Genomic DNA, 278,810 nt, shown 5'->3' on the forward strand with positions numbered 1-278,810 from the left:
ACCTGTTAGTGGCATCCTGCCTAGTCCTAACTGTGCCACCCACTACACTTATCCTCTTTCCAGCACCCAACCGAGGTGGCAAGAGCTTTGCTTCAGGCACCATGCAAGGGGACCAGGCATAAGTAGTCCATCGATAGAGTAGGGACGAGCTCACAAAAGTCTTCCCTGGTGGCTCAGATGGTAAAGCATCCGTCTGCAACATGGGAGACTTCGGTTCGATCCCTGGGTTGGGAAGATCCCCTGGAGAAGGGAAAGGCTACCCACTCCAGTATTCTGGCCTGGAGAATTCCATGGACTAGTCCATGGGTTAGCAAAGAGTCGGACACGACTGATCGACTTTCACTTTATTTAACTTCACAAAAGGCAGTGCAGGCTCTGGGCATGGGAGGAAGTCCTGCTATCCACCCCAGTAATCCAGTGTCCATTGCTGGAGACTCCCACACGCCAACTGGGCCTTGGAGTGCCCCTGCAGACCCTGGACAAGGCAGGAAGGTGGAAGGGTCAAAGATTAAGGAATGAAAGGAGGCTGAGTTTAGGAGAAATGAGAGAGATCTTTTTCCTCTGAGTCTGAAGCACCTGCCTCCTCACAATTCACCCCACCAGTTAGATCTGCATTCTTCGATGTTCAGAAAGCTTGCTCATAATTCAAAATTTTATCTTGCAATTGTGGGCTGATGCTCTGTGCTCTAAACATCATCCCCACCAGAGCTGCTATATGTAAGCACGCACAATTCCTGTCTCTTCATATGTGTTCATTTCTTTGATCCTCATAATTACATACCGAGGTGGGGAATACTATCACCCCATTTTACAGATGAAGAAACTGCACACAGAGAGGTTAAGCAATTTGCCCAAAGGCATTACACTGCTAAGTGGTAGAGCTGGTATTTGACCCCAGGTCATCTTGGCTCTGGAGAAGGCAATGGCACCCCACTCCAGTACTCTTGCCTGGAAAATCCCATGGATGGAGGAGCCTGGTAGGCTCTAGTCCATGGGGTCACTAAGAGTCAGGCACGACTGAGCAACTTCACTTTCACTTTTCACTTTCATGCATTGGAGAAGGAAATGGCAACCCACTCCAATATTCTTGCCTGGAAAATCCCAGGTACAGAGGAGCCTAGTGAGCTGCCGTCTATGGGGTCGCACAGAGTCAGACATGACTGAAGCGACTTAGCAGCAGCAGCATCTTGGCTCTGCTGTAGGTATGCTGCTCCTCACTTCATAGCTACTATTATTAGCTTCCTTTTATAAATAAAGAAACTGAAAGCCAGAGAAGTTCAGCGACTTGCCCAATATCACCCAGCAAGCAAGTGGCAGAGCCAGGCTTAGTAGGTTTGGTTAGTAAAGAGATTTGCTTGGTTTCTCACCAATTATTCTTCAATTTCCAAAAACATGGTAAGTCACAAAAAGAGCTGAACTTAAATAACATTTAAATTGGACTTAGTTTAAGATCACTCATATAATTATCAGCCTTAAAAGAAATAAATACTTAAAAGCAATTGTAATCTTCCTTGCTAATCCTTAGCTGTTATTCATCACAGCTTAATCTAATCTTTAATTTATCTAAACTTGATTATAATACTAATGCGCCTTAAATCTTTTATTAACTTGGCATCAGGTACTGGATTGAGAAAGGCTTAGCGGCTCTCGAGAGCACCTGGCAGGGATACCATACTGCAAGCAAGAGTCTTCTAGTTTTTGGAGAACACCTTCCACCTCATACACAGAAAACATGGCCATTTGGCCTTGGTTTTCTCATCTGTAAAATGGGAGGATTAGTTAACTAAAATCCCTTCCGACTCCATCCATCTATGTATCTAAAGAGATCACCTTCCACTCTGCTCATAAAGGAGATAAAAACCTTCTCTCCAACAGGGATTTCCAAAAAGTAGACTCTTGATAGATATTGTTTGAAATATTAATTATTCTACTAAATAAGTACCTATTTCCATTCCCTCATGGCTCAGTCGGTAAAGAATCTTGCTGCAGTGCAGGAGACCAGGGTTCGATTCCTGGGTCAGGAAGATCCCCTGGAGAAGGAAATGGCAACCACTCCAGTATTCTTGCCTGGAGAATCCCATGGACAGAGGAGCCTGGCAGGCTACAGTCCATGGGGTTGCAAGAGTCAGACACAACTTAGCGAATAAACCACTGCCACCCCCCACTACTGTAAAGTTCTTTGAAGATATTTTTTGAAATATTAATTATTCCACTAAATAAGTACCTATTCCTACTACTGTAAAGTTCTTTGAAGATGTTGATTTCATCTTATTAACCGCTGTAATTCCAGCACCTAGTGAAGCGCCTGACGTCAAGTGGGTGCTCTGCTAACATGCATGCAGGCTCTGTGGGCGGGGTCACACAAAAGAAGTTTGAAAAGTTCCCAGGGTATTCCAACATACAGCCAAGGCTGGGAATAGGTTCGAGGTAGGGACTGTCGGCAGGAGATGTGGCCTGAGGCCCTTGGGTGTGAGACTGGAACTATGGTGTGGACAGGTGAGAACTGCCAGGTGACTAGATGCACAGATGACCCCCAAAGCCTCTCTCCTGAGAAGGCAGCTGTGAATGTGGCAGGCACTGGGGACAGCAGGAAGAGCTGAGGGAACCCAGGAGAGGGAGATGAATGGACCCCCAGAACCAAGAGAAGAGGAGGCCACCCAGAACTGATGCTTCCCTCTGTGCTCTCTAGTGCCCACCCTGTGAGGGGAGCTTAAGTTTGGTGTCTAAGGACTCAGGAGCCCAGAGAGGTCCACGACTGGTCTCTGGCCACACCCAGCTGGGGGCTGCAGGGTCTCTGGTCCTCACTGTCCCTGGCACAGCATCTGAGAGCAGGGGCAGAGCCGATGCCCTCAAGAGGAGTCAACTCTATTCCCTCACTCAGGAAGACTGTCCCCCTCCTTCCAAAACTGAAAGTGAAAGTCCTACTCTTTGCCACTCCATGGACTGTAGCCCGCCAGGCTCCTCTGTCCATGGAATTCTCTAGGCCAGAATACCGGAGTGGGTAGCCATGCCCTTCTCCAGGGCATCTTCCCAACCCAGTGATGGAATTCAGGTCTCCCGAATTGCAGGCAGATTCTTTACTGTCTGAGCCACCAGGGAAGCCCTCCTTCCAAAGGGACATGCAAAAATGGTTGATCGATATCTGCATGATGAAAGATGTTTCTCTTTGTATCCTGCTTTGTGTGAAAATTGTATAAATCTTAATTATGTTGAATTGGTTAAAAAAGATGTTTCTTTTTGTGAATTTTAAGAATATATACTTTCATGTTTCATCAGACTTTTTTTTTTAATTTGAGGTATGGGCTTCCCTGGTGGCTCAGACAATAAAGAATCTGCCTGCAAAGCAAGAGACCCTGGTTCAATCCCTGGGTCAGGAAGATCCCTTGAAGAAGGGAATGGCAACCCACTCTAGTATTCTTGTCTGGAGAATTCCATGGACAGAGGAGCCTGGCAGGCTAGAGTCCATGGGGTCAATAAGAGTCGGACATGACTGAGAGACTAGCACTTCCACTTTCGTGGTTGATTTACACTGTTGTATTAGTTTCCGGCGTACAGCAAAGTGATTCAGTTCTAATCTATTCTTTTCCATTATAGGTTACTACAAGATATTGGATACAGCCCCCTGTACCTTAGAGTAGGTCCTTGTTGTTTACCTATTTAGCAGACATTTCTATTAAGTCGGTGCCAAATTCTTTCCCACTTCTCCTGGGTCTGATGTGAAGCTAACGTTCCTCTTAGAGGCACCCCTATTTGGATGGGAGAGGGGGGCTGGGAAAGAGACACATTAGGCATTCGTTCGTTTGTGATACTACGATAAGGGAGCTGTCTTCCTTCTCTTCTCGGGTCTGGGGATGAAGGATAGGAGGGACTTCTCTGCCAGCAAAGATTCGGTCAAAATAGCTCCTCTTCCATATAGTGTGCTGTGTGCTAAGTCGCTTCAGTTGTGTCCAACTCTTTGTGACCCTATGAACTATAGCCAGCCAGACTCTTATCCATGGAATTCTCCAGGCAAGGACACTGGAGTGGGTTGCCATGCCCTCCTCCAGGGGAATCTTCCCAACCCAGGGACCAAACTCCTCCATATATTAAGTTAACCTTAAAAATGCATTCCAACACACACTGGGTGTGGACAAATACTGTTTGATTCCACTTATACGAGGTACTGGGCTTTCCTGGTGGCCCAGACAGTAAAGAATCCACCTGCAATGTGGAAGACCTGGGTTCGATCCCTGGGTTGGGAAGATCCCATGGAGGAGGGCATGGCAATCCACTCCAGTATTCTTGCTTGGAGAATCCCATGGACAGAGGATCCTGGAAGGCTATAGTCCATGGGGTCACAAAGAGTCAGACATGACTGAGTGACTAAGCACAGCACACATACGAGGTACTAAAGTACCTAGAATATAGTCAAATTCATAGAGTCAGAAAGTACATTGGTCGATCCCTGAGGCTGGGCCCAGGTTAAGGGAGAAGGGAGAGGGAATGGGGAGTTAGTGTTTAATGGAGACAGAGTTTCAGTTTAGGAAGGTGACAATTTTGGGAGATAGATGATGGTGAGAGTTGTACAACGATGTGAACATACTTAGTGCCACTGAACCGTAAAGTTAAATATGGTTAAAATAGTATGTTTAACATTATGCGACTTTTATCACAATAAAAAACTTCTTAAAAAATAAATAAAATACAATTAAAAAAAAGAAAAAACAACCCAGGGATTTCCCTGGTGGTCCAGGAGTTAAGAATCTGCCTTGCAATGCAGGGGATGCGGGTTCAAATCCCTTGTGGGGTAGCTGAGATCCCATATACAGCTGGGCAGCCAAGCCCGCACACCAGTCTGCAACTAAGACCCAATGCAACCAAAATAAATAATAAATATTTTTTAAAAAACCCAGCTCCTCCTCCTCCTCTGCCTGCACAGGCCTCAGGAGTCAGGCACGTGGGCATCTCACCACTGCTCACGCTGACAATGAAGCCAGAACCGGGCATCCCCTGGGACTGAGAATGTGGCCCAAGATGGAAGGTTCTGGAGGAAACAGTTGTGTGTGGTGGTTTATGAGAGAAGGTAGCTATCAGGTTAAGAAATCAAGTAGGTTATATATTGAGCCCTCAGTAGTAGACTAAATACTCGAATGACAAGAATGCAAATAATATCATCTTAAATTGAGGCTGGGAAACTAAACTCTGGTTGGGAAATTACTGGTATTTTGTCTTACAGGAAAGATGACAGTCAGCTCACTAGTTCTCACTCTGGTCTGGCCCAGGGGGGCCTCCCTCAGCGAGAGTGCATAGAACAGATGGTGCAGCAGCCCTGTGGGGAACAGTCTGGCAGCTCCTCAAAATGCTGAACAAAGAATTACCATATGATCCAGCAATTCCACTCCTAGGTGTAGACTCAAAAGAAATGAAAACCTGGGGTCCACATATAGCAGTATTATTCATTGTAGCCAAAAAGTGGAAACAACCCACGTATGTATCAATTGATGGATGGATAAACAAAATGTGGTATAGCCATGAAATGGTATGTTTTTCAGTTATAAAAGGAATGTGTGTTGTAAAGAACTTAACCTTGCAAAGTTGACTGCTGGCTGTCTAGGGCTGGGAAGGATAGAAGGTGACTGCCAAAGGGCATGGAGTATCTTTTGGGAGGTGATAAAAAAAAATACTCTGAAATTGATTGGGATGACAACTGCACAGTTCTGTGAATATGCCAGAAACCAGTGAATTGTATTCAGTAAATGGATGAATTTTATGATATATGAATTATATCTCAATGAAACCTTTAAAAGTGAAAGTGATAGTTGTTCAGTTGTCTCTGACCTTTTGTGACCCCATGGACTGTATCTCACCAGGCTCCTTTGTTCATGGAATTTTTTAGGCAAGAATACTGGAGTGAGTAGCCATTCCCTTCTCCAGGGGGTCTTCCCTACCCAGGGATGGAACCCCAGTCTCCTGAATTGCAGGTGGATTCTTTACTCTCTGAGCCACCCAATAAAAGAGTGTGAGTGGGACTGAAGCTCCTAGAAGAGGAACTTTATTGATTTCATGATGTGCCCCAGTGCCTACAACCCCTGCAGGGAGACAGGTGCTCCATAAACACTGTGTAATCAACATGCCAAGTGGGGACTTCCCTGGTGGTACAGTGGCTAAGACTCCATGCTTCCAATGCAGGTAGCCCAGGTTCAATCCCTGGTCAGGGAACTAGATATCATGTGCCACAGCTAAGACCCGGCGTGACCAAATAAGTATTTTTTTACTAGCTTGTTGCTAGTAAAAAAGCACTCTCTGCCCCCTTCTGATGTCTGTGTCAGAAGCTTTTTCTATCCCTTTTTCACTGTAATAAAACTTTTGCCACACGGGAAACAAAAAAAAAATGCTAAGTGACTTCTTGAACTAAAGCAGGACCCTGAGGGCTTCCCGTCTGGGATTTTCCAGACCACTCCCCTTTGCATAAACAAGAACTGTTTTTAGAACACCTGCACCCCCACTCTGCTTTGGGATCCAGTCAAAAGGCTTAGCTAGATCAGGTCAAAGCCTGTGGCCTAAGAGTGAGGTCAAGACAAAGAGGGTGGAAGGACATCAAGAAGATTGAGCTACTGAGTCCCAGGCATGGGAGCAGTCCCACCAGCCTCCCACAAGTTAGCCCAGATACCCACATCATCAAAGAGATTCCTTAAGGCAAAAGATTTGAGTCTGAAGCTCTCAGCTCCACCGGCTGTGAGGAGAGAGCTAGGCCCGCCCCCTTTGGAAGGAGTCTCTGCTGCTGCTGCTGCTAAGTCGCTTCAGTCGTGTCCGACTCTGTGCGACCCCATAGATGACAGCCCACCAGGCTCCCCCGTCCCTGGGATTCTCCAGGCAAGAATACTAGAGTGGGTTGCCACTGCCTTCTCCAATGCATGAAAGTGAAAAGTAAAAGTGAAGTTGCTCAGTCATGTCTGACTCTTCGTGAGCCCATGGACTGCAGCCTACCAGGCTCCTCCGTCCATGGGATTTTCCAGGCAAGAGTACTGGAGTGGGGTGCCATCGCCTTCTCCGGCTTGAGCAAAAGGGTACTGGATGTCCCTGCCAAGCTCAGGCAAGAAGAACCAGACTCAAGAACTGGCTCCCCCATTTCTCTCCGAGTTTTTCTGATCCTTCCCCGGACGGCTTTGGCCCCTTCTGGGAGGTGGCCTGCCCTGCCCCTCATCCTCATCCCTCTGGGAATATTCAAAGAAGTGAAACTCACATCCTGATTTTTCATATTCTGTTACTCAGGCAAGGTAGTTAATACATGTTCTCTCAACTAACCCCAGGCATCTGTTTTCCAGGCACTGGGCCCTATCCGTGGGATGGGGAATGACTAAGGCACTGTTCCCTCCGCTGGAGTTCAGGCTGGCACAAGAACCAGACGTGGGCATCACCTGCCAGCAGACCCCATAAACACCATCACAGTCACCAGAGCGGAAAGAGAAGCTCCAGGTGCCCAGGGCAGGGCAAGGAGGGGACCAGGGAGGCCTCACCAAAGCGGAATTGCCCCTGGGGCTGGGGGGCAGGGGTGTTTTACCAGGCAGAGGAGCAGAAACAACTCATTCCAGACAAGCAGCAGCACAAGCAAAGGTGGAAGAATGTGAAAGAGCAAGGCTGTCTAGGAGACCGCTGGAATGTAGCAGGCAGAGGGTTAGACAGGTGCAATGAGCCAGGAACAGCGGGGATGTGGTTGAAGAAAGTGGACTGAAATGCAAATAGCGGGAACAGGGGGAAGATAAACAAACTGTGATACATCTCACAAAGGAAGACAACCACTCAACAAGAAAAGAGAACAAACGGCCAAGATGCCTAACACTACATAGAAATGTCAAAAACATGATACTGAATGAAAGGAGCCAGACACAAAGAGAACACACTGTTTGATGCCATTTATATGAATGGTGAGGGACAGGGAGGCCTGGCGTGCTGCAGTCCATGGGGTTGCAAAAAGTCAGATACGACTTAGCGACCGAACAACAATAGTATGAATGGCAAAACTAAAATAAAATAGGCAAAACTAACCGATGGAGATGAGATCAGCACTGGGCTGGGGCCAGATGAACTGAAAAGGAGCAAGAGGGAACTTGCTGGGGTGGTGGAAATGTTCTGAATCTAGACTGTGGGGGTGACTACATATTTGTCAAAATGCATTCTACTGTATATTTAAAATGGGCAGCTTTTTGTGTTTAAATTCTTCTATAAAGTTTTTACAGGTTTTTCTTTTTCTTTTTTTTTAAAGTAGGTTGAGTTCAAATTGTGAAGGACTTTAGACATCATGCTAAGAAGGTTGGACTTTATCCAGGAAGTAATGGGAAGTTTTTCAGTTTTCTTTGGATTGGTTCGTTAGTTGCTCAGTCGTGTTGGACTCTTTGCATCCCCATGGACTGGAGCCCACCAAGCTCTTCTGTTCATGGAATTCTCTAGGCAAGAATACTGGAGTGGGTTGCCATTTCCTTCTCCAGGGGATAGGATCTTCCTAACCCAGGGATGGAAACCAGGTCTCCAGCACCGCAGGCAGATTCTTTACCATCTGAGCCACCAGGGAAGACTTTGGTTGCAAGTAAAAGTCCAACTCAAGCCAGTTTAAGCAAAAGAGGGAATTTCTCTGAAGGGTCTGGGGGTGACTCACAGAATTCAAGGCAGATTTGCAGCTTAACACCTGAGGAGCTTCCTCTCAGCTTTGCCTCCCAATAACCCCGTGACCTAGCTGTGTGTACCGGCCATAGCTGAGGACATCATGCTCAGAGAAGCAAAGTGACTTATCCAGGAACGCACAGTCAGCAGGCAGCACAGCAAACTTGGAGCCCAGGTCAGTCTGATGCTGATGCCTGCGTCTTGCCTGGAGGAGCAGGGAAGCAATCACTCGAAAAGGCCCCTGGGAGAAACATCCAAGCAGATGGAAGGAGACTGGGGAGGGGAGGGGCACAGAAGGTGACCAGCCCCACTGTGGGAGTTAGGAGCACTAGATGGGTGAAGGAACTGGGAGGCAATGGAGCGGGACTCAGGACAGCAGATGGTTGGAGGCCTGAGGGAAAGACAGGCATGTACCTGGCTAGGGGCAGCTTTCCAAGAAGATGGGACTGCTCCTCCAGATCCAATTAGGTAGGTCTCAGAACTTCTCTGATTCTCAAATGTGAAAGCAGTTAACAACGCCTGCATGGATCATCAAAATTATAGCTGCTGTACCAGAATGCTCCTGCTGGTACCCGGCACTGAGCTGCTGCAATGATTATCAGTTATCAGTATGTAACTCCATAGTCACAGAGCTACTGTTATTGATAATAATACAGAGTTCTTTAGGCCTCCTCCCCCAACCTGCCCACCCCATCGAGCATTTTCTTTTATCCTGGCTAAGGAAGGAGGGGAGCTGAGCACCAGCCCTCAGAATGTGAGGGTTCCTGGAATGAAATGAACCCAGAAGAGTGAGGGACTGAAGGCCCTGGGTGCCCAAGGAGGAGCCCAGGGATTTGTAAGGGCAGCCTGGGTTCTCACAGCCAATGCTGCAAGAAGACAGATATTGGAGCTCTTTTGGAGACAGGGTATCAGAGCTGGGCTTGTGCATGCATGCTAAGTCACTTCAGTCGTGTCCAACTCTTTGTGACCCCATGGACTGCAGCCCGCCAAGCCGCTCTGTCCATGGGATTCTTCAAGCAAGAATATTGGAGTGGGTGGTAATGCCCTCCTCCAAGGGATCTTCCCAGCCCAGGGATTGAAACCACGCCTCTTATGCCTCCTGCATCAGCAGGCAGGTTCTTTACCACTAGTGCCACCTGGGAAGCCCTGGGCTTGTGCCTAAGTGGAATAAATAATAGCCTGTTTGTTGGGATTTGAGGTACACTGGCCCCTAGATCTCTCCTCTCACCTGTACTGTGGAATTTTATCATAGGAATCTCATTTCTTCTCCTGGAGATCCTTGGCTCCATGGAAATGTAGTCCTGGTCTCCCTTGGCTACTGAGCCACCCCATAAATTTCTATTATGTTGACACTGAGTTTCTCACCATTTCCCCTGAGGGAGAAAGGCAGATGGAGGTAGGGGGATGGGGGGAGCATATCTCAGAGTGGGGGGCCTCATACTGGCTAGTCACTTATTTGTGCCAGGAGTTGTCCAAGGGCTTCAGCTGCATCATCGGACTCAGTTCTCACAACAGCTCTGTGCCGTAGGTGTAGCCAGCTCCATCGCACAGACAAGGCTGCGGAGGCTCAGGGGAAATAATGTCCTTTGATCACGGTCACATGGCCAGGAAGTAGTGAAGTCAGGATTCCTACCCAGAAGCCCCTGTTCTTCCTATTGTGCCCCTTCTGGGGATAGGGTGGGCATGAAAAAGCATCAGCCTATATTTCACAACCTTACCCAAGAAAAGCGGCAATGTTGAGCAGTTGGAGAGGCCCTGACAGGTCCAGACAGCCAAAACTCTGTGACCCGAGGCAACCCAAGGCTGGAGTTCCTCCTTCAGGCAGGCAGCCAAGACCCACCACCCTTCATAAGGCTCTGTGGATCATACAGCAGGGGCTCCAAAGTGGCTGAGCAGGCCAGAAAATCTTCCAGGATGAGCAGAGCGGTCTGAAATCCTGAAGGCAGAAACATCAGCTTCACTGCCACCTACCCTCCCCAGGCCAGAGGCCCAGAAGCCAGCAGCAGGGGCGCTGAGGCCTCATAGTAGCCCTGCGGGTAAGGGAAGCACCCTGGAGGCTGCTAGAAGGTAAGGGGCGCCTGGCCTCTCAAATAGCTTCCCTCCTGTGCTTAGTCGCTCAGTCGTGTCCGACTGTTTGCAACCCCATGGACTGTAGCCCACCAGGCTCCTCTGTCCTTGGGGATTCCCCAGGCAAGAATACTGGAGTGGGTTGCCATGCCCTCCTCCATGGGATCTTCCCAACCCAGGGATCAAACCCAGGTCTTTCACATTGCTGGCTGATTCTTTACCATCTGAGCCACAAGGGAAGCCTTCCTATTCCCGAAAATAGCCTCTGGGAAAAGCACTGCCCCCTTTCAACCCCAGAGACAGTTCCTCCCTGGGATCTGTAGGTTTGGAGCAAAATTACCTTACTCCCCAGTGCCTCTGCCTCTGCCACCCACACCTCTGGGCCTCTGGCAGGGACTGTGCCCTGCTCAGGACAGCTGGCAGCCCATGTGCTTCCACCCCCACCCTCTCCTTGTTCCCAACTCTCAGGTTATGACACAGGGCAGGAGGAGGGGTGGAGCCTTAGAGGGAAAGAGGGCATGGATGCTGAGGAATATAAAGAGCCAGGGAGGTCCTGGGCAGAGATCCTTTTGCTGTGCCGCTCTGCACCTGCCCAGCACCATGGTAATGTCTGGTGGTCCCTGTCAGCTGTGCTCTCCGGGAGCTTGGGATGGAGACTGGCACCCAAGGGCCCTCCTCAAGCCATTGAGGGCATGAAGGAGTGAGGCCAGGGCAGCCCCCTCTGCCGGGACAGCTGTCGGCGTTGCCTGTCCCTGATATGGGTGGTGGGGAGGAGGGCAGTTCCTGGTCAAGAGAGGGTTAGCAGTCTCACAGGCTCCAGCCATAAGTAGCATGTATATGGGCATCATAGTCTGTCAATCACTGGATGCACCTGAGTGTTGCCAGCACAAAATTCTGTGTGTGTGACGGGTGTGCATGGGGACTCTTGGACTATCATTCCTGTATGCAACTGTGTTAAGTCTTTCATTTAACATGTACTATTGAGCACCTGGGATTCCCTGGTGGCTCAGATGGTAAAGAATACGCCTGCAATGCAGGAGACTCAGGTTCAATCCTTGGGTGGGGAAGATCCCCTGGAGTAGGAAAAGGCAACCCACAACAGTAGTCTTGCCTGGAGAATCCCACGGGACACCTACTAAGCGTCAGGCATTGTTCTAGGTGCTTGTGATACATCAGTAAACAAAACAGGCAAAGGGCCCAGCTGCCCACCCCCTTAGCTGCCAGGTGCTTACATTGGTGGAGGGGTTACCACTGAGGATTTACTCATTAAAAAAAAAAAGTATAGAATACAGTAAGTTAGAAGTTGCAAGAGAGGGAGAATAGAACAGGATGAAGAGATGAATTGCAATGTTAAATAGGGGCATCCCAGTAGGGTCCATTTAGAAGGCGAATTTTGAGATGATTTTTGAATTTTGAGATGATTTTTGAATTTTGAGATGAAGGAAGGGAGGAAGTTGGTCATATGGATACCTGGAGGAAGGCTCCAGGCAGAATGAATGGCAGGTCTGACACTTTTGAGGAACAGCAAGGAGGCCGGAGAGCCAGGAGTGAGGCGAAAAGGAGTTGCAGAAGTCAGTGAGGGCAGGGAGCTGGCCAATGGCTCTATACCATCCCGGTGTGTCCATCTCAGGGTGTACCTCCCAGTCCATCGCCAGGGTCCCCGTGCACCTGGTGCTTTGTGTCCATCACTGTGCGTGGCCAGGTGTGCACCATTCTGCCTGGGTACCTGGAAGTCCCTTAGGGCGCTCGTGTACCTGTCTACGTCCCATGTCGCGGGTCTGGACGTCACGTGACCACCCCTCCTCTGTCTGCCCCGCCCCCTCTAGCCCACGACTCTGCGTTGCGCGTGCGCACTCGCCCTGGTGTGCCTAGTGGTGCTTCTGCTGCCGGACGGGGTCGTGGGGGAGGAGCTGCAAGGACCACAGCATCTGATGCTCCGGGTCGCGCGATGGCTGTCCAACTTAGGCCAGTTCAACAAGTACATAGAGAAGTTCTTCAATAGCAGGTGGGCAAGGGGGAAGGGAAGGGGATGGGAGGAAACAGACGCCACCTGCCCCACCCCACCCCACCCCACCCAGCTCCCTGCTCATCGCAGCCGGGAACTGGGCTCGCAGAGCAGCCCCATGGCCTCTGAAAAGACGTGTTCCTCAGCATGAAATCCAAGAACACCAAGAACTCTAGTGACGCGAGCAACCCCAGGAATAATACGAAACCCCTATCAGCGAACGCGAGGAAACCTCTGCCAGCGAACGCGACGAAACCTCTGCCAGCGAACACGACGAAACTCACCGGACCGAAAACCACGAGCCCCCAGCCGCTGAACGCCGCGAAACCCCAACCACCAGCCTCCTCCCAGGGCCCCAGGTAGGAGAGCCTGGGCCCGGCTGGCCCCAGTCGGGGTCCTCGAAACTGGGAGCAGGTTGGGCGGTAGCGAAAGGAAGCCCTGGAGGCTTGGGGGACCCAGGGGATTCCCGGGGACTTCCTTCTTCAGGCTGAGCTTTGACTTCCGAAGCTCAACCAAGTCTCCCCGCCCACCGACCCTCTTTATACTATGAGAGGGGGCCTAACTCCTGCCCAGCCCGCCCTCAGTGAGAACAATAAAGAGAAACGGAATCTCTGTTGCTTCCTTGACTTCTGTGAGCCCGGGGCGGGAAGGGACCTGTCCTTGGAGGGGAAAGCGGGGTTCCTGGAGCTTCTACCGTAGGAAGGAAAGACCTGGGTTTAGGAGTCTTCCCCGCCTCCTTCCTGCAACCCATCCACCTTCCCCCACCCCAGGCACTTACACTATTTGGGGGTGGGGGAGGCGGCTGTGGAGGCCCTAGCCAAGAGGGTTTGATTTTAAACGCGATTGCGCTGCTCCTACCATCTTGCTGCGGCTTCTTCTTTGCCTTTGGACATGGGGTATCTGATGCTAGGAAAGATCGCGGGCAGAAGGAGTAGGAGACAACAGAGGTTGAGATATTTGGATGGCATCACCAATTCAATGGCCATGAGTTTGAGCAAACTCCAGGAGATCGTGAAGGACAGGGATGCCTGGCAGTGCTGCAGTCCCTGGGATCGCAAAGAACTGGACACGACTGAGCAACTGAACAGCAACCAAGAGGGAGAGCATGGCTGAGAGAAGTGGATCCCAGCAACCTCCGGGGAGGGGCTCCAGCCAGATTTAACACCCGCCCCCCACCAAGTTTCTACACGGAGCAGTGCAGCTGTGATGCCAGCCTGCAAACAAACAGCACTCACCCACCCCGCCCCCACGAGCCTAAGTCCTGCCTTGGCTTCGGGGATCATCTCAGCCCCTCTGGCTGTGAACAGAGCAAGGAGAGGGCAGGAGCTTACCTAGGCCCGTCCCTAAGAAGCTGTCTCCTCTGGGAGCTGGGGGCCATCAGAGAGGCCTGGGCAGGGGCAGAGGCCCCATCCTCATCCAACTCTCACACAGGGATGTTCTGAGTAGAGTCCCGATTCCTGCCTCTGGGAAGTATCTACACCTCTCCCCACTCAGAACCCATCCCCTTAGCGGCCAGAGAAAATTCTGGGACTTCCGGCTCCATCATCCAAACTGTTCTGCTGCTGAAACCAGCCTCCCTCCCAGATGCCCCCTTGCCTGAGCCATGCACTTGCCCAGTGTGGCATCCTTGCCAGCCCTTTGACTTTTAGGAACTAGGTCCACTTTTGAGTTGTTTGCACAGCCAGAACTTGAGGGGAACCACGACTCTGGTGTCATTGCCATGTGTTCAGTATGAGGTGCTGAGCCCAGGAAAGTGGATCCCCTCATTCCCCAAACCCACAGGCCTCATCCCTTCAGGCAGAGCATGTGAGAGAAGCAGAAGGAGGCATTCCAGGAACCAAAAAGGTTTGCATTCTCTCACTTCTCGCTCCCAGCCCCACCGTGACCATCCCTTATCCACAGGTGCTCCTGGGCCAGGAAAAGAGGAGAGAGATGAGGTTGCTCCCTCTCAGCCACACATAGACACACATCCCACCCCTCCACCCTTACTCAGATGCCTGAGAAGAGGAGGGCTGGCAAAGGCCACTAAGACCCCTCCCCAGCCCATGCCTCCCCAGGCAGGGTCCGGCTTCTCTCCCTCCCTGAACTGGAGCGTGCAGACCACAGATTGGTCTCCTGGAGGTGGCCATCACTCAGCTAATCCAACCTCCTCCCTGGAAGGTCAGCTTCCTCTTGCAGCCTCCCCTTCTGCGACTTGGCTTGAGTAACCCTTAAATGCCCAGGAGTTCACTGCCTCTCTGAGCATGTTCTTCCCAGCTTTCTGGTTCTTCAGTGATGCTTCCTTACAGTCAAGGAAAGTCTGCCTTCCGGAGCTTTTTCTGTAGGCACATGGAGTTAACCCTAACCCTCTTCCGTAAGCTGAAGCTGTGTTTGTTTGAAGACCAATCATCCCTCTGCTCCCACACTTCATGGAAACAGCTGCTTGGCTGCAAGTCTGCCCCTCAGAAGCTCCAGTCTGCTGAGCGCTTTCCTGGGTTAAGAGCCATGCTAAAAACTGTACATGTATCATTTCATGTCCTGCTCACTACAACCCTATCATTCTTTCCATTTTACAGATGAGGAACCTGAGACTCAGAGAGGTTATAGATCTGCCCAAAAGCACATAGAGGGAATATGGCCGATCAGGGATTCAAACCCAGGTTCATCTGACTCAAGTCAATGCTGTGTCCCTGTATTGGATTACCATCTGCTGCCAGGCCTTGGACAAAATGCTGTACCTCTTTGAGCCTCAGTTTCCTCCTCTGTAAAGTGAGGATAACAGTATCTCCCCCCTCACAGGGTTGTTGAGAGGGTTAAATGCCCCTGGCACACAGAAGCTCAGTTTCCCGACAATTTCACGTGACACTATCTCCAGACCCCTCCCCATCTCTGTCCCCTTCTTCTGGCCATGCTTCTGCTGTGTGCTGTGCCCGTGAGGGGCCACACTTCAGCCCATCATGCACAGTGACCCACCTCTCACCTCCCCAAGGAGGGCAATTCCAATGCCACCGATGTAAACCATGACCATCTTAACCCCAGTCATTCCTCTGGGCTGGACTCTCTCTAGTACAAACTAGCACTTCATCTACTGCCTAGGCTATAAGAACACATTGGTGGGGATCCATCTGGGGGCAGGGCTGCCATCAAGCCAATGATTGGGAGGGTCTAGAGGTCTGAAATGGGACGATTGAAGTTTCACTGACTTTCTGAACCACCTTGGGGGAGTCCCCGTCTCCTGCTGGGCCACAACTTGCCCCTCTGTGAAGTAGACAGGATGAATTAAATGGCTCTGATGACCCTCCAGACATTCTGGGTCAGTCAGAACACCCTCGGTTCCCTTCTCTCTGCCTGCCCCTTTCTTCCTGTGCATTTGGCCTGCTCCTGTCCCAACCAGGGGTCCACAGAGACACAGAGAGAGTGAGGCTAAGAACTTTGATTTGCTTTATTTAGCCAATATGGAAGCAGGGAGCAAGCTACAGCCAGAGCCAAGGGTGCAGATGGGAGAGCTGGGCCAGCCTCGCCCTGGAGTCAGAGGAGCAGGAGGTGGCATTATGAGTCCATTGTACTGATCTCCCTGCAAGAAGAGGGCAAAACACGGCAGTGTGAGTGAGTAGTCCTTGTGCCTTCTGGAGACCTCAGCCGCCTGTTCTCCCCCGTCCTACACACCCCCATTTCCTGCCCCAGGCATCTGGGCACACAGGACAAAGAAAAAAACCCACCTGGGGACCGCTGAGTGGGGAGACCCACACTCCAAGAAGTCCAGCGTGCCTTCTTTGTCTCTTTTCCCATACCTGGGAGGGGAGAGACAGCTGGGGCCAGCACTATGCCCAGGTACGTTCACCTGCCTCATGCCTACCCCTGGGCACCATCCTGCCCAGGGCACAGGGGCCCGAGCCAGACTGTAGAGTTGCTCTGCTCCCGAAGAACATGGAAGGAGCTGGGCCTGGGGTCTTGGCCGGGGCCTCTCTCCCCATCTCACACTCACCTAGGCCTGGTCAGCATGTTGATGTATCTGCGGAGCTCAGCCGCATACTGGGCCATCTGCTCTGGCGTGGCATTGTCCCCCGGATACTCTGGCTCCAGCGGGGCTCCCAGGGCACCCAGGGGTGGCTGCAGCAACAGAGCCACGCACGTGGACAGAAGGAGCAGGAAGAGGCAGCGGTGCGCGGCAGCCATCTGAGGAGCCAGGATCAGGGAGATAGAGGGGGCATAGAGCTCACCCCTCCCCTCTCCCCCTAGCCCATCACCCATTTCTCCAAGCCTGGAGACCAAGGGGCAGAGCAAAGGGCTACTGGGAGTTGATCACCCCACCTCCTAGACCCTGCCCTGGAGAGCTCACCAGCCCCCTCTTCAGAGCAGAACAGCAGCTGGAGCTCAGCTAGGGCCTAGGCAAAGCAGAAAAGTGTAGCAGAGAAGCGGGAGGTTGGGACTTGGGTAGGAGACCCAGGACTCCGGACACCCAGGGCCTCATGGCCCTGAAGAGGCAGCTTCGGGTGAGAATTGGAGGGGAGGGGCTATGGGAAGTAGGGGTGCTCCAGCTCCCCTACAGGGTGGGGGCACACAGAAGGAACTTGTGAACCCACAGCCTGTGGGTGTGCTGTCCTTCCACCCCACTTTCCCCCAGCCACTCTGCCAGGGGTAGACACGCAGACGCAGGTCCTGGAGAGGACACCGCAGCCCGTGTCACCAGGAGGTACGGCCACACACACGGACTTGTGTTCACAGCCACCAGCCCCTGCCCGGCGCACATCTGCAGGCTTCTAGCCAGCAGGCTGCTCTCCCAGGGTGATGGATTTGTCCAGGTGTAGAGCCAGACCCACACAGGACCTCAGCCCTCTGGAGGCCCCCAGCCCTGCAAAGCACCACATCCTTCTACACAACCCACCCCTGGCCCCTCTGAGCCCCCCGGCCCCAGAGCTAGGAGCAGGCTGAGCCCACTTACCCTGAGTCCTGAATGAGTGGGCGCTGGACCAAATCAGTGCCTGCCTTGGGCTGGATGGACCCCACCCCGTCCTTGACCACGGCCCTTTTATAGTCCTCAGCCCCCCGAGTCCCCGCCTCCTGTCAGCCTCTGTCCCTCCCCAGCCCTCATCCCCTCCTCCCACCATCTCCCTGGTGCCTGCAACGCCAGCACCAGGACCAGGGACAGGAAGGGGACAGGGCAGTGTTGTGGGTGTCACACTGGCAGCATAATGAGTAAATGTGGGCCACGATCAGTCTCCTGTAGGCCCCCATCTGCCTTTGGGCGCCAGAGCAAGTTCAAGAAGGATGGGGTCCTGGGAATGCAGGATAACTGAAAGGTTCTGATTGCAGAACTCGGAACAGCCCTGCCTGTCTCACCAGGATTAACCCAAATACTCAAGCAGCTTCCCTCCGGGCAGAAGACTGAGGCTGTGGCTCTGAGACTCCAGGGATGAAGGCTGGAGACTCAGGACTTCCTGTGCATCTGTGATTAGAACAAGATGGAACGGGAGAGATGCCTCAGGGAACTGGAGAATGTGGAAAGGAGTGGGGACCCGGATAGGGAGAAACCTCTCCCTGGGTAGCAGATAGATGCACAATGAGAACTGGTGTGCCTGTTCTCATTCCTGGGTTCAGGGGAGACGGGGCAGGGAGGCCAGTATCTGGCAGCCATTTCCCAGTGCCTCCATTCCAAGATAAAGATAAAAACCAGAATCATTTGTACAGCCTTGAATTTTCTAAAGTGCTCCCAGCTCAATCACCTCAGTGAGTTCCTACAACAACCCATTTTACAGATTCAGAAACTGAGTCTCAGAGACATTAAGTAACTAGTCTCAAGCCACATAACTAGTCAGTGGAGATTCAGGGTTTGAAACAAAGTCTAACTCCAAAATCTGTGCTCTTTTTTTTTTCTAAGCAAGGCTATTAAAGTATTGCTATAATTTCCCACTTTTCGACTAAGAAACGTGAGACTCAGAGAGGCGAAGATACTAGCCCAAGGTCACACAGCTGTCTAAGACTCAAGTTCTGACTTAGATTTCAAAGCCCACCAGTGCCAGCAAACCACCGCCGCCGCCAACCCCCCCAACCCCCCGCCCTGGTCCCAGGAGCCTCTGAGTCTTCCCTGCTCAGCGTCCCTTCCCCCACCCCTGGCTCCCTCCTCAGCTCAGGGTAGGAGCATAACTGACTGTGTCTGAATGACTCAATGAAGCCCTAGAAGTGGGCAAGGGACTTCTCACCCCCGAGGTTCTTCCATCTCAGATCACACCACCAAAAGATTGTGTTGGGAGAGGACCAGGGGAAGGGTGGGATGGGGATGAGGACTGGAGGTGATGCTGCACAGATCTAAGCTTTGCTTTTCCTCAAGGTGATGAGGATAAAGGAAGGCTCAGGAATTCCCAGAGTTCTACCTTCCTCCTCTCAATTCTGATTTCTGGCAACAAGAGCAATAACGCTCCACCCAATTCCACAAAGCAGAATGGGGGTCATTCTGTCTCCAAAAGCCCTGCTGGCCCTTCTCTGGGCCTCGGGGTGCAACTTGATAAAATGAGGCTGATGAATTAGTGGCTGGTCTCCTAATGGCTGGGGCTGCCCAGGTGGCACTATTGGTAAAGAACGCACCTGCCAATGCAGCAGACATAAGAGATATGGCTTCTTTGGTCACTGGGTCATAGAGATTCCCTGGAGGAGAGCATAGCCCCCCACTCCAGTATTCTTGCTGGAGGATCCCACGGACAGAGGAGCCTGGCGGGTTACAGTGCATAGGGTCGCGAAGAGTGGGACGTAACTCAAGCGACTTAGCACATACACCCCACCCAATAGGCGGGCCTCTAGTGAGCCCGGCAGGAGCTGCAGGCTGCCACCAGGGGGCGCCAGGCTCCAACTATAGTACAAAGGGTCTGGGCTCCCACAGGACTCCAGCTGCTGTGGGACCGGTTATGGCCATTACCCAGGTCAGGTCCCAGCGCCTGCAGCCAGATTGTAGATCTGGGGATTGGCTCAAAGCTGAGGCCATCTATAGTTGTGTCCTGTCACAGAGGTAAACAGCTTTGTCAGCGCCTACAAAAATGACAGTTACTCTACAATGTCAGCAGAACCTACAGCTTTCATTTTTCTCCTTTGCGAACAAGAGATTCTTCTTCTGGATCCTCTCAGCGACGCTGTGACAACTGAGGAGGAGTGGGCAGTGGATGCGCTTTCTCAAACGTATGGCCACGTCCAGACTGGGTGATGCTTCTCACTCACCTTCATCTGTTCCCAGGGCTTGCCATGGAGCTGTGCTTCAAGAAGCACCAAGGTCAGACTAAGAGAAAGTGGTCCCCCTCCCCTCCCCAACCCCACGCTCTCTGGGACAGGGACGGTGGCCACTGGGCAGTGTTAGGATGGAGTGAAGGCTGCAGTGAGACCAGGAAAGGAAGACCCCAGAAACACCTGAGGTCACAGGGCAAAGGTGGTCCCCACATACGGGACTGTGAAGGCAGGAATGTGATTAGCATTACATGCCCCCTCCAAAAATTCCTCCAAAGCAGCCTGGGCCAACTCTTAGGCCACTGTCTTATTCTCACACTGGGTTGGCAGCAGCAAGGGAGCAGGGAAAGAAAATGATGGCCAGCCCCAGCTATCAGGAACTCAGGGGGTCCCTCATTCCCTAGGGAAACCCTTGGGTTGAGGTTCATCTCTCTCTCTCTCTCTCTCTGACACACACACACACACACACACACCTGGGGTCCTTGTCCCACCCACTCAGGCCCAACTCAGGCCCAACTAAGGGCTCAGGTCATTAATTTGAAACCTGGGTTCTGTCCACTATGAGGAGTCCATCTGCCTCCATGGTCCCCTGAAGGCTCAGGAGTGCTCAGTAGTCCTCCCTGCCCACAGTGCCTGCAAAAGCAAATCCTGTCATTGACAGCTCAATTTTTTCCTGAAGAGGAAGGCTTTTTTCTTTCTAAGAGACAGGCTAAACCAATTCATATAATAAATTACTGCAGGAGAGGAATGGTTGAATGGGGAGGAAAGAAAAACTGGGCGTGGGTCAGGTAGTGGCTCTGGGTCACATATGGGCTGCGTGTGGAAGGAAGGGAGTTTTTCCCTTGGGGTGGTTGGAAGGAAACAGTGTCAGAGCCGTTTTGAGATGGGTTAGGAGTGAGTTCTTCCTTGGTAGTTCAGCTGGTAAAGAATCTGCCTGCACTAACAAACACATGAAAAGATGCTCAACGTCACTCATTATCAGAGAAATGCAAATCAAAACCACAATGAGGTACCATCTCACACCGTTAGAATGGCTGCCATAAAAAAGTCTGCAAACAATACATGCTGAAGAGGGTGTGAAGAAAAGGGAACCCTCTTTCACTGTTGATGGGAATGAAAACTAGTACAGCCACTCTGGAGAACAGTATGGAGATTCCTTAAAAAACTGGAAACAGAACTGTCACACAACCCAGCAATCCCACTGCTGGGCATACACACCAAGGAAACCAAAATTGAAAGAGACACATTTACCCCAATGTTCATTGCAGCACTGGTTACAATAGCTAGGACATAGAAGCAACCTAGATGTACACTGGCAGAAGAACAGATAAAGAAGTTGTGGTACATATACACAATGGAATATTACTCAGCAATAAAAAAGAACAAATTTGAGTCAGTTTTAATGAGGTGGATGAAACTGAAACTTATTATACAAAGTGAAGTAAGTCAGAAAGAGAAACACTAATACAGTATATTAACGCATATATATGGGATTTAGAAAGATGGTAATGGCGACCCTATAAGCAAGACAGCAAAAGAGACACAGATGTAAGGAATAGACTTTTGAACTCTGTTGGAGAAGGCAAAGGTGGGATGATTTGAGAGAATAGCACTGAAACATGTATATTACCATATATAGAATAGATGACCAGTGCAAGTTCCATACATGAAGCAGGGAACTCAAAGCTGGTGCTCTGGGACAACCCAGAGGGATGGGGTGAGGAGGGAGGTGGCAGGGGGTTCAGGATGGAGGGACACATGTACACCTGTGGCTGATTCACGTCAATGTATGGCAGAAACCACCACAATATTATAAAGTTTAGTCTCCAATTAAAATAAAGAAATTAATTTAAAAGGAAAAAAAATCTGCCTGCAATGCAGGAGATGCCAGTTCAATTCCTGGGTCGGGAAGTTCCCCTGGAGAAGGGATAGACTACCCATTCCAGTATTCTTGGATTTTTCTGGTAGGTCAGATGGTAAAGAATCCACCTGCAATGCAGGAGACCTGGGTTCGATCCCTGGGTTGGGGAGATCCCCCAGAGGAGGGCACGGTAACCCACTCCAATATTCTTGGAGAAGGCAATGGCAACCCACTCCAGTATTCTTGCCTGGAGAATCCTATGGCCAGAGGAGTCTGGCAGGCTACAATCCATGGGGTCACAAAGAGTCAGACATGACTGAGTGATTAACACTTTCACTTTTCGGAGTGAGTAGAAGAAAGGAAAAGAAGGGGGATATTCATAAGCATGTGCCAGGCTGTGTCAAGCTGACCTCTAGACTCAGCTCTCTTACTCACTAGCTCTGACATTCATTAGCTGCGTGACTTTTGGCAGCTTACATCTCTCTGAGCCTTAAAACGGTGAACTAATATTATTGAATTGGCCAAAAAGTTTGTTAGAATTTTTCCATAAACTTATGGGAAAACCCAAATGAACTTTTTGGCCAATCCAATATTATTTAAGGTCTGAGGATCCCTGTTTCATTAGTAAAGAAATAAATGCAATGACATGAAATGACTAGGCCAGTCACACAGTCCGTGAATGATAGAAATGGGACTCGAATCCAGTCTTTTGTCTCTGAGGCTTCTGCAGCAACTGTGGGGCTCCTGCCCTTGAAAGACTCATGGTGTAAGATAGAGCTGCTTTTAGGATAACTTGCTATACAGCACAATAACCAGCACAACTACCCTTTCTCCTTCCCTCCCTTCCCAGTGGCTAGAATAGGGGTGCAGCTATGAGCCAGATGGGTTATCTTCAGTCATTTAGATGAGGGCTTGGGAAGACCACAGAATAGGCAGCTGGGCTGTTAACACCCCCATGGAGCAGAGCTGCCAATGCCCCAGATGAAACTTGCATTTTATGTAAGAGAGAAATAAATTTCTTCCTTAAGTAATTTTTAATTACATCTCAAGTTTAAAAGCCAGATCAATACCGTGGCCATATAATGTATGTAAAACAATTAGCTTATTGTCTAACATATAAGTAAGTGCTTTTTTTGGCTGTGTTACGCAGCTTGCAGGATCTTAGTTTCCTGACTGGGGATCAAACCCAAGCCCCTGCAGTGAAAGTGCTGAGTCCTAACCACTGCACCACAAGTGAATTCTCAGTAAGTGCCCTTTTTTTTCTAAAGTACCTATTGATATTGGCGTCATTAGTGTTACATCTAAGGTTCCCTCCAGCTCCAACATTGGTTGAGTCTGATCAGCAGTGGATTAATCATCTCTCAGCACATCCCCCATGGACTTGAAGCAAACCCATGTCACCTATGGTGAACCAGACATGTCAAGCTGGGCAGAAATTGTCTGTGGCCATATAATTTATACAAGGGGTCTCTTCTATTAGCTTCAAACTGACCACAGCTCTCCCAAAAGACCCACAGACAGGAGACCATGGACACAAACACAGATTCACATCCTCCCACACCTCCAACCACAAAATAAACCAACGTTTGTAGCAGCCATCGCATGGTCCCATCCTACCTCTCCTGGGGTTGGGCTGGGGACTTGATCAACTGATTAGAATGGTTAGAGTAGAGGAGTGGTTAGAGTAGAGGAGAGAAGACAGGAGGAACTGTGATGGAAAGTAGGTCTCAGAAGGTAGACTGTTGTAGGAAGAGGAAACCAGAGAGAACTAACTCCACCCCCAAGCAATCAGGGCAGGCTTCTGGGAGGAGGTAGCCACTACCCTGAAACTGATCTCCAGAATGAAGAGAGGAAAAGGGATCTGCAGCAGGGGGAGTGGCCAGGCCAAAGGCTTAGAGCATTGGAGTCTACAAGGCCTGTGACCTGACCAGGCTCTCGACCTGCTTCCATCGCCCCCTTCCACCCTATCTTCTGGAGACTAGAGGGCAGTGCAGGGAAGGGAAGGTGGTAGAACCCCAGGGACCCCAGGGCAGGTGGTGTCTGACCAGGGGCCTCTCCTCCACCGATGGCAGAGCCAGCTTGAGGCTCCTCTCCCAGAGCCACCTCAGGAGGGCATCCCTCTCATGACCTTGTCCCCAGGACACCATGCTTGGTGCTTTATCTCCTGAGTGTGAATTCAGAAAGGGGAGGGAAGCAGCGGAGAGCAAGGGCAGCCTCCACACTCCCACTGCTCCTGCTCAGGCAATGGGGGTGTTGGAAGTGACCCCTTCCCCCAGCACACACACCCATCTCACCCCACAAATGACTCTCCCTCCACAGCCCCAGCTGGGGTCCCATCTCCACTCCCAGCCACTACAGCCCCCAGGGTTAGTGATACATCTCCTCGGGGTAACCTGGGGTGTTGGTACCAAGCCCATTCTCCAGACACTTCCCTCTTTGGGGGATGGCGCAGCTCTGTCCCCAGCTACTCTCCTGGGCTGCCTAGCCTGCTCCTTTCCACACCCTTCACCCTCCAGCAGCAATTCTTCCTGCTCCTCCCTAACCCTTTGGAAGAACTTTCAACCTGCCCCCACCCCACCTGACTAGAGCGCCAGAGGACCCTTGTCTGGGTGCCTTCCACTCCTCACGCTGGGGGGTAGCGTTTTCTCTTAGTTCAGAGCAGAGAGGGCCCCTCACTCCACCCCAGCCCTGGCCTCGGGCTCCTTTGGTCTCAGGCGTCATCTTCTATCCTCTCAGCTCTCTCCCCTCCACCCTCCACTCCCACCTGGATGCCACCTCCACGAAGGACAAGAGACAAGATGTAGAAACGCACCATTTCCAGTTCAGTGAAATTTGCACTTTATTTAGAGATCAAGGAAGGACCACATCTGGCCCTCCAGCCCAGGGGCAGGGACATGGAGAAATGGAAATAAGGACCCCAAAGAAGGACTTCAGACCCAGCAAGCCCTGAAAGGAATCCAGGCTCCGGGGTCAGGAGCAAACATGGAAATGGGGTTGGTGTCTTAGCACATCTCTCTCTGGAGGCCGTCGGGGTCTTCACCACAGGTAGGCTCCTTCTGGCCTGTAGGAGGAAAAGGAAAGGAGTCATACGGAGCCAAGCTCGGCGTCGGATCAGGGTAGGCGAGATTGGGGAAAAGTACTAGGCGGCGGGGATAGGGTGGAAGGAAGACCAGGCCACCCCTCAGGGGACAGCCGTCCGGCGGGGCGCTTTTACCGCGACTTGACCGGCGGGTCCTCGCGATCTGGAAAGAGCAGTATGGAGAGAAGAGCTTCTGAAAAGTCGCGTTTCCCAAACCTGCAGGGCGGAGCCAGAGATGGGTGGGGTCGTATCTGGCCACGCCCCTGGTGGCAGCCCGGCCCCGCCCACCCCGCACGCGCTCTCACCGTTGCCGAGTGACCAGGTTGAGGTAGTGGCGCAGCGAGGTGTAGTAGCGGTTCAGCTCATCTGGCGAGGCGTGTTCTCCCGGAGCTTGGGGTTTGGCGGGGTAGGCGTCGACCAGCTCCCCCAGGCAGACGAGCAGGGTCAGTAGCACTGTGGCCATGGCGGGCCACGATCTGCGCCCCGACATCATCTGGAGAGAGGCACTAGAGTCAGTCCGAGCACCTACTTGGAAGTGGGAAGCAGAGGTTGCCATCTAACCGAAGCTTCAGCGACCTGTCTGGGGCTGGTTCCCGACCAAGACTTGGCCGCCTGCTGGCTGTGTGTTCTCAGGCATTGCACCATCTCTGGCCTCAGTTTCCTCATCTGTTAAAAGGGCATAAGCCCTGCCTGCCTCCACCAGAAGGGCAGATGGAGGAACAAGGCTATGCTGGCAGCAGGGACTCCCCGGCTTTTCTCCTTCCCACTTCCGCTGACCCCCTTCTAAACCAGCTTCTCACCACTCAGTCCGTTTCCACCTTGCTAGCCTCAGTTTCCCCACGAACTAGCCTGGGATCCCCCGACCAGACCATTGCTGGGTCCCAGGCCACTCACAGCAACAGCTCCAGAGGCAGAGTGGTCAGGAGATGGAAGGCCAGAGGAGTCCGAAGGGCTGGACTTCTACAGGTGGAGCTGTGGCCTCCTCAGCTCAGTGCGTTCCGTGTGGGGCTTATATGCTGGTCTGAAAGGGGAGGGGAACTGGAGTGGGGAGGGCTCTCCTTCCTCACTCCACCCAGGGGCAGATCGCTGAGCTTACTTTCAGACAGTAAGTGATGTCTTCACCTCTAAGGAGCCAAGGCGGAACCCCCCAACACTTGGATTCAGGGTACCTCTGGACAGGATGCCTAGTCAGAACCCCATCTTCACCCTTCAGCACCCCAACAGCAGGTGTAGCCTCCTGAGGAAGTGAACCATTTGGTCTAGATTCCTGGGAAGACCCTTAGGACCAGGGTTGACACTCCTTCTTTCCTAGCTTGTCCATGGTTGGGGAGAGGAGATACAGGCAGGAGTCCAGATCCATATTTTCCAGCCTGTGGGACTTATGACCACTACTTCCAAAAGCCAACCTTTTAAGCCTCTTTTCCATAATACATTGACAGGACCTGTGGGGAAAACCTCTTGCTACTGGAGGCAGGATGGGAGCTATAATCTTGGCTTTTGACCTGCTGTCTGTGAAATCTTGGAGAAGGGACCCCCTCTGGACACTCCACTATGTCTCCCTCTGTTCAAGAGTTGGGAGAGGGGTGGGAGGAGGCCAAGGTCAGTCCCCTCCCCAGAAGCAGCTGAGTCAGCCACCTGTACACCCAGCCTGACATATACACATTCAGGTCCAGCAGGCCTGGTATACAGACCCCTTGCAAGGCAATGTGCCCCCATTTCCATCCAGGGGTCACTTGAGCACTGGTGTCTTACAGGACTGAGTGATGCCAGGAATGCCCAACAACATGCCACCATCCCTAGCCCGTTACAATCTCCACTGGGCTCAGGGTCAAAGATCCTCACCAAGGAAAGGACTCCTGTTTGTTAAGCACCTACTGTGTACTGGGCAGTACATGATTTCAGGCACAACAACACAATGAGCTGAGTTTCTCCCCACATTACAGATGAGGAAACTAATGCTCTGAGAGGTAAGGAAGCAACAGCCAAGGTCACCCTGGATTCAAACCAGAGAAAAGAGCCGAGGCTGACCCCAGGGAGAGGCCCACCCAATCATGATGGACAGAAAGGCTTACTATCTCAGACAACTGTGAGGCTTAGGAGTCAGGCATGCAAGGAGGGGAAGGGAAGCTAAGTAAGTATGGGGTCTACCAACCCCATCAGACCCACCTGCCTCCAACAGGAAAAAAAGAGCGCTACAAGGAAGTCTGCAATGAACATTTCCAGCTCCCTTACTCTGCCCTGGCTGGATCCTCCAGTGCTTCCAGACTTCGCATCAGCCCATGAGAGCAGGAGGGACCCTCTTGTTCAGGCCCCTAGTTCTGGGCCAGCCCTTCCACCCTCAGGACAGATGGCCAAGGGTGTTATTTTTAGAGCTGTCTCTGGAAGTGGAGCCCACAGCTCTCTCAATCACCTTTTTATGGGTTCAGTCGCCTGTACTCTCCGGAAATGGCTGCTTATCAGCTAGTTGGGCCCTCTGGGCCCCACACATCCCAAGAAAGGCAAGGTGGGCACACTGAGCGTGGATGTGGAAGATGCCCTAAGGATGAGGGGACATGAACCCCATCCTCAGTGCGGGGAGAAAAATCTTTTTTCTTAGGAAGTCATGTCTAAAGGGTGAGGCCCAACCCTGTTCTCCAGGAATCCCAGGTCACATCCTTAGGGATTCCCTGTCTATGGTGAGAGGAGCAGCAGTTTCACTGGGGAGCCCCCATCTGAGGGCAGAGATACTCTGTCATCCTTGTGCAGCCCCAACTGGAGTAGTTCCCACAACACAGGGACAGACAAAAACATGGGAACAAGCCTGTGTCCAGTTTGGAGAGGAAACAGCAGAAATAAAAGAACTCCACTCTTCCAGAGGCCTTGGAAAGACAAAGACAGGTGCTCACCGTAGCGATGGAGAGGGTGGCCACAGAGCTGGTGAGGACAGCTACAGCCCCAGGGGTCAAGGTCTAGACAAGGACCCTGCAGGCTAGAGGGGTCAGGGACATCTGAGCCAGGGGCTGTGGGCTCTGCTAATACCGCAGCACCAGCTAGGGTGGTGACAGGGTGTTTGTAGCATTCTGACCAAAGCAGAGAGTGATGACATGAGCTGTGAGATGCCCACAGGGAATTTGTGGCATCCCTGGAACCCCCTGACATCTTGGGGAGGGTGCTGTCTGAGGGTAGATGGCAGAAGTTAAGAAGGCATGGGCAAAGGCCCAGATTCAGGTTCAACCTCTCAATAAATCACTTTCCCTTCTACTATTAGAGTGAAAGCAAATGGGACCAGAAGAGGTCCCTCAGGGTGGGCCAGAAGCCAGACTCCCAGTGCACATTTACAGGGCCAGCCAATTGATTCATTAATCACCACTCCCTCATTGAAGAGTGTATTAACTTGTTGATTGGTGGAGAGGATGTCTCAGCCATCGATCAGTGAGCTCAGCTATCCCCCAACTCACACACCCACCATCATTGACACTTCAGTCGCTATGAGACCTGTCTGGATGGTGGGGAACTGATATCTGAGAGAGGAGAAACTTCCAAATAGCTGTTATTGTAGACTTGGGAACAGCACCTTCCTCCAACTTGTCCTCAAAGGGAAATGGGGACAGAAACACTGAGGTTCCCTTGATCCCCATTCTCGGAACACCTAGCAAGGCCACCCTAGGGGTCAAGGAGGCTTATGGACTTGGACCCCTGTTGACCATTGCTCTTGCCCAATGGGCTCAAAGGCTACTCATCAGGAGAGGGTAGCCCATGCCATTCATCCCTAGAGTCTTAATTTCATATATCCTACCACCTGCCCACCCTCCCCACCTCCCCCACACAAGGCCTCTCTCTGATATCCCATCCACTGGGCAGCAGTAGTCCATTACCTTCCACCCTCAGGTGGGGCCTCATGTCTGAGGGTCTACACACAGCACATGGCTATGTAGCCAGAGTGATTGGTCCTCACTCAACAAGCACTTCTTAGGTCCCTACTCTGAACCAGACACTCTTCTAAGCACCAGGGACCAAGCAGTGAGCAAACAGGCAAAATCCATACCCTCGTGGAGTTTACATTCTACTGGCAGATGTCAATTACAAATTGGCGCTTGCTATCTACCTCTACAAGGATTATCATGTGCTACTGCAGCTGCTGATCTTCAACACCCCCTGAAAGGAGCTCAGGGTGGAGAGCAGAAGTGAGGCACTCTGTGCTCAGGGAAAAACTGACGGAACAGTTCTTCAGATAGATATTTTCAGGAGCCGATTTTATGAGACCAATTCCTCATATCTAGAAAAGCACTAAAGTCCTTTGTGGTAACATCTGCCCTTTGTGACTAGCAGAAACTTTCTGTCAAAAAATACATGCTTGACTGTCTGTACTCCCCCTTCACCAAATTCACATGTATACAGACCTTCTCACACACACACACTCACTTCTTTGGAGCAGTTTTTCAGAGCTATCTGAAATGCTGCCTCAAATAAAACTTAACTCACGAAACTCACATTTACATTTTTCAATAAGTCAGCTGTTACAGGAACCATGAGGAAGGGACCCAGAGTGGATTTCTGTCCTTTGCCTGAACTCTGTGAGGATCCAGAGCCCTCATACCAGCAGAGCTCCCTTGTGCCCATCTGCCTCCTTGGAGAGTTCAGACTAATTTGGGTAAGTCTCTCCTGGTTCTCAGATCTGCCATATTGGTTGATGATCCTGAGTTTTATTTAGCAGTGCATAGCAGGTACCTAGGACTTCCCTGATAACTTAGTTGGTAAAGAATCCTCCTGCAATGCAGGAGACCCTGGATCAATTTCCGGGTCAGGAAGTTCCGCTGGAGAAGGGATAAGCTACCCAATCCAGTATTCCTGGGCTTCCCTTGTGGCTCAGCCGGTAAAGAATCTGCCTGCAATTTGGGAGACCTGGGTTTGATCCCAGCCTTTCCTTAGAGAAGGGAAAGACTACTCACTCCAGTATTCTGGCCTAGAGAATTCCATGGACTATACAGTCCACAGGGTCACAAAGAATCAGACACGACTGAGCGACAGGTACCTGCCCCACTCCAGTGAAGGATACTGGTGAGGTGGGGTGGGAGGGATGTCAGGGTTTGCTCAGTTGTAAGAAACTGAGCGGTCTGTGCTGAGTGGTGAGGTAAGAGCCTGATCTGATGCTTTTCCTCCACTTGACTGCCTTAATAGAATTTTTGAAATAAAAGTGAAGATATTACATGAAAGCTCCAAAGAAAAGGGATAAGACTCCTTCCAGCAGGTTATGGAGACTGAGAAATTTACAGGAGTGGTGGAGGCAGAGCCCTCATACCATGCAGTGGTCCCATAGGGAAACTGCATTCATTAATTAAAATATTTGCTCATTGGAGGTCACAAACAAGAACTGGACGTTCAGTGATCTGAGCACCCATGCTGGTTTTAGACCACCAAAAGGAGAAACTAAGACGTGCAAGAGGACTGAAACACGCTAGGGTGACACATGCAGGAGTTATGCTCACAAGCAGCACGCTGGCCCATCACACAATTTCACTAGCAAATTTTGTCCCTGACAAATAAATTCAATTTTAAAAATGGGAAATAGAGCCTCTCAAACACAGAAACAAGGGCATCAGAAAGCCAGTCTCTAATTAACACCCCAGCCAGAGTTATGTATGTACAAAACTCACAGTTACAAGTATGTAATTAATTGGAAAATTATACTAAAGGAGATCTCAACCTAAAATGGCCAAATTGGAGTTTTCAGATATTCCAAAATCACTATTTTGGGGGCACACAGTTAGAAAAGGCCTAGGATCAAATAGATGGAATGGAATGCTTACTTTGATTGGTACCTAGAAGATTCTAAAAGAGAAATGATACAGTAACTTCTTTGCAGGAAATCAACAATTAACTGCTTGAAACTATATCAGAACTTGAAAAGGTTGCTAGCACTTTGACTCTGCCTCTCCCTCTGCTCCTCCCACATATGCTCTTCTATCTGAATTGCCTGTCCCAGACACTATCTCTTTTTCTCTTCCAACTCTTTCGCCTCTTGCTCTTCCCTTTTCTAGTGAAGGAGGATTCAAAAAAAAAAAAAAAATCAGAAGTGATTGTAGCTCCCTTTAAGAAGAAACCTATTATAGCAAGAGATAAACCATTCTTGGTGCTTATGTACACATTCTGGACCAAGCAGAACTTAGAATCTTAGTTAAGGAATTTCCCAATCCAAGTCAGGATCCATTGAGATTTGCTAAGGAATTTATATTTAATATATATAATAAGGAATTCAGTTAACCAGCCTAGGTTTTCAGTTAATACATCTGTTATTTTCTGAAAGCAAAGTGTTAGTCGCTCAGTCATGTCTGACTCCTTGCGACTCCATGGACTGCCTTTGGTTCCTCTGTCCATGGGATTTTCCAGGCAAGAATACTAGAGTGAGTTGCCGTTGCCTCCTCCAGGGGGATCTTCCCAATCCAGGGATCGAACCCATATCTCCTATGTCTCCTACACTGCAAGAAGATTCTTTACCCACTGAACCATCAGAGAAGCCATCAGAAAGCAAGGGAATAAAGAAAGAAAGCAGGATGGAAACACCCCTTAATGGATTTTGAATCACAAACTCGCACTGAATGCAAGGAATTAGCCAGAAATTGCTCAAACTTAGCTTTCCCCCCAAATTGTAGACTGGACAGAGATTCAGCAGTTCAAGCAAAGATCATACAAATCCATTTTGGACTATTATGAAAGATTTGAAAAAACCGTTAAGCCGCATTCTGGTTTGACACCTGAATCATTCTCTAACCACCATAATGAGCCTTTGCTTGACTTCACATTTTTAGATGACTTAGAGGATATGGCTACTCTAGGCAAAAGGCACAACTTAGGTTGGTCTGAGTTACACACACTCTTGTTACACAAGCTGACCAACTTTACAAAACCATTAAAAAGAAAGTAAAGGGGCTATCTATGAAAATTATGAACCTTCCATGATGCCAATTAAGTACATAATGCTAGCTGAACTTTAACCTACCCCTGCTTAATTCCCAACCAGCAGAGAAAGCCAGATTGAAGGGGGAAAATATATCTCTCTAGAATTCTGACCCTGAGGGAGTAAGTCCTACTAGAAGACTCTGATTTTCTCTCCCTGTACCTTGAGACCAGAGCTCTCAGGATAAAGTATCTTGTCTAGATAATCTCTGATTTCTGAGACTGAGAAAAAAAATGAAAAGAGGAGAGAAAAAATTATTTTAAATTTAACTTCTTCCAATTATTATTTACAACTAGTGAGTCATATTGTGATAGCTGCTTCATGACTAAGTTTAGAAAATGGAACAGTGAGATCTCTCCTTGTGTCTGCCTGGATATATGTATGTTTCAGTAGATGTCTTTGGAGAACATTGCTGAGGTTAATTTGTAAGTGAGCTCTACCTAGTTGGATTTAAGAAAATTAAGTACTTATATAAATTCTGAAATATACAGAAGACAATTGGCCAGGGACTCCCTTGTGGTCCAGTGGCTAAGACTCAGCACTCTCAATACAAGGGATTGCAGTTGGATTTCTGGTCAGGGAACTAGATCCCACATACTACAACTAAGTCTTCGCATGCCCCAACTAAAGAACACACATGCCCCAAATAAAACACTCCAACTAAAGATTCCACATGCCACTACTAGAAAAAAAATTCTGCCTGCTGCATGTATGCTCAGTTTGCAACCTTATGAACTATAGCCCTCCAGTCTTCTTTGTCCATGGAATTAACCTGGCAAGAATACTGGAGTGGGTTGCCATGTCCTTCTCTAGGGGATTTCCCAACCTTAGGATAGAAATCACATCTCCTATAGCTCTTGCACTGGCAGTCAGATTCTTAATGACTGCTCCATCTGGTAAGCCCTCAGCATGCTGCAATGAACATCAAAGATCCTGCTTGCCACAACTAAGACTCAGCCCAGCCAAATAAATAAATAATTAAAGAAAAAAGATGCTATGTGACTTCTGAGGCCAGGTCACAAAAGGTAATTATTATGAATTAAAGTGTGTTCTGCTCTCCTCGCTTTCCAATTCATGTGTTGGAATCCTAACCCACAGTACTTCAGAAATGTGACATTACTTGGAAATAACGTCATTGCAGATGTCATTCATTAAGGTGAGGTACTTCCCTGGTGGCTCAGATGGTAAAGCATCTGCCTACAATGAGGGAGACCCGGGTTTGATTCCTGGGTTGGGAAGATCCCCTGGAGAAGGAAATGGCAACCCACTCCAGTACTCTTGCCTGGGAAATCCCATAGACAGAGGAGCCTGGTAGGCTACAGTCCATGGGGTCACAAAGAGTAGGACATGACTGAGTGACTTCACTTCACTATACTGCAGTACAGTGAGCTCCTAATCCAACATGACTATTGTCATTCCGAAAAGAGAAATTTGGACACAGAAGCAGACAGGCATACAGGGAAGATGATGTGAAGAGACACAGGGTAAAGACCCCCATCTAGAAGCCACAGAGAGAAGCCTGGCACACATCCTTCCCTCACAGACCTCCAAAGGAACAAACCCTGCCAACACCAGCCTCCAGAACTGTTGTGAAACCACCCAGTTTGTGGGACTTTGTAATGGCAGCCCCAGCAAACTAATACAGCAAGGCAGTCAGCCTTCTGATTCTCTTAGACCACTAGCTCTAGGAGCCACTGTTCTGTAAGTCCAACCCCAAGACATCAGGCTAGAGATGACACATGTAGGTGTCAGTCTGAGCTCCCAGCCAACACCCACCAGAACCCACCAGACATGTGAATGAGCCTTCTTGGGTATCAGACCCAGACAGCTTCAGACAGTTACTGCATGAGACACTCTGAGTCACAATGGCCTAGTCAGGTCCTTCTCAATCCTGACCCATAAAATCATTAGTGAAATACAATGGTTAAGTCACTAAGTTTTAGGTTTACTTGTTACACAGCATAGTAAGCAGCACACATACCCTTTCTCCTTTGCTCCCTCCCTGGTGGCTAAAATACAGATACAGTGATTGTGGACCAGGTGAGCCATCTTCATTCATTGTAGATGAGGGCATACGGAAGCCACAGAATAGGAAACTGGGCTGTTGGACATTCCCAATGGAGAAGAGCTGCCAGCTCCCTGGATACTACTCGCATTTTATCTAAGAAAAATAAAATACTTTCTTGTTTAAGTCATTCTTAATTCTGTCTCAATTATTAAAATCAGATCAATATCCTAGCAATATAATGTATGTAAAACAAATAGCTAGTGTCTAGCACATAAGTCGGAGAAGGCAATGGCACCCCACTCCAGTACTCTTGCCTGGAAAATCCCATGGACGGAGGAACCTGGTAGGCTGCAGTCCATGGGGTCGCTGAGGGTCAACCACGACTGAGCGACTTCACTTTCACTTTTCATTTTTCACTTTCGTGCGTTGGAGAAGGAAATGGCAACCCACTCCAGTGTTCTTGCCTGGAGAATCCCAGGGACAGGGGAGCCTGGTGGGTTGCTGTCTATGGGGTTGCACAGAGTTGGATACGACTGAAGTGACTTAGCAGCAGCAGCACATAAGTAAGTGCTTTTTGTTTCTTTTTTTGGATGAGCTGCACAGCTTGTAGGATGTTAGTTTCCTGACCAGTGATCGAACCTAGGCCCCTGCAGTGAAAATGCCAAGTACTAACAACTGGACCACCAGTGAATTCCCAGCAAGTGCTTTTTTTTTAAAAAAAAAAAAAAAGGTAGCTATTGATATTATCATCAATATTACATCTAAGCTTCCCTCTGACCCTTAATATTGGTTAAATCTGATCAGCAATGGATTAACCACCTCTCAACAATCCCCACAGTGGACTTGAGGCAAACCCATGTCACGCTGGGCAGAAATTGTCCGTGGTTATATAATTTATACCAGGGTTCTCATCTACAAGCCTCAAACTGACCACAGCTCTTCCTTGCAGACCAACAGACAGAAAACCACGGACACCAACACAGATTCACATCGTCCCACGCCTCCAACCACAAAATGAACCAAAACTTGAGGCAGCCATGGCATGGAGTGGTTTTAGGGGTTGGTTAGAGTAGAGGAAAGAAGACAGAGGAATAATGACAGGAAATGGGTCTCAGACAGTGGAATGCTTGAGGAAGAGGAAACCAGAGAAAAGAACTAACTCTACCTTTCAAAGTAATCAGGGCAGGCTTCAAGGAGGAGGTAGCCACTACCCTGAAACTGATCTCCAGACTGAAATGAGACAGGGATCTACAGCAGGGGGAGTGATCAGGCCAAAGGCTTAGAGCATTGGAGTCTACACGGCCTGTGACCTGACCAGGCCCTCGACCTGCTTCCATCTCCCCCTTCCACCCTACCTTCTGGGAGACTAGAGGGCAGTACAGGGAAGGGAAAGTGGTAGAGCCCAGAGACCCCAGGGCAGGTGGTGTCTGACCAGGGGTCTCTCCTCCCGTGATGGCAGAGCCAGCTTGAGGCTCCTCTCCGAGTCACCTCAGGAGGGCATCTCTCTCATGACCTTGTCCCCAGGACACCATGCTTGGTGACTTACCTCCTGAGTGTGAATTCAGAAAGGGGAGGGTGGCAGCAGAGAGAAAGGGCGTCCTCCACACTCCCATTGCTCCTGCTGGGGGAAGGGGTCACTTCCAACACCCCCATTGCCTGGGCAGGGGTAATCTGGGGTGTTGGTACCAAGCCCATTCTCCAGACACTTCCCTCTTTGGGGGATGGTGCAGCTCTGTCCCCAGCTACTCTCCTGGGCTGCCTAGCCTGCTCCTTTCCACACCCTTCACCCTCCAGCAGCAATTCTTCCTGCTCCTCCCTAACCCTTTGGAAGAACTTTCAACCTGCCCCCACCCCACCTGACTAGAGCGCCAGAGGACCCTTGTCTGGGTGCCATGCACTCCCCTTGCAAGGCGGTAGCATTTTCTCTTAGCTCAGAACAGAGAGAGACCCAGCCTGAACTCTGCCCCAGCCCTAAGCTCCTTTTGTCTTAGGCATCATCTTCTACCCTCTCAACTCTATCCTCCTCTCCACACTACAACTCCCACCTGGATGCCACCTCCACGAAGGATTAGGTAAAGCAAATAGATAAGCACACTTTCCATTTCAAAGAAATTTGCACTTTATTTAGGGAACAAGGAAGGACCATTCACAGCCCTCCAGCCCAAGGGAAGGGACACACTCCTCAGACATAGCCAGCCTGGAGAAGAATCCAGGTTCCGGGGTCAGGAGCAAACATGGAAATGGGGTCGGTGTCTTGGCATATTTCTCTCTGGAGGCCGTAGCGGTCTTCACCACAGTTAGGCTCCTCTGGCCTGCAGGAGGGAAAGGAAAGGAGCCAAGCTCGGCGTCGGATCTGGGTAGATGAGACTGGGGGAAAGTACTAGGTGGCGGGGCTAGGGTGGCAGGAGGATCAGGCCGCGCTCCAGGGGACAGCCACGTGGCGGGGCACTTTTACCGCTACTTGACTGAGCGATTCCCGCGATCACCGATCCATTTGGAGAGGAAAGTTTCTAAGAGTTTAGGATTCGCAAGTCTGTGGGGCGGGGCCAGAGAAGGGCAAGATCATGAGTGATCACGCCCCTGTCGTAGACCCTGCCCCGCCCACCCCGCGCACTCGCTCACGCTACCGATTGGCCAGCTTGGCATAGCGGCTCAGCGAGAAACGATGATGCTTATCCGGTGAGGCTTTTTCATCTGAAGGCTGGGGTTTGGAGTCGACCAGCTCTCCCAGGCAGACAAGCAGGGCCAGCAGCACTGTGGCCATGGCGGGCCACGATCTGCGCCCCGCCATCATCTGGAGAGGGGCACTAGATTCAGCTAGAGCAACTACTCCTGAGGCGGGAGTCTGAGGCTGCCATCTGGTCCAAGCTTCAGCGACCTGTCTGGTCGCGCTGGTTCCCGACCAAGGCTTAGCCGCCTGCTGGCTGTGTGTTCTCAGGCACTGCACCATCTCTGGCCTCAGTTTCCTCATCTGTTAAAAGGGCATAAGCCCTGCCTGCCTCCACCATGTTTACCCAGAAGGGCAGATGGAGGAAAAAGACTATGCTGGCAGCAGGGACTCCCTGGCTTCTCTGCTTCCCACTTCCGCTGACCCCCTTCCAAACCAGCTTCTCACCACTCAGTCCGTTTCCACCTTGCTAGCCTCAGTTTCCCCACAAACTAGCCTGGGATCCCCCGACCAGACCATTGCTGGGTCCCAGGCCACTCACAGCGACAGCTCTAGAGGCAGAGTGGTCAGGAGATGGAAGGCCAGAGGAGTCCGAAGGGCTGGACTTCTACAGGTGGGGCTGTGGCCTCCTCAGCTCAGTGCATTCCGTGTGGGGCTTATATCCTGGTCTGAAAGGGGAGGGGAGTTGAAGGGAGGGGGCTCTTCCTCTTCCCCCTCCCCCCCACAGCAGATCGCTGTGATTACACTCAGACAGTACATGATATCTCCACGTCCAAGGAGCCGAGGAGGGAGCCCCCACACTTGTACTCAGGGTACCTCTGGACAGGATGTCTAGTCAGAACCCCATCTTCACCCTACAGCCCTCCCCCAGCAGGTGTAGCCTCCTGAGGAAGTTAACCATTCGGTCTAGATTTCTGGGACGACCCCTAGGACCAGGGTTGACATTCTGTCTTTTCTAGCCTGTCCATGGTGGGGGAGAGGAGATGCAGGCAGGAAGCCAGAATATTTTTTCCAGTCTGTGGGACCTGTAGCTGCATCTTCCAAAAGCCAGTCTTTTCAGCCCCTGCTTCATAATATGTTGGAGGAGAACTGAGGAGTGACAAGACCTGTGGGGGGAAAATCTCTCTCCACTGGAGGCAGGATGGGAGAGATAACCTTGGCTCTTGACCTGCTGTCTGTGAAGTCTTGGACGAGGGACCCCTCTGGACACTCCACTATGTCTCCCTCTGTTCAAGAGTTGGGAGAGGGGTGGGAGGAGGCCAAGGTCAGTCCCCTCCCCAGAAGCAGCTGAGTCAGCCACCTGTACACCCAGCCTGACACATACACATTCAGGTCCAGCAGGCCTGGTATACAGACCCCTTGCAAGGCAATGTGCCCCCATTTCCATCCAGGGGTCACTTGGGCACTGATGTCTTACAGGACTGAGTGATGCCAGGAACGCCCAACAACATGCCACCATCCCTAGCCCGTTACAATCTCCACTGGGCTCAGGGTCAAAGATCCCCAGCAAGGGAAAGACTCCTGTTTGTTAAGCACCTACTGTGTACTGGGCAGTACATGATTTCAGGCACAACAACACAATGAGCTGAGTTTCTCCCCACATTACAGATGAGGAAACTAATGCTCTGAGAGGTAAGGAAGCAACAGCCAAGGTCACCCAGGATACAAAGCAGAGAAAAGGGCTGAGGCTAACCCCAGGGAGAGGCCCACCCAATCATGATGGACAGAAAGGCTTACTATCTTGTATAACCATGGGGCTTAGGAGTCAGGTATGGGAGTAGAATTAGGGAAGCTAAGTAAGTATGGGGTCTACCAACCCCATTCGACCCACCTGCCCATCCCACTAAAAGAGAGGAAAAGAGCCAGACTGCCACTCCACAATTACAGGACCAACCTATTGATTCATTAATCACCACTGCCTCATTGAAGAGTATTAACTTTCTGATTAGTGGAGAGGATGTCCTAGCCCTTGATCAATGGGCTCAGCTGCCCCCCACACACTCTCAACTCCACCAATGACCCATGATTCAGTCACTATGAGATATGTCTGGAGGATGGGGGACTGACATCTGTGAGTGGAGAAACTTCCAAATGGTTGTTATTATAGACTTGTATCCAGCACCTGCCTCCAACTTGTCCTCAAAGGGAAGTAGGGACAGAATCACTAGGGTTCCCTTGATCCCCATTTTCAGAACACCTAGCAAGGCCACCTTAGGGGTCAAGGAGGCCATGGTCTTAGACCCCAGTTGACCATTGCTCTTGCCCAGTGGACTCAAGGGTTACTCATCAGGAGAGTGTCCATGCCACCCCTGCCCTAAGTCTTAATTTTGTGTATCCCACCACCTGCCCACCCTCCCCTGTCTCCCTGACTCTCTGATATCCCGACCATTGAGCAGCACTAATCTACTACCGTCCACCCTCAGGCAGGACCTCATGCCCAAGGATCTAAACACAGCAAATGGCCATGCAGCAAGAGTGACCAATCCTCACTCAATGAGCACTTATTGGGCCCCTACTCTGTGCCAGACACTCTTCTAAGCACCCAGGACTGAGCAGTGAATGAACAGGCAAATCCATACCCTCTTGGAGTTTGCATTCTAGTGGCAGGTATCACCTATATGGCACTTGCCATCTGCACTTGACATTTACCTCTACAAGGATTTAAATCATGTACTGCTGCAGCTGCTGACCTTCAACACCCCCCGGAAAGGAATTCAGGGTGGAGCAGATATGAGGCACTCTGTACTCTGGGAAAATCTGGCAGAACAGATCTTCAGATAGTTAGATATTTTCAGGAGCCGATTTTATGAGCCCAATTCTCCTATCTCCTTATATCTAGAAAAGCACGAAAAATCCTTCATGGTGACAACTGTGTCTTGTGACTAACAGAAACCTTCTGCAAAAAAAGATGTGCTTGATCATATCTACTCCCTTTTTACCAAAATCACATACTTACTGACCTTTCCCTCCTACCTCTTTGGAGCAGTTTCTAAGAGCTACCTGAAATGTTGCCTCCCAGGCTATAGTCTTCATTTTGCCCCAGTATAAGGTAACTTGCAAATCTCATGTTGTGCATTTTTTTAAAGTTAGCCCAGGAAACGAATAAACAAGAAATCATGTATTAATAGTATGTCTGATTTCAATAAGTGCTGTAAAGTAATTAGCCTCCAATTAAAATAAATTTTAAAAAGAGAGAGAGAAAATAAGTGCTATAGAAAAAAAATCCAGGTAAGGATAGAGTGCTGGGTGCAGGGGACTTGTTTTATGTTGGATGGTCAGGGAAGACCTCACCATAAGATGGCATTTGAAGGATGTAAGGAAGCAAACCATGAGTCTACCTTAGGAGGAATGTTCTAGGTGGGGGAAAGAGCAAGTGCAAAGGCCCTGAGGTTGAAGTCAGGTTGACAGTTTGAGGAATGGTGAGGAAGCCTGTAGGGCTGGAGTAGAATGAGCAATGAGAAGAGTCAGAAGGAGCTGAGCTAGGGAGGCTATTTCACACCTTGTATCTGTGATTCCTGAAGTTTCACGTGGAACTGGCACATCATGGGCATCTAGGAAATGGTCATTGAATCAATCAGTGATTCAATTGGTTAAGATGAATGCATGCTCAGTCGCTTCCCTCGTGTCTGATTTTTTGCGACCTATGGACTGTAGCCTGCCAAGCTCCTCTGTCAATAGGATTCCCCAGGCAAGAATACTGGAGTGGGTTGCCATGCCCTCCTCAACCAACGTCTCCTGTGGCTCCTGCATTCCCGGCAGATTCATTACTGCTGAACCACCAGGGAAGCCCGTTAGTTAAGATACAGCTGCCTTATAGAGACCAAATAACCGTAGCTTAAATACCACCGAGGTTTATTTGTCTCTGACATAAGAATCCAAGCTGTACACCTGAAACTAACACATCATTGTAAATCAACTATGAAGTGAAGCAAAGTGAAAGTCACTCAGTTGCGTCCGACTCTTTGTGATCCCATGGACTATACAGTCCAGGGAGTTCTCCAGGCCAGAATACTGGAGTGAGTAGCCTTTCCCTTCTCCAGGGGATCTTCCCAATCCAGGGACTAAACCCAGGTCTCCTGCCTTGCAGGCAGATTCTTTTACCAGCTGAGCCACCAGGGAAGCCCAAGAACACTGGAGTGGGTAGCCTATCCCTTCCCCAGAGGATCTTCCAAACCCAGGAACTGAACCAGGGTTGCAGGTGGATTCTTTACCAGCTGAGCTACCAGGGAAGCCTTGCCTTAATAGAGACCAAATAACAGTAGCTTAAATACCACCAAGGTTTATTTTTCTCTTTCATAAGAATCCAAGCTGTACACCTGAAACTAACACATCATTGTAAGTCAACTCTACCTTAATTTAAAAAAAAAGAAGAAGAAGAATTTAAAGTCTTTCCTGACCTACAGGATATACCAAAACATGTCCACAGACTATAGTTTGCTGACCCTCGGTGTAAAAAAACAGAACTCTCTCTGTACTGAGTTGTCTGTTTACCAAGAGTAAGCCGGGTGTGTTCTCTTGCTGTTTATACCAGGTATACTTTCACTGATACCATATAACACTATAATCTATTACTACACACACAGATGAAATGTGAGTGCATAAACAATCAGTTCCTAGAAAACTAAGTTGAATGCTTTGGAAAGACTCAACAAAGGGAATGACTGAAATGTGAGATTAGGTGTGAAAGATGACTGTAAAATAGGGAAAGTCCTAACAAATCAAGGCAATTCTGTGTGGGAGAATTTCACACGGGTTTTTAAATTCTCAGCCCATTTAGTGAAACAGGAAATAGTAATGATAGATTGTGGGACTGTCAGTGTGATTTATGCAAGAAAGACAAGGGGAGCTCGAGTCAGGAGATCCAGAGAGAGGTGAGTACCTGAATGTGCATGATATGTTTGAAGTCCAAAGGAAATGAATAAGGCATGTTTGCATCTCTTTTTCTGATTGCCCAACTTTAACTGAGTTTTTCAAACCCAGGGTCCCAGTCTTGCTTATCTTCAAACAAGAACCTCTCCAGTATGTTATCCACTTCCTATCTATAGTTTGCCAACAAAGGTCCATCTAGTCAAAGCTATGGCTTTTCCAGTAGTCATGTGTGGATGTGAGAGTTGGACCATAAAGAAGGCTGAGCGCCGAAGAATTGATGCTTTTGAACTGTGGTGTTGGAGAAGACTCTTAAGAGTCCCTTGGACTGCAAGGCGATCCAACCAGCCCATCCTAAGGGAAATCAATCTTGAATATTCATTGGAAGGACTGATGCTGAAGCTGAAACTCCAATACTTTGGCCACCTGATGCAAAGAACTGACTCACTGGAAAAGATTCTGATGCTGGGAAAGATTGAAGACAGGAAGAGAAAGGGATAACAGAGGATGGGATGGTTGGATGGCATCACGGACTCAATGGACATGAGTTTGAGCAAGTTCTGGGAGTTGGTGATGGACAGGGAAGCCTGTCGTGTTGCAGTCCATGGGGTCACAAAGAGCCCGACACAACTGAGTGACTGAACTGACTGATCTATAGCTTTGAATGTTCTTATAGGGTGTATATACATTACTTTAATAATTTAAATCACAGTTAACTTTTTTTTTAACTAAAAAACTTTTTAAATGCTGGCCTGTGTCATGAATCCTGGAACAAGATAATGTAAGGAGCCCCGGGCTCCAGCCCCGCCCCACCCCCCGGGTCCCTGTGTGCATTCCTACCATGGAAGCACTCCTGATCTTAGGAATGAGCCTCCTGTCTGTCTCTGAAACTCCTCAGGGGCCAACAGCCACAGGAAACTTGTGCTGCTGGTGCAGAAACTCACGTCCTAAAAACAGGGTGAATTGAAGGACAGTCAGCTCCCTGATCGCCCAGCATTTTCAGACCTTGTATCTGTGATTAACGATGTTTCACATGGGCTGGTATATCGTTGGCACTAGGAAATGGTCATTGAATCAATCAACAGTGAACACATTAATTAAGATATAGCTGCCTTAATAGAAATCAAATAGCAGTAGCTTAAATACCACCAAAGTTTAATTTTCTCTCACATAAGTGTCCACACTGGCAGACAGTCCAAAGGGTAGATGCCTCTGATCCACAAGGAGCCCAGACTCCTTCTTTCTTGTTACCCCAAGACTGTTGCACCCATCTGCATGGTTGAAGAACATTCATCCCCCCACATCCCCATTCTAGCTCATGGAAATGAGAAAAGAGGAAGTAGAAGGCAAGCATTTTCCTTTTAAAAATTTGATGGGAAAGCTGCACACCTCCCTTCTGCCCCTACCCCAGTGGTCAGAACTTGGTTGCATCCACCCCAAGCTGGGAGGGAGACTGGGGTATATAGTTCCCACTATAAGGATATCATCTACCCCTATGGTTTTAACTACCTCTGGGATGTTTTCAGTACCAACAACCAATTCTCTGATTCTCCTGACACTCCCTGGATGTTCAACAATTCGATTCGATCCTGACAGTAACAACCTGAAGTTAACACAGACCCAGAACTTACGAGCTCCATCCCACAAGAATGTCCTCCCCATACCCCTTGAGAACCATCACAAGTCTTGGGCCTCCTGTACTTCTGGCCAACTGGCTGTAAATTGAGAATTCCCTCACCCCCTCCTCAGGTTTGATAATTTGATAAAAGAGCTCAAAGAACTTGGGAACACATTTCACTTCTACATACTGATTTATTATAAAGGACGTTATAAAGAACACAGATAAAGAGGTACACAGGGCGAGGTCTGGCATGTCCCAAGTGCAAGAGATTTTGTTCTATGGAGTTGGGGTGTGCCACCCTACTGGCACATGGATGCTGTCATCAACTCGGAACCTCTCCAAACCCCGTAATTTAGGGAGTTAGGAGAAGGCAATGGCACCCCACTCCAGTACTCTTGCCTGGAAAATCCCATGGATGGAGGAGCCTGGTGGGCGGCAGTCCATGGAGTCTCGAAGACTCGGACACGACTGAACGACTTGACTTTCACTTTTCACTTTCATGCATTGGACAAGGAAATGGCAACCCACTCCGGTGTTCTTGCCTGGAGAATCCCAGGGACGGGGGAGCCTGGTGGGCTGCCGTCTCTCGGGTCGCACAGAGTCGAACACGACTGAAGTGACTTAGCAGCAGCAGCAGCAGTGACCACATTAAGAGGCGGGGGGCCTTTGGTGGGTGATGAGGTCATGAGTCATGAGGGTGGAGCTCTTATAAATGGGATCAGTGCCGTTATAAAAGTGACTCCAAAGAGCTCCCTCCCCTCTCTGCCATGTGAGGACTCAGTGAGAAGGCAGCCTTCTTTGAACTAGGAAGGGGGCCCTCACCAAAGACTGAATTTGTAAGAGCCTTGATCTTGGACTTTTCAGTCTCTAGAACCATAAGAAGTTTAAAAAAAAATAATTTTTTTTTGGCTGCATTGTATAGCATGTGAAGTCTTGTTCCCCTACCAGGGATCAAACCTATACCCCCTGCAGTAGAAGCACAGAGTCTGAACCACTGGACCACCAGGGAAGTCCCTACAGTTTGCTTTTTAAGCCACTAAGTTTGCAGTAATATGTTACAGGAGGCTGAACCAACTAAGATGCTATTAGAATGTTGGTCCCATGAGGAAAGAGGTTTGTCTGTTTTCTTCAGAGACATATGTGTATCTAGAGTAGGGTCTGCCACATAGTGGGGGTCTAGCAATACTTGAATGAATGAATTCACATCCTTACTTTCAGTGGCAGCACAGTTTCCACAAAATCACACATATAAATGTGTATACACCCATACATGAGTTGCTCAGGGCCCCTCCCTGTGATCCTCACAGCATAGCCCTCCACACCCCGCATCAGGAGGACAGAGGTATCTGTCCATCTGGACCCTCGACCATGGGCACCTTACATGCAATGCCTTTGACTTATTCCTCTCCATCCTGGCCACAGCCCAGTGCCAGGTCAGGGAAAAGCCTCAGTAAATGTATGTCAGATGAAGACATGAATGAGTCCCCATTTCACAAAGATATGAGACACATGGAAGTTAGCTGACTTGCATTACCTGAGGTCACCTAATCTTAGCCACTGACCCTAGGCTCCCTCTTCCTGTGCAGATAGGGCGGTGTGTGCTCTTTGACTCTTCCTGGTGACCCCCAGTTCTCTTCTTCATGAGTCAGAGAACTCCTGACTTAGCTGTCACCTGGTCATCCAGAAAAGAACAGTCTCAGCCTCATTTGCAGTTAGTTTTATACATGTAAACTAGTTCTGGCCAAACAATTGCAAATGGAAGTGCTGATTATAATTATAATTTCCAGGAAGTTTCTTTAAAGACATTTTAAGGCACCATAACGACATGGGTTTTAGGGGTTTTTTTTATTTTTGTTTTTTTTCCTGCTTCTTCCTCTTTCCTGTTTACTGGAGGAAGACCTAATGGTTGGAGCTCAATCAGCCATAATGAACCATGAGGCAGGTGACACATGAGGCGGACAGAAAGAAAAGTTTAAAGTACCCTGGGTCCCTGACAACTCACTGTCACACCACTTGGGTTCCCAACCTCTGGGGTTTTTATATGAGAGAATAAAACCCTGTGTATTTATGGCAGTCATTTTCAAAGTGCGGTTTCCAGATAATAGCAACACTATCACCTGGCAACTTGTTAAAACTATAGTCTCAAGGCCCATCCTAGACCTACTGAATCAGAATCTTAGGGTGGGGTCCAGAAATATGATTTTTTCTTTTAAAATCTCACACTGTTTATTTTATTGTTTTAACTTTTTTTTAAAAAAATTGAGACATAGTTGATTTACAATAGGTGATCTGTGTTTTAACAAATCCTCCATGTGATTCTGATGCATGCTCTAGTTTAAGGACCACTGGTTTAAGGCATTGTTGATTTGAGTTTATCTTCACTCAAAGTGAACCTAATTCCAACTGATAAAACATCAAATGGGAAATAAGACTTCCAGGCAAGGACTGCACTTGCCTATACAGCATCTTTGTGAAAAACAAATTTAAAGCATTCCTTCCTCTAACAAAAAAAAATTTAATATATTTGGATATAATTATATGACCTGAGAAACCAGAAGCAGGCTGGTCCTGGAGGAAATGAGAATGTGGGCATCTAGATGAAGTCCAAGAGTAGAAAAGGGCGAAAGGATGGGGGTGAGGACAGAACAGAGAGAGTTGAATCAGTGGTGTAGAGCTGAAATTCATCCAAACAGGAGCTCCATATGTTAAAAAAAAATCCACTTTTTATTTGAGAATAGTACCCACACATTAATATGCACAAATTGTAAATGTTCACTTCAATGTGTTTTTTTTTTTTTTTTTTGTCTGTGCCAGGTCTTAGTTTCAGCATGTGGGATCTCCTGTGGAATCTAGTTCCCTGAACAGAGATTGAAGCTGGGGCCCCTGCATTGGGGCCTCAGAGTCTTAGCCACTGCACCACGAGGGAAGTCCCTCGGTGGGTTCTCACCACTGTAACTTTCACCAGTATCACTTGCACCCAGCACAAGAGACAGCACGTTACCATTGCCCCCCCAGAAGTCCTACTAGCGCCCCCCCATCACGTCCCTGCCTAGTCACTTTACCTCTTACATAGCAACAGAATCACATAGGTGTTCTTTTATGTCCAGCTTCCTTCACTAAACATTATGCGTGTGACATTCATTCTTGTGTGTAATTAGTTTGTTCATTCTCATCTCTATATAATATTCTGTGAATATTGTGTGAATATGTCACAATTTATTTCTTCATTCTACTGCTGATGGGTATTTGAGTAGTTTCGAGTTTGAGGACATTATGAAAACTGAGGTTATGAACACATCCTTGGAACTGTCTTTGGGTGACTGTGTACACACATTTCTTTTTTTAATTTATTTTTGGCTGTGCTGGGTCTTCGTTATTGCACACAGGCTTTCTGTAGTTGCAGTGAGCGGGGCTACTCTCTAGCTGTGAAACAAGTGACCTAGGGTGGGCAGGATCCAACCGTTCTGGCACACAGGCTCTAGAGCACAGGCTCAGTGGTTGCGGTGCGTGGGCTTAGTTGCTCTCTGGCATGTGGAATCTCCCCAGACCAGGGATCAAACCTGTGTCCTCTGCATTGGCGGGCAGACTCTTAACCACTGGACCAGCAGGGAAGTCCTGTGTGTACACATTTCTGTTGAGTGTATATCCTTAGGAGTAGAACTGCTGGATTATAGGGTGCATATGTTAAGCTTTAGTAGATAGGGAAGACAAACAGTTTTGCCAAAATGGCTGTACCAATTTATGCTCCCACCAGCAGGATAAGAGTCCTGGTTCCTCCACATCCCTGTCAATACATAGCATTTTGGCCATTCTGATGGATGTGTAGTAGTAGCTCATTGTGGTATTAATTTGCATTTGCCTTTGACTGTGCGGATCACAATAAACTGTGGAAAATTCTGAAAGAGATGGGAATACCAGACCACCTGACCTGCCTCTTGAGAAACCTTTATGCAGGTCAGGAAGCAACAGTTAGAACTGGACATGAACAACAGACTGGTTCCAAATAGGAAAAGGAGTACGTCAAGGCTGTATCTTGTCACCCTGCTTATTTAACTTATATGCAGAATACATCATGAGAAACGCTGGGCTGGAAGAAGCACAAGCTGGAATCAAGATTGCCGGGGGAAAAAAAAAAAAAAGATTGCCGGGAGAAATATTAATAACCTCAGATATGCAGATGATACCACCCTTATGGCAGAAAGTGAAGAGGAACTAAAAAGCCTCTTGATGAAAGTGAAAGTGGAGAATGAAAAAGTTGGCTTAAAGCTCAACATGGCATCTGATCCCATCACTTCATGGGAAATAGATGGGGAAACAGTGGAAACAGTGTCAGACTTTAGTTTTTTGGGCTCCAAAATCACTGTAGATGGTGACTGCAGCCATGAAATTAAAAGACGCTTACTCTTTGGAAGAAAAGTTATGACCAACCTAGATAGCATATTCAAAAGCAGAGACATTACTTTGCCAACAAAAGTCCGTCTAGTCAAGGCTATGGTTTTTCCAGTGGTCATGTATGGATGTAAGAGTTGGACTGTGAAGAAAGCTGAGTGCCGAAGAATTGATGCTTTTGAACTGTGGTGTTGGAGAAGACTCTTGAGAGTCCCTTGGACTGCAAGGAGATCCAACCAGTCCATTCTAAAGGAGATCAGTCCTGGGTGTTCACTGGAAGGACTGATGCTGAAGCTGAAACTCCAATACTTTGGCCACCTCATGCGAAAAGTTGACTCATTGGAAAAGACCCTGATGCTGGGAGGGATTGGGGGCAGGAGGAGAAGGGGACAACAGAGGATGAGATGGCTGGATGGCATCACTGACTCGACGGACGTGAGTTTGAGTAAACTCTGGGAGTTGATGATGGACAGGGAGGCCTGGTGTGCTGCGATTCATGGGGTCGCAAAGAGTCGGACACGTCTGAGCGACTGAACTGAATGACTAATAAGGTCTTCCCCTGTGGCTCAGTGGTAAAGAATCAGCCTGCCAGTGCAGGAGACTCCAGTTCGATGCCTGAGTCAGGAAGATTCCCCTGGAAAATGAAACAACAACCCACTCCAATATTCTTGCCTGGGAAATCCCATGGACAGAGGAGCCTGGAGGGCTACAATCCATGGGGCCACAAAGAGTGGGGCACTACTTAGCAACTAAGTGACCACAACAACAATCACTAATAAAGTTGAACATCTTTTCATATGTTTATTGACTTCTTTTGTGAAATTCCTGTTCACGCCTTCTATCCAATTTTTTAAATCAATTTGTCTTTTTCTTATTGATTTGTACAAGTTCTTTATATATGTGTGGATATGAGTCCTGTACAAATCTCTTCTTCTACTCTGTGGCCTGCTTTTCCACTCTCTTAGCGGTATGATCACTACAGTCCAATGTTATCAATTTCCCTAAACATGTTAAGTCGGCAAAGAACATATGCATTCTTTAAGGAAATGGATGAAATTATCACTGCATAGACACACCTCCAGCTCTGTCTAGCTCTGCCTGGGCAGGGACGGGATCTCCAGAACCCCAGAGGATGGAAGCTCTAGCCACATGCACACTTGAACCCACTTTCTCACCCACACGCATTTTCCCAACCCTGAATCTGAATGGCAGGTCAACACTAACTGTCAAGCATCCCCACTTCAGAGTGAATGGGCTGAGAATTACATCTCAGAGTCGCAGGCTGTCAGAAAAGGCCAGAAGACTCTGGAGCACAGATTGGATGGGGTCAAAGCACTTGTGCGTGTGTGAGCCATTACTGTGTTCTCCCATGCATATACATGGCCCTGGGTACCTGTGTGGCCTCCCCTCCTGATCAAGGACTCATGGGGAGGTTGCCGCATGCTCATATACACTACTCTATGTCTACAATGTGAACGGTGCCCCTGAGAGTCAGTGCTCTTGTGCAGTGCACAACCTGGATCCTAGTACTTGGCGGTCTTGCTTTCAAGCAGGAATAGAGCAAAATCAGAGAAAGTTTGAGCCATGGCTCAAGCCAAAGTAAGGAAATACAAAGACAGACTTAAGCATGTGGCAGGCTCCTGTGTCTGCTCAGACATGACTGGACAGAATTGGACCATCTTTCAACCTAATCAGATGTCAGTAAGGCTCTGTTGCTGTTGTTTAGTCACCAAGCTGTGTCCAGCTTTTTTGGCCAGCTTGGGCCAAACTGGATTCTGTACTCAACTGGGAATCTGGGCCATATGCCTATGACCCATCTATGTTTGGCAGGTTTCCCTGGTCTGGGGCAGCTGCTCATTTTGTTCTAGATAAGATGGTTTCTCCCGCAGACAACCCTGGGCAGGGGGTGCCCTAAGGAGGAAGAAGAGGGTGGTGGCCCCAAGTCTGAGGTCCCCAGCAGTATGTTGAGATTTTGAAGGCAGCTCAGAGTGGAAGATGGGGGCCAAAGGAGGGATATGGGGACAGAGCTGACAGCCCTGGGACAAAGGAGGACGTGAAACTTGGGGGTGGCCTTCCAGGGGCTCTCTGGCCCTGACCTCTGCCTGGTGACATCCCCAACTCTGGGGTCTGCTCAGTGTCCCCCAGTCCCAGCCCTGCTGGAACACAGGCAGCCTGAGCCTCCCACTCCTGGAAACCCAGGGGTGTGGGTGCCTGTCCCCAAGGGCAGGAAGGTGAGGCTTGTCAACGAGCAGTGGACAAGTAGGTCCCCGCAGCCTGGCTGGAGGGGACGTGCTGGATGTGAGCCTGTGCCCTGGGGGCTCACACTACATAGGAGGCCTACTAGCGCCCACTGCCAACTCCCCCGCAAGCTCGGGCACCCAGCTCTCACCCTCAGGGACATGAACACAGCACACATGCTTACACTCTGACCCACACACCCCCCCACCCCGAACCCCGGACTCAGGGGGAGACACTCCAGAAACTGACAGCGCCCCGCAGTTTGCCCCATGCCCCTCCACGCTCTCCCATCCCCCACACTGCTCAGCTCCGGCCAGGAAGCCACGGTCGCGCCTGCCCAGGGTCGTGAGCAGCCAGGCGAGCGGCGCCTGTTTGTGCAGCTAAGTGGCATCTGTGTACAGAGCTTCGCGCTTATCTCTCGCAAACACGGCGCCCACTGCCTGCCTGCATTAGGCCCAGGCCGAGAACCCTTCGTCCGGCGCGCTCATCCGGCCATCACTGATAAAGAGTGGGTCGAGTGGAGGGCACCACCCCTCCCCGGCACCCCACGGCCTCCGATTGCCCTGTAGGGCCAGGAAAAGTGACCGGATCCCTATCAGTGGAGCTCCAACCCCCGGGAGGCCCGAGCCCCTCCAGCGCCTCCCCCGCAGCTACCCCATACCTGCTTGTCAGCCCTGATGCCTTCCTCTCCAGACAGCCGGGACTGTGGCCATCAGTCTGGCTGCCCCTTGGATGCCTGCCTGTGCTGGCCTCCTTCCCCTTGTGGTACCCATATCTTGACCTGGATTCTCAATGAAAGGGAGCAGGAGACTCAACAAGAATTCCTAAAAATTACCCCCCCACACCCCTAACACCCCACTGCTGCTGCTCCAACTACTACTACTACTACTAAATAATATCATCATCAGAATAATATCTAATGTGACCAAAGCTTAACTGGGGCACAGGCCTGCCTGAGAAGCATCACTATCATCTGATTTCATCTTCCCAGCCACTGTCCAACAATTGAGTGAGGAAGGCATTGTTATTCACCCCCCCCCCCCCCCCCCCCCCCCCCCCCCCCCCGTTTACAGAGGTGGAAGGGTGTCCGTTGTAGCTCAGCTGGTAAAGAATTCGATTCCTGGGTTGGAAAGATCTGCTGGAGAAAGGATAGGCTACTCACTCCAGTATTCTCTGGCTTCTCTGGTGGCTCAGCTGGTGAAGAATCTGCCCACAATGTGGGAGACGTGAGTTTGATCCCTGGGTTGGGAAGATCCCCTGGAGAAGGGAATCCACTCCAGTATTCTGGTCTGGAGAATTCGCAGAGTGGGACACAACTGAGTGACTTTCACTTCACAGAAGTGGAAACTGCTGACTTAGAAAAGTTGAAAAGCTTAGCACACAGCACTCGAACCTGATGCTGCATGAATCCAGAGCCTGCACCCACCTCACAAGAAACCAGCAGGTTCATCCAGCCTCCTGAGTGTACCGATGGAGAAACTGAGGCACAATCCGGAAGGCAACTCCCAGACAGCCCGTGGTGTGCCACGTCTGTGCCCTGCCCACTGCATTCAGGCCTCAGGCAGCAGGTTGGCTCTGGGGTTGCTGATATTGATCATCTAAGTCTAGATCTGGACCTGCGACATTGTTACATCTTGGTTTTGCTCTTAATTAAATCCAGTCCAGTTAAATAACTCCATGAAAAAAGTCAGAGACCCCTGTTTTAAACTGTGATGAAGGGTAATGCACAAATAACTTACAAATGGAAATTGATTCTCTTCCACTGTTAATCAAAAAATGCAAATTAAAACAAATCGATGCTTTTTTTCCTATTAAAAATTTTTGGCAAAGTTTTTTTTTTTTTTTTTATGATAATGCTCAGTGCTGCCCAGGCCCCTTTGCAAACACTAGAGATAAGACTACAAGAGAACTTACAGAAGGCTGGTAACATGTGTATAATCTTTCATCCAGAGTTTCCATGTCTGTGAATGTAACCAGTGGATTCATCCAGGGATAAGCACCCAGGGATAAACACATCACAGCCACAATTAACAACAGCACACACACAATAAGGGAAACACAAATCCCCAAAAATGTCCAACAACAGGCAAATTATAGTATGTAGGAAATATGTACCATTAATGGAGCCATTAAAAATTATGTTTTAGAAAAATGTTAAGTGGTATGGAAATGCTTATGACATGTGCTTAAATGGGGGAAAAGCAGAGTACAAAAATCATTCATATAGAATGATTCTGAGTTTGTAAATATGTTATGTATATATATGTACTTATATATACATAACCTAGGTTCAGGACCTGGATTGGGAAGATCCCCTGGAGAAGGACATGGCAACTCACTATAGTATTCTTCCTCGGAGAATTCCATGGACAGAGGACCCTGGCAGGCTACAGTCCATGGGGTCGAAAAGAGTTGGACACAACTGAGCAACTAACACATACATATATATTTATAAAAAGAAATGTTTCTATATATCTATTTCTAGGAAGAAATCCTGCAGGGATATACTATACATTAAAATGCTCATATATGTATAAATGATTCACTTTGCTGACAGCTGAAACTAACACAATATTGTAAATCAACTATATTCCAATAAAACTTTTTTTAAAAATTAAAATTAAAACAAATATTAAGAGTAAATATCTTTTGGGATGGAATTATAGATTTTTTTTTCTTTACATTTCTCTACTTTTTCTAGCTTACAATGAATATGTATTTAGAATCAGAAAAGTGCTAATTGAAAAAATTAAAAACAAACGAAATGAGAACAAAAAATGTGGAACTGACCGCCGTCTTCCTGGCCCAGTGTCAAAGTCCAAGCCCCCCCTCCCACCTCCTCCAGTCTCTGGTCAGGAATGAGGAGCCTGAGTTAGGACCAGACCCCAGAGGGGCTGTGGTCTCAGCTGGGAAACAGTAGCGACCAGACTCCAGACTGGGGAGGAGGAGAGACCCATGATTCGCCAGGATTAGGTGACAGGGTAGGTACACCCCCAAGGCCCATAGAGAAGTGAGTATCCAGCTCTTTCTCTCCTGAAGACACATGCCCAAGTGTATGTCCAGGAAGAAGGCCTTTTGGGTGACTGAGGAGGAGGCTGGGTGCCCCATAACTCCCCATGGAAGTGATGGGGCCTTGTGAACCCCAAGTTTCTATAGCCTTGCAGCCTAAAGGAAAGGGTTATTTGAGGAATATGGTACCAGACAGGCCTAAGCTAGAATCCCAGCTCACAACCCTCTGGTTTTCAGTAAGCCACTTTGCCTCTCTGAGCCTCAGCTTCCTCATCTGTAAAGGGGCAGGAGAACACCCTTACAAGGATCACTGCAGGGACCACACGTAATGGATGTGGTCCCATTATATTTTTCACATAATGGGAAACAAACAAACAAACAAAAAACCACAGAGTAAGTGTCTGTTGGCAGTACCCGATGCTGTTGTGCCTGCCCCAGGACTCAGAACCACAGACCACCGTCAGGGCAGCCTGCGAGTTCCCTGCTCTCCACCCAATCATCTGCTCCCCCAGGGACTCTCACACCCAGCTGTCGCAAACTACTTTTTGGATCCCAGCTCTACATGTCTGTGCTGCTTGCTAAACACTCTGCTCATTGTTTTACCTTTAATCTGCAGAGCAGTCCTGTGAGGTCCGAGTTATTAGCTCCATTCTACTGATGAGGGAACTGAGGCTCAGAGAGGTGAAGCAACTTGCCCCAGGTCCCTCTCCAAGCAGGTGGCCATGCCAGTCTACTAGGGCCAGAGCTCATTCCTCTGCTTCAGGCCGCCTCGTGGAGCCGGGTGCCAGCGCACTCCTGGACCCCTGCCCCTCTGGTGTCAGCACAATCGTGGGTGACTGAGGCCGTGAGGCCGAGTCTCTATTACCTATATTCCCAGACTGGGCAGAGCTCTGCCTTCCTGTGCCCTGATTAATTATACTGAGAGCCTCCTGAGAAAATCAGGCCCTTCTCCCCAACCCCTGCTGCTCTCTGGCTTAATTACTTCTCCTCCTGGCTGTAATGAATGTCTCGGAGCCCCCAGACGGGAAACTTCATCAGGAACGGCTGCCTCCATGACTCAGCCCCGCCCCCCAGCCCCATCCCTTCAGACCCAGACACAGGCCCAGCCCCTGCCTCTGACCCGCTTCAGCTACAGAGAGCATCTGTGGGAGGGAGACCCCCAGCCCCTCCACCTCCCTGCCCCCGATCAAATGCAGACCTGAAAACCAGACACAATGGATCTTCCCCAGGTCGGGGGGAGGTAGGATCTTCAGTGTGCCCTCAAACAATCTGCTCTCCAGCTTTGGAGCAGATGCTCCGAAAGGCAGCTCCTCCTGGCCCCCTACCTGCCCACACCCCCCATAGGACCAGCCCGAAGAGGCCAACCTTCCTTCATTCACCCAATATTCCCTGAGCACCTGTTTGGTGCTGATCCCTGTTCCCACCACTGGGAACATGACAAGGAGCAAGGGAGACAAGGTATGCGTGTCCTCTAGGAGCTCACAGTCTAGCAGGAACACAGTCCCAAACCAGCAAACAAACAGATAAATAAAATTATTTCTGAGGAGGTGGAGAGTGGGAGCAGAGAGAGAACGATAGCTTGGGTGGCAGGGAATGGGCAAGGACAGATGACACATACACCTCCTCCCTATCTTGCTTGATCCTTATCCTGGAAGTTCTTACAGCAGTCTGCTCTGCATCTCTCAACCTGTTAGGCCAACATGGTCTTACTGGATCATCACCTCCGATGACCCAATGCTTCAGTCACACACCCACCCCGGCTACCACCTAAAAGAACCACGGGGAGTAGAGGGTGATCTGCAGGAGCCCGGGAGCCACCATGTCAGGAATGAGGACAGGGTTCCCCGCAGCCACCCAACCTCCCCTGTCGGTCTCTTTGCCCTTCCACTGGGGTCCCTGATCCCTGCGTCAACCACCAAAATAATTTCCAGGTAGATCAGAGAGTTAAATGCAAAAATAGACTGAACCCTAGGAAACCAGGAAGAAACAGGATGATCAGAACTCTTGAGGAAAGAGCTCTTTACAAGCGAACATAAAAGCACTGGAAGAAATTACAGAGAGAAAGGTCAACAGCAGCCGTGCCCATGGAAGCATTAAGCGTGTGTACCTGTCATAAAAGCATAGCCAACATTACGGCTCAGATCACCTCCCTCTGCCAGGCTAACTCCTAATGTGTTCTAGATTCAGCCCTGCAAGAAACTGTCCCTGACCCCCACCCTACCGCTCACCCACTCTGGGTCCCTCTGGATCGGCTGTCACCCCTGACTGCTCCCTGCACCCCAGCTGCTCGACCCTCTATTAAAGCAGAGATGAAGCTGTGCTGAGAACAGTGGTTTCTACTTTGATCTTCATGGTCTGTGGGCACCTGGATGTCTTCTTGTGTTTGTTTTTATTTTTGATGTTGCTGTTCAGTTGCTAAGTCAGGTCTGACTCTTTACAACCCCGTGGACTGCAGCATGCCAGGCTTCCCTGTCCATAGGATTCTTCAGGGAAGTCCTAGGACATTATTTATAAGTGTATGTAAATTGGATGCAAATTAGGCATTTAATAATACAAAGCTGATTAAGTCATAAATGAGAGAATTTTACCCTTGTTGAAGTCTTAAGGAGTCACTACAAGGCACTGTTAGGAAGTGCTATGGGTTGAATTCTGTCCCAAAAAGATATGTTGAAATTCTAACCCCTGTACCTCAGAATGTGGCCTTATTGGATCACATTATAGGATGGTTATCAGTTCAGTTCAGTTCAGTCGCTCAGTCATGTCCAACTCTTTGCGACCGCATGAACCACAGCACCCCAGGCCTCCCTGTCCATCACCAACTCCCGGAGTCCACCCAAACTCATGTCCATTGAGTCAGTGAGCCATCCAACCATCTCATCCTCTCTCGTCCCCTTCTCCTCCTGCCCTCCATCTTTCCCAGCATCAGGGTCTTTTCAAATGAGTCAGCTCTTTGCATCAGGTGGCCAAAGTACTGGAGTTTCAGCTTCAATATCAGTCCTTCCAATGAACATCCAGGACTGATCTCCTCTAGGATGGACTGGTTGGATCTCCTTGCAGTCCAAGGGACTCTCAAGAGTCTTCTCCAACACCACAATTCAAAAGCATCAATCCTTTGGTGCTCAGCTTTCTTTATAGTCCAACTCTCACATCCATACATGACCACTGGAAAACCATAGCCTTGACTAGATGGACCTTTGTTGACAAAGTAATGTTTCTGCTTTTTAATATGCTGTCTAGGTTGTTATAGAGGAGAAGGCAATGGCACCCCACTCTAGTACTCTTGCCTGGAAAATCCCATGGATGAAGGAGCCTGGTAGGCTGCAGTCCATGGGATCGAGAAGAGTAGGACACAACTGAACGACTTCATTTTCACTTTTCACTTTCATGCATTGGAGAAGGAAATGGCAACCCACTCCAGTGTTCTTGCCTGGAGAATCCCAGGGACCAGGGAGCCTGGTGGGCTGCCGTCTATGGGGTCGCACAGAGTCGGACACGACTGAAGCGACTTAGCAGCAGCAGCACAGGGTGTTATAGAGGTAATTAATTAAGACAAGGTCATACTGGGTAGGGTGGCACTTAATCCAATATGATTGGTGTCCTTATAAGAAGAGGAGAAACACAGGGAGAAAGCAGCCACATGACCATGGAATCAGAGATCGGAGGGACACGTCAACAAGGCAAAGAATGTCAAGGATTGCCAGCAAACAGCAAAAGCCAGAAGAGGCAAGGAAGGCTTCTTCCCTACAAGCTTCAGACAGCCCTGGCAACACCTTGATCTTGGACTTCCAGCCGTCAATACTGTGAGACAAGAAGTTTCTGCTGTTTTAAATCACCTAGTTTGTGGTACTTTTTAGGGCAATCCTAGAAAAATGAATTTGTTGTTGCTGTTCAGACCCTCAGTTGCTTATCACTCTTTGCAACCCTATGGACTGCAGCATGCCAGGCCTCCCTATCCTTCACCATCTCCCAGAGTTTGCTCAAACTATGTCCATTGGGTCGGTGATGCCACTCAACCATCTCATCCTCTGTTGTCTCCTGCCTTCAATCTTTCTCAGCATCAGGGTCTTTTCCAATGAGTCGGCTCTTCCCATCAGGTGGCCAAAGTATTGGAACCTCAGCCTTAGCCTCAGCATCAGTCCTTCCAATGAATATTCAGGATTTATTTCCTTTAGGATTAACTGGTTTGATCTCCTTGCAGAGTCTTCTCCAACACCACAGTTCTAAAGCATCAATTCTTCAGCGCTCAGCCTTCTTTATGGTCCAATTCTCACATCCATACACGACTTCTTCCAAAAGCCTGGCTAGGATCTAGCCACTTTCCTCCTCAAAAGTCCTTCACTGGCTTCTCAGGCTCTTTAATCTGCACCCACAGCACCGGCCTCAACCCACCCTCGAGCTGAGCCCTTCCCTCCCCTTCGCCGGCCCCACCACACTAACAGTCCAGGCGGCAACACTGGTACTTTCCCCAGGGTGTTTCAGTCGACCCAGACTGAGTTTTTAGGGAAGAGGGCTGGAGTAACTGGATCCGAGAGAGGCGCGCTAAGATGGGGTGGCTCTGTGAAGGTGCTGGCTTGGGGTGGGGATGGCCAGAGCTCGCGGAGAAGGGCGTAAGTCGGGCCACGAAGGACGCCGGGGTCCACCCCCAGACCCACCGCCCAAGGGTGCGCTCCCACTGGCCCCTTGCACAGATCGCTTTACTGAGGAGATCGCTACACAGGCGGATGGGACACGGCCAGTCGGAGGCTCACTAGGATCTTGTACCGCGTGGCCGGGCCGGCGTCACCCCCTGGTGGCAACAGTGTGTAATTACAGCCTGCGGGCGCACAGGGAAATCCGCGTCCACCGCCCGCTGAGGACCAGACGCGAAGTTTGGGGTGTGGAGCTGTGCCCTGAGTTTCCTGAGTCCGGAAGGCTGACTATTCACCCTTAGGACACTTTCCTGAAACTTGCTGCCCCTTAACCCGCTACCTACACGTTAACCTCACCTCTAGACATGCACATCTCAGGATTAACCTCATGAAATTTCCATTAGTTGACCTTTTTAACGTATAATGAACACACAAAAACATCTCAGTACAAAGGACACGCATGAATTCTGTCCCACATCTCATCTTCATACATGCAACACACACACACACACACACACACACACACTCCTGTCTCCTCTGGAGAACATAAGAGCTTTCAGCCAAATGACACAGAAATACCAAGTAGTACCACAATACCTTAGCCCTGAGTGCCACACAATACCTCAGTCCCTGGACGCCCATAAGCACACACACAACACCCCTCGGTCCAGCTCCCCAGCCCCACCCTCTGCACCTCTCCCTCTCCTCCTCCTCAAACTCACTAGGGACCTCCCCAAATTGAAAACCACCACTCCTGACCTCTAGGGACCAGCCCATGTCTCTACAGCACTATTTTTCAGACTTGAATGTCTATAGAACCCCCTAGGGGTCTCGTTAAACTGCAGATTCTCACTTGGTAGGCCTAGAGTGGACCCCAGATTGGGCATCTCTAACCACCCTTTGAGTTCTGTGGCCCTGCTTCTTTCTCCAGCCTCATATTCCCCAGGACTTTCATGCTATGGTCTTATCCCATACCCCTTCCCAACTCCCTGCCACCTGACTCCCCACCCTACCTCTCCACCACCCCACTGAACAGTCACTGATGAGTGAAGCCAATGGCCCTTTCTCAGGCTTTGGGACATCTCACAGAGGGCTGCCCCTTCCTTCTTGAAACATGGATTCAGGGTGACTCCTGGTGGGCCTCCTGCCCTGCACCCCCTCTAACCTCTCCTCTTCCTACAGCCCTCCTTGGCAGCTCATGCCCAGGCCCAGGGGCTCATCTATCACCCTCTCCATGCCTCTCCAGCCCTGACCTCTCTCCTGAGTTCCAGGCCCCTTTTCCAATTGTCTGCTAGGAAGCTCTGCCTATGCCCTGAAAGCACCTTACATCCACTTGTCTGAAACTAGCCTCCTAGGATCTCTGTAATAATGGTGGAAATTCCCTGGTGGTCCAGTGGTTAGGACTCTGTGTTTTCACTGCCAAGGGCATGGGTTTAGTCACTGGTCAAGGAAATAAGTTCCCCTAAGCTGCAACCTAGATAGCATATTGAAAAGCAGAGTCATTACTTTGCGAACAAATGTCCGTCTAGTCAAGGCTATGGTTTTTCCAGTGGTCATGTATGGATGCGAGAGTTGGACTGTGAAGAAGGCTGAGTGCTGAAGAATTGATGCTTTTGAACTGTGGTGTTGGAGAAGACTCTTGAGAGTCCCCTGGACTGCAAGGAGATCCAACCAGTCCATTCTGAAGGAGATCAGCCCTGGGTGTTCTTTGGAAGGAATGATGCTAAAGCTGAAACTCCAGTACTTTGGCCACCTCATGCGAAGAGTTGATTCATTGGAAAAGACTCTGATGCTGGGAGGGATTGGGGGCAGGAAGAAAAGGGGACGACAGAGGATGAGATGGCTGGATGGCATCACCGACTCGATGGACGTGAGTTTGAGTGAACTCCAGGAGTTGGTGATGGACAGGGAGGCCTGGCGTGCTGCAATTCATGGGGTCACAAAGAGTCGACTGAGCGACTGAACTGAACTGAACTGAAGATGTGTGGCACGGCCAAAAAAAAGTAATGCCTAACTTCATGGCCTTGTGTGAGAATCAAGTTAATACATATCACATGCCTAGAACAGGAAGCGTTTGCCTTATTGGTTTTGCTGCACTGCACAGCTTGTGGGATCTTAGTTCCAGGCCACAGCAATGAAAGCACCAAGTCCTGACACCTGGGCTACCTGAGCATTCCCAGAATTTGCTATTACTATAGTGCGTGCTCAGTCACTCAGCCGTGTCTGACTCTTGGCAACCCTATGGACTATAGCCCTCCTTTGTCCAAGTGAGAATCTATAGGGCTCCTTTGTCCATGGGATTCTCCAGGCAAGAATACTGGAGTGGGTTGTCATGCCTCCTCCAAGGGATCTTCCCGACCCAGGGAATGAACCTGCCTCCTTGTTTCCCGCATTGAGAGGCAGGGATCTTTACCACTAGTGCCACCTAGGAAGTCCAGTATTATAGTAGCCCTTCCTGAAATAAATATCCTCAACTCCTAGAGATTATAAACTCAAGAAAGACCCTTCTTATCATAAGGTTATGGACAAATCCCTCTTTCTCCCTCTGTTTCCTTCTGTCATCTCAGATAGAAGGGCTCTATCAGATGTTAACATGTCTGCATGCCAGCCTCATCTTTCTTAAACTGCGGATAATTTATTCCTTTTAACAAATCGCCAGGACAGCAGGGTGAGCGAGGCAGAGAGTAGAGAGTCCCCTGCTGGACAAGAGGCTCATGACACACTTAGAATTGAACATCTTAAATCCACAAATCTGCGGGTTTCCTCCTCCGCCTTGTACTATGTATTTGTGGAGTATTTAGTATCTCACATATTTATGCCTTGGAGGAAAACTGCCTGGAAGGAGAAAACTAGCTTTTATTAAGTGTTGACATTATGTCAGACTGGGAACATACACATGTGGGAATTCATTGAATCTTGTATTTTGCAAATGTCCAAGCATTCATAGAGAAGGCAGTGGCACCCCACTCCAGTACTCTTGCCTGGAAAATCCCATGGATGGAGGAGCCTGGTAGGCTGCAATCCATGGGGTCGCTAAGAGTCGGACACGACTGAAGTGACTTAGCAGCAGCAGCAAGCCCATAAAAGTTGAGATTGTATAGTGAATCCCCTGGAGCCATCACCCAGCTTCAACAAGTATCTAACTTGTTGAAGTATCTAACTCATGGGCAGTCTTGTGGTTTTGTTCCTCCACCCCACTTTCCATTCTTTCGGCTTTTTTGAAGCAAATTCAAGGCATCTTATCATTTCATTTATAAATATCCCATATGTACACTAAAAAACATGGAATCATTTTAAAAAACATTAATGCACAATCATGTCACACCTAAAAATTAATATACAAAATATCTTTTGTGCTCCAATTTACCTGATCGTCAAAATGCTTACTGTTTGTTTGAATCAGAATCCAAATAAGAAACAACAAGGTCCTATTGTATAGCACAAGGAACTATATTCAATACTTTATGATAAACCAGAATAGAAAAGAATATGAAAAAGAATATATACATGGCTACCCACTCCAGTATTCTTGCCTGGAGAATCCCGTGGACAGAGAAGACTGGCGGGCTACAGTCCGTGGGATCACAAAGAGTTGGACATGACTAACACACATACACACATATAACTGAATCACTTTCCTGTATAGCAGAAATTAACACAACATTGTAAATCAACTATACTTCAATTTTTAAAAAAAGGAATCCAAATAAGGACGAAAAGGGACTTTCAAAATACATCTTTTGACTTATATGTTCATCCTTTCCCCTCCTCCTCTTTTCCTTGAAATTTGTTGAACAAACAAAATTTACCAGGAATTGGCTGACTGCATGCCCACCGAGAGCTTTACATCTTCACCATGATTCAGTGAGATCAAGTTTTATGCTCTTTCCCCCATTTTACAGGTGAGAAAACTGAGGCTCAGAGAATACATGCCTTGCCCAAACCTCTATAACCAAAGAAGTGGCAGAGCCCAGGCCTCCTGTCTTCCATTCAGAAAAAAAAAATGGAACCTCATCCTCAGAGCACCTAGTTCAGTACCTGGCACGTACGTACTGAACAGTGAAGAGGGCTGCCTCAGGGCAGCCTGTGAACAGATACCACAGACCTGGCAAACCATGAAGCCAACCTTTCCTTGCCACAGGCTCTGCTTTTTATTTTTATTTTTTGCCACACTACAAGGCCTGTGGGATCTTAGTTCTCTGACCAGAATGAGATCTGCACCCCCCTGCTTTGGAAGCACGGAGTCCTTAACCACTGGACTGCCAGGGAAGTCTCATACAGCCTCTGCTTCTTTCTCTCTGTTCTCTCTTCAATAATTCATCCAATAAATAGTTGCCGGACACTTCTCACATGCCAGATGCCATCACGGCATGTGAATGAGTATGGCTGTGTGCCTCTGTACATGGGTAGATGGGTGTGGCCTCAAGGAGGAGTGGGTTGGGCTTCTAACTCTGGATGTTGTGTGTGTGTGTGTGCATGTGTGTGTACACAAGTCTGTGTACATTTGGATCTCCAGATCTACATGTCCCTGAACTTGTCCATGACTACAGCTGGGTGTATACCTACATGCTCTCAGTACCTTTGCATATATATGTGCACGTGTTTCTGTGTTTGACAGTTGCTGAGAAAAGTCTCTGCAAATATGCAAATGTGTGTCTGAGCAGAACTGTCTCTCTCTCTACATCGGTGTGTCTACACTTGTGTATCTCTCCATGTACACACGTGTGTCTGTGAGACCGTAGATGCTGGGAGTCTCTAGGTTATGTACTCTGTGTCTGCATATCTGTGTGCATCTTAATGGATGGTGTGGGTCTCTGCTTTTGTCTGATCTGTGTTTCTTCCTGTGCTATGATTGAGACTGTCAGCTATCAACCCTGGCCCTTCACCTGCCCAGATTCCTGTCACCTCCATGTCCACTTATACTAAGTGGCAGCCAAGGAGGACTCTAACGGGAAGGAAAACCCTGACCCTTCAAACCTGCCCCTGTGCCCAGGGCTGAGGCCCCTGCTGAGGGGAGGTGTCTGGAGGAGTTGGAAGGTTGTGTCTGCTCCCTGCATCTTGAGGACCCAAGACCTGATAAGTGCCCTGGGACTTCCCTGATGGTCTAGTAGTTAAAAATCCACCTTGCATTGCAGGGGATGCAGGTTGGATCCCTGGGCAGGGAACTAAGATCCCACATGCCTCTCGGCAACTAAGTGTAGCTTGCTGCAACTACTGAGTCCCCGTGCCACAACACCACAACACAGGCTCCCACGCGATGCAACAGAGACCCCATGTGCTGCAAGTAAGACCTGACGCAGTCAAATAAATACATATTTTTTTAAAAAAAGATAGTAGTCCAGTTCTGAGCCCATTGACAACAGATCTTGCTCCGAAAAATGAAACATCAGCCAGCTCCAGAGGGAAAAACAAAATTCAAGCTGGAACCATAGACCAACAGTGATCCTGCAGGCTTCAGGTCAGAGGGCGGGTTAGGCGAGGGTGCTGACCCCACACACCCACAGACATCTCCTCCAGAAGGCAGGGTCAGTTCCAACCATAGGCTGGCCTGCTCCAGGGATAGTGACCCCAGGCTCATCTGGCCTGGAGTTAATCATCTACTTGGGGTATCCCTGGGTCCCATTGGCTGTCTGCAGACACAGCCCTCTGGGCTGAAGCCCAAGGAGAGGGATGGAGATCCCCAGCCAGTGTCAGCCCCACCGGTCAGGGGAAATGGGGTGGATGCTCTTGGCTACTGGGCCTGGTGGGCCCTCGGGAAGCCCCCCAGCTGAGGACGGAGACACCAACCCTGCCCTCAGGGAGCCCAGTCTGAAAAGAGAGGTCGTCCTTGCCCCTCACAGGGGCCCCAAGTTGGCAAGAGGCAGGACTCAACTGCAGCTGGGGGGAAAGGACCTGGAAGAATTGACGAGGGGCCAGGACAGAGGCAGGGATCCAGATCAGCAAAGCGGGAGAGACCCAGAAGCGGGAAACTGAGTAGGGAGGGGTTGAGGAGGGTGGGCACTCTAAGGAGGGGCTTGGATGGAGAGACCAGGAAGGGAAAGCACATTTGAGGGTGGGGCTCTCTGAGAGCAGAAAGAAGGAAAATCAAGATGCCCCAGTGGATTCTGGGAAGTGGGGGGGTGGGGAGGGGAGCAGTAAAGAGAGAAGAGAAAGGCGGCCCTGGAGGTGGCCCCACAGGGCAAGGTGTACAAACCCTCCCTCTCATTGCTTCACTCTCTGTTGGAATCAGAATTTCAAAGTAGGGAAATGGAAAAGTCAGCGGAGATCACAGAGGTCAGCTCCTGTCTCCTGCTGACAGGAGTCTCCTGCCCAGGACAGTACGTGCATATACTGTGCTGTGTGCGTGTGTGCCTGCTTGTGTAACATGCACCTGTTCATGGGAATGTGTCTTTTAATGGGGGAGGCCCAGGAAGGATTGGTGCATTCACCCGGCATCCTCTGCGGTACTCGGGAGAGAAGAACCCAGACTGTGCTCCCTACGCAAGCAAAGCCCCAGGAGTCTTGACTGTGCGGGGGTGGGGTGGGGGAACCCAAGGGTGCCAAGGGTCTGGCCGTGACACTAACAAGCTGTGTGACCTCAGCCAATTCGTCGCCCTTCTGCAGTTGGTTTCACCCTCCATAAGGACAGAGGGTGGGACCCCATCAGAGGATAGTGTATCCGAGGGCAGGATGTGTACCACTGATTGCGCACTGGGTGTTTTTAAGCAGCACACGTATACAGTATTATGCAATAATGAATCACATCCTATGAAAGTTTTCAAGTCCTTTGCACATCTTGCTTAATAACATGAATCAGGAACAAAACTGCTTTGCCTCAAAGACCACCTCCACTGCTCATGAACTGAGTGACCTTGGCCCTCACACATTTCTGTGCCTCAGTCTCCTCATCTATAAAATGGGTATAATAAGAGTGTCCATTCTGGAGTCATTGTAAGGCTTCAGTGAGTTACTATTTGTGAAGTGGTTTGCCCAGGGCCTGGTGTTCTGTGTGTCAGCAGCTATTCGACCAAGGAAGAAGCCTCAAGCTTGCTATGGGATCTCTACCACCTGGCACTTCCTAACCATCTTTGTTTCCAACAGAAGTCAACACTATCCAGCTGGAATTTATAATATTTTTTAACCTGTTTATTTGTAAGGCTTTCTTAACAAGTGACATCAGCCTTCTAGTTACAGTCCTGATTTATCCTGAGGATAAATTTAAAATTTATCCACAAAGACAAAATTCTTCAAGGTGGCACCCAGTGGCTGGGGTTTGGCAAACCCTGGTAACCTCCACGTGATTCCATCTTCTTTGAGCTCAAACGAGGCAGAGGCTTCCCCGACCTCCGGGCTTTCACTCTTGCCCCATAAGCCTCCTTCCTTGGTCAGGCGGCTGCTCTGCCCTCTTGCCCTAGTCAGACTTCTTGATTGTTCAAGACCCTGGAGAGCGCCAGAGCCACCTTTGGGGCCCCTGAGCCCTTCTGAAACCGGCCTTGGCAGTAGATTAGACCCTCAGCCACCCTTTATCTCGGCCTCGTGACTCTCGCTAGTGGATTCCGTCACCCCCCTCAAGGGGCGGGGGATCCTGTCAGCGCCGCCCTCTGACCCGTGGCCCGACCCGCGGCCCCCTAACCGTCGTCGCCCCGCCCCGAACGGCTCAGCCCCGCCCCGCTGCAGGTTAAGAGGCCCCTGAAGGCAGGAGCTCCTGACAGACGGTCACTTGGTGGGGGGGCGATCCGGTCTGGTTGTCATGGCGACGGTGCGGATGGCCTGGGCCCTGTGGGCAGCGCCTGCGGGCAGGAGGCTCCGGGGCCCCCGAGGCACGGGGAGCGCCCGAAGGCTGAGCTGCGGCGCGCGGCGGCAGGCGACCAGGGGTACCAGCCCGGGACGCCGGCTCAGCACTGCTTGGGGGCCGGCTCAGCTAGCCCAAGAGGAGGCCGAGGGAGGCAAGGACGACGTCCATCCGTCTGCAGCGGAGGAGCCGTTATGGACGCCGCCCCCAGCGCCCCCGGTTCCCCCCGATTCCCCGGGGCCCCCCGCCGGCCGCTCGCTGGTGCAGCGAGACATCCAGACCTTCCTGAACCAGTGCGGGGCCAGTCCCGGGGAGGCGCGCCACTGGCTCACGCAGTTCCAGGCCTGCCATCACTCCGCCGACAGGCCCTTCGCCGTCATCGAGGTGAGCCGAGCCCGGAGTCGGGCTGGGTCACAGACCGGGCGTGGGGGCTGTGTGCCAATGTGTCGCCGGGCCTGGCAGGACGGGCTGTCGATTGGGGAGGGGAACCAGGAAGGGGATCAACGGAGCCCTAACGAGCGCCCGGGACTGGGAGAGGCCGCGGCCCTCTAAAAGCCTGGCTCCCAGCCCGGGTGAGGAGTCTGGGGTCTCCAGCCCGTGGAATATGATGCGCCAGAGTAGTCCTCCCACCCTGGGCACAGTTAGGGGTTCAGTTGGCCATTGGGGAACCTGGAGAGAAGCTGCCTGTGTCACCCCTCCCCCTAAGGTGTCCTAGAGTCCAAGGTCGCAGGGAGGAGCCGAGCGAGGAACGCTAGTGTGAGATAAGAGGATGATGGTAAGACCCAACAGGGCAAAGGGCAGAGCAGGTGGGCGCAGGTGACCAGAAATGGGGTCTGATAACTCCTGGCCAGGATGGGGATCCCCCAGAGGGGACCCTGAGGACCAGGCTGGAGGAACGAGCAGGTGAGGAAGGAGTCAGGGTGGGCGTCTTGCCCCCTGAACACCCAGTTCTCCGCAGGTGGATGAGGAGGTGGTGAAGTGCCCGAAGGCCGTATCCAGCCTGGCCTTCGCCCTGGCCTTCCTGCAGCGCATGGACATGAAGCCGTTGGTGGTCTTGGGGCTGCCTGCTCCCACGGCGCCCTCGGGCTGTCTTTCCTTCTGGGAAGCCAAGGCACAGCTCGCCCAGAGATGCAAGGTGCTGGTGGACGCCCTGCGGCACAATGCGGCAGCTGCCGTGCCTTTTTTTGGCGGCGGGTCTGTGCTGAGCGCTGCTGAGCCAGCCCCTCACGCCAGGTGAGTGCCGACCCTGCCTATCCCGGCGTCCTCGGATCACGCCACTCCGCCTGCGCAGCCCCAGCCCCGCGGGGCCCGGAGGCGATCTCCTTGAGCCCCGCGTCTGGCCCACAGCTATGGTGGCATCGTCTCCGTGGAGACCGATCTGCTCCAGTGGTGCCTGGAGTCCGGAAGCATCCCCATCCTGTGTCCCATTGGGGAGACCGCCGCGCGCCGCTCGGTGCTCCTGGACTCGCTGGAGGTGACCGCGTCTCTGGCTAAGGCGCTGCGGCCCACCAAAATCATCTTCCTCAACACCACAGGCGGCCTGCACGACGGCAGTCACAAGGTGTGTCTCTTCCTTTCGGGTTCCAGTCCCCGTGCCTCCGCACCTCCGCTGAGCATCTCTCTTGCGGCCCCTGCACGCCTCCCTTATGGGCCGCAGAGTCAGTCTCTTCGAAGCCGCAAGGGTCGGGAATGGAGTGTCAGGGAGGGATTCAGCCTACGGTGTTTAGATCTGAGCTCTCCCTGGTGGAGGACTCCGGGAAGAAGTAAGGGAAAAGGGGTTAAGTGAGGAGAGGTCCGTAGGGCGGGGACGCAGTCCTGGTGCGGCTGCAGGTCGGAGGCTCACCCCCTAGTCCGGGACACAGGTCCTGAGTAACGTCAATCTGCCCGCTGACCTGGACCTGGTGACCAATGCCGACTGGGTGAGCACTAAAGAACGCCAGCGGATTCGGCTCATCGTGGACGTACTCAGTCGCCTGCCCCATCACTCCTCCGCCGTCATCACCGCTGCCAGCATGTTGCTCACGGAGCTCTTCAGCAACAGGGGTGAGGGCGAGGGCAGGGGCGCGCCGGAGTTTGGGGGGGGCGGGGGGCAGGAGAAGCCACAGAAAAGGCTTCCTGCCCTTGCCAAACCTGGGGGAGGTTTGCAAGGAGGTGGACCGGCCTGGGCTGGAACTTGGGTGCAACTAGGCAGGTGGGCGGGACTTGGCTGTGTGGGAGGAACCACAGACCCAGGGGACCCAAGTGGAATGGGTAGCTCAGTTGGTAAATAATCCGCCTGCAAGGCAGGAAACCCCGGTTCGATTCCTGGATCGGGAAGATACCCTGCACAAGGGATAGGCTACCCACTCCAATATTCTCGGGCTTCTCTGGTGGCTCAGATGGTAAAGAATCCGTCTGCAATGCGGGAGATCTGGGTTCGGAAGATCCCCTGGAGAGGGCATGGCAACCCATTCCAGTATTCTTGCCAGGAGAATCCCAATGGACAGAGGAGCCTGGCGGGCTACCTCCAAGGGGTCACAAAGAGTCCGACACGACTAAGCGACTAAGTACACACACAGCAGAGGAGAGGTGGGCGGGGCCAGGAGCCGGGTGGGCAGGGATGGGCGGGACTAGGGGAAGTAAGTGGAACCACAGGTGAGGGGGGAACTCCAGGGACGAACTGCCTAGGAAAAGCATCTCCCTGAGTGAAAAACACAGACAAGTCTATGCAGACCATAGGAAGCATCTCATTGTGGAGAGCTCCCAAAGAAGGTAATTGTCCCACCAGCCACCTTCCTGTCTGGAACCTCCACCAGGCTGCGCAAACGTAGGAGTGGAGGGGACCCGGATCTCGGGCTGAACGAACTGCTCCTCCTTCATCCCACCCCCAGGTTCGGGGACGCTGTTCAAGACCTGCGAGCGGACGCTGCGAGTGCGCTGCCTGGACAGCCTGGACCAGGGCCGCCTCGTGAACCTGGTCAACGCCAGCTTCGGCAAAAAGCTCCGGGACGACTACTTGGCCTCGTTGCGCCCGAGGCTGCACTCTGTCTACTTCTCTGAGGGGTGAGCCTGAGGCCCCAGAGGGCAGGGGCCACGGGACAAGCCGGAGAGCTTTGGGTCAAGAAGAGGTCCCAGCCTGCCTCTCCCCCGCTGCGCCAGGTACAACGCGGCCGCCATTCTGACCACGGAGCCGGTACTGGGGGGGACCCCGTATCTAGACAAGTTTGTGGTGAGCTCCAGCCGCCAGGGCCAAGGCTCCGGCCAGATGCTGTGGGAGTGCCTGCGGCGGGACCTGAAGACACTTTTCTGGCGCTCCCGGGTCACCAACCCCATCAATCCCTGGTAGGTTCTGCCCTTCCTGGCTCCCCTCTCCAGCTCTCACCAGCCATGCGGGGGATCCACCAGCCTGGAAGGCTGGGCTTCCCCTCCTTTCATTAGCCACCCTTCCCCCATGAGAGATGGCCCGCACATCAGTGTGGCCCCACATTCCCCAGGGAGCAGACCACACATGGAGCCTGAGATTTCTCTAGAGGCAGAGCACACTTAACTCTGCTTTGTCCTGTTAAGGTAGATGCCTTGAAGACAGTCTGCACCGGGCACACAGCCTGCCTCTCCCAGGGTCTGGAGAAATTCAGCCTCTTACCATTTTAGTCCAGGCCCAGCTGCCAAGCTCTGACCCCATTGCATCTCCAGTGGGACGCCCCCTCCTCTCTTTCCTTCTGCAGCTATCTATCCCCTCATTCCCCTACTACTCTGCTCTGTGGGCACCAAGAACAGAACAAGAACCCTTCCCCAGGCTGCACAGCCAAGGCAGTGTGGAGAGAGGAAAAGGCAGCCTCACTCTAACCCTCCTAGCTGTGTGACTCTGGCTAGTTAGCTAACTTCTCTGAGCCTTAGCTGCTCCTCTGTGAAAATAGCATAACACCAGGCTATTGGCTGGTGCTATGAGAATAAAATCAGATTACAAACCTCAGGTTCTAGCAGAGTGTACAGCACATACAAGCATACCCCAGAGATATTACCAGTTTGGTTCCAGACCTCCACTATAAAGTGAATATTGCAATGAAGCAAACCACATGAATTTTTTGGTTTCCTGGTATGTATGAATGTTTACACTATATTGTAGCCTGTTAAGTGTGAAATAGCATTATATCTAAAAAAACAATGTACATACCTCAAATTTAAAATAGTTTTATTACTAAAAACTGCTAACCATCACTTGAGCCTTCAGTGAGCAGTCTTTTTGCTGGTGGAGGGTTTGAAATATTTCAAGAATTACCAAAATGCAACAAAGAGACATGAAGTGAGAAAACATCTGTTGGAAAAATGACACTGCTAAGACTTGCTCCACACAGGGTTTCTGAAAACCTTGAACTTGTAAAAAACACAGTACCTGCAAAGCACAATGTGCTAAGTTGCTTCAGTCATGTCTGACTGTTTGTAACCCTATGGACGGTAGCCTGCCAGGCTCCTCTGTCCTTAGGTTCTCCAGGCAAGAGTACTGGAGTGGGCTGCCATACCCTCCTCCAGGGTATCCTCCATACCCAGGGATTGAACCCAGGTCTCTTATGTCTCCTGCACTTGCAGGCGGGTTCTTTACCACTAGCGCCACCTTAGTGAAACACAAAATGTGGTGTGCCAGTAGTAGGTTCTCAATAAATGAACCAGTGAGTAGTGAGCCCTGCTGCTGCTGCTAAGTCACTTCAGTTGTGTCCGACTCTGTGCGACCCCATAGACGGCAGCCCACCAGGCTCCCCCGTCCCTGGGATTCTCAAGGCAATTACACTGGAGTGGGTTGCCATTTCCTTCTCCAATGCATGAAAGTGAAAAGTGAAAGTGAAGTCACTCAGTCGTGTCCGACCCTCAGCGACCCCATGGACTGCAGCCTTCCAGGCTCCTCCGTCCATGGGATTTTCCAAGCAAGAATACTGGAGTGGGGTGCCATTGCCTTCTCCGGTAGTGAGCCCTGGCCTTGCCTAAAACCTATCTCCCACCCCCACCAGGTACTTCAAACACAGTGATGGCAGCTTCTCCAACAAGCAGTGGATCTTCTTCTGGTTTGGTCTGGCCGATATCCGGGACTCTTATGAGCTGGTCAACCATGCCAAGGGGCTACCGGACTCCTTTTGCAAGCCAGCTTCTGACCCAGGCAGCTGACCCTCTCTACCAGCCCTTCAGGCCCTGGGACAGCCAGTGTGGACTAAAGGCCGTGCCTGCTGGAGGAGACCCAAGGCAGCCACAGGCCGGACCAGACATGCTGGCTGAGTGAACTGCAGAGGAAGCAGCAGCTGTTACTCTACCCTGCCCAGAGAAGGGTACCCAAGGGAGGACAAGCACAGGAAGGAAAAGGGCCTGCCCAAGACCCCCTACTTGCTCCAAAGCCACAACCAGATGGCTCTGAATTTTCAGTCTAGGAATTTGGAGGGAGGAGGGCTTGCCTTTAAGGGCTCTACTCAAGGCTGAGGGTGGGCCAGTGTCTTTGACCACTGTGCTGTTTTGAGGCTTCCTTGCCCAAAATATCACCCACATCTGCCTTATATTCCACCATTCATTTTAATTCCTTCAGGTCTTAAAACATCTCAGGAGGCCTTGATTAAAATGCAAGTACTTGTCTGAAAGTCAGCTCACACTTGAAATTAGCACTGACCCTCTGGGAGCAACATCTTGCGGGCTGGGGAACCAGGGGTCTCCTAGAGGAAGAGAAGAGCTAAACGAGGCCCAGGCCCCGAGATGAATGCTGCCACCACCTCCCTCAGCCAACTGTCAGCAGCCCACTGAGGGGCTACCCTACCCCTCAGTTAGGAAACACCTTCTGTTCCACAAACCGGACTGACAGCAGCCCCACCTCCCTTGCCAGGCAGGGCTCAGAGCCAAGCCCAGACTGGGAGGTCTTCCCCTTGGCCCCCCTGGAGGTTGTGTCTCCATCTTTGCAGGAGTGGGACATCTCAGACAGGCCAAAGTCCAAAGCCTGAGGTTGCACTCGGCATTTCTGACCCCTACGATGTGCCAGGCTCCACACTGGCTGCTGAGGCTACTTTCTGTCAGGAGGTGTGTGGATGTGTAGGGAGGGGACCAGGGGCTGTTGAGAGACCAACTCCCCTAGAGCAGCCTGTCTTCCCTGAAGAGAGGGGTGGCGTCGAGCACACAGCTGGGTGTGGGCTTTAGACAGACCGGGCCTGGAATCCAGATCTGTGGTTTCAGGCTAGTAGCTCAACCTCTGAGCCTCCATCTCCTCATCTGTGAAATGAAAATTCCTCAGCCTCAGAGTGGACCCTTAATCAGTCCTCTCCTTCTAGTTGCCCTCGCCAAAGATTTCTCTCAAAAGAGCTGGCACCAAATGGGGAGGAAAAGACAAGCCATGAGAGGGAGTGAGTGAAGGTCAAAGCGTGTACTGCAGGGAGCATTTGCAGACTTGAAAAGAGAGCCCAAGGACAGTGGGGATTCTCAGGACAGGGGCAAGGTCATGGGTGGGTCAAGGTGGGCCTTACCCGGGTATGGGCTTTCAAGAAACCCAAGATCAATCCCAGCCAATAGCAAAGTGCCCCGTGGGGAGAACAGAGAAGCAAAGCCAAACGTCTATATAAAATGTTTAATTTTGGAGGACTGTGTGGTCTGGTGTTTGGGAGGGCATTCACCCACAACAGGCCAACCACGGAGCTGGAAACAGAAGGCCAGAGGCAGGAAGCTGGCCACTGCCTGCCCCACCCCTGCACACTCCAGAGTAGACTGGGGCCTGCTCTGCCCTAGAGGTGGGTGACAGCTAGTGCTGTGTCTGCTCCTGGCACACCCTGAGAGCCCACGACTTGCGTAGTGCCCAGCCCCTCTACTCCACCTGGGCCTGATCCATGTGTCAATACATACACTGGGTTTCAGTCTCAGAAAAGCACTGCAGAGCCTAGCTGCATCTGCCAGGCTCAAAGAAGGATCTTTCACACTGGCTCACTTCCAGTTCCTGGTCTTCCTCCCTGTCTCCCACTCTCAGTGTCCCCCACCCTCAACCCCTGCCCCCATAGCCCTGCCTTACTCCATTTCCTGGGACAGGAGACCCAGGAGAACAGGTGGCCTCAGCTCTCCTCAGAACAAACAGGAAAAATAAACCCGTAGGGCAGAGTCATCAGGGCTCCCACCCCACCAAGGCCTGAGCCCAGGAACTGGGGAAGAGACCTGCCTCTTGCCAACATACACACACACACACATGCACATAACGCAAAGGATCAAACAGACCAAAATGCATAAATAAACATAACTGGGCCAGCAAGGAGGAACAGAGGGTGGCCTTTAGTGGCTCCCTGCACCCATTCTCAGACTCGTGCTGCGCAACTCAGCCGTCAGTGGCCAGGATGACAGCGGCCCCGAAGATGCCCACACTCTCTCCAAGGAGCTTCATCTGGTTCCAGAACTCAACGCGTCGCGTGTTGTGCCAGTAGGCCACATTGCCATCAATGAGCAGCATGACCGGGGGCAGCAGGACAGCCAAGATCTGGGCAGCCAGGGTCACGTAGTAGCCCGACAGGAAGGCCAGGGCCAGGACGCCATAGAGCACGAAGAAGAGCTGGACCATCAGCTCCCCGCCCGGGAGATGGTTCAGATACGCCAGCCGGTCCTCCTTGCTGTGCTGCAGTGAGTAGGCCTAGAGACACACCATCCTCTGAGGCTCTGAATAGGCTGAGAAGCCTATTCTGGGAAGGCCACCCCTGAGATGCAAGCCAGCCCCTACCAGGTGGGCTTTCGACTCCCCTCTCAGACTTGGGACTTTCTGAAAATAAGACCTGTGTCTCCCATCAGACAAGGGAGCTCCGTGAGGCCAGGGTCTCTGTCTATCCTGACCCTGGGAGCTCAGAAGGAAAGAGGGTCCACAGTCAGGCTGGGGCTCTCACCTCTGAATACAGAGCTCTTCACATGGGAGATGGTGCTCTGTATCTAAGATGAAGCTAAGTGACTTGAGGCCCGTTGACATTCCCTTCCACACTGGCCCCACTCCCAGCACCAGGGAGGATATAACCGGCTCCCCCAGGCAGCCCCATCAGCTCTAAGTGGCAAAGCCCCAGGTGGGACCTGAACTCTACCAAACCTCTCCTTTGTCCCCTCTCTCAGTCCTCTGGGGGGTGAAGCCATGAGAGGCCCAGTCCCTCTTGTCCTCCTGGCTCTCAGGCTTGGGACTGAATGGTCAATTCACCCTCTTCTCTCCCTGGTGCAATAATGTTGGAAGAAGGGACTCTCAGCCAGGTCTCAGGCACTTGAAAGGCTCCCAAGGCCCAGAAGCTGGAGAGGGCAACTGCTGGGAGTCAAGCCCTCAGGAACTACATGCAAGCCTCGTTCTGTCCACCTCCCTGGGTTCTGCCAGGCACCAGGCATCGGTTCACAGCTCACTCCCAGTGAAGCACCTCCAGTTGACAATCCCCCAACCTACCACACAGACGAGGTAGACGCCCAGGAAGACCTGGCCGGTGGACTGGAGGGAACGGCTGCGGGGTTTCCGACGGTACAGCTCCCCAGCACCGCTGGCCAGCACAAGAAAGCCACCAATGATGGCAACTGTGCGTGAGTACATACGGACCTAGGCCAAGGCGAGGGGACCCCAATCAGAAACTGAAGCCATTGCACTTCTCCTGGCTGCCCGGAGTGCAGAACTGCCCATCTCTACACATCCCGGTTCATTTGATGAACCCTCTTTACCATTACCACGAGCAGGTAGAGCAGAGAAAGATAATTCTTTTTATCAGAAGTGGAAATTGAGGCCCAGAGGGGTTAATAAACTTGTCCAAGGTCCTACAGAAAGTGGCAGAACCCAGATACCAAGCGTTGCCCCTCTCCCCATCCCCAGGTCTGCACATTCAAAGTTCAATATTCTTTCTGCCATAGGGTATACTTTGTTCCCCAAACTAACCAATGATCTCACTGTCCAGTAGCTATTCTCACACCTGCCTCCCCTAATTGACTGCCAGTCCATTCCTTGCGGGTAATGCCTTGGTCCAGGCTTATCTCCAAGCCTGTAGTACCTGGTACAGGTCCTGGAATCTACAGGATTAAATGCTGCCCTCGGATTAGATAAATTTCATAAAATCTGATAGGTGGACTAGGTTCTCTCTAAGGTTCCTTTCTCCCTGGCTCTGATAACTAAACTAATGGTGTAGAGTTCTGGGAACCAGGTGACCTGGTTTCTGGTCCCACCTGTAATGCTAACTGCGGTGTAATTTTGGGAAAGTCTGTTTCCCATCTCTGAACCTCAATTTCTGCACCCTGAGGGGGAGGTTTGCTGGTCTCCAAGGTCCTTCCATTCTTGTGGTCTGTAATAACCGCCACAAATCAAGGGGGTTCAACCTTCCCAGGCTTCGCACTGTGCTCCTGGCTAGTTTGTCCAGCCGTCCCAGGCACCGGCTCCCCCGGCACTACAGCCAAGTCCCACCTAGGGGCGAGGTGCTCACCTTCAGCCAGTCCCCGTAGTGGACGTAGCCCCCGACGTAGGCGGCATAGGTGCTAATGGCAAGCTGGAGTGCGGCCCCCAGCGCGAACCAGCGCCGCTTCACTCCAAAGGACATGAAGCTAGCGCACAGCACGGCCGCCCCCATGTCGAAGTACAGGTAGGGTACTGGGATGTCGGGCTTCCTGCGAGTAGGGAAGGGGGAAGGAACGAGGACAGAGTTGAAGCACAGGATGAAGCGGGAAGAAGAGTCTTGAGACTCCTCGGGTTCCCGCAAGCTCCACTGCTTCTGCAAACCTGAGCCCCCTCTCATGGCTAGAACCCCCGCACTAAGCTCGATGCCCACCATACTCCAGACCAGAGTCCCTAACAAGTCCGAGGTCCCAGTTCCTCCCAGTCCAAGGGTCCCAACTTCTAGGCCACAACTTCTTCCCCACCTCACCGCACCCCCATTCCTGGGACGGGCCGGACCGCCCCCACCACATTCGGCGACCGCACGGACCCGCTCACCGGCGCGCCTCGGCCCTCTCAGCATACAGCATGAGCTGGCTGAAGCAGCCCCAGAAGGGGCAGCGTGTGAGCAACACAGAACCCAACTGCATGATCAGCTGCAACATCCACCGTCGCGAACCCGTCTTCGACGCCATCTTGAGAAAGGGCAGTCCGCCGCAGCCTCACCCGGCGGCCAGGGAGGCCGGCGCGAGGATGCGACGCACAACTTCCGGGTTTCGCGGGGGTTTTTCTTTCCTCCCCGCTTCCGTCGGGAAACAAAGCTCTCACTCTCTAGTTCTGGACTGAAGAAAGTATTGTAGCTGCAGGGTTCCGTTATTCTTTCTGCCCAGGGAGGCTCAAGAGTCCTTATAGGTGCAAAATTGAGAACTAGAGTAGAGGAAGGTACAGTAAGCGAACTAGCCTTTGAATACAGCTGAACCTGGGCTCCAATTCTAACGCAACTCTGTGACTTTCAATATATCTCCTATACTTCCCAAGATTCATCTGGGAAACTGGAATGACATCGACGTCACAGGGTTGTGAAGTTTAAATGTTGACAGTGTTGGTCCTAGCACATAGTAGGGCTTCAGTGAATGGTGTACACAACACACACACACACACACAGAGGAAATCACACACACGAAATCCCTCTGCTTCTGTTTTAACTTTAGAGTAAGAGGGTCTCCTCAGAGCCACTTGTAGAGAACTTTGGTCTTGGTTTGCCTTTCTTCTGTCCCCCGAGAGAAGAAAGACCTGACGAGGACATACGGGTCATCTCAAGCAGTCCGTTCCTCCAGCTCTAGCGCTCCAACTCTAGCCCAATCTACCATTTTTTGTCAGTTTAGCTGCATCAGGCTTCGGACTGGTCTCCCCCTTTGGCCTTGTTTGTTCTCAGATCCTCTATTTTGTTCTCATAACCATCAGGCACCTCTCCCTTGACTCACTTAGTACATTGCTGCCTGCCAAGTCGCTTCAGTCGTGTCCGACTCTGTGCGATCCCATGGACTGCAGCCTACCAGGCTTCTCTGTCTATGGGATTCTCCAGGCAAGAACACTGGAGTGGGTTGCCATTTCCTTCTCCAATGCATGAAAGTGGAAAGTGAAAGTGAAGTCACTCAGTCGTGTCTGACTCTTAGCGACCCCATGGACTGCAGCCCACCATGCTCCTCCATCCATGGGATTTTCCAGGCAACAGTACTGGAGTGGGGTGCCATTGCCTTCTCCCACTTAGTACATTAGCAATTGTATATTTGTGATTTGTCTATTGATGACTAGATTAACACTAGATTGTGAGCTCCATGAGGGCAAGGACAATGTCTGGTTTCTGCCTATTATATCCACAGGGCCAGGTAGATGGGATGCATTCAGGAAATGTGTGCCAAATAGATAAGTAAATGAACAAAACGTGTTGCCACTATGTCATGTCTCAGTAACTGTTTGTTGAACAAATGAGCAAAAGTTCGAGGCACTCTGGGATTGTCACCACACGGCCACCCCCACCTATCTTCCTGCACCCCCTCTACCACCCTGCAACATACAAATTCATCTTCTAATATTGAAGACTCTGTAAGCATTTTTGTAAGGTCCTTTAATTCAGGAGGTGTGTTTCTTCCCTGAGGAAGGGAGAGGGAGCTTATGTTAAAGTAGCATTTCTGAAGACAGGAATTTAAAATTCCCAATCAGCCAGTGAAAGCTGGACAACAAAACACTTTTCATATCTATTTTTTTTTTTTTTTACAAAGTCACTATGATTAAAGTCTAGGTGTATCAGAAAGAATGTGAGAAAGGGACATATCCAGGTAAAAAACTAGGGAATAAGATTGTGTGACTGCTGGGGTGGGGAGTTGAGGGTGAGGGTGGGAAAACTTCAGTCAAAGGGAATGAGAAAAAGAATGGGTTAAAGGTTATTTTGCCTACCCTTCCTACCCCCTACCACCACATGAGACAAGTTTTTACCAAAATACAGGCACACGTGTGCGCGCGCGCGCGCACACACACACACACTACAGGCACATACTACAGTATCAACTTTCCAACTGTTTTTCTTTTTCCAATCTCCTCAGCTATCCCCGATTCAAATGAGACAAAATGCACAGCCATCAGGAAGGAGCAAAGTGCTGAGAACTGGGATCAGTGTATGTCCACAAAATAGTTCTAGAAGCCTGCCTGGCTTGTGCCCATGGGAACAACACCATTACCCACCCTACCTCCATCATAACTTTAGCAACCAGCTTCTGATCAAGTCCCCAGCAGCAGAGGCCAGGAACATGTGTGAGCAAGAGAAAGGAGACAAAGATGAATGCTTTCCTTATAGGGCTTCCCTGGTGGCTCTCAGATGGTTAGGAATCTGCCTGCAATGTAGGAGGCCTGGGTTCGATCCCTGGGTCAGGAAGATCCCCTGGAGAAAGGAATGGCAACCCACTCCTGTATTCTTGCCTGGAGCATTCCATGGATAGAGGAGCCTAGTGGGCTACAGTCCATGGGGTTGCAAAGAGTCGGACACGACCGAGCAACTTTGACTGTACCCGTCCCACCCCAGTTCCCTCTGGTCTTTCTACCTTTTAGTTCCCTCTTTCCCAAAGAGGTGTTGAGGACTAGGGGCCAGACTGCTCTTCCCAGGGCTGGGAAAGATGAGAGCATTGTGCTAGATCAGGGGGAAATAGGTGAGGGAGGGGTGGTCGGTCCTAGGCCCTGAGAGTTGAACACAGCCATTTCTCCCCTCCCACTACTCCACCCTGCCTGGGCAGACAATGGAGCCCCAAAGACCTCTAAGGACCATCCCTTTTCCTTTATCACAGCTCCATCTTCTCTCCCTCCCCCAGCTGCCTCTCGAGGGCTCCCCTGCTCTCTGGTTCCCCCAGGGCCTCGCCTGCACTTGCACTCAACCATAACCACGGTCACAGCCACAGTGACCAGCCCAGCTGGGAATCCACACTGCTCAGCACCACCCCACCAGCTGCCCAGGCTACAAGTCAAGTAACCCAGGCTGGCTACACACAAGTGCCATCAGGTCATCCAAGTTCCTAACGGCCTGTTGCAGGCCAGTCACATACCCAGGGGTTTGAGGCAGCAGCAGCATCATGCCTGCTATCCAGATGCCCGTCATATTTTGAACTTGAGATGCTGCAGTCGGTTGCCTACAATAGAGACGAGGCCCAGTGCTCACGGGGGTACAAAGGTCTCGGCCTCCAGCTGACTAATGTCAATCCCAGCCAGGGAGCACTTCCAGGCTGGCATGGGGGCCAGGGCTGCACCCCTGACTTGCTGTGCTGGTTCCCAGCCAGCTCTGCCAGCACAGGTGGCAGAGGCTCCCAACCCCAGCGGTGCCCAGCTCAGCTGGGTTGTGGCTCAGGTCTGGCTGCCCCAGGTTCCCAGGCTCCACAGGCTGCAGGGGTCCAGGCTTGCAAGCAGGTTGTAAGAGGTCTAGACAGAGTAGAGAGCACGGGGTGATGGAAAAGTCGGGGCGCAGGGAGGCCAGCTGGTGTGGCTGAGATACAGCTGCTCCAGAACACCTAGGCCCCCCAGGGCTCCACCAGCCAAGTCCCACAGGATACTGGGAGACAGCAGCAGCACCCACAGTCCACACAGGCCCTGGAAGGAGCCACCTGCTGAGTGGCCGAGACCACTGTGGCTCAGCTCTGACAGCCAAACTATCAGGGAACCTGGAAAGGGTCTAAGCAGGTGGAGGCCTCCCCAGGCCACACAATGCCCAAAGCTGGGCAGTTTCATGGTGCTGGCCACCTGCCGCCAGACCCTAAGCAAAGCTGATGCCCCACTGTGGCCGTGGCCACACCTGCTCCACCCTTGCCCCATGATGAGATGGAGTGAGGATGGCACCAGGCAGTCATGGATGCTGAGAGCTTGTGTTACTCTCCTCCATCCAAGATATTGGGAAGCGTGGTAATGCTAGGAGAGAAAAATAAATGCAGACACGACTCAGGACCTCACCATATGCCAGGTCCCCAATGTGGTCTCAAGGACACCTTCCCTCCATCTCTCAAGATCTTACCTGCTTACCTAGCAGTTAACAGCTAGGAAAATAGCCAAAGCTATTTCAGCCTGAGATCCCAGCCTCCTGACCCTCCCATCCCCAGCCACCCCTCATCCTGTTATTCCTACTAGGATGAAAGGCAATCAGGGAAGATCACCCTTTTAAATTCTCTAGACCGTTTTTACTCCCACTCCACACTCCACCTCACTTATTTCCCACACGATCACAGAAACTCCCCCTCCTCCTGCAAAGAGCTTCAACTAGATCTTGGCCTAATCTGACCACCGAGGTCAAGACCTCCAGCAGAACCCGTGTACTCAACCTCTATTCCTGGCACTATACTTGCAGAGTGCAGCAGCAGCAGCAGCTCAGGAATGGAAGAGGAATCTCAGCTCTAGTTACCTGCCTGCCTGCCTCCTGCCAAGCCCCACCACCCAAAGCAGGAGCAATCAGCTCTCAGGAAGCCATCATCATGAGGGTGGGGATAGGGGACAGGTTGAGGACATCTCCAAGCCCTTCTGGCCTTCTATCCAGGGGAGCAGGACCCTGCCCTGCTTTTCTAAGAGCAGGTGTTCCCCTTTCCACCTCCTTCTCTCTTCTGGAGCCCCAGCCCTCCTCTATTTCTTATCAACCATGACAACTAGGAGAAGCCTTGGATCCCTCCCTCAAGTCATAAAGCAGACAGGTGTCTCTTTTTTTAATTCCTACTTCCTGCCTAAGACAACTGGACACAAAGGGGGGGAATGTTCTCTCTTGTTCTCACTAGGCCAAAGGTCAAAGTACTCCTCTCTGGCCCTCAAGGAGTGCCCAGCCTTTCCTTCTGAAACAGGGGCCTGAGTCCAGGGTACCCAGTGCTTCTGCCTTGCCCTGGGAGGCCAAACATTTACTTTCTCTCTAGGTTCCTGAATGTGCTCAGGAGCTCTACCCAGCAAACTTTAAGAGAATAACGGCCATATGGAAGAAATGGTTACCAAGAGCCAAGCTTCATTAGAGGCTTCATTTAATCCTCAACTGAGACACTCATTTCATAGATGAGGGAACTGATGCTTGGCAAGTTTAGGTAAGTTGCCAAGTCATACTGCTCATTAGTGGCAGAGATGAAATCTGACATGACTCAGGCCTGTCTGAATCCAGGCAAGCACCTAACCACTAAGCTACAGTGACCCAAAGAGTGGGCCATCATCCCTTGTGCCGTCCAAACACCCCCCCTAAGATGTCAAGATCACAGGTGAATAGTACATATGATGCCCAGAATGGTAAGGGCAGCTGAGCCATCACCACCAACCTAGGATGTTACTCTCAGCTTGTGGTTGATTAGACTTAAGCCCCTTTGATTTAATTCAAGTGATCTTGTTCGAGCAAATTATACCAGAAAAACTTCATTATCAATAATCTTTGAGAAAACATTACAAACAGAAGGTTGACAGAGACTAGAACGGAACACAAGTATCAATTTTTAAGTCAGTTGAGTTAACAAAATTCAGAGGGCTCATGAAAGTCTCACCAGTTACCTAAACATGATGGCCACTAGGTGCCCACATGAGTCCACTATGCTATGCTATGCTATGCTAAGTCGCTTCAGTCGTGTCCGACTCTGTGCGACCCCAGAGACGGCAGCCACCAGGCTCCCCTGTCCCTGGGATTCTCCAGGCAAGAACACTGGAGTGGGTTGCCATTTCCTTCTCCAATGCATGAAAGTGAAAAGTGAAAGCGAAGTCACTCAGTTGTGTCTGACTCTTAGCGACCCCATGGACTGCAGCCTACCAGGCTCCTCCATCCATGGGATTGGACTGCAGCCTACCAGGCTCCTCCATCCATGGGATTTTCCAAGCAAAAGTACTGGAGTGGGGTGCCATTGCCTTCTCCGCATGAGTCCACTAAAAACAAGTTATACCCAAACAACTTTATTTCCCTTTTTGATAGAGTTGTCAGATGGCTATCACAAACATCTGGATCCTATTAAAGTCTCTTATACTATCCCTTTGCTGCTGCTGCTGCTAAGTTGCTTCAGTCGTGTCCAACTCTGTGCAACCCCATAGACGGCAGCCCACCAGGCTCCCCCGTCCCTGGGATTCTCCAAGCAAGAACCCTGGAGTGGGTTGCCATTTCCTTCTCCAATGCATGAAAGTGAAAAATGAAAGTGAAGTCCCTGTCATGTCTCTTTGTGACCCCATGGACTATAGCCCGCCAGGCTCCTCTGCCCATGGGATTTTCCAGGCAAGAGTACCGGAGTGGGGTGCCATTGCCTTCTCCTATACTATCCCTTTCAGTTCAGTTCAGTCGCTCAGTCGTGTCCGACTCTGCAACCCCATGAATCGCAGCACGCCAGGCCTCCCTGTCCATCACCAACTCCTGGAGTTCACCCAGACTCACATTCATTGAGTCAGTGATCCCATCCAGCCATCTCACCCTTCTCCTCCTGCCCCCAATCCCTCCCAGCATCAGAGTCTTTTCCAATGAGTCAGCTCTTCGCATGAGGTGGCCAAAGTACTGGAGTTTCAGCTTTAGCATCATTCCTTCCAAAGAAATCCCAGGACTGATCTCCTTCAGAATGGACTGGTTGGATCTCCTTGCAGTCCAAGGGACTCTCAAGAGTCTTCTCCAACACCACAGTTCAAAAGCATCAATTCTTTGGCGTTCAGCCTTCTTCACAGTCCAACTCTCACATCCATACATGACCACTGGAAAAACCATAGCCTTGACTAGACGGACCTTTGTTGGCAAAGTAGTATCTCTGCTTTTTAATATGCTGTCTAGGTTGGTCACAACTTTTCTTCCAAGGAGTGTCTTTTAATTTCATGGCTGCAGTCACCATCTGCAGTGATTTTGGAGCCCAGAAAAATAAAGTCTGACACTGTTTCCACTGTTTCCCCATCTATTTCCCATGAAGTGGTGGGACCGGATGCCATGATCTTTGTTTTCTGAATGTTGAGCTTTAAGCCAACTTTTTCACTCTCCACTTTCACTTTCATCAAGGGGCTTTTGAGTTCCTCTTCACTTTCTGCCATAAGGGTGGTATCTGCATATCTGACGTTATTGATATTTCTCCCGGCAATCTTGATTCCAGCTTGTGCTTCTTCCAGCCCAGCGTTTCTCATGATGTACTCTGCATATGTTAAATAAGCAGGGTGACAATATACAGCCTTGATGTATTCCTTTTCCTATTTGGAACCAGTCTGTTGTTCCATGTCCAGTTCTAACTGTTGCTTCCTGACCTGCATACAGATTTCTCAAGAGGCAGGTCAGGTGATCTGGTATTAACCCATCTCTTTCAGAATTTTCCCCAGTTTATTGTGATCCACACAGTCAAAGGCTTTGGCATAGTCAATAAAGCAGAAATAGATGTTTTTCTGGAACTCTCTTGCTTTTTCCATGATCCAGCGGATATTGGCAATTTGATCTCTGGTTCCTCTGCCTTTTCTAAAACCAGCTTGAACATCTGGAAGTTCATGGTTCACGTATTGATGAAGCCTGGCTTGGAGAATTTTGAGCATTACTTCACTAGCGTGTGAGATGAGTGCAATTGTGCGGTATGAAAACAAAGTTTATATAAACTGGAACACAAAACTGGGATAGATAAGTTGTACACCAGATTGTAGCACCAAGATTTTTTAAAAGTTCTTAGAAGAGGCTGGAATAGTTGGCTTAAAAAGACTACTGCACTGGAGAAAACAAGACAGCTCCCAGTCATATCTGTCTGCTTGGCTGCTTCAGTGCCCCTCACTCACGGGAATGGAGAGCAAGGATCAGAGCGCAGGAGACAGGAGCTCTTGCCTCGGTTCTAGAGCCACTGCAGGGAGGACAAAAGGGCGTGGTACAGCTAGTACATGTTGCTTCTCAAAGTAATGAGCTCCCCACCAATGAAGGTGTTCAAGTAGGGGCAGCCAGGCAAGGATGCTGTAAGCGAGGATATTTAAACAGTGAGGCAGTTTAAATATCCACAGAAGCTCCAAGATCGTGGTCATTTCTAAGTGCTAGGACACCTGTGCCGAGCTTCATATACACACATGGGCCACTCCTAGAACTAGAAGCATGCTGTCTGCAGTTCACATAGTGCCTTCTGGAGTTACATGGCTGCATACCCTTCCCATAGCCAGTGCATGCGACTGACAGCAAGACACTTTCATAAAGGCTAATCTGAACTAGAACTGAACTGTATTTGACACCAGCCATGCACCTGGCTTCCCTTGTAGCTCAGACAGTAAAGAGTCTGCCTGCAATGTGGAAGACTGGGTTCGATCCCTGGGTCGGGAAGATCCCCTGGAGAAGGGAATGGCAACCCACTCCGGTACTCCTGCCTGGAACATCCCATGGATGGAGGAGCCTGGCAGGCTACAGTCCATGGGGTCTCAAAAAGTTGGACACGACTGAGCGACTTCACTTTCACTTATGCACCTGGAGGGGACAAGGGGCCACTGCTATAATCACCCTCTCTTGCAAACAACCTCAGTTGAACTCCCTGATAAACCTATTCTGCTCATACCAAAGAAGCCACTTGTCTACACCAAGTCACACTCAGTACAACTCCCCCAGTGGCCACGTGGTTACAGCATAACGCATGAGCATGCACCTCTAAAGGGCACTCAGCAACTTATGGGAGTTCCCTTGTGTGTTTACTGAACCACCAGCTACATACTCGTTCACCCTCGTCTCCCTGCCAAATTCACAAACACACCTGCAATGGTACTGTCTTCTCCTTCTTTCCTGTTTATTATGGAGGAAGGGACCCATTCAATCAGAGGCCAAAACCCCTACTATGGCCATGGATCTCACCCATTTCTCAGTGTTCAGGACAAGGGCACAACTCCTAAATGTCTAGCTCGTCTGGTCCTATCCTCTGAACTCAAAGCTCGTTACCCATTTGCCATCTGTTCTTCAGCGTTTCATGGGTGAGACAAAATAACAAAACAGAACCCCATTTTCCCACAAACCTCTTCCTCTCCACTGTTCACCATTCACCGAGAAGTCATCCTTAGTTCCTCTTTCCCTGACCACCTTGGCCTCACACCCAATCCGTCAGCCAGTCCAGTCTTGCACTCACGTTTGTCACCTCTCGCCCGAACCACTGCAATGGCCTCATAGTGCCAAGAGTCTTTTTTTTTTTTCTTAATTTTTATCTTGGAATATAGTTGAACGAAGTCTTTCTACTTCCACTGTTGCCACTTATCATTAGCCTAAATCCCTTGACAGCTTGAAACCCTTTAACAGCTCCCACTGTGTCAAGAACAAATTCCATTCCCTAAGACAATGGCTTCAAGGCCCTGCATAATCTGGCTCCCGCCAATTTCTTCATCTTACTCACTAGGCTTCAGCTGCCTATAGTCTGCTGCTGCTGCTGCTAAATCACTTCAGTCGTATCCGACTCTGTGCAACCCCATAGACGGCAGCCCACCAGGCTCCCCCATCCATGGGATTCTCCAGGCAAGAACAATGGAGTGGGTTGCCATTTCCTTCTCCAATGCATGAAAGTGAAAAGTGGAAGTGAAGTCGCTCAGTCGTGTCCGACCCTCAGCAACTCCATGGACTGCAGCCTTCCAGGCTTCTCCATCCATGGGATTTTCCAAGCAAGAGTACAGGAGTGGGGTGCCATTGCCTTCTCCGGCCTATAGTCTAGCAGTTCCTAAACATTCCAAGGGCTTCCCAGGTGGCATAGTGGTTAAGAATCCACCTGCCAATGCAAGAGACATAGTTTCCATCCCTGGATCAGAAAGATTCCCTGGTGGAGGAAATGACAAGCTGCTCCAGTGTTCTTATCTGGAAAATTCCATAGACAGAGGAGCCTGGAGGGCCACAGTCCATAGGATCGCAAATAATAGGATGCAACTGAGCACACACACACAAACATCCCAAATTCCTGTCAACCTCAGCTTTAGTTTCTGCTGGTCCCTCTGTCCAAGCACCCTTGGTTGGCTCCTTGTTCTTCAGATTTCAGCTTAAATCACACCTCAGAAGCCATTCCAGAATGTTTTCTTTAGAGTAGTACACAGACCTCCCTATAGTAAGCATAAGCAACTACTTTAATCTAGGAGACAGACCAGAAAGGAGGCCAGATCAGAAAAAGCAGCCACCACTTTTTAGTCCCTATGCTAAAGACTAACTGCTGGAGTCAGCATGAGGATTAGTTTAGGGAAAGAGAGGCTGGCTGAAAAGTCACTAGAGAATTGCCTTACCCACACCTTACTCTATTGTCTTTTCAACAAAACTAGAAAGATGGGAGGCCACAGTCCAACCTGCCTTGGTCCTAGCTGCCAGTCTCTTGAGAAACCTGCTGCTTTTGAAGCTGAAACTAGGTATACCCACCTTCCCAGTTCCTCCCATGTTCTTTACTGATCCCTCATCAGTTTTCTAAACTTGACTCCAAGCTTTCCTCAAAACTCAGTCAGCCTAGACCACTTTTCATCTTGGCTCAGGCAACTCATCCAGCTATTAAAATGACGACACTCAAAATGACTTCAGTTTCGTCAATGGCTGAATGCCAGGGAATACTACATTATCCTTATCTTAGGGCCTCAAAATTCCCCATCAGACCATTAACGATAAACCAAAATAATTACAGTGCAAGTCATAAATGCCACATGTGAGTGATATAAATTTTAGGAATCACTTTCCATTTTCACTGTCGAGGATGGCTTCACAGGTGGCACTGAAGCAAGGCATTGTAGGAAAAGAGAAGATAAAACTGAAGATTATTGAGGCTGTAAGTAATCTCAGAGGTCACCCAGCCTCCATGCCTTTCATATATGTTAATTCTAAGATGCCCAGAGATTACAGAGTGCACCTGTGGACTGGGGATGAGGGAACTGGTTGGCAGGCTTCTTTTGACGCAGCAAAGCGTGCTGTTTTCAGAAATGTAAGGGGCAGGGAGAAGGGTGTTAACATCAAGAGGATATGAAAGATGTCAATAATGTTCTGAGTGATCCTGGATGGAACGTGTTTGCCTTGCTTTCTTGTGTGCCTGTAATGAGCCATGTAAGGCTTTTATAATATTACAAAAAGAAACTCATTTTGAAACTTTATTACCCAGCAGCAGTCTATCACCAGTGGATGGCAGCCCCACAGCACCCCTTTCTCACCCGTAAGGTACTTCATGCTGTTACATTACACCCCTGAAGTTGGGGCAGTACATGGCCAATTCAAGTTTCTTAAAGGGGAATGCTCTGGTACCAGTGGCCTCCAGCAGTGATGGGAAAGCAAATCTGCTATGTAAACAATGACCATCCTCCAACCCACATGACCAATCCCAGTTCCCAAACTCTGGTCCCCACCACTCAACCCATACAGTGCAGCTCCTAGTAGCAAACATGCTCATTATACGTTCTCAGCATCTGCCACACTGGCAGGACAGGAGTCTCCATGTATGACTGAAAGCATCCTTGATCTTCCTTTATGTCTTATGGGAAAACAGATTTTGACACAATTTGTAGCTTCAAAAACGTCAAGGAGCCGTTACCTTGAATCAGTGGTTCGCAAGCTGCAGCCCTTTAACTAATATTGAAGTGCTTGAGCAACTTTCAAAACACCAAACAAAAATCAGCAATCAGTTGTTCAGACTTACACAGTACAGATTCAGTATCAACTCATTGTGGGAAGGCTGTTTATACCGTACTGACCAGATGTTCTAAATAGAAGAAAACCCAAAGGCACAGATGTGGCTGTGGGGTGGTGACCAGGCACTGGGATATAAGGGTTTGTGTGTGTGTTTGAGGAGAAAAGAGAATGCCTCAAAACCAAGCAGACACTGCAAAACCACCAGTTCGTGTTCTATCAGAGATGCAAGCCCTCAGCACTGCGTCATTTCTTCAAATCTAGGTGACAATTCTTACCACACTCACCAGTCTTCTCTGTACACCATCCCAAACCTGGCTAATAGAAGTGAGCAATATGAAAATGCCACCAGTTCGCCAAGTACCAGGGCAATATTAAAGAGCCCATGAGTGCATGAAGCCTGGGGTTCATTCCAGCTCTGCCACTGTGGGCAGCGGCGGTACTCTCAGCAAGTCACTTAAGCCCTGGTGGAACCAACTCACTTTCTGTAAAATGAGTGGTTTTCATATAATCAAATTCCTCAGAAGCTTCAGTGAAGAGGTAGAGATGAGACCTGAGAGACAGAGAGGGCAGGGTTCTTAGGACCCCAAATGTTTTACCTATTAGTCTCACTTAAAATGACATCTAGACAAAGACTTCTAAAACAAGTTGGAGCTTCTGAAAACCAGTTAATCCAGTCTCATCTCCAGATTTAACCATCCTAGGAACAAGCTAAAATGCATACTAACATTTACAGAGGACCTTCTAAGTAGCAACCATTTTAAACCAACCTATCTGAACCTTTACAAGCAGCTCCAGATGAGTATTATTTCATGTTCACAACTGGGGAGACCAAAGCATGGACAGGTAAAATGACTTATCCAGAGTCAGAAGTGAGGAGAGGGAAGGGTGACAATTTGAAGCCAACGTTTTTGTCTCCAAAGCCCTTGTTCTTCCTTCTACGCTGCTTGTCTTTCCCACCATACTGATCCACCTCTTGAATTGCTTTAAGTTCCCCCACATCATTTCGTAAACTGAAACCAGAGTCAAAAAGTGCTTCCTACCAGAGCTGCCTCCCATTCACAGACCTAGAGACTAATGGGGAGGAAGTAACGACATGGGACACGTGACACAGAGCTCCTTTCCAGGAATGCCATTTCCCATGTATCACATTCACTGCTTTAAATGCATCTCTCAGGTTTTCTAGACCTTGCATGGTAGGTCTCCTCTCTGTTCCCTCTTTTACCTTCTCCAGAAGTCCACACTTCCAAGCAGACTAAATCAAAGGCTTGGTACTTTAAATCAAGTTCTGGCCAATGGCAGGTGATATGAAAGTATACTTCTTAGTCTTCTCTCACTTTTCCTCCAGTCCTGGAACAAAGGTCTTACATATGTACCCACCCAATTCATTCCTCTACTCCACTTACACACAACTCCCAACCCTGGATCCCCTTCTTATACACTTGGCACTGGATTTCTGGATGAGTTCTCAGGGGTAGAAGGAAAGAGGGTAAGAGTAGGAAGCAGAGAGTTTAAAGGTAAAGTTTAACCAAACACACACATCCTCAGACACCTCCCTCTGGGGCCTCTAAAGCAGGCACAAACCCGAGACATGAGTGATGGTTAAAAAAATTTGGGTTTTATTGTTTTTGCTAAACAATACTAAAAAAAAAAAAATTCATTTTGAAGGCAGGGCTTGAATTATTTAATTTTGATCCATTTATTTAATTAAAAAAAAAAGGAAGGGGAAAGAGATCATGGCCAAAAAAATATTCATTAACCCCCACCCCACCCCCAAAGCTCTAGCCAGTCACATGAGCATCACCCATGTCCCACGCCACAGTACCTGATACACTCTGCCCCTCTGGACTGCCTAGGCACAGGGGCAAGGGTGCCAGGTAGCTCTCAGCAGGTTAGTCAAACCAGACAAACTGGTGGGCTAAAGTCCAGAAATTCTTCCCAGGTTTTCTGCCCATTGGCTGAGCACATACAAACTGTCGTAAGCTTGTAAAATTTCAGGGGTGGTAGGGAAGGTCGTAAGAGCAGTAGGTTGGCAGAAGAGAAACGGCAGGTCACCCAAACTTTCTCCTGGGCTAGTGGCTCTGGATACAGACTTAAAGAGGTCAGGATAGGTGGACTCTGGGTTTCTTATGAAAGAAAACCATCCTTCAAGGAAGAGCTGAGATGTGCCATGCAAAATAGTTCTTCCTACAGAGGGCACAAGAGACGGGGCAGCTGACGTTCCCATCGAGGAGATAGGAGGGTGGTGAGAAAGTTCTTCTAGTACCATGAAGTAAGAAAAAGGCAAAAGGAGAATCCTGAGGTTTTTGCCAAATGTGAGACTGGTACACGTATAGTTGAAGACTAAAAAGCCACCAGGAACCCTCAAAGCCAGATCCCATCTGCAAACACTGGCTCTACAAAGTGCTGCGGGAGATCCTCGCTGTGCACTAAGTTAGGTGCCTGGCTATGGGTGGTGGGGAGGACGATACATTTTTATTCTCAGAGGGATGAGGTGGGAAGAGTGGCCATGATCTAGTAAAAAGAGACCTGCAAGAAGCAGAAAATACTTAGAGAACATTTTAATATATATTTTCATATATATATTTAAAGTTAAGAAAAATAAAACTAATTCAAGCCATGCCCTGTGCAAAAAAAGAAAAAAAGAAAAAAAAAAGAAAAATTTAAAGTGAGACCTTTGTCTGCTGCTCTAGTCTCAACTTAAGTATCACAGTCAGCTTGTTACTTTTATTTTGGAAGAGAAGATGTAAAAGTTTCTTTCAATCACTCGGAAGGCAAGTGTAGCCACTTATAAAAACAGAATGGCAGAGACAGACTGGGAAAGGAAAGTCAGAGGTGAAAGGGCAGAGCAGAAAGGAATTTTCAAAAATAAAATTAACAAGGTGACTGTTCCAGAAGGGGGCTGTGAAAAGGACATGGTGGACCGAAGTCTGTTAGTCAAGTAATGATTCAACTTTTAAATTATTCTCTTGTTCTTTTTTGTTGGGTGTTTTGTTTGTTCAAGTCTAAGATTTGGAAATGCTGACCCTCTGTTAACAAGAGCCAACCGGAAATATAGGATCCCTTCCCTCCCCCGGCCTGCCTCCGCTGAAGCCACCACCATCGCCTCCTTGGCTGGATGCTGGAAGAGTCCTCCGTACGTGTGGACTCAGGATGACAGGGCAGCCTCCTTCTGTGGTTGCTGGGCTTGTGAACGCTGCAGTATCTTTTGGCTTTCCACGTCTCTAAAATGTTTTTCAACCTGAAAGACATCAGTCAGCCTAGATCAGAAAAGCAGATGGGCACACAAGGCCTCCCACACAGTTCACTCTAGACTTCACCAGCCTTGTGCTGGCTGTCCAGCTCATGGATCATTCAGCACTGTTCCCCTTGCTTGCTGTCTGTTGGCCTTCCCAACAAGGGAGGTGGGGGTCCTCTTGTATCAGCCACATTTTTTGCAGCTTCAGATAAGACTGTCTAAAAGAAGGTAAATCTATAAAGACGATGACGAAGGGAGACTATTATAAGCCAAACTCCCTCTCCTCTCCTTACACAAGTACAAAATGAAAACAGGTAGGGAATTACAGTCTTAAAACTTTTTACATCCACCATGTTGGGTCTACCAATACTCAAGTCTGTTTTTACAAATGCTTCAACTCAATCTAGAAAGTCAGATGACGTATGCACGGTCATGGATTCCAACAGCCACTGATGTATACCAACCAGCCCTTCCTGAGAAGAATCCAGCCAGGGAGGAGAGGAACTGCTCAGGCCCAAAACCATGGAATGCTCTGAATAATTCCAAAAAGCCACAGTGCAGAGGACGTAGGGTTGACCACTCGCTTTATTCTGCATTGCCTGGTGGTTCCATCCCCACCAGAGTATCCACACCATGGCTGCAGAGCACCAGCATGCAGGAAGGCAAGGTGGTCAAGGCTGCTCACAGGCTGACCATCAGAAGACAGGGACTGTGGCTAACATCCTGCCCTGATGCTGGAAGAGAAGGCCGAGCAGTCATTCTCTCCCTAAGGTTTCTCGGCTCCTTTACTTACTATTTTGCGTACATGGCTCAGTGCACTCCCCTCTTTGCCTTTACAGTTTTCCACTTGATATGGGGGTGTAATAACAACTTCTTCCATGACTACGATGTTTTTTTCTTGCCATTTACAGTCTTTAATGCTGGAAGGAAAAGAGAGCAGGTGAAAGTTACCTCTTGCGAGGCATCCCACACTTCCTGCCTGATGAATAAATAACTCCAGAAAGCTAACCCCAAGTTCCTAGCTTACTACTCAGTCAATAACTAGATGCCAGCAGCCCACAGAGAGAAGTAGCCAAGAAACACTTCCTGGGTACCACTGGCTAGGAAAAGCAATGGAACTGATGCACACGTATTCCAAGGATGATCCAGAGTGTTACTCTGAAGTCTCAGGAGCCTGAAAAAACACAGAAAACTTGGTGGCGACCTCAAAAGTCCAAACTAATTTAAGTTACAAATAAACAGCTAGGCTCAGGCCACTAGATCCAATTTAAACAGCAGCCTAGGACAAGAGTTGGCAAATTCTTTCTATAAAGTGTCAGGTAGCAAGTATTTCATGCTGTGCAGGCCATACACTCTCTGTCACAACTATTCTTCTGCATGCTGTACCTCAAAAGCAGCCACAAATGATACATAAGCACATCAGGAGATCTGGCCCGCTGGCTGCAGTTTGCCAACCTTTGGCCTAGGGTGATATGGCACCTTTAAAAAGATAGGAGAACAAACTCCTGCATCTTACTGCAATCTTTATACTCTGCTCCCTACTCCATAATGCCGCTCCTCAAAGAGGCCCCTCTCAATTATCAGACAGCTGGGTACTTGCCAGACTGGGAAAACCCATCCCATTTCACACTTAGGGGAACCCAGGGCAGCTGATATTACTAAGAGAGTTCCTTCACATACCTGTAAATGTTCAGATACTCACACCATGGCCTCAAATGGCTCTGATGCCAGCTGCCATCTGTGCACCAGACCCAGGTGGTTAAATAGGGTAACAGAAGGCAGCAGGGGGGAGGGGGAGTGTCAAATGTTTCAGTTTTTCAGCAGCTAGGGAAGCTAGTGGAGAATCAAATGACTTCTGCTGTGACAAAATGTCTTTTATGAGGTGGTAATAAGGTGGCCTTCTGCTCTCCCTAATTCCCTATGTTCACCCCAATGGATAATTGGGAAGACTGAGATAGATATAACTTTCCCTTACTAAAACTGCATCAGCTTTTAGAGAAAAGTACAAGATCAAAACAGTAAAAGAGAAAGAAATCACTAGTTCTAAATTACGGCACACAAGGTGTGGAAGGGACCCTCAGGGATAATCTAATCCAAAACTAAGTTCTACAGATGAAAACACAGAAGCCCAGAACAAATAACCTGTTAGTGATCTTCCAAATGGAAAAGCAACAAGCACCACATCCCTGGATGCAAGATACTGCCAACACACTACCCAACTTCCCTGGTGACATTCAGAAACACAACTACCCACAAATCAGCCACCAGACAGCTCAGCCAGGCAGCATCCCCAAGGCAAGGGACCCCTATGCTCCCCCAACTCACGTCTTGTGTATGGTCTGGAAGAGCTGCTGGCCCTCTAGGGAGACACCAGCGCTGATTGCATAGGCCTGGCTCAGCTTCTCCTCCTTCTCTGTCCGTGCTTTGCTGGCAAGCTAGGGTGGGCGAGAGGAAAGAGACTCAGAAAAACATTCACCTTCATCCTTCCCAACATCAGGACGTAAGTCGAAGAAAAGATGCTGGAAAAGACTGGTTTGGGTAGAGTCAGTTTTCTCAGAGACCAAAAGTGAAACAAACAAGGGATTTTTCCCTGACAGTCCAGTCATTAAGACTCCGCACTTCCACTGCAAGGGGCACACGTTCAATTCCTTAGTTTGGTCAGGGAACTAAGATCCCACATGCCTCACAGCATGGCCAAAAACATTTTTTTTTTTAAATTTTAAAAAGTGAAACACACACACACACACACAATATACCTGAATAGTTTCTGCTATTCCTGGCAAATACCTATTCCTTTCAATACTTACTGAATGCCTACCATGTGCCATACATTCACTACACTAAGCCAAAGATACAGCACTGAAAGGGGCAGGGAGACAGACAATAAACAAAAACATAAACAAGATAACTCAGACAGGGCTAAGTGCTGGGAAGAAAACAGAGCATGGCAAGGTTTTAGAGCATGACTGGGGGTGGGGTATACCTGATAGAAAGTGATGGTCAGAGACAAAAGGCAATGCATACATTTCTATGAAAGGAGAGAACTAAGGATACTTATCAGCTACTGTGCTGGAGCCTCAGGATTAGAAATTAATGTCTACCACACCTTCAAAGACCAGGATTTGAGGTTTTAAAAATTCAACCATTCTAGTACCATTATCTGTGCTCACATGGGGAGCCAGGACTCAAGGAAACCTAACCAGGCACCACTGACTTGGGCTACAGCTACCAGGCTCTTTTAAAAAAAGAATGATCTACATTCTATTTCATGTCTGTTCCTTAACTGCCCACTAGTGAAACAATCATAAGCTGACCAAGATCAAGAGTTGTAGTAAAATCTAACAGTCTACTCAAATCCAGTAAATCGCTCCCAGTAGGGGTAGGTATCATGTCAATCCCTGCTGCCCCTCTAATACATTTCTGGTCCCACCACACACTATTGGTTGCTGGATTACAAAAGAACAAGTGTGTTTGAGTGTAAGACAAAAGAAATATACTGACAGTTAAAACAAAAGGCAGATAATGCATCTGAAAGTCAAACAAACGACTTGGAGATTTTTCAGATCCATGAACAAGAACATACACTTAGTATGCTGACGCTGCAGCTACTGAAGACGTATGCACAAACATACACACGAGCACAGACAACCTGGCCCCAACACCAGCTCCTTACTGCAAGCAGAAATCATACCTCCAGCACATTCCCAAGTACCTAGATGCTTGGAGTTCTTAAACATTCATATTCTGCCCTAAGACTAACCCTTGACGCCATAAACCAAATACAGATCCACCAGGGGGAAACAAGCACAGTGTCTCATTGTTGGCAAAATGAAGCACTTTATCAAGCCAGAGTTTGACTATGAAAAAGAGAGAAAGTGCCCTTCAATCAGGTTATGGGGAACTGAGGAGTCTCAACTGCCTCTGAGTTTCAAAGACTGTCTGAGAGGAGGGGGTGTGAGCACAGCTCACACATGCTGTCATTTCAGTCTCCTTAGGTAAAAGGGGGAAGAAAAGCCAAGACTCTGTAGGGATGTAAAGCCAGAGCTCCCTTTTCACTTGGTCCCCAGGATGTGGAGAGAGACAGATACAGCAGCAGTAAATAATCTTTCAAACCAGGGCCTGCCCCTCTGGATCCACCAGGCAATAACTTTACAGAGAAGGAAAAGCACGGGGCTGACGGCTCTCGGTGAGCACTGGCAATCCCAACTGCAGCAAGGAAGCCTGTGGCTGGAAAGCAGTCAGCCTCCATGGTACAAGAACAGCTAGGGGTGCATTTTTAAGCAACAACAAGCAAACCTTATTCAGTCACCAAGAAAACCCTGGTAACAAGGGGTTTCCTTGAGTCTCACTTTCCAAACAACCCTGTAGGAAGTCTGAAGTCTCCAAGTTTGAACGAAGGGAAAACTGGAGGGAAGCAGCATGCCCTTGGATTCACCAAGCTCCTGCAGACCTCCTGGGAAGTGGCTCATGGTCAGGCAGATGTTTACCCCATGAATAGGCAGAAGGGTCTCACTCTGAGGTCTTTTTAAAAATATTTGTCCCTGAAGACCAAAAACACCTCCCAATGTGGGTCAGACAGAGCTGCTTCTATAAAGCTTGTGTTAACTAGACAGTAACGTCACCCATTCAGGAAGACAAGAGTTGGTTCTGGAAAACCAGGCTCTATGCAGAATATTTAAGAGTGAAATAGACAAATTAAGCTGGGGAACCACTGGAAGAAGAACCACTTTTGAATTTTTGCCAGAGACAAAATAAAACGAATATAAATCTCAGCTGGAAGTGATCTGTTTGGATGGCCTGAGTTAAAAGCAACACAATGGTTATAGAACAATGATTTGAAAGTACACACTACCCCCTCCCCAAATACACTGCACAATCTCTTCTAAAGACTTTTAAAGCAAAGGAGAATGGACCGGATGATTCTTCATGTCAATCCACAGTGCAGACTGATCCCAAATACTAAATGATACAAAGGAGAGCCTTGAAAAAGTCAGCAGAAATCAGTGTAAACTGACTATATTTCAATTTACCTCAATACCCTCAACTATTCCACCTGTACCTGCTGCAAATGTGGTTTGAGGACTTAAGATTCACAGCAAACCCTGAAGCTTCCAGTTGTTGGTTTATGAACTATATTTTCATGGCAATCTGAAAATGCGTAAATCTAGTATTCAACTACAGAGATCTGCTTCACTAAGAAGTTGTATAAACGGGGTAAATTTCTCCCAGAGAGGACTGCATCAAGTGGGCATGAAGAAGATTACCTTTACAAAAAGAAACTAGAAACGTTTTTTCTCAAAATTGGGGTGAGAGGGGAAGGGAGATTACCTTGCTCTTTTTAGACAAGTTATTGAAAACCCGTGAAAAATGTGGATAAGCCTCCTTTTGCAAAGCAAATGACTCTCTCTACGCTCAAGTCAGCTGTAGCTCTACATTTCCCCACATTGTATTTCTATAAACTAATGCATATCTATAAATGGTCCAGTTACTCCAAATTAGTAAGTTTATGGTTACTGTCAAATTGCCAGAGAACCAATAAAAACGCCTCCCAACAGAGAAGGTGTCGGATATGCCTTTTAAGCTTGGGAGGGTCATCAGGATTGCAATTTTTTTTTTTTTTAGGATTGCAATTTTTAAATTCAGTAACTATCACCATACTTCCCCCATTTTCAATGCAAGCCTCTTCCAACTAAAACTGAAACACTAATTGGTTAGAATCTTAAAGAATGTTAAAGGCACCAACCTTAAAAACACACTGGGTTTAGGCAAATCTCAATTTGCCTAAATCTACAAATACACGTTACTAATGTGCATGTGGCCTAACTGAAATAACTGCACAAGACAACCTACATTTACCTTCCTTTCCTTTCATTTTGTATGATTCCCAATGAAAAAATTCACTCCTTGTCGACAAACCAGTGCTTCCTCCCTTGGCCATTTTATATACAGGACCTTGATGTGGGCAACAGAAAAATGTTCATGAACTTGACACCAAAGCACATCAATATCAAAAGGTTTCTAGTCACGCCTGCTGCTGGGTAACCTCGAGTGAGTGAATCAATGAACACTAACGTTATCTCTCTTCCTGCACTGCGACAAGAGGAAGCAGCCCCAACAACAACATAATCCAGGCATCTTGCCTCATCTGTTACTTGGTTACCAGCTGGGCCATCTTATTTCCACATACGCAGACCAGGAAGGCACAGGTGCTGTGGGGAATCCAGAGGGACTCCTACTGCAAGTATTTAACAGGCTGTGACAGCTGATCCAACAATGGAAGCAAAGTCCAGAGGAGAACCTGCTGGATATGACCTACTGACTCCACTAAGCCACTCTGGGTTTGTCTTCCCTGCGTAGACAACCAGCTGTCTTCACAGAGGGGTTAGGAAGCACTGCAAGCAGCTGCCCCGAACTGCCAGTGCTGCCTGCAAGGCCTGATGGAGGGTGAAGGGCGGCAGGCCACAACAACTGTCATCCAAAGGGCCCCGCTTGCTCCTGCTGTTTTCATTCTGGGGAGTACTCTTGGAAAGCCCTCATTCTTTGTCACCAATAGGCAGCCTCAAAACTATGTCTTCCAACTATCAGTATTCCCAAGTCTCCCTGCTCCCTAGTTGAAAGGTCCTGTCTGAAAATTTCTAATAAAATACTGTTCTTCATAACCTCAGATAGCTGAGAACTCAAAAAACAGAGAACCCTGCTTGAAATCACATCCTGGGATACCTAACAGTGAACGAAAACACTGAATCAAACGAGGGAACAGTAGAGTCAAAGAGGCCGGCAGTTAACACTAAAACCCTAAGAGCTAACTTGCTCAGTGAGAACTTACTCCACGCAACACACTAAGCAACACTTAACGTGTATTAAACATTTCATCTGCCCAACAATTCTGTGAAACAGACTAAAATTACGCCTACTGAACAGACGGAGAAACTAAGGCACAGCTGGTAAGACACCTGCCTAAGTTTACCAAGACACAAGTGGGAGAGTCTAGATTTGAACCCAGACAGACCGACTCCAGAGCGTGTGTTCTGAACTCTGCACTATACCCAAACAGTTCCACTTAAGAAAAGTCTAAATTGTTGAAAACAGTTATAAACTTGAATGTAAAAGAAATGTTTTTTAAAAGAGAAAATATTTTAAAAGACCCAGCTGTCATCTTCTCTTCTTATCAGTGAATTCTGACATTTCCATCAAGTTTCCCTGTCCAGAACACAATTGTCCGCCTTTTAGTGAAGGGCCCCAGTCTTGCCCTAAATCTCAAGAACATCCTTTACTTGTTTTGTTAAAGGTAATTCATAGGAATGCTTTTAAGAAAACAGATCATGTGTGAGAAAGCATTTCGGGCCAATAACGATTAGGTACCCATCATTTCCTGCTGAGCCAAAACTAGAGAAGCTAAGTCAAGCAGGTCTCCTGCACTAGGAAGTTAAGGTACCTTAAGTGCTTTGAGCGGTGATGAAAAACACCCTGCAAATCCAGAGGCCACAGTGCCACCTCACTCTCCAGGCTCTGGCCATCATACTGTTGTCATAAAATAGAGGTCAGCCTCAAGTCAGTCAGCAGAGGCCATAAGCAAAGTTTGTGGCTCACCTGGCTTTGAACAAAAACTAGTTGTTGGTAAAGTCGATAGTGTTTCTTATTTGTAATTATGTCACCACAAGCTGTCCACAGTTACAATAGACAGCTAAACTTCCTAGACACCAACAGAGTGATTTTCCAGTCCTGAGACCCTGACACCAGCACTACTGTGGGACGTCCACAGGACTCTGCCAGGAAAGAACAGCAACTGGCTGGGATGTAAGCTGAAATTCGACCTGAACAACCTGTCTGTGAGAGTGTACACTCATATGAAGCATCTCACACATGGCCATGAAGAAGAACACGGGTGAAAGCACTATGAGAGTTTAAAGCACTGTACAAATAGCACTGTTGACATTATTATTATAACATCATTATTACTAGCACAGAGAAGGTGGCTTGTAGGTTATTTCAAAAAAATTCATGTAATCCAACCTTCCTTTAGCCAATGAGCTCAGGGCTCGCTCTCTTCTGCTTTCTGTAAGAGCTGCTAGAGAGGCTATAAATCCTTAACAGAATCTCTTCCAAAATACAACTGGAATAGTAAGTTGGAAAATGCACTTTATGTGCCAAAATGGGCGCTTCACTTACAGAATAAAGAGCTGGTTTTATTCAGACAGTGAAAGGACCAGGTACTCTCATTTCCTGGGCTCTAAAGAGGGCAGAAAAAGCAACATAAAAAAGAAAAGCCACTCCCTTGTTTCTTACCCCCAAACAGAAGAGATTCCAGCTCAAAGCCGCACCTACCACTCCCTAGCTGCATGAACCTGAGCAAGATGTATAACTTCTCCCGAGCCTCAGTCTATCCATGGGGGCCCATCCTAAAGGTTGGCACTGGAGTTCACTAAGGTACACATCTAACACTACCAGCGCCAGCGCAGTGGCATTGGTCCTCTCCCTTCCTTCTGAGAGCCGCCACTGCTCTCACTCACTGACAAAACAGCAAAACTTTTTAAACTGCAGAGATGGACAAACTGATAGCAATCCCAATCAGCTTGATTCCATTTAACTTCCCTCCCTTTATCTAACTGTCATTTATTCTTCAAGACCCTACTCCATTGTCACATCTGAGAAGCCTTTCCTAAAATGTTCACTACTCTATGCCAACCATTGGCAAACTATACCTGTGGGCCAAATTCATCCAACCACCTGTTTTAGTTAAGTTCCACTGGAATGGTATCACCCCACTGCTGCTTCTGCTACAAAGGCAAAGTTGACAGTTGTGACAGAGACGTATAGTGCACAAAGCCTAAAATATTTATTAGTGGGCCCTTAACAGAAACAGTCTGCTGCTCCCTGCAAAAGTTAAACCCTACTGCCCCTCACAACTCCCAAACATGAGATTCTTGAGGGCAAAAGCAGTGGCTTAGTCATCGTGACATACACAGCACCAGGAAGGGAGGGGTAGGGAGAGGGAAGTGGGATAAAAGGAAAAGAAACCTCGACTATCAGAGATTCACAGAACTAACAGTTCCTAATCGTTAAGTGACTAACACACGGTCACACAATTCATTAGCAGCCCAGATGTGAAAAGAATCTAGTTCTTCAAACTCCCCACATGCTACCACACCAGACTGTTAGCTTTTTGCACGGTACATAGCCCCACTAATTTTCTAGTTTGTGTACAATTTGCTTCACTCTCCAGGGTAGTCTCTGGTATTTACCTAAGCTAGTTTAAATTCCAATGCTATAACTTGACTGCACTACTTGTTTTTTCTTCCCCCCAAGCCTGATCTCTGCCAGGAAACTGTAGGTTAGAATGCCCCTTTCTTAACACTGTAAGAGATACTACACTGACATCAGTAAAGCACTTAGTTTGAATCATCCCTGTGTCAAAGAGACAGAATGTAGAGGGGGCTGCAACAACACACACGGCACATCTCTGCCAGTTGCTTGGGCCCAGCAATTTGTGTCTTCAGGTGGACGAATCTCCTCCTCCCCATCTCGCCACCCAGTGATGTCAAGAGAGCCCCCTTCAGAACCAAACTCTTGACCTAAGGAGGCCCCACCAAATCAGCAAGCTGCTGTGCACTACAGCCTGAACTCAGTCAGGAGCCCTAGCCTGGAATGCTGCATCCCCTACTATGGCTATGACCCCAAAGTTTGAATGCTACTGAACGTGAGCTCCTTCAAAGGCCAGTGATTTTTAAAGTGGCATCAATCACTCTACCTCTGATTTCATCTCACACCACTCACTACTTATTGGGCCCCATTAACTTAGCAATGATAGGGTCTTCCTCTTCACCTTACGCTTTTATCTTCATGACACTTCTGTGAAGAAGCAGCTGTCTGCTCAAAGCCAGATACAAAACTTACTGGTGGGCTCTAACCTGGGACTGTGGCCTTGACAACATACTCTAATCAAGTGAGCCAATAGGTAATATGTAGCTTCCAGGAGCTAGAAATTTTCACCTGATAGAAGAGTCTTGCTTCCCCTAGACAAGTAGTTACTTCCCTTCCTGTTTTTTTTTTTTTAATTTATTTATTTGGCTACACTGGGTCTTAGTTGTGGCATGAGGGCTCTTTAGTTGCGGCACGCGAACTCTTAGCTGCAGCCTGTGGGATCTAGTTCCCTGAGCAGGGATCGAACCTGCATTGGGAGCACAGTCTTAGCCACTGAACCACCAGGGAAGTTCCTTCCCTTCCTACTTTTATACATAATATGAACACATTCTACCTGTTACTAATATATCTATACCTACGCATAGGGTGGCTAGGTCATCTGATCCTTCTGCTGCTGCTGCTACTAAGTCGCTTCAGTCGTATCCGACTCTGTGTGACCCCAGAGACGGCAGCCCACCAGGCTCCCCCATCCCTGGGATTCTCCAGGCAAAAACACTGGAGTGGGTTGCCATTTCCTTCTCCGATGCGTGAAAGTGAAAAGTGAAAGTGAAGTCGCACAGTCACGTCCGATTCTTCACGACCCCATGAACTGCAGCCTACCAGGCTCCTCCGTCCATGGGATTTTCCAGGCAAGAGCACTGGAGTGGGTTGCCATTGCCTTCTCCGTCATCTGATCCTACTTGCTGACAAATCCATACCTCAATACACTAGGGTCAAGATATGGTCAAGGGCCCAGATAACAGACTACGTCCATGAATACAGGCCACGATGCAGTAGCTACCAACTACCTCAGGAATTTGCTAATACTTGAGGATTATCCCTCACATCAACAAAAGCCATAAGGTTATGCTAAATCTTAGCTTTCAAACTTCTTAGAACTCAAAACAAAAACCAAGTGAAGTCTTCCCTGTGTGACACCATCCCTAAAGGTAAGCAAGGTCAGTTACTTTTTAAAGTGAACGTTGTGACTTTCCCATTTTCTCAGCCTTTCCAGGCCCTTCCACAGACCAAGCTCCAAGTGTCATTTTTATCCAAAGGCAGCCAACTTATTCTTCATTACCATCTGCTGATGAAAAACTCTTTAAATCTCTTCTTCCTGGTTCTTCTCTATTTAATCACTGCCGTTTAGTAAGGTATAAATGGGCAATAAATACTCACACCAGGCTGATAAATCAGTCAGTGGTTTGGTAAGGGAGGTAGATGCCTTATCTGTGAAGTTCAATTTTCCATGCTTTGTCTCTTTTCCTGCCTCCCCTCACAACATACAAATATTTCCTCCAGAAAGTCTTCTCCAAGTCAGCAAAGTGATAAGACAACTTATACCTCATTTGATGTACTGGAGGCATTTATCTAAACAGATGAGTACATACACTTGCCTCGGCTGTCTCAATGAGTTTTTTACCTCAGAGTCTCAGAAGTTGAAAGCATGACCTCCTAGGTTCTGTGACTGCTCACTCTAACCTTCTGTACTCAGACAAGTGTTCGCTTAATTATGCCTCTTGATAACACTGCCCTAGAAATTCAAGTTAATTCTGGTCACCAACAAGAGGAATCCATATACTATTTTGATTTTCCCCAGTCTTGGGATGGCAAGTTCTGATACCTGAATGAATGTCAGATCCAGTATCAGGAAAGACTGATACAGTAACTAACACTGCCCATGTTCTTGGCTGCTTTCCTTTGTCATGATGCCCTCCTCCCCCCATCCTGCTCCTAAACCATAATTCAAGGAACATCCACCCACTGGCTGCACATAGCTAATGTGGGAGAATAGGACTAACATGTGTCAACGCTGGTCAACCTAAACCAATCCTCCAAACAACTCTATGAGATAGGTACTAACAGGATTCCATTTCTGTGGTGAGAAAACTGATGCTTAGTGACATAAGAGACATACCCACTTGCTTTTAATGTTCTTTCTGACCACACAACACAGACGTTTCTCTTTACTCAGAAATATTACTTAGGATTATAAACACATACTCATTTCATTTCACCAACCTACTCTGAAAGTTCTTTGGGTAAGCACACAGAAGCAGAATATACATGGGACTTGGCCATCAAAACATCAGACTTGAGTTCAAATCTCAGTTCAATTACTTACTAACTGGTGGGCTCTAACCTGGGACTGTGGCCTTGACAACATACTCTAATCAAGTGAGCCAAGAGGTAATATGTAGCTTCCAGGAGCTAGAAATTTTCACCTGATAGAAGATCTTGCTTCCCCTAGACAATAGTGACTCATCCAAGACTCAGTTTACTCTTCTGTAAGACGGTGATGGTGAGTCAAAGTGAAAGTCACTGTTGTGTCCGACTCTTTGCGACCCTACAGACTATACAGTCCATGGAATTCTCTAGGCCAGAATACCGGAGTGGGTAGCCTTTCCCTTCTCCAGGCGATCTTCCCAACCCAGGGATCGATCCCAGGTCTCCCGCATTGCAGGCGGATTCTTTACCAGCTGAGCCACAAGGGAAGCCCAAGAATACTGGAGTGGGTACACTATCCCTTCTCCAGTGGATCTTCCAAACCCAAAAATAGAACCAGGGTCTTCTGCATTGTAGGTGGATTCTTTACCTACTGAGGTATCAGGGAAGATGGTGATGGTACCCACACCATAAGAACTATCGTTAGAAGTAAATGAGATGTTTGCTGATTGCTATTTCAGAGGGTGGCATGTAAAAATATTGGTTCCTACACTACTTGCCATATAACCTAGAGCAAGTCACTTAAACTGCTAAGCCTGTTTATTCATCTCTTAAACTAAAAGGAAAAAAGTGTAAGTGAAGTCACTCAGTCGTGTCTGACTCTTTGCGACCCCTACCAGGCTCCTCTGTCCATGAGATTTTCCAGGCAATAGTACTGGAGTGGATTGCCATTAAGCATGGTTGTGAGGATGAAACAAGATGTGTCAAAGCTCTCTGTAAACTGTAAGGCACTAGAAATATGTAAGGAATGGTCCCCAACAGAGCTTACCACAATGCTGTGCATAAAATAATTTTCAGTAAATGTTTGATAAATGCTACAAACATAAAACTTTCTTAATGTTGACATGAACCAAATTATCTGAGAGCACTAATAACTGATGGTCAATCTTTATGCCCAGAGAACAAGATGTGGAGTCAATTCAAAAAAACTTAAGAAACATTTTACTTCACTCAACCACACGGACCCTGGACTCTCACCCTCATGCAATATTTAAACCTTCCTCATGAAAGGAAACTAATAAGGATATTTCCCTGGTGGTCCAATGGTTAAGAATCCGGCTTTCAATGCTAGGGGCAGGTTCCAATCCATGGGTTCAATCCCTGGTCAAAGAATTAAGATTCCACATGCAGTGGGGGCAACTAAGCCCATACGACAACTCCTGAGCCCACGCGCCACACAAGAGAGAAACCTGTGCACCACAACTAAAACCCAACACAACCAAACTATTTTTTTAAAAAGTAAACTAATAAGCCATGTGTGCTTTTGTACTTTTTAAAGTCAGGAAATTCGAAACAATTTTTACAGAGTACAATGTTACTGTGAAGTAGATAAAACAATATTCAAAGCTTCCACCTTCTGCAACCCCACTGTCCTCTTTCAAGCTTCCTCTTACATCCCACTGCTGTGGACGGACATAGGACATCTTAGCTACAGTGAAAGTGCCAATCGAAAGCAAAACAAGCTCATCTCCAAGAACTGCTAGTTCACACCGTCCTCAACTTGAGCTGGAATTAAGTATTTCCTTTAAAAGGCCTGCTCTTCCATTTCCTGTTGGGTCAGAGTAAACATCCAGTTTGTATCAACAGGTTTAATTGAACACAGCACTTACTATTTCAGCAAGATGAGCCATCATGTGATGGGATCTCCCACTGCACAGGTAGTACTCCCCAAGACCACAGTTTTCTTCCAGGGATTTCAGGGCACTTTTAGTTCCCTTCTAAAATGCTTAAACAATCCTCCATCTTAAAAACAAAACCAAACCCAGGCTCATGCTCTTAAATGAGTTGAACTTTTCATGTCCTTCCAGCAACATGTAGCTCCCCAGATTAGCTGTTTTCAGTAACATAAAGAGCCCAACAGGCTCTTCTAAATGAATCTCAGCAAGAATCACAAAGCATCCTCAAAGGTTCGTTTCAAGGAAAAACCAATATAGCTTACTCATAAACATCTCAACAAATGAAGAATGAATAAATAAGACCCAAAGAGAGCTCTTCAACCTAATTTTAATCTTTGTTTCAGACTCCTTTTTCAAGACTTGGCAATCAGACCTTGTGGTAAGGTCTGAGAGTAAGAAAAGTAAAGATTTCTGGTATTCCCTAATCTATTACCTCCTGCTGTTTTCTGAAAGACTGGGTAAACAACTAGTTTACAATAATACTAGAAGACAACTGATCAGCAGAAAGCAAAACCTTAAAGGCAAAGATAATCCGCAAATTAATAACCAAGAACTATTTATACCTAAGGTCAAATGTAAGCAAAGAACTGCTTCTTAACAGCTCCCACATTTAACAGTCCCATCCATGCCGCTCCAGCCTCTCTCACACAAATGGTGGCACTTTGTGGTACAAGAGCAGAATCCTAGTTATCTTTTAAATTTGAAAAAAAATCTATCTTCTTTCAGATAATCTTTCCTCAACTACTTACTAAAGGCTGTTACTTGGTGACAGACTTCTCATACGCTATAAACATTAAAGAATAACACAGAGCCTTTTCTCCCTTCAACACACCAGGCATAAGCTATTTTATTTAAACCTTTTAAGATCTCTTAGGAGGAGTAAGCCAAGGTTTCAAAAATCCACAGGTATAAGAATGAGATAGTCTGTATGCAACAGTCTTTAATATGAAACCCAAGACCTTTCTGAATCTGTCCTGAGACATCACTAAAAAAAAAAAAAAAAAAAAAAAAAACAACACATGGGGCATCTCCCTGGAATTTAGAAAAAAGGGAGCTCCAGATTTGAGGCAACTACACTCTGCCAGCCTCAGTTACCCTGTGTTCTTTCAGCTGCCTGAGTGTTCCCTTGCTTTGCTGAAAGCAGCAAACACACTACATTCCCAAGTGGGGCAAAAGAATATACATTATTATAATTTTATAGAGGGAAAAATTTCATCACACTAATTCAACAGACTTAATGAAAGACAGCTGCTACAAAAACTGAAGCCCTAACTTATTCATTCAACAAATATTTATGAAGCACCTACTCTGTGCAAGGTTCTATATATTCAGTAAGGAACAAAACAGGTATAGTTACCATTCCCACAAAACAAAGTTTGGTGAGATAGAAAAGTATACACAATTATAATTACAAAAAAGCTATGAATAGGATAACAAGTCCCAATTTGCCCAGGATACACCAATCTAAACTTGTCTCAGTGTAAAACAAAAGCACTGCCCTCCTCTACTCTCGAAAATGTCCCATACTGGACTGGAAATGATACGTCACCTTATCTCTGAATGCTAGAGTACTGTAAGAGAAAATAACGGAGACACCACTTTAGCCTGGGTGATCAGAGAAGACTTCTTGAAAGATGTGCCATTAAACAGTCCTGATGGATAGGTTCTAGTCATTTTGAGAAGGTGTTCCAAGTAGAGAGAACAGCAAAACTCAAACAGGGCTTGGGTACTAATACCGATCAACGTGAACTTCGGCTGACGGAACTGAAGAATCAGAAAAGTTATTTGAAAGTTCCCAGATACCAATTTACATAGCCAAGATTAAAATATCCTAAGCCTCTAAATTTGTTAGACCTCAAAATTCAAGCACAAAGACAAAAATGAAGCTCTATGTCAGTAGTTTTCAAATTTTTGTAGGTCATGAATCCCTCTGAGAATCTGAAAAATACTCCAGATCTTCACCCAGCAAATACATGTATATTCTTATGTGCACACATACACAATTTCAGGAGGTTCAGAAGGAAAGCCCACAGCCAACCCCACCAACACTAGAAGTTCACACATGGGCTACAGGTTAAGGGTGAGGGGGAGCTCTCTTTCACAAAGGACAAAAGCCAGCTCTCAATTCTATTTCTCTATTCAGCAGACATTAAGACTTTTCTTAAAATCTTCGGAAGATATCAGGGAACAAAGAGATAAAAACTACAGTGATATAAATATATTTTTAAATATGTCAAAACAAGCCAATTGTAAATCACTGAAAAAAAAAAAAAAAAAAAAGGACAATATATGTACCATCAAGAGTCAATGAGACTCAAATTTCCCATCATTTTGGAGATTCAGAACTGCCCTCAAGTCCTTACCTTACTAACGTTGAGTGAAGCTAGGGGAGGAGGGGTTTCTGTTCGGTCATTAATTATTTCCACTTCTGAAACATACTGTAAGTTTATAAGCAAGATATCTGCGTGGTTGGGCTTTCCACTGGAAGAGGGACATTCTGGTGAAAAAAAAGAAAGTTAAGGAAAACAGGGGCAAGCAGAGCACTGACACATCCCAAAGGGGCATGGAAAACACAGTTCTCATAAGGCTTGTGTAAAAGGTGTGCCACAAGCAAAAGGTGGGAGTCCCACAAGAATCACAGCTCTTCTCAGCAAATCTTTGCCTATCACCTTCCTCCCGCTCAACCCCATAACCAAAAGATCTCAAGCTTTTCAAAGCCAAACACAACCCAAAACTTGAAGCCTCAACAGGGTTTCCGTCACCTTCTCTCTACTGGTTTTACAAAGAGGCTTAATGTAGTTTTAATGCTGTATGTATACTGTCTGTCTTGAACCTAACGAACCACACAGGAGAGCAAGTACCTTCTGTTCTTGGTATACTTCCTATATCTGAACAACTCTTTTCACTTTTTCTGATCTGAGACTTTCCATTTTGCAGAGGCAAAAACTACAGCACTGGAAAGGAAGCTCACTCAAGGTGACCCAGCTAGTTAACCGACTCCTCCATCCATTCATTCTCCAGCCATTTCTCAAAAGCATATTGCACATCAATTGAAAGAGTAATTCCTCATTCCAAAACCCTTCCAACTAAACCACTAATGCAAAAGATCTTATATGGTCCAGGTACGAATTCTTGTGTTTAAAAAAACCGAGAAAACGCAACTATTCGAGCTGTAATTAGTTTCAAAGGACATTTTCCTAAGCTAGAAATCTACAATCAGTGTTTAAATGAAGTGGTTAAGTTTAAATGAAGTTGGTTAAAATACTTGCCAGTCAAAGACAGCAGACCCAGTAAGAAACTTCCTTTTCAAAGGTGCCACAAAAGATAACTCTTAAAAAAAAAAAGAAAAAAATCCAAATAAATCCACCTGTGGCTCAAATATAAGGAGGAGGTGGTATTACAACCAGGAAGTATTCTGTTTCCAAGACTGAGCTTCCTGGAGTAATTCAGAAATCATTTCCACACCAAAGAAAGAGGCCACCTTTTCCATTCTGTTTAACACTGCCACATTTAAAAGGCAAGGCTACTACTGTGAAGTCAGGATTCCTTGTGCTGGCCTGAGCAAAAGATAACTTACTCTTTCACCTGTAACCCACACGTCCATACACAAGCCCCTGAAAAACGTGGTCCTCTCTCTGGACCAGGTTTCCAGTACAAACATCTCCAAAAGAGCAACTTCCAAATGACTGAGAAGCCTACAATTCATCACCCCGTCCCCAGTGGCACCACGCACACACCAGCACCAGCAAAACAAGCCCCTATCCCCAGTTCTGCTACAAACTCTTTCCTGCAGTAACTCTCCCCCAAACAAGCGAGGCCCATTTGGTCACACACCACCGCCCTTCCGTGGACCACGTCCTATCAGTACACAACCCCTCCTGAACTCCATACCCATGTCCCACTCACTAGCAGTTCCTTACTCAACACACCCCCTCCCCACTTGATTCCACCCGCCCCTCTTCCATCCAGGCTCCAATCACCAGCCCTCTCCCACGACCACCCCTCTCCTGATCACTGGGTGCCCTCTCCTAGCGTTCCCCCCGAAAAGCCATCCGCGTGTCAAGTCCCCCTCCACCCACCCTCGTTCGCGGCCCAGCTCCCACAAGGGGAGGGCGACAAGGGTCCCCAAGGCGGACCAAGGGTCCAGGGAGAGGGGGAGGGGAGCTCAGGGTCGTGCGCATGCGCTCCGGGCGCCGCGGTAGCCGGTCGCCCCTAGGCCCGGAGAGGGCCCCAGCCACCGCCGTCGTCCCCCGCCCCCCCACCACCGCACACACACGCCAGCCCGGCCTCGGGCTCCGCGCAGGGAAGGATACTTAAAGCCAGCATTTTGGACTGGTAGTCGAAGGCTACCACCTCGCCCTGCAGCCGCTGCTCCTGGCACGTCCGGCACGACACCTGGCTCCCAACGCTGAAGTACTCGCCCGGAGGAGCCGCCATCTTGGGAGAGCAGCCGCGGCCGGCGGCGGCGGCGGCAGCAGCGGGCGAAAGCCGGGCCCCCAGTGAGCGCCGCGCCGCGACGCACGGGGCGTGCTGACGTCATACGCCAGGGCGTGGCCTGGACTGGGTGGGGCGGGAGCCTAGGTGGAAGAGGAAAGGAGAGGAAATAAAAGAGGGGTCTGAATAATTATGTTTGTGCAGCTGCTCCGGCTTGGTAAAGTGCTTGCAAGGTCCATTTTAGAAGTTAAAGATAAATGACCTATGTGGAATGAAAAGGGGAGACAGGAGAGAACTGCAGTCTCCGTTATGTACACACCTTGACACGAGTTTAATGAATGAACTCTCTGTTACATATGAGGAATCCGAGGTTCAGAAGACTAAACGAAACTTGCCCAAAACGATTACACCTAATTAGAGTGGTAGTGGAAAGGACATTGGCTACAGAGTTAGCTAAACCAGAATCGGAATTCCACTGAGTTACATGACCTTGAGCAAATTACTAAGCCTGATTCTGTTTATTCCTTTATTGAGCATCCAACAACGCTTCGATGTAGGAATCAATAGCCTCATTTTACAGATGAAGAAACTAAGTCTTAGACTAAACTTTGTCCAGGGTTGCACAACTAGCAAAGATACAGTCTGTTTCCAAAAATGGTACTATTAACTTTTATGCTGTATTAGGTAACACTTCACATAGTAGTTAGGAGGAGTGGAAGATAATGAAATAATGTGTACAAATGCATGACATGTAGTTACTACGTGGTAGTTTCTCCAGGATCACCCATTACCCTTGAAACTCAAGATGCTTCCCCATCACCCCTCTTGCCCTCTCCAGAGCCAGGAGGAGCAGTGGTGGTGACAAAGGAAGTCTTGGAGCAAGAGTTTTGGGCCCCCCCATTAATGACTATCTAATATATAAAACAGTTTTCTTAACATGTAAGTGAGATGCAGATGTATTTTCAACCCTAATATCACCAGTCGCCATCCCTAACCCAACTACCCCTCCACTATAGAAATTCTAGAGCCTCATGTAACAACAGGCAAAGAGAAGATGGCAAAGGACCAGTCCTGGCACTATTTAACATGAACAAATTTCAAAAGTGTTTTCATGCCTTGCGAGGGACATCAACTTCATATTACTACATCATTGTAACAGAAATAAGTATATTTGGGCTTATTTCAGAGAACTTTCTTGTCTCCCCCATAACAAGTTATATGTAACTGCCACTCAACTTTTCATGTAACATTGTGATTATAGGTTCCCAGGCATAGAGCCAGGCACTGTTAGGAAAAGCTTTCTGAAGAAGTGATAAATCTGAGACCTGATGGACAAGCAGGGAAAGAGTGGCCAGGTACCAGCAAGAGGGAACTGCAGATGCCAGGACCCATAAAAGGAAAGAGCTTGGTGCTTTCAAAAGTAGCTTAGAAATATACCATTAAACTGAGTGTGGGACTGGACTGATAAAGGCTATCTTAGCTTGAGCACTAGTAAACTTTCAAAAGACTTAGAAAATGTTAATTTTTTCCTTGGGGCAATTGAAAAACATTTAGCAAGGGAATGAAATGAGATATGAATCCAGATTCCCTTCCCCATACCTTTTTAATTAGTGAAATTAATCTCTTTCCATTTAGAACCCAGATTTATATCCTTATATTCACCTTCCAAAGAACTCACGAAGAATAAAGTTGCTTGAGGTAGGGAAGCAACCACTTCAACAATCTCCTCCCACCTCAACTCTGCCTCTAGGTAAGACCTCACCTAGACTAGCTGAGATTTCTGTTTTCTGTGTTCCTCCAGAGGATTATTCTAATTTTTGTCGTAGGTGTGTGCTCCTTCTCCTCCCTCACCAACCTAGCTATCTCAAGGTTTACCTCCCCAGAGGGGTTTTGGAAGGCAAGATGACAGGACGACGAAAGGAGAGGGACAAGGCGAGCTTAGAACTGGGAGGAAGTGTGACTTAAGTCTATGCTACGTGTAAGAACTCTCAAAGCCTTTAGGAACGACCCCTCAGAATCAAGAAGCTGATCTGTCGGCCACCAAATCAACAGCGGATGAATTCAAGCAGGAAAGTCTTGGACTGGTGGAGGAAGGTGTGGGCCGGCTTAGCCACCTGAGTGTGCAAATTTAGGGTCCCACTTCAGCGCTGACAGGGGATGCCTGGCTTCCCGGAGCAGGGGTTGCCTTCTCTCCAAGACATCTCCAAATATCTTTGGAGGGTAGCGGTACTGGAGGAGAAAAGTCTGGTCCGGAAGGAATCCTAGCTCTGGATATTACATGTCCGTCTTCACAGCAGCAAAGCAAGAACCCTGGACGCACCGCCGATCCTCAGGTTAGTCTGTCCCATGACCCGGAAGAGCAGCTAGAGCCGCCTCTACGCCCTACGTCCACGTGCCGGCAATAGCAGCCACGTGGGGCTCTGCGGAAACGCCTTCGCAAAGATTTGTCCCCTACGCTGCCCAGTAGAGAGGGAGGGCTGGGAAGAGCGCAGGAGGAAACGGTACCGGCTGGAGGCCCGGCTCGCGCGAACCTAGGGCTGCGAGGGGCGGGGTCGAGGGCGGGGTTTACACTGGTCGCCGCCAGGGGGCGGGGCCTCGGTTCCGAAGGGTGGGCTCTGGAGGGCAGTGAGTAGCAGTTTACTCGTCGCCTGGACTCCTCGGCTTCCGCCTTGCATCAAACCCTGGCCGGACCAGCCCGGGAGTCGCCATGGAGTCCACGCTGGGCGCGGGCATCGCGATGGCCGAGGCGCTGCAGAACCAGCTGCCCTGGTTGGAGAACGTGTGGCTCTGGGTCACCTTTCTGGGGGACCCCAAGAGCCTCTTTCTGTTCTACTTCCCCGCGGCCTACTATGCGTCTCGCCGGGTGGGCATTGCGGTGCTCTGGATCAGCCTCATCACCGAGTGGCTCAACCTCGTCTTCAAGTGGTGAGACAGCGAAGCCCTCCGGCGGCCTGGCCGCCCACCGCCAAGGGCCCTGAGCCTTGTGCAGACCCTGATTCCTCTCAGAAATTGCCTCAAAGGCCTGGCTCCCCCCTCCACCCCTACCTCCACCCCTACCCCCACCCCCAGGGAACCTTAAGACCTCCCCACCCCTACCCCATGGCCACTGACTTTTCCTCTTTGAGCATCTTTGTGCATCTTGAACTCAGACCTCAGAGTCCCCGTCCTAATCATTAGACTAGTGTTTAACGGGCCTGATCAGATAAATCACTTAAGGGGGCGTGTTTAAAATGCAAATATCCCATCCCATCCCAGACACACTGATTTTGAAACTCCAGGGGAGAGCCTGGGAATCTGTATTTTTAAAAAACATCAATGGTGACTTAAGTAGCAGAAAGTCCTGCTTCTCAACTCACTCTTTAATTCATTTCTTCATTCATTTATTTGATAGGGTTTTTAAGAAGCTTGCTTTGTGCCAGCTTCAACACTGGCTTTTCAGGACAGAAAAGGCTTCCAAGTTAAGGTGTGGTCACCAGGCCATGGCCATCAACATAAGGAGCATTTGAAAACTTGCTAGAAATGCAGAATCTCAGGCTCTAGGTGGGAGCTCCTGAATCATTATCTACATTTTAGCAAGGACCCCAAGTGGTTCGTGTGCACAGTAAATTTCAAAAAGCACTGGGGCTAAAGCTTTGCCTTTTAGGGAACACTTTCTCTTCTCGCTTTTCACCTTCATTCACTAGTAGGCTCTGACACAGACTCAGGCAAGTGGGTAGGGCCCTTGGGGCTTATCTGTTTGTGCCACCTGTTCTCTTGGGTGCAGAAGGGAGCTATACTTCCCACTGGGCGTGCAACTGCACCTCTCCTCACCTCACCATCTATTGCCATATTGCCAGCCTGGGGGAGGGAAGGGGGTTTCATAGGAGACACTTGAATGGGCTAGAATGACTTGGTGAAAAACCAAATACCTTCCCTTCCACTTCTCTCTACCAGGCCTTCATCCCTACTATAAACGGTAAAGCAGTTGTCTAATCATTTCCTTCCTACTGAGTTGCCCTTTGCTTTGTGCTGTTCTCCCTCAGAGTCTGTATCAGCCTTCCCGTCTCATCCTGTTCCCCTAAGACCATTGATTCCCACATGGCAAAGCCCCGATTAATTTCCTAAGTATGTGTTGAGCATCTGGTGTGTGAACCAGACTCAGTTTTTGGCGGGGAGAGGCAGGTCCCTTTCCCAGCCCTTGGCTTCCTGGTCAGCATCTCTGCTGTTCTCCCAACCTTTTCTCTTTCTGGCCACAGCAGCCTCTTAGTCTGCTGTGTGTTTTCCAGGGTCCAGCGAAGCACCTAGCTAAGCCAGGGGATTTAAAACTGTTTTGTCTTCTTTATTTTCCCTCAGCTTCCCTGTGCATTCCTTGCCTCCATTTTTTTTTTTTAAATAGAAGGACTTTATTTATTATTTTGGCGGGCACTGGGTCTTCATTGTGGCAGGGGGCTCTTAATTGTGGTGCATGGGCTTTCTCTAGTTAAGGTACATGGGCTTCTCCTTGGGGGATGCTCAGGCTTCTTTTGCTGCGGCGCGTGGGTTCAGTGACTGCAGCACATGGGCTTTGGCCCTGCAGCATGTGGGATCTTAATTCCCCAACCAGGCATCAGACCCACATCCCCTGTGTTGGAAGGCGGATTCTTAACCACTGAAGCACCAGGGAAGTCCCGCCCCGTTTTCTTATATTTGTTTTATTTCTTAGTTGGCTGTGTCAGGTCCTAGTTGTGGCACATAGTATCTTTAGTTGCAGCACGCACACTGTTCGTTGCAGAAGGGGATTCTAGTTCCCTAACCAGGAATCATACCTGGACCCCCTGCATTGGGTGTGTAGAGTCCTAGCCCCTAGACCACCGGGGAAGCCCCGCCCCCACTACCATTTTCAAGCATGAGAGACTTTCCTAAGTAACTGAGGCTGGAATTTGGGAAATGGAGAACAGAGAAGCAGCAGAGTGAGGGTCTGGGAAGGAGAGGGAGACTCAGGTCCCGGGCTGTCTGTAAATGACAAGAACAGAGCTGGCCTTGCAGTGGGAGGGATAAGAATGGGACTTTTGAGCATCTCAGAGCACGCCCACACACACCACAATCTCTTGTCTCCTTACCACTTTTTAAAAAAATGCACACTTTCTCCTGTTCCAAGGTAAAAAACCGTGGCAAGGCAGTGACCCAAAATCAGATGTCCTCTCTGACTCCACCCTATAAGCCCTTCGGAGTATTCCAGGTGTCCATCTGCCTCACCCCCATTCCCCTGGCCTTTGTGTGTCTGTGTGTGTGTGTGTAATGGCATCTGCTCTTTTCTAGGTTTCTGTTTGGAGACAGGCCCTTTTGGTGGGTCCATGAGTCTGGGTACTACAGCCAAGCTCCAGCCCAGGTTCACCAATTCCCCTCTTCTTGTGAAACTGGCCCAGGTGAGAAGCCCCAAACCTCCCTCGCCCAATGTGGTTAGCGTTTGGTGAGTGTTCGATAGTACTTTTCAGCCGGGACCACCTAATCATCAGAAGCCTAGTCTCCCAGTTACTGGACCAGAGAACAAAGAAACCCACGGAAGAAATGTAGGAGCGCCGATGCCAGTGTGCCAGTTGCTTACCTTGTATTGACTGGAGCCAAGTTGTCAAGGCAGAAGTCTGACAGCAGTGACTGCAGGCTTGGGGGCTGGGGGAGGCTTCAGGGCAGAGGGAGCTATGGCCAGCGCTGGAGGAAGGCTCTCTCGCGGCCACAGGGAGGCAGTTGTGTTGAGCTATCACCAGGTGCACCTGGGCTCCCACCAAACTCAGCTCCGACCACGAACTGAGTTTCTGAATCCCCCGGCAGGCAGCCCTTCTGGACACTGTATGATCACAGGAGCAGCCCTCTGGCCCATAATGACAGCCGTCTCTTCCCAGATGGCCACTCGGGCCCACAGGTACACCTTGGCATCGCCCACCAGTGGGGGTGGGGTGACGGTACCCTGGACCCAAAAGCCCTGCAGCAGGGTGGCCTGAGAGCTGGAGTTCTGGGGACCCCGGGTTATTTGGTCTAAGTGCCTGGGTGCTCAGGGAAGCCCAGCAGTGCGTGGACATCTCGTGAACCATCTGCTTCTCTTCTTTTTAGCCGCTGGGTGAGGGTGATTCCTAGCTTGGCTTATTGCACCTTCCTGCTGGCGGTCGGCTTATCTCGGGTCTTCCTCTTAGCACATTTCCCTCACCAGGTGTTGGCTGGCTTAATAACTGGTGAGCAACTGGGGCAACAGGGTGGACCCAGAGGGTGCCATTGACAGTGGGAGGACCAGTGTATGATTTTCCCATTGTACGGCCAACCCCAAGTCCCCCTTCTGACAAACTACCCTGCTGTTCGGGGTGAGGGTCATAGCCCCAAACTCCTTGAAGCTGCTGTCACCCTGCTTCCCTAGGTGCTGTCCTGGGCTGGCTGATGACCCCTCAGGTGCCCATGGAGCGGGAGCTAAGTTTCTATGGATTGACCTCACTGGCCCTCTTGCTGGGTGCCAGCCTCATCTACTGGACCCTCTTTACACTGGGCCTGGATCTTTCTTGGTAAGTTCTGCTTTGAAGCTTGGGGAAATAGGGGCCTCTCCTGCCTCCCCTCTATCTGGCCTGGTGGCTCTCTGGTTCGCTGTTGTTAAATAGGGACACATTACCAGTTCACATACAGTCTCCTGAACATGGCGGTAGACCCCAAAGGGATAGAAAGCCATCCACCCTCTGGGTCCCAGGGGAATCTCTCTCCTGGCAAAGACTCTTGCTCTCCATAGGTCCATCAACCTAGCCTCTAAGTGGTGTGAGCGGCCTGAGTGGGTGCACTTGGACAGCCGGCCTTTTGCCTCCCTGAGCCGTGACTCAGGGGCCGCCCTGGGTCTGGGCATCGCTCTGCACTCTCCCTGCTATGCCCAGGTACGGCGGGCACACCTGGGATATGGCCAGAAACTAGTCTGTCTTGTGCTGGCCATGGGGCTGCTGGGCCCCCTGAACTGGCTGGGCTACCCCCCTCAGATCAGCCTTTTCTACATCTTCAATTTCCTCAAGTACACCCTCTGGCCATGCCTGGTCCTGGCCCTCGTACCCTGGCTGGTGCACATGTTCAGTGCCCAGGAAGCACCACCCATCCGCTCTTCCTGACTCTGGTGCCTCCTGCACCCACCTCCCCTCACAAAGCCCATGCTCTGTGACCTCCACCCTTGGGAGGCAGCTCCGTCCACTTCCAGCCCCCAGCAACCCTGCTCATGTTGAATTTTCTACTTCTCCCACCACCTGGTCACAGCCCCAAAGAGGGGCCTTTTCTCTCCCAGGAAGGTCCTCCTGCCTTCCCTCCCAAGTCCCCAAAGAGCAAAAGCAACAGTGAGAACAGTGGATTTCTGTAACACTGTGAGGGGCTCGGAGCAGCCCCAATAAAGCCCTTCCACACCTCTGGACTCCTCTCTTGCCTCCATGAACATCTCCACCGGACTTGGCTATGCGCATGCAGGGCAACCCTTGCCAGACTGCTTGTTCTGCACCCGCTCCAACCTTGTGCCCACAGAGGCTGAGAGTCAGAAGGAAAAGCAAGCCCTTTAGCCCTGGACCCCCTTGCTACCACCACCATCTCAGCCACACAGAGGTCCCAGGAGATGCTGTGGCTACATTCAGGGAAACCTTGTTCTTTAACCTACAGGACAGAGATCCCACTCCCTCCCACCCCAGCCTCTGTTTCCTAAATTGTTTAGTCCAGGGACTGGAGAAGAGAAGAGTAGGAACCCCAGAGAACAGAGACATTGGCCCCAGAAGGCACTGCCAGAAACAAGTTTTATTTCCACAAGGACACACAGTGTAACAGGTTACAGGATACTCAACTGAAATCTATGTCCAGGGAGACAAAGCAGGGAGTGGATTTACATGAGAACCAGACAGGCCATGGGAAGAGGGAGGGGAAGGGGCCCAGAGCTGGGGCTCAGCCCCACACCCCAGGAAGATCTAGAACACACTAACAACATGCAAGACACAGTGCATGATAAACCTGTGGTGGCGGGACTCCTGCCCCTCCCCTGGCTCCCTCAACCCTGCTCAGGCCCCCAGTAGGATAATAAATATGTAAACAGATTGTTGGGGCCCTGGGGAGGGGAAGAAAGAAAGACTATGCAGGGTTGGGGAGAAGGAGGGAGGAAGACTTAGCCCCCCAGGAGCTTCTTCCCATCTTTGGTTTCCCACAGGCTGGACAGCATTCCCTAAAAGTCTTGTGGGCTCCTAGCCCTGGAAGCAAGGCTAGGCCGGGCTCCTGGGAGAGCAAGGACAGCTCCTAGCCTCATCCAGGTCTTAGTTTCCCTGGGCGTGGCCCACAAAGGAAGCCCAGAAGGGAAGCTAAAGCTGAGGGCAGGCTCCTGGGTTCTGTCCCTGTTCCTTCTAGAACCCACACCCACTCTTACCCTCCCCAGGCTTCAAAGCCAAAGGTCCTAGGAGGGAGTTGGGCCCTGACCCTTCTGCTTGCAATATGCTGGGTGGCTGGGGAAATCTGGTCCTGAACAGCAGGGGGGCTCTCACCAGCCTCGAGTCCCCCCTGCAGGAACCACCTTCTCCCCCTCCCCACACCGTGCCAGCGGAGGGGCAGGGAGGCCAACAGATTATGAGGGATAGCAGGCCTGGTTCTGCAGCTCCTCTTGGTCCCGCAGAACCCGAGAGTCCAGCCCCCTCGCTCCCCACACACTTTCCCTCTCTCCAGCCCGAGAAGGGGAAACAGGCCCTGAGGAGTGCAAGGCAAGGCTGCCCTGCCCACAGACCTCAGGCCCACATCCTAGAGCACAGAGCTGAGGCCAGGAGAAAGATGGAGGAGAGGGGGGCTCTGTGGAGATGCTGAGGACACCAGGAAAAATGGTGAGAATCGCAGGGTGGGAGCCCACCTCCCCTCCCCTCCACATCTTAAGACTGTAGAGAGACCCTCAGGATCCTCCCCTGGGGCTGGAGAGGGGAGGAAAGTGAAATTAAGGCATTTCTCCCTAAGTCAGCTGAAGCCAAGGCACCAAACTTGCTGTTCCCTCCTCACTCAGGGAGCCCCCAAAGCCAGAAGGTGCTTTCTGGGCCCCGTGCCCACCTGAGCTGGCCCAGGCTCCAGGGGGAACAAGAACAGGATGCAGGAAGTGGGTGTGGGAAAGAACATGGGAGAAGGCCTGGACGGGATACCCCTCACCCCTCAGAAAGAGCACACTTCTAAGCTGAGACCTGGGCCACGGAGGTGGAAGGGGGGCCTGAGGCAGCTTAGAGGAGCAGCAGGGGTGAGGCTGAGAGACCCACACAGCACACGTCGTTGAATGTGTGACTTTTTGTTTTTAATAGAAAAAATAAACAAAATCACAATGATGAAGCCCAGAGAGATGGGGGCCAGGGCGTCACAGGGCAGGCTCCTGTTCCATAGGCTCCTCTGCTGGCCTGTGGGGACAAGCACAGGGAGAGGCGTTGAGGCAATGGTGGTGGGGGCAGCTTGGGCGAGGGCTGCGAGATGGGGGGGAGCCTCACCTGGGGCTGTGCTCCCGGGCTGCAGCCGCCTGGGCCTGCTCGGCCCCCACCGACAGCAAGGCCATGGCGCTCACAGTCTCAGCCTCCTCTGTCTCACCTGCCTGGGCCTCCCGCAGGGAACGGCCTAGGCCAGCAGCGAACCTCTGCACACAGCTCCAGTGTTTACCTGTGGATGAGGGGTGGGCAGGGGGTCAAGGAGGGGCAGAAACCCCCAACCGTATGGACATTCCCCAGCCCTGGTGTGCAGTCAAGTTTTTCGCCTCTACTCAGCAAGCTGGGGCCTGAGCCTCTCTGCCTGTCCCCACGTACTCTGGATCTCGATGACTTTCTCCAGCGTGGCCACTGCGTTGATGTTGGGCTTTTGCTGCAAGACTGCCTCGTCCAAGGGCTGCAGCTGGCAGGAAAAAGAAGAACAAGCTTAGGGTTGGGAGTGGCCGTGGCTGCCCCTCTAACCACCCGAGTCAGCCCCATGACAGGAGCAAGCATAGCCTTTTGAGAAACCTCTATTCAGAAAGTCTTCTCTGGCTACCAGCGATCCTTGGGAACAAAAAAAAAAAAAACCTCCCCAAGGACCCTGGGTGCTGCCTGACCCAAGAAAGGGTCCCTCCCCCACCCCACTGGCCCCTTGGTCCCTGACCTACCGGCCCACCTCCCCCAGCCCTTCTGTGCACCCCTTACCTCCACGCTGAGCAGCGCCGAGACACAGGCCTCAGAGGCATCACAGATGGCGGTCAGGTCGTGGCCTCCCTCCAGGGCCAGCACCACCCGGCCCCCTGCCAGCGTCATCAGCTGCCTGGTCAAGTGGCCAAAACCTTCAGGGATGGGTGAAGGGAGGAGGATGAAATGGTTAATGGAAGAAAATCAATTCAAAAAAAAAGAGAAAAAGAAACACAAGAGATGAGACAAACAGCTTTAAACCTTAAAACAGATATCCATAATAAAACTCAATGTCATGGATTGAATGTTCCATTAAAGAAAATGAAGAGACTAAAAAGATCCAGTTATACATCTCCTAAGGAGTATCATGAGAAACCACCACTGAAACACAAAGGGTCGTCACTCTACAACTTCATGAGGAGGTACACTCCCCAACCTGTCGGCCCCTCAAGGCCAGGGCTGCAGAAGAAAGGAGGATGCTGCCAGGATGATTCCAAGTCCTAGACCTGTCCCTGAGTTCCTCCCATGGCTTCCCAGGTGGCGCTAGTGGTAAAGAACCCGCCCACCAATGCAGGATACATAAGAGAAGGGGACGCTCCCGTAAAGAAGGAAATGGCAAACCACTCCAGGAAAGTACTCTTGCCTGGAGAATCCTATGGACAGAGGAGCCTAGTGGACTGCAGTCCACAGGGTTGCCAGAGAGCTGGATACGAATGAAGCGACTTGGCATGCAAGCACGCACAGCACTCCTCCCAGCTTCCCGCTCGTCCCCACCATCATCACTGCTCCATAGCCTCCCTCAGTCCCCCAGCAGGCTCACATCTGGCGGTGACAGAGTAGCCACCCAGCGGAGACAGGTGTCCCTCAACAGCATCAAAGCCAGCGGAGACCAGGACCACATCAGGTGAGAACTCGTGGGCAATGGGCATCACCACTGTCCTGCAAAGGGAGGGCCCGAGCTGACCCTGGCAGATGACTCGGCCAGGCCTGTCTCCCCACAGGGCCGACCCCTCCACCCAGACCAAACTCTGTGCTTTCTACCCCTCCCACGGCAGGGCCCAGAGGCTTCCACCCCTCCCCGGCCCTTCTCAGTCCCCACCTGAAGGCCGTTAGGTACTCCACGTCTCCGATGGGGGGGTCCACACCTCCCGTCCATGCCACGTTCACATTGTACCCCACGCCCGGCCCTCCGCCAACCTGGCAGCACGGTGGGGGGGCAGGGGGTTACTCTCACTGCCTGGGGAGTCCAGACGTCGCCCCGCCCTCAGCCCTGCCTCCAGCCCTTACTCCACTGACCTCTGTTCTGCATGGAGGGGCAGCTGGCCGGCGTGGTCCTCCCACTAGGAGCCCAGACTCCCCAGGTTACCAGCACCACCACGGGCCTCCACGGCTCCCTGCCAGGTCCCATTCTGCTACCTCCCCGTGGGCCCCGAGTTTGAGCCCAGGAGCTGTACCTCTTCAGGAGCCCCAGAGCCCGGAAAGAAGTTCCCATTGTCATAGCGATGCAGGGAGATGTAGAGCACAGAGGGATCGTTGTAAAATGCTTGCTGGGTGCCATTGCCATGGTGAATGTCCTAGTGGGGAAGGGTGGAGGCGTCAGGAAAAATGGCCCAGGCTCTGACCCAAAGGTCAAAATTCACCTTGCCCCCAACCCTCACCCTATGGTGAACTCTGGGAGTGCAGCTTGCCCCTAGATACAGAGCATCCATATTCCATTCACAATGAAATCCCCCCACGCTTCTTTAACCAGGGTCCGTGGGCCAGGATGTGGCACTGCATAGAGGAGACACAAAGCCAGGGGATGAATGGTGGTGGCTCCCCCTGCAAGGCCCCTCTACCCACGCAGAGAGGGACAGTAAAGTTAGGCAGGAATTGAAACATTCTGAAGAAGAATCCAGTGTGATGAACCCTGAAGCCCAAGCTAGGCTTTAGAGAAATCAGATCCTTTCTTGCCAAGGCTTGCTCCTGGCTACTCCCCAGCTCACCGGGAGAAGTAGGGGCCTCTCCCTCTGCTGAGAGACACAGGGGTGGAGAAGCTAAGTGACTTTAGTTGGGTGAGTCCCCCCAACAGCCCCGTGTCTCCATTTATCAAATAGACATTCCACTTCTTAGGAAGCAAGGTGACCATGAAGCAGTACCATGTGTCAGTCCCCAGTCAAGAGGGGTTCTAGCAATGGCAAGGGGATATCTCTATCACTCAAGGCAAAAAAACCTCCTCGGCTGTTCAAGGCTGCGGGGGATGGGGGGGCAGCAGCTAAAACCACTTTCGAGTCTCCCCCAGTGAAGAGGGAGCCCCAGGGGACTGGGAGGGCTGGGTTAACACCCCAGAGTCAGCAGCCCAGCCCATTCCAGGCCCTGAGGATGATGGGACGAGATTGGGGTGGGGGACTCCTGAAGGCTGACCCTGGTCCCACCAGGCACTGCCTACCCAGTCCACGATGAGAACCTTGCCCACGTTCAACTTCTGCTGCAGGAGCTTGGTTGTGATAGCTACTGAGTTGAAGAAGCAGAATCCCCTGCGGGGTGGGGAAGAAGAGGGCAGGGCGTCAGCCTTACTGGACGTTCGCGCTGGGAGCCACAGATACACAGTGTCAGCTCTGCTGAGAGGGAGAGGGGGGCAGGGCAGGGCTGAGGTGGCACTCACATGGCTGTGGATTCCTCCGCGTGGTGTCCTGGGGGCCGGATGATGGCAAATCCATTCTGAAGAGGTGTGGACAGAGGAACAGAGACGAGAGGCAGACAGGCGGGCAAGGTGGCCATGGATCGGGGTAGACACAGACGAGAAGCATAAGCCAGGAAAAGAACATATGTGAGAAACATCAGTCACACGACCTTTAGGAGTGTGGCCAGCTGAGGGCGGCATGGGTCAGAAGCGACCTTCTGAGGTCGTCTCTCTTTACCCCTCACCCCCTAGTCCGCCTGGAGCTGTCACCTCCTCCTCACACCTGCACCTGCGAGGTGAGATTACAGAGGACGGTGCCCTACTGGTGGGAAAGCTGAGGCTGCCCAATCCCCTGCTGCTCAGGCAGCAAGACCAAGTCATCCCCCACCCCCGCCACAGCCAGCCCACACACACTCACCTTGAGCTCCCCTGCAGCCACCTTGAATGCCAGCTCCACCAGGCAGCCCACCGCCATGCGCACGGCGCTGGAGGAGTGCATCTCGTTCCACACAGTGTCGCTGTCCACCTGCAGGGGCAGGAGAGTGGGCTTCAGTGTGCCCCCTGCAGGGGGAGGGCAAGAAGGGGGGTGCAACCATGGTGGGGGGAAGGGAGGGGCTGGAGCTGGGAGCACCACCCGCCCAACCCCATGGGCCAGTGCCCTACTCACCCCAATGCCCCCGCAAGGCAGCATGGCGTACATCTTCTGGCTGATGGGGCCTGAAGGGAAGAGGGACAGAGCTACGCTAGAAGGCGCCTCCGCTGCCAGGGCCGCAGGTGGGCATGTGCAGTGGGCAGGGAGCTCAGTCACAGAGAAAGAAGGTCAGACCCCAGCAGAGAACAGGCCATTGCACCGCACGCCAGGTGGGAGATGACTGTCCCCCGTCCTGAGGGGCGATCCTTCCCCGGGGGCAGGCGGCAGGGAGAAAGGGGCCTGACAGGTGAGGCAGAAGGGCACAGCCCATCACCAGGTCTGACCAGTCCCTTCCTGCCCTCCTGCACACACCCCACTCACGTGCTGTAATCTGTGTGAATGGCGCCCTCTGGAGGCCTGTGATGTGGCAACCACGGAGACCCACTTGCCTACCAGGGGATGGTCCTCCTGACAGCCCCTGTCCCATCCGGGCAGCAGACCCAGCCTGGCCCACCACCCCTCCCTGTTGGCCACTCAGCTCACCGAGCAGCTTCTTGCTGTCCAGCTTCTGCCGGTTGAGGGGGCTGGTACCGTAGAGCAGGGTGTGGTACTCGGAGTGCACCGTCTGGATCTCATCCAGCGTGGCTTTACGACCCCGGATTCGCTGTCGGGAGAGGGGGGAGCAAGAGGGGGTTGCTGGTGATTAGGCTGGCGCTGCAGGCCCAGCACCTCTCTCCGCCCCACAGCCTGGGCACATGAAGCCACCCTCTAGCCTCAGGAGATCCAAAAGTGGTTGCGGTTTTTTTTTAATCGATGGGACATTGCCATTCTTTTTATTTTTGGCCATGCCATGCAACACACAGGATCTTACTTTCCCAAGCAGGGATGGATCCTGGGTCCCCTGCAGTGGAAGTGCCGAATCCTAATCAATGGCCCTCCGGGGAAGTCCCAGGAGATGCAAAGTTTTGAGAAAGTATGCCTCAGTCCCCCTGGGACCCCAGCCCAGGACCCTCCCCCATTCAGCTGGGGACCATGGGGGGCACCAGGCCACAAAGGATGGAACTGGGAAGCACACGGGGGCCTGACCCTGAAGTCAGGGGTTGAAAAGAGAATGAGAAAGAGACACAGACAGAGGCATCCTTGACATGAGAAACAGGACTTTCACTGGGTTTGAGGTGCAGGCTGGAAGGAGGGGGGACCCCCTTACCTCACACTTGCTGAGCAGGCCTGTCTCCTGCAGCCGGGACCAGATGCTCTGGATCCGGCCAGCGTGCTCGGGGTGCACGTGTGTGTTCCCACACATGCACTGGTGCTTCAGCATGAACGTGTCGTAGACCACACCTGGGCCGGAGACACACCTGTCAGCCAGCACAGCTCCGGGCCGTGTCACAGCCCGGCCCGCCACCCTCAGCGGAGCTCACCGAGCTCTCCCTGGCCCACCCTGGTCCCAGCCCCTCCTCATGGCCACTCCAGCTGCCCTCCCACATGCCTGCTCCTCTTCTCTTCCTGAAATTCCTTTCCCCCATCACCGCCTGTCAGCAGTCTCCCTGTTCCTCAAGCCTCCACCAGGCTGCCTGACACCACCATCCGCTTTAACCTCATGGCACCTCCTCCTTCCCTTCATCCCCCGTCAGAGCCTCTGTGTGCTGCCCCCCACCCCCACACCCCATTGGTGAGTGGGGACCATCCTCAAGTGGGGCCCCTAAAAGGGACCATCCGTGCCCCTACAGAGCCCAGCTCTGGGCAGTTTCACGTGGAAGAGCCTTCTGGAATTGACTGAGGCCTTCACTCTTAACCTTAAAGGGAGGGGAAAGAGCTAGAGGAGCACGGCCCCACTGAGATAGCGGGCTCCCTCCACCCAGGCCTCCAGGGCAGAGGTATTGAGGAAGCAAAATCAGTGGTCCCTCGGTGTGGGGCGGGGGTGCCCTGAGAAAGATGCTGCTCCCGGAGTACATGGACATTCACCCACACCTGCCCAGTGAAGCAAAGGCTGCCACCATGACCACAGGTGGCTGTGCACACAGGGAGACAGCCAAGGCCTGTTCCCTCCCTTCAGGGTGTTCTGAGGGTCCCTGGCCATCCCTCCAGGGCAGAGGCTATATCTCATCCCTTCACAACGCCCAAGACCAGATGCCATGCCATGCACAGCATGCCACCCCCTGCCGCAACACACACAATGGAAAGACGGCTCATGGGGGAAGGGCTCACCTGTGGTGAAGAGGTGCTTAGTGGGCTGGTCTGGGGGGCTCTTCATGCCCCCAGGGGCAGCAGGTGAGGACTGGGTGCGGCCCAGGGCCTGGTGGGGCACAGTGGCCAGGCTGAGGGGTGCCTGGTACACCTGCAGCGGCTGCAGCTGCTGGGTGTCTGCAAATGCCTGGGAAAGAGAGAGCGGGAGGGAGCCTGGGTGAGGCCGAGGCTGAGACGGAAGTTAGGACAGGTGCCCTAGGGCCTCCCAGGGGGCCTGAATCCAACCCTCTCTTCCAGATCTCCTCCTTCCTCCAGCTCCTCCCTCCAGGGACAGGAGACACTCCAGTCTTAGCCATCTCCATCTCCATCCCCGAGGAGATGGGGAGGGATGGGGGGACGAGATGAGTCATGCTACCAGAGAAACATTGAGGTAAGCTGCTGGGAGGGACGGGGGCGTGGGAGGGGGTGGGATGAGTCAGGCCCAGAGGGCTCAGCTGTGTCCGCCATGAATGGAGTGTGCGCTCGCTCGGCGCCAGGGCAGACTGTAGTAACAGCGGGGGCGGGTGTGTACACACGCACGCACGCAGAGACCGACGCACAACCGGCCCTACGTAGGCAGAGACGCAGATATACACAGGCCACGTGCATCCGAGTGTGCGTGTGCGCACGCACGCACACACACACACACACACACACACACAAGCAGACAGGCGGGGGCAGTCACAGTCAGAGGGAGGGGCTGGCAGACAGGGCAGAGAGAGCTCTAAGACTGACACCACCTCTCTCCCTTCCGAAGCCCCTTGTCTCTTTCCTGCTCCCCTGGGCACAGCCTGGAAACTGCAGACTGCGGAGAGGGAAGGGCAAAGGCGGAAAGAGGAGGCGGGAGGACAGACGGCTGGTGATCAAGGGCCGGGGTGCAGGGGGCCACCTTTTTGTAACCAGCACTGGACTCCTCCAAGTCGGGCCCCTCTTCAGCACCGCTCTCGCGCTCCTCGTCCTTGACCTGGATGCAGTCCTCCTCCTCCTCCTCCTCCTCTTCCTCCTCCTCCTCTTCCTCCTCCTCCAGGTCTTCCTGGGTGCTCTCACTCTCCGTGGAGCCTTCTCGGGGTATGGTCAGGGCTCCCTCCCCCAGCAAGGCGTCCTGCTGCTCCGTCAGCTCCTCCTCTGTCTCCTCGGGGTGGGTGGTGGGCTGCCGTGGCAGCTCCCCCGTCTTGGTAAGGATCTGGAAGCAGAGCCAGGAGGCCCATCAGCTGGGAGCAGGGCACAGCCATGCAGCCCAAGCCCCCGGAGAATCTATTCCTGCACTTCTCTGTGTGGCCACCCAGCCCATACAGAGCTTTGATGTGGACAGAAAAAGGCAAGGTGGGGACTTCCCTGGTGCTCCAGTGGCTAAGAAGCCACCTGTCAACCTATGGGGGACCACAGGTTCAATCCCTGGTCCTGGAACTAAAACCCCACTTTTCAGAGGCAAACTAAGTCCTCATACCATAACTACAGAGCCCTCACTCTAGGATCCATGCCTCACAACAAGAGAAACCACTGCAGTGATAAGCCTGTGCATTGCAACCAGAGAAAGCCTGCAGCCAAAAATAAATAAGTAAATAAAATAATGAGCTTTAACAATATATAAATATTTCCCCCCCCCCAAAAAAAAACACACACAATATATTCTCTAAAGAAAAAGGGCAAGGTGACTCCTCTGATGCAGCAGGGAGTGGCCGAGGAGGTCAGATGCGCCTCCCTCTCTGCCAGCCTAGCACCCTCTGTCCTGCCCCTAGCAGAGCCCCGGATGTTGGCTTCTCCCAGCTCACCTTGCCCAGCCAGCCCAGCACCCTTGTGTCCTGCCCCCAGCACAGCCCCGGATGTCGGATTCTCCTGGCTCACCTTGCCCAGCTGCAGCTGCTGCTGCTTCTGCTTCTCCAGGAACTGCTGGTGCTGCTGCTGCATGACCAGCTGCTGCAGGGCCTGGGGGCTCTGGGGCAGCGGCGAGGATTGGGTGCGGCTCAGGGGCCGGTGCCGCGGGAGCTTGCCCACTGTCCGCATGCTGGTGGCCACGCGCTCACCCGTCACCAGCGGGGACTGCCCGTGGAGCGGCACTATGAGGTGGGGGAAGGGGAGCAAGCATTACTGTTAGGGCACCAGGCTCCCCACTCCCACCCCAGACTCTCTTCCTTCTGGAACAGCGCCCTACCCCCTGGGGCAGGGCAGGGGGTGGAACCTGGGAGGGGCCTGGAGCACCTCTGCCCCCAGATGAGACCTATTCTTCCTCCTCCCTACAACTGAACAGTCTTGCTGCTCAGAGTCACCACCTCCAGCAAGACTTCCTGGATTCACTGTTCCCTCCCTTTAATTCATTTAGTCAAACTTTTATGGTAGGCCCAGGAACATTTTTACCAACTATCAGAGTTCCTGGGCTTCTCTGGTGGCTCAAAAGAATCTGCCTGAAGTGCAGGGACCCAGGTTTGAGCCCTAGGTTAGGAGAAGGGAATGGCAACCCATTCCAGTGTTCTTGCCAAGAGAATCCCAGACAGAGGAGCCTGGCAGGCTACAGTCCATGGGGCCGCAGAGTCGGAAACGACTAACAAACACACACTACATACTCCCTTTAAGTCACTTACAAATACACAGTTTTGGGCCCTCCTTGTGCATGAACAATGACTAGTTCTCCCCAGCTGTAAGACCTCCCTGATCATGGACATGGATCCCACAGGGCTGAGAAGCCTAGGGGCCAAGATCATGAGACTTTTAAGCAGAACCTCTTCTGATGCTGCCAGGTCCTTATAGGCTGTCTGTCTAAAGCTATGCTGTCCAATCCTATAGCTGCCAGTCACACATGACCACTGAGCACTTGCAATGTGCCCTGTCTAAACTAAGATGTGCTCTAAGTATGAAATATCCACCAGGGTTAAAAGACAGTATGAAAACAAAATAAAATATTTCACTGCTAAGTCTTTACATTCATTATATGTTCCGATAATAGCATCCTAGATAGACTGAGTTAGGTATAAGTTATTAATTTCACCAATTTCTTTTTGCATTTTTTAACGTGGCTACTACAACAAACACTTTAAAGTACATGTGCCGCTTGTATTATATTTCTACTGGATGGCACTGCCCTGGAATAGGAGCTCCATTAGGATGGTAGAGGTCAGGTACAGTGCCTGGCTGGCTGCAGGGACTCAATAGCATCTGTAGAATGCGGAAAAAATCAATGATGCCGCTGAGGGGAGCTGTGACATGCCTGGTGAATATCCCTGGCTACTTCTCCCTGACAAGTGGTCCCTCCAGCTGAGCCCTCAGGATGGGGTCTGGCCACACCCCCCTCCTCACACAGCTGCCTGCCACTCACCAGCAATGAGGGTGCTCTGCTGCCGGGCTTGTTCCAGCAGCAGCACGTGCTGCAGCAGTGAGGCATGCCCGTGGGGGCTCGAGTCGCCCTCCAGTGCCACGCCCAGCAGGCAGCCAGGGATGGAGGATGTGCTCATGAACTTGCCCGTCAGTGCACCGCCCTGCCGCAGGGACTGGAGGGCCTGCCTCTCGGCCTCCTGCTGCGTCGACAGCTTCGGGGAGGCCTGGGGTGGGACAGGAGATGGCGATGAGAGAAGGGTTTATAACTGCCCCCCAAGGTCTGCCAACGTTGAACCAGCATCCCTCACCTACCCTCTGCCCACCCCCACCTTTGGGGAGGACCTTCTGATCTCCCTCAGGACCTTGGGAGGACAAATGCGCCAGCTGGGGGGATCCAGGACCAAAGATCTCAACACCAGAGGGGACGTGCCCCGTACTCACGGTGAGGTGCGAGTTGGTGACAGTGACCGTGGCCTGCAGCCCTAGGGAGATGTTGGGCAGAGAGGGAGACGTGTAGAGGCTGAACTGGTTGGGGGAGGTGTCCGGAGGGAGGGCCCGGTGCTGGGGGAGCATCTGGGGAGCAGTTGGGAGAGACAGGCATGAGAGCAGGCAAAGGACAGCCACCTGGGGCCAGGGCAAGGCAGAGGGCTCCGAATGGCACCCCACTTCCCACACCAAGCCCCACCTGGGGGAACTGAGAGGTCAGAGCCATGCAGAGGCCCACAGGACACATCCCACTTCGGGGCAAAAGGTCCCTCCAGTCTGTCCATGCGGGGCAGAAAGGCCCCTGCTGGGCACTCTCAGCCAGACAGACCGCACGGGACAGGAAGCAGCTCTGGCCCACCCGCTCAGTCCCTGGTGGGCCTGTACCTCGGTGGGGATGTTGGGAACCGAGCCCGTAAAGCCATTCTCCGCGATGGTGCTGTGGGAACTGTTGGGAGAGCTGGGGCCAGAGCCTGGTGCGCTGTTACACACGGCGGACACTACGGGAGAGGCGGCTGTCACCTGGGCCGCTCGGAGCAGCCCCCCCACTCCCCGGCCCTCAGAACAGGGACAAGAGACGAGCCCTTACCCCCAGGTCCGGCACCTGTGATCTCAACAGCTCTCTTCTTAAAGGTGCTAATGACAGTCCCATCCTTGCGACGCAAGAGGGGACTGCTTCTCCGCTCGGCCACCTTCTGCTTTAGCCTCGAACGTACTTTTAAGTTGGGTTCGGAGGCTGGGGAGAAGGCAGCTGGGGCTCAGACACGTCCACACAAGCGGACACACCTGCAGCCTGGCCCTTCCACATTCCCACCTCTGCCTGACCCCGCCCCCCCATAACCTGGGCGGCCAGGCTGTACTCACCTGTTTTGCGGAGGGGGAAGTCGTCGCGGCTGTCGTAGGGCCCAAGCAAAGGCAGTTTGTAGGAGGAAGGCGTCCCAGGGGGGCCGCTCTGGGGAGGGGAACTCTGGTCCAAAGAAGCATGGTGGGTTCCCCTGTGTGGTGGAGAGAAGGAATGGGGACATGTCTAGAGGATCACCCAGCCTTTGGGGTTGAGGAAGGAGATGGAGACAGGTCTAGGGGATCACCCAGCCTTTGGGGTAGAGGGAGGAGATGGAGACAGGTCTAGGGGATCACCCAGCCAGCTGGACCCGCAACCGAGCAATCTACATTTATGAAACATCCACTGCCTATGGTGATACGAAATGGATCTTGGGGAGGGCAGCGAGGAGAGAAACCAGGAGTGCGGGGGATGGGGGAGGGTCCCTTCTCCTAGGAGAGATTGCAGGGCCCCTACATGACTTCAGCCCAGAAGCCCCATGTCTGCCTGCAGCCAGGCAGCCCTTGAGCTGGGCACCTCTGCAACCCATGCCTGTCAAGGGTCATACCAGCATTTGGGATGCTGTGGGAGGGAATGGTTGAGGCCGCCTGGTGTGGGCTCCTTTGACTTCGACAGGAGGAATTCCTGGAGCCGTAGCTTCACCTCAGTGCTGGCGATGGCACCTGTGGGATAGGCCACAGCTGACCCAGGAGCTGGGGGCCAGGACCCCACGGCTGGGGGAGGGGCAGTAATCCCAGCTGTGACCCCCCTAACCCAGAGGCGCCCCAGCCTCACTCTCTTTGCTCTTCTCCTTGTTTCGAAGGATGAGCAGCTGCTGCTCGAGCCGCTGCTTCTCCAGCTCCTCCTGCCGCTGCTGCTCCCGCTGCCGCTGTTGCTCCAGCTCCTGCTGCCTCTTGGCTGCCAGCATCTCCTGCTGCTGCTGCAGGGGCAGTGGGGAGGCAAGGTGAGCTGAGTCCAGGGCGGGGCTCGGAGGTCTGGGTGCCCTGGCCCCCACGCTCACCTTGAGGTGCTTCTGCAGCTGGACTTCATGCTGCCGGGTCAGGTGGTCATGCTGCTTCTGGAACTCAGCGAACAGAAGCTGCTTCTGCAGTTGCTGCTGCTGCTTGAGTGCCAGGAGCTCCTGCTGCAGTTGCTGCTCCCGCAGCGTGGGGTCCACAGGGCCTGCCAGAGCCCCCCGCAGCTCCACGGGGCTGGGGCTGCCTCCTCCCCCGCCCCCCATGGAGCTGGGCATGGCTCCTGGCAGCACCGGTTTCACCTCTACTGCGGAGAGAAGAACCAGGAAGGGGTCAGCAGGCCATCCGCACCGGGCCCTGGCTGCCATGCCTGGGGCCCAGAAAACTACCAGGCAGGATTACTAGACCCCAAGAGAATGGAGGATGGGGGTGAGGGGAGTCAAATCCCTCTGCTCAGTGAATACAGCCTTCTGCCTTCATTAAATGAGACTGAAGCCATGAACTTCACTACAAAAATGTGCGTAAGTACAGCAGGGTACCTGGAAGATCATGAGTATTTAACAAAGATGACCACTGGACATTTTATGTGAATTTGGTGTGTGCGTGTGCTAAATCACTTCAGCCGTGTCCGAGTCTTTGCGATCCCATGGACTGTAGAGACTGCCAGGCTCCTCTGCCCATGGGATTCTCCAGGCAAGAATACTAGAATGGGTTTCCATGTCTTCCTCCAGGGGATCTTCCTGAATTACTTTCGTGATAAGGAAACTGAGATTTTAGAGAGGTTTAAGTAACATGATCAAAGACAGACAGCCCAGGTGATCAGTGAACTAAGATGTGAATCCAAATCCTACGCTTTTAACCACCATCCTTCCTGTGCTTCCTCCCCCACCTCTCAACACCACACTGTCCCTGCCAAAAAGCCTATAGTACAGGAGAAACCAAGGCATCGACATTGGTTCTAGAACTGATGGGGCTGGCAGCCAGGGGCCTCAGTAAGTCTAGGAAAGGTCTGTGGACACCCCCATGGACAATGGACAGTCTATCCATTCTCCTGTTCCCTACCTCACACTCAGCTAGGGCAGATGGGGTGGGAGGGTGAGGCTATGGGAACAGGGAGTGGGGTGGGAGCAGGAGGCTGCAAGGGAAGGGGGTGCAGGGCGGCACCAAACCAGGGACTGGAGGGGGCTGGGAGTCAGACTCGCTTCCTTTGCTGGATTATCTCCTTTCAACAGTTTTATTGTAATTACCCTGAAAATGCCGCTATATATAGAGTGAGCCAAACAGCAGCTGTGCCTGGGGGGAGGGGGGAGGAGAGAGAGAGAATGGGCGGGCAGGCGCAGGGAGGAGGTGGGAGGAGGAGACAGGAAAGGAAAGGGAATCAGACAGGAAGAAGGGTAATGGCAGGGGTGCGGGGGGCTGGAGCCTAGGCAGAGATCTCAGAACTCCAGTCCCAGGGAGAACCCGCTGGGAAGAGAAAAGGAGTGGAGGGACCTGCTGGGCCCCCAGACCTTGGATCCAGGCCCCCAAGTGGACAATGGGCCAAGGGGCCCCAGGGAACGGCAACAGATTCCAATGGACTTATGGGAAAAGATGGGTCTCGACCTCTTGATCCCTGTACACTGTCCTCTGGCCGCTCAATGTCATCACTCCCCACCACTGCCCTGTGGTTGCCAGGGCAACTGGGCAAACACCAGGCCAGCAGGGAGCTCCAAGCCCAGCCCAAACCCCACAAAGCCTCCTGACGCCTGCAGGAAAGGGAAGGCAGGCTACCCACTGCCTGGGAAGGAGGAAGTGAGAGAGGCAGAGCCAAGCCGTCTTGTTCTTTTCCATTTCTTTCTCCAAAGACAGCCCTCACTTTCCCCACTCTGGTCCAGGGAGGTCACGGGGAGCTGGGAAGACTTTCCGGTGGCAAGGAGGCCCACGCCAACCCAGGCCTGGAGACGGAAAGACCCTACCATTCTCATGGCAGCCAGAGTCCCCTGCCCTCGCAAACAGGCCCAGGCCTCTACCACCATCCCTTATCAGGAGTGGAGAGGGAGATGGGAGGGGGGTGAAGGGCTGAGCTAATAAGAAAGGCTCCCACACCCTCTGCGGTCTATGAGCCTGGCTCTCCCTAGGAAGCCTGAATGAATGTCATCAAGGCAGGGGCAAGGCCTGCTGAAGGCTAAGGTCATGCTATCCTCATGGCTGAACGTGGCCCCCAAGCCCACTGGAGGTGGGAGAGGGAAGGTAGCCTGAGCACAGGATCTCCCTCGCTCCCCAGCAGCCCTTCTTCCCCCAGCACAGCCGGGCACATTCCTCTGTGGTTTGCCCGCCAGCCACACTGACGACTCTGCGGCCACAAGGCCAGAGCCACATCTGCAGGAGTGGCCAGATGTGGCCAGGAGGGTGGGGTTACACACACACACATGCTCGCTCACTTTCCTTCCCAACCCATGTCCTGCCCCAGCACCAGGAGGAAAGACCCTGGGGAACTACAGAGGCCCTTTCTGGAGGTGGATGGCCCTGTCCGGGGTGCAAAAGCAGGGTGGCAACAAGAAGCCAGCAGCCAGCCTCCGGTGTCCCCAGCCCTGGAAATATCCAGCAGGGCCCCAGGCTGGCTGGAGAGTTATCTGTTCCTCGGCAAGGCTGGCTTGGCCTGTGGTACTCTGATCGCTTGGCCAAGAGGTGGACAGGCTTCAACCTGCTGCTCCCGGCAGCTCCAGAGCTGCAGGAGCCGGATGCCAGCCCGCCCATCCAGGGAAGGGCAAGGGTCCAAGCACTCCTGGCTCCCAGCAGATAACCCTGCTTGGGCTGGAACTGCTGCCAGCAGTGCTGGCTTCCCCTGCCGGAGCCCTGCAGAGAGGCCATGGGCTCAGCCGTGGGGACTCTCCCACCGGGGCCCCTGTGCGGCCGCCACCGCCACAGCAGCAGTGGAGAGGGTGGGTCCTGCGCTGCCGTTGCAGCTGCAGCCCCGCTGGAATGCAGGTGGTGGGGTGGCCAGCGGGCTCCACAGCAGTCTTGCTCCCATACAAGCAGGAAGCACAGGCAACTGGGGAATATTAATCTGCAGGCCCTGTGGGGCCCAAACAGGATGCGGCACCCTCTGGGTCTGCCAGGTAGTAACCCAGCTCCATCCAAGATGGACGGTGCCGAGACTGGACAGCTGGAGTCAGGGAAAGGGTCAGCGGTGGGGTGGGGGGGGACACAGAGCCCCCCAGATGTAGTTTTCTGGGCACAAAATCTAGAGCCTGCCTCCCCTCGAGGGTCTGCGCCCTCGCCCAGTTTGGCATGAGCAGAGCAGGTGGCAGTGGCGGCCATGAGAACCAAGCACCTGGAGGGGAAATGGGTGTGTCATGATAGGAAGCTCTTGACCGCCTCCTGGTGGGAGGAGGAGGACGGGAGGACTTCTGGAAAGGGAAGAAAGGAGATGCAAGGACTGCTGGACCCTAAGAGGGCAGACTGGGGACCCCGGCTAGCCAAGGCCAGGGAAGGGATCACGTGGGAGGGCACAGTCCCCTATCCCATGCCTCCGCCTGACAGAGTTGCAGGAAGTCGAAAGGAAGCCAGCAGCTGGCTCAGGGACCTCCTGCAAAGGGAGACAGAAGGGACCAGGTCTGCCCTGCTCCATACTCCACCCCTTCCGGGAGCTCTGACCTTGCCGGCCGGGAGCCGCGGCCGTAGGAACAAGCAGTAACAGCATCCTGTCCCCCAGCTTTCGGCAGGACTAACCAACACTGTCTCCCTGGAGAAGCCCCAGCCCAGGCAGCTAGGTGGGCAGCTGTCAAGAGTGTGGCCCTGCACACACCAGTCTCTGGCTCAGAGGGAAGCGCTCTGCCCTGCTCATGTGGACAACTGAGCGCCAGTGACACTTCAGTGGACACTTCCTTCCCATCTCGCCGGGCTTCCAGTCTCTCCACGAACCCCATCACCCCATCAGCCCAGTGGGGGCTCCCACAGCAGATTCTTTGGGCGGTACAACCAGGGATAGCCTGGCTCCTGGCGCACCAGACGGGTGGTGGGGCAGCGGGGGGGCGGGGGAGATGACGCAGGTGCTGACAGGGTAACCTCTGGGATGACTGCCAGCACAGGCTTAGACTAATAAAGAGAGTGCCCAGGCAAAGGGACACTGCCCCCAGGCAGACAAGGGATTCTAGGACATGAGGAGCGGGTTTCAGCAGCACCTTTGGGAAAAGGGTTCAAAATAAAAAACAGATGGAGCTGCCCAAGGGCAAGGTCAAGCCTGCCTCCTGCTCTGAACAGACCACAAGCTATGCCCCAGCTCCCAGGCCTTCTCTTGGAGAAGTCACCAACTCCAGTGTGCCTGTGACCCAAACTCTAGCAGCAGGTACCTTGAGCTCCCCCTGGAGAAAAGTCCTGGGGCACTCCACAGTGTGTGGATCCACCCGGCAGACCTAAGTGGCAGAACACTTGACTCTAAAAAGACCCTGCTCCTGGAAGCCACCAGCCACAGAAGGCTAGGGGAAGGAGGGGAGCCAGGGCACAAAGAATATGAGGGAAGAGCGCATTAAGCAGTTTGGAATGTCTACACACCCCCAACAATAAGAGGGAAGGGACTTCCCTGATGGTCTGGTGGTTAACACTCGGTCCTTCCGACGTGGGGGGGATGGGTTTGATCCCTGGTCGGAGGACCTAAAATACCACAGGCCGTGTGCCGTGGCCATATAAATAAATTAAATCACCAAAAAAGAGGGGAGAGGGAGAAAAGGAATTCTGTTTCAGCAGGCTCGTAACATGGACGAGGAGACCAAGCCTCTGAGGCGGCTCTGCAGGAGATCCCTCCAAGGAAGTAGCAGGGCCTCAAACCCAGGTGTCCTGACTCCTGGCTCAAGCAGGTTCACGAACCCCAGTGGGGCATCCCAGGCCATGGAGAACTGACCCCTCTAGAGAGTAACAGGCTAGCAGCCCATCCTGGAGGGCAGTGCCTTCCACCAGCACCCAGGCCCCCAGGAGCTCCCTCAGCAGGCCAGGGAGTCAGCAACTTCCTTAAACATCCAGTGACCTCGTTCTGTCCCTCTGGAGAATGGGGAAAGGCTCTCATCCCTTTCCTGGCCTGGAGGGATTTTGGAAGAAAGCAGGGAACAGCATTTCATACTCCTCCCCGTGACGCCGATGACCCCTCCCCACCGAGGACGGTTTCCCATGATCTATTTCTGTGCTCTTACGTGACTAGAGAGGCCAATTTAGGTTCGACAGGTTCTACCACAATGCAGACAGTATTTCCACATGTGCGAGCTGGGGATGACTCTCACCTAGCAATTTTCCCAACTCCTCCTGAAATGCAAGCCAACACACATCACGTAATGGTGAGGAGCGAGGGCTCTGGGGTAAGAGACGCCAGGGTTCAAACCAGGCTCTTTCTGGGGCAAGACACTGAGCCCCCTCCCTGGGCTCAAGGCGAGCATCTGTGAAATGGGAGGAAGCACCCACCTCCCAGAGCTGCCGGGGCTCCAGAGAGATAAGACATGCAGTGGAGCTTGGCACAGAGCCTGGGAAAATCTCAGGAGGTACTGGTGGAGGCTATTAATGGCTCCTGACATTTTTTGTGTGTCCTGGACCACTTCGGCGGAGTCTATGGACCACTTCTCAGAATGTTTCTAAAGTGCATGAAATAAAATACTCGGGATTCCATGGGGACAAGTTCATAGATGGCCTGAATTCTAAGGAAGTCAGGCTCAGACCTCTGCCAGGATGAAGCCTTAGCTGTCTCATGTCAGACTGTCCCAAGGTCACTCTGTGGTCCTGTCCCAATCAAATCCCTTCCGGTGGGCCCCGCACAACACAAGCTGGTGTGGCTGGAAACTGGATCCCAGAGCTGGAGGAGGTACCCCTTGGGAGGAGCCTTCCCCCAAGGGCAGCATGTCTCTCCCGCCTCCCTTGCCTTGCTACCTCCAAGAAGGACCACACTGTCCTCTGAGGCTCACCCCCCAGCAGTGGGGTCCCTCCGTCCCTTCAAAGCACTTCTTAACTCAGATGAATACAAGTTTTGGTCTGTGCCCTTGGGGATCCAGGGTCTAGCGGTGGGAAAGCCTATAAAGGCATCTAACTTTTCTGTACCTGCTGCAGACAACACTCCTCTCCCCAGTACCATTCTACATCCTCCTGAGGCCAGGACTCAGGGGACCCTAAGCTCCCTCTAGTCAGAAGCAACATGAAACCTAGAGGGGTGGGATGTGGTAGGAGGTGGGAGGGAGGTTCAAAAGGGAGGGCATATATGTATATCTATGGCTGACTCATGTTGACGTATGGAAGAAAACAACACAACATTGTAAAGCAATTATCCTCCAATTAAAAATAAGTAAATTTTTTAAAAAGCAACATGAAACTGATTTCAAAGACTCTTAGAATGTCACTGAAGGAAGGGCCAGCAGGATCCGCGACTCAACTCCCCCAGTTGACAGAGGAGTAAAGTAAAGCCAGAGTCGGAAGAAATTCATCCAAGGTCACCCGGAAAGGAGGCAGCAGGGCTTAATCCTGGGTCTTCTGGTTCTCTCTTGCTGCTGTTGTTTAGTCACTGAGTCGTGCCTGACTCTTTTGTGACCCCATAGACTATAGCCGCCCAGAGAAGGCAATGGCACCCCACTCCAGTACTCTTGCCTGGAAAATCCCATGGATGGAGGAGCCTGGTAGGCTGCAGTCCATGGGGTCGCTAAGAGTCGGACACGACTGAGAGACTTCACTTTCACTTTTCACTTTCATGCATTGGAGAAGGAAATGGCAACCCACTCCAGTATTCTTGCCTGGAGAATCCCAGGGACGGGGGAGTCTGGTGGGCTGCCGTCTATGGGGTCGCACAGAGTCGGACACGACTGAAGCGACTTAGCAGCAGCAGCAGACTATAGCCGCCAGGCTCCTCTGTCCATGCGATTTCCCAGTTACGAATACTAGAGTGAGTTGCCATTTCCTTCTCCAGGGGATCTTCCTGACAAAGGAATCAAATTCACTTCTCCTGCATTAGCAGGCGGATTCTTTACCAGTGAGCCATCAAAGAAGCCCGGCTCTCTCTTGCCTTGCACCAAAAACCAAGAGAAATCTAGAAAGTTGTTTCTAAATTTAATGAGAGATGGGGCAGAAAGCTAGACTCTATGAGGGTTCAGGGATCCAGACGGGGCACCTGGCTGGCCCCCAGAACACCAGAACCAGGAGTGCAAGGGAAAAGGGGACCAAGTGAAAAGAATCCCAGAAACCTTGAGGTAGACTGTGCCTCTCAAGGGCAGCAAAGTCTTAAGCATAAGGGATGCAGAGCCCTGGATGTTGTTATTGTTCAGTCGCTCAGTCATGGCCGACCTTTGCAACCCCATGGACTGCAGCATGTTAGGCTTTCTTGTCCTTCACTATCTCCTGGAGTTTGCTCAAACTCATGTCCATTGAGTCCATGATGCCATCCAATCATCTCATCCTCTGTCACCCTCTTCTCCTCCTGCCCTCCATCTTTCCCGGCATCAGGAACTTTTCCAATGAGTCGGCTCTTCCTATCAGGTGGCCAAAGTATTGGAGCTTCAGCATCAGTCCTTCCAGTGAATATTCAGGGTTGATTTCCTTTAGGATTGACTAGGGCCCTGGTGGAAGGCACAAATCATCTCTCACTAGTGAAGACGGAAGGAGTCACTGGTCTTGGGCTGCTCTCTGGAGAAGTAGCTTCACTTCTCTCAGCCCAGCCATTTTCAGGAACCACTCAGGCACTATACTAGAGGCAATTAAAAGGCACACTAAAGACATTTAGAGTCTGCAGCTGTTGCTGGGACTGCTTGCTCCACACCTGGGATGGACAGCAGGGGCCCCAGGGCAGGAGCTCTGTCTCTCCTCCACAAGCACAGCCCAGCCCTGAGCCCTGTGCCCTGTGTCCCTGGCCACTTGTCCTAATCCCCAACCCCGCTGGCATTTAGACACCTGCTCCCCAGGGTCTCAAGATGCCCTCCGTCTCAAGATTGCCAGGCTGCTGGGGGCTGGATTTGACTCTGACCACAGCAAAGGCCTCCATCCCTCTGTTGTAAGCCCTTCTCCCAAGAGTCCCAAAGTTCACCGAGGCCTTCTAGGGAGACAGGCGACACCCACTGGCAGGCTGCTAGGCCCCACGACCCCTGTCCACGGGACCCCTGTCCACAAAGCCCTTACGCCAAGCATGGTCTGAGCCTACCTACTCACATCGGAATCATCTGAGATGTGTTAAAAATGCTCGTTCCTGGGCCGCCCTGTGGAATCTGAAACTTAGGCTTGAGGGGAGCAGTAGTTTGGAAATCTGCATCCTAACATATCCGCTTGGTAATTCTGTGGCTGGAATTTGAGAAGTACTTTCTCACAGTGTCCCCCGGCTGGCGACACTCATTTCTGCTGCCAACCTGACAGCTGTTACAGCTGTGTGCGTGGACACAGTTAATTTGATTTCCTGTCTGGCAGCTGTGCAGCAGGGAAGGGACAGCTGAGGGTCTCAAAAATAAGAGGAGAGGATGAGGTAGGAGGGGATGGGGGCAGGGGAGACTGTCTGAATGGGATGACAGGGCGTTCAACTTTGTTCCTGAGCCAGCTTCTCTCCCTTGGGTCGAAATCCTTACACGGAGGAAAACAGCTGATCCAGTGGCCCCCAGGATTTAGAGAAAAGAGTCTCCTCTCAGAAACCTCAGGAGTCCGCAAGGCCAGACTGGTCTCTCTTGTCGAGGAGCACAAGCTTTGGGAGCACAAACACAGGCACACAACGTCCGGTGGTTCAGGCTGTGACTGTACAAGGGCCCCCGACTGAACGGTCAAGTTGGGGGCTGAAATCTAGCACATGCTCCAAGCATGCTAAGCCATCCACTCTGGTATGAGTATATAGCCACCTGGAAGAAAGGCTGCCTTTTAAAAATTTGCACAGGGAAGCTCTTGTGTAGGTTAGCGGTAGCCCTACACAAAAACCCGAGTCCAAAGCCCAAAGTCATTTACTCTGTGACCTTCGGCAAGTTCCATAACCTTTCAGATCTTTCTCAACTGTAAAACATAACTATTAATACCTTTCCAAAGGAAACAGGTAAGGAAAGCACCGATACCCATCATTTAGTACATTATAATATTAATTTCCTTCCCACCTAGTTTCGCCCTTTCCATCGTCCCACACCCTGACACCTACACACCCACCTACATAGCCAAACTTGGAATGGTATGAAGAATGTGAACAAGAATGTCCAGGGGAGAGGACTATCTAGGGGTGGTCCAGTAGCTAAGCATCCGAGCTCCCAATGCAGGGAGCCTGGGTTCCATCCCTGGTTAGGGATGCTGCAACTAAGAGTTCACATGCCCTAAGACCTGGTACAGTCAAATAAATAAATAAATTTTTTTTAAAAAAAGAAAATCTAGGGGAAACCCCAATACCAAACACAAACCCCACGGCACTTCCCAACATCCACAGCATTCCTTCCCGGCATAAGCGGAATTCACACCCTCCCTCACTAGGGAAAGAGAACTCCTCCTCCATGCCTGCTTTTAACATCCTGCACATTGCCCAAGCAGCAGCTCTGCCCAATCCAGGCCAGAGGGAAATCCAAGGCCCAACAGAATGGAGGCAGGGGAACCCCCAGCACCACATCCCTGGGAATCCCACACCCAGAGTTCAATCTCCTGGGTATCCTGAGCCGAGACCAAGCCTGGATGAGAAGGGTGCCCATTGTGGGCTGTTGGGGGAGCCAAGGCAGAGACCCCATCCATCAGGGAAGCCCTGACAGCACTAGCAGAAGCTGTGGTTTGTCCCCCTCCTTCAACAGGAATAGTGGAGAGCACCCGGAATCCTTCATGGGCTCGCCTGCCAGGACTCTGGCTCACCCACTGGGGCAACTTACCATATCTGTCTACTCACCCAGAGGGCCAAGCCTGAGAATAGAGCCCAAGGATCCTGCTGTCAACCAACCCCGGATGCCAGCCCCCTCAAGCAACATTCATTCATCCATGTGCCAGGCACTGTGCTAAGAGTGTACAAGACAGTCCAGAGAGCCAAGGGTGCCCCTCAAATAGGATTCCAAAGACTTGCTGCTGGAGTGGGCAAAGAGCTCAGGGCAGACGCCCACCCTGGAAAGCTCCCCTTCCTCAAACCCTAGGGTTGGGGAGGCCAGGCGACACACACTACCCACGAAGTGCTCCTGGACACCTGCCTTTCTAGCCACAGGCTTTTGCATCCCGTCTGGAGACTGATCAAGAGATGAAGAGAGGGGGTGGGGCGGGGAAGGGGGTGGGGCGGGAGGAGGGGATAGTAGGGGGGAACACCAGGCTGCCTGGCCCTCATGGCTGTGTTTATCCGGGGTGGATTTTTTTTTTTAACCCAAAGGTTAAAGCGTTTCTATTTGAAACATCTATTTACATTCCAGAGTCCAAAAAAAAAACAAGGCAGCCGAGATCCAGGCCTATATCTGTCCCCAGCCGCGTCACAGACACAGCATCAGAGCTGCACAGGGGGAACATTCTTAGCCCTCTCCCCGAGCCGCTGAGGTGACTCACGCCTCCCTCCTGCCAGCATGGACCACGCCACCGCTCAGAAGGCTAGGCAGTGCGCGTGTGTCGGTTTCGGTGGGGGGTGGGGGGGCCCACAAGGATCTAGAGAGCCGGGCTGGCTGCGGGGGCCAGCGGGGGTCTATGTAGAGATGGGGAGCCTTTAGGAAAGGGATGGGGGCAGCAGGGATCCAGCCTGCAAAGATTCTGGGGTCCAACTTGAAAGAAGAAGAAAGGACATGCTGAGGAGGAAACTTCAGGCCAACGGCCAACTGCTTCTGGAAGGCAAGGAACAGTGGGAACAGGGCAGGATGGGTGGACTGATACGGCATTTGCCAAATGGGGTAGAGCGGCTCCCCCAAGCAGAGATGCTCTGCACAGTCATCCCTTTGCTCTTCAAGAGACCATTTTGACTCCCAGGGGGTTCAAGGCAGAAGTCAGCAGATAGGGTCTTCAGCTAGAGCTGTGGGCTCAACTGGACCAGGGCTAGACTGGCCCCCTGTGTTTACACCCTTCCCAGGGGACTATGCAGACTCTGCACCACTGGCCCTAGGGTTTCCGTCCCATCCCAGAGGCCTGCACAGCGGGCATCCTCAGGGCTGGTCCCCAGGGTTATGCCACGACCTCAGGAGACCGCATGGGCATCCCTGCCCAGGCAGATGGCTGGCCTTGTTTGAAGGGTTTTCCAATCTTCCCCAAACCTTCATCCTCTGACACATCTCAGTCCAGCTGCAACCTTATCCCTGGACAGCTTAGAGCCAAATCACGGGTGCCTCTGCAGGCACATGGCTCCCACCTTCCAATCCAAAGCCTGGGACCCACACCCACCTACCCAGAGGCAGACTCCCCATACATACACACACAGACACCCACACCCACACCCAAGTGCCAAGCCACTGCCAGGAGGGGCCAAGCAGGCATGGGTCCAGCAGGCCCCTCCCTAGAGGAAGCATCTGGTGGTGCCGGCCTGGTGAGGAGGCTGTGCCAGGAAGGCCTGATGCTGCCAACAGGTTCCTGGGAGGGAGAGAGGGAGTGGCTCAGCCCTGGGGGATCCCACCCCCAGCCAAGAGTCCCTGCTGAGAAGGGGGCAGGGTTAGGGAGTCCTCAAGCCCAGTGAGCCTGAGTAACATTCCTTCATCCTCATGTGTTGACAATAAACCAAGGCCTGGGGGAAGCAGAGATATGGGGACGGGGGTGGTCAAGGGAGCTAAGGCTCCCAACATCCCAGGTGCCAGCCTCTGCCTAACTCAACCAGACTCCTCCTCCTCGACCAGACTGGACAAGCCTCCTCCCTAGGTGTCTGATTCCCAGGATACTCTCACCTATGGACCGGCAGAAATCACTGCAATGGACCCTCTGACCCCAAGAACCCACCAGAGGAGCCGGCGGGGTGGCGGGGGGGAAGCCTTTATTCTTATGGACACTCCGGCTCTAGTTTCTTCTCTTGTCCAGACCTGGGAAGCAGACGGCCTGGAGGCAGGTCACTGACCCACTTTCTCCCCTCTTGACCACGGTGCCAACTAGGCCAGGACCGTCTAGTAATCCACAGCCCCCAGCAGTGGATGCCGACCCTGCCAGCGGCCAAAGAGATGCTGCGCAGTGCAGCTGGAGGGCGTGGTGGGAGGGCAGGTCTAGGAGAGCAGGGAAGCCCACCTCAGAGAGCACACCTCCCCTGACTGCACACATTCTCAACAAAGACCTCCAGAAAGATCTAGGCAGGACCCCAGCTGGGTGAGACCTGGAGCCAGACGCTCAGCCGCAGAGACGAGGATGCCCAATGGCAGAGGGCAGGCGGGGACACGGAGGCACTTACCTGTCACGGGGATGCCGTGCAGAGGGGTCCGGGGCAGGATTTCCAAGGCTGGTTCCCGGCCTGGCATCCCATCTGCTGAAAAACAGGATTCCGTTTCATAGATGGTCTGCAGCATCTCCACCAGCCCCTGAGCCTTGGGCACTAGCAGCATGCCCAGGAGGGGCCGCCCGAGGCGGGGAGTCAGCCACAGGGAAGGTGGTCGGGTGGGGCCCTCGCGGCTGCTCAGGGGCTCCCTCAGGCCACGGCTACTGGGACCAGCACGATGGGGAGGTGCTTCATCCGGCCTGGGCACTTCTGGTGGCAGGAGGAGCCAGGAGCCCCAGAGCTACGGGCCCAGTGCCCCTCTAGAGGGGCATCCGACCACTGGCCTCTCCAGAGGTCCCAGGAGCGGGGTCTGGCTGAGCACTCAGGGGACAGGAAGGGGAGCTGGGCAGGCAGGCGGGCTCTCTGTGTTCCCTCCCAGCCCTGGGTGACAGCTCTGGGCCCGGCTCCCTGCTCCTCCTTCCCGAATGAGCCGCCGGCAGCTGGCAGGAGACTGAAATAGCAGTTGGGGGAGGGCCCTGTCTATAAATAGGTGGAGCATGCTCAGGGAGCCGCCGGCTGACTGCCAGGAGCCCAGGCCTGGCGGAGGCCCCATGGCGGGGGGAGGGGGAGGCGCGTTCCACCCCAGGAGGAAGCGCCAGGGAGGGGGATGGGAACCGGGAAGAGCCTGCACTCAGGGCCAAGGCCACAGAGCCGGGTGGCCAGAGGCTGCGCTGGGGCAGGGCTCGGGCTGGAATAGCCACACATCTGGGAGCAGCTCTGGGATTGCTTTTGGCAGACAAGGGGCTAGAGCCCCAAAAGCCCGACTCCGTCCTCTATGTTCCCTCGCACCATCCAGAGCAGATAAAGCAACTGAAGGGGTCTGGACAGGTGGGCAGACAGGGCCACCAGGCCAAATCGTGCATCTTCCCGGTAATCCTAACAGCCAACGGGAGCTGATTTACCTTCTGCCCTCTTTTAGACCTGGGAGGTGCCTCCCCGCCCCCCTTGACCAGCAGGGAGATCCCTGAGCAGCAGCTACGTAGTGGCTCCCTCCTACCTATTGGGGTGTCACTTCCAGAGGCTGCTCAGCTTCCTTCCAGGGGGCAGAGAGACCCTTCTGGGACAGGCCTCACTCCACCCAGAGAAGGGAATCTGGGAGCACCTGCCTGTGCTCAGACCACAGGTAGCTCTTCCCGCGGTGAGTGCAATGCTAAGTAGCACATAGATCACTTCGTTTATTCTGCACAATGACCTCAGGAGAGAGGTGCAGACAGGGAAACAGAGGCACAGAGAGATGAAGTCACTCAGGTCATACAGCCGCTTGAATGGTAGGGCTGGGACATCTGAAGTTCATGTCTGAGCTCTAACCACCACAGCCCCTGCTTCCTGCACAGGAGGCACATGAAACTGCCCCAGGGTTTCCAGTAACAGGTACAATCACCACCCCCCACCCCGGGACCCAGGTAGGCGGAGACCTGGGGTTGCAGCCCCTGTAAGAAGAGTTGAGGGGCTGCCAGCATCCAGCCCTTCCCCATCAGCCTCAGGCCTGGCACAGCAGGGCCCGCTCCTGAGGCCCTGCTGGGACCTAAGACTGGTGTGCCATGAGGACTGGTGATATCCCCACCTACGCTTCCCACTGCTGGCCCATCCCTTCTCCTGAGGTTGTGCCTCCCACTGATACAGAGATCCCACTTGGCCCCCTGACCTCACTGGAGCCTTTTAATAGCCTGGTTATTCCTGGGTCTGTGTCCCCCTCCCCCTTCCTGATGTCACAGCTGCTATTTTGGAGCCCCCTCTTGGCCCCTCCTTGCCCCCAACTCTAGGCATGGAGCCAGGGACACCTGTCCTCTCCCTGGACTGGATGACCTCACCCTCCCGTCGGGAGCCCAGGAGGAGCTGGCCAACCAAGGACACGAGAGATGTGGCTCCTGCCAGCTGGGGAGAGCAAAGGGGCCTCCTGCCCTCAGGTGGAGAGATCACATGGATGGGGAAGGGGCAGAGGTGGGCTGTCCCAGGTGCTAGACTGGCGGGTAAGATGGGTATGAGGGAAGCTGGAGGTTAACAGGAGCTAAAGAAAGCTCTGAGCCTCAGCTTCTTAGTCAGGACAGACTCCAGAAAACTGGTGATGGAGCAGTGTTCCCCACAGGGGTCTGGAGCTGGTGGACACTTCAGAGTAAGTCTGGGGACTCCATTCGGCACAATGCACCCCAAACTCATCCTGGCCAACCAGGCTTCCCAGAAAGCAAGGGGAGGGAAGGTCAAGGTCTCCTCAGCAGGGTGACAGGCAGCAGTCTCGATGGAGCCCAGAAAGCTGGGGGCAGCAGCCCATCCCAGCCAAGACTCCACCCACCCACGCTGAAAGCAACCAGAAGGGCTGGCTAGCCCTGTCCTGGCTCTCTCTCTGCCTGCCCCAGGCACAGGAGAGTATGGTAGGGGAACCCTGTTCTGGAAGAGAGGAAATCATCAGTTACAATGACTCAAAAGGCAGGGCCCCCGGAACGTGGAGCAGTCAGAACCCTAAGGAAACACAGCTCCCTGTTTAGGGAAGCTGAGAGCCCCCGGGAGGCTGGGCACCCAGAGGTGGCCAGAGCCAGGGTTTCAGGGCAGTTCCCAGCACTGCTATGACTTTCAGCAACAGCTTGAAGTGGGAAGTAAAGTGTCAGACACAGCCAGATGATCCTCAGCATAGTTCCCAGAATCCTTCAGGGCAATAAGAGAGGAGGCCTGGGATGGGGACAAGTTTCGTTTTTTTTCTTCTAAGGTTCAAGTGATGCAACATCTTCCTAACGTCTAACCTCAATCCTTCCTGCTTTATAGCTCCTCTCCTCCGGGTTCATGTCTCTTTTCCATGCCCCCTCCCCAGCTCTCCCGTGCATGTGTCACCCCACCGATCTTACAGAGCACCCACCAAGAACGGCTCACAGTAGCCTCATGAAAAGCAGGCACCATCCCCTCCAGAGCCACCATGACCTCATTTGCTCCCTCCCTCCCTCAGAGGCTGGGCTCAGGCCTCCTAACCCTTTAAATGTGGAGAAGGAGAACCTAAAGTGGTTCCTTGAGCTTGCGAAGGCTCCCATCTTCTGGGCCCAAAGGCCGGGGTGGGGCCCTGACTGTAAGGAAGAAAGTGAAATCTGCTTTGTGCAGAGTATAAAAGCCGAGGGCTGTGGGGGGAGTGCAGGATGCAAGCTGCCATGGGGCCCTGGAGGCAGGCCTGCCTGCCCTCCAGTTCTCTCCTGTCCTCGGAGTCAGTCATGCTGGAGCCTGTCAGCATGGCCCGGGAGCCGCCATATGCCAGGTCCCATGCTGGGTGCTGGCTAAACCCTCTCATTTGAGACCCAGCCCAGAAAAAATGTGAACACCTACTGTGGCATCTTCCACATCCCCTCAGGGTTGACCCTGCCTCCTCCGACTATTCCATGCTAAGCCTTCAATCCCTTTGGAATGGTGGGACAGGGGAGGATGGCGCTGATCTCAATCTACAGTGAGTTCAGAGGCATGCCAGGGGGCATCAAAGTGGAGAAGGGACACCAGAGTCCACTTCCCAGACCCCTGCCCCATGACGCCTGTGACCCACTTTCTCTTCCTTCCCCGGCGGCACAGAGGCAGAGGCTGAGCCTGAGGCTGGGAGGCAGGACGCCGAGGTTCCTGGCTCCACCCCACGCCTATGCCCCAGTTTCTCTGGTCACCCAGAAAGGAGGGGGCAGCCGGGAAAGGGAAGGAGAGAAAGTGTGCAGCGAGCTGGGAGGTGCTGGGCAGGTAGGTATTGTCATGAAGCTTGTCTCCCTCCCACGCTGGGGCTAAGGAACCCGGCCGCCGCCTCCTGGGGCCCTGTAGCCATCTAGACTGGCTCAAGAGGCGGGCCTTCCCAGTGCCCACGCCTCTTGGCCACAGCACGGAGGACAGGGCAGAGAGGGACCAGAGTGGGCCCAGGCCCCAGGATAGCTCCTCCAGGCTGGCAGGGGGCACATCCTGTCAGTCCTTCACACCCACTGATGGGAGCAGGAGTGAAAATGAAGCCTCAGTCCTCAAGCCTCCCGGTGCCTAAAGAGAAGCCAGATATCAGGGAGTGGCCTCCTCAGGGAAGCGGGCAGCCCCATCAACGGCCTCTGCTTGTCCTCCCAGGACTGCAAAAGAGGCAAATCAGGTCAGATGCTGGCATCTGGCCCAGCCCAGAGGGAAGTGGATCAGCTCCCACTCCCCAGGGAAGACTGGGGAGCCCCAGAAGTAAATCTCTCGAGATCTCCACCTGCCACCCCTCACCTGGAAGACACTTTCTCACTAACTTGTCTGCTATGAGGGCAGGGATGGATCATCTCCTACTTTTCTTTTCCAAACAGGAAAGCTCCTGCCCTGAGACCAAAGGAGGGAAACTGCCCCTCACCCAGGCCTGCCCTTCTGAGTCCTGAGGAAGAGAGGGGTGAGTCTTCCGGGACTTGGGAGAGGGTGGGGTGCTCAGAGATCTGGGGAACTAACCACTCTCCTCATCCCCACTTTTAGCCCCAGGCCTGTGGCTTCACGCTGTTCCTAAGCTCCCTTCGAGGGACACCAACTACAACTCGTAGTTTCATTGGACTTGCATGGAGTTCAAGCAAGCAGTTTCCAGGCTTTTGCCAGGTGCCCAGCACCCGCAGCCTCAGCCCAGATGACACCCTGAGCTCTGGGAATGGCAGATGTTGGGCCCCTCGATGGGGGAGGCTGTGCAGAAGTTGGCTCACTCCCCCAGTCAGAGCAGCTAGAACTCCACATTGGGGAGAGGAGGCCTGGAGCCCTGGAAAAACTCAGTAGGAAGGGCCTCGGGACGCTGCCCCTGAAGAATGATCCCAGTCTGAGCCTGGCAACAGTCCTAAAACCAGCTTTCCAAACTCTGGCCCCCTGTCCTTCTTCTTCCTTGCTGAACACAAGCAGACGGCATCTCCCCCTGCTGGGGGGAGCGAGAAAGCCAGCCAGGAGGCGCGGCCAATTCGATGGGCCCCTCTCGGCCAGGCTCAAGGTTGATGGACCCCTCAAGCCCCTGCCAGCTCTGGGACAAACGGCTACATGGAAGATTCAGCCCACCTGCATCTAGAAAAACCCCTCTGACCTGATCCAGCCGAGGTTGATCGTCTTAGCCTTTCACTGTAAGGCACTAAAATCCCAAAGCTGGAAAATGTCCTTTTGGAGCCACCAACAGATGCCTCTGGCCAGCTCCCGTTCCCCTGGCCACCAGTTAGACCCCAGGCCTGGTGTGCCTAGATATGGCTCCCAAACAGGTCAGTGTTGTAGCTCAGTTGGCACTCTTGTTAGGCACAACCAACCCTGCGAGGGGCAGCATCCAGCTGAGATGGCCAAGGGACTGTTGAGAACCCACCAGGCCTCTCCTTCCCCTTCACCAGCCCAGCCTCATAGGAGGAAGCAGGAAGTCAGAGTAGCCCACCCTCCAGCACCAGAGTCACACAGACCTCTCTACGTCTAATGCCTGGAACAGCCCCTGCAGGGGAAACGAAGGCAGGCATTAGCAGGAGGTTCGGAGGGGGGACCACAATCCCAGCGGAAGGGGGCCCATCGACAAAGCTGACTTGGTGAATCTCAGGAGCCCAGCCTTCCCCAGCTGGCATTCTACTCTGTCTTGTGCCCGGACGATGTCACAATGGAAAGGGCAACAGGAGGGGGCACAGGCTTAACCAAAACAAAGGTCACAAAGCCAACCAATCCCACCAGCTTCTGGCTTCCCTGAATCTGTTGGAAGCCCTGGGACTGTGGTCAGGGCCACACGTCACCAGCACGCGGTCCTCACGACAGGAAGCCACCAGATCGAACACAGTGATGATGACGGGGAATGAGATGGGCCTCGACTCCTCCCTGATCCTGCTTTGCACCGTCCTGCTAACTGGTTTCAGTCTCCAGGCCCTAGTTTCCCTGTCTCTAAAAGAATGAAAGGTATCTCCCACCCCTGTAGAAAAAGATGTACTAGGAAGGGCTTGGGGGGTGGGGGGGGGGGGTGGTGGTTAAAGTTGAGCAAGATGGACTCTGACCCTTTTAAGTCTGTGCCGAAGGAGACAGCCAAGGAGGGAAAGCAGTTATTACTCTGACCACACTGACCCATGACCCCCCTGTGAAACCCCTGAGGGTCCAGCTCAGGCTGCTTGGACACAACCACATGGGCAGACATCCAGACTCACCCGTGCACAAAGCTGCCTGGAGTCCCACCCACAGACTATTTCTGGCAGCACTAGGCAGGCTCCTAGGAGCAGAGGGGAATAAGAAATCTCAGAGTTGGAGACCCCAAATTAAGAATCTCCCCTGTCCAGGGCATGTCTACTTGGACTCAAAGAAGAGAGCCAAGTCTCCTCTGCCAACATGTCACTGCCCACTCCTCACCCCAAAGCCACTCATCCCAGCACAGGCTAAGGCTGGAGGCCTTGCAAACCTCCACCAAGAAAAAGAGTATGGAACACAGAGTATGGAAAAAAGTATGGAACTTCAGCCAGAAGAAAGGACACCACCACGACAAGGAAGCTGGGCATTCAGCTATCAGAGGGAACTTCTTCCAACATTATCCCCAGACCTCCCAGAGGGGCTCAAGAGCACACAGCCCCCTTACCCCTGCCTGTCTTGGTGAACAGGGGCAGGGTGGCATGGAATTGAAAGCCCCTGAGTCAAGAGGGCCAGCCTGGGATCACAGTTGGACCCATGCCCTCCCAGGGCTAGGCTGGACCATCAACCCATCAACTTCAGGTCTACCCCTTAGTCAATCACTCCAGGCTTGCCTCTGTCCTTTTCTCACTATGCTTCTCCACTGCTGACCCCTCATTCCCTTATGGCTCAGACCCTGAAGATCAGCTGGCCTGGGGTGGATATACCCATACAGCCCATTACATCCAAAGCCACCCCAGGTGCCTTCTCCAGCTTCCCAACTCTTACCCGACTCGGTGGGAGAGTTCATGCCGGCTCTGGGCCTGCAGGAAGCTGGCGTTGGGGGCTGGGACGGGAGGGGGTGGAGCTGCGGTGATGTCAAGAGAGACAGACGATAACAGACAGACGGACGGGACAGGAGCCCGGGGCCGCTGTGCCTCTAACGCCCATCCGAGGCCATCCTTCGGGGCGAGGCAGTCAGGCATTCAGAACGGCATTCCTGGGGAGAGATGGAGCAGGGTTAGCGGGCCCCAACTCAGGAACCTGAGGGTGGAGGGAGACCTTGGAGCTTGTCAGTTACACCTAGGGAACAGACGGAGGGCTACCTGCCCAGCAGCACAGCACTGGACCAGACCTAGTTTCTTCTCTTTCTAACTGGTGAGACTGCCGGCTCTCATGGGAAGGGAAATGGCTACGGTAACCACATCCAAACTCCCTTTCAGGTGACCATGTCCACTGTCAGGTGGGGACACCTTGGAGACTCCCAAGGGTGCCCAATGCGGGATAGGGTATGCGCCAAGGTAAAAGTGCAGGAAGGCTTCTGAACTCTGTCCAGGGCAGTGGAGAGACGCAGGGCTGATCTGGAGCCCCTCAAAGAACTTAAGGGCGAGACTGGTCCTCCAGCCCCACAGCCTGAGCTTGGTGCTCATCTTCTCCCTACTCCCGGACCTTGACGTCACCCAACCCTGAAAACGCCACGTGCTTCTTTCTGTCTTGGTCTCCCCCATTCAACAATAGGTTGCCCTCAGAGAAACAGGGCAACAACTGCTCTTTCTCTACCCATTAACCATGCTGTTTCTAAGAATTTCGAAAGATGGACACATTTATCCCACATCCGGTGCCCTCTGGACTAGGGGTCCAAGGCCTGCACCCAGGGCCTTGCATGTGTTGTATAGGTTGTGCCCCACGCAACGAGGTCTGAAACCCAGCCTCTGTTCTGCCTGCCAAGCTACACAGGCTGAATCCACCCAGAATAAGGGACGCTGTTTTCCAGTTTGTACAAAGACACCAAGAGACCCAGCAGCAGGCCTGCTGAGGCCAGTAGAGTAAGAGAGGATGTCCCAGTATTACAGAACCATGTGTCTGCCAACTGTCTCCACTCCTCCAGCTCCCCAACCCCCTCTGGCCCCACAGCTAGCCCTCAAGCTTCAGACACTATACACGCACCCACCTGGGCCCATCCCTAAAGAGTTCATGATCCACCCTAGACATGATCTCATTCATTTTTCTCCAAACGAAGGCAGGCCTTCCAACACCTAGTGAAATGGAGGGAACAGGAAGCAATAGGCAGGGCCCAAGTTTTAAACCCTAACTCTGTTCCCAAAACTAGGAAGAGGCAGTCACTTCTGCCCCTGGACAGCCTACCTCCTGTCCGGATTAATTCTTGGTAAACTTTGCATTCTCATCAAGGATGGCCAGGCATGAGGTCCATACGGGGCCGAGGAGCCCAGGACTCAGCCATGGCAGAGATACAAGAACACAAACATTGACACACACACAGGTGTACTGCACATATACTAGGAAGATCTCAAGTCTTCTACTGCCCCCTGGGACTGGCCAAGGGACTGTTGAGAACCCACCAGGCCTCTCCTTCCCCTTCGCCAGCCCAGCCTCACAGGAAGAAGCAGGAAGTCAGGGTAGCCCACTCTCCAGCACCAGAGTCACACAGACCTCTCTACGTCTAATGCCTGGAACAGCCCCTGCAGGGAAAACGAAGGCAGGCACTGGGAGGAGGTTCGGAGGGAGGACCACAATCCCAGCAGGAAGGGGCCCATCGACAAAGCTGACTTGGTGAATCTCAGGAGCCCAGCCTTCCCCAGCTGGCATTCTACACTGTCTTGTGCCCGGACGATGTCACGATGGAAAGGGCAACAGGAGGGGGCACAGGCTTAACCAAAACAAAGGTCACAAAGCCAACCAATCCCTGACTCGGTAGCCAGGGAAAGGTGCGCTCAGATTGGGAGATGGGAGTAGGCCGAGAGAAGGGGCTGAATGGCTCCCAGCAGGCACAGGTGTAGGGCAAGGTCAGAAGAGGCTGTGCAGGGTTGGGGCCAAGCTCAGGAATGCAGCAGGTGGGGCTGTTGGTGCCCTGGCAGGGCCCGCGTGGGCAGACAGCTCAGCCCATGCCCACCCCAGGGCTGGCGCCCGGTCCTGCTCACACCCTTTCCCGTGGGCTGGGGAACACAGGTTCAGAATTTCCCACGATTCCCAGCAGCCTGAGTGACCCAGCCCGTCTCCTCAGTGAAAGGAACCTCCACAACAGGGCTCTCAGGAGCGGCAGAGTCTCCACTGGCCAAAAACTAGGTTAAGATCCGCCCTGAGCCCCCATCAGTCCTCAACCCCTGGAGAGAAGAGGAAGGGAGGGGCTCCCAGAACTCCCAGGAGGCTCCGGGCTCTGAAAGGCTGCACTCCGGCCCACCCTACCGCATGTAACAGGACCCCTGGGCCCCCGTCCACCTGCAAAGAGTGTCTGCCAACACTCCCAGGAAGCCTCCCTGGGAAACAAAGCAGCATTCACTTTGATCGTTCATGGGGACAGGCATAGATATTTGACTGGGGGTGGGGGGAAGGGCTGAAGGGGGAAAAGGGGAGCTTAATGGTGAAAACCTGAGCTGTCTGGTCCCTCCTCAGCCGGAGAAACTCACTGCTGACCACTGATATAGGAAGGTCGGGGGCGGGGGGCAGTTGGGGACCAAGAGCTCCGTGGCTCCCTGCACGGGAGCAGTGAGCAGCCTGGCTTCCGTGACATCACAAGCAGGAAGACCCCAGGGTCCTGTCCGCACCCCCTGAGAACTCTTGTCTTCCAGTCAGACCTCTGTCCCACTCCAGGATCCAAACCCACCTCCCACCTCCAGCCAGGGCGGCAGAAAACCAGCTGCATCTCACCCTACAAGTTCATGGCTAAGCCGGGGAAGGAAGGGCAAAACACCCTAGGGTGATACGCCTCACTCCACTCAAGAGGCAATACAATCTCCGGTGGAGGGTGGGAGGAGAAGGGCAGACAAGTGAGGGACAGGCAAGGATGCGCTGCCTCAAAAGCCCCAAGTTCACAATGCAGCCCCACAAGTATTTCATCCCTCAAGGAACCTGAACTCCACCACCACGAGGCAGTTCCCTCTCCCAACACACCAGCTCCAGCCCTGCTCAAGACAGGCCCAAGTCTTGAGCACTGAGGCCGGCCAGGGACCCCTCCCCTCCCAGGTGAGCTGTCCAGACCAAATCCTGTGAGACTACTCCCAGTCTGAGATGTGCCCCCAAAGTCTTCATCAGAAAGCCAGGAGCCCAAACATCCCATCCTAAGGCACAAAGGAACTCTCATCTTGACCCCTCCTGACCAGGGCCCTGGTTGATCACTTTCTCCAGCCTGGAGCCTTCCCACAAGCTGGCCCACCAGAAGCCTGGAGGCTGATCAGAGCCAGGAGGGGTGGCTGACTTGGATGTCAGGGCCCAAACTAAAGGAGGGGGGAGGGCGACAGGGGAGGAAAAAAGGCACCAGGCTGACAAATTCATTTTTGCAATCGGCCCATTTCTGTTTGTCTGCTCAGACGCAGCTCCAGGCATCTGCACAAGCCAGATGGAGGGAGGCTGCTATTTCTAGAAAAAAAAGATGGGGGGTGGTGAGAGGGGAGGGAGGGATGAGGCAGAGGGCAGAAGACCGGGTCTGTTTGCCCTAAAACCTCAGGCAGGAGGATACCCCCTCACCAGCAGTACCAGACAGGGTCCCCATTCAAGAAAAGGCTGGGGCTGGGGCTGGGGTGAGGTGGGGTGGGGGAGAAGAAAGGCAGAGAAAGTTTAATTAGCCAAAGTCGGCTACAATAGGCCTCCTCACGGGCTGCATCAGGTTTTCATTCATGAGCAAGCGACAGTGCTCCAAAAATGCCAAGAACCGCCCCCCCTCGCCGTCTCCCCCCCACCCCCCACCAAGAGGAGTGCGTCCTCTAGCAGGCTGGCTGAGCCTGATGCCGTGTTCCAGACATCCCTCCTCAAAGGGATGTGAGTAGGAAGAATTAATTATTAAAGAGCAGCTGGTACTTCAGCACCAACTGCACTCCCCCCAGCTCCTATAGCTGTTGCCCCCCTCCTCCCTGCAGAAACACAAACTACCCGTGCCCCCCCCAACATCCCCAGGCCCCATTTCTAAACACACAGCTAACATGCCACCCCTAGGGAAGGGAAAGCAAACCTTTGTCTCTGCAGCTACTTAGAGTGGGTGGGGCATGTGATACTGCCAGCCACCCCCCCACCCCCACCCCGTTACTCCATCCAGCCACAGAGGAGGGTATACTGGGAAGGGGAGGCTGGCACAGAGCTCATGTGCCCTCCATCCTTGCCCCCAAGTAAACTGCACCCTGTATCTGCTCTCCGGCCCCACACAAGCATACCTTCCCAGGACAGAGTGGAGATGCTGGGGACCCAGTCCTCTAACTTAGAGACCCCCCGCCTGCCTTGTCTGGACACAGCCCACAATCAAGTCCAAGGGGAGAAAAGCAAAGGGAGGTTTCAAGAGAAGGGGCAGAAGGCAAACCAAGAGCTCCCCAAGCTTTGTGTTTAGGACGAAGAGGAAGGAGGGAAGACTGAAATGAAAAAGCAGGCAGCCCCCAACATGGCTCACCCACCATGCCCAGCCCAGCCCAGCGTCTCAACAGCCAGCACAGGCTGAGGAACTCTGGTGCCTAGAACTCAAACGGAGGACCCTTCCTGCCTACATCCTCTAAACCTGAAGAGGCCCAAGGCAGGACCCATCTCCAGGCTCCAGTTCTCCAAAGCAAACCGGTCAGGGGTCCTTTTGGCTAAGACTCCTGGATCTCTCATCCCCTGCCTCCTTTTGTTCCTATGGTCTGACTCCATCCTTCCCTCCCAGTTGGACCTGGAACCCAGTTACCACCAAACCCACTTATCCCAACCGCCGAAGCTACTTCCAGGCCCCAGAAGCACAGTGGTCACTGTCAGAGCGGTGGGTCTCTTGAGCACCCCAAAGCAGCTGCAGCTGCCACCCTTCCTCTTTAGGGATACACCTCACCTCAGAAGGCCAACGGGGGAGTATCAGGTGGTCACCTCCTCCCCAAAATGCGGCACTCCCACCTTCCCCTCTTCTCCCCCACCAACCAGCCTCCCAGATTAATTACTTATTACCCAGCCAGTTCTCATCTCCCCCAGGACCCCAGAGAAGGGTGGGGTAAGGAAGCAGCTCCCCCCAAGTTAAAAGGCACGGGCAGCGCCCCCTCCCTCTGTGAGACACAGACCCAGGATGAAAAATGGGGGGCATCCACCCCAGACAAGAAGTGTGTGGGGGGGGGAGGCGGGTAGCTTTCATCTCCTAGCTCTCTCTCTGGCTCCAGGGTGTCAGACGGGAGAAGAGGGTGGGAACAAACGCAGTAACGCCTCACTAGGGAGGGGGTGCGAATAATGGGAGAGAGAAGTAAGGTGGGCCCACCGGCCCCCTCCTCGGGCATGTAAGTCAAGGACACAAAATCAAGGATGCGTTCCGAGGTATGGGTAGAAGCTCTGTGGGGTGGGGGCGCCCCTCACCTCAGAGTACCAAGAAAGGCTGTCCAAGAAGGGTCTGCAAAGAATTCGGGTGCAGGGCTCAAATCGCTCTGCAACGCACAGCGCGCCGCCCGGGAGAGGGCAAATCAGACAGCCCCGGCCGGTCTCCCGGCCATTTGGGGGTGTGGGTCGCGGGAAGACGGGCCCCTCCCTTACCTGTAGGGAAGGCGCCCCTGCCTGGGAGGGGCAGGGAGGGGCGCGGGTAGTAACCCCGAGGCCCGGCTCCCGGGCTGGCGATGCTCCCGGGGGGCGCCGCCTGGCACCCGGGCGCCGGGAGGAAGGAAGAGGGGCGCGGAGCTCGGCGCGCGCTCGGGGAGCCCGCGGGCAGCGACGGCAGGAGGAGGGGGCGCTGTGTCGCGTCCGGGGAGCCTGGGGGAGATGGGATCGGGGCCGGTGCGGCGCGCTCACCCCCTGCGGCTCGAGCTCCGGCTTCGCGGGCGGCGGCGGCAGCAGCGGCGGCGGCAGCAGCGGCAGCACCTCCTCGACGGCTCCTCCATCTTTGCGGCGGCTCCTCCGGCTCCGCTCGCCGCCGCCACCAACAACAACATTCGGAGACGTCACTCCCGTCACGTGACCCTGCCCAGTGCTAAAAATAGACCCAGACCCCCCCCCCCCCCCCTCAACTTCAGCCGCCACCAACCCCTCCCCTCTTTCTTGGCCCTCCCCGCCGGGCGGGGCCACCAACGCCACCGTGACAGCTTCTTAAAGGGCCAGTACCCGCAAAGGGTTGGGCTGGGGAGGGGGAGGAAGGCAAGGGATCCGAGCCCTGTGAGCAATGTTGGAAGGAGCGTTGCGGGCTTACGGGTTTGGTTCCTGGGGGCTCGGCCCTTGGGATGCACGATTTTCCTCCCTGCGCTTCCTCCACTTCCTTTTCAGACCATGGATGGTGCAATCATTGCCTGCTTAAGCTTCTCCCTAACACGCCCTCCCGCGGTGGGGGAGGGGACCTGGGGATGGATTCCTAGGGGCTGGGAGGGCCTTGGAGGCCCCAGCTAGGGGGCCATGCTGGGGGTGGATGTCTGGGACAAGCCTCGAACCCGCCAGCTCCGACCGCACACACTAAATCTGTGTCAAGCCAAAAAAAAAAAAAAAAAGACTGGGAAAGGCCAGGACAGGGTTGTAACAGTCCAAGGCCTTCAAAAGGAAGACTTCCGGTCCCTAGCTTCGGTGCCATCCTCTTCTACAACTCAGTAACTCACTAATTCCACTAACTAAAATGTATCCTAAGGAAATAACATTGCTGTGCTCAAAAATGAGTACGGAAGGAAAGAGATTGCTTCTAATGATGTGAAAAGTTGGAAACAACCTAACTATCCATCAGGAGAGGATTAGCAAATAAACTAGGGCGCATCCACTCAGTGGAATCCCATCCAGATCCAGACATTTAAAATGATACAAATCTGTATAGACCTTAAAAGATGCTCAAGATACGTGGTTTTCTTGAAAATCAGGAAACAAGTACTACAGAATTGTTCCATTATTTTTTTGTCCCTCCCTCTTCCATTATTATAAACAACAAACTACATACTACATCCATATGTCTGAATATGAATGTGTATTAATAAGCCTATAAGAATTTATGCCAAAATATTTACCTTTGCTTTCCTGTTTTATCTTTTTCTGTATATCTGAAATTTTGCAACTATCATGTATCATTTATCTGATCGGAAAAAGTGAATATATAAATGTTTCTATAATAAATAATAAAAGGTTCTTCCTACAAAGTAGCTCATGAATAAGTCTCACCCATCTTCATCCCCACCCCTTTTTTGAAGTCAAATCATCTCTCATTTGAGATATTCTAGCCGCCGCCCTGGCCAGTCCACTCGCTGCATCATCCCAGCCATCTCCCACAGCCAGAATGACCTTTTCAGAACACAAATTTAATCAAGGGAGGGCTTAAAAGCTGTCCATTTTTGTCACTAAAATCTGTATCTGGCCCAGAAAACTGGCTTTCAAACTTTAGGGTACTCACAAATTACCTAAAGAACATGTTCAAAATGCTGACTCCTGAACCCTAGTCACAGTGTTTGTTTTTCAGTGGGGATGGGCCTAGAATCTTCATTTTTAATAATTTTGCTGCAGCTGGTCCTCTCCTCATATTTGAAAAAGAAAAAAAAAAAAAAAAACAGCCTAGAAATTTCTACATGGATCTGGTCCCACCTCACCTCTCTTCCTTTAGCTCTCTGTACTTCAGCCGTTGTGGCTTTCTCTCACAGCTTGAAAAGCTAGTCTCTTGTTCCTTAGGACCTTTGCACAGGGTGGTCAGTTTTTTCTCTTTCTGAAATGCTCCCCTCCCCTCTTCTTGGCCTAGCTAACTCTTATTCATCCATAGCGCTCAATTAAATATCACTTCCTTAAGACCCCATGCTTTCACTGCCAAGGGCCTGGGTTCAATCCCTGGATGGGGAACAAAGATCCCACAAGCTGCATGGGCATGGTCCAAAAATATATATATATATAAAAAACTTCCTGTAAGAGGCCTTCTTTGGTCCTTTTAAGTTGGATCCTCTTGTTATGTTAAGGTTGCATGCCTTCATTGACCCTGATAACAATTTGTAAATATACATCTATTTATAGCGCTTTTGGATTAGTGTCCATCTCTTCCTCTGAGGAGTATTAAATGATTAAGCAAAGGTGAGCAGTTTTTTTTTTTTTTTTTAAGATAACTTATTTTTTGAAATATTTATTTATTTGGCTGCGTTGAGTCTTAGTTGCTGCTCACAAGCTCTTTGTTGTGTCATATGGATCTTTCCTTGCATCAGGCAGGCTTAGTTGCTCTGCAGTTTGTGGGATCTTAGGTCTCCAACCAAGGATGGAACCAATATCTCCTGCATTGCAAGGCAGATTCTTAACCACTGAACAACCACCACCGAAGTCCTAAAGAAAAACAGTTTTTGACTGTGGACTCTGAGCAGAAAGGCCACCTCAAAAAGTCATTCCATGTCACTCCAAGACAGGGGTCTTCTTGTGTCTGTCCTATAATGATGGTGCCATTTGCTGTCATTCTTGTTTTTTTCCTAGCCAAGCCACACGACATGTGGGACCTTTGATCTCTCACCAGGGATCAGACCCATGCCCCCTGTGTTGAAAGAAGGAGTCTTAACCACTGGACTGCTAGGGAAGTCCTCCATTTGCTGTGATTCTTATGCAATCTATGACATCTCTTGGGTGGTTAGGTTAGGTTGAAGTTTTGCTTTTTCACTGCTTATGTTTTGCCTCCCCAAGCAGAGTAGGAGTTGCCTGGAAAAAACACTAAGATCATATATATTTTTTTGCCTTTCTAGCACCTAGCACTCCACCTGACACATAGCAGATACAGGTTCAGGGACATTGAAGACTCTAGAATTTTTCTCTCAGGATCTCAGAAGATGGGGAAAAATCTTCCCATCAGGTACAATAGATGTCAATATATGTCTTATGGCCAAGCCCTTCCCATTCCACAGATGAAGGGACTGAGAATCTTGCCCAGAGTCACAGAATTCATGCAAGCAAGAACTCGGATTCAAACTCAGATCTCTCTGGCTATAGCCCAGATACTAGGGAAAGGACCTGGGGTAACTGGACTCCCAAGTTCAACACTCTAGCCCCAATCTCTGGAGGTTTCTGAGATGAACACCTTGTCCCTGCCATAGCCAAATGCCCCAGAAGTTAGAAAAATTCACCACATCTGGCCCTGATGAGTCCAGATTTTTTCTTATCTGGTAAATGGGATGGAATATCAGACCACCTGATCTGCCTCTTGAGAAATTTGTATGCAGGTCAGGAAGCAACACTTAGAACTGGACATGGAACAACAGACTGGTTCCAAATAGGAAAAGGAGTACGTCAAGGCTGTATATTGTCACCCTGTTTATTTAACTTATATGCAGAGTACATCATGAGAAACGCTGGACTGGAAGAAGCACAAGCTGGAATCAAGATTGCCGGGAGAAATATCAATAACCTCAGATATGCAGATGACACCACCCTTATGGCAGAAAGTGAAGAGGAACTCAAAAGCTTCTTGATAAAAGTGAAAGAGGAGAGTGAAAAAGTTGGCTTAAATGGCTTCAGAAAATGAAGATCATGGCATCCGGTCCCACCACTTCATGGGAAATAGATGGGGAAACAGTGGAAACAGTGTCAGACTTTATTTTTTTGGGCTCCAAAATCACTGCAGATGGTGACTGCAGCCATGAAATTAAGAGACACTTACTCCTTGGAAGGAAAGTTATGACCAACCTAGATAGCATATTCAAAAGCTGAGACATTACTTTGCCAACAAAGGTTCGTCTAGTCAAGGCTATGGTTTTTCCTGTGGTCATGTATGGATGTGAGAGTTGGACTGTGAAGAAGGCTGAGTGCCGAAGAATTGATGCTTTTGAACTGTGGTGTTGTAGAAGACTCTTGAGAGTCCCTTGGACTGCAAGGAGATCCAACCAGTCCATTCTGAAGGAGATCAGCCCTGGGATTTCTTTGGAAGGAATGATGCTAAAGCTGAAACTCCAGTACTTTGGCCACCTCATGGGAAGAGTTGACTCATTGGAAAAGACTCTGATGCTGGGAGGGATTGGGGCAGGAGGAGAAGAGGACGACAGAGGATGAGATGGCTGGATGACATCACTGACTCGATGGACGTGAGTCTGGGTGAACTCCGGGAGTTGGTGATGGACAGGAAGGCCTGGCATGCTGCGATTCATGGGGTCGCAAAGAGTCGGACACGACTGAGCGACTGAACTGAACTGAACTGAGCTGAAGTGGGATTAAATATTTCCCCATGAATTCTTCTTATGTTTCTTGAGTATAAACAGAAAGTGCTGGAGATATAGAAATGAAACTACCTTTAAGGATCTTAGAGGTCTCTCACAGAGAATAAAACTATCTTTTGTTATGAGTCCCTGTGCTGTGCTGTGCTTAGTCGCTCAGTCATGTCCGTCTCTTTGTGACTCCATGTATTGTAGCCCACCAGGCTCCTCTGTCCACGGGGATTCTCCAGGCAAGAATACTGGAGTGGATTGCCATGCCCTCATCCAGGGAATCTTCCCAACCCAGGTCTCCCATATTGCAGGTGGATTCTTTACGGTCTGAGCCACCAGTGAAAGTGAAAGTGTTAGTCAAGTCTGCTCTTTCTGACCCCATGGACTGTAGCCTGCCAGGCTCCTCTGTCCATAGGATTTCCCAGGCAAGATTTCCCAGGCAAGACATCTCCTCCAGGGGATCTTCCCCACCCAGAAATCAAATCCAGATCTCCTGCATTGCAGACAGATCCTTTACCAGCTGAGCTACCAGGGAAGCCCTAGGAGTTCCTAAGGTGAGCCATTGCCAGGACCATTCACCATGGAAATGGGAATTACAAGGTTGTCTCCTTAACCAGTGCCTCAGATTCCCCATGTAGAATGATGAGGCAGAAGAGATCAACTAGTTGACTGGAAAACTTCTGACCCTGGGACCCAGTAGTGAATTTGGATTCTTGGTAGAAGGACATTAATCTTGGAGAAGAGCCAGGTGTTTAACCTATAACCTGACGGGTTGGCAGCACCATTGGACTTTGAGAAGGAGGCATCAGGGCTGGGAAGAGGAATGAGGACTGGTGAGCAACACTGCCAAGGGCTCTGGGAGCTCCTACTCCTGTTGGAAGTCACCAGAAATGTCCTGGCCAGTTCTTGGAGCAAGACAGAGGGCAGCCTTCCTCCCTAATCAGTGGATGCTGTGGAACTCACAGATACCCCCATCTCCTCCACCCTCTCTCACTCACCCAGCATCTAAAGTCAGCATTGCCTGGGGACTTCCCTGGTGATCCAGTGACTAAGACTCTATGCTCCCAGGGCAGGGGGCCCAGGTTCCATCCCTGGTCAGGGAACTAGATCCCACATGCCACAACTGAATGCTGCCAATTCCTCATGCCACAACTAAAGATCAAAGATTCCAAGTCACACAACTAAGATCTGGTCCGGCCAAATAAATATTTTTTTTAATTAATAAATAAAGTTAGTATTGTTTGGCGGAACAGATGAGGCACCCAGTACCAATGTGCCCTCACCTGAAACTCTCACCCAGATCCGTGGATAGAATTCTAGAGGCTCTGGGGCAACCCTTGTAGAGTATTCCAGCCTACAATTCTGGTCTCCAGTGGAGCAACACTTTAGGTGGCCCTGCTGGCCTCCAAAGACTGCCTGGTGGGGAAATAGTCACCACAGCTGTGCCTAAATACAGCATCAAGTGGAAAATAATACAGAACAAGGAAGAACTAAGTGGATAAACTCATGCAACACACATTTACTAGATATTTATCACAGGAAATAGGCATTCTTTAACACTTTTGTCAATTACCAAGGGCAACTTGTTCATAGAAACATGTTGTTTTTAGTTCATTCAGTAAGAATTTATTGACCTCATTGAAAAATCATGAGGTCAGCACAATACTAGTTACTTTGGGGATGGCAAAAAATAAGAAAACAGGATGGGAGACAAGAAAACCTGGGACCTAGGATCATTCAGGGCTTTCCTGGTAGCTCAGCTGGTAAAGAATCCACCTGCAATGGCAGGAGATCCTGGTTCAATTCCTGGGTCAGAAAGATCCCCTGGAGGAGGGTATGGCAACGCTCTCCAGTATTCTTGCCTGGAAAATCCCCAGGGACAGAGGGCAGTAGTCCATGGGGTTTGAAAAGAATCAGACAGAACTGAGTGATTAAGCACAGCACAGCACAGCACAGGATCACTCCATCCCGGTGTGCTATTGGGTAAGTCCCTCTAGGCTTTGGTGTCCTTATCTGGGAGACAGGACTGGACTGCTGTTTTCTGTGGTCCCTTTCAGCTCTGACCCTCTGAAAATCCCAAATTAGATGTGATGACGGCATCCAGAGTAGTGCTGGGCTTCAGAGTTTAGGCTGGATCTTCATTCCTTCAGGATGCTTTAAGGTTCAGTCCTGCCCATGGGTGATTTACAATATGCCCAAGAGCCAAGGGGCTTCCCAGGTGGCGCAGTGGTAAAGAATCCGCCTGCCAATGCAGGAGATGCGAGAGACGTGGGTTCAGTCCCTGCGTCAGAAAGATTCCCTGGAGTAAGAAATGGCAACCCACTCCAGTATTCTTACCTGGACAAGTCCATGGACAGAGGAGCCTGGCAGGCTACAGTCCATGGGGTTGCTAAGACTTGGATATGACAGAGCGACTGAGCAAACACACAAGAGCTAAAAATGAGTTTATTTCAGGGCAAACAATTCATGTGCCCCAAGACACAAAGCAAAAGGCATGTCACAGAGAACTGTAACGCAAACTGCCCTCAGGATGCCTAAGTATGGCCCAGGTCTCCCAGTGTGACCCTGGACAAATCCCTTCATCTCTGTGAGCCTCTATTTCTTGTAGGATGAGAGTGTTGGACTAGATGTCCTTCCTTCCAGCTGGAGACATTTTTGGAGGGTCCAACAGGTGAGGTTGAGAAGGATAGGTGGAAAAACCACTTTTTCTCCCCTCTCTCTCCTGCTGTCTTCCCAGGGCCCTCTCCTCCAGATTTGGGGCAAAAAGAAACCAATTTCAGGCCAGCATCCAGGTTATAATCATGCTTGACTAGCTGAGATGTTTGGGGGAAGAGCAACAGACAGGGGCCTAGGTAAGCTGCTACCCCTCTGGACCTCAGTTTGCTCATCTGTAAAATAATATGATTCAATGGATGATGTCTAAGGATTTTTCCAGCTCTGTGAGCTAAGGATTCTAGAGCTGGAGCTTAACAAAAGCAAAAACAAAACAAGTGTGTGTGGTGGTGGGAACTTGCCTGGTGGTCCAGTAGTTAAAACTTCACCTTCCAATGCAGGGGGTGCAGGTTCAATCCCTGGTGGGGGAGCTAGGATCCCACATGCCTCTTGGCCCGAAAACATCAAAACAGAAGCAATATTGTAACATATTCAACAAAAGACTTAAAAATAAAACAAAAAATAAGTGGGCCCTGGAAGGAGATGCAGGGCCCAGTCATGCCTCACTTGAGAGTCTTACCTGGTGTTTGACACCTTCTGTCCCTTCCCAGGCCTCCCACCTCCTGCCTTCCTGGCCCAGAGACTGGAAGCAGGTGACTGTCTCTTCACTCAGCAATGACCAAGCCTTGAGAAAGCCACCATGGTGGCTCCTAGAAGGAGCTATGAATTTGTTTAAAAATAGAGACTGTTCTGGGTGCAGCTATCACCACTTGTCATGGTACCTTTACTACATATGTTACCTAGAGACAAAGCTGAAAAAAGCTGCCAGTATACGGACCAAGAGCTTCCCACAGCAGCTAAAGGACAGCAAGTGACCAGGAGGCCTGGAACAGAGGTGAGACCTTACGATAAAATTTCTCAGCCCGACTCCCCAAGCTAGGGACCCAGAGTGAGGCGTCTCACTGAGGCTTCTTACCCTGCTAGCAGCAAGACAACGAGCAGGAGGTTGCTCCAGGGGGCTGTAGCTGAAAAGGAAACCTACCCTCTCCTCCACTGCCCTGCTGGGAGCTGGAAGTGAGGCCCAGATTTCCTGAACTGTACGGGGTTCCTGCCTGCCCGCTCAGGATTCAAGGCCACGTGAACAGTGCTAGGGCAGCTCTGGCCAGTCACATCCTGGACGTCCACAGTCCCTCTAGAGTATCGTCTCTGGGCGGGGCATGCACACCAGGGAGGGGATGGAGGGTACAAACATGCCTGCCCTCTGGGAGCGTATGAGCCTATGGAGACAACAGAGCCCCAAGAAGCAGAATGAAGCAGTGGTAAAGAAGGGAGCCTGGGAGACACAAGCCAACTCGGCCTATAGAAGCTCAGGCCAACCATTTGCCCTCTCTAAGCCTCAGTTTCCCTCTGTATCGGGAGGACTGGACTCTTTGATGCTGGGAGACCCTCTTGGCCCTGAGGTCATGAGACAACAGAGAACAAGACACATGGAGGGGTCTGGGCCCAGCCACTTGGCTTCCCTGGCCCAGTTGGCTTCCCTCCAGCAAGTCATCTACAGTTGACATACATTTTGCCCCCTTTCTGCATAAACATGTATTGAGAGACTTCCTTTTGGAAGGTTCTGTCACATATATTACCATTCTCACCACAATTCTACAACGTAGATGCTATGTATTCCATCTTATAAATAAGGAGACAGAGGCCCAGTGATGTTAAGCAATCAGTAAATGGCAAGACCAGGGCAGAGGGAACTTCCTTGGTGGTCCCATGGCTAAGACTCTGTGCTCCCAATGCAGGGGGCTTGTGTTCAATCCTTGGTCAGGGAACTAGATCCCACATGCCACAACTAAAGATCTTGAATGCCGCAAGGATCAAAGATCCTGCGTGCCTCAACTAAGACTCAGCAGCCAAATAAATAAGTAAAATTCTAAAAAAAAAAAAAAAAAAGACCAGGGTAGGACCCATGCTATCTGGTGCGGTGCCAGATGAGGTCTCCCCAGGTTTGAGGGGTCTCTTCTGTATAGGCAAAGACATCTGTGTCCTCTTTCTCCTGGGAACTCCTTGTGGACCCAGACACCCCAACAGGAAGGGCTTGAGTTACGTGTCTGGAAGGCACATTCCATCATCTTTAAGCAATAGGGGCTCTCTGGCATATCCATTGAGGATTCATCCCGTCCATCAGACAGAGCAGCAGACTAGACTTTACCCACCCCACTTGACTTCATCCTGCCAACTCCTCAAGATGAGTGTTGTTGCTATTGTTATTATCATCATCCCCACTTTAAAGATGAAGGATCTGAGGCCAAGGAGACTTAAGGAACTTGCCCAAAGCCACAGACTCGGTAAGTTAAGATACAGGGATCTGACCCCAGGTTATTAGAGCCCAGAGCACGATTAGTTTAACCACTGGACCCAAGCCCACTGAAAGAGTAAAGATCTAGACCTAGATTGAGGCTCTGCCACTGAACCAGCTATGTGAACTTGGAAATTCATTTGATACTTTATCTCTTAGAATTTCCTCACCCATAATAAAGGACAGTAACCTTTGCCACTCTGGGTTGCCAGAGCAGGACATGAGGGTACTTGTGTGAAGAGCCAGCACAGGACATGGCAAAGGGTAAACCCAACCCTCATCTCCTGCCTTGAAGTTATCACCCCTTGGTTTGAGCCAGCTGAAATGCCACTGTCACTCCCACCCCCTGAGCAAGGAGCTCACCTTCTACACCAGAAATGACCACTGCCCCACACTTTCTCACCTTGCTGTTTGCAGATCCTGGGTTCCCATCCCACTGTCCCAGACATTGTAGAATTGCTCTAGGGGGGGGTAGGGGTGCAAGCCCAGATGCCCCAGAGATGCTATAGGAACAAGGCTTCCAGACTAGGGTTGCCAGAATTAGGAAAAAAAGAAAAGAAAGACTGCACAGTTAAATTTACATTTCAGATAAACAAGGAATAATTTTGTGTACTTATATAAAGAGTTCATGCCTTTCAGTTCAGTTGTCACTCAGTTGTGTCCAACTCTTTGCGACCCCATGAACTGCAGCACGCCAGGCCTCACTGTCCATCACCAACTCCTGGAGTCCACCCAAACCCATGTCCATTGAGTTGGTGATGACATCCAACCATCTCATCCTCTGTCATCCCCTTCTCCTGCCCTCAATCTTTCTCAACATCAGGGTCTTTTCAAATGAGTCAGCTCTTTGCATCAGGTGGCCAAAGTATTGGAGTTTCAGCTTCAGTATCAGTCCTTCCAATGAACACCCAGGACTGGTCTCCTTTAGGATGGACTGGTTGGATCTCCTTGCAGTCCAAGGGACTCTCAAGAGTCTTCTCCAACACCACAGTTCAAAACCATCAATTCTTCGGCGCTCAGCCTTCTTCACAGTCCAACTCTCACATCCATACATGACCACAGGAAAAACCATAGCCTTGACTAGACGAACTTGACTATTCCAAATCCTGAAAGATGATGCTGTGAAAGTGCTGCACTCAATATGCCAGCAAATTTGGAAAACTCAGCAGTGGCCACAGGACTGGAAAAGGTCAGTTTTCATTCCAATCCCAAAGAAAGGCAATGCCAAAGAATGCTCAAACTACCGCACCATTGCACTCATCTCACACACTAGTAAAGTAATGCTCAAAATTCTCCAAGCCAGGCTTTAGCAATATGTGAACCGTGAACTTCCTGATGTTCAAGCTGGTTTTAGAAAAGGCAGAGGAACCAGAGATCAAATTGCCAACATCCGCTGGATCATGGAAAAAGCAAGACAGTTCCAGAAAAACATCTATTTCTGGTTTATTGACTATGCCAAAGCCTTTGACTGTGTGGATCACAGTAAACTGTGGAAATTCTGAAAGAGATGGGAATACCAGACCACCTGATCTGCCTCTTGAGAAATTTATATGCAGGTCAGGAAGCAACAGTTAGAACTGGACATGGAACAACAGACTGGTTCCAAATAGGAAAAGGAGTTCGTCAAGGCTGTGCCTGTCACCCTGTTTATTTAACTTATATGCAGAGTACATCATGAGAAACGCTGGACTGGAAGAAGCACAAGCTGGAATCAAGATTACCGGGAGAAATATCAATAACCTCAGATATGCAGATGACACCACCCTTATGGCAGAAAGTGAAGAGGAACTCAAAAGCTTCTTGATAAAAGTGAAAGAGGAGAGTGAAAAAGTTGGCTTAAAGCTCAACATTCAGAAAATGAAGATCATGGCATCCGGTCCCACCACTTCATGGGAAATAGATGGGGAAACAGTGGAAACGGTGTCAGACTTTATTTTTCTGGGCTCCAAAATCACTACAGATGGTGATTGCAGCCATGAAATTAAAAGACGCTTACTCCTTGGAAGGAAAGTTATGACCAACCTATATTCAAAAGCAGAGACGTTACTTTGCCAACAAAGGTTCGTCTAGTCAAGGCTATGGTTTTTCCTGTGGTCATGTATGGATGTGAGAGTTGGACTGTGAAGAAGGCTGAGTGCCGAAGAATTGATGCTTTGGAACTGTGGTGTTGGAGAAGACTCTTGAGAGTCCCTTGTACTGCAAGGAGATCCAACAGTCCATTCTGAAGGAGATCAGTCCTGGGTGTTCATTGGAAGGAATGATGCTGAAGCTGAAACTCCAGTACTTTGGCCACCTCATGGGAAGAGTTGATTCATTGGAAAAGACTCTGATGCTCGGAGGGATTGGGGGCAGGAGGAAAAGGGGACGACAGAGGATGAGATGGCTGGATGGCATCACTGACTCGATGGACATGAGTCTGGGTGAACTCCGGGAGTTGGTGATGGACAGGGAGGCCTGGTGTGCTGCGATTCATGGAGTTGCAAAGAGTTGGACACGACTGAGCGACTGATCTGATCTGATCTGACTAGATGAACTTTGGTGACAAAGTAATGTCTCTGCTTTTGAATATGCTGTCTAGGTTGGTCATAACTTTCCTTCCAAGGAGTAAGCGTCTCTTAATTTCATGGCTGCAGTCACCATCTGCAGTGATTTTGGAGCCCCAAAAAATAAAGTCAGCCGCTGTTTCCACTGTTTCCCCATCTATTTGCCATGAAGTGATGGGACCAGATGCCATGATCTTAGTTTTCTGAATGTTGAGCTTTAAGCCAACTTTTTCACTCTCCACTTTCACTTTCATCAAGAGGCTCTTTAGTTCTTCTTCGCTTTCTGCCATAAGAGTGGTGTCATCTGCATATCTGAGGTTATTGACATTTCTCCTGGCAATCTTGATTCCAGCTTGTGCTTCTTCCAGTCCAGCGTTTCTCATGATGTACTCTGCATATAAATTAAGTAAGCAGGGTGACAATATACAGCCTTGACGAACTCCTTTTCCTATTTGGAACCAGTCTATTTTCCATGTCTGTTTCTAACTGTTGCTTCCTGACCTGCATACAGGTTTTTCAAGAGGCAGGTCAGGTGGTCTGGTATTCCCATCTCTTTCAGAATTTCCACAGTTTACTGTGATCCACACAGTCAAAGGCTTTGGCATAGTCAATAAACCAGAAATAGATGTTTTTCTGGAACTGTCTTGCTTTTTCCATGATCCAGCGGATGTTGGCAATTTGATCTCTGGTTCCTCTGCCCTTTCTAAAACCAGCTTGAACATCTGAAACTTCATGGTTCACGTACTGCTGAAGTCTGGCTTGGAGAATCTTGAGCATTACTGTACTAGCGTATGAGATGAGTGCGATTGTGCGGTAGTTTGAGCATTCTTTGGCATTGCCTTTCTTTGGGATTGGAATGAAAACTGACCTTTTCCAGTCCTGTGGCCACTGCTGAGTTTTCCAAATTTGCTGGCATATTGAGTGCAGCACTTTCACAGCATCATCTTTCAGGATTTGAAATAGCTCAACTCGAATTCCATCACCTCCACTAGCTTTGTTCATAGTGATGCTTTCTAAGGCCCACTTGACTTCACATTCCAGGGTGTCTGGCTCTAGGTGAGTGATCATGCCTTTAAAAAACTTATATTATTTATTTTTATATTTGTATTTAAAAAATTATTCCTTATCTGAAACTCAGATTTAAGTGGTTGTCCTGTATTTTATCTGACAGTTCCTACTCCTAGACCTCAAGGTCAAGTTGGAAGACAGCCCGTCAAATGATTTTTTTGTTTCATTTTAATAATTTTTTTTATTTATTCATTTTTGGCTGTGCTGGGTTTCGTTGCTGCCGACGCTTTTCTCTAGTTGTGGTAGCACATGGGCTCAATGGTTGCGGTTCCCTGGCTCTAGAGCACAGGCTCAGAAGTTGCTTGTGGCTCAGGGTCTTAGTTGCTCCACAGTATGTGGGATCTTCCCAGATCAGAGATTGAACCTGTGTCTTCAGCATTGGCAGGCGGATTCTTTCCCACTGAGCCACCAGAGAAGCCCCCAGGAAGTGGTTTTTGTTGAGAAATTTTAAACAAAAGAACCCATTTTACGTATACAATTCAACATTTTCTAAGTAAATTGACCAACGTGTACAGTCACATAGTCTGGTTTCAAAAACATTTTTATCACCCGATAAAATGCCCATTTATAGTTAATTCCCATTATCTCCCCCACAAGTAGCTTTTTAAAATATTTAATAAATAATATTTTTTCTGCTGTAAAAATTCATACACTCTTAATGTAGAAACAAGGGGTGGGAGGGAGATCAGAGAAGTACAAATAAGAAAATAAAATCACTCCTAAGTGCATAATTCAATGAGAACAATTATTAGTAATTGGGTAAATGCTTTTCTAATTTTTCCCATGTTCATATTTTTTCAAGAAAAATTATATCACATTATATCACACAGTATCTTACTATTTATTTTTTTGTAATATATCATGAAAATATTCCCATGGCATTAAAGCTTCTTCCACAGCCTCATTTTTAAAGGTTGAGCAGTATTCCATTGTTTTTTTTTAATTTTTATTTTTTTAATATTATTTATTTATTTGATTGAGCTGGGACTTTTATGCTGCAGTAGGCATAAACTTCGATTCTCCTTGAGGCACTCAGGATTTTTAGTTGTGACATGAGAACTATTAGTTGCTGCTTGTGGGATCTAGTTCCTTGATCAAGGATCAAACCCAGCTGCCCTGCTTTGGAGGGAGGAGTCTGAGCCATTGGACTACCAGGCAAGTCCCCCATGGTGTTGTTTTACCAGTTTCTTTATTCAATCCCTTTTTGATGGACATTTGGGTTGTTTTCAATTTTTCACCATTTTAAATAATGCTGTGATCCACCTTCTTATAGCTAAATCCTTGCACACATCAATTATTGTTTTCTTAGAGGTGGAGCTGTTTTGTCAAATATCTTGCGTGACTGCTCAGTTGTGTCTGACTCTCTGCAACCCCTTGGACTGTGGCCCGCCAGGCACCTCTGTTCATGGGATTTTCCAGGCAAGAATACTGGAGACAGCTGCCATTCCCTTCTCCAGGGGATCTTCCTGACCCAGGGATCGAACCTGTATTTCTGGCATCTCCTGCACTGGCAGGTAGATTCTTTACCACTGAGCCACCTGGGAAGCCCGTTTTGTCAAAGGGTCTACGCACTTTTAAAGGTTTTGATGATTTATTTCCCACCTTGTAAGGGACATCACCCTGGGACCCAGTTGTCCAAGTCAGAAGCCTCAGGTGAAGTTCAATCCTAGAGAAGAAGGCTGACTGATACCCGGTGGTGGGATTCAGATTGGTTCTTGGAGGAACTGGTCCCGGGAGTGCAGAGGAGAGAAGCTACCAGGTTCTAAAGAATGTCAGGTACTGGGGGGACACTGTGGGATCTCCCTGGAAACCAGAAGAATACTCTTGCCCATGGGTAAAACCCCATCCTTTTCTCACCACCAGCCACAGGTGCCCCAGACAACAAGCTTGAGCAGCTCCTTCCCTGCCGCCCCCTGTTTGTCTCCGTGCTCCAGGCAAGCTGGACATGGCTCGCAGGAATCTAGCCAGCTGCAGTCTGTCCTGAGCCCCGCCCTCCCCCACGGTCCGGAGAGAGTCAGCGTCGCTTCTAGGGGCCGACCTTGGCACCCCCCACCCAGGGGTCCAGCCTCCCTGCCTTCACCCAGCAACCGTGGAAGACCGCACGCGGAAGGCTTGGGGAGGTGGGTGTTGGACTGGAGGCGTAGATCTTGTGATGACTCACATGCCCGCGGAGAGGGAGAAAGGGGCTGGGGGAATGAATGGATTGCAAACCAGAGGGGAGGGGCCAAGGAGAAGAGCTTTGGTGCCTCGATTCCACCGCGTCAGTTTCTTCAACATCTGCAGTGCGTGGGGCTGAGCGATCCCACTGGGGAGTTAGGGGGGGTGGGCTGGCTGACGTTTGCTTCCCGCCCGCTGGGTTGGCCCGAGCAGTTCATGAATGACTCACCTCATTGTCAGGCTGATTCACTGCTCGCCTGGGGACTTGCGGGAGGGTGGGGGGGATTGGGGGGAACTGGGGCGGGGGCAGAGGGGGGGCCGAGGGGAGGGGAGGCGGCCGCAGCCTCCCTGCAGGGGTCGGGACGCGATGGATGGGTTTCCGGGATAAGAAGGAGGGGCGTGCACATGAGTTGGTCCGTGGAGAACAAGCTTGAGGTTCTGTCACTAGTCTACCTGTGGCTATTTACATTTAAATTAATTAAAATTAAATCCAACGAGAGCTTCAGTTCCTCCGTGTCACCAGCCACACTTCAAGCTGTCAGTAGCACGTGCTGTTGTCAACAGCTACTATATTAGATAATGCGGAAAGTTCTATGCGGCAGTGCTGGTCTACACAGCCTTCACATCCACAATGCCACACAGACCAGACCTTCAGCCACCCCTGTACACTCAGACCCCACCTCTTTGTAGGCAGCACATAACAAACACAGTTCCACACACATTCCACACACTCATTCAACACGTAACAGCCACCCACCGACACATCCCTGCAGAACTCTCAGTGTGTGTACACACTTCCAGTATATACCCCTGTCCATGGGAAGACAAATGTGAACACATACACATGCATCATCACTGTGAACTGCATACAACTGTTAATATGATCAAAATACAAATTAGGACAAAATGGATTTGCAAGTATGCTGAAATAGATACAAACTCAAGCCATGTGGTTCCCACAACAAACCTCAGCACGTTTGCAGACTCGAGTAGGGGGGAAGGGAACCCACGTTGCTGAGCCTCTGCCAAGGTGCTGGGCATGGAGTTAGCCATTTCAATGTGTTAATTCATTTAATTCCACAGCAATCCTGTGAGGAAGTTGTATTACTCTATTTGCATAAAGGGGGACAGCTAAGTTCAGAGAGGTAAAATAACTTACTGAAGGTCACACAGCCAGTTAGCAGTATGGTCAAATATGAAGCCCCATTTATCTAACTCCATAGACAATGCAGCATGCTGTTTCCAAACACTCCCTCTAAACACACACACACACACACACACACACAAATACAGGTGTGCTCTCTCCTGTACTTAAGGTGAGGCTCCTCATCCAACAAGTACAGGTATTTGGGGAAGTGAGCATGGAGTTGCCTAGACTCCTTTGTAGTCCCTTCTGACAAATAGCATTAGGTCATTCAACAAACACTTGCTAGTCTTCTGTGTGCTAGATCATGTGCCAAGTGCTGGCTCACAAAAGTGAAAAGTCATACTCGGTTGCTCTGAAAGAGTTCAAAGGCCACCAGAGAGGTATGAGGGAAACTTGAAGACAATACAGAGTATGCAAGAGACCTAAGCTATCAGAGCCCTCAAGTCCAGGGAGCCAAGGAAAAGGAAACCTGAGTCAGTCAAAGAAGGCTTCTTGGAGGAGGCAGCATGTGACCTAGGGCATGAAGAGTGAATGGGGTAGAGAGGGATTGGTATTGATTGGGACATTAATTGAAAGATGAGATCACTTCCTAGCTGCAGGAGACACAAGAGACCTTCGTTTGATTCCTGGCTTGAGAAAATGCCCTAAGTAGGAAATGGCAACCCACTCCAGTGTTCTTGCCTGAAAAATTCCCTGGACAGAGGAGCCTGGCAGGCTATGGTCCATGGGGTCGCAAGGAGTCATAGCACAAATCTGCGTGAGAGATGAAATAGGACAGGGAAGCAGATTCCAGAGCATTGTAGGTGCTGGGGAATTTTTTTTCTTTTTAACCACACCATGTGACATGAATCTTAGCTCCCTGAGGAGGAATTGAACTGGTGTCCCTTGCAGTGGAAGCATGAAGTCTTAAGCACTGGGCCACCATGGGAAAAAGTCCCAGCCCTGGGGATTTTATATATCATCCTCAGGTGCCTGGAAGGGATTAACATTTTTTACGATAGAAAAAATAGTATCCTGCTTGCATGTTGGAAAGAATGGACAGAAGAGAGGAGAGCTTGGACTAGGGAGACAGTGCAGTAGGCTAAGGGGATTGTCCAGGCAGGAGATAGTAAGGCTTGATGTAGAGTATAAGATCTGGACAAAATAAGAGATACAGGAGGATGAGGGATCAGAGTGCATCCTGGCCCTGAGACAGTGCAAGGCAACAGCTTTCCCACCCATGAAAATGTAATGAAAACTATGATTTTCTTTCAGAGCAAGGCGTATGTGCATAGGCACATGATGTTTTGGACATAATTATAGGGGATTCGTATTCCCTGAATCCCCAGTTTAAGAGCCCAGTTCATTGGAATTCTAAAAGGCAAAACAATGTAGTGGTTAAACTTGTGGATGCTGGTATCAAACTGGCTGGTTAATTATCTTAGCTGCAACACCTATTAGCAATGTGGGCTTAGCCCAGACATTAACCCCTTTCCTCCTCTGTAGAACAGAAGTGATCCTAGCACCAATATCAAGACCTGTTGCTATGAACAAGTGAGCTAATTCATGTAAATTAATGAACCTTGCCTGGAACACAGAAAGTGCTCAGGGAAGTCCAGGTGGTTATTACTACAGACTGTTGTTACTCTTTAGTCCCTCAGTCACGTCTGACTCTTTTGTAACCCCATGGACTGTAGCTCACCAGGCTCCTCTGTCCATGGGACTCTCCAGGCAAGAATACTGGATTGGGTTACCATTTTCTTCTCCAGGGGATCTTCCCAACTGAGATATTGAACCCCCATCACCTGCATTGGCAGGCAGATTCTTTACCACTGAGCCACCAGGTAAGCCCATTACTATAGATTAACTCAGTACTAATGAAACATTCCCCTTTGTACTTGACTTCACAGCTGAAGTTCTGGTGTCTTCTGGTATGGGTCCTCCTACCTGAATCCTAGAACCCACCTTTCCGTTTCCCAGAATCTACCCTTCCTTTTTGGTCTGAGTCTCCATTATCCTCAACCCTGGTTATTAGTAGTAAGCCCACTAACCCCTCTTCTAAAAGAAGGAAGAAGAGGACCAGACTAGATCACCATGGGGATCTAGTCTTTGCTTTTATTTTGGAGGAAAGTGTCAGGAAGAAGACCTGTTATTTGGAGGAGAATCCTTCAGCATGAGAAAGTGAAAGTCATTCAGTCGTGTCTGACTCTTTGTGACCCCATGGACTATACAGTCTATGGAATTCTCCAGGCCAGAATACTGGAGTGGGTAGCCATTCCCTTCTCCAGGGGATCTTCCCAATCCACGGATCGAACCCAGGTCTCCCGCATTGCAGGTGGATTCTTTACCAGCTGAGCCACAGCGAAGACCAAGTATACTGGAGTGGGTAGCCTATCCCTTCTCCAGCGGATCTTCCTGACCCAGGAATTGAACTGGGGTCTCCTGCATTGCAGGCGGATTCTTTACCAACTGAGCTATCAGGGAAGCCCAAGTCAAATCAGCATGACTGTCCTCCCCAAATTTAAAATCATAGACAACTTCCTCACTGTGGCCTGCCAGCCCCTCTCCAAAATGTCCCTGGCCCACATTTTCCATTTACTTCAGCCATCACTCCCACCCCCATCTAAGTTCTAACAGGAGGTGGGGGTGGCATTTGCCAAGTTCACTGAACTCAGAAAGGCAATGGAGGAGAAAGCATAGGACTTCCAATCAGAAGAGCCACCACCGAATGACTGTATGACCCTGAGGGTGTCCCTTCCCCTGTGGGCCTCAAGTTCCTAATCTGTAAGTAATACCCACCCTTCACTCTTCGTGGAATCTCGTGAAGACAAAATGAGCCAATGGTTAAAACTGGAAGATGGAAACTACAGTGTGGGTAGGAGTTGATAGTATTCCTCTTGGCCTTTTGGCCTCTGTGATGTCCCTTTAGCTGGAGCTGTCTGAGCCCAGATCCACAGGAAGCCCTGTAACTAGGTCTCTAGGACTATCCACAGTTGGGTTGCCTGGGTTCCCTGGGAGGAGAGGGGGCCTGTAAATGGGCGGGTTGGGGGTCTGTCCCCTAGTTCAGAAGCACAAAGGCCTTGAAGGAATTCCTAACTTGGATGAGAGTTAGAGGTTCAGGTTTCCTCTCTCATCACCATTATGGCCTCCATTCTGACATATGACAGGTTAACTGTTCCACAAGGAGCAATGATAGAAGTCATAGGCTTCCAAGAGGTCAGACCAGGCCAGGCAGTCTGCCCTTGGGAAGATGCATGGCTGGTTCAGATCAGATAGTTAAGAACTCACATCAGCTACCTTCCTTCTGCCTTTTGAGTCCTCAAAACTATGCAACCTGTGCTGTCTCTCAACTGTTTTCATGATAAGCAAGAAGGGAAACTGAGGTCAGGCTGAATCAGTAACCACAGTAGGCTTTAGTGATAACAACTGGACTTCCCAGATCACTAGGCCCTCTCCTGGTCTCTATCTTTTGTTCTGTGTCTCCCTGACTTGTTCATATTTTATTTATTTATTTAATATATATATTTTTGGCCACTGTGTGGTTTTCAGGATCTTAGCTCTCTAACTAGGAACTGAACTAGTGCCCAAGGCAGTGAAAGCATGGAGTCTTAACTACTGGACCACCAGGAAAATTCTCTCCCTGACTTGTTCATGAACTTGAGAGTACAAGGAGTCATTCTTTTCTCTATCCCCAATGTTAAGCACTGTGCCTGATAAATAGTAGTCCCTGTGTCTTTCATTTATTAATTCTATAGAGCATTGTTCTAAGTGCTGGGGATACAGAGTTGAACAAGCCAGACAATGTCCCTATCCTTATGGAGTTCATATTCTAGTGAGGAAGACACACAATAAAGATGTAAACCATGACGATTATCAATAATGAAAAATGCTGAGAAGGAAATTAAGCGTTGCGATGGGGTGAGGGATGTTACTTGAGAGATTAATGTGACAGGGAAGATCTGACATCTAAACTGAAACATGAAGGATGAGAACAGCCCAGCAGCGAACATCTTGCTTAATAAATATGTGTGGCAAGAATAGACGGATGGATGGATGGATGGACAGATTAATTCTATACAGACAAACGAACAGGGTGGATTCCGGTGTGAATGAGAATCATGCTGTTAATCTCAGTCCCTAGTATGCTTAACACAAGAGAGGAAGGTGGTCAGGATGGGATGTACTGCTGCTGCTGCTAAGTCGCTTCAGTCGTGTCCTACTCTGTGCGACCCCAGAGACGGGGGCCCACCAGGCTCCCCGGTCCCTGGGATTCTCCAGGCAAGAACACTGGAGTGGGTTGCCATTTCCTTCTCCAATGCATGAAAGTGAAAAGTGAAAGTGAAGTCGCTCAGTCGTGTCCGACTCCTAGCGACCCCATGGACTGCAGCCTACCAGGCTCCTCCGTCCATGGGATTTTCCAGGCAAGAGTACTGGAGTGGGGTGCCATTGCCATGGGTCCCAAATTCCCAACCTTGCTCTCAACCCGAGTGCGCATGGAGCAAACGGATTGGACCCAGGGTCTGCTGGGGGGCGACCGAGAGCTCATGCCTTTCCCTTTAAGGCTGGAGCGGAAGACCGCGGTGAAGGGCCTTTGGGTCGGCGGGAAAGAAATAGGTCTGCCCCTTTAAGAGGGCGGAGACGCTGAGTGGCGGCGGCTTCGAACGCGGCCTAGGGAGCCAGCCCCCCAGGTTCCCGACCACCCTCCTTCGGCCCCCACCTGGATTTCCAAGACGCCTCTCTCCGACTTTGCCCCAGAGACACTGTCGCCAGGACTCTGACCCTCCCACGTGGATCAAGGCCGAAGCTCCGGCGACCCCTGGAGTCAGGGTCTGTCCGGCCAAGCCGCGGCCGGAGCCTACTGGCGGTCGCCATGGTAATGTCGCGCCGGGGACCACCCGGCCGCCGGGTCCCCGGGCCGCGGGGACCTATCTTCCGGGTTCCAGACTCTCCCTCATGCGAGCTGCAGGACCGGGTTAGGGTTTCAGGGAGAGCTTGGTGGGGTCGGGACGCCTGGCTCTAGTCAGGGCTCGGCTTGGACATGCCCGGCCCCCCAAAAAAGGCCTCCCACTCATCTCCCTCAGGGTTTCATCTCCCAGTCTCTAACCTTCCGTTTCACTAAGGAAGACTCTGGTTCATCCTTACGGGTGTGCTCAAACGTCACGCCTCCCGGGCCCTCCCCCTCCCCCAACCATTCCAGTCTGTTTCTTGACATTGGGCGATAGGTCTCCCTAACTGTAGCTCTTGCTGCTTTGGCAGCTGGAGTTAGGCACATCCCTTGGCTCTAGGGCTGACACACTTTTAATGCCTGCCACAGCAGCCCTGCTGTCCAGAAAGATCTGTGGGGATGAGGGTGGAGGTGGGGGAGGTACATCCCACCTCCCAGGACCCTAGCTTCTGGGTGTTCGATAAAAGGAAACCACTGACTTGTCTTTCAGAATCAAGGCCTCTGTGCTGGGCATGCTTGGATTTATGGTAATATCCCTTATATCTGACAGGGGTTCCCCAGGCCAAGCCTCTGGGGGTGTGGCAAAATCCTTAGACCTACATGCCCTGTACTGGGTCTAAAGAATGACACAGGCTCCCTTGGGCAGCCTTCCCTTTGCTTCCTCCCTCTTATTACAAGATTAACACAGATAGACCTAAGGGAATTATTTTACGAGAGAGGATTCTAAATCATCCATCTAAGTCTTTAAGTAAACCCCATCTCTCCTCATCCTTTATTCCTTCCCCAACACAGAGGAAAACAAAACAAAACAAAACAAGCAAACAGAAAACAGTACACCTGATGTCTTGTTAGAATTAGGAAAAAGCAGAGTGAAGACAAAATGTACTTGCAAATGGTATTTCTCCTCCAACCTCAATTGCTTTGTTTTCCTTTCAGGCATGCAGTCTGCAGAAGCTCTTTGCTGTGGAAGAGGAGTTTGAAGATGAGGTAAGGAAGTGTTGGTGATCAGAGATGGCACCCAGGCCTAGAACTCAAATTTCCTTTTACCTGACATGTGTATCTTTTTTTCCTTTTTTTTCTGTGAGAGGCTTAGAGATGAGAAATATAAACAACCCACTTAACTGTCTTAAAAACAAATAAAAAACCAGAGAGATGAGCTGCTTAATTGTCATACCTTTAAATTATAAGGGCCTTTGCCTGGAAGCTGTGTCACGTGGATGATTGGATTCACCTTCATGACATACTTCATGTGGGAAGAAAGTTAATGGAGAGGCAGAGACAGCGCAGCTACTAGACAGCTGGGGGCCCAGGGTCACCAACTGGCCACCTGAGCCAGGGCAAAGTATTTCATTCTCTGGCCTTCCATTTTCTCTCTTATGACATGAGGGATGTTCTTCTGCCTCAAACATTCTTCCCTTCCCTGCTCCCTCTGGAGAAGATGAGGGATTAGATTAGACCTGAAGCTGGCATCTTAGAATCACCTCTGCTGAGTCCCTGCCACGTACCAAATAAATCAGAATTTCTGGGGATGGGCCCAGGCAGGGGTATTTTTAATCTCTTGGTGCAGCCAGAGACCACTGAACTAGTGATCTGCAATACTGTCTTCCCACTCAGATCTAACAGATGTAGTTTCATCTGGGTGGCCCAAAATTGTTATGTCAAATCCTTTTCAGAAAGAAACAGGATTTAAGTGAATAAAGCCCCCAGAGGTAAATTAAACTGCTTAAGAATACAACACTGGGCTTCCTTGGTGGCTCAGTGGTAAATAGTCTGCCTGTCAGTACAGGAGAGATGGGTTCGATCCCTAATCTGGGAAGATCCCAGATGCTGTGGGGCAGCCAAGCCAATGCATCACAACTATTGAGCCTGTGCTCTAGGGCTGGGGAGCCATACCTACTGAGCCCACGTGCCATGACTACTGAAGGCACACACCCTAGAGCCCTGTGCTCCGCAGCAACAGAAGCTACCTCGGTGAAAAGCCTGTGCACTGCAACTAGAGTGTAGCCCCTACTCGCCGCAACTAGAGAAAAGCCCACGCAGCAACGAAGGCCCAGCAAGCTAAAAAAATACAGCACCAATAGCCAGCACCAACATTAGACGTAACTCCAGTCTAATGTACATGGAAACTACTAAACTACATTTATAGAAGAGTTGCTCTGGTTTATCAATGACAAGCCATTCAGAGCTACTTTTTGACTCCCAGTGGTTTGCTTTTAAAAAATCACTTCTAGATTTGTCCGGATGCCTAATTTATGCCTAGTGAGATGGTGCACCAAGGACCCTTGTGGCAGCCACAGCCCCATACTTCCCTCCCTTTGAAGCTTTTGAAACCTGAGGTTTGAAGGGAGAAACAGACCTTTTAAAATTCCCTCTCTGGCTTGTCTCATACCCTGAGGCCCCAAGACATAGTGACAGACGCATGTATGAGTTCCAGTCCTGGTTCTGTGAAGTTACTTAACCTCTCTGAGTCTCGGTTTCTATATCCATAAAACAGGGATAATAATATACCTATTCATAGGGTCATTGTGAGAATTCATTGAGAGAATTCTGGTAAAATGTTTACATGGTACCTGGCACCCAGTGAGATGCTTCACATGTTAGGTGTTTTGTTATCATTTGGGGACTTGATTTTTGTTTTTAAAAATAACTCAAAACTGCCAGCTTTGTCAAGGAGATATGTGTCCTTGTCCTTTCAGCTTTGGAGATGTGTAATTACAGACTGAAAAAGTGACCCTCCTGGGTCTTACCAGGTCAAGGTAGGACTGCTAGGCTAGTAATGGAATTAAGAGTGAAGGACTCTGACAGCTCAAGTTTCTGTTCCATGACCAGTCCCTTCCCCCTTCCCAAGGCAGATGACATCATGTCTGAGAGGGAGCTCTTCAGGGGAAAAGGGCTCCATCAACTCCCAGGGTCATCAGGATTTTATTCCTGCTGTAATTCTAATATTATTATTATTACTAAGTCCTAAAGTAGTCCTGTTGGAGTATGCTAGTCTCCTGATAATACACCAAGCAGGAAAGATCCTTTCTCTAGCCTAGACAATCTAGTGCGGCAGCAGGGGTGGGGGTGGAGGGGACCTTCCTGTCAGTTAAATCAGCAGTTCTGACTCAAAAACACCCTCGGAACAGGTCTGTTGCTCTTGAAGGTGTCAATCTCACCTTGCTTCCCAACTGGAATCCATACTTAATTTAACTTGCCTGAAAAGCTATATTTAACTTCTGCCTATTTTGCTGGATCCAAGGCCTCTTTGACTTACCGAAGACTCTGTGTGTGTGTGTGTGTGTGTGTGTGTGTGTGTGTGTGTGATGGGGGGAGGAGTGGGTTGAGGACACGAAGCAAGACCAGCTCCTGAGTACACAGGCTGGACACCGGAAAGCTAATTTCCTTGAGACGGGTGTGTGCCCTGGGGAATTTGTTTGACTCCTTGGTGACCTGGTTCCTTTGCTTCTCTTACTGCTCCAACTGCCACCACCACCCCACCTCCTCTCCCCTCCCCTCCCCCTCAAGACTGAAGAAAGAGAGAAGCTACCTGAAGACTTAGCCTTAGAATGTCTGGCAGAAGCCTGGTGGCGGACTCTTGGGCAAGGTCAAAGGTGGTGAGAGAGTCTACAGCTGCCTTACATGTCTTGGTTTCCTGTTTGCGTGTATCTGCACACACAGACACACCACATGCCTGAAACAGTAAAAGCAGAGTGCTTCTTGACTTCCAGACGCCAAGACCCATTGTCTCTGCTTCTTTGTAGGATTTCTTGTCGGCTGTGGAGGATGCAGAAAACCAGTTTGCGGGCTCACAGCCTGGAAATGCCGGGTGCCTGAGACCTGTCTCCTCCCGGCCACAGGAGGCCCAGCTGCTGCCTCAAGTCACTGCCCCAGCAGAGGCTGCGGGCCTGCCAGCCCTGGGACGTCGCCTTCCTACCTGCGGTGGGCCTAGGGCCACTGGGGGTGCACTTCCCACAGGAACAGCTGCCCTAAGGCCTGTCTCGACATCCAGCAGCTGGATTGGCAATCAGGGAAGAGCGACACTGACAGAAGTGCTTGAAGAGCCAGGAAGACCCCAGTCCTCAGCCTCCCACCCCCAGCTCACCTTCAGGAGCAAAGAGCAGGTGATTGGTGGCTTCGAGGGGCCTGAACAAGATGAATTTGATAAGGTCCTGGCAAGCATGGAGCTGGAGGGGCCCAGCTTGGAGCTGCAACTTGGAGTTCACAGTGAGGCCGCAGGAATCCTGCCCAGCTGGCAGCAGGAGGACTCTACACTGGCTAAAAAGACTCGGGTGGCTGATCTGAGCAGACCTTGTCAAAGAGGACCTGTGCCTTCCCCCCACGTAACTGGTATCCCATCAGCCCCAGATCCCACAGTCCTCTGCAGGACTCCACAGCCTCACTTGAGACCTGGAACCACGGGTAACTTTCCTGTTCCAGCTACCTCAGTGGTTTGTGCTCAGCCACCCCACTGGGAAGTCTCTCCTGTGGGTCCCCCTCCTCGAACACCTCAGCCTCTCCAAGCTGCTGGCAGGCCCATTCAGAGCAGCCCTCAAAATCGTTTCCCTGCTCAGCCATTCCGGTCTCCAAACACCTGTTCAAGTGGCAAACTCCGTTTTCTTAGACCCCGGACTCCCAACTCAAGCTGTGCTGCTCCCTCAAAGACCAGCTGTGGACTGTTTCCTCAGGGTCCACCCCAACCCCGAACTCCAGCGTCTTCTGTCCTGTCTCCTGTCTGCACCCCGAAGGGTCCCAGTCCCTCTCCGCTCCCTCAGGCCACTCTGCAGACGCCCATCGTCACCAACCACCTGGTGCGGCTGGTCACCGCTGCCAGCCGGACACCGCAGCAACCCACCTGCACCTCCACCCGGGCCAAGATGCGCCGTTTCCCCGGCCCAGCAGGGCTCCTGCCTCACCAGGTGAGTGACAGCTTTGCTCTGGCCAGAGCCAGAGCTCCCCAGGCAGCTCCCCAGGCCGCTGGAGAGCAGCCGGGTGTGTCCCAGCCCTGCCCAATCCCAGAGGATCTTCAATCCCAGAGGAAGTGGAGGAAGGAAGGGCAGGGGTTGGGGGCTTTCCAGAGCTGTGGGAGAAGTCAGAAGTGGGGAGAACTGAAGGCCTGAAAACCACATACATGGAGATGCCTAAGGCTCTGAGAACATCACAGTTTCCATTCATTTGTTGAGCACCTCCTGTTTACTGGCCCCGGCCAGGAAGACTCATTCTTTTATATTTACTAAGGACTGGTGTGTGTTGGGCCCTTTGCTTGGACCTGAGGATACAGAAATTAACGTAGAAATAGTTCTCATCCTTCAGAGCTCCAGGGGAGTGGAAGAAGCAGACTTAAAAACGAGATGTAAAAGGGACGGAGAGGGTAGAGGTCATTCCCTGGGTGCTGGGGAGACACTGGGCTCCTTGTGCTTCCTGGGTGGGCTTTGGACAGATGAATAGGAGATTTACAGAGGTGCGTGTTGGACAGCTGTGTCCTGGAGGACATTTCAGCAGTGGAACGACAGGAGAGAGTGTGTGCAAAGGCACAGATTCTCTGGGAGGTCCACAGAACCATTCAATGTGGCTGGTGTGTGGGGTCACCACGGGGGAGTCGGGGCTGAGCTTGGAGTGTGGATTTTGGCAGCAGTAGAGAGACAGGGTCCCTCAGACTAGTCTTAGATCCAATCCCAGATAATTGGACTCTGAGAATCTGGTCTGGTTGTGATGGGTTACCCCTTTTCCTCACATTTGAAGGGTGTTTTCTTCAATTAGAAGCGATTTCTACTCATTAACTTGCTCTTCCCTGGCACTTTAAGAGAAATCCAAGGAAGCCATGTACATTCCTCCTGGGCTGGATTCCTGTCAGGAAGGGTGAGGTCCCCAAGAAGGGGTTTGGGGAAAGCTACGCTCTTACTCACTTCAGGCCTCTCTATTCAGGTCATCACCCCCTTCAGGAAGCCCCAGGATTTGTTCCTGAGCCAGCTCCAGCTTCCTCACATTTCCCCAAACGGTCCCCAAAGCATCTTTTTTGAGCTGCCAGTGAGGCTCTTGAGACTTCGTTAGGAGAGATGTAATATGTGTTAATTGTCCCTGATAGTTTCCTGAACTCATTATGTGACCCAGACAAGAAGCTGTACTTGTAAATAACAGCTGCTGAGCTTGCTCTCGCCTTCTCCTCCTCTCTCCCCTCGCAGCACAGTGGGAAAAATCTGGACGACATCATGGTTTCCACGCCCCAGACTCCGACTCACGGTGCTCTGGCTAAATTCCGGACAGAGGTAACTGACTCCATGCAAATGCTAACTTCCTGGGACTCATTTAAGAGAGAGGGACATCCTTGTGTGTTTCAGAAGCTGAGAATCAGAATCAGTGCTGCTCAGCCTATTTTCTGGGGTCACACACCATAGCACGTTGAGGGACGCCCGTCCTGATGCCAAAGGGGTGTTAACTGATGCCATGGGTTCAGCCTTCTTTCCCAGCTAAGAAAGAACAGCCGGGCTAATTCCATCTGCCCTCAGCAGAGGAGAGTGCAATAAGTATCAGGAAATTATATCTCGGGAACCCTTCCTCTCAGGTTTCTGGGAATCAAGCTGGGAAGCTTGTGCCTTCACCTTGCCTCTGGTGTGTTCCCTCTTGGTGGGTGAGACTCAGCCTTCCTCCTCCCTGGGATTCTGGTTGACCTGCTCTGCCTCCCAGATCCACTTTTGCTTTTAATTCTCTCTAGAAGTTTTTCTCTTTGCTGTATCTCTGTATATCCACCAGTCCATTTCAGCTCCAAAACAGTAAATACTCATCTGAATTTAAAGCATTTTTTAATATAACAAGGTGTACAGTTAAAGCCAGAGGCATCTCAAGTGAAATATAATTGGTTTCAAAATTGTCTGGAAGCCTATAAATGTATGTGGGGGCTCCCTAGCCCTAAGCCTTTTTAAGTTCATTACAAGGGACAAGCGTAGCTAGCCTTTTGCATTAATATAATTAAAGTCAGGTCCTGATTTAAAATAAACTAAGTTACAGAGCACCTTTGCTCTTGTTTCTCAGTGAAAGATGTGATATGCAGCAAGTTTTCACATACCCTTTTCTGAACCTTAAGATAAACGAAAGGAGAAAACATGGCCACCTGCTCCCGGGAATTCACCCTTGCTCCCCCACCCCTCCATCCCGGCTCAGTCAGAGTCTCTAGCAAAGTGGACCCATGAACACCAGGCTCCCCTTCTGCTCTGTTGTGCCAGCTTGTTACTAGTTCCCAGGCATCAGTGGAGGAAGACTTTGGACGAGGGCCCTGGCTGACCATGAAATCTACTCTGGGTCTGGATGAGAGAGACCCTACTTGCTTCCTCTGTACCTACAGCATCATCATGGTGCTGCGAAAGGTAAGGGTTCTGGACGCTGAGACCCAGAGGAAAGGCCGTTTTTATATCTCTCCCCAACCTTCCCTGCTCCACCTTAGGCAAGGGGCACTCTGTTTGCTCCCTCCTACCCTAGGCCTGTCTCTGAGCAGCAGCATGAAGATACCATTGGGTTGTATCTTCCACTCACCTACCTTTTCACTGCCATCCACAGTATCAGGCACAGGAGAAGTGGGTTACGGGCATGTCTCCATACATCTGAGTCCTGAATGGGGTAGGGTAAGCACACTGCTCCCCTTAGAGCTCCCCCTAGGTCAGAAGTCATGTCAGACTCATGTTAGTGCATATGCTAACGTGCTCCTGCCTGTGGTCTGCGTGGTAGAGATCTATATAAATATATACACATAAATACGCAAGAGAAAGGAGGCAGGGGAAAGAAATGAAGGACCTGCCAGCTTCAAGTCTGCCGGGGGAGATGGGCTGAGCCTTAAACTGCCCCTTGGCCCTCCACAAAGGAAGATCATCACCACACTGGTATGCTGCATCACCACCCCCACCCCTCCTCAGGTTGCCCTGGCTCACTTGGGAACCTTACAGATGGGACATGTCTGGCTCAGCAAATGCCTCTTCTTGTAACCAGGCAGCCCTGAAGCAGCTTCCTGGGAACAAAGTCCCCAACATGGCGGTGATGATCAAGTCCCTGACTCGGAGCACAATGGATGCCAGCGTGGTTTTCAAGGACCCCACGGGTGAGGAGTTAGGTTCTGGTAGTGTCTGGTGAGTGGCCCCATTGAGGTCAGCAGGTGAAGAAGAGCCATCCTCTGCATTCACAGTTAGGATAACTGAGACAGTGAGCCACCTACTTCCCACCTGGGCCCAGACCAGGCTCTGTGCTGCCCTTGACCCTGAGACTGACGGGCGGCGTGGTGTTTGCAGGAGAGATGCAGGGCACGGTGCACAGGTTGCTGCTGGAGACGCGCCAGAATGAGCTGAAGCCTGGCTCGGTGGTGCTGCTCAAGCAGGTACTCTCCCCTTCCTTCCATGGAAAAAGCCCTGGTTGTCTCTCTGATTCCCTTCCCTCCCAGGCCCCAGGCAGAGAGTAGCTGCGCTGGTGCTAGACCCTGGCTTACTGGAGCCGAGTAAAGGCCTGACCTCTATCCTCCAGGGGGTGGGTAGGAGTGGGAGTGGCCTGTGAAGGGCCAGGGGTGGGCAAGTGGTTGTACTCTGGCACCAGGGTTGAGGCGAGAGTGATTTCTGTGATCCTGGTGCAGAGGCCACCAAGGGAGAGGCAGGTGGGACCAGGTGGCCAGCGGTGCTCTCTTAGGACACTGGACCCCCCCACCCACCCCTTCTCTCCTCCAGATCGGAGTGTTTTCTCCTTCACTCCGAAATCACTACCTCAATGTGACTCCCAACAACCTGGTCCGTGTTTATAGTCCAGATGCTGGAGACGGGAACATCCTCAAGGAATCTCAGTCCTTCCCCCAGGTAAGAGGAGCAGGATGGAGGAGGGATAGCTAGAGCCACTCTCCACCTGGACCTTCTGGTTTCTTCCCTTCCACCACCTTGGGGAGCAGGGATGTGAGGTGGACAGTTGCCCTACGGTGAAAAGATGTCTTTGGGGACAGGGCCATTGCCTCCTGTCCCTGGTCCAGCCACCTGCCAGATGGCACGGTAACAGGACCTAGAGGAGCAGCTGGCTTCTGAGTGATCCCTGAATGTCTGATGGCAGACTTGAACGTCATATAGCATGGGAGTCACTTGAGAACTAACCAAGGTGACAGTCCACAAAGGGGCGGGGCCCTCAGTGAGTGACTGAGGGTTGGACTTGCTGCAGGTGGCTGTGCAGAGAACAGACAGCTACAGATGGTCCGTCAGGTGAGCCAGCCCTTGCTCGACATCTTTCCCCCTGCTTTCCACCTCTGCTAGGTGAGGGGACACCAGCCTAGAATGCCTTGGGGAACCAAGGAAGACTGAGTTCCAGGCAGCTCCACTCCAGGGTGAGGGTGCAGAGCCCGGCCTTGACTTGGCACACAGTGTTCCCTCTGGCCACCTGCACCTTCCTGGGATCCTGAGTTGTTGTCATGGCCTGGCCTGGGGGTCAGGAGACCTGGGTCATGTCCCTCCTCTGCTGGAAATTTATAACATGACCTTGGGCAAGTCCTGTCCCTTCCCCTGCTGTTGCTTTGTCTATAAAATGAGTCTATAAAGTTATAATCTGTGACGTCTAGTCAAGTTATGCTTTTAGCTCTAATTTGCTACTTCTCATCTTTCTCCCTAACCTTCTACATTCTCTCAGTATCACCCCTTTCTAACAAAGCATCTTGATTTCCTTTTAAATTTCAAGTCACCCCTGGACTTCCCTGGTGGTCCAGTGGTTGGGATTCCATGCTTCCACTGTAGGGGGCACAGGTTCAGTCGCTGGTCAAGGAACTAAGATCCTGCAAGCCAAATGGCATGGCCAAAAAAAAAAAGATCCAAGTCATCCATACTTGTTGAAAAAAAATTAAAATGGTACAGAATAAAGAAACATAAAACTGACCCTTCCCTGTTTGCATTCCCTAGGGCTAACCATGGTTAACAGGTTTAATTACTAATTTTAATTACCTATTCATATATTAGCTATTTGGGGGATTGTTAATAGCTCATTTTTAATTCCAGCCTAACTCCTTAGTATATTTCTGAATGGCCTCTTCACTGTCTGCTCCAGTTACAGAGATTCCCTAAAACATCAGATACCAACTGAATTAGAAAAGAAAATCAGCCAAAAAGTTTTTTGGTTTTGTTCTATTTATTTTTAAATTATCTGTTCTTTGGGGTGTTTGGTATTTCAGCTACCTCCCCAGCATAGGCTGGGTGACTGGCCACTGCCGCATTCCTCTGTCCTGTCTTTCCTGAGCCCCTACCTATTCCTTTGAGCTTGTCTGGGTGGAGATGGTACCGTCTAGAGAGATTTCAGGGGCACAGGTATTGGTAACCAGATCCTCTGTCCCCAGGATCTTGGAAGTTTCCATGAAAGCCTCCAGCAAGAGAGCGAGAAGCCTGGGAAAGGGCTCCAAACAGCACAGAACCCAGAGGCAGGGGCGACTCTCGAGAAAGAACTCCCAGAAGCAGGTAAGACGGTCAGTCCACCCAGGAGCCAAAAAAATGCTCCTCCTATTTCCTCTTGAATAGCTCAGGCAGATTGTTCTGGCTGCATCTTGTTCCTCCTCCTGTGAATCTTTGCATCTTACAGAAATTAGACGTGGTGTCTTTCCTGGCAAGGCTGCAGACCACAAACTAATTAACACAAAGAATGTGATCCTCAGCTCCTGCGTTTCCAGGCCATGTGCTGTTAGCCACAAGGAGGAGATAGACTGGCGCCAGCCTTGAGTCTTCTGTGGGCTGATGGCTAAACCACAGAGGCAGATTTCTCCATCCTGACTAAGCTCTGAGGCCCTCCAGGTGGTGCTAAGGGGTCCAGCATCCCCGTAGTTAGGGTGGGACCAGGATACAGATCTGAGAGGCCCAAATACAGACCTCTTCGTGGAGGGCCAACTTGTTCCTCAGGAGGGAGCCTCACCCAGGTGATGCTAACACAGTCCAGGTCTGGTCCTTAGCTCTTGGATCCCACAAATGGAACCCTCATGGGATTATGGGTAGGTGTCTCCATGTTAACCAAACTCACAGTAGACCATGGATAAGCCACAGAGCCCATTTATTTATATTGTATGAAAAAGTATCTACCCCGTGTGCTGGAATCTTCTCTAGAATCTTCCACTATCTCCTTGTAAGTCAGCTTGAGGACAAGCCAAACCCTCCTCAGAAGGTTGCTGGTGGTCATGGAATAAGAGAGGCAAGCTGCCTGTAGAATGTTGTGGTTGGTGTCACATCTCCACAGTAGGGACAGACCTGCCAGGCAGCACTGGGAGACACAGATGCGGATTCCTGCTCTGAGTCCCATTCCCCTTGACTCACACTGGCTGCTCATTCCCCTTCATTTACCCTATCGTTTCTCCAGACAGTGTAGCTAGTGAGCGGCAACTTTTTTGTTAAAAGCAAATTCCAGTCCTACATCCCTGGGTACAATGCTGGTCACCCGAGTTAAATTTAAATGCCCCCAAACTGACTTCTGGGCTTCCCAGATGGCACAGTGGTAAAGAATCTGCCTGCCAATGCAGGAGACGTGGGTTTGATCCCTGAGTTGGAAAGATCTCCTGGAATAGAAGATGGCAACCCACTCCAGTATTCTTGCCAGGAAAATTCCATGGACAGGGAAGCCTGGCAGGCTATAGTCCATAAGGTCACAAAGACTCAGACACGACTGAGCATGTGCACAGACTTAACTTCTGCCCTGCTAACAGCAGTGTTTGTCCGGTGCTCTGTGCCAGACTGGGAGCTGGCCTCTGCAGGTATAGTTTCCAGCCTGACTGACGCTAGGGCTGCCTAATTCCATCCATTCAGCGGGCGTTTTCTAGTTGGAAGCCGTGGCTCTGGCGTCAAATGGATGCGCACTTGGGCAAGTAGTTGACCTCTTTAAACCCTGTTCTCTTGGGCAAAGTAAGGATTGTAACAGGAACCACCACGAGATGCCCTCTGCAGGGGCCATGTGAGGCCGAAGTGAAGTGATGAGTGTAATGTGTGTGGGCCTGTGCCTGGCACCAGGTGTGCCCCCAGTACATGTTAGCTGCTCTTGTTCACAGTCAGAGGAGCAGTAGGGGTTACTGAGGTAGCTGTTTCCAGCTTCTCAGGCAGAAGTACCCATCCGAGAACTGTAGTCAGGACAGTTACTTCTGTCCTCTCGGCTCACAGAGGCACTTTGGGGGAGGGGACGGTGACTTCTCCCACCATGCAGAGTGCAGGTGAGAGACCATGTGAATGAGCTGTGTGATTCTGAGCACATCTAAGGGCTTTTCCCAGCCTTCTTTCTCCCTCTGTCCAATCAGACGGTTGCACTAGGAGACCTCTGACGCCTTTCTGCTCAGGCACTGTGCTTCAGGATGGAAAGAAGAACCATGGAGGCCCAGGGGGAGCCCCTTTCTTTGCAGAGTGACCTTGGCATTTTGCCTCTGCCTTTTGTTGAGTGTGGGGAGCAGAAAGGAGATGGAAATCAGGCCAGCCTCAGGCCCATCGATGTGGGGACCACTGCCCAGAGAGCCCCCTCCCTAACTGCAGCCGGGTTCAGACCCTCCTGAAGGGTGGGAGCTTCAGCTCTGAGTCACAAGGGGCCCTCAGGTTATCACTGAGTCTCCCCACCCTCCCTGTCCTCCTCTGCAGATGACCTGGATGGACTCCTGAGCGAGCTCCCTGAAGACTTCTTCTGTGGGACCAGCAGTTGGGACTGCCCCAAGGCAGGGCACCCGCCGTGAGCTGGCAGCCTCTCAGCACCACGCCAGAGCTCTGGCTGTGTCTGATCACATGCCTGGGAGAGAGGAGGACCAGCACAGCTGGAGAGCAGACAGAGTTCTGAGACCTCTGTGGTCGTTCACACCCTGGACGCTTTCCCCAAGAACACACTTGTCCCTCGGATTCTGCACTGTCCTCACTTTGGGTCTTCCTTTGGCAAGCGGAACTCTGCTCGGTATTGGATCTACTGTCCTTCGAGTCCTTGGGTGCATATCCCTTCTCCTTCAACAGGGAAGGTGTGTCACTCTCCCACCTCCCCTTGACTTTAGAGGATGCTGGGCCTGGGCCCTTGACTCCCTAGTCCCAGGACAGCTGAGGAGCCAAGAGAAGCTGTGGCTTCTGTGGCAATCTGTCCCTCTGGACAAGGAAGGAACACACTCAGGCTTCCCTCTGCTTTGTCTCTTGAGGCCTATAGCTGCCCAGCTCACCTGTGTCTGGGGCTCCAAGGTGCGGGGGCATGGGTGTAGCTGGGGCATCTTATTCTGAAATAAAAGCAGCTGCCTGCTTTACCTGCCTGCCTCTCTTTCCCAGCCTCTCAGCTCCTTGTCCTATCTGCCCTGCCCCTGGTGCCTTGGCCAGGACAGAGCCAAAGCTACTCATTTTCTTTCTCTTTTTTCTTACAGACTTTTTTTTTTTGCTGCACTGGGTCTTAGTTGTAGCACATGGGGTCTTTAGTTCCAGCATGTGAACTGTTAGCTGCAGCATGTTCCCCAACCAGGGATCAATCCCAGACCCTCTGCATTGGGAGCTCAGAGTCTTGGCCACTGGACCACCAGAGAAGTCTCTATAAACTTTTTGACAGTTTGAGATTTATAGGATTATTGCAGAGATGTTACAGGGAGTTCTCCTATACCTCACAACCAGTCTAAGAGCCAGTATTGACACATTATTAACTGAACTCTATGCTTTATTGACATTAACCCAGTTTTCCCCTAAAATTCTCTTTCTCTTCCAGGATCCCATGTAACATTTAGTCATCTTGTCTGTATAGACGTCTCTTGGCTGTGGTAGTTTCTCAGACTTCCTTGTCTCTTAATGACCATGACAGCTTCCAGGAGCACAGGTCTCGCTTCTTGTCGGATGCCCCCTTGTTGGAATTTGTCTGGTGTGTTTTCATGACTAGACGAGGGTTATGTGTTTGGGAGAGGAAGAGCACACAGGTGAGCTCCTGTCCTCATCGCATCATATCAAGGGTTGGTGTGGACTTTGATCACCTGGCTGAGATAGGCTTTGTCAGGTTTGGTCAGGTTTCTCCGCTGTCAAGTTACTCTTTTTCACTTTTTCCACACAACTTTGGAAGGAAGTCACTCTGCCGCCTCCACTTAAGGAGTGAGGGGTTATGTTCTCTGCCTCTTGAAGGGCAGAATATCTACATGGATGATTTGAAATTCTGCGTGGAAGATTGGTCTGTTTTCCCTTATTTTTTGTTCAGTCACCCATTTATTATCAGTATGGACTCGTGGATATTTATTTTATACTTTGGGTTAGAGTCCACTACTACTTTATTCTGTTGCCAAGCAACTCTTCGCCACTGTAGATTCTCTGTACCACCTTGAAGGCAAGAATTGGACAAGGGTCATGGGTGGGGTATAAAAGGTCTAATTATACCAAGTAACCAGCCAACCTTGTTTTCCTGTATGGAATGAAGGGAAAAGAGGAAGATGCTCTCAACATATGTTTGAGGAGATGTGAGCCCAGTTTGATGGCCAGCTTTGCCTGCCTCTGCCTCGGCTTTCACCAGGCAGCTGTGAGTCGGGGCCTCCAATAGACTTGGCACTGATCTGGGGAAGGCGTTATTTTCCCTGTTTCCAAAGAGATCCCAGGGATCCCAGCCTCAGAGCTGAAGGCAGCAAGTGCCTTAGGAACTCCACGTTCACCTGGCGGCTGGCGGCAGTGGGACTCTTCCAGAAGGCTTTTGTGGCCCAAGCCCGGGAACAGGCAGGAGCTAATTCACCAGCTCTACCCTTTCACACTCCCAATTAGTCTTCCTGCTTGAACACCTACCTGAGGTGGTTGGATGGCTTCACCGATTCAATGGACATGAATTTGGGCAGACTCCGGGAAATGGTGAGGGACCAGGAAGCCTAGAGGGTTGTGGTCCATAGGTTCAGGAAGAGTCAGACACGACCTGGTGACTGAACAACACCTGAGCGCACCACGTACTTTCTTTTCCCCAGCTGCTAACTCCCCAGCTCTGCCTCTCTAGCCTAGATCTGGGCCAGAGCCCTTCTACTCCGGTGGTCTTCGTGCAGCTAAACCACCCGTTCCCCCGGCCTGTGTACCCATCGCCCCTCAGCCCCTTGGAGCTCTGTTCTTCACTCTTAACCATCCTGACAGATGTCCTGATTTCTTGTGTACTCTGTCACCCCATAGGCTCTGAGCTCCCAGAAGACAGGCTGGGTATCCAGTCATCTGGCCCTGTTTCTGCCAATAAAACTGGGCTCCCTGTGGGTACATGTATGGGTTGAAGTAAAGGCCTCAGGAAGTTAATGCTGTGCATAGTTTTTCTGCCCTCAGGAAGTTAAGGCTAAGGACAGGACACAGAACATATGGTGTCTCTGGGGACTGAGCTGTAGTCAGCACCTTCAGGCCTGTGGCAAGAAGGCTGCAGAGAGGCTGGGGAGGTCAGGGCAGCCTCAGGCCCCGCTCACAATGACTACTGTGAACCTCAGAGAAGGCCCCTCATGGCCCCACCTACCTTGCCAGCTCCCAACCCTGGGAACCCAGATGTGGGTGCTCAGCCGGGCCGTTGGCGGGGCAATTAAAACACCAAGTGGGTGCCAACACAGTTAATCACACCTGCATTTATAGAGGCGCCTTTCTCTGAGGATCTCCAGGCCCTCGCTGGGCATGATCTCATTGCTTCTCTGGGATCCCCCACCCTGGAATACCACCACGAAGCTGGGGCCAGAGTGGGTGAACAGCAGGGTAAAGGCGGAGCCAGAAACAGGCCAGGCTGCTGCCACACACGTGGGCAGGCAGATGCGTGTCCGCTCTGGTGGAGAATGGGGGCCTTCAGTCAACGTGCTGCACGCAGGAGGCCAGCCTGTAACAAGACCTACTGTGTGCCATGACCTGCCGGGGACCAGAAACCCAACTGAACCCACTCAGGTCCTGCTCTGGAGCCACAGTACATGGGCACACACGAGGCCCTCCAGAGCATGGATGGGGGGCAGCTGGAGCCTCAGGGGTGGGAGATCTGAGCAGGTGTCTCCCAGAGCAGGCGACCTTTGAGGGATGAGTCAGAAGGGACTTCCAAGTGGAGGGAACAGCAGGGAAGGGCGGGGAAATGTGAGGGGAATGATGCCTGAAGCAGAGCCAAACCAGGGCACGGGGGTTAGTGGGAGAGGGCAGGAGTCAGCAAACGTTTTAAGCTGGGAAATGAACCATTTCAGACAGATCCTTCCCTATGGGCAGTGGAGCAGAAGAGGGGACACCAGGTAGGAGGCTAGGCTGGTCTGGGTTAAAGGTCTTGAGATGGTAATTGAAAATGTGAGAATGAGGTGGAGTGTGTGTGTGTGTGTGTGTGTGTGTGTGTGTGTGTCTTGAGATGCTAACTGAAAATGTGAGAATGAGGTGGAGAGTGCACGCGCGTGCACGTGTGTGTGTGTGTGTGTGTGTGTGTGTGGACAGGGACAGCCAGGGCGTGCAGTCAGGGCAGGATGGGGACAGGCCGACCCTGAGGGGCTGAGAGGCCACCCTCCTCCACCCAGGAACTGAGGAGAGTTTCTGGGGCCAGGATTGGCCAGCCTCCCTCCTGCCCTCCCCTTCACTGCTGGGAACTCACAGCAGCTAGTGCTGTTTGACGGCCTCATTCCTCCCCCTAGAGGCTCCTGAAAGCAGAGCACTTTGGGTGAGTGGTTTTGTAGCTTGAGGGTCTCCATGGTCCCCAGAGTTGTGAAGTCAAGCCCTTGGTCCTCCTCAGGCAGGCATGTGAGCCCTTTTAGGAGCTAGGGAAATCAAATAAGAAAACCCTAACCAAGATTCACTGAAGGCATTGTTAGGGACCATGCTGTCCTGCTTGGAAGGTGGGGAGAGGCGCTCTTACTGAATCACTCCATCTCTGGAGTCAGACACACAGGATCCCAGCCTGGCTCCCCCTCACAAGCTGTGACCTTGAGCAAGTAGTTTCACTTTGCTAAGCCTTAAGTGCCTCATCCATGAAACAGACATAAGACCACCCATCTCAGAGGTGTTCAAACTGTGATAATCAGCCTGATCATATAATTTATTGTCAAAACCAAGGTTGCTGTTTACCCAGGGAGAGCCAAGAAATCTGTATGGTGATCTGAGTAAAGGTAGATATAAAAACAATCTGAGTATTCTAAAGCTCTGGGCTCATATGTATGGAGTTAGTGTTGTTAATGCAGATGCTGAGCAGAGCTGTTGGAACTCCAGTGTGACCTGCCAGTATTTCCTGGGCTGGGGTCTGGTCTCCAGCCAACATCAGAGAGCCCTGTCCAGTCCATTTCCCTGATTGATTCATTCGCCTTGGACGTGGCCGACTCAAGATACTCCAGAAAGTGGGAGAATGCAGACCTGGGGTTCAGCTGGGGGCCGGCTCCCCAGTCTGAGGGTATCCACAGGGGCCATCCCAACCCGGGGCTGGGGACTGGCCCAACACCTTCTCTGCACCAAGATCATGACTCTGGGCAAACCCTGTTTATCAGAGCAGTGAAGGGCCTATTTATAGTCTCAGCTGCTCCTTTCTCTGGGTCACGGGTGAGGGGGCAGGGTGGCTCCTCAGAGCAAGGGTGGCAGTCAGGCGAGGGAACCAGCCCTGCCCAGCTGCTGCTGCCCAGACTCCTGGATCCCCCGCCCTGGGCCCCCCTGCCATGGCGGAGGAGACCTTCCCCTTCACCTCCTCCACCCTGCGCTCTCTCCGCCTCCAGCGGGAGTGGCTGGAATGGGAGGACCGGCGGCGGGCAGCAGCCCAGCAGTGCCGGAGCCAAAGATGCCCCCCAAGTTCCCAGGCCCGGCTCACTAGGCCACGCCGCTCCTGCCGGGACCCAGCTGTGCACAATGCCCTGTTTTCTGGTGAGCTACAGCAGATCCAAGCCCTGTTCCAAGATGAAGACGCTGCCAACATGATTGTGGAGACTGTGAGCAACCAGCTGGCCTGGTCAGCTGAACAGGGTAAGGAGCACCTGGTGGGGGCAGAAGTGGAGGGGTAGGGAGGAAGGTGGGGGTGGGGATGGGAGAGAGCCTGGGCCAAATCTCCCCTTTCCAGCCCAGAGAATAGACCATCCCCTCCCACTGCCCATTGTAGATCCCTCCTAAACAGAGCTGAGGCATGCTTAGTGGTTTGTATGTCTTTCAGAATTAAAGTTATATTAACATGTTGTTGGAATTACATAGAAATACATGTATGTGTGCCAAGTCTGACTCTTTGCGACTCTATGGACTGTAGCCCGCCAGGCTCCTCTATCCATGGGATTTTCCAGGCAAGAATACTGGAGTGGGTTGCTATTTCCTTCTCCAGGGGATCTTCAAGACCCAGGGATCGAACCCGTGTCTCTTGAGTCTCTTGTATTGTCAGGAGGGTTCTTTACCACTAGCGCCACCTGGGAAGCCCACATAGAAATACAATTATATTCTAATGCAATTTTTTCTTCTGGATATATATCCACACAAATATTTTTTCTCTCATAGAATGAAATTATACACCAGATGCTATTTATAGCCTGATTTTTTTCATGTAACATGTTTCTGTGGCAATAACCATTAAGTCCATATAGTATTTTAAATAGACGCATAAATTCTATTGTATGGTTGGCCCATGATTTATACAGTGTTAGTCTCTCAGTCATGTCTGACTCTTTGAGACCCCACCAGGCTCCTCTGTGCATGGGATTTTCCAGGCAAGAATACTGGAGTGGGTTGCCATTTCCTTCTCCAGGGGCTCTTCCAACCGAAGGATCAAACATGGGTCTTCTGCATTGCAGGTAGATTCTTTACCATCTGAGCCACCCAGGGAAACCCAATAGATTGGTTAGATTAGATTCCTTTTTTTTTAAATCTACTTTAAATAACAATATGACCAACATCTTTGTATCCTTAGGATCTATCTGCCAATAAAAACTAATTTAAAAAAAGATCACTCCATTCTTAAGATTGACAAGGAGAAAAGACCAAAAAAAGACCAGACAAAAAAAGAGGAAAAAAAAACCAACACACACAAGAAAAACTGATTAACAGGAAATTGCCTCAACCCCCACCTATGGATTTGGAGGTTCAAAATCCTTGAAGAATTTATGCTGTTAGTCACCACTGGCTCCAAGGTCCTTTAGCTGCTAGAGATGTGACCCCACCCAGGGCATCTCGGTCTCATTCTGCAGCATGTCCCCCATCTCCCAAATGGAACTTGGCCTTAATTTCAATCTTAATAAAAAACAAAGCATGTTTTACCCAAGATTTAGGAAACCCAGGGATTCGCTTCCCTACAATGCAAACAACTGACAGTCTGATATTAGGCATCTATGTCCTTCAAACAAGACCTTGGCTATTTCCACAATTTGGATCCAACACCAGTCCTATGATCAACCCCTCCTCCTACCCTTCCTTTCCCCACTCCCACCTCTTATCCCCCACCCTCCACCCTTCCCCACACTTTCACCCCACCCTTCCCACCCCAGGAATATCCTAGGACTTCTTCAGCTTTCCTCTTGGCTACTCCCCAAGTCAGTTCCAGGCCCTCCTGTGCATAACTCCTTCCCCTCCCAAATATTAGAGCGCCTAAGTTAACAAAAAGAGCCAAGGACTCCACCAGTAGCTCAAAGACCCAGAAGTTTCCTCAATAGGATTCACCTCCTTAGCTGCCCTTGTAGTTTTAAAGAGCAATTAAGGGAATTTGCTGGCAGTCTAGTGGTTAGGACTCAGCACTCTTACTGCCAGGGCCCAGGTTCAATCCCTGGTCAGGGAACTAAGATCCCACAAGCTGCTGAGTAGGGCCAAAAAAAAGAGCAATTAAATGTTTCTTTCTATGACACATACGTTTTTCACAGACTGACAAACTGTTCTAAAAGGCTGTTCCAGATTACACTCTTAACTGGGGGCTTGAGGGAGCCCCTCTCCACAGGTACAGATAGGCACAGGGTTTGTGCTCAGCCCAACATGCAGAGTTGTACACGACAGCATGCCCTGCCCCCTGGCCTCATACACACCCAGCTAAAACTGCCTGCTCTCTCCAGGGTTCTGGGTGCTGACCCCCAAGGCCAAGCACACTGCACCTCTCACCATCGTTGCTGCCCGAGGCTACACCAACTGCGCCCGCTACCTGATCCGGCAGGGAGCTGAGCTGGATGCTCGGGTTGGGGGCCGGGCAGCCTTACACGAGGCCTGTGCCCGGGCCCAGTTCGACTGTGTGCAGTTGCTGGTGACCTTCGGCGCCAAGGTCAACGTGTTGTCCGAGGAAGGCACAACCCCCTTGCACCTCTGCACAGTCCCCGAGTCCTTACAGTAGGTGTCCAGGGGTTGAGATGGTTTGGGGAGGCGGAGTGTGTACACGTGTGCATGTGTGTGTGTGTCTCCAGCTCACATAACAGAAAACATCTCCTTGTAGCAGCTTGGGAGACAGGTCACATTCTCTGAGGATAAAACTGAGACTCAGAAAGGTTTAGTGACCTCTCCAAAGTCACATCAGCTAAGCCCACGAAGCAGAAGCCTTGTTGTTTTGGGGGAAAACTCTTTTCAACTGCAGTTTCCTATTGCCTGGGAACCCTTTGCAGCCACATTCCTAGTTGTTTAGAGGTAGGCATCAAGAAAGATCTGACCTAGTGTTTTCCCATCTTAATATGAGGCACACCTCCTCTTCCCACCTTTTTAAGGTCAACAGGTTCTTGGACCCTCTACATGATGGTATTTGCACTTTTACAAGTCAGGCCCAGAGATAGAGCTGGCGAGGGTAAGGAATCAAGGGCTCCTGGAAGATACTCTACAGCCCCAGTGCTGGGGCCCTCTCCCCACGTAGATCTAGATCAGTGATGGACCCAGAAATGATCCAAAATTTCCAGTCCTTTCTTGAGTTTTATGCGCACGTGGTGTACTTTCTAGCAGACTTGATCCTTTTTTTCCCCCAATTTTTTATTTTATTTATTTCTGGCTGCACTGGGTCTCCCTTGTTGCCTAACAGCTTTCTCTAGTTGTGGTGAGTAGGGGCTACTCGTTGCAGCACTTGGGCTTCTCATTGGGGTGGCTTCTCTTGTTGAAGAGCACAGGCTCTAGGCGTGCAGGCTTCAGTAGCTGCAGCACGTGGGCTCAGTAGTTGTGGCACACAGGCTTAGTTGCTCCGTGGCATGTGGAATCTTCCTGGAACAGGAATCAAACCCATGTCCCCTGCATTGGCAGGTAAATTCCAACCACCGGACCACGAGGGAAGTCCAGACTTAATCCTTTTAAGTGAAATGAGAATGGAACCTGACTGAGCGAGCTTCTTGGAGTTATTTAAATTTAGTATATACAATAGAAACAAAAATTAGTCTATGATTAGAATTTACCAAGAAAATAAATTATGTAGTTTGTGGCTGGCTAGATGCTGCTCAACTCTTTGTCCCTGAGCATGCACTGAAGGGAGCTGGAACTCTGTTTTGGGGAATGACCCTTGGTCATCAGGGTTTCACTGGAGTCTGATGGATCTGCTCCTGAGTTTCCAGTGGCTCCTGTTCTGGCTTTTTAAATTACTGTTAGTTTAGTGTGATCATTAATTTAGTTTGCAAGAATGTTTGGTTTACCCCGTGGTGGTTTAACGATGCGAATTTGCCTCAACAGTGTTTGACCTATAATTTTTCCAGGAACTAGAAGACTGAACCAGTGTTCCCTAAAGCTGTGCTCCCTATAGACTGTGCTCCCTAAAATCTGGTTTGGGTTTGGTTGTTTTCTCTAGAGGGAGTGGAGTAAGGGGGACACCCAAGTGCCTTTCCTTTGCTGGAGTGGGTGTGGTTGGCCAAGAAGGGTGGTCTTTATATTTGGGAAGCCCTTCATGTTTGGAGGCAGGAAGAAAATACTAATTAGGACTTTGGATTTTTTTTTTTTTACTTTAACTAATTAGGACTTCTATTTCTATTTTCTTTTGTGGTGGGGGGGAAGGGTTACACTCAATTTTCTATGCTTCATTGTGTACAGATTAATGGGTTTTCAAGACTTTTTTTGAAAAGTGGCTATCAAAAGGTTAGGAGAGACCACTCACAAGTGATTCAGAGCCAGGCCTTGGGGTCCCAATCTGATGGGGGAGTCAGGTTAGATTCTGGGAGGCACAGTCTTAGGCAATGAGTATTAATTACCCTGCAGTCACTAACTTGCTGTGTGTCCTGAGCTGCACCACAACCTTTCTGGGCTGAAAACCGAAATGTTCCAGGTGGCTTGGATGGGCCCTCCTCCTCTTCTGTCTAGTCACGGGGCCTCCATGAGTCTGGCGGTGGTCAACAGGCTCACCTGAGCCAAGAGGGGTGGGAAGAAGGGGTCACGGATGACAGGATTTGCCTCGGGGGCCTTGTACCTTGTCCCCAGGTGCGCCAAGCTGCTGCTGGAGGCCGGAGCGACTGTGAACTTGGCCGCGCGAGACAGCGAGGTGACGCCCCTGCACGTGGCCGCGGCACGCGGCCTGGAGGGGCATGTGGCTCTCTACCTGGAGCATGGCGCCGATGTGAACCTGCGCACAAGCCAGGGCGAGACGGCCCTGAACGCGGCGTGCGCTGGGGCCGAGGGGCCGAGCAGCAGCCGTCGCCACCAGGCCGCCGCGCGCCGGCTTCTGGAGGCTGGGGCCGATGCCCGGGCGGCCGGACGCAAGCGCCACACGCCGCTGCACAACGCCTGTGCCAACGGCTGCGGGGCTCTGGCCGAGCTGCTGCTGCGCCACGGGGCCTGTGCGGCGGTCCCCAACGGAGCGGGCCAAACACCCATGGACTGCGCACTGCAGGCTGTCCAGGACGCCCCCAACTGGGAGCCCGAGGTCCTCTTTGCCGCGCTGCTGGACTATGGGGCCCAACCTGTACGCCCAGAGGTGAGAGGCTCCTGGCGGGCAGGGGTGCCTGGAACTGGAATTGCCCAGCTACCGGGGAAGAGAAGCCAAAAGATAGAGCCCATCGTCTGTGCCAGAGGTCGGTCCCCATCTAGGGAAGGACCAGCGAGAGTTAGGGAGGAGAGTGTCCAACAGAGAAGAAAGCCCCCAAGGAGATTGGAACACACTTGAAATGTGGGATAAACTGAGGCTAGAGAAGGATTAGGAGGGACTCAGATCTTGGCATCTCAAATTGGGATATAACTATAGTGGCCCAGGCTGGTTGGTAGAAACATGGTGCCCTTAAGAATCTCTTCTGGTTTCTAGATGCTGAGACACTGTGCCAACTTCCCTCGGGCCCTAGAAGTCCTGCTTAATGCCTACCCTTGTGTCCCATCCTGTGATACCTGGGTGGAGGCCGTGCTTCCTGAGTTGTGGCAGGTATGTCCACCCCACCAGCACAGCTCCTTCCTGGGCTCTGAGGGAGGTAGAGAGGAAGGGTGAACCCTAGGCCTATACCCCCAGGATGGGCTTCCTGGAAGCAGGAGCAAGGGGAACCCTGGGCTGGAGGAGGATGGGCAGAGTGAAACCTCTGGGTACCCTGCCTCCGGCAGCTTAGAACAACCTTTAATTACACACACCTCTCTAGCCTCTCTCTTACCTGCATCAGTATAGACATTTATCAGGCATCTCTGACTCAGTAGACAGCACTGTTGGAGTTGGGGGAGGCGGGTGTAGACATGGCTGAGACCCTGCCCTGCAGTGTGGTCTCAGCTCCCATGACCCCTGCAGGGCCTTTGGTTCTGAATCTGAGTCCTGTGAGATATGCTACATGCCCAGGTGGATCCATGTTGTAGAATCTCAGGGCCCCACCACTAGGTTGCCCCCAGAGGGAAGGGTGTTGGGCCATCTGACCATGTTCCACTCCTGGCCTAGGAGCACGAAGCCTTCTATAGCTCGGTCCTGAGCATGGTGAACCAGCCAAGACGGCTGCAGCACCTGGCCCGGCTGGCTATGCGTGCTCAGCTGGGTAGCCGTTGCCGAGAGGCTGCCTCCTGCCTCCCACTGCCCCCGCTCCTCAAGGACTACTTGTTGCTGCGTGTGGAGGGGCGTATCCAGTGAGCCCCATGCCCAGCCACTCCCAGAGCTTGTCCTTCCCCCTCCATCAGTAATCCCTCCCAACCCTGGAGGACTAGTCTCTGACCTTCTTGTCCACACTCTTGTCCACATGTCCTTCGGGGCCAGCTCATCCATTTATTGGCTTCTTGAGCCACCTGCTGACCTCCAGCCCAACCTGAACTTCAGCTCCTCTCTCTAATGGGAAGGTCTGCAGATTCAACCTTTGCCCGCATCCTCCTCCTTTGCCTAAATGGATGATGGCCCCTCCATCTAGGCAGACCCCAAGCCAGGAGGAAGTGATCTTGTCATCCCGTCTCCCCTGCTCCTCATGTACCCATTCAGCCTCCTAAAGAGGGACAGACTCTGCCTCTAGCTGTACTGCCAATGCCCGATCTACCTTTGTCACCTTGAGGGAGGACCTCACTGACAGGTCTTGAAATCCCCATGCCCTGCAAGGATGCTGGAATGACCTTTGGGAATCAGAGCTCCGATCATGACCTTTAGTGGCTCTACACTACCTTCAGGCTAATATCAAAACTCAACAAGGCAGAATAAGTATTTAGTCCCTGCCTCCGCCAAGCTCTCTGGCCTCCTGATATTGCTTTCCCCTTCTAAGGCCCCTGTAACCCAGCCTTAGCAAATGAGTTACTGGATTGCCAGATATGAGCTTCTCCCCTTAGCTTCCACGCACCTACTTGTGCAGTTCCCTCTGCTTGGTCTACCCTTCCCACATCTTTTTTTGCCTTGGTTGAAGCTGATATGATCCTCAAGACTCAGCCCAATAGCCCTCTCTCTGCAGAGCCTATTTCAACTCCGGTAGGTAGCCTTCCTTGGTATTGTACTTATTTATTTAGGAACCTATATCTGCCTCAATGACACTGAGACCGGACTATATTCCTTAAACAGGCCTTTCAGGAAATGGCTGTTGAGGGAGAAAGAAATGCATGATGTCCATGACCCATTTATGGTTGTGTTCCCCACCCCCCAGTGATGCACAGTGTCTTAAACTATGGTCTTGTGGTCTTTGAGGATCCATGACAGGAGAACCAGCCATCAGCTTTCCCCTACTCTCTCTCACTTCCTGCTCTGGTCCCAGAGGCAAAATTACCACTATTCATCCTTAAGAGGAAGCTTTTTAAGCTAAGCCAGTTTTTATGAATGCAAATAAATGATTTGTGCACAGACCAAAGCGTGGCTGTTGTTAGGTTGAAATATGCCTGAGATACCCATCGCTCCGTGTTTATTCCCCATCCTTTGTACTCTTCTGTATCCCCAAGTTTTCTGCACAGATCAGTTGTTACTCTTGTGATAGGAAAAAGGGTGTAAGAACAACACAGGAGGACTTCCCTGGTGGTCCAATGGTTAAGATTCCACCAGCCAATGCAGGGAACAAGGGTTTGATCCCTGGTCAGGGAAGATCCCATGTGCCTAGGGACAACTAAGCCCATGTGCCACAACTACTGAGCCCACGCACCAAGAGCCCATGCTCTGCAACAATAGAAGCCACCTCAATGAGAAGCCCACACACTGCAGCTAGAGAGTAGCCTCCGCTTGCCGCAACTAGAAAAAGCCAGTGTGCAGCAATGAAGACCCAGCACAACCAAAAGGAATTAATTACTTAATTTTAAAATTGTGTGTGTGTGTGTGTGTTTAAAGTACAACAAGAGGAACCTTTCCAGACCCTGAACTTTCAGTACCCACTGGAGGAGGTGGCTGTCAGCAGCCTGTTCTCCTGTCCCTTTGCTGAAGTGAGGGACTCTGGGCTCTCTACTCTCACTGCCATGTGGAGTCACATGGTAGAGACAGATCAGGAGTCCTGGGTCAGCCTTTTTGCAGCTGCTGCCCATCCTCCCCTCCTCTGCAGAGAGTCGCATCTGTAGGTATTTCCTTTCAATAACTAGAAGATAGTCTTTGACCTCGTTATACAGAGTAGCAACCTCTCCTTTCTGGATGAAATTTTTGCTTTAATTTCACAGATCCAAAAGGCCAAGTGAAGAGACAGAAGTACCCTCTAGTCCTGGGGCCAAGCCAGGAGCCTCACTCTCAGGGGAGAATACTAAGCTGTCTCCCCCTTTAGAGCAGGCAGACCCCAGTGAGCGTGGCTTTTTCTGGTATTCTTACAATGACAAGATACCCAATTTAAAAAGTCCCAAAGACGCATGTGATTATGTATCTGATTTTGGGATGAGATTTTTCTATGTAAAAGCATAGAAGAAAAAAGACTCATCTGGATACAGACTTATCTGGATACAGAAAAAAATTTAAATTTGGTTATAAAAGCCCTGAATCATAAACACAAGTAAAAGGCAAAATGTTGACAAAAGTATCTGTCACTAAAAGATTTCATTTTCTTGATGTCTGAGGGCAGGAATGACATCTCTTTTATTTACCATTGCTGACTTGGTGCTTGTACAGTGTCTTGCAGAGAGTGGACACGCAAATATCTGTCAAAGTAATGAATGGTCATGCTCAACCTCACCAGTAATTAAGGAAATGCAAATTAAAACAATAATAAGATACAATTCTCTTACTAGATTGAGGGACTGGTTTTTTCTGGTTGTGCCACACAGATTGCAGGATCTTAGTTCCCTGACCAGGGATTGAATCGGGCCACTGTGGTGAAAGCACCGAGTCCTAACCACTGGACCACGAGGGAATTCCTTCGGGGGGTACATTTTAAAGACTAATACTCAGTACCTGTGATGATTTGGAGACACAAGTTCTTGCTCATACAAGGGGGTCAGAAAGGAAACTGCCTCTTTGATGGGCAATTAAGCAATGCCCTTCAATTGCTCCCCAGTTACACCAAAGGCTGGTACACACGGCAGTATTCATCCCAGCCTTGCTTGCAACAACTCAACATGTGGGAAATGGTAAACAAATCCACACTGTGGAATATAATTCAGTCCTTACAAAGGGTATACCCGCAGCAGGAGAGATCTGGGCATAGAGTCCAAGTGACGAGCACGTGTACTGCCTTGGGAAAGATTACCAAGACTATTACCAAGGTTGAAATATAACATGTACAGCAAGCAAAACCAAACCTCATGATTGAAGCTGAATAGAAAAAGGCCTGAAAGGCAGGTGCCCAAGAATTTCCTCTGAGGAGAGAGGAACTGTGCCAGTGGGGCTTTTTATGGTCTGCATTTGAATTTTTGACAAAGGGGTGTACCCATGGATTCTTGGGAAATTTAAAGAAAAATTGAAGGGAAGAGAAGGCAAAAGGCCTAAATTGTTAATTTACAAGGTGGTTGATGAAACATGACAAATGTGCTAGCTCACTAGCGATCCAGTGAATGTAAATTAAAGGAGCAGACACCCCTCTGCCTAGCAAATGGGCAAACATGAAACAACTTATCTAGTGGTTAGGGAAGGAGTACTTTCTGATTTTTTTATAAAATGGATTTACTATAAATGTATTCAGTTAAGGCAACATCCAAGATTCACAGATACATTCATCACTCCGTAGCCATCATAATTTGACATAAAGGTATAAAAATACCCAAGTTCAATATTTTAGGGAAAATAAACAGATAAGGATCTAAGACCCATTGAAATGTTAATTTTAAATGATTATTACATATAAGAGGCCAGCTTTAGACAGTGATGTAGTCCCAACTAAGTCTTCATTCTTTCCTTTCTTTTCCCCTCGTAATTCCTCCACCATCAAAAACCTAACCCCAGGGCTTTCCTGGTGGTACAGTGATTTAAGAATCTGCCTGCCAACGCAGGGTATATAGGTTCGGTGCCTGCTGTAGGAAGATCCCACATGCCACAGAACAACTAAGCCCAGGCACCACAATCACTGAATCTGGGCTCTAAACCCCACGGGCTGCACACTAGAGCCTGTGCTCTGAAACAAGAGAAGCTACCATAATAACAAGCCCACGTACGGTAATGAAGAGTAGTCCCCGCTCACTGCAAATAGAGAAAGCCTGTGTGCAGCAACAAAGCTCCACCACAGCCAAATTATATATATGTATGTGTATATACATATATGTATAATAAATCTTGAAAAACCCTAATCCCAAAAGTCCCTCTTTCAAAAGGTGGCACTAGTGGTAGAGGACCCGTCTCCCAATGCAGAAGACGCAAGAAGCAAGATGCAAGATGCGGGTTTGATCCCTGGGTCAGGAAGATCCCCTGGAGGAGGCCATGGCAACCTATTCCATATTCTTGCCTGGAGAATCCCATGCACAGAGGAGTCTGCGGGCTACCATTCATAGGGTTGCAAAGAGTCAGAGTGACTTAGCATAGCAGGACTCAGAACACCCTTAACTGCATCCTGTCCTTTGCTGTACACATTCACAAAATGCATCCCTAGCTCTTCCCCCATCTTCTCTGAATTGCATCTATCATTCGCTTAATAAATTTTTATCAAGTATTTGCTGCATGCAGGCACTGGATAGACTTTGGGAATACTGGAATAAAAACAAAACTTAGTTCCTGCCTTCACAGAATTTGGTAAGACAGAAAAATGAAAAATGACATGTAGCGTGGGGAATGTGGGGAATGCTATATAACACAGGGTGTATATCCCTAATCCTGAATAAATGGATCAGGAATCCGGGGCTGTAGGCAAGACAGATTTCCCACATCCTCTGCAGGGCAAGCCCTAGTTGCTGGCTCAGCCCTTCCTGGCTTCAGAGGCCACTGCTCAGTCATTGATTCCCTTCTCAGATTGCATTTATCTTCACTTCTCCCCTTCTCCTCTGTTCTTTCGTCATGGCTTATAAACATCTTTAGGATTCTCCTATTTCTCTAAACCTCCCCCATCTATTCCCTGTTCCTCTCTAGCCTCTACACTGTTTGGGGGGACAAGAACATTATTAGGGCTCTCCTGACACAACTGAAGCGACTTAGCAGCAGCAGCAGCACACTGTTGATGGGCATGAAAATAGGTACAACCTTCTAGAGAACAACGCAGCACCGTATAGCAAAAATCTTAAAAATGTGAACATCCTTTGACCCAGCAATTCTATTTCCAGGAATAAATTCCTATTTCCAGGAATTTATCCTAGGGGAAAAAAAAATCATGGATGTGTACAAATAACCGTCATCAAAGATGTTTATCAAAGTGCAGTTTAAAAACACAGTAGTGGGCTTTCCTGATGGCTCAGATGGTAAAGAATCGACCTGCAATGCAGGAAACCAGGGTTGGATCCCTGGTTTGGGAAGATCCTCTCAAGAAGGGAATGGCTACCCACTCCAGTATTCTTGCCTGCTGCAACGACTGAAGCCCACGTGCCCTAGAGCCAGTGCCCCACAACAAGAAAAGCGACTGCAATGAGAAGCCCGAGCACTACAAAGAATAGCCCCTGCTTACCCCAACTAAAGAAAAGCCTGCACAGCAAAAAAGACCCAGCCCAAACAAAAATAAAACAACAACAACAACAAAGTAGTAAACGTCCCTGGCGGTCCAGTGGTTGAGACACTGCTTTTCCAACGCTAGGAGTGTGGGTTCTATCCCTGAGCTAAGATCCTACATGCTATGCCGCATGGCCAAACAAAAACAAAAAGCAGCCAAGTACTGAAAACAATCTGAATGTCTGTCCAAATGAGACAATGAATTTAAAAATTACAGTGCAGCATGGAAAGTAATACTGTTGAATATCTATTTAAACTATTCTCTGATGCTCTAAAAATATTCATTGACAAGTGTGGAATGCTTCCTTAAATTAATACTTTATTGGAATATAGTTGATTTAACAATGTTGTGTTAGTTTCTCCTGTATAGAAAAGTGAATCAGTTATGGATAACATATATCCAGTCTTTTTTAGATTCTATTCCCATATAGGTTATTACAGAGTATTGAATAGAGTTCCGTGTACTATTCAATAAGTTCTCACTATCTATTTATATATAGTAGTGCATATATGTCAATCCCAACCTGCCAATTTATCCCTTCCCCTTCCCCTTTCTGGTAACTACAAGTTTGTTTTTCCATCTGTGACTGAACTTCTGTTTTGGAAATAAGTTCATTTGTACCATTTCTTTAGATTCCACATATAAGCAATATCATATGATATTTGTTTTTCTGTCTGTGAAATGCTTTATGGTAATACAATATATTTAAGTCGCTTCAGTCGTGTCTGACTCTTTGCGACCCTGTGCACCGTAGCCCACCAGTTCTCCTCTGTCCATGGGATTCTCCAGGCATGAATACTGAAGTGGGTTGCCATGACCTTCTTCAGGAGATCTTCCCGACCCAGGGATCAAACCCATGTCTCTCATGTCTCCTGCATTGGCAGATGGGTTCTTTACCACTAGTGCCACCTGGGAAGGCCACATAGAAACAAAGTCATATTCTAATGCAACTTTTTTCTCTGGATATATAGCCGCACACATATTTTTTCTTTCATAGGATGAAATTATACTCCAGATGCTATTTATGGTAATAGCTAAAGAATAGGAAACCAAAAAAAAAAAAAAAAGAATAGGAAACCAAATATTGACAATAACATCATATAATATATATATATCGTTTTCTATCTTGAAAGTCGCTCAGTTCAGTTCAGTTCAGTCGCTCAGTCGTGTCCGACTCTTTGCAACCCCATGAATTGCAGCACGCCAGGCCTCCCTGTCCATCACCAACTCCTGGAGTTCACTCAGACTCACGTCCATCGAGTCAGTGATGCCATCCAGCCATCTCATCCTCTGTCACCCTCTTCTCCTCCTGCCCCCAATCCCTCCCAGCATCAGGGTCTTTTCCAATGAGTCAACTCCTCGCATGAGGTGGCCAAAGTACTGGAGTTTCAGCTTTAGCATCATTCCTTCCAAAGAAATCCCAGGGCTGATCTCTTTCAGAATGGACTGGTTGGATCTCCTTGCAGTCCAAGGGACTCTCAAGAGTCTTCTCCAACACCACAGTTCAAAAGTCGCTCAGTGGTGTCCAACTCTGTGACACCAGTATTCTCCAGGCCAGAATACTGAAGTGAGTAGCCTTTCCCTTCTCCAGGGGATCTTCCCAACCCAGGAATCAAACCCAGGTCTCCTGCATTGCAGGCAGATTCTTTACCAACTGAGCTATCAAAGAAGCCCTATATATATATTTAGCAAGGAGTGAGTGAGATGGATGATTTTAGCTATACCACTAACTGTATAATTTGGACAGTTATTTGATCTTTCTGAGCCTCGGTTTCCAAATCTGTAAAGTGGATACAATATGATATACTTGATAGGGCTCCTGAGATAATGTATATGAAGTGCTTAGTACAGAGCCTGGCACATAATAAACTCTCAAAACATTAAGTGGTTCAACTCAGTGCTTTTTCATTCCCTCAAATATTTATTGAGAGCCCTTGAACCTGCTATCCTATTTGGAACTTCACTTGGTAAATCTCAGTACTCAGTCTTCAAAATTTTCTTTTTGGCAATGGCATACTGCCTGTGGGATCTTAGTTCCCCAACCAGGGATCGAACCTGGGCCACAGCACTGAAAGCACTGAGTTATGGAGAAATTAAAACAGTACCTCACAATCATAATATTGATCAAAGGAAGTCAGACAGGAGTTTCCCTGGTGGCTCAGTGGTAAATAATTTGCCTGCCAGTGCAGGAAACAAGTCAGATACCTGATCCAGGAAGATCCCACCTGCCATACAGCAACTAAACCCATGGCCACAACTACTGAGCCTGTGCTCTACAGCCCAGGAGTCACATCTACTTAAGTCCGACCACCCTAAAGCCCATGCTCTGCAAGAAGAGAAGGCACTGCTATAAGAAGTTGGTACAACTCAACTGTCAGGTAGCCCCTGCTCGCCACAACTAGAGAGTAGCCCATGCAGCAGCTAAGACCCAGCACAGCCAAAAAGAAAGAAAGAAAAAAACCCTCAGACAAAATAAGTGCAAAGAGGGACTAAAACTAATACTTGTACATCAATGTTCACAGAAACATTATTTATAATACCCAAAGGTGGAAACAACACAAATGTCCACTGATAGATGATTGGATTAAAAAATGTGATATAAAAAAAAAAAATGTGATATATACATACAATGGAATATTGCTCAGCCTTAAAAAGGAATGAAATTTTGTTATGTTCAGTCGCTCAGTCGTGTCCAACTCTTTGCGACCCCATGAACCGCAACACACCAGGCCTCCCTGTCCATCACCAACTCCCGGAGTCCACCCAAACCCATGTCCATTGTGTCAGTGATGCCATCCAACCATCTCATCCTCTGTCATCCCCTTCTCCTCCTGCCCTCAATCATTCCCAGCATCAGGGTCTTTTCAAATGAGTCAGCTCTTCGCATCAGGTCTACAACATAGATAATCCTTGAAAACATCCTAAGTGAAATAAACCAGACAAAAAGGATAGATATTGTATAATTCCACTTACATGAGTTACCTAGAATAGGCAAATTCACAGAAGACATAAAGTAGAATAAAGTGGGGAGGAGGAAAAATGGATACAAGAAAATGGACAGTAATGATGGGTACACAACACTGTGAATTAATACCACTGAACTAGACACTTTAAATAGTCAAGAATGTTAAGTTTTATTTATATTTTACCACAATAAAAAAGGCTGAAAAAGAAAAAAAAAAAAGCCACACACCAAGAGTACATACTGTTTGATTCCACTTGTACAAAATACAAAACCAGAAAACTAATCTATGGTGGTAGAAATCAGAATAGTGACTACTCTTTGGAAGTGAGTGGCTGGAAGAGGACTGAAGGGCCATTCTGTGGTCATTTTCTGTTGCTTGATCCGAGTCCCGGTTCCACCGATGTGTTCAGTTGGTGAAAACTACCGAGCTCTTCGCTTTTGAGTTTGCCCGTCTGTATTATTTATACTTCAATCAATAGTTCACCGGAAAACAACAGCATCTCCTCACCCCGCCACAGAACGTCTTTAGAACAAATTTTAATTGCAAAAATCCTCTTGTAAGCTGAACCATTTCCCCCTTTCTTGGGGCTCCTGCTTTTCCGGTGCCCTAAGCCTGCAAGGAATCTGTGCCTTCTTTGAAATGGTTTCTTGCCTTATTTACCAAGGATCCACACTACCTGGGGCCGCATTCTCGGAGAACCGGACGGTGATTAAATTGTCTGTAATCTCGTCTAGTCCCGAGTTGAACTCTTGGAGGTCAGAAAGACCAGTCTCGGCTGATTCGGCTAATCCAGAGCTCAAAGCGCGTTGCAGACTAGTAATAAATCCAATCAGCCCGGGAGGCTTGGAGCAAGGCCGGAAGAAGAAAGTTGCGAAGAGGAAAAAGACGCTCTGCTCTGCCCAACGGTGCCAGCCTGCTTGTACGTCCAGATGCGAAGCCACACCCCTTCTCCCAAGCACCTCCCCTAATTTCCTCCTGGCCCTGCCTCTCAACCCTTGGCTTCGTAGACCTCGCCCACTAGGCGTGGCTCTGCCCTGGGAGGACCAGGATCCCGCCAACCATGACTCCGCCCCTCCTTCCGCTAAGAAACCTGTCCCTTTTATTTAAAGAATACGTTTACGTCAGCCCGCTATACGTAGATTTTCGTCATCGTTGCAAGGCACGGGGGCGGAACTTCCTGTCTCTGGTTCTAACAGCTTCCGGGAGAAGCCGGAAGAGACCATACCCTGGGTAGAAACGGGGCTAGTCAGCCCCTCCCCCGACCCCTACGGAAAGGTGAGTCCACAGGCCGTCTTGGCGAAGTCAAAACACTTATTCTGGCCGTTTCAGGTGAGGCCTGCCTTCCTTATCCAGGTGCTGTACCCGTCCAGTCCCCCTTTAATTTCCCATGTTCCTCTGCGTACTCAAGCCCCGCCCCCAGTGTCCCAGCCCCGCCCCGAAGTTTGAGGGGTGTGGATGGTTTGTGACCCCCTCACCCGATTCTACCCCTCGCTGGCTGGGAGAAACGAGTTTTGGGTACAGCAGTAGGAACTAGGCAGCCTTTTGGCTCGAGTGGCCCCACGGACCCCTCTCCAGCGCCGCGGGAATAGGACCGCCCAAACGCGGAGCCTTCGCGTCAGGAAAGGCAGGATCGGAGACCCCTCCTCACCGTGCTATCAGGGTCGCTCACAGGTTGAGGAGAGCAAAGGCCTCTGAGGAGGGAAACCTGGGATCCTACCCGGTCCCTCTCCTCGAAAGTTCCTTGTGCCTGTGCCAGTGCCAGTGCCAGTCGTTTTTGCCTCTGTTCGCGGCAGTTTCCTTTTCTGTAAATCAGGGTTAATGCCAACCTTCTTACCATCAGGGGTTAGTTGTTGAGTGATAAATAATTGGTACTGTTTGTTTACTAAACAATTGCAATGTGCCAGGCACTGTTCTAAGTATTTTGCTTCGATGATTTCCCGTCATCTTCAAAACAACCTTATGAGGTAGGTACTATTTTTAACCCCATTTTACTGATGAGAAAGCTGAGGCTCTAAGAAAATTGAGGTTATAGAGCTAGTAAGAGGCAAGACGAGGGTTATAATTAGTTTTGGGGTTTCTGTTTTTGTTTTCCTGACTCCAGGGCCCACGTACCAAATTAGGAGGTGAAAAAATATTCACATGTTGGTATGTTCCACAAATAATTTTTGAGCAACTGCTATGGGATTATGCTGGGCACTGTGGTACATAGAGAAACACATGTGATCTTTCAGGAGTTTAGTGGAGAGATGGGTAGGTAGATAAGGCACTGTGAGAACAATCAGGTTATGATAATCATCAGACTGGATTTGCCCAAGGACAGCTGTGAAAGCAGGAGATTCTCCAAGGGAAAGAGGTGCTCCAAGGAGCAAACAGAGATCCTTCCTACCTTTCTAAGAAACTGTCAAGAACACATTACAAAAAGGGAGATTGTGATATGGGCTGTGGGAGCCATTTTGGAATATTTTCTGAATCAGTTCCATGCAGGTAGTGGTTTTGTAGTTGTGAGCCTACGGTGACCTAGGAGGGTGGTGTTTCTGGTGTCTGCCCTGTGCTGCTGCCGAAGAATTTCAGAGGAGACACACACAGTGTTTGCTGATGGTCCCTACAGAGGTGTCCCTTTGGGGTGGTCTGATTTTGCTCTTGATAAGTTGATTTTCTTTGGCTCTTGACATCTGGACTTCAATCCGTGATTGAATGAGAGTGGGTTCAAATGACACAATCTGGCAAGAGTGGCTCTGCTGTGCCTCCAAAGGAACTCCCAAATAAAATATTCCAGGCTTTTTTGGTTCCCCTGAAGCCACCTTAGAGGCATCTCAGGGGAGCACAGTTGCTTTACCAAAAGAGAGAAATCCTAGAGAAACTCAGGGCTCAAAGCAGCAAATGTTTTTCCCCACCTCCCAGAAAAGCAACAGACAGTAACAGCAGCAGCAACAACAAAACTGTAACGTTTTCTTGGTGATGCATGCTTATTGGGGGATTGGAATGTGAGAGAGGAAGGGTGTGCAACCTGAAAGCCAGCATTTCACAACAGAGGCAAAGAGTAAATCCTTAGCTATAGATTGGGGGTCCAGAGTTAGGAGGTTTGTGTCTCTTTAGGATACTGAACTGCATTTTCTTTCAGGGCCAGGTCAGTTAGAACCTAAACAAACAAGAAACCTGGTTGCAATCTCTCATGCCCTGCTGATACTGTCCCCCTTTGTTCCTGCAGTGTGGACCCAGTCAGCAGCCAGGCCATGGAGCTCTCTGATGTCACCCTTATTGAGGGTGTGGGTAATGAGGTGACTGTGGTGGCGGGTGTGGTGGTGCTCATTCTAGCCTTGGTCCTAGCTTGGCTCTCTACCTACGTAGCAGACAGCGGTAGCAACCCGCTCCTGGGCACTATTGTGTCAGCTGGCGACACATCCGTCCTTCACCTGGGGCATGTGGACCATCTGGTAGCGGGCCAAGGCACCCCAGAGCCAACTGAACTCCCCCATCCATCAGAGGGTAATGATGAGAAGGCTGAAGAGGCTGGCGAAGGTGGGGGGGACCCCACCGGGGAACCTGGAGCTGGGGGTGGTGTTGAGCCCAGCCTTGAGCATCTGCTTGACATCCAAGGCCTGCCCAAAAGACAAGCAGGCCCAGGAAACAGCAGTCTGGAGGCACCTGTGAGATCGGAGGATAGCACCTGCTTGCCTTCCAGCCCCAGCCTCATCAGTGTGCGGCTCAAATTCCTCAATGACACGGAGGAGCTCGCTGTGGCCAGGCCAGAGGATACTGTGGGTGCTCTGAAGAGGTACGTGGGCTTGGAAGTGTCAAGTGCAGCCCCTATGGGGCCTTAGAAACCCACCCTTCAATTTTCCCCCACCCCCCAGCGCCTTGCCTTTCGGCCTTCTCATTCCTCATCCTCTGTCTTTCCTTCTATCTCACCCTTACAGTAAATACTTCCCTGGACAGGAGAGCCAGATGAAACTGATCTACCAGGGCCGCCTGCTGCAGGACCCAGCCCGCACACTGCGTTCCCTGAACATTACCGACAACTGTGTGATTCACTGTCACCGCTCACCCCCTGGGTCAGCTGTTGCAGGCCCGTCGAGCTCCCTGGCCCCCTCCTCAGCCACTGAGCCACCCAACCTCGGTGTCAGTGTGGGCAGCCTCATGGTGCCTGTGTTTGTGGTGCTGCTGGGTGTGGTCTGGTACTTCCGTATCAATTACCGCCAGTTCTTCACAGCACCTGCCACAGTCTCCCTGGTGGGGGTCACTGTCTTCTTCAGCTTCCTAGTATTTGGGATGTATGGACGATAAGGACCACAGGGAGAAAATGAAAGGCATGGTTTTCCTCCTTTATGGCCTCCCCCCATTCCTGGCCAGAGCTGGGCCCAAGGGCCTGGGAAGGAGGGGTGGAAAGGATGTGGTGGGTCCTCCTCCATAGGACTCAGGAGGCAGGCATGAGCATTCCCCTCACGTCCATGAGGAGACAGAGAGTCCCTCTGTGCAAGCACAACTCAGGTAGAAACGAGAATGTCATCTTCCTTCACTTCTAAGGTCCTGAAATTCAGAACTGAGCTGGTGGCCCAGCTCAACAGGGAGCCTGGGCTCTGAGGATTCCCTCCCAGCCGTGGCCCTAGCTCCTTCCATTATCCTGCATGTCTGCTCCTCTGCCCCCAGGACTGCCTGCCAGGGCAGCTCAGCATGGCCCCAGCATTTCTGTAGGGAACCTGGAGTCTCTCTCGGTTTCCTAGTGGAACATCCTTCTTTTGAGCCTAAAATCATACAGGCAGGAGTGAAGTTTGTGTCAGCTTTCCCTGTGGGCACCTGGCCGCCTCTACCTTCTCCCTCCACCCCTTAGCGGGAATAGGGTGTTCCCTGTGTTCTGGACAGTTTCCAGTGTTCTCCCTTTTTTCCAAAGCACTTTGCTTATATTCTTTTTTTTTTTTTTTAAATAGTCCTTTATAGAGCTCAGTCAGGAAGGGGACTGGGGCACAAAGCCAAGCCCCCAGCACCGGGAGAGGCCAGGCCACAGCTGCTGCTAACCTAGGCCTAAGGCTGTAAGCAAGAGGCAGTTCTGGCTGCCAGCCAGTGTCCTACCCTGCCCAGCCCCAAGGACAGCTCTGGGTAGGGAGCACTGGGCCCCAGGCCCTTGCCTCTGGGGCTCTTGGATGGAGGGTCAGTATCTGTGACTGAATAAAGTTGCATTCTGTGGCTGTGGTGTCTCCTGTGACATGAAAAGAACGCTGGTTGCTCTGCCCCCGGCAACATGGGAATGAGGGTGGGCAGGCCGGGCTACCAACGGGAGATGCAGTTTATTTACACCAGCAGCCATGGGGGCAGGGGGAATACACAGCGTTTACAAAGTTAGCTACCTGTACAGGATGGATTACATATGCAAAAATAAAAATCTCAAGACCACAGGACAGCGTGAGCCCCACCCCCCTCCCCCAATGACCCCAGCATGCGGTAATGCCAGGCGGGTGGCCCCTGGGCATGCGGGGGGGAGTGATGCATGGAAGGAAAAGCCACCGGCCATGGAAATTAGTACAGAACCCCCCCACACACTCAGACACATGATAGGATACAAGGTGGACGACACCTAGCCGGGGTGGGAAGGATGGGAATTGAAACCCACACAGCCTGCTGTTAGAGGGAAGGGAGTGGAGAGCTCCTAGCCCCTGTTCAACTACATGGTAGGGGGGCACACTCTCCCCAGAAGGAAGGGGGTTTGCTCCCTCAGGGTCCCTGCTGGACCAAGCCCATCTCTTACCCAGCCTGGGCAGGGGGCTCTGCCCTGAGGGCGGGCCAAGGAACAATGGGGAAGTGGATGTGGACAAACCAGTTCCCAAACTACTTCCCACTTCTCCCTCCTCCAACCAGAAGGGGGAAACGGAGAGGCCAGAGGGGAAAGGGTGTATTAGGGCCTGAGCTGCAACTGCCTCTCAGAAGGGAGAGTGGCCTGCAGCCTTCCTCCCTTCACCTCCAACCCGCTCCCAGGTCTTCATCTGGGAGCAGGCTGGAGGCTGGCTGAGATCCTCCTTGCCCTCTGGCCTCCCCGTGGAGGAAGAAGGCTGTGGAGGGGCGAGAACGGAGGAGCCCAGGCCCCAGGCTTTATTCTAACTCCTGCCAAAATCTGTTTGGCTTTTTAAAAAATAATCATAATTCTTGGGTTAAAAATCAATTTGTAACCAGGCATCAGCCACAATCAGAGCCACCCAGGGCGAGATTGGGGTTCCAGACAGGGTACTGCAGCCCCATCTCTGTTGTTCCCTTAACCCTCTAGGGTCCCTAACCCAGATCAGTCCGATCAGTCCTGGGTACTAACTACCCAAATGTGGGATGGCTCCTCCTGGGAGGAGGGCAGGGGTCACGTCCAGCGAGTGCCAGAGAACATGGTTGAGGGTCAGCTCCATCCCTGGGGCCATCAGTTCTGCTCCCACCCTGGACTGCAGTCCTCCAGCTCAGTTCCTGGGAGCGATGGTGCCCGTGTGGAGGTTGAATGATACATCTCTTCAGGATGTAGACCAGGCAGGTGGGCACACTGGCACGACAGTCCCGCAGGGGGGCACTGCCCAGGCATGGCACCCCGCCCCCTCCGGACAGCCCACAATACAGAGACCACTCTCTCTTCCCGCCCCACTCCTAGCAAGGGGGGAGAGGTAAAAGATCAGGATTTTCCTCAGAGCCCCAAACCACAAGTACAGAATAAATAACTTAAAAGCGGCAAAAGGAAGGGAAGACAGGGCAGGCTTTGGAGGCAGGAGCATCGAGAGAGGAACTGAAGCTGGTCAAGGTGAAAGAGGGGGGGTGGCAAGCAGCAGTTGGGAACCTGGGCTGCCCCGGGAGGGCAGTGGGGCAGGGTAGGCAGGAGGAACATGGGGCCACCCCAGGAGGGTGAGGCTGGGCCCCTTCCTGGGGCAGGGAATGAGGTAAGAAAACATTTCAAATAAAGCAGCACCTCACCTTGGGGCCCCACTCCTCGCCAGCCCTGGGTCAGGGAGGAGAGGCAGGGGGGGAGTCATCCTGATACATAGCTCCCTCTTCCTACCCTCCCCGTGCCCGTTCCTTGAAGCTGTAGAGGCTGGAGGCCCTTTCCTGGCACCCAACAACAAAAGGACAGCTCCTGCTGCCAAGGAGGCCCCCGGGGACTGAGGGGAAAGGGCTGCCCCTGTGAGGGGCAGGGAAGGCGGCGCTAGTTCGGGACGCCTACCTCAGCAGACAGCTCACCATGCCTGCCTCCCCCTGGGATGGGGGCATTTGATAGGATTCTGCACACAGACAGGACACGCCCAGCCCTGCCCCTCAGCTCCAAGCACCGGACCCATTCACATTGCTGAGGGCAGCTGGGGGAGGCCCCCTCCAGGCTCAGCTTCCAACCCGTGGCCTCCCGGGTAGCCATGATGCTCCTCGGCAGGGCTTAGTCCAGTTCCTGGGGTGGGGGGGGCGGCAGTGCCCTGGCACAGTGCCCAGGTCAGGCCCCTGGCCTAGCTGGACATCCAGTAACTCACAGAATAAATAGGAAAACCGCCTCCCCGCCAAACTTATGTCCAAGGCATAATATGTCCAGGTCTGAGTCCTGCACGCTGAGGGCTCGCGCTCCATCGCAGAAGACCCTGACACCCCCCAGGGGTGCATAATTGGATCCTCTGCCTGCCTGGCCCACCAAGCTTCCCAAGCCCAAACCCCCAGCAGCCGTCCATTTGCCAGGCTGTGCCGCCTGGGTGGGGGTCGGGAGAGACGGCTCTGCTCAGCCAAAGGCTATCCCCTTGTACCCAAGTCAGTTGATGTCATCATAGATGCTGGGCGTCGGGGGCGCCGGTGGCTTTGGCTTTTTCTTCTTGTTGGAGCCCAGGCCGGAGGCAGTCCCTACCAGGCTCAGATGGGATTTCTTTTTCTTGGTTTTCCGTGACTCAGAACTGTTGGTACCTGAAGAGGAAAGAAGCAAGAGGGTTGAGGGGAGGGTTGTGGCAGGGGAATGCAAGGTCCCCCGCACTCCGCTTCAGGCAGAGAGCCCCTGGGGCCCAGCTATCTCACCTACCTAGACCCCACCCCTGATTCTCACTCGTCTTGGAGGAGCCTGAATCAGAGGGTGAGAGATCAGAGGAGCCGTCCCACTGAAGCCGGCTGATCAGGGCCTGGCTGTCAGTCATGTCGAAGCTGTCATTATCCAGGGAACTCTCGACCTCTGGAAGGACACTGGGGAGGAAGAGGTCAGAGAAGGGCTTCAGGGATGCTAGCCATCACCCTCACCTTCCCCAACCCACCACCCTTCCTGGAGGGTCACTCACGCTGAGGATCCGAGGAAATAAATCCGCACGGTTCTCCGCTGCTCATCTGTATGCTGGGGGCAGCGTAGGGACCTGGCGGGGAGAGAATGATCAGACCCTGACAAGGCAGAGAGGGTCTGAGGAACACAGGTGAAGCCCCTCCCCTCAGCAGAGGCGGGAGGGATGGACAGACCGGGAAGGGATGAATGAAGAGGCCCCAGATTGTGGCCTAAGGCCTACAGGAGGGGAGGGGGAGGGTGGGAGTCCCGTTGCTCAAGTCCAAGGTACTCCCGACCCGTGCCCAGGGTGAGGGCGCCGGAGGGCCCCCTGGCCCCCTTCCTAGGTTCTGAGCTCACCTTGTGCACATCTTCTTGGTGTGTTCAGAAATCACCCCACATTGCTGGAAGAGGAATATAAGCTGAAAGGAGGGACGGGGGAAGCCTATTCTATAGCCACTAGCCACTCTCTTCTGTACAAATGCTAGACTGTGTGCTCAGAAATGGCCCCAGGGCGTCCATGGCAGACCACACTAGCCAGGAAACCTAATTCAAGAGAGAGACCTAGATGCCCTCACTGCTGTGCACCAGCCTCTTCCAAGGCCTCGACCACTGCCTGTGGCTCTGCCTGCTCCCAAGGGCTTCCCCCCTTCTCTAATCCCTCACCGTGGTGAGCAGGCTGCGCAGCTCCTCCGGCCCCAGGGTCTCGTAGCTGATCCCAGTTGAGTTGTTATACTGGGTGAGAACCAGAGGTACAGGTTAGAGGAGAGACGGCCAAAGAAGGGAGGGTGGGGGTGTGGAGTCAATCCCTCTTACCCCTCCCTCAGCACAAGGCCTTAAGATTGCCCGCAGTTCTCCAAGAGTTCCTTCCACCCCAACTGCACCAGGGTAAGGAATTAGGACCCACAAAGAACATGAAGACCCAAGACCTAAACATGCCATATAGTTAGCGTTCTGACCCCCACTTGTCCAAGCCCACCCGACTCACAATGAGGCGAACTATAAGGGATAGCCCTTACTCACCTTAAAAGGATCCGAATTGCTAAGTTCCCCTGAAGAAGAAAAAAGAAGGGGAAGGGTGTTTGATGCAGAGGTACAGACAGAGAACCCTGAAAATAACCAGAGAGGAAGTGGGGGTGATAGAAGGATCACAGGCCCTCCCTCAATCCCCCTGCCCCTCCACCTCCACCCTCCAGCAACAAGTCCCAGAAGACATAGTTAGAATCACTCCCATTGTTCCAGCCCTACTTACCATTTTTGTGTTTTAAAGACTTGGATCTTCGAGGGGAATTGGGGTTCTGGAATGGGAGATACCATAGCTTTGGGGAAAGGGTAACGATAAGGGGAAGCCGAGAACCCAGGGAAGGAAAAAAGATTTGACAAACATCCTCAAATTCCTACTCTTCCCCACCAGTAAGAGGCCCTTCACCCATACTCCCTCCTCCCACCTTCCCCCCAGGCCCCTGATGCCCTCCTGCCCACCAGACACCCTCGGCCCTGAACCCAGAGAGGTACCCAGTGACCTCAGACTTGAGTCAAGACACCCGAGGACTCCCTGCCCAAAGGGGAGGGTATCTGTCCTTGGCCCAAATCTCCCTCATGCTTGCCCCAGCTCTCACCTTGTCTGATTTTCTCTTCTTGGCTGTGTAGGACAAAAGGGTAAAGGGCAGGGTCACTTTAAGTTCCCAACCTAAGGGCACCTAAAGAAAAGTTACAAAGCTGCACTCTCCTCCCTCGTTCAGGATAACAACTTGTGACTGTTACACACCCAATTCCTGCCTGCCTGCCTCACCCCGATGGCCCTCCCAATTCCCCAGATGCCCAAACACCTTTCTTCTCTGAGCCATAGGACCAGTCGTTGTCATTGATGTCATCATTATCCTCTTGGTCACTCTCTGACTTGTTCATGTTGTTGCTATTGGCAATCCTGCCGAGGGGAGGGAAGAGGAAGGGTCAAGGCTGCCATCTCTCTCTGCCCCTGACTTCACACATAGAGGGGAGTGTCTGGGGCCAGGCACAACCCACCCTCTATACCCTCCAAATGTCCCAGGGAGTGGTGGGGAACTCCACCATGGGACGGGCTGCAAAAGATGGGCACTCTGGTTCTAGCAGAGGGAGAAGCCCTCACCGGCGGTTGGCGATTCGGCTGCTGTTCCGACCCATTCCTAGGCACTTCTCCAGGTGGGGAGCAAAACGGGAGGCGGCAATGCTGCGGCTGCAATTGGGGCAAACACACTCCTTGCTCTTCCACTGGTTGAAAACCTGTCCAAAGATGTCCAAACCCGGCTGGTCCACGATCTCTGGGGACAGGAGAGACGTAGCGATCAGGGCAGGCAAGGGACCCTTACCTCTCATTCCCACCCATGGCCTTGTGGCCTCTTCAGAGCCCCTGCCTAAGCTCCCAGGAGCTCCAGGTTCTACCTCTGGTGTGGTTGCTGGAGGAGGACCCTCCAAGCACTCCCAGGGCAGGGCTAGGCTGCTCTCCTTCAACCCTGACGCTCACCAAAATCCTTCATGCTCTCAGGGTCCGTGTCGTCCAGGAAGAAGTAGCCACACTTGACAGCCCGGTGTACCTCAAAGCAGAATCCCAAACAAGAATCCTCAACCAGGTCCGCGTATATCTCCTGAGCGATGGCCTGGGCCCAGGGGAGAACATCCAGGGTCACGAGAGTCACAGTCCCATGGACTGAGGGCAACTCTCACCAACGAAATCTCCTGCCAATTCGCCCTGGCCAAAAATAAAGCTTCCTTTGCCATTTTTCCCCATCTTGACTTTGAGTTCTTTCTTCTTCCAGATCCTTGGGCCTTCTTAGCTGGCTCTTCCCTTTAAGGAACAAGGCTGACTACCCAAATTCCTCTCTGGTGTGGATTCCAGATATAGCAAAGGAGAGACATCAAGAGAAAGAACTGGAGGCACACGTGGGGGAGCCCTCACCTCTAGTTTGCTGTTATCCAGGCCAGACAAAGACATTTCCTCCATTTTCATTTGTGAACTCTTGTGGAGACGGTGCTCTGACTGCTCATAGCACAGCGGGCGGCAACACGGCTGCACACATTGGGGGGGGATGTTGGTGTGAGTCCAAGGCACCTCCAACGGCTGCCACCTCCCCTCCCCACCTTGCTGCCCAGAGCTTAATGGTGGCATCAGGATCTACCTCTCCCTAAGGCCTCAGTTAAGTCTGGATGGTCCTGCAGGGCCTGAAACCCAGGGCGGCCTAGTCCTTCCCAGGCCTGAACTCAGGCCCTGGACTCTTACTGCCAATCAGAGTCTGGGTCTACAGGAGGCAGCAGCTCACCCCAGGTTCCCAAAACTCAAACCCCTCTTCCATACCCATGGTGCAATGCAGCAGGGGGAGGAGAAGGAACTCTAAGGCCTCAAAGCAAACCCACAGGGTGTGGCAAAGAACTGCACAGACTCCTAAATACACTCCCCCCCCTCCCCAGGCTCTCCTCAGAGTCACCTCTGCTTTCAGCCAGGATGTCCACTTGGGGGGGTACTGCTACCAGAAGTAGCAATGGCCCTAGGACCCTACAACCTTCACCCCACTCTGTCTTCCCTTGAAATAAGCCTGCCACTACAGACGGAGAGCAGAGCCCACAGAAACCTAGAGCTAAAAGGGCATCCTAGCCACCATGAGCAAGAAAGAGGAGATAGAATCCGGTGGGATGGCATGCCAGGAGTGGGCACTCCCCTTACCTGTTCTTCTTTGAGATAACCACCCTCCCTCCCTCAGGACCAGCCCGGAAGTCTCTCCAAGAGCCCCAAAGTCCAGGAATCCCCACCAAAGGATTCAGAAACAGAGCACACAGTCCGGGGCCCCTCTGAACGGTGGGTACGAGTTTAAGGAGCTGCCGGCCTAGAGTGGGGTGGGGACTGACAAATGAGCCGGGGGCACTGGGGAGGGTAGGAGGCCGGGCCTCGGCTCTTCCCCCGTCCCTGCGGCACTGCTGCTGCATCATACCGACTGGGGGGAGGAGAGCCGAGCCGCCGGAGGCCGGCGCCGGTCCGGGACAGACCGACCCCTAGAGAGTGGGCAGAGTGGGACACGTCCCGGCCCCTCTTCTTCCCCGCCCGCCGACAGCCCCGGCCGGCCGGGGAGAGGAGTCCGGGAGGGTGCCTCTATTGTCCCGGGGGCTGGGGCCTGGCTCCCTAACAAAGGCCCCGCGCCCCCTCCCCGGCCGGCCCTGCCCCGCCCAGGGGGGACCCAGACAGGGGGAGAGCTGGGGGCCCCGGCCGGGCCGGGAAGCCGGGGGAAGCCGGGCGTTTCCGCGTCGGCCCGGGGGGAGGGGAAGGGGCGCTGACCCAGACCTGGGGGGAGGGGGCCCAAGCCCCGCCTCGGGCCCCGCCCCCCGCCCCCCGCAGGCCCCTCCCCCGTCCCCGTCTCCGTCCCGTACTCACCCCGCCCGGGGGGCCGCGCCGGGGCCCGGCGGCCTCTCAGGGCCGCGTCCTCCGGCGGCGGCGGCGGCGGCGGCTGCTCCGGAGCCCCATGTCCGTCGGTCCGTCCTCGCCTCTCCCCGGGGCCCAGGGCCCGGGGCCGGGGGGTCGGGCCGCCCCCCCGCCTCGCCGCCTCACCGGGCGGCCATGGCCCCTTCCCCTCCCTTCTCGTCCCGTCGCCGCCTCCTCCTCCTCACCTCACCCCGCCCGCGCGCAGTCCGCGCGCCGTCCGCGCGCCCCTCCCCCCGCCCCCCACTCCAGCCCGCCTCTCCCGGGCGGGGGGTGCGGCGCGAGCCCGGAGCGCGCGCGCGTGCCGCGACCGGAGGATGGATGGATGGAGCGAGCGAGAACGCGAGCGTGCGCGCGCGCGCCCCTCTCCCCCTCCCTTCGCGCGGGCGCGAGGCCAAGCGCGAGCGCGCTCCAACCTCCTCCTCTTCCTCCTCCCGCCCCTCCTCAACACCCCGCCCCCGCCCTCCCTTCCTCTTCCTTCTTTCGCTTTCGCGCGCCCAGCGACTGCTCGCGCCTGCTAGAAGGGCCCGAGCGCGTGCATCTGCCCGGCGGCCGCAGCTCGGCAGCATTTGCTCCAGGGGGCGGGGACCGGGCGGGGAGGAGGGGCGCCACGCCGCCGTCCAAAGTACCGGCGGACGGGGACGGGGGCGGGGATATGGGCGGGGCCTTCGGGAGCCACCTCGCCCAATCGCTGTCTCGCCTCGGCCGGGCCGGCCCAATAGGATTTCGGTGGGTGGAGCGGCGTTCAAGGTGAGGTGCGCGGTGCGCTGGGGGCGGAGACGTTGTGCCGTCCCGGCCGGCTCCGGGGCGGGGGCAGCGGGTGGCGTCGAAAGAGAGCGCCGGCTTCCAGCCGCGCCTGGGACGCCTTCCGGCCCAGGGTCCCCCGCCCTTCCCTCCGGGCTCCCGGCTCTTTTCCCCCACAGTGCCACCACCCCGGAGTTTACTTATGTGAAGAAGCCAGAGTTGAAGTGGGACGCAGTTGTCACCTCAGGGCAGAAAACCGAGGGGCCTCGTCCGAGCCTCGGTTCCCCGTGTTTCTGGGCTGGTCTCAGCCCACTCCGGGCCTCAGAACCTACAGACGCCCTAGATGAGGGTCCTCCGTTGAGGGCGGAGGCTGAGCTGTGCCATTCTGAGCGGAGCGCCCTCCCCGCCCTCATCTTAATTTAGATCCCACACCTGCTCGCCTTTCCTGTTTCTGGAACCCACGCTGGACCCCCCACCTCTCCTCTTCGCAGCCTGCCAGGCAGTGGCCAGACCCTTCCTCCGACCCAGTTCTTCTCCCCTGTGTGTACCCATATCCGCGCGCTCTCACAGTCCTCTTCTGGAGCAAAGGGCCTTTCCCAGCCGCAGTAAATGCCTAGACTGGCGCTGCCCTTTCGGTTACTCTGTGTCTGGAGTTCTGGAACAGGTGTATGACAGCCCTCTTCCCGCAGAAGATGAGTTTAAATGAAGAAAGCGTTAAATCATATACTTTGGGACCATCATGGACTCTTCGGCAAGCATTTATTGAGGCCCTAGTCCTAAGTGGTTAAGACCAGGAATCGTCTGAATTCAAATCTGTGGACTTGACAAATGAACTTGAGCAAATGAGCTCTCTGTTGCCTCGGTTTCCTCTCTTGTCACTGAGTATGATGACAGTACTTATTAGGTTGTGGGAATTAACAAGAGAATTGACATGAGAAACTTAGTTCAATGTAAGTGTTTGGTGAATCTTAGCTGTTTTTATGTGTTAATGCAAAGATAAGACACACTTCCTCAAGAAGCTCACCATTTGTGGGGTAGACAGACCTGTAGGAAAGTAATTGCTCAACAGTGTGATAAAAATAAGAGAGCTAGGGACTTCCCTGGCTCTTAACCAGGGGTTAAGACTGTGCTTCCACTGCAGGGGCCACAGGTTTAATCCCTCCCTGGTTGAGGAACTAAGATCAAATACACTGTGTGGCGTGGCCAAAAAAAAAAGCAAAAACCATAGGGAACAGAGGTGGCTAGGAGCAGGAATCAAATAATGTAAAAGAGTTTCTCAGGAAAGGTTTCTTGCACTGGCTGAAACATAGGAATTGTTGAGGAAGTCGCATGAAGTAAGCAGAACAGACCACACAGGACTAAGGGTGTGCTGAGAAGTTAGTGGGATTTAACCCTACAGGCTGTCAGGAGTCCTCAAGGGGAACTGTTTGACCAGACTTAAGCAGATGCTCTGGAGTGGGGAGTCTGGATAGCTTAAAAGTAGGAGGTTTTTGTCATAGCTTGAGATGTGTGGGGTGAAGGAGAGAGAGAGCCTGAAGACATCATTAACTAAGATGGGGGACTCTGGAAAGGTGATGTGAGGATACAGGAGAATGACGAGTTCTCCTGTTTGAGTTTGAGATTCATTGGGAGTTATACTGTGGGATTAGCTGGTGGAGACTCTCAGAAGGTGTTTGAATTTGAGTCTAGAGCCAAGAGGAGGCCAGTACTTCAAGTGTCTTAGTGTGAATCAGAAATCCTCCACTCCGATGATACTGATCTGTTTCTTTGTCTCAGAATATGTTCAATATAACCTGCCGTAAGGAATTTACATATGCCCAGGAAGCCTTCCTGTCTCCTCCATGTTTACCTAAATCCTTCCTCACTTCTCCACCCAGGCCACCCTCACAACAAACTCCTTTAAAACTGGATTGTACTCTTCATTTGGCACTTGGCCTGAGTGGCTCTGTGGTGGTGACCTCTTTGGGCACGTGCCCGGTCTCCACAGTTAGCACCAGTCAATAAACACTAAGGACTACATTGGTCCAGGCTCTGGGTGAAGCCTTGGGGTTACAGCAGCGAGCCAGAGAGGCACACAGACCTTGTCTTAGTGGAGCTTACTGCCCAGCAAAGCCTGATGTGGAAAAAAGGTTGAATGTGGAGCCATTCAGGCAGCCAAAGAAACAAACAGGTAGAAATCTTTTTGTCAGGACGTCAGGGCAGGCTCCCTAGAGGAAGTGATCTTTCAAGTGGAGCCTTGAATTGAAAGAGAGGTTAAGAGGAGCATTCTAGGGAACAGTTATGTATATAGGCAGAATGTGTAGAGGCCTGAGAAGAGAGTGTGGTGTGTTTGAGTCTGGGATGGTTTGTGAAGTTAGAGTTGGGTAAAGAGAGGCTATATATAATACATAATACATATATATATATGACATTATTGTGGGCCATTCTTATTCCTTTGGCTGTATTGCACAGCATTGCGGGATCTTTTTATTTTTTAAGTATTTTTATTTATTTGCCTACACTAGGTTTTAGTTGTGGCACGTGGGACCTTTTAGTTGCAGCATTTGAAATCTTTGTTGCAGCATGTGGGATCTAGTTCCCTAATCAGGGATTGAACCAGACCCCCTGTGTTGGAAGTCTTAACCACTGGACCTCTAGGAAAGTCCCCTAATGAATATTTCTTGATTGTCAAATGTCTGCTATGTATGCTCATTCAGTCGTGTCCGACTCTTTGTGACCCCACAGACTGTAGTTTGCCATGGTCCTCTGTCAAGGCAAGAATACTGGAGTGGGTTGCCATTTCCTCCTCCAGGGGATCATCCTGACCCAAGGATCAAACCTGTATCTGCTGCATCTCTTGTATTGGCAGGCGGAATTTTTTTTTTTTTTTTTTTTTTTACCATTGAGCCACCTGGGAATAGGTACTGGGGTTACTATAATGAATGAACACATAAGTTGTCTCCACCAGCTAATCCCACCATAACTCCAACATATCTCAAACTGAACGTGTTGGTCTGCAGAGACAGACAATGAACAGGTAAACGAATACAGAAACAAGGGGATGTAGGAGAAGGCCTCTCTAGAGAGGGTGGTCAGGCAAGACTTGTGAGGTGACGTTTGAGCCTAAATCTGAAGGATGAAAAAAACAAGCTATCTGTAGTGTTGGGGGAATGGCATTTTGGGCAGAGAGAACAAGTGCAAAGGTCTTGTGGTAGGTATGTTTGAGGAGCAAAAGACATATCACTTGGTTGGATCCTTGTGAGTGAACAGGGAGAGTGGAATGAGAGAAGGGAGAGGCAACAGAGGCCAGGCCTTGTAGGGTCATGGTAAGACAAGGCAAGTTCTAAGTGCAGAAGTTACCAGATTTGTTTTTAAATGATAGCTCTGGTTGCTGTGTGCAGAATGGACTGTAGGGGGCAAGAGTGCAAGCAGGAAGATGAGTTTTAGGTTTTTGCAGAGGATGAGCAATGGTGATGGCCTTGAATAGGATGAGGATGTAAGCAGGTTGACACATTTGAGAGATACAAGAAGTGGAACAAACGTGTCTCGGTAAGCAAATTTCACCTCCCTTCACTGAGAGATGAAATAGGGAGAAGAGTTAAGGCTGATACTAATGAGTAGATGTTTAGTGCTCATCTGGGGTCTTGAGGTACCTGCAAGATACCCCAGAGGATACACTGAAGCCTGTACTGGTCTGCAGCTTCGAAGAGACATCTCTATAGAGGCCACTTTTTGGAATGGTTACTATGGGTAATAACTGGAAGTTCATAGAGTGACTTGAATACCTATGATAGAATGAGGAGGAGGAGCCAATGCCAGCAGAGTAGACCAAGAATTCAAGAGTACATCCACTCGGTGTAATGATGAACATATTCCCCTCAGGGGAATAGTGAATGGAAGGTGAGGAAATAGAAGGCCGTGAGGGGCAAGGAGCTTTTCAGAAGTTTGGCAAAGAGTGAGAGAGGGGTGTGGGGTGAAGGGAGAGGTCTTCAATGGGCCTGGGTCTTTAGCCCTTGGTGGCTCTGGGAACCCAGCTGAGGCCTGTGGAGGGAAGGCTGTCTTCTTTAACCTCAGAGTGAGTCATCTTGGCCCAGCCCACTTCCCATCAGAGGTCTGGGTCATTTAGGAAAGTCTTTCCTCACCCTGGTGAGGCTGAGGGCTCAAGGTTACCCCAACTCCCAATGATTAGCCCTTGCATGACCAAGGTGAACCCTTGACCCTAATGGTTCATCACCTTCATTTTTAAAGGCAGTGCATGCTGGGAGAAAATTTGTTTTCCAAATTCTCAGTCCTTAGTGGTCTGACTACCTAAGTTAACAAACTGAATTGAGAAAGTACAAGAACAGTAGAACAAAACAATGTGAAAGTAGGCTGCTATGGAGCCTTCAGGAATGAGGAAGATGGTTCTAGAAAGAAGAGGCAAACAAGTTGCCTTCAAGGGTCTTACCACACTGAGCCTGTTGGGTCACCTCTGCCCCCACTCCCACTTCACTGAGTCCAGTGATCAGACAGCAGTCAAATCTTTGTATTTTTACTTTATTGTACAAAAAAAGGGAAAACAAAACTTCCACAGTTGGCCTTAAGCTTAGGCAGACACCTCTAAGCCATTCCCTCCCACCTCCCATGATACAAATTCAAGTTGTGGTTGTTGTTGAAACCTACAAAAAACACTTCTTAAATATTAGAAAAAAACGGGGTGGGAGGGGAGAGCAGGGGTCCTCCCACCCCAGTCATCCCATCCCAGTGCCAAAATGCACTCAGAGTGACCTCTTACAGCACCCACGCCCCCACCCCCACAGCCATGTTTGTACTGTAAGAATTTTTCAATTTTTAAAACAGGAAAAAAAAAAAATGCCCCATCCAAAGTTGTTTTTAAATGAAAAACACATTCCACTGAAACACAACAGCGCAGGGGCACTAGAACAGGGAAATGGGGCTCTCTGCAGGGGCTCTTGGGAAGAAATAGAACCTATGAACCCCTGTACCTAATTCCCGGAGGACAAAGAAAGGGGAGTGGGGAGTAGGGAGTATCCCCCACTAGCTCCTCCCACCCCCAGCACCACATCCGAGGCAAAGCAGATTATCTATCTGCCTTCCTCTGAGCGGGACCCACCTTTCCCACCACACCTCCTAGACAAGAGTTCTTCCTCTTGCCTTTCATTCAGAGGGGGAGGGTGGAAAAGCACAAACCCCCAATTAAATAGGTCACTGACATGATTGTTTTAAAAAAATTTGATCAAAAGCAACAATAAAAATTAAACCCACAGAGACTAGGTGGCTTGGCTTTTTGAGAGTCTAGGAATCAGGGTTCCAAAATCTGGGGGATGGCTGGCAAGGGTTAGGACAGCTGTCAAAGCAGCTTTTGCAGACCTCTCCCTCAGCTGTGGGTTTGGGGAGATGGGGTGGGGAAGGGAGCTGACCTGAGAAATCAAAGGAAATGGGGGTGGGGTAGCTGGAGGATATGGGGGGCAGGCAGGAGGGGTGTATAAGTTAAGAGCTTCCAATACATCTCTTGAAGCCCAGGTTCAGAGCCGACGGTGGCTGGGTGACCCCTCAGATGAGCTGGAGACACCTTTCCCGCCAAATCAAATGTTTAAGGTTCACCTGGTCTGTCCCCCTCCCCACTGTCCTGATGGATACTGGAGACTAGCAGTAGCGCCAATGGCCCTGGCTGAGGGAAACCAGCAGAGGAAGCACCAGAGTGGCTTCAGTACACCCGAACTGAATCAGAGATCAGGCAAAGCAGAAGATATAGAGAAAAGGGCCACCCCAACCTATTCCCACCAGGGTCAGTGTCTCCATAGCCCTCACAACCCTTTTACCTTCTCTTACACGCACAAATAGACGTGCCTTTGCACACATCCACAGGTGCACCCATGCTATGTACAGGCCACACGCATACACACACGCACACACGCGCACACACACACACTTTTCCATACACGTCAAGACCGTTTTAAAAAAGCCCCAAACCTACCCTCTAAACCCTCCCTCTCCCAGAAATGACAACAGAGACGGCAGCCGAGATCGGTAGGAAACGTCTCGTTGACAGCTCAGAGCTTAAAAAAAAAATATATACACATATATAAAAAACACTTCTGCCCCCTCCCCCCCGCCCCCGTGAGTGGGTCCAGGCAGCTCCTTCCCGCAGGGGGCAGGGAAGAAGAGGGCCATGGGGCAAGGCCTATTTCTTCATAGGCGCCCGCCCTCCTCTCCCATGTTCCCTGCCTCCAGTTCCAATGTAGGGGTCCAGGCTGCAAGCCCCTCTGGAAAGAAAGGGGTCTTCCTCAAGCTTCCACCCTCCCTTGGGTTGGGCTGCAGGTGTAGGGGGCCTCACTGAACTCTTTGGGAACCCCGACCCACTCCCGGGTCCATTGTCCATGCCGGAAACCGCAAGTGCAGAGGAGGGGGTGGGCTGGACCAGTCCAGTGGTGGCTCAGTCTGATGGGTACGCTCCCTGGAGGGCCCCCCAGGGCTGATGTCTCTGAGGCCGCAGAGTTCTGGCCTGGGCGCCTCCAGCGCCTACCCCCCACCGTGTTTTGTTTAAAAAAAAAAAAGAAAGAAAGAAAGAAAGTGGGGGAGGCCAAGGGGCAGGGGGACAGAACATGGGGGAGAAACAAAGGTGATCAGCCGGGGAGGGGAGCCCCGGGTGGGGCTGAGCCTCAGTTGGAGTCAGAGTCCGAGGAGTCCCCCGAGGAGGAAGAGCTGGAGCTGCTGCCCTCGGACTCGTTGTCCTCATCCTCGTCATCGTCCTCGTCGTCATCCTCGTCCTCGTCGTCCTCCTCGTTCTGGGCGACAAGAAAGTGTGGTCACCAGGGGGCCATCCTGGCAGCAACCCCCCCACCTCCATGCCCCATCCACCCCACCTCATCCCCATCCTCGCTCTCATCCTCGCTGCTGGACTCGGAGGAGTCCCCGCCATCCTCAGAGGAGTCCCCGTTCTCATCGTCTTCCTCTTCATCATCTTCCTCGTCTTCATCCTCATCCTCTTCATCATCATCCTCAGACTCCTGGGAGGGATGGAAGCACATCAGTGGTCCCTGCCGTGCCACTCCAGGCATCTTGAATCTCCCCACCCCAGCGCCCCCTTCTGGGAGGGGCTCCTTACCGACTTAGATTGCAGGGCAGTCCGGCTGGACTTGGGGTTCGGGCCTCGCAGCTTGGTCATGTTCTTACGTTTCTGTAGGAGGGGATGGGGACATGGGCAAAGGGAGTAGCCAGGAGTTCTGTACTGCTCCCCCCAGAAAGTGAAAGTCATGTCCAACTCTTTGTGACCCCATGGACTCGGGCTCCTCTGTCCATGGGATTCTCCAGTCCAGAATAATGGAGTGGGTAGCCATTGCCTTCTCCAGGGGATCTTCCCAATCCAGGGATCAAACCCAGATCTCCCGAATTGCAGGTGGATTCTTTACCGTCTGAGCCACCAAGGAGCAACCCCCTAGCCCCCACCCCCACCACAAGTTCCCTCCTTATCCCAACAGCACCCTGCTCCCAGACTCACATTAGAGATGTACTCTTTATATGCTGCACGTTCCTGGGGAGACAGACTCTGGGGGAGACAGAGGAGGAGGTGAGGGCGGGAACATGACCCAAACTACTGCTGACTGAGCACACTGGTCAAGCGCCAGGCAGTGGGCTCAGCTCTGACCATCATGCCACCTGCGCCCATCCCAGTCTCCTTAGGTCTCTGCAGAGAACCCTAAGGACCTGAGAACATAGCTCAGTATTTCTGCTTAAGATGCTCCAAAGCCTTTTCTAAGCTACCCTGTCCTAAGACTGCTTTCATGTCTGTCCTGTGCTCTACCCAAATGGAGGCTCCAGAGTCAGGGCCTTTCTCAACTCAGAGAAGCGCCCCCGGAAGACTGCCATAGCGTGGCTCAATCACTTCTCCCCAGAAGCCAAGCCCAGAGCCACTGCCAAGGCAATCTGGGGCTCACCAAATGTCTGGAACCCTTAAACCCTGCTATTCCCCCTGGGTCCTTGGCCAACCCACCTGGGTGGCTGGGGAGGATATTGGTGACTCTCCCCACTTTACAGATCTGACTGCTCAAGCAAGGCACAGAAGCGGAGCTCAGAGGCTAGAGGCTGAGCCAGAGTCTTGGAGACATCCCCTGGTCCCAGCTGGAGGGAGGAAAAGGCAGTCTGATTTGGATCTTCCTACTCCCTGGCTGTGTGACCTGGGGTAAGTTACTTCACCTCTCTGAGCCTCAGTTTCCTTATCTCTGATAGTAATCATTACCCTGAAGGACTGCTGGGACGCTGAATGAAACCATGAATGCAGACCAGTCAGCATGATGCATCCTCAGGTCCCCTGCCCTCTCACCTTGACCCAGAGGTCCAGGTTCACTTTGTACTGTTTCTGCTGCTCCTCAGCCTGCTTCTTGTAGTGCTCCTTCTGGCTCTGGGAGATGCGGTGCCAGCGGCTGCCAATCTCCACCATGCGCTCCTTCAGCGGCAGGTGGTTCAGCTGCCCATTGGACAGCAGCTCCTGGGAGAACTTCTGATAACCATTCCTGAGAGGTGTGGGTGTCACAGGGAGGGTCAGGACACCAACCAAGCAGCCCCTCCACCCTGACCCTCCCCATCTCAGGAGGGACTCTAGCCCCCAGACTCACATGGGAGGTTTCTTGGGTTCTCCCTGGAATTTCATCTTCTTGGAGGAGTTTGCAGCAGCCGGGGGTGCCCGCCTCTCACTCAGCTCTCTCTATGAGGACACCCAGAAAGGTCACTTATCCTCTCTCCTGCCCCAGTACCTGCAGTCCCTAGCTGACTCCTTTTAAATGCCAGGAAGGAGGAGAAACTAAGGCACAGCTAGGGAGCAACTTCCTAACCACTCACGCCTTTGTCGGGTAGGTCCTGCCGTCTGAAAGTGGTTTCATAATTGCACTCACATGATTGGTATCCTCACCCTCATTTTAGTGATGCATGACTGAGGCTCAGAGAAGGAAGTTAAGAGACTTATTCAGGGTCACACAACCCAAGCCGGGACTTCTGGCTCCAAGTCCCACGCAGTAAGGAAAGCCGCCCACCCGAGAGGATGCTCCTGAGTTTTAAGTGGGGGGAGGTGGCCCCAGCTCCATCCTGCCCCACCAAGCTAACCAGAAGCCCCTTTCCCACCTCGTATCGCTTTTGGTCTTCGGCTGCCTTCTTAATCCACATCAGTTTCTCCTTCTTTTCCATGTTGTTCCAAGTCATCTCCATGGCTTTCAAGGCCTTCTCCCGGTCATTCTGGGGACAGAGAAGGGTGTCAGAAGTGAGAAGGGTCACCTGGGGCTGCCCACTGTGTGGGCAGTGGCAGAACAACCCCTTTCCGAAAAGATAAATGATAAAGCAACTACTTATCCAGAAAGAAAGAAAAGGAAAAACACCCCTTTCCCACTGCCTGCTACCTTGAAGCGGGCCAGGTAGTCACCGATGACACTCTGTTGCCATATCTCCTCTGCTCTCTTGGGCGACTCCGGCAACTTGCCTGGCTTCCTCTCCGACTGGGCCTTCAGCGCCGCCTCCCGGGCCTTGTACTTGGCCTGCGGAGGGACAGCAGAGGCGTCAGCCTTCCGGCCACCCCCAGGGGGCGCGCACGGCCCGTCCTGCAATGGAAGGTTCTCCCCGCCACCACTAACGGCAAGGGTAGGGTGGGGTGGGGCAAGCGGAGGCGTGGGCTGGTGCAGATGTCTCCAGCCAGGGGCTCAAGCCGCCCCGCGGCCCTGCTCCCCAGGGAGCCCACAGCCCACAGCTGACAGCTTCCCGCCTTCCGGCTCGCTAGGTTCCCAGCCCCACAATCTGCGCTCAGGCCGCTGTGTGGCTCACACCTCACACACAGACCCGGGGCAGGGTGAGGAAGTGCAGCTAGCCCCCGGGGGAGAAGCGGCCCAGGCTCTGCCTGGCAGCCCCTTCTGGTCTGGCAAGCCTGACCTTTTTCTTCTCCGACAGGTCATTCCACATGCGGGCCAGCAGGCGGGTCAGCTCGCTCTCTGAGAGCTCGGGCCGCTCCTCCTGCAGCTGCCGCCGCTTCTCTTCCGAGAAGATGAACATGGCTGACACGGGCCTCTTGGGCTTCTCCGAGCCGCCCTTGTAGATGTGCAAAGAGGGTCGGCGTCCACGGGGTGCTCACGGGGAGCCTCGCCTCTTCCCTTCCACCCCACCTAGCTGCTTGGTCATGCCCCCTGCCCACCTTGCCCGCTTCCTGGGAGGGCTTCTTAGAGGCTGGGCTGGTGGCTTGCTTCTTGTTGATGTTCAACATCTTCTCTTCCCCCAGGACCCGCTGCTGCTCCTCTTCAGGCAGGCTCTGGACAGGGAAAAAGTGGGCAGCATGGGGCTGAATGTGTAGTCCCCAGGCCGTGTCTGTGTTGTCCTAGGGGCCTTGCTCACCAACCACTCCCTGGCCTCTCTCTGCCCACTGCCCTCCCCGAAGGAACACTCACCTCTAGAAAACGGAGCAGGTCCACTTCATAATCCTTCTTTTTCTGGGAAAGGAAGGAGAGTCAAGGTCAATCGGGGGCAGCCTCGGGGAGACCTCCTATACTCCAGGGACCAACAGTAGCCTCTCAGCAAACCGTCCAGAGCCTGGCCAGGGCCCAGTCTCCCTCCATAGCTGGTAGGCATGAGGCCCGAGACCCTGCCTTAATCAGCACAGACACTAAACCAAGCACAACACCGCGTGTAAAGCAAGGGCCCAGGATCAGACTTCAGGCTTCAAAACCCCAAGGTTCTCCGGGAGTCCCGCCACTCCAGGGCTGGCTCCCGCCGGCGTACCTGGTCGCACTTCTTGTGGTAGGCATCCTTCTCCTTCTGGGAGAGCAGCTTCCACTGCTGGCTACATAGCACCATGCGCTCTGTGCTGGGCACGTCCTTCATGTTGGCCATCAGCTCTGCACAGTACAGCGAGTAGCTGTTCCTGTCACAACCGGCAGCAAGGGAAGAGCATGCCTGTGAGTGACCAGGGAGGCCCAGGGCAGCGGCCTCCTTACTTCCAGAGCCTGGGCTGAGGTCCTTCATCAGCCCGGCTCCCTAGCTGCCTGCCGGCTCACCCCCCATCCCCCAACCCCAGGGCAGGGCAGCGCTCACGGAGGTGGCTTGGTGGGTCGCCCATCAAACTTGTCCTTGAGCTGGCGTTCGGCCTTGGTAAGAGTGGACTTGGTGATGCCCTCCTCACTGATGTTGAGCTCGGGGTGCTTCTGGATGTAGTCACGCATAATCTCCTGCAGAGTGAGGTTGGAGGGGATGGAGGGCAACGGGGTGTGGGGTTAGCCGGGGCCGGGGGGGTGGGGGAGAGCCGCTGGGGAAGGGAGGCAGGGAGCCAAGCTGGGGGGTGGCCGTGCATCTGCTGTGTCACACGAGACGTGGTGCCCTGCCCTGCCCTAGCCTGAGATCTCATGTTGGGGGGGGCGGGGGGGGCGGGGAAGGTAGGGGCAGAGGTGAGGGGCCCAGAAGGCCCCTCCCTCAGTGACGGGACGGGCAGTGACTGCCTCCCGCAGAGTGCGGAGGCCGCAGAGTCAGAGGGCAGAGGCTCGTGAAGAGCCGGATGGGGAGGAGCGCAGCGGAAGCCTAACCTCGTACTCCTTCCGCTGCTCCAGGGCCTTATGAATCCATTTCAGCCTCTTTTTGTCCGAGAGCTGAGACCACTGCTTCCCCAGGGAGTCCTTCACCTCCTTCGTAGTGGCCTGCAAACCAAAAGCCGTCAGACACACACAGCCAGCCAGGGGGAGGGGGGAGGGGAAGGGGAGGGGGACACAGAGGCCCCCGCCCCCTCAGGCCACAGGAGGTCACAAGAGTGTCCCCCACAGGCCAGGAGGGGAAGGCAGAGAGGCGGAGGGTCCCGCCTGGGTGCAAGGGGACAGGCTCACACACGCACACGCACGCACGCACACGCCAGCTGGCCCAGGCCCTGTCCATGCAGCCCACCCCTGGGGAGGGGCCTCCTCTCCTGCTCCCCTGCACCGTGCCCGGCCGACCTGGCGCGGCTCCCCCCTTGCCACCACCGTGCGCCCTCCCCACCACCCCTTGGCCGGACACTCACATCTGGCCGCACTTTGAGATACACCTTCTTCTCATGGGTGTACCACAGCTGCTGGGGGGTTTTGGGCTTCTCGGGGATGTCCGACTTCTTGGCATTCTGGATTAGGTCTGGGTGATCCTCCCTAGCCAGGGCGCGGGGAGCGACAGTCAGTGGTGGGAGAGGGGGTCCTGCCAGGGAAGACCCCGGCTAGCTGCCCCACTCGCTAAGGCTCCTCAGCCCATCAGCTGGGGCCTAGTGGACCAGTGGTTAGCTGCCAGTCTCTGCCCCTGAGCGTCAACAGGTGACCCATCCATCTTCCATGCCTCAGGGGTGGTGAGCACCAGGCTCTGATCCCCTCTCCTGCCACACCCAGCACCCTGTGGCCTCCTCTGGGCTCCACTGCCTTACCTGAATCGGGCGAGGTTTCGCTCGAACTCCTGTTTCTCCCTCTGGAAGTCCTGAATATATTTCATCTGGGGGGAGGAGGCGATGGGGTCATCCATGACCCAAGAGCTGAGCCACAAACCCTACCAAGTCCTCCTTTCTAGCTATTTTGCCTCCCTGTCAGTGATGTGTATGGAGAATGTCATGAGTGGCGGGGGTGGGGGGAGGGAAGATGATGGCCTACCTTCCAGTGGGTTGAGGGGGGACTCTGTAGCCCAGACACTAGGAGCTACAGGGGTCTCCCAGGACACATCCCATCCCCTCCCTTTAAGAAAGGGAGAGTCCCGAGACAGGGGTAGAGGGGGCTGGCCACCTGGCATTACCCAGTCATTCACTAAGCAGTGACAGCCCTGGGATTCCCCGAGATAGTCCCCCTCTGCCTTTCCCCAACACCAAGGAAACCCCCAGGGAGGGAGTCAGGGGAGGGCGTAGGCCTTGCCTGTCGCTCGCTCCTCCTCTGTCTGTGGCAGCTAATACTAGTGTGCCATCTCAGGTGGCCCACAGGGCCGGGGGCAGGCTGAGTCCCACTTCTAAGGCCCTGAGGAGAGACTTAACTGACTGCAGCCCAGAGTGAATTCTTGTCTCCTGAATCTGGATTCCTCCCCCCGACCGCCCCAACCCACTACCTTTGGGTCCCTGGTTGTCCTTGGCAATCCTGACACCATCCCCACCACAACCCTCAGTCATGACCACTTTCCCTGCCTCCAATCCCTTCTTCCAGGTTCTTGGCTCCCTGCGCCCTCCCTCACCCAGCCCAGTCCTACTCCTCTACGGCCTGGCTTCCCTTCCTTCTCTCACCCTGGTCCTCTGTTCCCACCATCCCATCTCCATACCTGCATCCCTCCTGCCTCCCTCCCTCTTGGACTTCTTTTCCAACCTGTCTCTTTCCCTTCCTCGTCTACCTCCCCTCCTGGCCCCACTTCAACGTCCCCCTTTCCTTTCTCCCTCGTCTTCCCAGATTCACAACCAGAATAGTGCTGGAGGCGGCCAGGGACACATGCTGCTTGAGCCCAACCTCTGCCTCTCATCAGGTGCAAGAAGCGAGGCAGTTCTGCTTCCCTCTGAGGTTTCCACAAAAAAACCGAGAGCAGAGCCCTGCCTCCTTTGCCCCAGTCTCAGCTCTCCTCTCACAGAAACAGCAGCTTTCAGAGCCAGAAGGCACCACCCAGATCAGGCTCACCCTCCACGCCTCAGATCAAGACCAGGCCCAGAGGATGGAAATGACTTACCAAAGGGCACACACACGGTGATGCAGTGGCAGTCAGGGGAACAGGCTCACTGTGTCCCCTAGGCTGGCACCCTGTCCAGTGTACCTCGGAGTTTCCTCTGTCCCGCCCTGGTCCTGAGACCCTCTGCCTCTCCCTCTCACCCCGTGGGAATGTCTGGGCATTGTGTATACAGTCAACTCTGCAATGGCCCCATTGGAGGGGTCAAGAATAGCTCCAGCGGTTCATCCTCCAGCTTGGTTCAGGCAGCAGCTGAAGACAGCTGGATCGACTCAGACAAGCGAGCTCCTTTTTTGGGTACAGTACCAGGCCATGTGAGCCTGAAGCCAAGGTGTGCAACTTGGGACAAGAGCTGCTCCCAGGGCTAGTGCCCTCCCGAGAGCCAGCTGCCTACAACTGTCTCTTCTCCAGCAAGTGTGCCTTCTTGTCTCTTCTGCTGCCCCTCGCTAGCATCTCTCCCTGGCTCCATCTCACCACGCAGTATCTCTTCTGTGCGTCTCTCTCTGCCCACCGCCTCTCACTCTTGTCCTACCTGCAGGCTCCTCCGATGCTATGCTGCCTGTTTCTCCCAAGGACCACACGACCTCACTGTATTGACCATGTCCACCCCTGCCTGGGAGGCTGGGGCAGCCTCTGCCCAAGGTTAATGGGCTTGACGATCTGGGACAGCACGGGGCCACAAAGGACAATGTGTGTAAGGGGGAGGAAGTCCATGTAACCTGGGGACGCGCCCGTTACCTGCCTAGAGAAGAGGGCTAGGCAGGGAGCCCGTGCACTAAACCATGGTCCTGGGACACGACGCCCTCCTGCACCCCAATTCCTCTGAACACAAAATCTGGACCACTCAGTCTCCCGGAGTTACCTCTATGAGCATCAAGTGAGACCATGTGGGGAAACAGAAGTGAACAGCTGTGCGGGCCTAACAGTGAGGACGTGTGTGTGAAAGAGGACATGTGTGTTTCGGGTGTCTGCCTTGGTCACGGTTACATCTGTAGCAGTACCGACAGCTGAGGGTATATGGGCCCGGGAGGCGATGATCAGGTGAGCTCCCCAAGGCCCTCCTCCACTCTGCTGACCCACCCATGCCCCTGACGCCAGGTCCCTCAGTCTAAACCCTTGCTGCCCCCCTCCCCCTCCGGCCAGATAACCTACACCATACCAGCTTCTCCCCACCTCTTCCCTCTGCACCTTAGCCCCCCGCCCCCCACCTTCTTCTTCTCCGGCAGTTCCTTGTATTTCTTGGACAGAATCTTGGTCAGGTCCAGGTTACTCATCTCCGGGTGGAGTTTAGCATACTTGGCCCGCTTCTCCATGAAGAAGCGAAAGTAAGGGGTCAGGGGCTTCTTTGGGAAGTCCGGGTGTTTCTGGAAGGAGCGACAAGGACATGGTCTAGGTGAGACACTGTTCTTTGAGCCTTGCTTCTCTGAACTCTCGTGTTCCTCCACCTGGAAACTCACCTTGAGTTTTTTGCCTTTGTAAGGATTTTTAACATGTTCCTGAGCATCGAGGATCAATTCTGTCAATGTACGGAACTTTCTCACCTGGAGGAAGAAAGGAGGTGAAGGTAAGGGGAAGCGCCGAAGAGGGGAATGCCACCCAGGAGCATACCCTCGTTTTCCAACAGGCCTTCTCTACTTTCCACTAGACTGAAGATATCAAAGGAGAAGGGCTGGGGTCGAGAGCGACACAGCTCAGGCTGCGCTGATACCCAGGCACTGGCCCATGTTTACTGCAGAGGTCCGGGCAGTCGGTACACATCGTAGGAGAGCAACAAGGCGACCACCTGACCTCGAAATGGTGGTCCATGTCAGCACCTCATTCAATCCCCAGAACAGCTCAGGTGACAGATGCTCTAAGACGGTAAGTATTCAAGGCCACATAGCTTAGAAAGTAGAACTGAGAAGTCTTGGCCAGTGCTGTCAACCGTGCCAACTCCCGAGATGCACAAGGGCGACCACACAAGGACCTCGCCTGGTCTCTTTCCTTCCTGTTTATAGACTTCTGTTTCATCGCCCCAACCAAGAAGGCTGAAGTAAGGGTAGGTGAAGATGTGTGTTCGAATGTGTTGGGGAGGGAGGGGGAATCCATTACCTCGTTAGAAATCTCCACCCATTTCAGCTTGCACATGTCTCCAGAAAAGTCTTTAAATGCTACTTTTTCCCAGTCCATATGTGACTCGGTGGTTTTGAACTTGGAGCTGTCATTGGATGGAATGTTGTTCTTCATGCATTCCAACAAAGTCAACATGTCTTCCTGGGACCAGCGGTCTGGGGAAGGGTAAGAAAGGCCATTATGCCTGGTTCATGCCAGCCCCCAACCATGCCACAGTCCTTAAGCACTCAACCCTTCCTTCCCAGAGCATCTCCGACCCTTCAGATGGTTATCTCCCCTCTGAAGACACAGACAACACATGGCCTAGCCCTAAGGAAAAGCTGTGGCCATACAGATTAGAGCAGGGACTCCAGTCCAGACAACATCACGCCCAGAAAAACAGACTTGGACCCAAGTTTGGCTTACTGCAAAGCTATTATCATTTCTAACGTGCCAGCCTGCCATGGGTTACAATTTATCATAGGGAAGGGGGGAGGGGAAGGAAGCCAGTAATCTGGGACCTTGTTAGAGAACAGCTAGCTCACTGCAGAAGAAAGGGAAACAAGGAGGCCACACACCTAAACGTGAAGCTAAATTCAGTCCCAGTTCTACTTGGCTACCCTAAATGTGCAGACTGAGGCAGGGGTGTGGGCTGTAAGGAGAACCCACGCCAATGTTTTGCTCCAGCATAGCTGGAGACTAACATTAGAGATGTGAGTGTTCCACCGCCCTACCCTCTCTCTCAGAAAGGACCAAAGGAGACTTTGGAGCAAGTAAAACAATGGTAGAGCCATACAAGGCAGCTATGAGGCAAAGCCGGCAGGTGGGCAAAGGGTGAGCTCTGCTCCAGAGAGGGCCCCCCTCCTAGAATTCTGAGTTGTCTTCTCAGCCCAATTCCCTATGGAAGCAAAAAAAAAAAAAAAAAAAAAAGGAGTCTGGACTAGCTATTTCCAGTCACTGAAAGGCAGCTCCATTGAGGGCTCTCTGGAGGGGACTACTGGGGAAGGTGAGCTAGGATGATAGCTATCCATGGCTAGGAGTCAAAAGGGCTCTTGACTTGCATTCACATCTGGTCACCTGGGTCCGGGTTTTTGCAGGAGGGTCACATGAACCCATAATCCTCTCTCCTCTCAGTGCCCCACAGGCATTGCCAGATGCTCAGATTCATCCTACCCACCCTGCCACCCTACAACTGGATCCCCACTGGATGGGGTAGAGTATAATTAAGTGTGTTTGAGGTCTCCAGCCATCAAAACACCCTTCTCTCCAACCTGCCTCACCAAAAACTATGCTCTCTTAATAGCAATTAAAAAAAACAACCCTGAAAAGCTTTCCCAATCCCTCTCATCTCCCCCTTGCTCCCATATCTCTCATCTCCCCTCCCATTCCAGGGCACTGCTGAGGACACACTCGGGGTGACTGGGAACCCCTGAAGGAAGACCTAAAAAGGCCTCCTCCTCCCTCTCTAACCTGGGGGGGAAATGGAGTGTGAAAAATACAGTCTGTAGGTTCAAAGCCAAATAGTTTGTGTTTAGCCAAACACCCAGTGTGAGGGGTGTTTGACACTCAAGAGCCTTCCTCCCATTTCAGTTCAGAGAATCCCGATGAGAGAAAACCTTTAGAAGGGGAGTGGGCCTCGCATACCTACGTGAGAATGGAGGGTTTAAGTTAAAGAGGGCTGAGGGTGGGGCTCCTACCTTGGCCTTTAGGGGCGGCCATTTCCAGGTCTGTGGGGCAGTCGGCTTCTCCGTTCATTCTCCAGCCGTCCAGCCACCTCCTCGGTCGTGCTAGCCAGGCAAGCCGGGGTCAAAGCCACCTCACCCTTTAGAAGAGACACCAGTCCCCTCTCAGGCGGGCTGAGAGGTGGGGGTCTGTCTATCACTCCCTCCCCAAAAGGGGAGGGGGACATAACCCCACACTCTCAGAGAGACCCAGCCAAAACTCCAGAAGACTTGATGAGTTGGTGGGGGTGAGAGTGCACTCCTCTACCTCCTAACCCCACCCCCAGCCCCTACAGCCTCTACAGCCCCGCTCCTGGGCGTGCGCCCTCCGCTGCCCACGCGAGACACTGCTCCGCGTTCCAGCGCGCAGCGAGCGCCGGCCCTCCGCCCTCCGCCCTCCTTCCCCCACCCCGGCCAAAAAAAAAAAAAAAACTCCTCCCCTTCTGCGCGCCCCGCCCCGGGGAGGCCCCAGGCTGGAGGGCGGGGGAGGAGGAAGGGCGGGTAAAGGGCGCGCGCGGTCGCGGAAGCGGGCACGCGCCTCAGTCTCCTCCTCCCGCTCCCCCCGGCCGGTTCCCCCCGCCTCCGCAACCCGGCGGGGACCCGGACGCAACGCAGCCGCCGCCAGCCCCGGAGCGCAGCGGCCGCACCGCCCCCGGGGACCGGATCCGGATTCCCGACGCCCTCCCCCTCAGGCTCCCGACGCCGTCCCCGCCCGCCTGGGCGGGCAAGCAGCCGGAGAGAAGCGGCCTGGCCTGCCCCCCGCCCCCGAGCCACCCACCCCGGCCAGAGGCGCCGCCACCGCCCAGCCACCTCGACGCGCACGGAGGAGCCCGGCGCAGAGGCGCGACCACGGCGGGAACCGCCGCCTCCTCCCCCGAGCCTGCGGCCCAGCCCCGCCGGCGCCCCCGCCCGGGCCTCCGGGGAGCCGAGCCAAGGAGAGGGCGGGAGGACGGCGGCCGGGAGGCGGGAGAGCAGCGCTCACCGGCCCCGCCGCCCCCTCCGGCGGCCGGCGAGAACTGCGCCTGCCGGCTCGGAGAAGCGCGGGCTCCTCCGCCCGCGGCCGGGGCTCGGCTTGGGCCTCGCTTCCTGCCCTCCCCTCCCCCGGCTCTCGGCGTCCTCTCCATTTGCCCTGGTCCTCTCTCGCCCAGTTCTCTGCCTGGAAGTCGCCCCGGGTCTCCTCCGGGCGCCCACCGTACCCACGGCTCGCTCCCCGCCGCCTGGCCCCGGCCCCGACCCGGCGCGCGTCCTCAGCCGCCTCGGTTACCCGGCGCAGCGCGGCCTCCGGGCTTCCCGCTCCGGCGGCTCCCTCCCCGGCTCTGAGCGGCGGCGCCCTCCCCCGCTCGGCCGGGCACAGCCGCAGCTCCCTCCCGCGGCGGCAGCGGCTCCTCCTCCGGGCGCGGCGGCGGCGGCGCTGGGGCGGCGGCTGCTGCTGTGGCGGCGGCGGCTGCGGCTGTGGCTGCTGCCTGCTGCTCCTCGCGGCGAAAAGCACAAAGCACAGCGCCCTCCGCCTGCAGGCAGCCCGCCCGCCGCCCGCCCGCCGGCCCCGGCCTCAGCTCGCACACCCCCCGCCGCCGCAGCCTCCGCCGCCGGAGCGGGGAGGAGGAGGGAGAAGGGAGGAGGAGGAGCGGGAGGGGGGGGCGGGAGAAGCGGGGCAGCGAGCGCGTCCTTCCCCGTAGAGCGCACACCGACCCCCGGGGAGCGAGCGCCAGCCCGCCCGCCTCGCCGGCTCCGCTCCCTCCCACAGCCTGCCCGGGCGGGCTCCGCGGGGGGCAGCTGGGAGGAGGGGCGGGAGCTGGGGGGACCCGGGCGGCCGAGGCGGAGGGAAGGAAGGAGGGGAGGGGGGTAGTGCTGGTGGTGGTGGTGGCGGCGGCGGCGGCTGCTGCTGCCGCCGGGGGCGGGGGGGGGTCGGGGCAGGGAGACACGCAGCCGCCCGGATGGCGGCGGGGCTCGGAGCCGAGGCGGGCGGGCGCCGAGAGCGACCTCGCCAGACCCGCGGGGGAACTAGCAGGCTCGGCCGGCGCGGGAGGGAGGGCGCGAGTCGCGACCGCAGAGAGGGTGCCCGGAGGGCCCCCCGGCAGCTGGAGAGGCTCCGGGGGTGTCTGCAGCCCGGCTCCAGAGCTCTCTCCCCCAGCTCAGATTCGGGCTTCCACTCCAGCCCTCACCCGCTCACTCGCCCGCCTCCTGGAGCGGGCGTTTCGCGCCCACCCTTATCCCCGGAGCGTAGCCACAGGCTTGGGGCGCACGCAAGCCAATCGCCGTGCCAGGCTTCGGAGCCTGCCTCGCTGCTAAGCAGCACACACACGAAACTTAAAAAAAAAAAAAAAAAAAAAAAAATCCTAAAAATGTCCTCTTTGCAAATTAAAACAGAAAAAAAAAAAAAAATCTTTGCTCTTTAAATCCCGCAAACGGCGAGAAAGCGACGGGTCGGCGGAGGAGTCTCTGTGGGAGCTGGTTCAATCCAGCCCGGCATGGCTCCCCAGGCCTGCCCGGGCGCATGGAGATCGGCGCCGCCGCCACTCGCAGCAACCCCTCTCCCCCGAAATCCGCGGCGCCGGGGCTCACTTACCGAGCGTGTGAATGGGAGCACGGGCCAAGGGCACCTTAGGGGTGCGGCGGGCCGAAGAGCTGAGCCGCAGCTCCGCCGCAGCCGACGCCGGGGCAGCAAGCCGCCAGACAAAGCCCGAGATGGCGAAGCGGAGCGACGGCTAATGGCGAGCCCCACGCGCCGCGCTCCGCCCGCCCCGCTCCGCCCGCCCGCCCGCCCGCCTCGGCGCAGCGCAGCGCCGCTCCGAGCGCTCGCCCGTCAGAGCCGCCTCGGCGCCGCCGCCTCCCGGGCCACCCCGGCCTCGCCTGGCCCCTCCGCCTCCTCCGGGCGACTCAGCCTCACCCCTTCCCTCCCACCGCGCTTGGGGGCTGCACGAAAATAAAAAAAAAGAAAAGGAAAAATGCTTTTCTTTTTTTTTTTTCCCTCCCTTTGGCAGGGCGGGCGTGTTGAGACTTTCGAGTCTTTTTGCCCCCAGCTCGCACTCACCTGCGGAGCCGCCGGGAGGGCTGGGGGTGGGGGCGCGCGGGGCTGGAGCCGGCGAGCGCGGGTTGAAAGCTAGCCAAGCTCTGCAGCGCCCGACCCGGGCGTATACGCCGCCGCCAGTCCCCGCAGAGAAATCGTCCTCCTACCCCCGCCTCCATCGCTCTGCGTTTCTCTTCCAATCAGCCGATCGCTTGGCGGCTCCTCCATTCTCCGGCCAAGCCTGCTGCCTAGAGCGAGCTCCACTCCTCCATCTGCTCGCCCGGCTCCTCGCTCCCCTGCCGGGGCCGGCGAGGCGACGTGGGGCCGGAGGGGGATTTGCGAGGGAACCTGCCGGCTTCCCGCTCCCATTGCTCCCTCCCCGCTGCCTCCTGCTTCTCTCCTACGTCTTTCCAACTCTCCCCCTGTCGCCACTGGTGTGTGTCTGAGTGTATGCGCGGGTTTCTTTCTTTCTTTTTTTTTTTTTTATTGCTCTTTGCTTTTGCAACCCTGGAGCCAAAGCAGGGTGGAGGGGAGAGAAAAGGGGGGAAGGGTGTTACCAAAAAAAAAAAAAGCAAGCAAGAAAAGCTCTTAGGTTTGCAACACATTGGAAAACCGGGGGAGTGCCCCGCCTTGTCCGTTCTCGGTGCCCCGCGAGGGCCTTCCGGGTTTAGAGCGAACCTCTCGCTATTCTCAATGCCCCTCACCTCCTCCGAGTTTAGGATCCGAGGAGTCCGAGCAAAGAGTTCTCCCCCTGGGCCATAGCAAGGGGGTGTCAGGGTGAGAGTTGGGGGCATTTTTCAAGAAGCAGCAACCATCCGTCCCACCCCCGCTTCGGTAGCTGGGCCGCGGGAGTCGGTTGAGAGCAAAAATCCCGGTGGGTTTAGGCGAAGGGGATTCCGGGGCGAAGCGGAGCCGTGAGACCGCGCTTCGCGCATCTCCCCTTCGGTCTCTGCCTCCAGTCCCCAGCCTGCTCCCCCTTTAATTTCACCCCCCCCCCCTCCTTTAATCTAATTTCTTCCAACTCCACCTTTGTTGTTAACCGGCGTCACGCCCGGACCAGCCAATCCCCGGCACGCTATCAGCTTGTCAAAAAGGCTTGGCCAGCCCTGGGAAAGCAGGCCGCGGGCGCTGCCCCCCCGCCCCTCCTCCCCCGGGCGGCGGCGGGGAGCCGCGAGGGGAGCCTGGCACCCCGGCCTCGCCGCGAGAGCCGCAGCGGGGCAGCCTTCCCGTAGGCCTCCGCTCTCCACCATCCTGCGGGCCGGAGATCGAAAGGCCTAGGCGCGACCACCATCTACCCTCCCACTGCCGTCGGCTGCGGTTGTCTGTCTCTTCCTCTCCTCCACCGAGAAAGGTTTATCTGGACGCAGGAAGCCAGAAGACGGTCTGAAGAACGCCTGCTTCCATCAGGCGAGCCTACGGTTTGGGCCATCGCTCCGGGACGGCGCCATCGCCCCCGGCTCCAGGGATGCCAGCCTACCACAGCGGCACTGCCAGCTGGGCCGCCGGCCCCTTTGGACTCTTCCCCTGTCACACAGCCTTCTCCATCCTCACACCACGGCCTCGCTGCTGCTGTAATTTCTCTTGTCTCCTGGGAGAACTGAGAGTCCTTTCCCAGGACTTCCACAGCCCACATCTGCCACGTTTCACAAACCGGGAGGAAAATCTTGTCGAGATCTGCTGTGTCCGGATTTTTTAGTGGGTAGGAGGGGCCGATTTACCTTGATGGTAATGAAGCTTAAGCTTCAGGGCCCCTCGTCGCAGGCTCTCTCTTTACTTTTGATTCATCATTTGGTATTATTTTTGACTCCCCTCTCCCCCTCCCCACAAACTCAGTTCTGCCCTTGGAACCTACAGAGGGCATTTTATGAAGGACCAAGCCATGTCACACTGTACTTAGAACCTGCTGCTGCTGCTAAGTCGTTTCAGTCGTGTCCGACTCTGCGTGACCCCATAGACGCCAGCCCACCAGGCTCCTCCGACCCTGGGATTCTCCAGGCAAGAATACTGGAGTGGGTTGTCGTTTCCTTCTCCAACTTAGAACCTGCAGGGAATGACTTTCTTGTTTTGACTTTGAAACAGCAAAGGGTTTGGAGTCAGAAGCCCCAGGTTTCCAGCCTCTGGGCTTTCCCACCTTAACAGTGTGAGTTTGATTAAATCTCTTAACTTCATCTGATCCCAGTTTTCTTGTCTATAAAATTAGAATAGCAGCTGTGTGGTTACTTCAGTCTCGAAGGTCGCAGGACAGTTGCATCGGCGAGTATCCTGCAGCATTTCCCCACTATTGCAGCAGTAGTAACGATGAGTTTGCCCCTCAACCCCAAACCTTTCCTCAACAGATCAACAGGAAAGCCAGTAATGGTGAAGCTTAAATGGGGAATGGAGTACAAAGGCTACCTTGTGTCTGTAGATGGCTATATGAACATGCAGCTTGCAAACACAGAAGAATACATAGATGGAGCATTGTCTGGACATTTGGGTGAAGTTTTAATGAAGTGTAATAATGTCCTTTATATTAGGGGTGTTGAAGAAGAGATGGGGAAATGAGAGAATAGCATCTTTGGGGGGAATTTATATATATATATATTTGTAGACAATAAAAATTTGGTTTTCAAAAAAAAAAATTAGAGTAGCAGTCCTATGTTCTCTGCTTTTCTCACCAGGGGTTGAAGGGTTGAGTAAGATGTATGTAAAACTGTAAAATACTCCACAATGTCACTTGCAACATTTACAATGGGAGAAACTTAGACCCCAAGAAAGTTCCAAGTCTTCCACACACAGATCTAGTGTCCAGGTGTCCTGGCTCCTGGCCCTGAACTTCTTGGCTGGGCCAAGGAGCCTTTCGGTAAAGTGCTTTGGAATAAAACAGGGTGAACATGAATCATGAGAATGATTATTATTGATTTTTTGTTCCTTGGGCAGCAAAAATCATGGCTGGCACTCTTCCCACTTGGAAACTGACTGGCTTGTTTTACATCTACTGTCTCTCTGGTGAGGTCAGGAGTCTAGACTTGGGCTATGGGCCCAAGAGATATGGACTATGGGCCCAGAGCATAAGGGAACCTACCTATGCCCCCTCTCCCAATTCATTCCCCCCTTGCTCCCAGTTTTCTGCCCTGTGCCTCCAAGCAGAGCCTCAGCATTCCACAACCCCAGCCAGGCTGGTGACAAGGCATAATCCTAGCTACACATTCTCCACTTGGCCCCAGGCTTTCCCTGGGTTGCCAGTATCCCAGCACTAGTTCATATAAAATCCCTGCTGTGCCTGGAATGCATTAACCAAAGTGTGACACTTCAATTCCTAGTGTACATGGAGTAATTTTAGATGGTATACAGATGAACATATTGTTTTCAAAGTTATGTATCATAATGTGAATTTGGAAATGTTCTGTTTTCTTTTTTTTTTTTTTTTAAGATAGTGACATAAAGCTGCTGCTTCTTATTTGAGTGTGAGGAAGCTACTGTCCCTCTTTTATTTTTTTCTTTTTTAATTGAGGTATAACTTTCGGATAGTAAACTGCACACATCTTAAAGAATACAACGATGCGTTTTTACACAGTATACATGTAACATGTGTATATACACACACACACATATATATACATACATGCACACATATATATAATGTAACTACCACCTAGATCAAGATATTGAATATTTCTAGCATTGAGCAAGCTCACTCAAAGCCAGTATTCCCCTCCAAATGTCACTAGTATTCTGAGCTATTACCATATGTTTAGTCTGTTTTTGGAGTTCATATACATGGAATCATTCGGTATATATATATTTACATCTGGCCTCTTTCACTCACCATTGTGTCTGAGATTAATTTATGATCTTTCACGTAGTAGTGGTTCATGCCTTTTCATTGCCATACAGTAGTATTCCATTGTAGACATCAGTCAGTTCAGTCGCGCAGTCATGTCCCACTCTTTGCAACCCCATGGACTGCAGTGCGCCAGGCTTCCCTGTCCATCACCAACTCCCAGAGCTTACTCAAACTCATGTCCATCAAGTTGGTGATGCCATCCAACTATCTCATCCTTTGTCGTCCCCTTCTCCTCCCGACTTCAATCTTTCCCAGCATCAGGGTCTTTACCAATGAGTCAGTTCTTTGCATTAGGTGGCCAAAGGATTGGAGTTTCAGCTTCAGCATCAGTCCTTCCAGTGAATATTCAGGACTGATTTCCTTTAGGTTGGGTCTCCTCGCAGTCCAGTGGATTCTCAAGAGTCTGCTCCAACACCACAGTTTAAAAGCATCAATTCTTCAGCACTCAGCATTCTTTACAATCCAGCTCTCACATCTGTACATGACTACTGGAAAAACCATAGATTTGACTAGATGGACCTTTGTTGGCAAAGTAATGTCTCTGCTTTTTAACATGTTGTCTAGGTTGGTCATTTCTTCCAAGGAGCAAGCATCTTTTAATTTCATGGCTGCACTCACCATCTGCAGTGATTTTGGAGCCCAAAAAAATAAAGTCTGTCATTGTTTCCATTGTCTCCCCATTTATTTGCAATAAAGTGATGGGACCGGATGCCATGATCTTAGTTTTCTGAATGTTGAGCTTTAAGCCAACTTTTTCACTCTCCTCTTTCACTTTCATCAAGAGGCTTTTTAGTTCTTCACTTTCTGCCATAAGGGTGGTGTCATCTGCATATCTGAGGTTATTGATATTTCTCCCGGCAGTCTTGATTCCAGCTTGTGCTTCATCCAATCCGGCATTTCGCATGATGTACTCTGCATATAAGTTAAATAAGCAAGGTGACAATATACAGCCTTGACGTACTCCTTTCCTGATTTGCAACTGGACATGTTGTTCCATGTCCAGTTCTAACTGTTGCTTCCTGACCTGCATACAGATTTCTCAGGAGGCAGATCAGGCGGTCTGGTATTCCCATCTCTTTCAGAATTTTCCACGGTTTGTTGTGATCCACATAGTCAAAGGCTTTGGCGTAGTCAACAAAGCAGAAGTAGAGGTTTTTTTTGGAACTCTCTTGCTTTTTCGATGATCCGATGGATGTTGGCAATTTGATCTCTGGTTCCTCTGCCTTTTCTAAATCCAGCTTGAACATCTGGAAGTTCACGATTCACATACTGTTGAATGATGGCTTGGAGAATTTTGTTTCAGCAGGGTTTCCGGCTGTGGGGGGCACCATTCTGGGTGAGGCATCCACCATGGTGAGGCCCCTGAGCTGCTGCCCCCGTGACCCCCTCCCCCTGCTGCTGTCTCCTGCCCCTCAGTGCTACTGCTGTTCCTCTGCCTGTTGTTGTTCCTCCGTCTCCAGATCCGATCATAGTGAGGGAAAGATGAGCGAGGAGAAGGCGACTTCTGATAATGAGGTGCATCTGTGGCATAAGATGGAGGAGTAGGAGGACGTGTGCTTGTCTTCTCTTGCGAGAATTCCAAAACTACAACTCGCTGCTGAACAACCGTCGACTGGAGAATGTCGGATCCCACCAAAAAAAGATACCCCACATCCAAGGGCAAAGGAGAAGCCCCAGCAAGATGGCAGGAGGGGTGAAATCACATTTGGAATCAAACCCCTTACTGGCCAGAGATGCTCGGAGGGCTCAAACAAACCTTCTGCGCACCAGGGCCCGGAGACCCCACAGAGACTGAGCCAGAACTGTGTTTGAGTGTCTCCTGTGAAGGTATTGGTCAGCAGTGGCCTGCCGCAAGGGCAGGGGCTCTGGGTGCAGCAGACCTGGGTATGGCATAAGCCCTCTTGAGGGAGGTCACCATTAACCCCACCATAGAGCTGCCAGAGCTTAAGACAGGACTGAGGAAACAAGACCCTTGGTAGGGCACAAACAGAACCTTGTGCGCTCCAGAACTCAGGAGAAAGGAGCAGTGACCCTGCAAGAGGCTGACCCAGATTTGCCCGTGAGTGTCCAGGAGTCTCCAGCAGAGGAGTGCAGTGGTGGCCTGCTATAAGGTTGGAGGCACTGAATGCGGCAGTGCGTCGTGCGTGGGACCTTTTGAAGGAGGTTGCCATTATCTTCATTACCTCCGCCGTAGTTTAGCCTCAGGTCAAACAACAGGGAGGGAACACATGCCCCTCCGTCAACAGAAAATTGGATTGTATGCAAATGTGCGTGCTGTGTCACTTCTGTGGTGTCTGATTCTTTGTGACCCCGTGGGCTGTGGTCCACCAAGCTCCTTTGTCCATGGGATACTCCAGGCAAGAATACTGGAGTGGGTTGCTATGCCTTCCTCCAGGGGATCTTCCCCACCGACCCTTGTCTCTTATGTCACCTGCATTTGCAGATGGATTCTTTACCCCTAGCGCCACCTGGGAAGCCCATTCCATCATATAAGAAAGTGAAAGTGAAATTGAAGTTGCTCAGTCGTGTCCGACTCTTTTCAACCCCATTGACAGTAGCCTATCAGGCTCCTCCGTCCATGGGATTTTCCAGGCAAGAGTACTAGAGTGGATTGCCATTTCCTTCTCCAGGGGATCTTCCCGACCCAGGGATCGAACCCGGGTCTCCCACATTGCAGGCAGACTCTTCCATTGTATAAGTATACCACAACTTATACTTTCTAATTTTCATGGGCATACAGGTTATTTCCAGTCTTTGACTACCATGAGTAAAAGTTTCAAACCTTCTTGTGCATATCTTTTGGTAGATATATGAATTCATTTTTCCTGTAGATTTCTAGGAGTAGATTTCCTTTATCATAGGGTATAAATATACTGGACATTATTAGATATTGCCAAATAATGTTGTCAGTATTTTTGGATTTTGATCGTTTTAATAAGTGTGTTCTTTGTTTTAGTCTCATTGTTTTAATTTGAAACTCCTTAATGACATGATATTGGGTATCTTCTAATATGCCTAGTTGCCCTCTGAATATCTTTTTTTTGGTGAGATATCTGTTCAGATCTTTTGCCCATTTTTAAAATCAGGTTGTTTTCCTTTCATTTTCTTTTTTGACCGTACCACACAGCATGCGGGACCTTAGTTCCCTGTCCAGGGATTGAACTGCCAGGGAAGTCCCTGTTTGTTTTCTCATTGTTGGGTTTTAAGAGTTCTTTATATATTTTGGCTAACAGTTCTTTATCAGATGTGTCTTTTGCAAGTATTTACTCCCAGTTTGTGGTTTGTCTTCTCATTCTGACCTTGTATTTCCCAGAAGTTTTTTATTCTAATAAATTCCAGTTTATTAATGATGTCTTTTCATGCCCGTGGTGTCGTATAATACCTAAAAAGCCACCAGTATACTCAGGGTCACCTAGGTTTTTTCCTGTGTTATCTTCTACACATAGAAGATGTATAGTTTATGGTTTTGTGATTTAGATTTAGGTCTGTGATCCATTTGGGGTTAGTTTTTTTGTAAAGGATATAAGATCCATGTCTAGATTGATTTTTGAAGTTTTTGCATGTTGATGTCCAGTTGTTTCAGCGCCATTTTTTTGCAGGAGAGGCTTTGCCATGTGGCTTGTGGGATCTTAGTCCCCGGATTAGGGATTGAACCCCTGCCCACAGCAATGAAAGCACCCAGCCTAACCACCACTGGACCACCAGGGAATTCCACACACTATTTGTTGAAAAGACAATCTTTGCCATTTTGTATTGCCTTGCTCCTTTGTCTAAAATCAGTTGATTATATATATGTGGATCTATTTCTGGTCTCTATTATATTCCATTGATCTATTTGTCTATTCTTTCAATCATACCACAGTGTCTTGATTACTGTAACTTTATACACATCTTGAACTGGAGTACTATCTGTCCTTGAACTTTATTCTTCTCCTTCAATATTGTATTGGTTATTCTGGGTCTTTTGTCTCTCCATATAAACTTTAGAATAGTTTGTTGACACAGGTGGTGCAGTGGTAAAGATCTGCCTGCCAACGCAGGAGACGAAAGAGACATGGGTTCAATCCCTGGGTCGGGAAGATCTCCTGGAGGAGGAAATGGCAACCCAATCCACTATTCTTGCCTGGAAAATTCCATAGACAGAGGAGCCTGGCAGGCTATAGTCCATGTGGTCCCAAAGAGTCTAACACAACTGAGCATAGCACAGCACACACACACACACACATACACACACACACACACACACACACACGCATATCCACAAAATAACTTGATGGGATTTTGGTTCGGATTGCTTTGAATCTATAGATCAAAATAGCAAGAACTGATATCTTGACAATAATAAGTTTTCCTATTCACGAACATGGATATTTCTCCATTTATTTCGTTCTTCTTTGGTATCTTTCATCAGAGTTTTGCAATTTTCCTCGTATAGTTCTTATACATATTTTGTTAGATTTATACTGAATACTTAATGTATTCAGTGTAGGAAAACAATTGACTTCTGTATATTAACCTTGTATCCTACAACCTTTCTATAATCATTTATTAATTGCAGGAGTGCTTTTGTTGGTTCTTTCAGATTGTTTACATAGATGATTGTGTCATCTGCAAACAGAGATAGTTTTATTTCCTTCCTCCTAATCACTGTTTCTTACTTCCTAATCTTTCTTTTCCTTTTCTTTTTCTCTTCTCCTTATTTAGGATATCTAGTATGATGTTGAAAGGCAGTAGTGAGAAAGGATGTACCTACCATGGAAAAGAAATGCAAAAAAGCAAAGTGGCTGTCTGGGGAGGCCTTACAAATAGCTGTGAAAAGAAGAGAAGCGAAAAGCAAAGGAGAAAAGGAAAGATATAAACATCTGAATGCAGAGTTCCAAAGAATAGCAAGAAGAGATAAGAAAGCCTTATTCAGCGATCAATGCAACGAAATAGAGAAAAACAACAGAATGGGAAAGACTAGGGATCTCTTCAAGAAAATCAGAGATACCAAAGGAACATTTCATGCAAAGATGGGCTCAATAAAGGACAGAAATGGTATGGACCTAACAGAAGCAGAAGATATTAAGAAGAGATGGCAAGAATACACAGAACTGTACAAAAAAGATCTTCACGACCAAGATAATCATGATGGTGTGATCACTGACCTAGAGCCAGACATCCTGGAATGTGAAGTCAAGTGGGCCTTAGAAAACATCACTACGAACAAAGCTAGTGGAGATGATGGAATTCCAGTTGAGCTATTCCAAATCCTGAAAGATGATGCTGTGAAAGTGCTGCACTCAATATGTCAGCAAATTTGGAAAACTCAGCAGTGGCCACAGGACTGGAAAAGGTCAGTTTTCATTCCAATCCCAAAGAAAGGCAATGCCAAAGAATGCTCAAACTACCGCACAGTTGCACTCATCTCACACGCTAGTAAAGTAATGCTCAAAATTCTCCAAGCCAGGCTTCAGCAATACATGAACCGTGAACTTTCAGATGTTCAAGCTGGTTTTAGAAAAGGCAGAGGAACCAGAGATCAAATTGTCAACATCTGCTGGATTATGGAAAAAGCAAGAGAGTTCCAGAAAAACATCTATTTCTGCTTTATTGACTATGCCAAAGCCTTTGACTGTGTGGATCACAATAAACTGTGGAAAATTCTGAAAGAGATGGGAATACCAGACCACCTGATCTGCCTCTTGAGAAATTTGTATGCAGGTCAGGAAGCAACAGTTAGAACTGGACATGGAACAACAGACTGGTTCCAAATAGGAAAAGGAGTTCGTCAAGGCTGTATATTGTCACCCTGTTTATTTAACTTATATGCAGAGTACATCATGAGAAACGCTGGGCTGGAAGAAGCACAAGCTGGAATCAAGATTGCCGGGAGAAATATCAATAACCTCAGATATGCAGATGACACCACCCTTATGGCAGAAAGTGAAGAGGAACTCAAAAGCCCCTTGATGAAAGTGAAAGTGGAGAGTGAAAAAGTTGGCTTAAAGCTCAACATTCAGAAAACGAAGATCATGGCATCCGGTCCCACCACTTCATGGGAAATAGATGGGGAAACAGGGGAAACAGTGGAAACAGTGTCAGAGTTTATTTTTCTGGGCTCCAAAATCACTACAGATGGTGACTGCAGCCATGAAATTAAAAGACGCTTACTCCTTGGAAGGAAAGTTATGACCAACCTAGATAGCATATTCAAAAGCAGAGACATTACTTTGCCAACAAAGGTCCGTCTAGTCAAGGCTATGGTTTTTCCTGTGGTCATGTATGGATGTGAGAGTTGGACTGTGAAGAAGGCTGAGCGCCGAAGAATTGATGCTTTTGAACTGTGGTGTTGGAGAAGACTCTTGAGAGTCCCTTGGACTGCAAGGAGATCCAACCAGTCCATCCTAAAGGAGATCAGCCCTGGGATTTCTTTGGAAGGAATGATGCTAAAGCTGAAACTCCAGTACTTTGGCCAGCTCATGCGAAGAGTTGACTCATTGGAAAAGACTCTGATGCTGGGAGGGATTGGGGGCAGGAGGAGAAGGGGATGACAGAGGATGAGATGGCTGGATGGCGTCACTGACTCGATGGACGTGAATCTGCGTGAACTCCGGGAGTTGGTGATGGGCAGGGAGGCCTGGCGTACTGTGACTCATGGGGTCGCAAAGAGTCGGACACGACTGAGCGACTGATCTGATCTGACCTTGTTCCTAATCTAAATGGGAAATCGTCAAGATACTCACCATTAAGTATGTTAGCTGTACCTTTTTTGTTGATGTTCTTTATCAAATTGAGGAGCATACTCTATTCCTAGTAGGCTGAGAGTTTTTACGATGAATAGGTATTGAATTTTGTCAAATGCTTTTTCTGCCTCTATTGATGTTATCGTGTGATTTTTGCCCATTAATGTGATGAATTACATTGATTTTCAAATGTTGAACCATCCTTGCATATCTGCAATAAATCCTACTTGGTTGTGGTGTATAGTTCTTTTTATACATTGCTGAATTCTTTTTTTTTTTTGGCTGTGCTGGGTCTTCGTTGCTGCGTGGGCTTTTCTCTAGTTGCGCCAAGTGGAGGGCTATTCTCTAGTTGCAGTACGCAGGCTTCGTGTTGTGGTGCTTCTCTTGCTGTGGAGCACGGGCTCTAGGGCGCTTGAGATTCAGCTGTTGCGGCGCATGGGCTCAGTAGTTGTGGCTCCCAAACTCTAGAGCACAGACAGGCTCAGTGGTTGTGGTGCACAGGGTTAGTTACTCTGTAGCACGTGGTGGGATCTTCCTGGAGCAGAGATTGAACCTGTGTCCCCTGCATTGGCAAACGGATTCTTTACCACTGAACCACCAGAGAAGCCCTATACATTGTTGAATTTGATTAGCTAATATTTTGTTGAGAATTTTTGCATCTATATTCATGAGAGATATTGATCTGTAGGTTTGTGTTTTTTTTTTCTTTCTTTCTTGTAATGTCTTTGGTTTTGGTATTAGGATCTCATAGACTGAGTTTAGGAAGTACAGTTGTCCCTTGGTATCCACAGGGGGTTGGTTCCAAGACCCCCACAGATATAAAATTCCACAGATGCCCAAGTCCCTTATATAAAATGGCTTAGTATTTGTATAAAACCTATGTGTGAATATACCCTCCCATATACTTTAAACTGGGCTTCCCTGATGGCTTGGTGGTAAAGAATTCACCTGCCAATGCAGGAGACATGAGTTCAATCCCTGGGTGGGGAAGATGCCCTGGGGAAGGAAATGGCAACCCACTCCAGTATTCTTGCCTGGGAAATCCCATGGATAGAGGAGCCTGGCGGGCTACAATCCATGAGGTCATAAAAGAGTGGGATACAACTTAGTGACTAAACAACAGCAACAACATACTTTAAATCACCTGTAGATTGCTTATAACACCTAATACAATGTAGATGCTATGGAAATGGTTGAAAATGCATTTTAAATGCTATAGAAATAGTTGCTGGCACACAGAAAATTCAAATTTTGATTTTTGGAGATTTCTGGGAAATCATTTTTTGGATTATTTTCAATTCACAGTTAATGGAAATCTGTAGGTGTGGAACCTGGGGATACAGAGAGCTGACTGTATTCCCTCTACTTCTATCTTCTCGAAGAGACTAGAGAATTGTTATAATTTCTTTTTTAAACATTTGGTAGAAATCAATAATGAACCCATCTGGTCCTTGTTGTTTTGGAAGGTTACTATTGATTCAATTTCGTTAATAGATAAAAAGACCTATTTCTTCTTGTGTGAATTTTGGCAGATTGTAACTTTTAAGGAATTGGTCTATTTCATCTAGGTTATCAAATTTGTGGGCATAAAGCTATTTATGATATTCTTGTATTATCCTTTTAATGTTCATGGGAGCTGTACTTTCATCCCCTCTTTCATTTCTCGTATTAGCAGTTTTAAAAAAGTTGTTTATTTTTGGTGGAGTCTTCATTGCTGCGTGTGGGCTTTCTCTGGTTGTGGTGAGTGTGGGTTACTCTTCATTGCGGTACATGGGTTTCTCATTTTGGTGGCTTCTCTTGTTTCAAAGCACAGGCTGTAGGTGCAGAGGCTTCCATAGTCGCAGCACGTGGGCTCAGTATTTGTGGCCCACGGGCTTTAGTTTCTCTGTGGCATGTGGAATCTTCCCAGACCAGGGATCGAAGCCCCTGTGTCCCCTGCATTGGCAGGCAGACTCCTAACCACCAGACAAGTCCTGATATTAGTAATTTGTGTCTTCTCTTCTCTTTTTTTTCCTTAGTTACCCTGACTAGAAGTTTATCAATTTTATGGATCTTTTCAAAGAACCAGCTTTTGGTTTTGTTGATTTTCTCTGTTGACTTCCTATTTTCAACCTCATTGATTTTGGCTCTGATTCTTTTTTATTATTTCTTTTGTTTTGTTGAATTTGAATTTACTTTGCTCTTTTTGTTCTTGTTTCCTAAAGTGGCAATTTAGATTATTGATTTTAGATCTTTCTTCTTTCTAATACTATCTGCATTTGTTGATATAAATTTGAGCAATGGTTTTGCTAAATCCTACAAATTTGGATAAGTTGTTTTTGTTTTCATTTATTTCAAAATATTTTAAAATTTCTCTTGAAATTTCTCCTTTGTTCCATGTGTTATTAGAAATATGCTGCTCCATCTCCAAGTATTTGGGAATTTTCCAGCTATCTTTCTGTTGTTGATTTCAAGTTTCATTCCATTGTGGTCTGAGGGTAGACATTGTATGATTTCTAATCCTCTAAACGTATTAAAGTGTGCTTTATGGCCCCGAATATGGTATACCTTGGTGATTGTTCCATGTGTGAGTTTGAGACCAATGTGTTGTTGGATAAGTAGTCTATAGATGTCAATCATATACAGTTTATTTACAGTGTGGTTGAGTTCAACCATGTCCTTACTGATTTTCTGCCTGCTGGATCTGTCCATTTCTGATAGAGCAGTGTTAGAGTCTCCACCTGTTACAGTGGAGTCATCTATTTCCCCTTGCAGATCTATCAGTTTTTGCCACATGTATTTTGACACTCTGTTGCTAGGCCCATACAAGTGAAGGATGGTGGGTATGTCCATGGCGGTCCAGTGGTTAAGAATCTACTCTGCAATGCAGGGGATGCAGGTTCAGTCCCTGGTCGGGGAACTAAGATCCCATATGCCATAGGCAACTTGGCAACCAAGACCTGTTACAGCCAAATAAGTTTTGTGTTTTTTTTTTTTTTGAGGATTGGTACATCTTCTTGGGGTATTGACCTTTTTATTAATTGGTAATGCCCTTTTTATCCCTGGTAACTTTGCTTACTCTGAAGTTGGCTTTGTCTGAAATTAATATATCTACCCTCACTTTTTTTTTTTTGGCCATGCTTTGCATCATGTGGGATCTTCGTTCCCCAACCAGGGATTGAACCTGGGCAACAGAAGTGAAAGCACTGAATCCTAACTACAAGACCACCAGGGAACTCCCTCTACTTTTCTGTTTGATTAGTGTTAGCATGGTATATCTTTCTCCATCCCTTTGCTGTGAATCTATATGTGTACTTACAACATTTAAAGTGAGATTCTTATAGATAATATATAATTGGGTCTTGTTTTTTTACCCTTTCTGACCATCTTTATCTTTTAATTAGTGTCTTTGGACCATACATGTTTAAGGTGATTATTGACAGAGTTCCACTCATATTTGTTGCTATCTTCTATTTGTTCCCTTTGTTCTCTGTTCCTTTGTTTCTTCCACACATTTTCTGCCTTTTGTGGTTTTAGGTATTTTATATGAATTCATTTTCTCTCCTTTCTTGGCATATCATTATGCTTTTCTGCCCCTATGTTTTTTAGTTGGTTGCCCTACACTTTACAATACATATTTACAACTTTCAAAAACACTATACCACTTCATGGGTTGTACAAATACTTTATAACAAAATATTCCGAATTCCTCCCTCCCTTCTCCCGTCCCTCCTGTCACAGCTGTCATTCATTTCACTGATATATAGGCATACATATATTTGTATATAAGCATACGACCTGGGTTCAATCCCCAGGTCGGGAAGATCCCTTGAAGGAGGGAATGGCAACCCACACCAGTATTCTTGCCTAGAGAATTCCAGAGCCAGAGAAGCCTGGTGGGCTACAGTCCATGGAGTTGCAAAGAGTCAGACAGGACTTAGGGACTAACACACACCCACAAGCTTATATAGTCAAATACATTGTTTCTATTATCATTTTGAACAAACTGTTATGTTAGGTTATTTAAGAATGATAAAGATAATTTTTCTAAAAAAATAAATGTTTTCCTTTTACATTCACTTTTTTCTTCTCTAGTACTCTTCCTTTCTTTATATAGATCTGAATTTCTGAGTTACCATCTTCCTTTTCTCTGCTGAACTTCTTTTAACACTTCTTACAAGATAGGTCTACTAACAACAAATTCTCCTCATTTTTGTTCGTCTGAGAAAACCTTTATTTCTTGTTCACTTTTAAACAATAATTTTATTTATTTATTTATTTTTGGCTGTGCTGGGTCTTCATTGCTGCTCAGGCTTTTCTGTAGTTGTGGCGAGTTGGGGCTACTCTCTGGTTGCAGGGTGCAGGCTTCTCATCGCAGTGGCTTCTCTTGTTGCAGAGCACAGACTCTAGGGCCTATGGGCTCAGTAGTTGCGGCTCCCGGGCTCTAGAGCACAGGCTCAATAGTTGCGGTGCGCAGGCTTAGTTGCTCCTTGGCAAGGGGCATATTTTTGGATCAGGGACTGAACCCGTGTCTCCTGCATTGGCAGGCGAATTCTTTACCACTGAGCCACCAGGGAAGCCCTCTTGTTCACTTTTAAAGGGTAATTTTGCAGAATACAGTATTCTAGGTTGGTATTTTTTCCCTCTCAACAGTTTAAACACCTCTCTTCTTGCTTGCATGGCTTCTGAGAAGTCAAATGTAATTCTTATCTTTGTTTCTCTGTAGATCAGGAGTTTTTTCCCCTCTGGCTTCTTTCAAGGTTTTTTTCTTTAGCTTTAATTGTCTGAAGTTTGAATAAGATATACCTGTTCCTATTGCAGGGTTCTTTTATGTGTATGTGTGTTTTGTTGGGTTTGTTTTTTGGCAACATCAACATCTTGCTTAATGTTCTCTGAGTTTCCTGGATCTGACACTTGTTGCCTGACATTGATTTGGGGAAATTCTCAGTCTGTACATACACATGTATATATTTACTACCTTGTATATATCATGTATATATGGATGTATATATATATCATGTATATATTTACTATCTTTACTATCTTACTACCCAGACCAGCTGTACTGGGTCTTAGTTTCAGCATGCAGGATCTTTGTCATGTGGGATCTTTTGTTAAGCTCCAGAGCACACAGTTTAGTTGCCCCTGGGTGGGTGGGATCAAACCCTTGAACCTGCAGCCCCTTGTATTGCAAGGCAGATTCTTAACCACTGGACCACCAGGGAAGTCTGAATTCTTAATCATTATCACTTCAAATATTGTTTCTTTCTCTCTTTCTTCTCCTGGTATTCTCACTGTGTGTATATTGCACCTTTTGTAGTTAAACTCAATTCTTGGATATCCTGTTCTTTCTCTGTTTTACTCATCTTTCTCTTTGCTTTTCAATTTCAGAAATTTCTGTTGTCATATTCTCAAGCTCAGAGATTGTTCCTCAGCCCTGTCCAGTCTAGGAAGGAGCCCATCAAAGGCATTCTATAGTTCTGTTACAGCGTCTTTGATCTCCAGCATTTCTTTTTTTATTATTTGTTAGAGTCTCCATCCCTCTGCTTTTATTATCCATCTTTCTTGCATGGCACCTACTTTTTCTATTAAATCCTCAGGGTCAGTTCAGTTCAGTACAGTTGCTCAGTCATGTCCAAATCTTTGCAACCCCATGGATTGCAGCACACCAGGCCTCCCTATCCATCAGCAACTTCTGGAGTCCTCCAACTCATGTCCATTGAGTCGGTGATGTCATCCAATCATCTCATCCTCTGTCATCCCCTTCTCCTGCCTTCAATCTTTCCCAGTATCAGGGTCTTTTCAAATGAGTCCGCTCTTTGCATCAGCATATTAATCATGATTTTTAAAAATCCTAAACTGTTAATTCTAAAATTCATGCCACACTGGACTCTGGTTTGTTCTGCCTCGTCAAACTGTGTTTTTTGTCTTTTAGTGTGCCTTGTAGTTATTTGCTGCAAGGCAGATATTAAGTGCTAGGTAAAAGGAATTATGGTAAATAGGCCTTTAGTACCGTGGTGGGAACGTGGGAAAGCATTCTGTAGGTCTGATTCGGTCTTCTCTTTTGGTGAGCCTGTCCTATTAGATCGTGACCCTCACCAGAACTTTTCAGGTTTTTCTCCCCACAGGTGGGGCAGGATGACTACAGGGGGCTGGAATTGTTCTATTCTCTCTTAAATTAGTCTCCGGTAAAATTCCAGCAGGCGGACTTCCCTGGTGGTCCAGGGACTAAGACTCTGCACCAGATGCAGGGGATCCAGGGTCCCATCCCTGGTCTGGGAACTATAATAGATCCCACAGGCTAAATTCAGAGTTCTCACGTTGCAACTAAGATTCAGCCATACCCAAATACATAAATACTTAAAACAATTGCCTCCCCCTCTCCCAGCAGGTTAGGCTCTCATAAAAGAGTTTCTCCTAAGGGCAAGCCTGTTAAAAAGAAAAGAATGCTCTAGGATATTTCAGAATGGTTCCTTTCCCCTCCCGGTGTCAGAAGCATGAGAGGATTTTTCTCTGATACTCACTGTGAGGACCTGGTAGAGCCCTTGGATAAAAACTCACAAAAGTTTGGGTCCCCCTAGAACTGGGTTCCCTTGGAGTGTTCAACCCCCGGGCGTGTCTACACTATAAACTTCCAGCAACTTGTCAATCACAATTCAGGTTTTCCTTCTGACAGTGGTTCCAGTGCAGGTTTCTGCTTAGGTAAATTGCGATTCTCTGTATCTGCCTGTCTGTCCTTCCAATTTTGGGGCTGGGGGGTCCACAGTGGTTTGCCTTGTGACCTTACTTCTCTGGCAAATCAAAGAATTGTTGGTTTTTCATATGTTCTTCTCTTTACTTGTTTTTAGGACAGAAGGAAGATTTCTAGTCTTTTTATATGCTGGACCAGAAACCACAAGTCCTCTACTTCTTTTTGTTCTCTTGTTGTTTCCTTTGCTACACTATTTAATTCATTATTTTCCCCAATATGTATAACATAGTTTACTGTCTTAATCATTTGTAAGTGTGCACTTTAGTGGTATTAAATACATTCATAATATTGCACTACTATCACTACCATTCATCTTTATAACTCCTCATTGTGTAAAACTAACTCTATACCCATTCAACAATCACTCCTCATTCCTCCTCCCTCCAGCTTCTGGCAACCACCATTCTACTTTCAGCCTCTATGATTTTTTTTAAAGTGTGTAAACCTGTATGTATGTGCGTCAAAAAGCAACAGTTAGAACCAGACATGGAACAACAGCCTGGTTCAAAATTGGGAAAGGAGTACAAGGCTGTATATTGTCACCCACTTATTTAACTTATATGCAGAGTACAACACGCAAAATGCTGGGCTGGATGAATCACAAGCTGAAATCAAGATGGCTGGAAGAAATATCAACAACCTCAGATATGCAGATGATACTACGCCTTTAGTAACATGAAGTGAAGAGGATCTAAAGAGCCTCTTGATGAGGGTGAAAGAGGTGAGTGGAAAAGTTGGCTTGAAATTCAACATTCAAAAATGAAGATGATGGCATCTGGTCCCATCACTTCATGGCAAATAGATGGGAAAACAATGGAAATAGTGACAGACTTTATTTTCTTGGGCTCCAACATCACTGCAGATGGTGATTGCAACCATGAGATTAAAAGATGCTTGCTCCTTGGAAGGAAAGCTATGACAAACCTAGACAGCATATTAAAAAGCAGAGATATCACTTGCTGACAAAGGTCTGTCTAGTCAAAGCTATGGTTTTTCCACTAGTCATGTTATGAATGTGAGAGCTGGACCATAAAGAAGACTGAGCGCTGAAGAATTGATGTTTTTGAACTGTGGTGTTGGAGAAGACTCTTGAGAGTCCCCTGGACTGCAAGGAGATCAAACCAGTCAATCCGAAAGGAAATCAGCCCAGAATATCCATTGGAAGGTCTGTTGCTGAAGCTGAAGCTCCAATACTTTGGCTACCTGTTGGGAAGAGCTGACTCACTAGAAAAGACCCTGATGCTGGGAAAGATTAAAAGCAAAAGGAGAGGGGTGGGAGCGGCGACAGAGGATGGGATGATTAGGTAGCATCACTGACTCAATGGACATGAATTTAAGCAAACTGCAGGAAATAATGAAGGACAGAGGAGCCTAGCGTGCTACAGTCTCTGAGGTCACAAAGAGTCAGACAGAACTTAGCTACTGAAGAACAACAACAAAACTAGTGTTCATGTATAAATAATCTGGAGGAAAACAGTCTAAATTATTAACAGTGGTTACTGGAGGAGGGTATTGGAGGCTTTTATTCTCAATGTTAAATAGTTCTGTAATTTTAAGTGTTTTATGATATGCATGTGTTAGGGGAAGCACACTGATTGAAACCGCCCACCCTGGCCAGGCACCATAGTAACCATTTGCATGAGCTGTTTCACAACAGGAGGTCCTGGTAAGGAACACAGAACTAATAAGCCTCCACCAACTGGAAGAGTTCGGGAAAGGTCAAAAGGAGACACCACATTTCCAACCACCTCCCAGAATCCTTCTCTCTGGCATCCATCTTGGCTGAACAAGGCGTGCACCACCAGGAAGGACTCTGAGTCAGAATGATTGGCTAAAGACAACCCGGAAACTAGTCCCATCACCATAAAACCCGAGACTGCAAGCCGTGTGACAGAGCTGTTCTCCTGGTTCCCTTACCCTACTGCTCTCCACACGGACACTCTTTCCCAATAAAATCTCTTGCTTTGTCAGCACATGTGTCTCCTCGGACAATTCATTTCCGAGTGTTAGACAAGAGTCTGGTTTCAGGGCCTGGAAGGGGTGCCCCTTCCTACAACACATGTATTATTTTTTAAATTTGAAAATATAAAGGTGCCTGCAAATGTGTCCTCCCAGCCTGCAAAGCATTCTCTGGTCCATCTCAGAAGAAAGGGAGATCTCTGCCTGTCCCATCCTGCCAAGCTCCCAGACTGTGGCTTCTACCTTCTGCTTCTCTTGCTTATCAGCCCGTCTTCCTCACCTCCTGTCACCTGGCTTTGGGCCCAGGTGCCTGGGAAAGAAACAATTTTTTGAGGTCACCATGTGGCCTGCCAACCCAGCAGGCTTTCCATCATGTGACTTGATTTTGTTGAGCAAATTTCACCCACTTTATCTTCAGATTATGTCTCAATGTTTTCCATTCTCCAGATTCTTACTCTCTCAAGATATTTCCCCTCTCTCATCTCTGGCCCCAGAGAAGGCAATGGCACCCCACTCTAGTACTCCTGCCTGGAAAATCCCATGGACGGAGGAGCCTGGTAGGCTGCAGTCCATGGGGTTGCTGAGGGTCCGGCACGACTGAGCGACTTCACTTTCACTTTTCACTTTCATGCACTGGAGAAGGAAATGGCAACCCACTCCAGTGTTCTTGCCTGGAGAATCCCAGGGATGGGGGAGCCTGGTGGGCTGCCATCTATAGGGTCACATAGAGTCAGACACTACTGAAGTGACTTAGCAGCAGCAGCAGCATCTCTGGCCCAGCTCTTACTTTTCCTCAGGAGTCAGAGTAAATGTTTCCAGGTAGCCTTGCCAAACCCCAGTCTCCTCTGCTCCCAGCATTCCCTGTAGAATCAGATCACTCTTGAACCCTGACTCCCATGTGGACCAGAAGTCCTGTGAGGGTTGGGAAGGCATCCACCTGCCTCTGCTATTGACTCATCTACCTGGAAAGATTCCCAATTTACCTGTTTTCAGGCAACTCCTCCTGTATATAGCTTCCAAGTAAATCACTTTAATCATGGCATCCGCAGTTCTAGAACTTGCAATGACTTCCTAGTGCCTACTGAATCAAATCCAGACTCTTCCTCTTGTGTATATTTAATTACATCAAAATTAAAGACTTCTGTTCAATGACATGGACAAAGCTGAGAGAGAGATGACAAAATGGGAAAATATATTTGCAAGGTCCAAAACTAACAAAGGATAGACTCTTTCAGATCTCCTGCAAATCAGCCTCCAAAAAGACATCAATAGAAATATAACACACTGATATAAAAAGACTGTTTACGTAAGAGGAAATGTGAAAGACTAATCATCAAGCGCAGAGATGCTCAAACTCTTTAGTGAGTGACCAGACAAATGCAAATAAAACAACAATGAGATAATACCTCAGTCAGGGTAGGAAAACTCAGACAGCTGGATAACATCAGTCATATGAGAATACAGGAACCTTCTGCTCTGTGTGTGGGAGTGCGCACGGGGGCAGACACTGAGGAGAAAACTATGTCTGTACTTAGTCAAAGGGAGACATATATGTACAGCTTATGACCTAGCAAGTCCACTCCTAGTTTCTACGTATATAACCCAGAGAGATGTCACTGGATCCATAGGTGAACAGGGCTGAGGGTGTGCACCGCAGCACTGCTTGTTGGAAGGGAGTTGGGTGTAGTCAGATGTCCCTCTCTGGGATAGTGGAGAGGCCAAAGTGCGGGGTTGCCCCCACAGCGATGAAAACACCTCAGTGTTCACAGGGCAACCTGACTGGATCTTAAAACCATAATGCTGGGTGAAGGGAGGACCAGCAGAACAAGGCCTAGAACACAGTGCTGGTAATGTATAGAGACCAGTTCAGTTCAGTCGCTCAGTCGTGTCCGACTCTTTGCAACCCCATGGACTGCAGCACACTAGGCTTCCCTGTCCATCACAGCCTTGTTTAACTCAATGAAACTATGAACCATGCCATGTAGGGCCACCCAAGACGGACGGGTCATGGTGGAGAGTTCTAACAAAACACCACTGGAGTCAGGGGAGTGGCAATGGTCCACTGGAGAAGGGAATGGCAAACCACTTCAGTGTTCTTGCCTTGAGAGCCCCATCAACAGTAATGTATAGAGATACACACACTGTGTGGCCAGGCGACTCAAGATGGCTGTTCTCTTGCCTTGGGTACATCCCCTGCCCGACCAGTGCCTGCTTCACTTGCACCCTATTTACATGATTGACCTTCCTACATACTTGCCCCAGAACCCAGCTAGTGATAGCTTATCAAACGGGTGGTGAGGGGCATGCCTCTCTGCTGGTTTCCCTGGTAACTAATGACAAGTGAAGTCGCTCAGTCGTGTCTGACTCTTTGCGACCCCATGGACTGTAGCCCACCACGCTTCTCCATCCATTGGATTTTCCAGGCAAAAGTACTGGAGTGGGTTGCCATTTCCTTCTCCAGAGGATCTCCCCGATCCAGGGATTGAACCCAGGTCTCCTGCATTGTTAGCAAGACGTTTTACTGTCTAAGCCACCAGGGAAGTCCTTAACTAATGACAAACCAGATATCAATTCCCCCCACAATTGGCAATCTCCTCTTCCCCACTGGAACAAAGACTGCAGCCAAGTCTTACTTACTGTCCACTATACATGGTAGGGTATTGCTCTAGGACTTTGCTTCAGACACGTAAGCTCCCCCATCCATTAAACCACTGATGTGCCTATTGCTGACTCCAGACTCCTTCTTTAGACTTGAAGCTGGGCAAGCACAGCATTTGTAGCCCAGAGTAGCAAAAAGCAAAGGAGAAAAGGAAAGTTATAAGCATCTGAATGCAGAGTTCCAAAGAATAGCAAGGAGAGATAAGAAAGCCTTCCTCAGCGATCAATGCAAAGAAATAGAGGAAAACAACAGAATGGGAAAGACTAGAGATCTCTTCAAGAAAATTAGACATACCAAAGTAACATTTTATGAAAAGATGGGCTCGATAAAGGACAGAAATGGTATGGGCCTAACAGAAGCAGAAGATATTAAGAAGAGGTGGCAAGAATACACAGGAGAACTGTACAAAAAAGAGCTTCACGACCCAGATAATCACGATGGTGTGATCACTGACCTAGAGCCAGACATCCTGGAATGTGAAGTCAAGTGGGCCTTAGAAAGCATCACTACAAACAAAGCTAGTGGAGGTGATGGAATTTCAGTTGAGCTATTTCAAATCCTGAAAGATGATGCTGTGAAAGTGCTGCACTCAATATGCCAGCAAATTTGGAAAGCTCAGCAGTGGCCACAGGACTGGAAAAGGTCAGTTTTCATTCCAATTCCAAAGAAAGGCAATGCCAAAGAATGCTCATACTACCGCACAATTGCACTCATCTCACACGCTAGTAAAGTAATGCTCAAAATTCTCCAAGCCAGGCTTCAGCAATACATGAACCATGAACTTCCAGATGTTCAAGCTGGATTCAGAAAAGGCAGAGGAACCAGAGATCAAATTGTCAACATCTGCTGGATCATGGAAAAAGCAAGACAGTTCCAGAAAAACATCTATTTCTGCCTTATTGACCATGCCAAAGCCTTTGACTGTGTGGATCACAATAAACTGTGGGAAATTCTGAAAGAGATGGGAATACGAGACCACTTGACCTGCCTCTTGAGAAACCTGTATGCAGGTCAGGAAGCAGCAGTTAGAACTGGACACGGAACAACAGACTGGTTCCAGATAGGAAAAGGAGTTCGTCAAGGCTGTATATTGTCACCCTGCTTATTTAACTTATATGCAGAGTACATCATGAGAAACGCTGGGCTAGAAGAAGCACAAGCTGGAATCAAGATTGCTGGGAGAAATATCAATAACCTCAGATATGCAGATGACACTACCCTTATGGCAGAAAGTGAAGAGGAACTAAAAAGCCTCTTGATGAAAGTGAAAGAGAAGAGTGAAAAAGTTGGCTTAAAGCTCAACATTCAGAAAACTAAGATCATGGCATCTGGTCCTATCACTTCATGGGAAATAGATGGGGAAACAGTGGAAACAGTGTCAGACTTTATTTTTTTGGGCTCCAAAATCAGTGCAGATGGTGATTGCAGCCATGAAATTAAAATATGCTTACTCCTTGGAAGGAAAGTTATGACCAACCTAGATAGCATATTCAAAAGCTGAGACATTACTTTGCCAACAAAGGTTCGTCTAGTCAAGGCTATGATTTTTCCAGTGGCCATGTATGGATGTGAGAGTTGGACTGTGAAGAAAGCTGAGAGCCAAAGAATTGATGCTTTTGAACTGTGGTGTTGGAGAAGACTCTTGAGAGTCCCTTGGACTACAAGGAGTTCCAACCAGCGCATCCTAGGGGAGATTAGTCCTGGATGTTCATTGGAAGGACTGTTGCTAAAGCTGAAGCTCCAATACTTTGGCCACCTCATGTGAAGAGTTGACTCACTGGAAAAGACCCTGATGCTGGGAGGGATTGGGGACAGGAGGAGAAGGGGACGACAGAGGATGAGATGGCTGGATGGCATCACCGACTCGATGGACATGAGTTTGAGTGATCTCTAGGAGTTGGTGATGGACAGGGAGGCCTGGCGTGCTGAGATTCATGGGGTCGCAACAAGTCGGACACGACTGAGCAACTGAACTGAACTGAGGGTGCAGCCCAACACATACACAAACACACTCACACACACCCCCCAAACCAACTGAAAACAGACACTGAGAAATTTGGTTCTGGATTGGACAGGGATGATGGTGGTGCAGTTGGGCAAGAAAATGTATAATGTTGGGGGGATGCATCGCTGAAAAATATAGGGTAAAATGGCACAATGTATGAAATTTACTTTCTAGTGGTTCAGCAGAGGGGAAAAAGGTGAAACAAATGTGTTGCAGGCAGGGATTGAAGCAAGATTTTAAGGTAAAATCTTGATAAGTTTTGAGTCTGAGAGATGAATATACCGGGGGTTGTACTATTGTCTCTTTTTTTGTGTATGTATTAAACATTTCATAGTAAAACAAAATAGCATCAATTTTGATACATATTTTCAAGACTATGTTCACATAGTCCTTGACGATTCAGTGGTTACGACACCACGCTTCCAGTGCAGGAGGCGCAGTTTTAATCCCTGGTTGGGAACTAAGATCCCACATGCAGCGAGGCAACTAAGCCTGAGCACACACAAGTAGAGAGTCCATGTGCTGCAATGAAGATTCTTTGTGCTGCAACTAAAACCCAACACAGCCATAAAAATAAACAAATTTATTATTTTTTTTAAACCTGCCATGGTTTCCTTTTTTTTTTTTTCAAGTAGAAAATGAAGACAAAGGGGAAGGAAGGACAGAAGAAAGAAAACAAGAGTGATCAATGAAAATCCCATTTGTCCTCAGGAGGATAATTAACTTAACCTTTTGCACCTAAAGTCCAATAGAAGGAGGAGGACTTTCCTGGTGGTCCTGTGGTTAACAATCTGCCTGCCAGATCCCCGTCTGGGATGGTCCCTCATGCCTCGGGGCAACTCGGCCCCTGAGTCCCAGAGCCCCTGCTCTGAAACAAGAGAAGCCACTACAATGAGAAGCCCTCACACCACATCTAGAGAATAGACCCTCCACTCGCTGCAACTAGAGAAAGCCTGCACACAGCAACGAAGACCCAACACAGCCAAAAACAAACAATTAAAAAAAAAACAGAAAGAAATTGATACCCCCTATACCTCTACCACTATGGCATTTTAACTATTTCTGTCTAAGCCTCTCCCCTTCTTCCTGTGCCCACCTTACTTTTCCACCTGGCTGTCACCATGACGGCCACATCACCATATGCCTCCCTTAGAAACAGGAATGCCCTTCTGCTTACTGAGCGCCAGCACTGAGCTAGGACTCACTGGTGTGTAATCTCAATTCATCCTCTCAGAAACATTGTGAGTGAGGTCAGTCCCATGTCCTGGTCTCCATTTTACAGATGCAGAAAACTGAGCCCAGGAATGTGGTTCTTAGCTGGAATTTCAAACAGCGTGGTCTCAGGATCCCGTGACTGTACCAAGCTGATCCAATCGATTCTTCATCATCATCATTATTTTTGAATGAATGAATGTGAAGTCACTTAGTCATGTCCGACTCTTTGCGACCCCATGGACTGTAGCCTACCAGGCTCCTCTATCCATGGGATTTTCCAGGCAAGAGTACTGGAGTGGGGTGCCATTGACTTCTCCAGGGGATCTTCCTAATCCAGGGACTGAACCCGGGTCTTCTGCATTGCAGACAGATGCTTTACCATCTGAGCCACCAGGGAAGCCCATTATTTTTAGGGCCTGCCTAATAGTCCATTATATTGATGTAACTCCCTGTAATTTACTAACAGCCCTCCTACTGCTGAGTATTTGGGCTCTTTCTAGTTTTTTACTTTCATCAACCGTTCTGCAAGGTATAAAGCTTCTGGATTCTGTGGCATTATTCCCTTACCAGGAGTGGGTAAGGGTTAGGTTAGTTTGTGTTCACACAGTAGACCTCATTATGGCAGTTAATTCACGTTGAGGTAGTTTTCCTGAGAGGAAGTGCAGGCATGGGGGCAGGGCATCTGTGAGGAGAGAAGGCAGGAAATGTAGGGGGTGGGGTGGGTGAGGTCTCGGGCCAGGCAGAAAGTTGGCTCCTGATTGATTTTTGTGGTATTCCCGTTGTGGGGGTGGGGGTGGGTCTCTGGCAAGCCCCAGGGACTGGGCAGGCCTGTGGGACCTGAAGCTGCTGTGTGTTGGAGAGGAGTGCCTGTGACCACTATCCCTGGGGTCACAGCAGCACTCTGGCCCTTTGGCAGCCGCTCTGGCCAGCCTGGGAGGAGTCAGCTGGGGATAGGCAGCATGTAAATATAGATCCGGGGAAGGAAGCCAGGCGGCCCAACCCTGCGCTGACCTCTCTTGGGAAGGTTGGAGGGCTGTGGGGGTGGGGTGGGGAGGGATTATGTCTTAGCATCTTCCTTTCCAGGGATGGGTAACCCCTGACCCAGCAGCCCTCTGGAATTGCTGGAAGTGGCTGGGGGAGGGGAGGGGACAGAGCCTCCACGGGGATCACAGTTGGGGGCTAGTGAGAAGGTGGTCAAGAGATGCTGTTCTTCTATGACCCATGGCAAATTGCATTTTCTCTCTGGCATTTTTTTTTTTTTCTTTTCTTTTTCTTTTTATTTATTTGGTGCTCTGGGTCTCAGTTGTGACACGCAGGATCTAGTTCTCTGAGCAGGGATCAAACTTGGACCCCCCTGTATTGGGAGCTAGGAGTCTTAGCCACTGGACCACCAGGGGAGTCTCTCTCTGGAAATTTCCCTTAGAGGTGCTGTCCAGCCTGATGAGTCCCAGCTAGGAGGCTAACAGGCCCAAAGGGACTTGGGGTTCACTGTTCAAGGGGCAGAGGGCAAGGCCCCTGGAAAGTCCCTCTCCCCACCTCCATGGGTCTTGCTTATTTTGCAGAGGCGGGCTATCGGGGCATAAACTTGTCTTCCTTTGCTCTTTCACTCCCTCACTGGGTGCTGGCCCTCCCCACCAGCCCTGCCTCTCCCCTAACTCTAGTGCCACTCCCCTCCCCCAGCCCAGCCCACCTTGCCCCCCTCCCCCCTCCTCCCAGGGCCACAGCCCTGCCCCAGCTCCACAGCATATATTCCTTGTCGACCTCATCCAGCCCAGATCCCTGGGACTCCCCCAGCTCTGGGAGGGGAATTCCAGCACAGTCTTCACTCTACCATATATGCATTTATTAGTAAAACCTATTTCCCACCATCAAGGGGAAGGATGCTAGCAGAGTGACTTTTTCCACTTGGCAGTGATCAAGGAGCAGAGGGTGGGAACAGGGACATCCCATTCAGAATAACAAGACCAGTGGCTAACTGTGCCAAACTCTTGCTTAGGGGTCTGCGCTAAGCAATCACTTTACAGGCACTGTCTCCTTTAATCCTTATAATGATCCTACAAAGTAGGTACCATTATCGTCCCCATTTTACAGATGAGAAAACTGAGGCATAGAACAGTGAAGTGGTGGGAAGCAGCTGTCAGCCTTCAAGAGGTACCCGAGAGTCCTCTCTTAGCCTCCTGTCTTTTCTGTCACACCCGGATCCCCAGTTTCAACCATCTCTCACTGCTTCCAGTTCTTTCAACTCTTTATATTTTTCTTTTGTAAAAAAAAAAAAAAAAAAGATTTTGCCCATATTCTGCAGCTACCACTGTCTCCTACCCCAGTTGGTCGAATTGGGATTCTCTCCAAGATTTGGTTCAAGTGGAGTTGAGGACAGCGGGCCTTTAATCAGGGTATGTGTGTATGCGTGTACATGTGCGTAGGTGAAGTACAATGAAAGCTCTGAGAATATACAAGGTATAAATTACAAACCTCCCTCTCTCCCCTTTCCCATCTCCTCCCTATCTTCTCGTCCTCTTCCCACCCGCCTCCAAATCAAGAAGACTGTACACTGCCCCCACCCCCAACCCCAGGGCAAGGTCTTGTCTCAGTAACCTCTGTGGCCACAGGGTCCAGGGCCTTTGGTATATGTTTGTGGAATGAATGAATGAGTGAATGAATGAGAGCATGGGAGAGAGAGCAAGTACTCAGGAGTCCTGAGTCCCAGCCCTGACTTTATCCTCACCTGATCCTTGCTGTTACCAAGATACCTCCTCCGCCCAGAGGAAGAGGGTCCCAGTACGAGCGGAGAAGGGGAAGAGAGGGACCAGCAGGCACATCTCTAAGCCTGGAAAGGTGGCTGACTGAAGTAGACTCTGGTCTCAGAGGTCAAATTCCAGCTGCATGGCTCAGGAGCTGGGTAACCTTGGGCAGGCTTGAAGAGTGATGACTATTGTCTAATAGTCTGTTCAGATTTTACAGAGCCCTTTTTTCACATTTATCTTTGGTGCTCAGAGACCATCCTGTAATGTGGGTAGGATTATCAATATACCCACTTTACAGATAAGGAAGCAGAGGCTGGAGAGATCCAGGGACTTCCCCAGGGTTATATAGCAAGCAGGATTTTGAATCCCCCCCCACCCCCCACCAACTCCCACCTTGTTACTGCCGCTGTCTGTGCCTTGAGGAGGTAGGACTTAGATTTCAGTCTTCCAGGCCAGGACCCTCAGGTAGCAGTGTGGCCCAGGAGGGGCTGCACAGCGAATCCTCTACTTTGGGCCCCACTGGTCATTTCCATCCAGAAAAGCCAGTCTACCCTTCATGCAAAGCTTCCTAGACACCCCTTCCTTCCCCGACCCATGTCCCCGGGACTTCAACTGCTGCCCACCGGGCACCTGGGAGTCCATGAGGTGCCCAGGAACTTCTGCTTTTCTTGGGAGAACGGGGAAGTGCAATGGTGGAGGGGGCTCTGGGGCCCACGCTCTCCCCTCACACAGGCATGGCCACCTCATCGTATTCATCCTGACCATTCTGCTCATCCAAGTTCAGTTTGACATCATCAGCATCCAGCTGTGGGAAGAAGGAAGGACAGAGGGTGAGCGGCTGAGGGGCCACGTGAGCCCTCCCCACTGCACGGAGGCGCTTCTGGAGTCAGCAGAGCCTGTCTCTCCCTGAACCTGGGTCAAGTCTCCCATCCTGTCCTTTCATCCCCTAGGGATGGTCTAAATGAGGAGTTTCCTCAGGGTTAGGAACGCCCGGGAATCTGGTCCCTGGTGGGGGAGGGCCTCCAGAAGGCAGGCAGGAGACCCCTTCATGTGGGCAGTGCTGCAGTGACCTGTGTCACGTCGTGGAAGCATTCTGGGAGGAGTGACTGGCCAGATGGTTTGGAAGACCAAGGGCTAACCGCTCAGTGGTCAGGACAACCCACAAGCAACGCATCCCGTGAGCCTCCTAGCCCTCTCACCAGCCCTGTCACTGTTCCTCTCTTTCCAGGGGAGGATGCCTGAGGTACAGAGCAACGAGGCCACTTGCTCCAGGTCACCCCCCAGGACATGGCAGGGCTGGGATGAGGAGGCAGGCAGGATACCCAGGCCTTGATCATGGCGCTCTTCTGCCTTCCTTAGTTCCTAGACCCCTCCCCCTCCCACATTCTCCCAGCGCCACTGATGACCCCTCTCTGCCCTCTGCCTGGAGTTGTGCCCTCTGGTCAGAGGGAATGCGTGAGGAAGACAGGGGTGGAAGCAGAGACTCACAAGCTTGAGCTCCATGTCCCGGAAAATGAATGGTAGCAGGAAGCGGCGTAGGGGCACCGTGAGGATGAGGACGAAGGGGAGGGCCAGTGAGATTTGTTTGATGCTCCTCACTACCCACAGCACCACCAGGCAGACAATCTGGGTGATCGTGAACAAGTGCATGCGCCAGGTTTTCACCTGCGGGCAGAGGCTGGGGTCATCGCCTGCCCGGCCTGGGCACCCAGACCCCCCACCCCACCCCACCCCAACCTGGGCATCCAAGACAGCCGCATACCCTCCTGGCGTAGGGCACTTCTGGATAGTACTTGCGCGGCTTCAACAAAAGCAAGACGCGGTCAAACAACTGGATGCCACTGAGGGATGTGACCCCCATGTAGAGGAAGATGCCGAAGAGCACCGCCAGGGGGATGTGGCGGAGGACGGGTCCCATGAGGATGGACACGCCTGCGGGGAGAACCACGCGCTCTTAGCCCCCAAGGATCAAGGATCGGCACCAGCAGGGGCTGAGGAACGAAATCACAGGGATTATATGGAACTCCTTCTGTGGATCCTCTTTTTTTTTTTTGGCCATGCCACATGGCTTGTGAAATCTCAGTTCCTCTACCAGGGACTTGAGCCTGAGCCCACAGCCATGAGAGTGCCGAGTCCTAATCACTCGATGGCCAGGGAACTCCCTAGATCCTATTGATAGATGTTATCCCCATTTTACAGGTGAGGAAACAGACGCAGAGAGGGGAAGCAACTTACCTAAGGCTACACAGCTACTAAGTGCAGAGCAGGGAGACAAACTCCTGCCTGCCTGAGTCATAGCCTACTCCTTTAATCGAGGGAGTTACGGAGGTCAGAGAAGCCCACCTTTCCTCCTACCCCAGTCCAGAATGCCTCCATCACCCTCCACCTACCCAAATCCCAGGTCTCCTCCAGCTAACATCAACTTCGCCTCCTTCAGGAAGCTTCCCTGGCCTCTCCAACAGTGACCATGGCGCTGCCCACACACGGAGCCCGTTGGACTCTGGGCTGCTCCAGAACTCAGACCCCTGACCCTCTGTCTTCACCTCAACCATCCCCTGCTCCAGGAGCCCTGCTTTTTGTATCAGTCACAGAGTGGCTGAGCTGGGGAGACCTCGGGCATCTAATGAACCCTCTCTTGGTGCAGACAGAGAAACTTGAGGCCCAGAGATGAGATGGGATGCCTGGTCAGCAGCCAGTCAGGGCTGGAATCACAGGTCATTGAACTGTTGGCGAAGCTCTGACTGCAGGGTCTTGTCTAGAGAAGTTTCTAGCAAGTGGTCCCCCCACATGCCCTGCACAAATGCCCATCTCAGTGCCTGGGGTATTTCCTCCAGAATTCCCTCATGTGAATAATTGACTCTAGGAAGATGTGGGCAGTGGGTGTTTGGGGAGACCTGGCTGCAGGGCCAGGACTGGAGGGACACTGGATGCTAAGGGGCAGAGCCAGCAGGGTGGTGGAAAGTTTGGAGAGTGTGGCCAGTCTTCACTCACCCACGAGCACAGCGACCAGAAGTCCACTGATCCGCTGTTCCTTGACTCCCTGAATCTGGGATACAGCCCCTGGAGTGCTGTCCTTGCTCATGACAGTGAGGGCATTGGCATGGGTGACAGTGCGCACCGTAGTGGCGCTGAGCCAGGGCATCCCAAAGATGGCACCCACCCCACCCATGCCTATGATCAGCAGCAGGTCCAGGTGGAAGCCAGAGCCCTTGACCATCTTGCGCTCCGGTTTACTGATGATCAGCCTGGGGGTGTGGAAGGTGGGGAGTAAGCAGGGCTCTCCTTCACCCCAACCGCCCTTCACCCCTCTTTTCTTCCCCAGACTTGGGTCCCTCTACTTTAGTTTGTCCTTCGTTGCCCTTCTCCCTTGGAGTTCCATGCTCCACCCCTCAACCCCCACCCCGTCTTGACAGTAGAGACTCTAAGAGCAGAAAGGTCTTCCTCATCGCCACAAACACCCGCCAGCAGTTCTACTCAGAAACTGAAGAAGCGTACACTTCAGAAAACCTCACCAGTGCAGGCCCTTTCCAAGATCCAGCACCTAATTTTACAGTTTTCATTTTATATTCTTTTTCTTAAAAAGCACCCCTCAAATAATGTCATGTCAGGTCCCACAAAATCTGGACCTGCCCCTGCCCGCCCATCATTCCTCTGAGCGCTTAGTCCCTTGTCTGCTTGGAGCTTGTCCCTTTCTCTGCCTCCGACCCTCCCAGGCCCCATCCCACCCTGGCTCTTACGTGGTGATCTGGGACTCAAGGAAGATGAGAATAAAGACCAGCAGGGCAGGCAGGGCAGAAGCAAACATCATCCAGATGGGAAATTCGACACGTATGCCTAGTGGGTGGATAAGCCAGTCTCGCTCCGTGGGGTTAGATACAGAGAGGCCTTCAGGTACACTGAGTTTCTGTGGGATGAGAATGCTGGTGAGAACACTTGGGGGTAGGAGGATGGGGAAAGGTGGGGACCGAAGGAGCCAGGGTCCTGGGCACTTGGGAACTTACTTATATTGAGCATCTACTTTGTACTCCATAACTGCACTAGGCCCTTTACATACATTTTCTCATTCCCTACTTTATGGATGAGGAAACAGGATCAGAGAAGTTATGTAGCTGGCTCTGCATCGCACAGCTATTTGGTGGCAAAACTGAGATTCAAAGTCAGGACAGCCTGGGCTCCAAAGCAGATCCTTTCCTATCACCCTGGATTAAGAAGTAAAAGGAGGCCACCTGACCCAGGCCCTTGCTGCAGCCAGAGGGGTCCTGAGGGGCTGTGGGAAGAACACGGGGCTCCCAGGGGAGGCAGGGATAGGGGACGGGTAGTTCTAGCTGGCTTCAGGTGTGGGAAAGCGGTTTGGGGGAGGGGGCATGCTGGGGGAACGAAATAAAGTGGCGGGGTGGGGAGAGAGGGTCACCTGGGTGTAGGTGTCCTGGATGAGGGCATCCACCATGACCATGATCAGGATAGAGATAGGAACCCCGAAGTCCCCAATGAATCGTCGCAGCTGAGGGCAGGTGGAGGGGCCAGCGGTCAGTGCCCAGTGGCGTCCCACCTCCCACCTTCCACGTGGCCCCACTCCTGCCCCATCTTCACCAGGAGGCACCCACTCTTCTCAGGGGGTCCATCAACATCTAATGACCTGTCCTGTGCCTCTACATACCTGCCTCCTTTCTTGTCCCCCTGGCCCAGCTGCACCCTGGCCCCACAGCTTCTCCACCCCCTTCAAAGAACTATCCTTGGCTCCCCACTTGGGTCCTCAGCCTGGATGTGCTGAGAAAGGGATTGTCTCAAGGGTAAAATCCTACGTGATGAGGGGGCCAGCAGAGCTTGGAATTGGAAATGGGAATCTAGGGTAAGAAGGGGAAATGATGGCACTGGGAAAGCTGAGGCGAGTGCCTTGGAGTTGGATGAGGCAGTAAAAGCAAGGACAGGTGGGGAGGGTGTGCTGACCTTGCCAGGGAAGTAGGAGCTGTTCTTGAACTTGCGCAGCATCATGGCGAGGAAGAAGGTACCAGCCATGAGCACAAGAGAGAGGAGGGCTGTGTTGGGCAGGGCGGCCTGAGGTTTGGGTGTTGTCAGCACATCGTGGTCATAGTTCTTCTGCAGTGGATGATCCTGGAAGATCTGCAGCAGAAAACCAAGGCATCCTGTTCCTTCCCATCCATCCATTCTCCAACCATCATTTATCTATCCATCATCCATCCCATGCATCTCTGTATTCACCATTTATCTCTCTATTCAGCATCCATTCACCAATCCATCATCCATCTACCTATCTTATTCCTCAGTTGTCATGGAAACAGAGAGGCAATGGATTCCACAGCTTGGTTTTCAGGACTGAGGACCAATCTAGGCTTGGGTGGGGCAGACCATGGAGGAAATGAGTCTGTGTGTGTGTGTGTGTGTGTGTACATGCAAGCAGGGCCTGGGAACCATGAGAAGGCTGGAGGGCAGGAAACAAGTGCCAAGGAAGTTTCTAAAAAGACTTGGGCTCCAAAGACTTGAAAACTGAAATACCCATCAACCAGCAGAATCAGGGGTAGACGTAAAGTGTTCACCCTTCCTCCATATAAAATGGAGACCCAGAAGTAGGCATAGTTCAAGGTGACAGAGCTGAGGAGGCGGGGCACGTGCTCTGCAGGCCCTATGGTTCTTAAGGGCGATAGCAGGAGAGGGAGCGGCAGGGTGGGGCTCCAGAGCCCCCAGGACCTCTGCTACCATGCCATGCCTACTCGCTCCAACATTCAGTCTCACACACGTGAAAGTGCTAAGTCGTGGCCAGCTCTTTGTGACCCTATGGACTGTAACCCACCAGGCTCCTCTGTCCATGGAATTCTCTAGGTAAGAATACTGGAGTGGGTGGCCATTCCCTTCTCCAGGGGATCTTCCCAACCCAGGAATCAAACCTGGGTTTCCTGCATTGCAGGCAAATTCTTGACCATCTGAGCCTCCAGGGAAGCCCATTAGTCACTGTCTGTGATTATACACATGGGCCGTTGCATGCAGAAGGGCCCTCTCATGCACAGTCATGGTGAGAATACCAGCCCACAGACAGCTGGTGTCAACATGGATGTGGTCACAGTCACATTCCGTGAAAACATGGCCACATAAATGCCAAATAGACACTAGTGCAATGACACCCACAGTCACATAGCTTGTGCACAGTCACACACACACACACACAGACGCTCACGCCTCTAACACTCCTGCAGCCCTCACCGTGACCAGCTTGTAGAAGGTCTCATAGATGAAGATGAGGGAGATGAGGAAGGAGAAAATCTCCTGGGTGTAGCGGGAGATGAAGCGGACCAGAAAGCTGCCCTCGAAGGCCACCACCAGCACCACCAGCAGGATGAGCCAGAAGCCAATCCACACACGGCCCACAATGTACTCCAGGTTGTTAGTCTGGCAGAACTGTAGGGTGGTCAGAGGGAGCTGGGGTCAGACACATGGGCCCAGGCACCATGTGTTAAGCAGGTGGGGCTGGGGGCCAGTTACAGGGTCACAGTGGGGCCAGAATACAGTTACCGAGTAGAAGGCTTCCTCAAACACAAGCAGGGGTCCTGAGAAGCCCAACACGAGCAGGGGCTGAGCCCCCAGCAGGGAGAAGATGATGCCCTGCAACGCAGTGGAGAGGAGCAGTTCCGACACCCCTATCATATTCTCGGTCTTGTCTCCTGTGGGTGGAGGTGTGGTCAAGGTCAAGATCATTTCACGGGTAAGCTGACATAGGGGTCCAAGGTGTCAGATCGGGGCAAAATCAGGGCTGATACGTAGGCCAGAGGGTCAGAGGTGAGGGTTAGTGGGACACATGGAGACACTGACCCAGGAGGCCGCCGAAGGTGATGGCGGGGGTCAGGGCGGCAAAGTAGATGAAGATGATGGCAGACAGGACCTGGGGGCTCAAGGCATCTGTGATGTCACTCAGGTAGCGGGGGTAGCGGCGCCGGATGTCACGCACCAGTCCCCCGAAGAGCTTGCCTGTCCGTTGCAGAGGGTCTTCTGGGGTGTCCCCTGGACCTTTCTTCACATCTGTAGTGGAGACCATGTCACAGAGGATTGAAGGGGGAGGTGAGGGGAGAGGGGAATCGAGGAGGAGATGCCTGATGGGAATGGGGTCATCTGGGAGGCTGGAAGGGATGAGGACAGGGAGAGGGGAGCCAGGGGCTCACAGGGCTATGCTGGGGGTCTGGGGGCTCAAAAAAACTTGGGCTGGGCAGGGCAGGGCAGGTACCTAGGTCCTTGAAGATACTGGGGTCGGGCTTGGCAGGGCTGGGCAGGTAGCGTCTTCTCAGCAGCTCTTTCTGCACAGGCACCAGACTGAGCAGGGCCTTCTCAGAAGGGGCATCCAAGGGAGGCAGCACCAGACTGCAGTCAAGAAAGCCCTCCAGGGACTGGACCAGCGTCTCCTTGCTCTGGGCTAGGTATGCGTCATTCCAGAACACCTGAGGGCAGGAGAGAAGGTCAGAGCCACTAGGACCTGCTGGATTCAGGTCCACAGGAGTCCACAGCCAAGGCCTCTGGGGATCAGAATCCTTTCACCCAGCTCCTGCCAGCTGAGATCTGCTTTTCCTGCCCTGTCCTTCCACCCATCCACTCTCTACTGAGAAAGGGTAGACAGGGCCCTCAGTGGGGAAAGCAGAAAGAACTAAAGTGAACCAAGTGGCTTGTAGCAGACCAGATGGAACAAGAGCAGACCAGGCCAGCCCTAACCAGGTAGAACCAAGACAGAGAGGGCCAGACTAAACCAGGCCTGATCAGGCAGGGCTAGGCCAGAACACGGGCCTGGACCCCCCTGAGCAGACAGGATAGATCCAACGGAACGGGCCAAACTAGTGATGTTAAAGTAAGCCACACCTCCCCTGCCACCCAGGGCCCCCGGCTCCCCCCGCCCTCACTGGCCCCTCCTCACCCTCTCCGACATGAGGGTGGCGGCAGCTCTGCCCAGCTGGGTGTAGTTGATGTTGGGGCCCTCGGGTCCCAGCAACACAATGAGAAAGCGCACAGGCACTGCCGGCTCCTCTGACCCCTCTGGCTTTGGCTCCGACTCCATCGGCTCCTTTAACCTCACAAAGCCCAGCACTGGCCGCTTTAGGAACCTGGCACAGCCTGGCAGGTGGACAAAATGGGGTGCTGAGGCCCGTGGGGGAGGTGGGGGGCATGGGGCAGTGCTGGTGAGGTTCAGGCTTATGGAGGGGCAGGAGGTGGAAGCAGGTAGTATGCAGGGATGAGGGAAGGAGCCCACTGGCCACTTACCCACAAGCACCAGGGTGGCCTCCCAGTCCTGGGGACTCTTTCCCAGAATTTCAGGTGCGTGCCCTCTTGTGCTACCCTCTCCCTGTTGGGAGGAGGTGGTGAGTAGAGTCCTCGGCCACTGCGGACCCTGGACACCCGAGTGTCCCACCCCCTTTCCCCCACCCGCTCTCATTTAGAACCACATTCAGGTTGAGGGCCTTCCGGCTCTCCTCACATGGCCTCGGCACAGCCTCACCTGTTCACAGAAGAGCTCTGTCTCCAGTGACGGATGCTGTGGGAGCAGAGGCTCCGAAGGGTCCCCAGAATGTGTCACAACCACAGGCTTCACACCCCCCAGGGCCTCCATGTCGCTGGCGTGGCTGCAGGGCACACAGTGGACATGGGCTGAGTAGGCTGCTCAGGCCGGGCTGTTAGCAGAGTGGAGACTGGGACTCACTAGCGTCAGACTAGAGAGACCTAGGGGTGGAAGGAGAATCGGCCTCCTCCGAAGGATGTTGTGGTTGTAAGCGGGTGGCCTCAGTCTGAACTGACTAGGTAGAGCCAGAAGAATGGATAGAGGGAGGGACTTTAAGAGTCTGTCCCCCTGGGGACCAGTGGCCCCCAAAACTGAGCATGGAGACATGGTCACTGCCTGAAAGGTGTCGGAGGCAGGAGCCATGGTGCAAGAAAAGTGGGACCCAGCCTGGTGGGGAGGGGCTCCCGCAGAGATCTTGGGGCAGGTGGGCTGGGGAGATAGGCCCTGTGGGTGTGGGGTCCAGGGCCCAGCAGGCAGGGGCACCTGTGTTTCAGCAGCAGGACCCGGAGCAGATTGTCTTGGTCGTCTGGCTGGATCTGCCCCTCGAAGGTAAACCTGTCCAGCAACTGGTTGGCCACTTCAGCCAGGGATTTCCCTGGCAGATCCAGAAGGACAGTACCTGCAGGCAGTGGAGGGGTGAGGTGGCTGGCCCTGCCCCGCCCCCCTCCCCCCAGCAGGCTTTACATGCAGAGCTGCAGAGGGTTCACCCACCCTTGGCGAAGGCTTTCTGAAGCTCCAAGAGGCTCCAGAAGTTGAGGTAAGGCAGGTGGGGGCGGCCCCAGTTCCCGTCTTTGCCCAGGTTCTCCTCCAGCCCCACCCAGCGTGCTGTTTCCATCCATTGTATCTCTTGGTTCTTTTCATCCATCACCAGTTCCCGCAGCTGCACGCACACCTGCGGCCCCACAGGCTTGAATTAGTTCCTCAGGCCCAGGGCAGGGCTGTGGGGGGCACTGGAAGCCCAGGGCACGGTGG

At 51.0% G+C, this 278,810-nt stretch overlaps 12 protein-coding genes, 2 long non-coding RNA genes and 1 pseudogene across 42 annotated transcripts; 7 read left to right on the forward strand and 8 right to left on the reverse strand.

Moving 5' to 3' along the window:
* Window positions 1–16,237: 16,237 nt before the first annotated feature.
* On the reverse strand, window positions 16,238–16,864 carry PPY (pancreatic polypeptide). Its single transcript, XM_019980786.2, has 3 exons — window positions 16,674–16,864; window positions 16,408–16,479; window positions 16,238–16,262 (listed from the first exon to the last, which is right to left on the reverse strand). Exons 1-3 carry the CDS (start codon window positions 16,862–16,864, stop codon window positions 16,238–16,240), a joined length of 288 nt encoding a protein of 95 aa, XP_019836345.1.
* Window positions 16,865–24,572: 7,708 nt separating this feature from the next.
* On the reverse strand, window positions 24,573–85,709 carry TMEM101 (transmembrane protein 101). Of its 4 annotated transcripts, XM_070773589.1 has the most exons (6): window positions 74,880–85,709; window positions 74,374–74,554; window positions 73,359–73,505; window positions 25,143–25,330; window positions 24,973–25,053; window positions 24,573–24,819 (listed from the first exon to the last, which is right to left on the reverse strand). In XM_070773589.1, exons 1-6 carry the CDS (start codon window positions 75,014–75,016, stop codon window positions 24,795–24,797), a joined length of 759 nt encoding a protein of 252 aa, XP_070629690.1. In that variant the 5' UTR covers window positions 75,017–85,709; the 3' UTR covers window positions 24,573–24,794. The 4 variants fall into 4 exon arrangements, with proteins under 4 accessions (XP_070629690.1, XP_070629691.1, XP_019837518.1 ...); XM_070773590.1 differs by lacking the exon at window positions 24,573–24,819 and having other exon boundaries at window positions 24,969–25,053; XM_019981959.2 differs by lacking the exons at window positions 24,573–24,819; window positions 24,973–25,053; window positions 25,143–25,330 and adding an exon at window positions 71,524–72,578 and having other exon boundaries at window positions 74,880–76,352.
* LOC139177590 (uncharacterized) lies at window positions 35,881–38,752 on the reverse strand. Its single transcript, XR_011562095.1, has 2 exons — window positions 36,235–38,752; window positions 35,881–36,091 (listed from the first exon to the last, which is right to left on the reverse strand). It is a non-coding gene; the product is annotated as an uncharacterized lncRNA (long non-coding RNA).
* On the forward strand, window positions 64,857–71,546 carry NAGS (N-acetylglutamate synthase). Its single transcript, XM_019981958.2, has 7 exons — window positions 64,857–65,353; window positions 65,928–66,202; window positions 66,317–66,530; window positions 66,832–67,012; window positions 67,840–68,011; window positions 68,108–68,290; window positions 69,952–71,546. The coding sequence occupies exons 1-7, from the start codon at window positions 64,928–64,930 to the stop codon at window positions 70,103–70,105; spliced, it is 1,605 nt and encodes a 534-aa protein (XP_019837517.2). The 5' UTR covers window positions 64,857–64,927; the 3' UTR covers window positions 70,106–71,546.
* A 143-nt stretch (window positions 85,710–85,852) lies between the features above and the next one.
* Window positions 85,853–107,952, reverse strand: LSM12 (LSM12 homolog). Its single transcript, XM_019982040.2, has 5 exons — window positions 107,751–107,952; window positions 105,801–105,934; window positions 91,961–92,070; window positions 90,429–90,555; window positions 85,853–89,638 (listed from the first exon to the last, which is right to left on the reverse strand). Exons 1-5 carry the CDS (start codon window positions 107,872–107,874, stop codon window positions 89,546–89,548), a joined length of 588 nt encoding a protein of 195 aa, XP_019837599.2. The 5' UTR covers window positions 107,875–107,952; the 3' UTR covers window positions 85,853–89,545.
* Window positions 107,953–110,451: 2,499 nt separating this feature from the next.
* G6PC3 (glucose-6-phosphatase catalytic subunit 3) lies at window positions 110,452–115,252 on the forward strand. Of its 2 annotated transcripts, XM_019981418.2 has the most exons (6): window positions 110,456–110,796; window positions 113,149–113,255; window positions 113,659–113,749; window positions 113,938–114,056; window positions 114,236–114,377; window positions 114,596–115,252. In XM_019981418.2, exons 1-6 carry the CDS (start codon window positions 110,579–110,581, stop codon window positions 114,957–114,959), a joined length of 1,041 nt encoding a protein of 346 aa, XP_019836977.1. In that variant the 5' UTR covers window positions 110,456–110,578; the 3' UTR covers window positions 114,960–115,252. The 2 variants fall into 2 exon arrangements, with proteins under 2 accessions (XP_019836978.2, XP_019836977.1); XM_019981419.2 differs by lacking the exon at window positions 113,938–114,056 and having other exon boundaries at window positions 110,452–110,796; window positions 114,596–114,824.
* Window positions 115,253–117,114: 1,862 nt separating this feature from the next.
* HDAC5 (histone deacetylase 5) lies at window positions 117,115–148,482 on the reverse strand. Of its 13 annotated transcripts, none has more exons than XM_070773585.1 (27): window positions 148,275–148,471; window positions 147,533–147,594; window positions 141,351–141,422; window positions 129,133–129,389; window positions 128,907–129,051; window positions 128,680–128,794; window positions 128,156–128,286; window positions 127,881–128,027; window positions 127,679–127,791; window positions 127,250–127,381; window positions 126,810–127,032; window positions 125,345–125,556; window positions 124,389–124,682; window positions 123,482–123,647; window positions 122,481–122,614; window positions 121,817–121,937; window positions 121,310–121,359; window positions 121,061–121,168; window positions 120,625–120,680; window positions 120,409–120,496; window positions 119,435–119,554; window positions 119,080–119,177; window positions 118,801–118,919; window positions 118,002–118,135; window positions 117,633–117,717; window positions 117,324–117,489; window positions 117,115–117,236 (listed from the first exon to the last, which is right to left on the reverse strand). In XM_070773585.1, the coding sequence occupies exons 1-27, from the start codon at window positions 148,469–148,471 to the stop codon at window positions 117,197–117,199; spliced, it is 3,585 nt and encodes a 1,194-aa protein (XP_070629686.1). In that variant the 3' UTR covers window positions 117,115–117,196. The 13 variants fall into 13 exon arrangements, 12 of the variants coding, with proteins under 12 accessions (XP_070629686.1, XP_070629684.1, XP_070629685.1 ...); XM_070773583.1 differs by having other exon boundaries at window positions 129,133–129,392; XM_070773584.1 differs by having other exon boundaries at window positions 141,351–141,425.
* Window positions 148,483–174,996: 26,514 nt separating this feature from the next.
* On the forward strand, window positions 174,997–190,586 carry HROB (homologous recombination factor with OB-fold). Its single transcript, XM_019982620.2, has 10 exons — window positions 174,997–175,323; window positions 176,332–176,382; window positions 179,139–180,293; window positions 181,557–181,640; window positions 182,595–182,735; window positions 183,352–183,460; window positions 183,648–183,733; window positions 184,074–184,199; window positions 185,708–185,825; window positions 187,968–190,586. The coding sequence occupies exons 1-10, from the start codon at window positions 175,321–175,323 to the stop codon at window positions 188,057–188,059; spliced, it is 1,965 nt and encodes a 654-aa protein (XP_019838179.1). The 5' UTR covers window positions 174,997–175,320; the 3' UTR covers window positions 188,060–190,586.
* Window positions 190,587–192,813: 2,227 nt separating this feature from the next.
* On the forward strand, window positions 192,814–200,398 carry ASB16 (ankyrin repeat and SOCS box containing 16). The gene is made up of 5 exons (XM_019982011.2): window positions 192,814–193,232; window positions 195,287–195,554; window positions 197,601–198,093; window positions 198,418–198,531; window positions 199,027–200,398. The coding sequence occupies exons 1-5, from the start codon at window positions 192,932–192,934 to the stop codon at window positions 199,210–199,212; spliced, it is 1,362 nt and encodes a 453-aa protein (XP_019837570.1). The 5' UTR covers window positions 192,814–192,931; the 3' UTR covers window positions 199,213–200,398.
* Window positions 200,399–208,718: 8,320 nt separating this feature from the next.
* Window positions 208,719–212,726, forward strand: TMUB2 (transmembrane and ubiquitin like domain containing 2). Of its 3 annotated transcripts, none has more exons than XM_019981570.2 (3): window positions 208,719–208,818; window positions 210,752–211,318; window positions 211,461–212,726. In XM_019981570.2, exons 2-3 carry the CDS (start codon window positions 210,777–210,779, stop codon window positions 211,825–211,827), a joined length of 909 nt encoding a protein of 302 aa, XP_019837129.1. In that variant the 5' UTR covers window positions 208,719–208,818; window positions 210,752–210,776; the 3' UTR covers window positions 211,828–212,726. The 3 variants fall into 3 exon arrangements, with proteins under 3 accessions (XP_019837129.1, XP_019837130.1, XP_019837128.1); XM_019981571.2 differs by having other exon boundaries at window positions 208,761–208,872; XM_019981569.2 differs by lacking the exon at window positions 208,719–208,818 and adding an exon at window positions 208,888–209,507.
* Window positions 212,727–212,806: 80 nt separating this feature from the next.
* Window positions 212,807–220,404, reverse strand: ATXN7L3 (ataxin 7 like 3). 5 transcript variants are annotated; one of them, XM_070773600.1, is made up of 13 exons: window positions 220,176–220,404; window positions 218,712–218,822; window positions 218,280–218,412; window positions 217,905–218,076; window positions 217,606–217,703; window positions 217,396–217,418; window positions 217,029–217,095; window positions 216,800–216,885; window positions 216,443–216,511; window positions 216,137–216,180; window positions 215,802–215,873; window positions 215,552–215,709; window positions 212,807–215,439 (listed from the first exon to the last, which is right to left on the reverse strand). In XM_070773600.1, the coding sequence occupies exons 2-13, from the start codon at window positions 218,760–218,762 to the stop codon at window positions 215,291–215,293; spliced, it is 1,122 nt and encodes a 373-aa protein (XP_070629701.1). In that variant the 5' UTR covers window positions 218,763–218,822; window positions 220,176–220,404; the 3' UTR covers window positions 212,807–215,290. The 5 variants fall into 5 exon arrangements, with proteins under 5 accessions (XP_070629701.1, XP_070629703.1, XP_070629705.1 ...); XM_070773602.1 differs by having other exon boundaries at window positions 217,029–217,074; window positions 220,176–220,403; XM_070773604.1 differs by having other exon boundaries at window positions 216,800–216,828; window positions 217,029–217,074; window positions 220,176–220,401.
* LOC139177591 (uncharacterized) lies at window positions 219,175–221,907 on the forward strand. The gene is made up of 3 exons (XR_011562097.1): window positions 219,175–219,437; window positions 219,511–219,605; window positions 221,388–221,907. It is a non-coding gene; the product is annotated as an uncharacterized lncRNA (long non-coding RNA).
* Window positions 221,908–225,463: 3,556 nt separating this feature from the next.
* Window positions 225,464–242,348, reverse strand: UBTF (upstream binding transcription factor). Of its 7 annotated transcripts, none has more exons than XM_070773597.1 (21): window positions 242,132–242,348; window positions 238,397–238,521; window positions 236,700–236,875; window positions 236,066–236,149; window positions 235,817–235,972; window positions 233,347–233,411; window positions 232,960–233,080; window positions 232,493–232,603; window positions 232,008–232,141; window positions 231,696–231,837; window positions 231,365–231,406; window positions 231,115–231,228; window positions 230,856–231,011; window positions 230,333–230,467; window positions 230,061–230,171; window positions 229,559–229,647; window positions 229,267–229,456; window positions 228,445–228,492; window positions 228,052–228,123; window positions 227,810–227,953; window positions 225,464–227,731 (listed from the first exon to the last, which is right to left on the reverse strand). In XM_070773597.1, the coding sequence occupies exons 2-21, from the start codon at window positions 238,452–238,454 to the stop codon at window positions 227,606–227,608; spliced, it is 2,274 nt and encodes a 757-aa protein (XP_070629698.1). In that variant the 5' UTR covers window positions 238,455–238,521; window positions 242,132–242,348; the 3' UTR covers window positions 225,464–227,605. The 7 variants fall into 7 exon arrangements, with proteins under 7 accessions (XP_070629698.1, XP_070629697.1, XP_070629693.1 ...); XM_070773596.1 differs by lacking the exon at window positions 242,132–242,348 and adding an exon at window positions 241,452–241,590; XM_070773592.1 differs by lacking the exon at window positions 242,132–242,348 and adding an exon at window positions 240,987–241,148.
* Window positions 242,349–242,404: 56 nt separating this feature from the next.
* Window positions 242,405–245,920, forward strand: LOC109574461 (small nuclear ribonucleoprotein F pseudogene; annotated as a pseudogene).
* Window positions 245,921–270,014: 24,094 nt separating this feature from the next.
* SLC4A1 (solute carrier family 4 member 1 (Diego blood group)) lies at window positions 270,015–278,718 on the reverse strand. Its single transcript, XM_019980730.2, has 16 exons — window positions 278,550–278,718; window positions 278,322–278,457; window positions 277,779–277,902; window positions 277,544–277,625; window positions 277,200–277,396; window positions 276,522–276,732; window positions 276,113–276,319; window positions 275,816–275,964; window positions 275,507–275,701; window positions 274,238–274,411; window positions 273,702–273,791; window positions 273,028–273,194; window positions 272,282–272,535; window positions 271,053–271,222; window positions 270,779–270,955; window positions 270,015–270,095 (listed from the first exon to the last, which is right to left on the reverse strand). The coding sequence occupies exons 1-16, from the start codon at window positions 278,701–278,703 to the stop codon at window positions 270,015–270,017; spliced, it is 2,568 nt and encodes an 855-aa protein (XP_019836289.2). The 5' UTR covers window positions 278,704–278,718.
* Between the last annotated feature and the right edge of the window lie 92 nt (window positions 278,719–278,810).

Source organism: Bos indicus, chromosome 19, assembly GCF_029378745.1.
Source record: "Bos indicus isolate NIAB-ARS_2022 breed Sahiwal x Tharparkar chromosome 19, NIAB-ARS_B.indTharparkar_mat_pri_1.0, whole genome shotgun sequence".
NCBI lineage: Eukaryota > Metazoa > Chordata > Mammalia > Artiodactyla > Bovidae > Bos > Bos indicus.

Coding starts and splice junctions, on each gene's coding strand:
- PPY (XM_019980786.2), bottom strand. CDS start 16,864: ATGGCTGCCGCGCACCGCTGCCTCTTCCTGCTCCTTCTGTCCACGTGC. Junction 16,480..16,673: donor AACATGCTGACCAGGCCTAG/GTGAGTGTGAGA, acceptor CTCCCCTCCCAG/GTATGGGAAAAGAGACAAAG. Junction 16,263..16,407: donor CCCCACTCAGCGGTCCCCAG/GTGGGTTTTTTT, acceptor CTCTTCTTGCAG/GGAGATCAGTACAATGGACT.
- NAGS (XM_019981958.2), top strand. CDS start 64,928: ATGGCGACGGTGCGGATGGCCTGGGCCCTGTGGGCAGCGCCTGCGGGC. Junction 66,531..66,831: donor TGCACGACGGCAGTCACAAG/GTGTGTCTCTTC, acceptor TCCGGGACACAG/GTCCTGAGTAACGTCAATCT. Junction 67,013..67,839: donor GGAGCTCTTCAGCAACAGGG/GTGAGGGCGAGG, acceptor TCCCACCCCCAG/GTTCGGGGACGCTGTTCAAG.
- TMEM101 (XM_019981959.2), bottom strand. CDS start 75,016: ATGGCGTCGAAGACGGGTTCGCGACGGTGGATGTTGCAGCTGATCATG. Junction 73,506..74,373: donor ACTACGGGGACTGGCTGAAG/GTGAGCACCTCG, acceptor GCCTTGGCCTAG/GTCCGTATGTACTCACGCAC. Junction 72,579..73,358: donor GCGTCTACCTCGTCTGTGTG/GTAGGTTGGGGG, acceptor GTGTGTCTCTAG/GCCTACTCACTGCAGCACAG.
- LSM12 (XM_019982040.2), bottom strand. CDS start 107,874: ATGGCGGCTCCTCCGGGCGAGTACTTCAGCGTTGGGAGCCAGGTGTCG. Junction 105,935..107,750: donor GTCCAAAATGCTGGCTTTAA/GTATCCTTCCCT, acceptor TTTTTTCACCAG/AATGTCCCTCTTCCAGTGGA. Junction 89,639..90,428: donor TGAGCCATGTACGCAAAATA/GTAAGTAAAGGA, acceptor GATGTCTTTCAG/GTTGAAAAACATTTTAGAGA.
- G6PC3 (XM_019981418.2), top strand. CDS start 110,579: ATGGAGTCCACGCTGGGCGCGGGCATCGCGATGGCCGAGGCGCTGCAG. Junction 110,797..113,148: donor CTCAACCTCGTCTTCAAGTG/GTGAGACAGCGA, acceptor GCTCTTTTCTAG/GTTTCTGTTTGGAGACAGGC. Junction 114,057..114,235: donor GTTGGCTGGCTTAATAACTG/GTGAGCAACTGG, acceptor CTGCTTCCCTAG/GTGCTGTCCTGGGCTGGCTG.
- HDAC5 (XM_070773582.1), bottom strand. CDS start 148,471: ATGCCTGACTGCCTCGCCCCGAAGGATGGCCTCGGATGGGCGTTAGAG. Junction 119,178..119,434: donor GCTCTGGGGCTCCTGAAGAG/GTACAGCTCCTG, acceptor CCGTGCTGCCAG/GTTGGCGGAGGGCCGGGCGT. Junction 118,920..119,079: donor GAGTACCTAACGGCCTTCAG/GTGGGGACTGAG, acceptor CTCCCTTTGCAG/GACAGTGGTGATGCCCATTG.
- HROB (XM_019982620.2), top strand. Junction 180,294..181,556: donor CAGGGCTCCTGCCTCACCAG/GTGAGTGACAGC, acceptor CTCCCCTCGCAG/CACAGTGGGAAAAATCTGGA. Junction 183,734..184,073: donor CGGTGGTGCTGCTCAAGCAG/GTACTCTCCCCT, acceptor TCTCTCCTCCAG/ATCGGAGTGTTTTCTCCTTC.
- ASB16 (XM_019982011.2), top strand. CDS start 192,932: ATGGCGGAGGAGACCTTCCCCTTCACCTCCTCCACCCTGCGCTCTCTC. Junction 198,094..198,417: donor CCCAACCTGTACGCCCAGAG/GTGAGAGGCTCC, acceptor TCTGGTTTCTAG/ATGCTGAGACACTGTGCCAA. Junction 198,532..199,026: donor TGCTTCCTGAGTTGTGGCAG/GTATGTCCACCC, acceptor CTCCTGGCCTAG/GAGCACGAAGCCTTCTATAG.
- TMUB2 (XM_019981569.2), top strand. CDS start 209,473: ATGATTTCCCGTCATCTTCAAAACAACCTTATGAG. Junction 209,508..210,751: donor CTTCAAAACAACCTTATGAG/GTAGGTACTATT, acceptor TTGTTCCTGCAG/TGTGGACCCAGTCAGCAGCC. Junction 211,319..211,460: donor ACTGTGGGTGCTCTGAAGAG/GTACGTGGGCTT, acceptor TCACCCTTACAG/TAAATACTTCCCTGGACAGG.
- ATXN7L3 (XM_070773600.1), bottom strand. CDS start 218,762: ATGAAAATGGAGGAAATGTCTTTGTCTGGCCTGGATAACAGCAAACTA. Junction 218,413..218,711: donor TGGATAACAGCAAACTAGAG/GTGAGGGCTCCC, acceptor CCCTGGGCCCAG/GCCATCGCTCAGGAGATATA. Junction 215,710..215,801: donor TATTTCCTCGGATCCTCAGC/GTGAGTGACCCT, acceptor CTTCCTCCCCAG/TGTCCTTCCAGAGGTCGAGA.
- UBTF (XM_070773597.1), bottom strand. CDS start 238,454: ATGAACGGAGAAGCCGACTGCCCCACAGACCTGGAAATGGCCGCCCCT. Junction 236,876..238,396: donor GGCCGCCCCTAAAGGCCAAG/GTAGGAGCCCCA, acceptor ACCCTTCCCCAG/ACCGCTGGTCCCAGGAAGAC. Junction 230,468..230,855: donor ACCTGTCGGAGAAGAAAAAG/GTCAGGCTTGCC, acceptor GTCCCTCCGCAG/GCCAAGTACAAGGCCCGGGA.
- SLC4A1 (XM_019980730.2), bottom strand. CDS start 278,703: ATGGATGAAAAGAACCAAGAGATACAATGGATGGAAACAGCACGCTGG. Junction 276,320..276,521: donor CAGTATCTTCAAGGACCTAG/GTACCTGCCCTG, acceptor TCTCCACTACAG/ATGTGAAGAAAGGTCCAGGG. Junction 272,536..273,027: donor CTTGAGTCCCAGATCACCAC/GTAAGAGCCAGG, acceptor CCACACCCCCAG/GCTGATCATCAGTAAACCGG.